The sequence below is a fragment of the Dermacentor andersoni genome, chromosome 2, assembly GCF_023375885.2.
Source record: "Dermacentor andersoni chromosome 2, qqDerAnde1_hic_scaffold, whole genome shotgun sequence".
Taxonomy (NCBI): Eukaryota; Metazoa; Arthropoda; class Arachnida; order Ixodida; family Ixodidae; genus Dermacentor; species Dermacentor andersoni.
Window position 1 is genome coordinate 34,272,678 of NC_092815.1, and position 288,358 is coordinate 34,561,035.

The following is a 288,358-nucleotide window of genomic DNA, read 5'->3' on the forward strand; positions in this document are numbered from 1 at the left end:
CACCCGATCCTTCAATAGCCTTAGAAAATTCATACATAGAAGCCTTGCTTCTAGCGCGTGTGCTACATTCCTTAATGACGCGATCGCTAACCACTTTTCCGCTTCCTCTAATGCACGCTTACCAACAGCAAAACATGAACACTACTTTCGGATGGCACCAGTGCTTGTAGACGTCCTGGCATCACTAACCTAGTCGACCTATTATAATATAGTTCCTCCCCTAGATGAGGCAATGTGAACAGCAAGTTTCTGAAAAGTACTGAACAAGTTTGTGAACAAGTTTCTGAAATTGTGATGGTGCCCCGATCTACAAATCACCTAACAGAAATTCACCTTTAAATTACCGCCCCTTAATACGCATTTGTTCCAAATTACTCGAACATATCCTTTTTTTTTCAAACCTACTCTCTTTCCTTGAAGCAAACTCCTTCTTTATAACTGCCCAGCATGGTTTTAAAAAAACGTTTTCACGTGATACGCAACTACGGCCATATAACGTAAAACTATACCAATATGTTTTATTCCAATCACCTGACGTCAAATTTGCGTAACCGCCGACGCAAGCATGGGGCGGTCCCCCGCAGGGTTGTCTGAACAAACCAATCAAATGCTCCCCTCGTTCATGGGAGGTCACATTTGTTTGCTTGAAAAATGAATAACATTGCCTGCACTGAGTGGCTTGTCCTATCTAACTGGCTCACAAGAGGCGAGGAGCATGCTCAAGTGGAGAGTGATTCGATGGGGCCGAGCCACTGCACTGAATATCGATAACCGGATGAAGAGGGTGGTGCCGCCGTCTGCGATTGCTACGCTTTCTCTTACTTAACTTGCGGTGGCTGGTCGACAATTACGACGGCATGCAACGGAAGCTTAATAATGAGGCTAAAACGGATCCTCAGCAAAGAAGAGTCGGCAGAATGAGGTCGTAAACATGCCTAAAGTTCTCTAAAACGTTACACAGCCACGCAAAATGTTTTATTACACGCAAATAAACCCATGCTCGCCGGCAGGGGCGAGTAGCTAGTGCCGAAGTGATCGGCGGCAGCCATCTTTTATTCCTTTCGGAACGGGGCAGCCTGCGGCTATTCAGAAGAAAATTCACTTTTGTTGGGCATATTAATGCATCTTTCACGCGTACACGCCACTTTGACGCGGTAAGTTTTTGCGGTTTTGTGACGTCGCTTGAGAGGCAGGTGAAGTGGGTGCAGCCCGAAAACTATTGACCAATAGCTGGGGGCTAATGGCGTAAAGGTGTTGAATCAAAAATAACTATGTTTGTTTTGTTCGGTCAAATTATGCATAATCAGTGTGTACACGTCATATCAGATGGGGAGCCATAGCGGTTTTCGTGACGTCGCGTGACAGACAGGTGAAGTGGGGGTGGTCCAAAAAAGTATTTGACCAATCGCGGTGGGCTGATTGCAGAATTGGAATAGAAAAGTTTGGAATAGCTTTACGTTATAGCGCCCTAGGCTAGTTTCCTTCATGCACCACCTGCATTGTATTCTTGACTGGTCATGTTGTGCCGACTGCATCTTATATTTTATCAAGGCGTTTCACAAAGTATGTCAAAGACTACTTCTGTATAAGCTTAGCGTACTAAAATTCGACTGTAACGTTCTAAATGAACAGAGTTTTTCTTAAAAACCATTTGCAATTCGTAACTGCTAACGGCCGCAACTCGCCGCAGATCAAAGTGGAATAAGGAGTACCACAAGGATCCGTTCTCGGACCACTTTTATTCTTGATTTACATGTATATTAATTAGCTTTCCTCCTCGTTGTATTCTGACTTCCTTTTGTTCCTAGACGATTGTTTTATATTTCGAGAAATTAAACATACGACTGACACTGCTGCACTTCAAACTGATTTAAATGTGGTATCTGAATGGTGCAACACATGGCTAATAGAATTGAATATTAACAAATGTAAAGTTATGCGCCTATATAGACTCAATATCAATCCTAACTACTACCTCAGTGGCACACCTTTGGACTCTGTGAATTCGTACAAAATATCTAGGCAGTCACATCACTCCTAACTTCACATGAGCTAGGCATACAGACCATATCTTTAACAATGCTAATCCCACGCTCGACCAAGCCGCATCTTCTCTTAAGTTAATGCTCTATAAAGCACTAGTTGGTTTTAAACTGGAATTCGCATCAGCAGTCTGGAATATTTTCTACGAGAACATTAGAACTAGCGAAAAACAATTAAGTTGGTTTTATTTTTTGTAACTACAACCGAGCCACTGTATAACTTCCATGAACATGGCCTCTCTCTTCCTTTTCTGACAAATCGTCGTAAAAATGCACCACTATGTTTATTTCATAAGCTGTACCATTATACCATCCTTGACGATGCCCTAATTACTTGTTCACAATACGTGTCACACCACATTGATCATCGGAACAAAGTAGAAATTCAACCATGCAACACTGTCTTTCTTTCACTCTTTTATTCCGCGCACATCCCTAGACTGGAACAACCACCCTGCAGAGATTGTGGCCATTTACAACAATAAAGATTTTCTCAAAGCATTAGCTAACATCGTATAACTAGAAGCCATTGTAATATGTAATACCAATACTCACTTTACTCTGATTATATGTTTTGCAACGTTTCGTACTAGCACTCCCCTCTGTACTGCCATATGGCCCTGAGGGTACATGAATAAAAACTATTCTGGTCTCCAGAAGATTCTTGTAGTTATCGTCGCAGATTAGTTTCTTTTGGAGTACCTTTGACATCTGATCTGCACCAATCAAGAGGCTACTACTTTCTTCCTGCGGAACTTGGGGCAAAGCAAATGCATCCGCAACCGGCCCACTGCGGTTCCCAAAGGCAGGTGTTTGCAGATGATGGGGACTTCCATAACTTCAATCTGCTGAAGAGCATCGTCAAACTGACTTGGAACTGCGTCTGTGACTAGTATACGGCTGTGAACATCGACTTCCAGTTTGATCGCCACAGATCTTAATTGTCATCTCGACCTCTTCGATTGGTTCACGGTTTAGTTTCCTTGATACATTGTCTTTCATAAAAGTACGTGGGCTGCCATTATACAAAATGATTCTAGCATACACTGAATAGTGTTCTCTCTTTGCACGCGCCCTAAACCCTTGCAAATGTGAATTTTTTTTTATCTAATTACCATTTATTTGACTTAAAGGGACACTAAAGGTTAATATTAAGTCAACGTGGATTGTTGAAATACCATCCCAGAAACCTCGAAACGCTTGTTTCGTGCGAAGAAGAGACTTATATTAAGAGAAAATGCGTTCTGAAGCGTCCGCGTACCTCAAGCGCAGTTCAAATCACCCGCCCTCCGATCGAGGAATATTGACGTCATGGTCTCATAGTGACGTTGCGCCGTCGGTGAGTAAAACGGCTCCCGCAGACGGCGCTACGGATTTTCTGCACAAAACGCAAACGCGTGGCCAGAAACAGAGCCAAGACAGAGCCGACAGCAGCGCGAAAGCGGAAGTATGGTGGCTAGCGGAAGGGAAAGCGCACGACGATAAGCTAGTTCTTTATTTTATGACGCCAACTTCGACGCTCGTTGCAATGGATGACCCTGACAACAATACATTAGCTCGCGATGCTGGGCTCGAGTTGAGCGATTTAAGCACTGATGAACGTGACGTGCTGTTGAGGGCTCGCGCTGCCGGCGTCGTTGCGTACTACTACGACGACGGCCTGCTTTGAAAGGCACTTCACGCGACTTCAGTAAGTCGGCGTTGAACTCGTAATCCTCTGGACGAAAGTGCAGCGAGCACATTACGTGATTTTTCGACTCTTTGCCAGCGCGCTGTGGCAGAGGTACGGCACTTAACCACTTCGAACGGAGAGGTTCACTCCTTGGCACACAGTGCATGATAAGTAACGTTGGATTCGCCGCTGCAACTGCCCTTGGGCAAGTTCCACGGACCGTTCGCGCATCCCACGACAACACATGGACGTGGCATTCTCGCTGCTTGTTCCAAATGAAAGTTTCGCGAGCCAGCAGGACCACCGCAGCACGACGCGATAAAGAAACAATTGAAACTCCAAAGTGCGCGCGGCGCAAGGTCGAGCGCGCAGAGTCGAGCGAAAACGAAACCTTTCGTTCATCCATACTACTCAAGGGTAACGTCAAAATGTTATTTTTTTCTTAGAATCGAATAGAAGTAGACAAGTAGCATTTTCTTCCGTCTTATAATCTAATGAAGGGATCTTTTTAATACGAGTAGTTGAGTAGTAGTGACATAAATTATGATGAGGAGTGCTTTCGTCATCGGGCTAGTACCGGAATGTCGATGGGGGGTCTCAAATCGTGTCGTACATTTACCTCAATTTCTCGGTTACTAAAGCTCTGTTCGCGATTATATTGACGCCTTAGACGTTCTAGAGCATTGCTTTATCACTTTAACTTGACTTTCTTGTAACCTTTAGTGTCCCTTTAAGGCAAAATGCACAGAAATATTGTTCACCACGTTCTCTGTAATCACCTAGCTTAAAGCAGTTGGCTTGTACATGGAGAAGATCTGTCTTGCTTGACAATGTCAGCAACTCCGCTTCCGCTGACAGTCCTTAGCTCGATGACCCTTCGCCACACGTCTGAAGCAGCTTCCAGTCGCCTTTAATAGAAGCTTCTTGTTTTTGATGTCAACGTATGCGTGACAGAAGAGGCACGTCAGTGTCTTGGGCGATATAATGTCAAGAACTGCCGGTGACACTATCAGACGAGTCGCGCGTCTTTCAGAAGTCTTATAACTACCACTTTCTGAAGCACGTCACTGTAAATTCATTCCTTCTCTGCAGTATACTTCGACACGAAGCTTCTTCAGTAACTGGTCAAGTCCTTCTGGCGAGTTTCCCCGCTCGCTCGTGCTCGTCGCATCAAAGATTATAGTGCTACTAGAACTTTGAGACCTCTAATATTGATTTGAACGAAGTCGTATGGGTTCTCAGGGCTGCGACAGTCGCCGATGACTGAACCGGTCACAGAGTCCGAAGATTCTCAAGAAGTTTTTCTTCGATAATTCTTGCATCTAAAACACCTCTTTGTGCATTGAAAGTGCGTCTTGATAACTGCCGCTCTTTGTTTGCACTTAGGAAATCACAATCGCTGCTGGGACATCCAAAACAGACAGGAGGTAGTAAAAGCGGTCCACGTTGCTTAGGCATGAGTTTTTGTCAATGTAGTGGCGAAAAAGGTCCCAAAAAGGCAGCCATTTTGTTTGCGAGCCGTCGAACTTCTGGAGATAAAGTTTCGGTAGCCGCGGCTCACGCACAAACACTATTTTGCACTGCACTTGGTATAGTCGATAATACCGTCTGTGCTGACGCATATACACGATTTGTAGTAGCCGATGCCGGGCCGCGAGTAGTTCGATATGATGCTGCAACAATCATATGGCTCCTGCAGCCTGGTTCTCATATGCCAGCATGGAGTCGTAGTCGGTAGCAATCTTATCAGTGGCCATTTCTGCCTGAAGTTCCTTTGTCACGTTGGTAAGCCTGTCCGTATTTTTCTGGAGGCGCTGAAGGATCGTTTGAAGTGCCGTGAGGTGACACCTGTTTCCGGTGATGAGCTCGATGAATTCCTTGATGAGCCACGTACTCAGTCGTCACCGAGCTGCTATCCCGTTCTTCAGGTTCTCTGTAGTCTGTCCAAGTCCGTCCCTGCTGCCAGATTTCGGCACCAGTGTAAAGGTGTTCACCTTTCTATTAAACGAGCAGGTTCCATCTCTTGTCCGAGGTCCTCCGACAACAGAAACGGCACGTTTTCCGGGCCTGGATTCCGAAGAAGTAGAAGTTACTCGCTCGTGATCAGCGCACGCTGCTCTCCTACTTCATTTTTCTCTTCTTTCTCATGAAAACCACTTTGTGCTTCTACAGATGGGTCGGCGTCTTCACATCACACCCTTCGTCACAGGGTAGAGTGCTTAGTTCTACATTACTCTAAATTACGCTCATTGGTATTAGGTTAGGCTGACCCCTTGCCAATGCTTCCGCCCTGTTGTCAGACCAAACGTCGCACGCAACAGCCGTGTCACATCAGGGAGGAGCTTTGCGCCAATACTAACTCTTGTGCATGGGTAATCATGCGAACGACAATTGAAATTCGGAGTCGGATATCTCGGAGCAGAGATACGCTATAGAGGAATTCTTCCAACTGATACTGTGTAGAAACACGAGCGCCTCTAGCTTTTCACTACAAACATACCCACTTACTATAGTCAACAAAAAAGTTAATTATTCAGGTTTGGTTAGTTGAACAACTGACAGCGATAATTATGATCTTACTTTGTGTCCCCCTGGTCACATAAGTTATTGCACAGGTAGTCTTCGCGTGCCTGCCAGTGCCTAATTTTAAGAAAACCATAAAGCTTAATTTTCAACACGCTGCATATACATATTAAATTAAAATAAATTATGGGGTTTTACGTGCCAAAACCACTTTCTGATTATGAGGCACGCCGTAGTGGAGGACTCCGGAAATTTCGACCACCTGGGGTTCTTTAACGTGCACCTAAATCTAAGTACACGGGTGTTTCCGCATTTCGCCCCCATCGAAATGCTGCCGCCGTGGCCGGGATTCGATCCCGCGACCTCGTGCTCAGCAGCCCAACACCATAGCCACTGAGCAACCACGGTGGGTCTATACTTATATATATATATATATATATATATATATATATATATATATATATATATATATATATATATATATATATATATATATATATATATATATATATATATATATATATATATATATATATATATATATATATTTATTTATATATATATATATATCTTTATTCCATGCCTTCCTTTGGCTACAATTTTGCCTACTCCCTCTAATCAGAGTGGCCAACCAGCAGTACTACACATGGGGTTAACTGTACTGCTTTCCTGCAATCTTTTCCCAGTTTCTTGACAAACTGTGTTTCCTTAACGTGCACCGAAATATGAGAACACTGGCGCATCTGTACTCCGACACCACTGAAATGCGGCAGCGATTGTTGGTAAATTGAGACCCCAAGCCCTCTGTTCAGAAGCAAGACGCTATAGACGTGAGCAACCTAAATCGTGTTCGGTAAAATGGAAGCTAGCGCGCTATGATGCCTCTCGTATTCAGCACCGCATTGCACTATTTTTGATACTTTGCAACTGACAGGAAGCAGGCGCCGAGTGCGGGCATTGCTTTTATTTTTTATTGCTTTGCGAGCCGGCAGACAGCCTTCACTGTGAGCTCGGATTTTTAGATATATCGACTTGCGAAAGTTGTTTTTCGTAAGATTCACCTTCAGCGCATGGTCCGCCGACAGGATGTGGTTTCTTCCGCAAAAGCCGCTACTGGCGCTGAACATTTCTCGAGGCCCTCGAATACTTCGCTGGCGTTTCGCGTAAGCAGAGCGGCCGTTGCTTTGGCGAGCGGAAAGTGCGATCCGCTGTTTTCATGCAATCGCTGAAAGCGATGAGCGCGGTCGCCTCGATTAGCATACGGAAGCGAATTCATTTGTAAGCTGCCGACAGGGGTGCAAGAAGGAGGAAGAGGTTTGTGCGGCAAGCCCTTTACCCCTCTCCCTGACTTTCCTCCCATGCGCAGACGCTGCTTAGGCGGTAGCCTAACAGCGCCGACATCTGTCTGCGCGCGGTCCATACATGGGAGACCGGTTCCCTACGGAACTAGACCGATGTGTTCCGCGGACGCTAATGGCTTTCTGAGATACGAAGGTCGCAATTACGATCCGCTGGACTGGCAGCGGTGCGTTCACGGCCTCTACACATGCCTTCGACGATACGCTGCCGCTTTTTCCGCGGGAGAACTGGCTGCCGAAAGAACCGATGACGGTGTCGTTAAGTCTGCCGCATTTTCGCGTCGAGGTGCGCTTTCGGCTGAAGCACCGGGCCGTTAAGAGCAGGCGTCAATTAGCCCGGCGTGTTCGATTCGTCGCTGCCAATAGCTCACGTGGTTCATCAGTCACTTAAAGCACTTGACGTGATCCTTCGAGTGGCTCCTAGATCCACTTAGCGGTGACGTAAGATTTCAGAAATCACCTACCGTGGCATAAGCGTTTCGAGACTCTGAGAAACCATTAATCAAACTATTTTTCTCTCGTTGACTACAAGAGCATAAAGGAGCGCCGCTCTACGCCAAAGTTTCCCTTTCGTATCCAGTGGTGCCAACTGCTATGGTCGTTCAAGGCGTCTGACCTCTAATAGTTAGCGTGTCACCAAGACAAAAAGCGGAAGTTTATAATTGGAGCCACTTCCAATTACCTTGGCACACTTAAATCATGTAGAAAGTTTTTTTGCTACTTACGACAATATATATCGCGTTCAGAACAAGCACTTCTTTGTGGATGACTCTCTCACAAAAGCCTCGCCCACTCTTGGACAAAGGTATTCCCTTGACGCTCGAACTAGATTAGGTTATCCAGCTATGAATTTATACTTATAGAAAGGCATGGAAATTTCCTTCATCACTTCGTCGAGACCAGTTTCAACATGATCAAATGTAGAAGTTGGGTAGCATGCTAGGGCGCACAACAGACGCAGGCATGAAAGATTCAATTTGTTCAAAGTGCTTCATTAAATCAATAAATCATTTGATTATAGTTCATACAAAGGTTCAAAATTTTCTGCAAATTATCAAATAATATTCATTATTCGCCTCCTGTTGACCTGAAACTTAAATAACCTATGAGGAGTTGATTTCCGCAAGTTCCCTTGGTTATTGATTACCTACTATAGAGGCATAGAAAACACTGCAGTTCATTGAACGTGAATGGAGAAAGAGACACGGAAAAAGCTACAGTGCACGTGATGTCGAACTGTCCTCTCACACTTCTGAGTCGCCTTTTGGCCACAGTGTTTTTTTTTTTTTTTGTAGTGTGGCATCATTGGCAGTGACCTCGCTGACTGTCCCATTGGTCCACTCAAGACACTGCCCAGACAATTCAGATACCTCTGTCTAAAAATACGCTGCACAAGAAACACGGATCAATAGCTCCTAACGCCACTCTAGCTGACTGGAACTCAACCCTTATCTCGAACTGTCACCTGCAAATTCTTGTCCATTCCATGAAGCTCCGGCTACAAGGTCTCTCCCGCAGCGATGGGCCATTATCGTGTCTCATGTGGCTGGGCGTAGCACTCACAAAGACCTATTCGTTTCTCATTGCAATGAGCTATACACTTTTGTGCGACAGATGTAGGTGTGAGGAGTCTTTCGAACATCTACTCAGCATCTGTCCCCGCTATTACGATCGGTGACATCTGCGAGGGGCGTTCATATTGTTCGTATTATTGCCATGAAGGAGCTGTGAGTAAGCGATGCGGCTGAGGTGAAAGTTTTATCAAAGACCAAACTCACGTTGACCGGCGGCACTATTTGTTCATTTTATCTGCCGGTCAGCAAACACTAGAGCCACCCCTTGCGCATAAATTTGTGGTTCACCATCGAGGGACGATTACCTACTCCGTCCTTCGTCGCCGTGGTTTGCTCGACTGCACTGAAGTCACCTGCTCCATTTCACAACAGTGTTTTAAGGGGGAATGGTGGGGCAAATCGACCCATTTTCTTTTATTTCATTACTGCAAGATAATACACACTGTGCGGAGCAAAGCCTTGCAGTGGCAAGCACGCAGGAGCTCTCGAAGCCATTGAAAAATGACGCAAAAAACCGCACCTTTTGTCGTTTAAAAATAAACATAAAATGGCGCTTTTCTCAAAATCACATTTTTGAAATTTTTCTAACTCTGATGTGCCGTTTCTGGAAAACTATCCCACCGATTACGCTGAAATTTTCTCAGATTATACTGAAATTTGTTGCAAATAGTCTGATTCTAAAGCTTTGAAAAACTGTTTGAGTTAGAGTTCTAAAAAAAATTAATTGGAAAGTCCCCCACATGACGTGAAAAATGAGAATATTTTTTTCTTGTGAGGTGAGTGTATGAATCCAATTTTTTCAGATTCTAATTAAAGCCACTACCATGTCGAATTGTTGTGCAAAATTTCATGGTCATACTATTTCTTGTTTCTGAGAAAAGATACATTTAACTTTACACTCCAGCCTGAAATTTGGTTCTCAAGTAGAAGAAAGATAATAGAAAAAGCTGCAACGAAAAAAAATTACGCCAAGTGAATGCGAAAAGCATTCTTATTCAACACGCAATATTTCAAAATAAAATATGGAACAGTCGTTGAGATATAAAGGTGAAATCAAGATGACCCATTTACCCTACCATACCCACTTAAGTGAGGTCATTGTCACCGTACACCAGCACCACCTCAGCATGAGTCTCCTTGGCCCCTCCTGGTTTCCCCTGGTTGCGTTCAAATGCAAAAAGCGAATCACAGCTCATGCTTCAACTAACTTTCTCGATGCACACTGCCATTTTTCTCTTGATGTCTTAGGGATATTCCGAAATATTATATAAAACAAAATTTTTATATTCCTCTGAACCTTGAGAGACGCGCACTGTTTTTGATGCTGGCCGTGCAAGGTAGCTTGAAATTTATGGCTCCAATAACACAAACTTTATTAACGCCGCTCGTACTGCGTATCACGTTGGTTTACCTGCATTCAAGATGATTCAAGGTGACCAAGAAATTGCGGCAGAAGCCACCTCACTACGAATGGCGACGGTAATGCGATTAGCAATGAAACAGTGAAGCGACACACCGTATTGCAACCGCAGAAATGCGTCACGTGTGAGACATATATGCAGCCGGGCTCTTCTCGCTGCGTCATTCAGAGGCGCCGCAGCGAAGTCAACGAAGCGCAGGCGCCGCGCTTGTCTGAATGAACATTGAGACAAGGCGGATTTGATTCCGCCCAGCACCAGAAAAAATTTAAATAGCGGCTTTGCCATTCAAGAGCACTACAAACTAAGTGGCACATAGTTATCCAAGATGGCGTCAAATAGGTTCATTGAAGCGCGTCACACACATAGTGACAGACGCCCAGTGACCTAAGCGGGCATCGAAAAATTCACGCAGAAACTCCTCTGGTCTAAGTACGCGTAAGCATTGCGCCACTTGGTCATCTCCACACAGCCCGGTGTCATTATCAATTTAATGAAACTTGATCCAACCAATATCAGCCCTTATCGGTTGTTTGTTATCAACATTTTCTTTTTACAAAAGTAATCCAGCGCTACTTTTTAAGACGATAGCACAGAAAGACGTGACAGGACGGGCGCTGATTGCGCCCACAATCTCCCGTGCTGTCAAGTCCTTCTGTGTTCTCGTCTTAAAAAGTAGCCCTGTATTACTTTCGCAAGAAAGAAAAATAATGCATCACCAACTAGCCCCGCAACGTGTTTTGTTAAGCAAATTATCAACCTTACCGAACTTTATTCGACCCTTTTCAACCCCTATCGGTCGGTATCAACATTATCGCAATCAAACAATACCCCACCCTTATCAAGTATTATAAGTCCTTATCAACCTTATCGAACTTTATCCGACCTTTTCAACCTTTATCGGTGCTTATTAACTTTATCGGAATTGCTCCGACCATTATAAGCTTTTATCAATATTTAGCACATTATCCATCCGTGTTGAACCATTATCAACCGTGGTGAGACCCATATGACCCCTCTTCAGTCGTTATCATGCTTATCAGCTCATTGACTGCATATCTGTGCGTGTTGCGTGACGTATAGCGCATGACCCCTTACAAATCGGTTGCATTTCATTTGGAGAAGGAAAGCCCCAACAGAAGGCGCATGCCGCGACCTACGAAACGCATCGGGTATGTGGCTTGTTTGCCATTAAATTTTCGTAAAAGCGGAATTTTGCTTCTGTCTACAATGCTCCAAGTCAGCTCTGCATGTGGTCCTAGAGTTGACATTTATTCTACCATCACCATATCTAATCTTTCAAAAAAACCTTCATAGAAACTGTTTTCCTTTGGTATTTGTTATGTACCGCCGGTACAACACATTCATATGGCTCAGATACACTCACCTTCAACAAGTGTAGGTGTTTAGCCCAGTGGGTAAGAGTAAGATACTCAGATTCATAGCGCGGGGTCATAAGTTCGAAACTTACCACCACGAACGTGTTTTCTTTTTCTTTCAAGCTTATTTTGTTTTATACATTGATTTCTTCATAGCAACTTGTCTTACGTGACAGACGGGCGGCGAACTGACGCGTTTTTTCGGTTAGACATACAAATGGTCACGCCTTTAAAAGGGTCATTGAAGAGTGACAGGTGCCCAGTGGCGTACAACCAATGACTTAAGCTCGCGTGCGTGAACTTCATTGCAGAGTGGCTCATACCCAGCGACCAAATTTGACGTCAGAGAGGGTCATTGAAGACCATCACATACCCACAGTTGCCTACATCACCAGTGGCCCAAGTTGGTCCAATGGTTGATTTTGAACCAACCATCGGCAGGCCTGTGTACTGCCAATTTGACCATGAACTATCTAGTAACCGAATTGACGGAAAAGAGATTACGAGCGTGCTTATGTACATAGAGACAAACTGCCAACCATGGTAAAAAATCCTATAGCAATAAAATACGTCGGCCCTGACCGAATACCTCGAAAGCAAAGATAGCGATGGATGCATTACTTATGTTGCTGAAGTCGACAGAGCTCGGGGAGCGAATGTCTTTTTTTTTTTTTTTTCAGTGCCTGCCAACAATTGAAGGGTCTTGGCCGCAGCGGGCTAGTGCATACAAGAGTACAATCGTACAAAAAAAAAGGTACACAGTATCATTTCCAGTAATATTGAATAACAAAACAATCGTACACAACATCACTTTATGTAAGGAAAGGAACAACTTGACGTACCCCCTAAAGCATCTGCGTGAAATATTTTGAGCGTCAAGCTCCACAGAAGCCGCGTTTACATGTATGCGATGTAGCGTGTCGCATTGTTGAGTGAAATAGAGTGTAAGACTGGACGAGTTGGTCGATCTTCATATCAAAGCAGCGCAAAAATAACGCCTAAATAAGACAGAGAAGTACACAGGACAGGCGCTCACGGCGCATCATAGTAATTACTCTGCGACAGCGTTTATATGTGGCGCATTCTCCTTTGCACAAAAAAGAAGTTGGAACCGGTTTCCGGCTAATTGCGCCCCTTCGTTGTACGGAGGAAAGCACACGGCGCCAGCCGTCTCTCTTTCTCTCTCTCTCAGCATTTACATGCACTACCTGGAAACGACCTACAGCGTATCGAACTGCCCCCTCCAGCCACATCGATGCGATTCGTCTTCCTTGCACATTACCTCGGATTACGTGAATTCGATGCGTAATAAATGCCACGCGAGCAGCCCCTTGTCACGTTAGACGTTAGAGTAAACGCTGCTAAAGAGAGTCTGTATACTGTAGTTTCCACTTGATGATGATGATGATTTATTGGTATTCCCCTTGAAACAGGGCGATGACAAATAGTCACCTAGACTGCTTGAGCTCAGTTGGTATGCTGTACATATGCTCTTCATTGTAGCATTTTTGTATCTTCTTAGTTCTGTTTTTTTTTTTCTTGCTCAACCTCCACAGCAGTTAGTGGCAGAGCTGGAGCGCTTTATCTGGCATGCCCCGTCCGGGACTGCGCTGCGCGACAGATCGGCCACTAACTCCTGTGGAGCGTGTTTCAGCACGCTGCTTTTTGATGCGGGCGGAGAGTTAGTCGCGTGATATTTTTCATTTTTCGGGGGCATTCAAAATGAATGCCACCAACAAAATAATTACTGGCGGCTGCTCTACTCGACTGTGAGCAATATGCACTTGGTTATTTTCGCACAGAATGGCCCGTGTTTTATAAAAACGCGATGCATGACAGCTGGGACACCCTGTGGCGTACAAAGCGAAGTTCAAGGCGATGTAGAAACATCAAGCTTGTACATATATATATATATATATATATATATATATATATATATATATATATATGCATGCTTGCTTACTTCACTCTGCTCGTATCAAAATGTGTCACACCCAACCCACGCAGACAATAAGTGATTTGTGTCGTTCCTGGCCGGGCGGTGACGCGACGGCTCTTGGTCGTGCAGTGGACGTCTCGGATAAGCCAGTGCGTGCCATCTTAGCTGCATTATTAAAGAGACGCTGGCTCCGTTCTTTTGCAGATAAGCTCAAAAGAAAGTGCAAGTTAACGATGACATGCAACAACGAGACAAAGTGGACGTGTGGTGGCATGTTAGAGATGCAGCGATGAAGTCAGTCGACGAATGAAATTTTTAGTGACAAGTCAGACGTTTTCGGAAACACGCATGCCTCATAAAATGTTCACCGTACAGCTGCAGACAAGATTGGCGCAAGTAAGGGCAGTGAACGATATGTCACCGTCCCTTCTGAATGGCAAAGTTCTTGTCTTTTTCATGCTTTTATAACACTGATAAGGTAAATATGTGAAACTAATACTACTGTGCATAATATAGTTAGACAGAAAGACACCTCCTTGAACCTTTTCAGGTAACTATTTTTTTCATGTACTTTAGTTGCCCTTACAGTTTTCTAGACAAAAGAAATATATAGACTGTTACATAATGAAAAGTGACAGCCTTAGCAAAGCCTTAGTAACGGAATCAAATTTAAGTATATTGACACTTGTACTTGCCTATCTTTACCAGGCGACCACGTTTCACCGCCTAACAAAAGTTAGCGCACAGCGCAAGGCTCGCCTGCATGTATCGGAAGTTTCTGGAATGTCATCGATGGTTCCATCCGCTGTCTGTGATCGAACGTTGTGTAATCTGATTGCATAAGTGCGCGACGCGAACAATGTAGAACTTTGTGGAAGGCACGCATGTCCCAGCGATTACTCAGGAGCGTTCGACGACTGATGTATAAAAGCGGACGCGCTTGACCCGCGAATCAGATTTTGACGATCGCCGACTGTGTTGGCCGTTGTCGCCGTTCTTTAAGTATAGCCTGTTTTTGTGGGCACAGGTTTGCCTAATAAAAGTTAGTTTCGTCTTTCACAGTATTGCTACTGTGTTCTTCATACGTCGCTCCACGTGACATCTGGTATGTCAGCGGCGCATGTCATCGCTTGCGGCTGAGGCTGTGCTAATTCAGGGGCTACTCCGAGTTGTTGTTGGAGCTCCTCACGGACGGCGCCGGCAACTGAAGCCACTTGAGGCTGTGATGAAGGAAACAGCTTCTGTAGCTCCTCTCGCACGACCACTCGGATAGTCTCGCGCAGGTCGTCGGTAGCCAGTGACTGAACTCCGGCGTAGTTTGTCGAGTCAGTGCGGTGGTTGAATTGCCGGTTCCGCATTTTCAGTGTCTTTTCGATGCTGGTGGCATCACGGAGAAACTCATCGACGGTCTTCGGTGGGCTCCGTACCATTCCGGCGAAAAGTTCCTCCTATACATCACGCATCAGTAGGCGGACTTTCTTTTCCTCGGACATTTCCGGATCGGCGTGGCGGAATAGGCGGCTTATTTGTTCTGTAAAAATTGCGGTGGTCTCATTAGGCAGCTGCACTTGGGTTTCTAGAAGTGATTGGGCTCGTTCTCGGCGTACGGCGCTTGTGAATGTCTGCAGGAAGCCGCTTCGGAAAAGGTCCCAGGTGGTTAAGGTGGCTTTTCGGTTCTCGTACCACGTCCTGGCAGCGTCTTCCAATGCGAAGAAGACATGTCGCAGTTTGTCGTCGCTGTTCCAGCTGTTAAATGCAGCGACCCTCTCATACGTCTCAAGCCAGGTTTCCGCGTCCTCGAATGTTGAACCGCGGAACGTCGGATGCTCCTTTGGCTGCTGCAGATGGGGCTGCCATTGGGGTTGCCTTGGCCACAATCTTCTTGGTATTCTCAGGTAGAAGTACGTGCTACGGGGGCAGCTGTTGAAGACGGCGGCTTGTTCGATGGTCCGGGACTACATTGGTGTTCTCTTTGCGGTCCGGGCTTGGATCACGGCTTGTCGGGGGCGTCCGGTACATGAACGAAAAGCACCTCCACCAGATGTCACGTGGAGTGACGTATGAAGAACACAGTAGCAATACTGTGAAAGACGAAACTAACTTTTATTGGGCGAACCTGTGCCCGCAAAAACATGCTTTACTTAAAGAACGGCGACAATGGCGAACACAGCCGGCGATCTTCAAAATCTGATCCGCGGGTCAAGCGCATCCGCTTTTATACATCAGTTGTCGAATGTTCCAGAGTAATCGCTGGGACCCGCGTGCCTTCAACAAAGTTCTACATTATTCGCGTCGCGCACTCATATAATCATATTACACAAAGTTCGGTCAAAAAAAATTATGGGGTTTTACGTGCCAAAACCACTTTCTGATTATGAGGCATGCCGTAGTGTAGGAATCCGGAAATTTCGATCACCTGGGGTTCTTTAACGTGCACCTTAATCTAAGTACACGGGTGTTTTCGCATTTCGCCCCCATCGAAATGCGGCCGCCGTGGCCGAGAATCGATCCTGCGACCTCGTGCTCAGCAGCCTAACACCATAGCCACTGAGCAACCACGGCGGGTAAAGTTCGGTCACAGACAGCGGATGGAACCATCGATAACATTCCAGAAACTTCCGATACATGCAGGCGCGCCCTGCGCTGTGCAATAACATTTGTTAGGCGGTCAAAAGTGGTCGCCTGATAAAGATGGGCAAGTACACGTGTCAATATCATTCCTACGATGGCCCTTTTGAAGACTTTCTATTTCAAGGGTACATATTATGTGTCAATATATAGGTTCCATTTTATCTCTACAAATAAATAAAACGAAAGACAAGTGGGATTGCTAGTGATAGGCATTAAATTATTTCTGGAAGAATGAACGGATACATCTGTTAAAACAGACATTGAATGCCTTGGAAAGCCCTAAGGTAGACAAAGTCAAAGCTTTCTCGCGTAAACCAGCGTCATTAGGTCTATGTCTAGAGCGGAAAAAAGAGCGGCTGAAAAATGCTCAGTCTTATGCCAGAATAGATCCGTAGCTCTCGCAGCTGAATTCTCCGGATAAATTAGCCGAGACTGTTTAGAATCACTCGTGTTCGTTCAGATGTGCCATACTTTATGCACCCCGCAAATATTATGCTCATTCATGAATTCCATCACTCAGAGCATTAGTAGTCATGTTATTAAGATGAGCATCTGTCAGTTTGTCTCGTCGAGAAAATGCAGTGCATTTTTCCATTAAATGTTATTGTGATGTTATTTGCAGGTCTTGCCAGTTACACTGTTGTGCTCTTCGTCAACTCGTTCCAATAAGAGTTTCCCTCGGTGGTCTACGGCTCACGTAACGCAGTTGCTCCAAGACGCCCTGCGCAGATTCGGCGACTGTCGGCCACAAGATCATTAAGGCCCCCTTTCTGCGCCTACCAGCGAGCACACGGCCATTTCTAGCGGCCACGCTGTTGTTGGAGAGGAACCGTTTTTCGGTTAGTCCTTTGATATCTTTTACGTCACGAAGAAACGTAAACAACGTGGGACGCGGCCACGGGCTTGCGGCAACGAAAGCACATCATTTAGTGCAATAACTTGTGCTGTCTGCTCTAATTCATCAAAACTATGAAGTCCTGTTCATGACCACAGTAGGAGGGCTGGCTATTGTGTAAGTGTCCGCCCAGTGGACACGTCATTTTCGTCTGCTGCTGAAGTTCTGATTGGCGGGGCTGGTGTAAGCTTCAGAAGGAGACAGGCGCCTTCGGTCAATGAACACTTCGGCAGAAGGACATGTCCGATAGGTGGACACATATACTCCAGGGTAGCCGGAACTGAACCTCGATTTTTTTGAGTGGCCATCTGCATGGCAGAGCGAAGCCTAAGCCAGCTTCTTGCGCACACGAACCTGTCCTCTCTGCATTTCGTGCCCTTACGCTTTCTTCTCGCTAAAGGTATTCAACATCTAAATGCATTCAACATTTAGCAGTTAAATATCTCTATATAAATCATGTTGCAGATTATTTTATTACCCTACCGCATAAACGTGTTCTGTCCGTACGTATGGAGACAATCTAAGATAAATCGAACAAACAGAACTGCATAGCATAAGCATGAAGAAATATAGCCATTAGAGCAGTAGTAAGGTCACGGAGTTAATAAATCTAAGTGTGCTTCAACACTGTGCGCAGGCGTGCGAAGCTGACAGCGAGAAAGCTCGGTTAAAATACATCTCATGGCAAGACGAGGGTAGTACGACAGCAGTGCGCTGAAGATGCCAGAAAGAGCCTCAAACAATGCAGTAGCAAGAAAGGCAAGGATTCCCTCAAAAAGTGGTTGGCCATAGGAGGGGTAGAAATGTTTCTTTTAATCTATCTCGAAACACCCAGTTTTTAGACGGATACGGCACAAAGTAAAATACTTGAATGCTCGACAATGATGTACGACCTAAAGCAGCCGACGCTTTTCACCCGGCAAAGGGCAGTAACCTTAAAGCTAGGGATGGCCCTTGCGCTCAGAGTTTGCTAAAATTGTGTTATCTTTCTTTTTATCGTCTTTTTATTTTTGTATGCTACCACGCCCGACGAAGAGCAGAGGGCCGGCAAAAAGTAACGCCGGCCGATCGACTTTCAACACAGCGCTTCTATTGTCGACAGGCAGTTCGGACTATCCCTCATCCGTTCGCTGTCGGTGGGGACTTTTTCAGCAGGAAGAGCCGAGCCTCACCCGCGTTTAATTGACACGCGTCTGCTTATCTTTCATGAAATTAAAGCAACTACGCCGCCACTGTCAAGCCACAGGAGTGAAGGTAGAAGTAGAGCAAAAGAACGTAGAGAAACTTTGTCTGCCTGGGGAGCGCTGGCGGCCTCCGGACGCGATAGGAGTCGGCGTGACGGCGGCGGGGGTAATAAAGCATGTGACGCATGCGGTGCAGTTGCAGCAGCGCTTCGCTTTGAACAATAGGTGGCGGCCCGGCGAAGATCGAGAAAAAGAGAGTGGGGGCCAACGAAAGAAAGCACGCTGGCAATAAGGTAGGAAAGACCCAGCACCGTGAAAGAAAAGCGCTCGCTCGGGAAGCAAAAGGGGGGTACGAAAGAGGAGTTAGACAATTTATGGCCGCATCTTTCTGCGACGGTGGACAAATAGAAAAGGGCGCATGGCCTATGCAGTGCCCCGAACGGCAACGGCGGAGGCAGTCACGCGGTGCAAGCGTGAGGTGCATCGCATGCTGGACTGGAAGCGCACAGTATTCGTCCATTCGCTAACAGCCTGACACTGCGCGGTACTACACGCGTTCCAGCCGGAATTCTTCAAATACCGCTATCATTTGTCGTATCCATGTAGAAAGCGGCGTGCACAAATTAGCTTACGTGTCCTTACAAGTTGCTACGCTGAGGACATTATTAATTTGAGAGGGATAAAGGGAACCATTACTGCCTACAGTACCGAATATATATATATATATATATACGTATATATGTATATTCAAGGAGTGATTAAACTAAGCGATTTTACTACATTCTTAAAGTTCACTCGAGAAGCCTTCAAGCTCGAAATACTAAATTGCCACTCAAGTATGCTAACCTATTTGTTAGCAGCACAACCTCTCTATTGCAGGGGTGGGTAGTGCAAGTATTCCTTTGCCAAGTTCCTAAGCCACATATGTTTTCACTTGAGAGTTTAGTGTAGTTGCTGATGACCCCTGCATGGGACAACAATGAGTCGGTAACATACAGGCCACCGGCTACTCCAGCCTTGACCTCTACATTTCCTATATTACACTTGCCAAACGTTCGAGCAGAAGGGCGCGGATAAAAGTCTACAAAAAGAGTTTCGCGATTTCACCTTTTTCCATGCTAAATCATGTAGAGGCTTGCAGCTTTCTAACAGAGTGATGGCGTAGACAAGATTAGTACGGTGAACCTTTGCCCACGAGCTTGCTTGGCGGTGTCGCGTGCGGTAACCAAGTCAGGATTTATCACGTGGTCATTAGCATAAAAAATAATGAAACTCAGCTTAAGCGCACGTACAAAGCGAGATCACAGCGGCATCCACTACTTGGCTGTGCGCCTTGCAAAGTGAGAGCGCTGCTTCAGACACGGGTGAGGAGACCTTCAATCGCATTGTTCTGTCGTCTCGGGTTCACTGCTGCTGCGAAGCTGCAGCACTGCAGCAATCACTCTCTCTCTCTTTCTCTTGCGTTATTTATACTCTTGCGTCAGCTTGTTCCTTCTACGGCGTTCCGCCTTTCGCCCACGCTCCAGATGGCCGTGGCTCACTCCCGAGGCGGGTAAGAAACTAGCGACGATTGCTTCAGTGACTGGGATTAAGCGAGTCGTTGCACCGCGGACAGCTCCCACCGCCTTTCCCCATCGCGACATCGGCGTAAGCTGCGTTGCTTTGGTGCTGGGAGACCCGCAGTCTTGATGGCAACGGCGCATTGCGCTGGGTCTCTGTCCATTCCCCCTCATTGTTTCTTTGCGCTGTCTTCTTCCCTGCCTATATTTGTACACTTACTGTAAACATACCCCCGCTTAACGCTTGCATAGTTCTGCTGCATTGGGAGCAGATACGGAATTTTTACTACAAGCTGGGAATTTCAACCTGAGCTCGCGAACATGACTTCGTATTAAAGGTTAGTGTCATAAAAAATTAAGCAACGTATATAAGACGCGCGCGCACACATGCACACTGACCAAGAAGGTGAAAACAACTACGAGGCCGGTATTCCTGGTGAAGTAAAAAGACAATAGTTTCCATATGGCCTGAACTGTTTATAAGCTAAAGATAGGAATTACCAGCGTAAAAAAAAAAAGATTCTATCACCTCCACATTAAATTTCCTTCAAAGCTCGCATCTGATAAAATTACGCGCACATTCAAAGCTCACATCTGAAACCCACATTTCTGTGGGTTTCAAGAAGAGTAACACTCGCTCTAATGGAAATTCTAAATGGGATGGTAGGTACGCACGTGAACGAACAAGCCCCGGCATCCTGAGTAAGGTGGTAAAAAAACGAAAAGATAGAAAATAATGCCACGCCTCTGCAAGGAAAAAAATCAAATTAAGAACGCAGTTCAGTCAGCGCTCGGAGCTACCACCTTTTATTTAATGCGGCGTTGTTCCTGTTTTTCTCTGTACTTTAATTCGCCCTGACGACGTGGCCCAATGTATAAGCTGACACAGAAAGATCAATTTTACACTCCCTATGTCCACCGGTATATTAATCAGCAAAGCAAAATGCCTGAACTAAAAAGGAAGCAGCTCACCCCATGCCTTGTGTCCGTGGGCCTTCCGTGAAAGGCAACCAGGAAACTCTAATGAAATGAGATTCTCATGAAGAAATGAGCAGAACAGAATATTGTCCATAGTCGATGAAAGTTCGTTAGGATAGAAAAATTCACAATCGCACATGTTTCTTAACGACATTGCTGAGGCAGGATTGCTGGTACAAACACAAAGAGCTTGAATTATAAATGTGCTGTGCAAGCTGTACAACAAAAAAAAATAGAAAAAGAACAGGGCAGAGCGCAGACTACAAACTTTATTTTATGAGAAAGAGAGGGATATAAGGAAGGCAGGGATGTTCATCAGCCAAGAGTCTGGTTGGCTACCTTACGCTGGGATAAGGAAAATGGGGAGAGAAAGGAGAGAGAGAGGGTAAAGAGACGTGCTCGGACAGTACTTGAGTCAAAGCCGTTCGTGCAGACCAGACGTTCTCAGAAAGCACAAAAGTGCCTTCACTGCCTTCTCAGCCGATGATCGGTGGGGGCAGTTCTCTAGTACTATCTGTTCACTCAGACGACGATCATCTAGTTTCCTCAATGTGTTGGACAAAGATTGTGTTTGTGCTTGAAATCGGAGACAGGGGCACAATAAGTGGTCAATATTCTCGCATCCGCAAATATCACATGCAGGACTATCAGCCATTTCAATTAGTGCTGAATATGGTTTCGTGAAAGCAACTTCCAGCCATAACCGACGCAGAAGAGACGCTTAGCGTCGGTGCAGCCCGGCCGCAGGTCTGAGTTGCAGTGAAGGGGCGCAGTGCACCAGACTGTGCAGTTGTAGTCTGCGCAGTCTGGTGCACCTTGTATGTGCGGTATTCCACTCAGCTAACAAGAGTGTGAGTGCTAGAACGCAAAGCTGTCTCGCAGCGTCTGTCCCTGAAAGAGGAAGGGGGACGCAGTGGTCTTCTTGGTTTGACATCCGAGCTGCCTTATCTGCGTCATCATTTCCTGTGATACCGCCATGGCCTGGTATTCATTGAAAACTGATATCATGGTCTTTTTCTCTCAAGCGATGGACGAGTTCCACATTTCGCACGTCAGTTGATCTTGAGTTCCATGTCGGCGATATACCGACTGTAGAGATTGTAAGGCCAGCCTTGAATCGCAGAAGACTGCCCATTTTTCAGGACTCTCTGTGTTGATCACATGAAGCGCATCGCGGAGAGTCGCGAACTCTGCAGCTGTAGACGTAGTGATGGAGAAAGTCTGGAACCGTTGGGTTATTCTCCTTGTTGGTATAACTACAGCTCCACCGGAGCTGGTTGATGTAGTTGAGCCATAAGTATAGACGTATATGCAGTAGCTGTATTTATCGTACAAGAGGAATAAAGTAAGTTGCTTGAGTACTGATGACGGCAAGTCATCAGAGTTTTTCTGAAGCCCTGGGATTGTGAGATTTATTTGAGTACAGCTCGCACACTATGGAGGAATCGAAGGTCTTGCAGCAGGCGCTTACCTTGAAGTAAGAGAGGCGCGGTGCGCGAAGACAGTTGTAGTGAATGTCTTGTTGGGTCTTTCTACAGGGAGACTCGCGGAGCTTGTGGATGGGGGTCCGGACGAAGTGTCTTATGTGCACAGGCATTGTTGCAACGCAATGTGTGTTCTGATAGTGTTCTCTTGAGTGATTACAATAACTTCTCCTGTTGACGCGCTCCGTGGTGACCAAGGCATACCCTGAAGACTTGTGCTTGGATGCCTTGGATTGTATTCAGGTTAGTTCTGCAGGTGTTGGAGATGACCGATACGCTATACCGCAGGAATCCGATAAAGAGAACCCTGTACAGTTGCAGCATAGATTGTATTAACACTCCCTAGGTCTTTCCTGCTAGGAGCCTAAACATGTGGCAAATTGCCGTCAGTCATTTTTTTTCCACGTAATTTACATGAGGGGTCCAAGAGAGATTTCTGTCAATAAACACCCCCAAAAATCTTTGACTTGTGCTCGATGAGATCAGCTGTTCGTTGACGAATATCACGTATGTAGACATTTTTCCCCAGTAAATGCCACCACTGTGCACTTTTCACATGATATTTGAAGTTTTTGTTCCCGAAGGTACGATGACGTTAAAGTGCCTGCCTTCTGAAGCCGCAGCGCGAAGCTGAATTAAGTCGTGTCATTCCCGACGTCCAAATACGAATGTCGTCGGCTAGATGGAGAGCCGCACGGTGCATGGAAGGATGATGGCGAGTCCAATGAGTGTTAAATTGAAGAGCGTTGGGCTCAGTACTCCAAACTGAGGGACGTACCCCACGGCTACTGTAACGCTGAGAAGTTGGGCCATCCTGGGTAGGAAAAATCATCTCCTTTGTAGGTAGCTGCTAATCCAGAAGTAGATCTTGCCGCCAAGTCCTACTGCCTCTAAGGTGCTGAAGGTCTCTTCGTGTGTTACGTTATCATATGTACCCTTAACATCAAGAAACAGGGCAGCAGATAATCGCTTGTAGGATTTCTGGTGCTCGACGTACGTCACTAAGTCAATGAAGTTGTCTATGCAATAACGGCCACGCCTGAAACCTGGCATTGCGTCTAGATATGCCTCGTTATGTTCGAGGTATCATTCTAATCATGCTAGAACCATTCTCTTCATTAGTTTTCCGATGCGGCTGGCAAGCGCAGTCGGTTGGTGTGATGTAATGTCTACAAGCGACTTGCCAGGTTTGAGTAGTGTATTTAGGCGACTAGTCTTCTATTCCTGTGGAACCGTAGCTCGCTGAACAGGAGCTGTTGAACAAGTGAAGAAGCACTCTCCGGGCCGCTTCGCCAAGATTACATAGCGCATGACAGGTTATACCGTCGCGCCCTGGTGGTGATGAACACTTACACAAGGCAAGTGCAGCTTCACGTTTGTCTACAGTGAAAGGACTGTCCATGCGGGTGTCGCATCAAATGGGTGAGTGGTCGAGCGTCGATGTTCCAGCGGTACTACTTTCACCAGCAATCCTCCTGTAGAAATTGTCAGCGATGTCAACCTCTCTGCATTGTTGGTAAATGGCCAGAGACTTGAAAGGGTAGTGTTGCTGAGGGTTCCACGGAGACCACGACCTGTTCTTCATATGTCAGACGAAGGTTTTCTCGGATCCGAAGACTCGCAGAACGACAGCCGCCTTTGCGATGCAAGTTTGTCCATGCGACGCTGATCTTTTTTTTAGTTCATCTGGCCAAACTGAAGCCATGTGCCGACTTCGTGCGCCTATATCCTCGCTCTGCACGGCGACGTATTGCACGAAGCTTCTCTAATTCAATGTCGTATTCGGTGCGGGCATATGTTCTCGAAAGCGAATGCGTGGCAGCCTCTAGGGCACCCTTTATAGTGTGCTCTAGGCTAGTGGATAAGGCCTCACGACAGCCGTCTTCCCCAATTGATTTGAACATCGGCCAGTCGATACATTGGGTGATGCCTGGTAACTTGGAGTCCGTCAGTCCTTCAATCCTAAGATAAATGGGGAAGTGGTCACTTGTCCGCGTTTCGATATCCCAAAACCACCTGGCCTTTTTGGTGAAGGAACGTGAAACAAAGGTGAGTTCCAGGCAGCTACTGAAGATAGTCTCACGCAGAAAGGTGGCGCTTCCATCATTTACCAAACACAGCTCTTGTTCGGAGGCAAATGACACTAATCTTCTCCCACTCCAGTTTACTTTAGAGCTTCCCCTGAGATAGTGGAGGGCATTAAAGTATCCAGTCATCACGAAAAGATGTGGGGCCAATATTGCGATTTGTCGTAACCGCTCGATGTCTAACCGATTTGAGGGCCACAATACGCTCAAGCTACTGTGAAAGTGAGCTTGCCTTTCTTAGACACATATACTGGTTTTTATGGTAAGGTGGCACTGGATGATGAACATACGTAAAATCACATCGTATGAAAGCGATATTCTAGCCCCATTCTCCATGTATGTCGAACATGAAGCACTCATAACCGGACAGTCTGATGTGAAATGATAGGGCTCGCGGATGATAATGGGGAACTGATTCATGAACACAAATTGTCGAAAGTCCGACATGCGTGACTGAAATCCTCTGGTGTTCCACTGAAATTTCATGAAATAACAGAACATAAATATAGGCAACCTAATGGCCATATATGCGCCACCCCGATGCGCAAAACCTTGACAATGAAATTGCCGCCACCAACACGAAGTGTGCACCCTATCTCTCACTGCCATAAATTTAAAACAGCAGAGAAAAGCTCGTTCTCAAGGCCATTTGAGAGATGTCAGTGGAAAAACCGAAAAAGGAAGAAAGAAAAGTAACAAAGTCAACAGAGTACACAGCAAAAACTAAATAAGAAAGCTAGAAATATAATTGAAAAAGAAAGCATAGAGTAACTGAAGCCAATAAGAGAAAAGCAGATGATGGTGACAACATGACCAAAGCAATGCAAAACACTCTAAAACTCATGTATAACCATCGAGAAAAGCAATTTCTTTGTCTCAGAGTAAAATCGAAGGCGCGCTTAAGCACTTGTTGCTATGTTGCCTCAAGAAGAAAGCTTCAGTATTTGCCATGACCTGGACTTGGTCGAACTGCGGTGAGCAGCCGAAACTCCTGCAATGGAGCGCCGAATGCGCACCATTGTTACTCCTTACAGATAGACTGTGCTCTCACGTGCGATCATTAATGCAACGCCCGGTTTGCCCGATGTGCACTCTCCCACAAGATAACAGAATACGGTAAACAACAGCGGATACGCAATTCATGAAAAATGTTGCATGCTTCTTTGTGCATTCAGACTTTTTTCTGTTTCGACATTAGCCATCAAATCTGTGCTAACTTGCAAGGTGCTGAAAGCACTGAGTTCACGCCGTACTTGCTCGCGACCTTCTTGATATTGTTGGAGACATTATGCATTTTTGCTAAAGTAGCAAAACAAAACAAAAACACATTTAGTATCGGTAACCTGCTCGCGGGTGCCGGTTAGCTCTTTCTAATTTGCTCGGTAAACAAGCGCAAAAAAGAAAGTCGCAAGCAGTGACATGGTGCCGTGAAGCGAAAAGGCAAACGCCGCGTTTCTAGCGGTAGCGCACAGTGCGGCCGCAATCAGGTTCTGCTTCCTAACACCGGCCAGGTGGCACGCAGGAAAACTGGACGTGCTGTTGCTATATAAAATGACACGTTATACTCAGAAGCGCTTCTCTTGGATATGTTTATATATCTCTTAAGGATTCTTCAAAGTTCCTTAATTACCTTCAGATGCAAATGGAAGTAAAAGATACAAGCTCTCATCATACAACATTTAGATTACTTTCTGTATAGTGGTGTTATTCTTGACTTCATTTGTTACTTAGGCTTATGTGTTTTCTGGTAAAAGCTTACTGTCCGTGCAGTGCAATCACTGCGCTTGCAATCTCTTCGTGCATCATATTCGCCTTAATTACTTTTTTAATCAGTTCACTTTCCAACATTGCCCCTTTATCGTTAATAAATGCTCCAACTGTTTCCCAAATTCTGTAATATACGCGTCTGTTACAAGATCCGCGAGTGAAAGGAGAGTAACGAGTGAAACTTCAGAGGAGCTCTTGCGGGAATTATAAGTTGCCTCCGCTGGCTTTACAGCGTAAATATTGCTCAGCACACACCAAAATGACTACACAGGATTGAAATTGTATTTTGACTGCGGATTATGATTTTGGCTGTTTCGAAAACGAGGCTATTTGGTAACGGCGCGGCGGTAAGGGCGTAATTTTTCCGTCCGTCCGTCTGTCCGTCCGTCCGTCTTTACGTGAGTGCGTGTGCGTGCGTGCACGTGTTTCGTTCACGCTGTAATTTCTTTGAAAGTTCGATCTTTTTTAATCGCACGTATATATATTCATATATAGGGGGTTGCTTCAAAGTTCAGCACGCAGGACCCGACGTAACATACGCAGGAAAGAGATAACGAACTTTTAGGAAGACTTACTTATTGAACGTTTTCGGTTGGTGGACCAGCCTTCGTCAGAGTCAGGGTACTCTGACGAAGGCTGGTCCACCAACCGAAAACGCTCAATAAATAAGTCTTCCTAAAAGTTCGTCGTCTCTTTCCAGCGTATATATATATATATATATATATATATATATATATATATATATATATATATATATATATATATATATAGAATGCTTACTCATTCATAGTCTTTGAAATTCTGCAACCGAGAGTATTACCCACTCAATGTTCACGGGTAACTGGAAATTGCCTTTTAGGAAAGGTAGAGAAGTCATCCGAAAGAGCGTTTGGCCATGGTCAACGAACTTACGTCCCAGAAGATTCCTGAGGACTGGCTAATTTACTTCGGGCTGTAGAGTGTTGCGCTGGCTGCCGTATGCCCACTTCAGGAGCGTAATGGTTTGTTAAAGTGTGCAAGAGTTGCATATAGTTCTATTGCCCATTTTATTGCAGTAAGATTAAGCACTCCTAAATACGGCACAATAAGCAATTTCACGCCCAGAAGGGCGTTAAAACGGTTTCTTCCCATTTACAGCCTTTATTAGGCCCATTTAGCAGAAATTTGACCTAAAGACATCCTTTAGCAAGGGTGTGTGCCAAAAAATAAAGCAATAAAAAATTTGCAGCCTGAGGAAAGAATTAACACCCGATTCGAAAGGTGCTCGTACACCTACTAGCCCGTTGGGTACCGTTTTAAACTGTCCTTGCAGCTATAAGATATTAGGTTTCAAGTGCAACCAACTCGTTCTCTGCGATGCAAGATTCGACTTTGGGCAAGGTTTTTTCATGAAATGAGGCATAGCTTCTGCACAATTAATACATACGCCTACCATTATTTGAAGAGCTCAAACGTGGTCCTTGTGTGGCGCAATGATTAGGGTTTCCAATTTCCACGTGAAGTTCCTAAGTTCGAATCTCCCTCCATGCATTACTTTTGTACCCTATTTAATGATGAATTGCTTGTTCTTTGATTCCAGTTGTGTAGCAATGCTAATAAACAACTCGTGAAAAGCATAACGAGCTGAGGGAGACATATTTCGCTTGTACTTCAGGCAAGCGCCCCACCTTAATGGTTTTAATCAAATAAAGGTGCTTGTTACATCAACGTAAACGTGCTCGTCTTGCGACAAATCGCCCTTTAGACCCTTAAGCATGTTAAAATGTTTAGAGGGCGCTCCCAACCATTCGCGACAGAGTCATGCTCCGTTGTCGCGGGTAAGTATGTAGCTGATATACTTGATGATATTTAGGTTTTACTGGCGCATGGGTGGATATAGCTGATACAGATATTACGAAGGTTTGACCGTACGCAGTCGGCACTTGGAGACGTTTAGTTAACTCTAGATAACCTGTGTCCTTTTTCGAGCAAGCACAAGAAGTTCTATTGCAGCATCCGTCCTCGCCAAACTTCGAGGGAGTTCAAGTCTTGCATAATCTAAGAGAATCAGAAATTCACACTATGAGCGCGGAAGTGTGCTACTTAATACCTTCATTTTATTGACATAATAAACAAGATATCTTGGTAAGAGAATGCTGCACCGGCTACTGTTTTGGGAAACAAAAAGAAAATGGTATTATCGTATACACTTCTATACATCCACGTACCCAGAGGGGGGGGGGGGAGGGGGGGGGGGAGGCCCACCCCTTTAAACTAAGCGGCATACACCCCCCGACCACCCGTCACTACTCCTCCCACACATTTACAAAGCGCCGCCAAATCAATCTTGAGACTTGACAGCTATTCGGTGTTCAAAATTTTGCTGCCTTTTTCATTCCTTTTGGGTGGGGTAGTTATCGGCCTCTCTAAGATGTGAAGGCGAGTTTTCTTAGCGATTCGGTGCCCGCGCGATTAGCTCGAGATGCGTTCAAATGTCACCATCTATTGCAACGGTCACACGCATCGCAGTTGCTTCGTTGGTTCAAGCTTCCTTGTTCAGACTATTCCAGGGACGAGGAAAGGGATTCAGTTCGTAGTCAGCTGGTATGTATGCTCGTGGGACGAGTTGCGTACGGAGACAAGACCAGTTTTGCTTCATTATTTCCTGGAATGACGGCTGGCCGCGTTGCTGGCATATCCTCGCAACCATATACCCACAATATGGTTTAGATAAGGTGGAAAATAAAATGATGGGAAACAGCGTCCAAAATCAAACCTTGCAAAAACCGTTAAACCCACAAGAAATATAAATGTCTCCCGTTACCTCGTCTGGATTTTCCCTAATTGTACAGCACGTTTTGTGCAAAACTGACAACTGGAAACAATAGTCGCAAGGAGTTGAGAAATTAAGCGATCTACTGAGGAATAGAGCCGAGGTAACAGCCAAACAGGAATGAAAAACAAGATATTAACAAATTTAACCATTGCTTGTGAAACTATTTATGGATCAACATCTCTTTATTTAAAAAGGAAGTAGAGGAAATGCCGCCGGGAGTGGAGAATGATTCCGTTTGTTTTGAATGACGCTTCTACCGTTATCAGTCTAACCACCTGACGTAGCCACTTCTGTGCTATGCTTATGTGGGTGTTTTTCTAACCTTCCGCAATTGGCGCAGTACGTCTAGAAGTGCAGCGTCCTGCGCTCTACGCGGTTGTACGGGACTGCGAGCCACGCATCATCAAGCAACTTCCCAAATAACAATACGAGTTGGTTTTGGCACTTAACTTGGTAGAGGAGTAGACGTGGGATCAAAAAGAACTCTGATTGTTCCGCAAATATATATCTTTTTCTCTATTTCTTCCAGATCAAATTTAAAAAAAAAGAACGCTACTAGAAATCTTTATTTTACACTTTCAGTTGTTTACTTGTTCTTTGCAGTGCTCTTGCTGCGCTTCTTTCCTGCGCGAGTACAGTTGATATGGCTCCTTGTTTGTCAAGCAAAGGAGAGGTCTATCTCGCAGACGCATACCTGTGAGATACGCCTTATTTAATTTCGCTTTAGGAGGTTTACGCGTTTTTACTGTGAACGGTGGGCATTATCCACATTTACACTAGTAAAGATAGCCTCCCCCCCCCCCCCCCCTTTTGGAAAGAAATCCTGGCTACGTGCCTGCTTCTATACTTTTGCACACATAGTGTAAAAAATTGAGCTTGCTGCAATAAGTGCACATACAACAGCATTACCATACAACAGTAAAAAAAATGCAGCAGAAACCACCGTAAATAATTATTAGAGGAATAAAATCAGGGGACTACAATGAATGGGACGAAAACTACCCAAAAATGCACGACTAAACAAGAAAATATGAAGCAGAACAAGAATCAGTAAACACAAATTAGTGCAATAACAATTATTTATTACAGAGTCTATGCAATGTGTGAAAAAAAATGTATAGTAATCCCAAGGTTCAAGGTTCCTGAAATATTTCAGACACTTATCATAATGAGCTGTATTATATGTATAGGATAAAACAGCCCTAAATAAACAAGGAAAAAATTTAAGTATACATTACTAAACATGAAAGCAAAATTACAGATTAAATCAGAAGATCATTTCACAACATCATTTCTCCTTCATTTCGTTTTTTTCTTTCTTCTTGTTTTTTTTTACTGCCCTTCCTTTTTTTCATTTGAGATTTGAGGAGGCAAGGATTACTGATAAAAATTAGTTCAGATTTCGAGGAACAACTTTAAACTGAATGCAAGTGATTCATGCTTAACTATGCACGTGACGTGAGCAGGAAACAGATTCCACTGAAGGATCGTAAGGAGGAGAGGTGAGTGGAAAAACAGATTAGTGCTGGCGAAGATAGGTTCGACTTTAAGTTGCTGACCAAGTCGCGAAGACACATGGTAAGCTGGCCTGATATTTAGAGTAACGTGTGAGGACTGATTGCGATAAAGTTTATGAAAGAAGGACATTAGTGTCACATATAGCCGGCGTTTCTCAAGAGGAGCTAGATAAATTGAATACTTGATTCCGTAACAATCGATGTAGGTGAGTAATTTCTTGTGATGAAACGAGCAGCCTTATTTTGCACAGACCCCAATTTGTGTTTGACGTAAGCCTGATGTGCATTCCAAATTCAGGAAGCGAATTCGATTTTAGAGCGTGCTAAGGAGGCCTAAGCAAGAAGTTTGGTCTCGTCGTTAGCCGAATGCAAATTACGCCTTATGAGTGTTCCATGATAGACCGGATGACAAGTGGACACCCAGATATTTTATTGTGGATACAGAGGCTATGGGGACGTTGTTTAATATGTAATCACATAAGAGGGGTTTAGCTGTAGTTCCAAATCTGATAGTTTTTGTTTTACAAATGTTAATTTCTATTTGCCACTTATTACACCATTTACTCAGATTGTCTAGGTCAGACAGGATGTAGCAGGTATCCTCAAGGTTAGTAAGTTGTCTGTAGATAACGCAAACGTCAACGAATAACCTGGCTACAGAACACATACCATTTTTAATATCGTTAATATAAACTAAAAACAAAATAGGTGCGAGCAGGGAACCCAGTGGTACTCCAGATTTGACGTGTATTAACGGAGACGAACGTTCATTAACGAAAACTGATTGGTACCGGTTAGTTAAAAAGTTGGTAATCCACCTAATTATTATTGCATTTTGTTAAGATCTGTGAGTTTATGAATAAGCCACAAGTGAGGAACCTTGTCAAAAGCCTTCGCGATGTCTACCAATATCGCATCAATTTGATGCAAAGAATGAATAAAGTGATGCAAGTCATTAATTAATTCAAACAGTTGCGTTTCGTAAGATCGATCATCTAAAAATTCTTGCTGATTGATAAAAAAGAGGTTATGTTCCGTAAGAGACTTCATTACAGCAGATGAAATATGTTCGAGAAGTTTGCAATACGTCCTGGTTAAATAAATCGGTATGTAAATTTGATGGGTTAGACGAGTCACCATATTTAAATATAGGAATTACGCGAGCTCCTTTCCAATTGTTTCGGACGCATCCCGTGTCGACAGATTGCTCAAAAAGTGTGGCTAAAATGGGACATATTGCAGGTTTGGACATTTTAAGAAGTTCGGGCGGATTCCATCAGGACCAGGAGCCGAGTTAGCTGGAAGACGATCAATACAGGACTGTACTCCTTCAGGAGTGATATTATAATCATGCATGCTTGAATGTAAAATAGGGGCCATATTGCTACTAGCTACAGGAATCTCATTCGTGAAAATAGATGAAAAGGACTCGTTGAATTCAATAGTCGCATGTGCCAGAGAAAGAATGTTACTATCATTGGATAACGATACCGTCGAGTTCAATGCATAATTTGGATTAAGAGCTTTCTAAAATTCTTTTTTGTCATTGCGAAGCATGTTTGAAATGTCGTGGCTGAAAATTTTATCTTTGGCTGTTGTTATTACAGTTCTGCGTAAGTGCGCGTGCTCGAGATAGCACATCCAGTCTTCCGCAGATGCTGACAGTTCAGCTCTGGAATATAAACGTTTCTTTTTTGTTGCAACGTGGCACAGGCGTCGTAAGCCAAGCTCTTTGCGTGCAGGCTGTTATTTCGACTTTTGAGATATGCTTTCTTTAAGTGCGATCAGCTCGCCCAAAGAAGTACTCAGTTCGCGTTTACGTCGCGATGATGGAATAACTGCAGAAAGTCGACAGAAAAACAAACTTGGTCTTCTATCGATTCTAATCCCTATTGTTACAGTATTAGTCGTTCCCTTCTAACTACGGTGACTTCGTTCAAGTACATTATCGTTTACATCACTAATTATCTCTCGTAGAACTTGCATGTCGAACACATTATAACAAAACCAATCGCATGTTCGGCTTCCTTTGTCAGAACTTTTCTGACACCCCAGTATCATTAAAATTGCTACTATATTAGACCATAGTCCGATCCAAAGTAGAATATGCCTCGTCTGTTTGGGGTCACCCAACTAAAGCACAAATCACGTCCCTAGAATTACTCCCGAATTCTGCACACTTTATTCTCTCTCGTTATTCGCGCCATTTCGATGTTTTAAAGATGAAAAAAAAAAGAACTTTATATATTCCAAACCCCTCTGCACGGCGCTGCTAAGCCCGACTATATGCGTGTATCGCGAAATTTAATTATTTTAATGAAAACTTGAAACAACTTCTGCTCGCCGTCCCTCATTTCGTATCATCGCGATTTGACCATCACATTAAATTTGGGGTGCCGAATTGCCGTACTAAATGTTATTACGAAGCCTTTGTACCGAAAATCAGCATCGACTGGAATCACCTGCCTACTTCAGTCGTTTCACTCCCAGTGCCTGCATCCTTCAAATCTGCAACTGAAGAAAACTTGCAATCAAGTGTATCCGGTCTTTATATATATATATATATATATATATATATATATATATATATATATATATATATATAAGCGAAAATAAATAAATAAATAAATAAATATCAATTTGCTTCAATGAGGCGGAGTGCTCGGAGTGCTCATATGTTTGAAACGCGGTCTGGTGCACGCCGTGCATACACGCCCTGTGCGTGTGTGGGCGATAGTGTCATCATGCTATAAGGAGCCGAAGTTACTGCAACGCAATCCGGCGCACGCCATGTGTACGCGTTGGCCATGACGTGTTTGGAATTCTCAAAACGCGTATTCTGTGCAAGACGTATGCACGCTCTGTGAACGTGTTGGCGATCGATGACGTGATGGAATTTTTCGAAATGCGGTCATCACGCACACTGTACAATCGCGCCCTCCGCCCTCTCCACCTCCACCCCTGCGCTTCCTCCTGCAGTCATTGGCCCTACTTTGTTAGGCAAAATGCAGTTTCATATAACCCGGTTTTCCGGCGCGTGGATTGCCTGCAGTGCTAGCAGTGCGAATGCGCGGGTGCGTAAAGTTGTGTTTTCTTTTGTGCGATATCAATTATATGGACACTCCAGGCGAGTTCCTGTCGTCGACGTCGCCGCCGCCGTGATGTTCTTTGTAAATTTATGTATATCTAGGCTACGCTTTCATAAATGTTGTATATGCAAGCATTGTTTAACTGCGCGAACAAACGAACCACAAAGACAGCATGGGACATGGACGGGCGCAGTCCATGTCCCATGCTGTCTTTGTGGTTCGTTTGTTCGCGCAGTTAAACAGTGTTCGCTAATATCTACCAACTCGCCCAACAACAAGTTCTTCTAAACTAGTATATGCAAGACTGATGGTATACTATTTAACCTTCAAAGTTGCTTAAACCAAGATTGGGCTCTTGAATGAGCCATTCTTCAGAATTTTTAGAACTGCAGCGCCCAAATAAAATTTATGAAACAGTTAATTCAAAGTACGTGCACTTTATCCTAAGTCTTCTCAAACTACTAAAATGTGGCCACCGCGGCCGCATTTTGATGGGGGCGAAATGCGAAAACACCCGTGTACTCAGATTTAGGTGCACGTTAAAGAACCCCAGGTGGTCCAAATTTCCGGAGTCCCCCACTACGTGGTTTTGGCATGTAAAGCCCCATAATTTTTTTTGTTAAAAAGTGCAAAATAACATTTTACAGTACCGAATGTTTTTTGTTTTTTCAGGGAGCATGGGTGAAGAGTAAAAAAAAAAAGCGCACTACAAATGAAACATTACGTTTGATTTATAGGACGGATTGTTCGGTCCACTGTTGAACCCTTAATTCTCCATTTTCCTGTGACCCATTTTCCCTGTTCAGACGCCACAAAACAGCGCACAGTGCTGCAGCACAACAGAAAAACGCCACAAAAAGCAATTTTGTTGCCTGAGCTTTTGTAGAAGAGAATCGTACGGTGCATGTTCATCCGTTAGTGGCACACAATCAGTGTTACTTTCCTACATACGTTCTTCAAAACCTATTGAGCGCCCTTTCACATGTCGCTGGTTATTGACGATCCCAATAATGTTTAAAACAAATAGCTTTGTTGGGTTCGTACGGCCATTTCTGGGGGTCGTCTATCTGACTTTCACCGCCGGCACGAAGGCACCGATGTAAAGCCCGCGCGATCCCTCGCGAGCGCTCGCGCAGCCGAGTTGGTGGGTGCGTTCACGCCTCACATTTTTTCCATAACGAGTTGGTGGGTGCGTTCATCGCCGAATGCCAGCTATAAGCGCAGCTTTTTGAGACGCACGTGTGGTCGTGCGCGAACATTAGGGCATTCCGAGGGTTTGACTGTACTCGGAAAGTACAGCCTTGGTCTTTTTCTCCCGCCACCCTCACCCCGCGCGGAGGTTGCGGGAGAGGGCGTCGACGGCGGGACAGGAGGATGGGAATCGTCTTTCACGCCAGCACTCGCACCGCTCGATACAACACATGTGTGACGAATCGGCTAATATGTGTAGCCACCTGTACAACCACCTTAGATGTTTTCGTTGACGGCTCAGTTTTCTACGTAATTGCGCAATCGAATACCACACGCTACCTGAATATACTCACGGATACAAATATACACCTTCAAACGCATCATTCCTTTGATAAAGCAAATAATTTCTAGAACAATTCGTCTATTCGCTTACATTGACAATCATCAACGAATGTTTCTGTACATTTTTTTCATACATTCGCTGTCCGGGTGTCTCATGACAATAACGAGGCATACCTCCTTATCTACAAGCGAAAATACTAGTTTTCTTTATGATGCAATAAAACTAGGGTAGCTCCGCAAACTATAGAAGAACCGCTCGAGTAGTTTGAAGCGGCTTCTGAAAAAAGCGCAACTTTTTTTGCAGTATCGTTGATTTTAGTTCACAGTAATTGAAAAACATAGATTTCTTGGGAGTGTGACCACAATTCCCCCTATTCCATAACTTTTCTTCTATTCAAATCGACGAAACTGTAATAATATGAAAACATGAGTTATACTCGTTGAAGGAACGAATCAATGTAAAACTGGACAAGGGCGGAACTGCTATCCCCGAGTGCTTCCCATTCAGTGTAAACATTAAGAGGGTGTGAAAGGGGGAGAGAAGGCACAGGGGTTCAAACATTTAGACATACAGATAGTAAATGAAATACATAAGCACGACTTTACATTTACAGAGCATACAGAAGCAGTTGCACAACATTGCAAGTCAGACGTGCGAGAGAACAGCGTTTATTTCCATGAGACTTTGCACTTTGTTCTGCTTTGGAAGGATCGCTGCTCTGGAATGTATTCAATTCGATGGAAGGCTTCAAATTGATGATTAATTTTACGTTCCTGGCGCTTTACTAACGAGAGAGAGAGAGAGAGAGGGAGGGAGAAAAGAAAAGGGAAAGGCAGGGAGGTTAACCAGATGGGTAGATCCGGTTTGCTACCCTACGCTGGGGAGAGAGGGGAGGGGGAGGTAAAGTGATCGCAAAGTAGAGATAAAGAAAGAAAGGAGCATAGGCACACAATCACAGTCAAATACTGTCACCATATACCGTCACCACACAGCACAGTAGCACTTGCAGTACTATAAACATCGGTTCATGCTACAGCCGCTTGTCCAATTCTGTTGCCCTTAAAAAGTGCAACAGTGCCCTCGTCGCCCTCCGCTGTGTTGGTTTGTGATTTCAGCATTCTAATATGAGCTCCTCTGTTTACCACTTTTTAATGAAGCCAAGTACGTTGTTATATATGTTCGAAACAATCAACTCGCCGCGAACATTAAATGCTCCTCAGCGCGGCTTGCCATAAGCACGTGTTATCTGTTGGTACTTTAAAAACAGCTCAGCGAACTAGATCAAAACCGTAGTTATATGTGTGACGAAGAAGACTTAGACTTAGGACACGAGGAAACAAATACCACAGACAAGCTGCTGACTGCCAATTGGATGTTAATTTGAAATTCTCCAGCCATTCTATACCTTTTTCAACATAGGCATGCGTACCCCAGTGGCAAAAAAAACTGTAAATCAGCAATATCATAATCTTTCATCCAAAAAAGCTTCTTCAAGAGGGGGAGCGCTTAAATATTATCTCCTTCCTTTCCAATGTATTAAGCCTGTATTATTACCCTATGATTTTTGTTTTTTTCAAATATGGGAGTGCAGGAACACTTGTTAGAATGTCCTGCTAAATGATTCCCATATCCATTATTTAGGTTACTGCTGTGCTGACGAGCTCTTTGATCGAAACACTGTCCTGTTTGCTTTATATAAGTTTTTCCACAGCACAGCGGTATCTGATAGATAACGTTGCGCCTGCAGTCAGTGAAACAAGACATACGATCTGTGGTGTACAGGGGCCTTTCGCGTGTTTTCATACGATTACATATTGAGGAAAGCTTGCACGGGGCACTGAAAAGCAAATTAATATTACGTCTACCGGAAACTTTCTGTAGATTGCGTGACAACTTGTGCAAGTATGGCACAACGTGCGCTGGTCTCTTGTCTTTATTCTTTTCTTTCTGTGATGGTTCGGAACTTATTCTTTTTCCTTTTTGCAAGATGGCTTCGCATACTGAAGTGATGACAGAATGGGGAAAGCCTGCGTTCTGTAATCACACTTTCTGATTTAAAAAAACTTCGCTCGCACTCATGCTCACGCGATTACTTAGTGATGCCTGATTGCATGGTTGCTATGCCTCTCTTAATCAATTTAGAGTGTATGCTGTCGTAGCGCAACAAGGTTTTCTCAGATCTGGGATGATATCCCCAGCATACATGCTCGTCCAAAGGAAAGCAGAGATTAATATCGAGAAACTATAAGAAAGTTTCAAAGAAAGAGCTCGTTAGCACAGCAGTAACCTAAAGAATGGCTGTGGGAGTCATTTAACCGGACATTGTAACAAGTGTCCCTGCACTCCCATATATAAAAAACAAAATTCATAGGGAAAAGAAAATGTAAGAGGAAAAGGGAAATAAGAGAGGCTTATTACATTAGAAAGGAAGGAGATAAATGTGTAAGCGCTCCCTCTCTTGCATTATCGGAAAAAGAAATAGCTTTTTTTTTTTTTAATGAAAGATTATGATGATGATTTGCAAATGTTTTCGCGATTGGTGTACGCATGCTTATGCTGAAAAAAGTATAAGATGGCTGGAGAATTTCAAGTAAACTTCTGGTTGGCAGTCACCGCTTGTCTGTGGTATTTGTTTCCTCGTGTCCTTGTTTTATTCGCGCTGTTCAACCTCAGTTCTAAATATGAACCAAGTAGCCCTCATCAATATCTTAATAATAAAAAGATTTGTTCGTTGACAATCACCTGTGAAGCTACCACGCACTTTTCAGTCTACTTAAACATGTTAGAAATATTTTAAAGAAATTAACTTACCACCTGCTAGATTTCGAGCATTCGAACCAAAATAGCTATACCTGGTAATATTCTCAAATATAACATATATTCTCATAACTTTTAAAGCCTTGCATGCCGGGCAAGCCCGAAATATAAGAGGCTAGTTTATTGAGATAGCGTGAAAATTTTGCCAACTTAACAGGCCTTCATCGTGCGGAATGTCTTCAGCCGAGATTGATTTATTAGGAAGCACGCGTGAATTTATATTCCATGATCGTGTCATTACGAGTTTCGTGGCACTTCTTCATATCCTATGACTCCAAAAGATAGGTTATAGTGTCTTCAGTTGGCGCCAGCTACTCATCGTCATAGAGTAATCAGAAAGAAAATAGAAACACTGAAAAGTATTCGACCGCCCACAAGGAAATACGCACACATGCAATGATTTGCAAGCCAGCGAAAGCGGCATACTCAAACGAATCCTAGAACACGCGCAGGCGGACACGGTTTAGCCCCTCCCCCCCCTCCAAATATGTGTAAGAACAAAACTCTCGTTCGCTTTTTTTTTTTTATATCAAAACATCGTTCCCGCATAAAGCACTCTGGCACGCTGTTGTCGGCAGCCACAATCGTTTGACGTGGCTCTTCCTTCGTAACCTCACCACACGTGCCTGACCGTAAGCGCGCGCCAAACGACTGCCCTGCTCTCTCCCCTTGCTCCGGCCCCAGTCTTGACAATGCTGTGATGTCGATGCCCAAGGTCCCCCGTGTCGTTGAGGGCTAAGATCCACGGTACATTCTAATGACGGCATGACAAGGGAATGCGCCAGTGCGCGCATCCCAGCCGGAACAAATGGCGGCGCGTGGCATCAGCCAGCTGCCTCGGCCAGCGTACGGGAGGCGGCTAGACTCGGTTGTCCGGGAGACGCCCGGACGCCGAACGTGTGGGCCATAACAAAGCGGGCACAGGCACAGCCAGGTCGCAGAAGGGAGGGAGGACCGCGCGAGCGAAGCCGGTGGCAGCCGCTGCTTCTCGCAGCCCCAGCGAATGCCTGGCCGCCCCCGGCTCGTCTCGACAGGCAGAATTCTAAGCGGATTTCATATCACGTCCTATAGGCGACCCATTCCTACATGAGCCGTAATTGAACCGCGTTAGTGCGCGCCTGTCGATCGAGTGACGTAAGAGGTGAGTACACTGCAGAACTCCAGCGCACATCCCCACCTCTCTCTATGTGCTCGCTCTCGTGCTTCGTGATTCTCTTTGCTCTCTCGAGCCGTGGTACCTAGCTCTTTATTCGCCCCGTTGTTTGTTCTGGTTCCGTCAGCACACGTACTTTCACGCGAGTCAAGTGGGTAAGAAGTCAGGTTTAGTGTGGCTGAAGAAGCTGTCGATACGAAATCCTACGGGAAAGAAATATTAATTGTTCTCTGCGCATATTTTATTATTATTATTATTTAGTTGCAACGCCACATAAAGATTTCAAAGTATAATTTTAGTGGAGTGTTCTTGGCATGGCACTACTCTTGTGTCAAAGTATCACACTAGTCAGTGCGTGTCAAAATTTGTAACTGAACCTACGCAAGCGTTGGCTACTAAATAACTACTAAACGAAGATTTTAATGAAACGACGACTACTTGAGGCCCCTTTTCACAACGTACCAATTCATTAGCCTTTACCGCAGTGTACCTATCATCACAATTTCGCAAACAGCACGCCTTTTCAGTTTATTTTAATGTGACCATACAAGAACGCTCAGCGTTGGGGGGCGCGTTATCATTAAAAAAAGCTGGGAGAGAGGAGGATACCAGTGGAAGCGAGCAAAATAGCTGAGGGGATGAAAAGCAGCGAAGCACCAGAGGGAAGAAGGCAGGCGCAGGTGATCACGTTAGCGTCGTGTCAGCGCACCCACCATCGTCAGAAAGAAGTCCGTACGTGCTATATAAGTCACCTGATGCATGGACGGCGTCAGTCCCCGACATGCTTCCCTAAAAGGGGTTCTTGTCCAAAGACGAGGTGCGTGTTGTTGCGGCGGAGAGATGGCAGCGCCATACAGAGTACGCAGGAATACCAGGGTGCCGATATGCTAGAGTCATGTGCCACTCACTCAGAATCGCAAGGACATCGAAAATGCGCCATATTGAAAAAGCAATAGCCGATAAATGCGCAGTTTGTTGTGTTATGATCAGGGCTGAGAGGAAAGCGCGTCAGTGCGAGACCCCGGGACAGCAATAAGGGGTTCTTTGCTGGCGGATGTCTGATGGCACATCGTTAAATGATAGAATCCCGGGACACACTGGCATTACATCTCTCTCACGTGATAACATGAGCAGAGTCCGTAAAATTTTTCTTTGATGTTTCCTTGCTGCAATTGGTCGTTAGGTTCTCATAAATAATAAAAACCGGATTCATCGGTATCCTTTCTTCCAGTTGATTACATAGTGAGGGTCTCGAATCCGACAGCTTCCATGCCTTCAAGTAGCATGTGCAGGTTTACTGAGCAGTTGCCTTCACCCAAAAAGTTCCCGTACTATGTGACACCGGCCGGGATATAGGATGCTCTACATCTACTGCCATGGTTATGGGGGGTGGCGCTGACTAGCACTTCCAAGGTTAGTTCAAGTAGACTGACGTAAGTACTCCCGAAACTGAATGGGAGAAAAAGGCCGCAGTAGTTGAATTGGTAAGAGCCTCACACGCGTAATGCGAAGACGTGGGTTTGTATCCCACCTGCGGCCAGTTGTTTTATCGTCCACTTTCATTCCCATTTAAGTATCACTTACTGAATTCAATTAAGAACTACAAATCCTTTCCCTTAAGCTATCCTTCGTGTTATTGATTGTTGGCTTCCTATAGTATGACTACATATGTATAACACTCCTATGCCCTTATTAATCACGGAACCGTATATGAAGCAGCAGTAACGTCTCTGTGACACATTCAGACTTCTACTGATATCCCTCATTGTGCTGCTAGAAAACTAACACGACAAGGATGACAAGGCCGCTTTTGGCAAAGGTAGGTCTACTTATGGAAACGTCGGCCGTCCTATCTGAGGCATTTTACCCTTGTCGACACAGCTTTTATCCCACAGTGTGTTACCAGCTTCCGCACCCTATCTTAACTCTATCTTAACCTTGTGCGATCGAATAATGCACGCATGTTTAGCAAAAGCCATCTGTACGTGTAAAGGGACCCGTCAGGTTCAAACATTGCACTGGAAAGTGCAGTGCGGACTAAAACTACTACACTAGAACAAAGAAGGCTAGCCTATAGGTTCATTAAGGCTTTGGTTGTTCCGAACTTAGGCAGAACGGTTGCGGTCTGTCACCTCCGGAGCAGTGAAAATACCATTCTCTATCGGTCTCTCTAATCACGAGCCTAATCTAGAGGGTTCATCAAAAACTATGGGGCACAATGTCAGCCAGGCCGATGATAAGCTGCGCCCTGTGTTTCCTAATGAAGTCCTGTACCTTGCATCATCAGGGAGTCCGATGACAGTCAGTGTCGTTTGCCCTACGCTCCCCGCAAAGACATTGCCCTCGTTTCATTAGGATTTGAGATTGCTGCGCAACCCTTTGTGTGCTCGACCAGTGTTGCAAGAAAAAAGCAATAAAAGATAATTTTAACGTCAAATAATGGCTTCTGTCCGATTTCTCAATTTATGCGCCTCGTCGTTCTTTTGCAACTACCTTTGAAATACTGAGATTCCTGCGGCGTTTGTTTTGGTGAAACACTACCACTGAATGCCGCCACTGAAATCTTTCTTTTGTCTGAAAGTCCTCCTCGTAATAAAAGCGAGCTGTTCCATCCACCCATTCTTCATTTTGTTCAACACACTTATCTTGAGTAGTCACAGCGTAAAAGGTCATTATGTTAGCATTACATACAGATCTCGTAAATATATGTGTCTGATCAAGATAAGCTCAAAGAAAATAAAGTTATTGTAACTTTTTAATGGAAACAAAAATATGACAGTTGACCTAATTACTCTGCGCATTCGTTTACAGATAAATATGTCGGACGGATCAATAGCACTTAACACTACAGCACCTTATTTGGCATTGATGCCGTTTCTTTTAAAAGTCTCAAGAAGGGGGTCTGATAGCTTATGGCTGCAGGGGGACCTCTTATATATAAAAGCATCTGATAGTCTTATAAGCGCTTAAAAAATGTTAGAAATGCAGGAACACGTTACGAATTAAAGTAAATAATAAAATTTGCGCAGGTGTCTGTCTATCCCCGTTCACTGTCCTCCATATTTATGTTCTTCTTCCTTGCCTGCTAATCGCTGCAGATTTATTTTTGAACATAACTGCGACTATTTCTCAGAGGGCCATTTGACGGGCAGCCATCTGCTTCTCGTTTCTCGCATCTTTCATAAGTTGATGTTTCCCATCACTCTTCTTGCCGTGTCGATACACAACTCGTTCTCCGTCCTCCGCTGCATCGTACATAAGCAACTTAATATTTCAGTGGCTGAAGAGCCGGTGCGGCATCGCCGGCAACGACAGCACAGATGAAGCTGCGCGCTCGGCTAACCAAGGCAAGTGCGTGCCCGCCGCTGTCGAGAACTGATGCAGAACTGGAAGAATGCCAACATTATACCTATCCACAATAGGGGAAACGTTAAAGAATTGAACAATTATAGGTCTATTCGCTTTCTTCCAGTATTGTATAAAATATTCACCAAGATAATTTCCAATAGAACAAGGGCAACCCTGGAATTCATTCAACCAAGAGAACAGGCTGACTATAGGAAGGCTTAGGAGTGAGGATCAGCGGTGAATATCTCAGCAACCTTCGGTTTGCACATGACATTGTCCTGTTCAGCCACACTGGCGACGAGTTAAAACAAATGATTGAGGACCTTAACCGAGAGATTTTAAGAGTAGGATTGAAGATAATTATGCAGAAACAAAGATAATGATGAATAGTCTGGCAAGGTAACAAAAGTTCAGAATCGCTAGACAGCCTTTAGAGTCTGTGAAGAAGCACGATTAACCAGGTCAATTTCTCACAGGGGACCCAGATCATGAGAAGAAAATTTACAGAAAAATAAAAAACGCTTGGAGCGCATACGACAGATATTGTCAGATCCTGACTGGAAGCATACCATTATCATTAAAAATGGCTGTGGCTTAGCTAAGGTTAAGCCCAGGATGCGAAGCATACTAGCCTTTATTTTAGTTGTTGAACCACTGTTTAGCCTGGTGAACTGCTGTTGCTTGGCTATATTTGGTTCGGCTAGACGAAGAAACAACTCATGCGTTACTCTGCTTCGCCTTCAAGAGTGGAACGCGACAGCGTTCCCGTCGACCCACCAAGGGGTATAAGACAATGGGCTACGGCGCAGCGACTACGCGCCCCGCATTGGACGCGGTGACCGTCGAGCAACGCAGCGTTCGGCGCGGCAACGAAATGTGCGCCTGAGCAAGCGACGCACGCCTGAGCCTTAGAAACAGCTCGTTTCTAAGGCAACACCGCATTCACTAGAGGCGCTTTTGTACCGCTTTGAAGCATCGTACTCGTGGCTCAGTGGTAGCGTCTCTGTCTCACACTCCGGAGACCCTGGTTCGATTCCCACCCAGCCCATCTTGCAAGAGTTGAGCCAAAGCCACCTAGAAAATCAGTCTCTGTAGCACGCCGCAACCTTCGCTTCTCATTCCAACGAGCAGCTCTGTCTCCAGGAGGCATCTCACCTCGTGAGTGTCTAGCAGAGGCAAGCGCAGCTGCTTATATACCGCCGCGACGCCGCGAGCGACGGCGCGAGTTGGAGCCCCGTTTCTCCTCTGTCGTGACGTCACGGTGTCACGTGGTATTGAAGGCGACACCGCCGCGCCTGAGGAGCTGGGTTGAGCTCTCGTAATATGCTTCGCATAAAAGAAAGGTGTAAAATCAGTGCATTCTACCGGTGCTAACATATGGAGCAGAAACTTCGAGACTGACAAAGAAGCTAGAGAACAAGTTAAAGACTGCACAATAAGCAATGGAATGAAGAATGATAGGCGTAACGTTGGAGAGACAGGAAGAGAGTGGTGTGAATCAGAGAGCGAACGAGCATAGCAGACATTCTAATTTAAATTAAGAGAAAGAAATGGAGCTGGGCAGGTCATGTAATGCGTAGGTTAGATAACCGGTGGACCAATATGGCTGCATAATGGTTGCCAAGATAAGGGAAAGCGCAGTCGAAGACGGCAGAAGCCTACGTGGGTTGATGAAATTAAGAAATTTGCAGGCGCTAGTTGGGATTGGTTGGCGCAGGACAGGGGTAACTGCACATCGCAGGGGGAGGCCTTCGTCGTACAGTGGACACAAAATAGGCTGATGATGTTGATGTTGATGATGTGGATGGGCGTCGCATTCACGAAAGCTTTATTCGTTCCTCATCGGAAGGGTCAAGGGCGCCGCATGCCGTTTTTCCCAGCATAATAAAACCATAGAACACATTCTGTGCCCCTGCTCATTCTTCGACTCCCAACAATAGGCTCTGCGTACAAGCATAGAGAAAGGAATATAACAAGAGCAGACACTCGGCGAAAATTGGAAACAGGAAATACGTCAAGCTATAGTATTAACGCCGACCGTTTGGGGCCGCGAGCATCGAAAAAAGAAAAGAATGTGAAATGAGATTAATAGAAATTGCTTTATTTTTTTTTAATTCTTTCCCTGCAAAAGTAAAAATATCTGCGTATAAATTAAATTAAGCTTTGCGGCTTACTTCCATTGCCTGGCATCAGGCGAACCGGCGAATGACGAGCCAGATGCTTGCGTCATTCGTCAGACACCGCCGAAGCGAGAGAGACCTGCCGCGCATCTGAGCGTTGGCCTGTTTGGTCACCCGTCTGCCTGTTTTTCTGTTTTGGGATTTAGCCTGGTTTGGTGGGCTCCCGACGAATTCTTGCGTTCCTTCTGAACTTCGACATGGCACCACTGCCCTATTGAAGTACGGCAAGGTGAGAAACTTTGTTCGACAGTCTGCGACGCATTTCAAGCAATTAGCTTTACTGCCCGGCACCTAGGCTAGACTTGTGACGCAGTTAACGAAAAACAGCGTGGCCATCGTGGCGCAGTTAAATTGAACTAATGAATCGTACTGGGAGATGTTTGCGACGCTTTCTTTGAGCCCCAATATTATTTTAACTCATTTCAGTAGTTTTTGGGCAAGCTAGTCGCACAGGGTGCTGTGACGCCGTTTCGCGTGTACTGAATTTTACTGCGGCAAGTTTTGGCACTTTCTCTGACCGCCCACATTACTGTAACTAATTTCATTACTTTTTGGGTACCTTTCGAGCGCAGTTGGCGCGCCTGGCGCTGTGACGCGGTTAGCGAAAAGCAGCTCGACCGTCGTGCGCAGTTTGGCGCTTTAATGCACTACAAGTTCATGGCGTTCTCTGAAGCCCAACATGGTTGAAAATTATTTCCGGTACTTTTTTTTTGTTACTTATGACGCACGCTCGCCGCGCCTGTCATGACGCAGCGAAAAGCAGCTCGGCCGTCGTGACAAAGTTAGTTTGGCGCGTACTGAATTTTACTGCGACAAGTTTGCGGCAACTGTTACGTCCCCGCAACAATTTAAGCCTTCTTTCGGTACCCACGCTTGCCGAAAACGAGACGAGTAATTTTCAAGAGTGATAACACGGGTGTGTGTTGCTTGCACCAGCAGAATGCGCAAGAGATAACGCCAAGGAGCTCAAACACCAGGAAATAGTAACTCGAAAATTCTGTCTTCTGAACGGCACCCACGCATTTCAGTTGAGTGCGTGTAGAAGGAATTCTGCGACCATGGCCTGGTTGAGAGCCTGTGTTGCGGCCACCTCTGTGTATTCGTAGCGTACTATCGCGTTGGTTGTGAAATAAGGCTCGGGAAGAGGGGAATGCTTGGAATTAGAATGTTCTTGTGGTATGCGCAGTATTGTTTCGGATGAGTCGGGTATCTTCTACGCATGTGTGTGTAAATACGAACTGCTTTTGTTTGTAATTCCGCCCATTCAGCACTTCTAACGCATTATACTTACATGTTAATACTAAAATAACATTTGCTTGTAATTTAATTTTTTCAGCTGACATCATCTCGTGGAGCTTCCTACGGAAACTACTGCTGCTTGTCTGGTTCCACAACGTTGGATGAATGCACAAAAAGCCCGCAACGAGCATTTATAAAGAATAAAATAATCATTTCCTCATTTCACAAGGCATCTTGCGTCTTTATGAATTTTCACGTGGCACATATTGAATAGCGGCTTGTGAAGATCGTTCGAAATCAATTTTACTTAACAATAAAACGATTTCGCGCGAAGAGCGCGCGCGGTTGAGCTGTAGAAGCAAAAAAAAAAATAATAAATAAAAGCAGCAGAGCCGGCGTGACGCGTACCAGCTCGTATTCAAAACGCGCGCGCACAAAACCGAAACCGGACGTGTGGTTTAGGTGTTGACGCCGACGGCTTGGTGCGCTGCAGTCAATTGGGCCACTCGGCTCTATGGGAGTGTCCGCTCTTGTTGTACTCCTTTCTCTATGGTACTAGTCTTGACCGCTTAGACGACAGAGCGACCTCGGAAGCAAAGGTTCTTGGACACTGGCTGAAAAACTTTAGTATGCACAAATTCACCGAAACGCTAATGCGCTTCTTATAGGTAAATAGGCTATACGAGCGCTAATTGAGACTGGACGCGAATTAACATTGATCGGTGGATGTGCTCGCACTAGAGAATTTTAGGGTTACCGGAAATGTGGAAGGCCACAACAGGCTCGTAGCGACATCCTGTGACAATTTGTGCAGCGACAACGCGTTAGCAGCGTTTTATGTTAGGTGTTTGTTCTCGTTTGTTCTCATCGGTAGCAACGATTACGTTGCTACCGATGCTTTTAACCAGCAGATAAAAAGAATATGGTTGGTGACGGCAGTAACACATGATAAAGTGGAAGCTTGGGCGAGTTGGGGATTCAATATCGACATGAATGCATGCACAGAGCAAAAGACGAGGACAGAAGAAAGGACATGACACAACGCCTGTGTCGTATGGTATGGTATGGTATGGTATGGTATGGTATGGTATGGTATGGTATGGTATGGTATTCCTTATGCGATGGCGCACACCCACTGTGGGGGATTGGCCAAGATATGGGTGAAATTAGGCTATCTTTATTAAAACTAAGATTGGTAAGGCTAACTGGAGGAAATGAACAAAAATAAAATGTTTAAGAATTCAAGACAATCTCTTTGTAGCACTTATAAAATCCTCCACGGTTGAGCAAATATCCCTGTTTTCTAAGAGAGGAGGCTCCTAGAGAAAGGATATTTATAATTGAAAAGCTCAAACCAAGCATACTTTGTGCAGTCCTCGTCTTTTGCGCGTTGCAGTCATGTCAGTAATAACAGCTGTTTTGGTGTCTGGTCAAACTAATCAGCTACAAGATCGTGCCTACGATGCCGCCAACCCGGTATTGCATAAACTGGAATCATTTTATGGACAGGCTCACTACAGTAAAAGAAACCGCATATAAGGACAGTGTTCCTGGCAGATACGACTTGCTTAGCAGCTCCTCAAAAGAGGACGGATGAATTTCCAGCTTTGTTACAGAAGTCACAGAAAAGAGAAAACAGAACCACATGAAACCAATAGATAATGACAACAAGGAAAGAACCGGGGCAAATTACTTCTTTATTTCAGTGAAATGCAGAAAGTTGACGGGAAAATGACGAGGCTCTTACATTGGTAAGAGCATCGCACGCGTAATGCGGAGACGTGACTTCATGTCCATCGCACTGGCAGTTGCTTTATCGTCAACTTTAATTGTAATTTATTAACAATCTCTGCATTTCACTTAAATAAATGATTCCCCCCATGCTTTCTTTGTTGTCCTGGTTTGTTGGCGTTATGTGGATGTGAATACCGGGCCCCTCGGTACCTTTTCTCCTCGTTCACAGAGAAGAGAAGAGGAAGACATCACTGTTCTAGGCAGGAAAGTAATCTCTATACACGGGTGTGCCATGTAGAGATCCAGCAAATCGAAAGTACATAAACGTACGAGCAAGGCAGCTGTCCCATGTTGCGAAAGTACACGAAAGCTCCAGCAGCAGTTCGTTTTCACGCGTTGCACTTGCTCTGGCGATAGCAAGTACGTTAAGCAATCCAGAAAGCCTGCCTAGGCGACCAAGTTATTGTGGACGTTATCATGTTACTCGTATCTTCTATCAGGAAAAGGAACTAGCATCTTTGCGCCCGGAAAGCTCACCAGAAAGTCGGACTGCGTCACTTCTAATGCGAATATTATTCGTGACATGTATGGGTACATTGTTTGCATGCTGTGACGCTCTGTTTCTGCGTATGTGTTAACTCGCAGCATCTGGCGGAAAACACATATCTTTCTTCAGGCGTGCTTGCTTTGGTTCCAGCGTTCGCGGTCCATGAAATTCTGGCCACCAAAAGAGGACATATGTCTTGCAAAATTTGTTGCAGATCTTATGCGCTCCGGAGAGTCATGTGTCACCCGTGTAATCCTATTTAGTACAAGCAGGAAACGCTAAGATTGCGTTTTACAGAGCAGCCCATGCGTTCATCGTTATTCTTTTAAAAAAATAGCAGGTATTATGCCTTAGCGTCAGCGTTTTTTCGTCACATACATCAAACAAGCATAAGATGAGGCTCCGGAAGCAAACCTCACAGAAAAAAGTAAACATGGCTGTTTCGAGAGACTAAAAGAATGTTCAGGTGGGCTGCAAGAAAATCGAACAATTTACTTCGATTGCGCTGAAGATTCGTTCCACTTAGGGACGCCAAGGTATTGTGCGAGAATGTAGTACATCCCCCTAGGTGTTGAAAGTACTTGAAATTGGAGGGTAATATATTGCCTTCTAATGTTAAGGGGTTGAGTGCTTTTACGTCTGATGTGCACGTTTAGTATGTCTGAGACTGCTCCGCTTTTGCTCTTCTTCGCTCTCTTCAGGCTAACCTGCTTGCCTTTACTTTGTTTCTCTATCTCTCGTCCTCCTGTGAATAATTCAGCTGCACAGCTGTGAATAGTTTAGCAATGACAATGCTTATAGCACGACCGGTGTACAATTTTCCGTAAACATACATTAGCGATATAAACTCTGCTGGTAAAAAAAAATAGAAAATAAAAGATATTGTCAATTTTATGTCGACATACATTCTGCAGCGGCATCGAAAACAGCACTCTAAATAACTGCTATTGGTAAAATAAATATAAAAAGCATAAAATACATCTTCTAACCATAGTTTCTTTTCAAGTCGGAAGCCTGATTTAAATGTAATACAAAGGTTTGATCATAACTGCACAGCAGGGGCCGCGATTTTGTTGCGATGCCTTCCCCTCGGCTCTGTGGCAATCATCGACAGTTCACGACCGGCTCTCATACCGTCGATAACACGGGCAGAGCGTTGCTCTGACCAGCCTGACCAGGAAATGCATCGAAAAAAGCATCGCTATAGAGTCACTGCCCAGATTTTCGTTGAGGAAGGAAATCTAATAAGGAGGAGAAGGACAGAAAGGGAAAAAGCAGAGATTTTCACTAGAAGGGTGTCTGAATGGCTACCCGAGGCTGGGGTACGGGAAAGGAATAATACAAAGAAGAGAAGGAGAGAGAGGAGAGGTGCGGTGAGGATTAATAAAAAAAGTTCATGAATCCATTGTTCGACCTGGGGAGGGCGTATTCGGCGAAGCCTTGTCGCAAGGAAGGGGGTAAGCCGGCCTCGATGAAGTCCAGGACAAATCCAAGGCAAGTCTTTCCCTATCCCGCTTTGAATAATGGTGGTGTTCTCCCCCAAACCTTATCTCGAAATATAAGTTTGATGTCACTGCCTCTAAGCCCCTCCCACAGACAGCGACCGTCATTTGACATGGCTTGTCCGACGTCACTAAATTAAATTCGACTTCGCCCTGCCATCTGCTAGCCGCCTGGTTAGCTCAGATGGTAGAGTGGCTGCCCCGGGAACGCGGTGGTCCCGGGTTCCAGTCCCGGACCAGGGCGAATTTTTCTTCAGCAGCGAGACTTTTCTTTCCAGGAACTCATATATCTTTGTAGCAATTTGCTACGTTTTGGGTGGGTGTCTCATTTTCCATTTATTAATTACTTCTCTCCACCTTGCGGGCTTCCGCAGAAGTATTACGTCAAAACTGCCCAAAGTACAGAACGCCTACGGAAACTATGACCCGCCGGGGTTGCTTAGTGGCTATTGTTTTAGGCTGCTGAGCACGAAGTCGCGGGATCGAATCCCGGCCATGGCGGCCGCATTTTGATGAGGGCGAAATGCGAAAACACCCGTGTACTTAGTTTAGGTGCACGTTAAAGAAACCCAGGTGGTCGAAATTTCCAGAGTCCCCCACTACGGCGTGCCTCATAATCAGAGAGTGGTTTTGGCACGTAAAACCCCATAATTTATCTATTTATGCAGAAACTATGTCGGACTAACCATCGAGACGCACGTGCGAAAACAAAATCACGCGTGTACCATGTACATTGACCACAGCGAATGCACATATATTTGCCAGTCCTCAGAGGTGACAGATTGATGTGCGCTTCAACTTATACAAAACATCTAAGGTAACTTTTTTACCCCATAGAACCCACTCAAATTTTGCCAACTTTCTAGGGGAGGCGTATACGGCTTAAGATGCAATTCAAGCACAAAATTTTGGCGTCATGGCCATTTTAATGCCTACTATGGCGCGGCCCTCCCGTAGAGTTACCTAATAGCTAACAGAAATAGCATGCTCTACTGCGAGAGCTTATCAGCAGCTAGCTCAGAGTAACTAACCAATGAATGAAAGGGAGAGAGTCACCTAGCGAGGAACACTAATGGGAAGAACCAGTTGTGGTTCTTGTCAGGATAGTTAACAAGTTCAGTCGACCGTTATCTCATATTGCCTACCGCACGACTTCTTTATTCTTATTATCAAAACCTGTAAGAGGTACACATCCTCAACAAAATGGGACTGGAAGTTTACGTGGAAATAGTTTTCTAAGGAATTCTGTGTGCACAAGACATTCATTTCGCTCAAAGATTGGTAGCCGTTCGCTATCCAGAATTATTTGACTACGTCCCAAAATTTCCGAGTCCTATACCAGGCTTCAAGCACTGATGTCGCTCTTGGCTGCATTTCGCGAAAGCGAAATCTTAAGATAACTAGTATACTTCAAGCTTTGAGCTGTGACTCTAATGACGTGGTTCAGCAATAATTTTTCTATTGCAGAAGAGAAATAAGGCTCTTGGACATAGCCCTCACTTTTCTTTTCTTTTCTTAAAAGTACGCGGTGCGAAAGACTAAGCGAATGCGAAACCTAAAAGACGCCAGCCTTTGAAATCAATATAGATGAGGTTCCTCAAATGTAACTTGCGAGAGACGATTACAGTTTACGCAGCAAGAGGGACCCCTCTTCACTTTCTAGTAGTCTGTATAGAAAGTTTCGACAGCCGAATTTACTACATTTTACATTTAACCTGTGTAACATATTATGTGCCCCAATGCGTATAATGGAGCCCTATAGGGATAGAGAAACCTTTTTTTTTCTTTCTGAGACACCACAACCGAAAGCAAGGAGGAACTTTGGAATTCTGGGAATGTCTCAATGCATCGCATATTGATCGGTGCAGCACAAGAGACAGCCTTGAAACAAAATAACACCAAAGCTCGCTCGTACACATATTGCGTTCGAAGCCATGTCTCTCAAACACTTGAAAGCGATGCGCTTGCCTCATTTTCGAGCAGATGTGGCATAGGGCAGACAGGCATGCGTCGTCAATAAAGGGTTGCCGCTCGAAGTACGAGTCTTTGGGGACATTAACTTTCAAGCAAGAAGTCCATGTCCCCACATTCTGTCTTCTCCAACTGCTCGTCTTTCTATACGGTACCGCACGCTTTCTGTGGTGAAGTATTGTTTTCCTCAACAGTATTCGCGTTTTATGTGTTCGTTTATTTCTTCCGGTGATTTGTGCACGCTTCGATGTTCTATTCGGTCTCCCTTAAGCTTTATCAGAAATCTTCCTTTCGTTCTGGTTTTTTTTTTTTTTTTTTGCCTCGCGCTTTTCCATCCGTATAACGTTCACGCTGGCTCGCTGGACGATCACAGGCGGCTTTTATTGCAGCTCGTTGAGAAAAACGGCGCACGGGCGTTAGAGATGAAACCATATAGACTCGCAATAGGCGCGGCGGCGCGTTAAGGGAGCAGGGGCACGTTGGCCGCATTTTGCCGAGCGCGCAGCTAAAGATTCGTTCGTTCACTGCCCTCTTGCCGCTTATGCCGAAGGCGGAAATGCCCTTAAATCCCTAACACGAACACTGCATCGTATCCCTAACAAGAACTGCATCGTATACGACGCTTCTGTGCGGAGCCATTCGCCGCTGAAGGTAAACAGTTCAATAGAAGGGAGACACTCGTAGAGTGAGCACAATCCGAGCAAGTTATACGCATGTCACATTTTGCTCCCGATGCTTCGAACAGAAGAAAAAAGAGCGTTGCACCGTTTCTAAATCGCTCTTTGCACAGATTCGAAGTGGAGCTGAACGCTCTCGGAGCAGAACGTGTTTTGCTTAGGTACGCGCAGGCTATATATAGCTACAAGCTGCTGTCTCTCTGCAATGTGGTTGTTTTCATTATTTCTGCATAGTTTTTCTATGTCCATCAGATGGCTGCAGCGAGTACCAAAACCTCGTAAGCGAAGTACTTTGCAGGACTTCGCCCCTACTACCTTTTCAGGGATGCATTTCTTTTGCTTGTGTATCTCTACGTGTGTGCATGCGTGCATGTGTGCGCGTTTCGTGTTTGTGTTTTTTTGTGTCTGTGTGTGTCGCAAGGAAATGTAGATCAATGGAAAACGATGAGATTCACCCGCGCTCTCCCTTTTTAATGCTGTCAGTCTGTAAGAAAAATTCGCCTCCACTCCACTCAGTGAAACTGTATGTACAGCGAATCCGCTGCCGACGTGAGACAAGCAAAACTGACGTTGGACAACTACCACCACCCCAAATAACGTTAGAAGATGTAATATAAGCGCCGTCACCACAAGCGACGCAGGTCACGCACACACGCACGCGTTTCAAAGTGCAGCATACATCATCATTCTAGGCCGTCCGCAAAGAGCAAGTGCGTTATTTAACTAAATGAATCCTTAAAAGTAAAACGTGTCAGAAAAATGTGTAATAATAATAATAATAATAATAATAATAATAATAATAATAATAATAATAATAATAATAATAATAATAATAATAATAATAATAATAATAATAATAATAATAATAACAATAATAATAATAATAATAATAATAATAATAATAATAATAATAATAATAATAATAATAATAATAATAATATTCAGCAGCAGCAGCCTATATTTTGTCCACTGCAGGACGAAGGCCTCTCCCCACGATCTCCAATTACCCCTGTCCTGCGCCAACCCATTCCAATTAGCGCCCGCAAATTTCCTAACTTCATCGCTCCAACTAGTCATCTGCCGTCCTCGACTGCGCTTCCCTTCTCTTGACACCCATTCTGTAACCCTAATGGCCAACCGGATATGTAACCCATGCATTATATGACCTGTTCAGCTACATTTTTTTCTCTTAATGTTAATTAGAATATCGGCTGTCCCCGTTTGCTCTATGATTCAAACCGCTCTCTTTCTGTTGCTTAAAGTCACCCTTAACATTCTTCGTTAACTTGTTAACTTGTTCTCAAGTTTCCTTGTCAGACTGAAATTTTCTGCCCCATATGTCACACCTGTAAAATGCACTGATTGCACAACTTGCTTTTCAATGATAATGGTAAGCTTCCAGTCAGGAGCTGACCGTGTCTGCTGTACGCGCTCCAACCCGTTTTTATTCATCTGTAAATTTATTTCTCATGATCAGGGTTCCCTGTGAATAATTCACCTAGGTAAACGTACTCCTTCACAGACACTAAAGCCTGACTAGCGATCCTGAACTCTTGTTCTCTTGCCAGGTTATTTATCATTGCCTTTGCCTTCTGCATGTTAATCTTCAACCATACTGTTACACTATTTCTGTTACGGTCCTCAATCATTTGTTGTAACTCGGCTCCAGTGTTGCTGAACAGGGCAATCTCATCTGCAAACCGAAGGTTGCTGAGCTATTTGCCGCTGATCTCCACTCCTAAGCCTTCCCAGTTTAATAGCTTGGATACTTCTTCCAAGCACGCAGTGAATAACGTTGGAGAGATGGTGTCTGTCTCCTTGTCTGACCCCTTTCTTTATATATATATATATATATATCTTCCTCCTTCTCTTGAGTGGGATGGAATCTGTAGGATGGATGTGTAGCTGTGGAATCTTTGTAGATATTTTGCAAGATATTTACGTGAGCCTCCTGTACTCCTTGATTACGTAATGCTTCTATGACTGCCGGTACCTCTGCTGAATCAAATGCCTTCTTGTAATGTATGACAGCCATGTATAGAGGCTGAATGTACTCTGCAGATTTCTAGATTACCTGATTGATTTCATGGATGTGATCCACTGTAGAATACCCCTTCCTGAAGCCAGCCTGTTCCCTTGGTTGACTAAAGTCAAGTGTTGCCCTTATTCTATTGGAAATTGTCTTGGTGAACATTTGATATAACACTGGGAGTAAGCTAATGGACCAATGACTTTTCCATTCTTTACCATCTCGCTTTTTTGTGGATTAAAGTAATGTTCGCATTCTTATTGTTCTATGGGACGCATGAAGTCGATAGACAGTTAGTAAAGAGGGCCGCCAGTTTTTCAACCATTATGTCTCCTCCATCTTTGATTAAATCGGCTGTTATTCCATCTTCTGCCGCTTTTCCCCGTTTCATGTCTTGCAAGGCCCTTCTAACCTCATGGCTAGTTATAGAAGGATTATCTGTAACCTGTTCATTGCTACTTCGAATGGAGCTATCGTGGCTCCTCTGGATACCTTACAGAATTAACACGGCAAGCTGGCTGAGTTGGTGATTGAAAATGTTCCTATGGGTGGGCGGCGCAACCCGGATGAAGGACGAGAGGAAGTACACAATACGAGGGCAGTATTACAGGTCAGTATAGAATACTGCCGCTGCGTTTACTATATCTTCGAGATTGCTCATAATATTGGCCTGCTTATGTTTCAGTACATACATCTCTGTTTGTCCTATGCCAAGTTTCCTTTTCACTGATTTCATGCTGCGTCCATTTTTCACTGCTTCCTCGGTCTTTCTCACATTATAATTTCAAATATTCCTTATTTTCTCCGTGTTGATTACTTTTGACAGTTCCGCGAATTCTATCTGATCTCTTGAGTTGGACACTTTCAATCTTTACCGTTTCTTTATTAGGTCCTTTGTTACTTCGGAGAGCTTACCCACTGGTTGCCTTGGTGCCTTACCTCCTACTTCAACTGCTGCTTCTGAAGCCAGCCTAGTTACGGTTTCATCCATTGCCTCTATGTCATCTCCATCTCTCTGTTCTAAGGCTGCATATTTGTTTGCAAGTGCCAACCTGAATTGCTTTGCTTTTACCCTTACTGCGCCTAGGTTGGCCTGTTTCTTCTTGACCAATTTTGCTCTTTCTCTCTTCAAATTGAGGTGAATCCTAGTCCTTACTAACCTGTGATCATGGCACTTTACCTAACACTTCAACATCCTGCCCTATGTTTGGATCGGCAGAAAGTATGAAATCAATTTCATTTCTTGTTTCACCCTTACGGCTTTTCCAGGTCCCCTTTCTGTTGGTACGCTTCCTGAATAAGCTGCTTACTATTCGCAGCTTATTCCTTTCTGGGAATTCTACCAGCATCTCTCCTCTAGCGTTCCTCGAATCAATGCCGCATTTGCCAATTGCTTCTTCACCAGCCTGATTTCTCCCCACTTTTGCATTGAAGTCGCCCATTACTACAGTATACTGGGTTTTAACTTTTCTCATCCCTAGTTCAACATCTTCATAAAATTGATCTACTTCATCATCCTCATCATGACTGGATGTTGGAGCATAGGCTTGTACTACCTTCAATCTATAAATCCTATTAGGTTGATTACGGCTACTGCTATCCTCTCATTAATGCTTTAGAATTCGTCAATGTTGCGTGCTATGTTCTTATGGATAACGAATCCTACCCCGTATTGCTTCTTATCTGGGAGACCTTTATAGCAGAGGACATGGCGGTTAGTCAGCACTGTACAAGCCTCACCAGTTCGTCTAACCTTCCTATAATGTCATCCAAAATCAAGAAAGGGGCTGACAGATGGAGTAGCACACTAAGGCAAGTTATATTCGGCACAATGCCTGATAGTTCCTCAAAGAGTCCTGCTAAGCTAACCTCACTCGAGAGAGTTCGGGTGTGAAAGGTTTCCAGGGCAGGTTTCTATTGGCGACCTGTCCGAAGGCCTCGGTCAGGTGCTGCGCAGCTGCTGAGGACTGAGGGCCATTAGTCGATCGAATGAGTCATTTGGGGGGGGGGGGGAGTGGCCGAATACTGCACCAGGGAGGGCAATTCCTGTTCTGGTGAGAGTGCCTTTTGTTGAAGCTTAGTGGGGTTTCCTAACATGGTTGTACCTGGAATAATATAGCCACACTGGTTCTCGGCACATTTGGCGGTGTCAGGCGACCTATACATAAGCTGCACAAACGATATGGGATTGTATTTCGAACATACGAGAAAATACAATTCTTTTACGCGGAAACTCAAATGCAAACCCCTTTTCCAGCTGCTGCTTGAGGTCTGTTTTTGGGTGAACACACACCAAAAAATCCCGACCAAATAAAGGCTAACAGCGTCGCAGTAAAACTCGGAAAGTAATCTCAGGCTTTGCAACACTTTTCATCGAAGATGCCTTTCTTTTCTTTCTTTTCAGCGCACTTTGAAACCTGCGAGACGTGTACTTTTGGTTTCTATTTTTTACAATTTATCTCTCACTTTAAATGAATGAATTTACTCGAGAATGACAAAAGTGGTCTAGTTGGTCGAGTTCACGTCAACTTGGCACGTGCTTCGTTGCAGGATTGATGTGTTCTTCTCAGTAAATCATGTCTTCTTCCCTCTGAAATTTCACTTGAACACCTATTTTGACAGCAGCGGCCTATAACTTCGGCATCAACTGCATGCACATTCCAGCAAATGTTTGCCACCGCCATGATATTCTGCATAAACTCCAAGGGCGATACGATCCTATTGCGCGCTGCCCACCCTATGCTGTGGCTGCGAAGGAAAACGCGCGAAGGTTAGTCCAGAAGCATGGCGGTTTGATCCCAGCCATCTTCCTGCGCACCCATTGTTGGAGGTCACGTGATCAACCACACGCTTGGAAGGGAGGGGGGGGGGGGGGCAGATGAACAAGCATTTCCTTTTCTAGCGCGGCTGTGGCGGCGCATGGTTGTGCGCCCTGCTGAGCGCATACGCGGCTCTAACGTGAGCCGAGATGGCTGGTGGCGCAGTACGCACTGTGTTCCTCAAGAGTAATGGATGACGTGTAATCTCAAGTTTCGAGAAAAGGTGCAGTGAGAGGCAGCATGATGCATTCACTCAACGCCTTCGGCGCTCTTCTTCAAGCCAGTGTTGTCACAGTGAGTGTTCGTGATCATCGAGTGAGATCTGTTGACGTTTGCCTGTGTACGCGTTAAACCATGCTTGTTATTTATTTGGTAAATGAATGCTTACTACCCTTGATACGGCCGATAAAACTACGAGCATTGCTATGCGTAGTTGTCTAATATTTTGCTATCGCTATCAATGCTTCGCCTTTCTGGAAAAACTGCGACTTTATCGATTTCCTCAAAAACTTTATTAAGAATTATTTTTGTGTTTTAGTGTTTGACCTACAAGGCATAACTCGGAACTCATTGAAGCACTAAGCAGTTACTAAATGCCTATTAGGTTACCTTAAAAGACACTAGAAGCCAAGAAAGCTTTACTGGTGTGAGAAGTGCAACTAAGAATGATCGATGCAGAAAAGTGTCCTTTATTGTAGAACTGACGCCGAGTTTTCCATTTTTGCATTTATTAGTCTTCTGCTTAACCTTATAGACCACGGAAAACTGAAACAAATGTTGTCTGTGTAATCGGTAGTTGGCTCTAGCAGGGGTATGACTGCCCAAAGTCACTTTGGAGCAATTTTTGAGCAAGTTGCGTCTTTGAGCAATTTCGAGCCGACAAATTTACATTTTGGAGCAGCTTGGAGCCGACTAAGTTTCACTTTGGAGTAGTTTAGGGCAGACCAATCTGAATTTCGGTGCAATAATGGATTATCGAATATGGCAGCGCCATTCGGAACCACGACGGAATACAGAATAAACCAACATGAGTGCTGCACTGTTACTGTATTAAGCAACGGCTTAAGCTGAATATTGAAGCAGATTACCCTGATACTGAAACCGTCTAGTGCATGCAAATTTTCGTAATAGTTACTGTAGATCTTTAATTATTAGTAGGAACCACAAAACCATGCATTTTGAAATAGCCAGTTCAAAATTTCCAAAAGCAACCTAAGACATTTTTTTTATATATATACACTTTTCTTTTATGGCTCGACGATGCCGGTTAAGTGCCTGAGTATGCGCTTCACCAAAAGACCGTACGGAGAAGCCACAGTTATAACGCACTGTGGTTTACTGACAGCCATTTCTACATGACAGAAATAGCTTCGCTTTGCCTCTAGCCAATCAGAACGCGTAACGGTGGAAGCGCGCTTTGTACCAATGGCGTACTAGAATATGGAAGAGTGGGTCGAGCGGCGACACGGTGCATGATTTTTCTGTAAAGCTAAAAGCAGCGGTGGCACTGCGATCCACTATATAGGGAAGAATATATAATTCCCACGACGATGCTCACGATGATGGCGGAAAATGATCTCAAACTATGTAATGCAGTCGACTCGGTAACACAATTTTTGGCATACCATACGTCACCGCAGACCCAGAATGCCGCAATCGACTCTAGGCCGGTATAACGTAAAACAATTCCAATCTGTTTTTATACCTAATGCAGCAGTAGCCCTTCTCAATAGGTCACAATGGCTCGGGCTTCTTCCATATGGCCCAAAAAGAGATTGGAATAGTTTTAAATCATACCGGCCTTGAGGACAGGGACACCCGTCCGCTGAAGCCGCTGCAGCGCGCACCTCTTTATTGCAGGATTAGTTCGCATTCCACGAAGTCAAAGCTTTGGCCAGCACCTTATTTGCATAATGCAACCACTACTACACCTTTATATGTAAGCAGGCGTATCATCCCGAACAAATTAAATGTGAATAAGAAATCATGAAGTGGAGCCCCTTTCTTAAGTAATAACTCGCTAGCATGATCTCGCGCCGCTGATTATCCGTTTGACAAAGGTGGTATAGGACTCACACTAAGCTTAAAGCAAGAATTCATCATCATCATCAACATCATCATCAGCAGCAGCCTGGTTACGTCCACTACAGGGCAAAGGCCTCTCCCATGCTTCCCCAACTACCCCGGTCATGTACTAATTGTGGCCATGTTGTCCCTGCAAACTTCTTAATCTCATCCGCCCACCTAACTTTCTGCCCCGCCCTGCTACGCTTCCCTTCCCTTGGAATCCAGTCCGTAACCCTTAATGACCATCGGTTATCTTCTCTCCTCATTACATGTCCTGCCCATGCCCATTTCTTTTTCTTGATTTCAACTAAGATGTCATTAACCAGCGTTTGTTCCCTCAGCCAATCTGCTCTTTTCTTATCCCTTAACGTTACACCTATCATTCTTCTTTCCATAGCTCGTTGCGTCGTCCTCAATTTCAGCAGAACCCTTTTCGTAAGCCTCCAGGTTTCTGCCCCGTAGGTGAGTACTGGTAAGACACAGCTGTTATACACTTTCTTCTTGAGGGATAGTGGCAACCTGCTGTTCATGATCTGAGAATGCCTGCCAAACGCACCCCAGCCCACTCTTATTTTTCTGATTATTTCAGTCTCATGATCCGGATCCGCAGTCACTACCTGTCCTAAGTAGGTGTATTCCCTTACCGATTCCAGCGCCTCGCTACCTATTGTAAACTGCTGTTCTCTTCCGAGACTGTTAAACATTATTTAGCTTTCCGCAGATTAATTTTAGACCCACCCTTCTGCTTTGCCTATCCAGGTCAGTGAGCATGTATTGCAGTTGGTCCCCTGAGTTACTAAGCAAGGCAATATCATCAATGAATCGCAAGTTACTAAGGTATTCCCCATTAACTCTTATCTCCAATTCTTGCAATCCAGGTCTCTGAATACCTCTTGTAAACACGCTGTGAATAGCATTGGAGAGATCGTATCTCCCTGCCTGACGCCTTTCTTTATTGAGATTTTGTTGCTTTCTTTATGGAGGACTACGGTGGCTGTGGAGCCGCTATAGATATATTTCAGTATTCTTACATAAGGTTCGTCTACACCCTGATTCCGTAATGCCTCCATGACTGCTGAGGTTTCGACTGAATCAAACGCTTTCTCGTAATCAATGAAAGCTATATATAAGGGTTGGTTATATTTCGCACATTTCTCTATCACCTGATTGATAGTGTGAATATGGTCTATAGTTGAGTAGCCTTTACGGAATCCTGCCTGGTCCTTTGGTTCGAGAAAGTCTGAAGTGTTCCTGAATCTATTTGCAATTACCTTAGTAAAATCTTCGCAGGCAACAGACAGTAAGCCGATTGGTCAATAATTTTTCAAGTCTTTGGCGTCCCCTTTCTTATGAATTATGATTATGTTAGCGTTCTTCCAAGATTCCAGTATGCTCGAAGTCATGACGCATTGCGTATACAGGGTGGCCAGTTTTTCTAGAACAATCTGCCCACCTATTGCCAAGATTGTGATGCTTTAGCTACGCTCAAACACTTGCTCTGGTCTTGCGAAAGAATTGAAGACTCGGCGATCAAGGACGTGTCCAGGTGGGAGGCTGCACTTCGCAGCCCGGACCTGGATGAACAATTCTGGCCTGTCCAGCAGGCTCACGACGTGGCCGTGAGGCTTGGCCTTCCGGTCCTGACGTGGGAGCGGTCCGCTTAGTGGTTAATTATCACTACTTGCAGGACCAAATAAAGTTTTCAATCCATTCATCCATCTGCCCACCATCCTTCAATAAATGTGCTGTTACCTGATCCTCTCCAGCTGCCTTCCCCATTTACATAGCTCCCAAGGCTTTCTTTACTTCTTCCGGCGTTACTTGTGGGATTTCAAATTCCTCTAGAATATTCTCTTTTCCATTACCGTCGTGGGTGCCACTGGTACTGTATAAATCTCTATAGAACTCCTCAGCCACTTGCATGATCTCATCCATATTAGTAATGATATTGCCGGCTTTGTCTCTTAACGCATACATCTGATTCTTGCTTATTCGTAGTTTCTTCGTCACTGTTTTTAGGCTTCCTCCGTTCCTGAGAGCGTGTTCAATTCTATCCATATTATACTTCCTTATGTCAGCTGTTTTATGCTTGTTGATTAACTTGGAAAGTTCTGCCAGTTCTATTCTAGCTGTACGGTTAGAGACTTTCATACATTGGCGTTTCTTGATCAGATCTTTCGTCTCCTGCGATAGCTTACTGGTTTCCTGTTTAACGGCGTTACCAACGACTTCTATTGCGCACTCCTTAATGATGCCCATAAGATTGTCGTTCATTGCTTCAACACTATGGTCCTCTTCCTGGGTTAAAGCCGAATACCTGCTCTGTAACTTGATCCGGAATTCCTCTATTTTCCCTCTTACCGCTAACTCATTGATCAGCTTCTTATGTACCAGTTTCTTCCGTTCCCTCCTCAGGTCTAGGCTAACTCGAGTTCTCACCATCCTAAGGTCACTGCAGCGCACCTTGCCGAGCACGTCCACATCTTGTTTGATGCCAGGGTTAGCGCATAGTATGAAATCTATTTCATTTCCAGTCTCGCCATTCGGGCTCCTCCACGTCCACTTTCAGCTATCCCGCTTACGGAAGAAGGTATTCATTATCCGCATATTATTCTGTTCAGCAAACTACTAATAACTCTCCGCTGCTATTCCTAGAGCCTATGCCATGTTCCCCCGCTGACTTGTCTCCAGCCTGCTTCTTGCCTACCCTGGGACTGAAGCCGCCCGCCAGTATAGTGTATTTTGTTTTGACTTTACCCATCGCCGATTCCACGTCTTCATAGAAGCTTTCGACTTCCTGGTCATCATAAATGGATGTAGGGGCGTAGACCTGTAAAGCCTTCAATTTGTACCTCTTATTAAGTATCACAACAAGGCCTACCACCCTCTCATTAATGCTACAGAGTTCCTGTATGTTACCAGCTATATCCTTATTAATCAGGAATCCGACTCCTAGTTCTCGTCTCTCCGCTAAGCCCCGGTAGCACAGGACGTGCCCGCTTTTTAGCACTGTATATGCTTCTTTCGTCCTCCTAACTTCACTGAGCCCTATTATATCCCATTTACTGCTCTCTAATTCCTCCAATAGCACTGCTACACTCGCCTCACTAAATATCGTTCTAGCGTTAAACATTGCCAGGTTCAGACTCCAATGGAGGCCTGTCCGGAACCAGGGATTCTTAGCACCCTCTGCTGTGTCGCAGGTCTGACCGCCGCCGTGGTTATTTGCTTCGCAGCTGCTGGGGACTGAGGGCCGGGGTTTGATTGTTGTATTCATATAGGAGGTTGTGGCCAAGTACTGCACCAGGATGGCCAATTCTACTTTGGTGAGGGAGTGCGTTACCGGTTCTGGTCACCTGGATCAGGCCACACTTCAGGCCTGTTTATGCAATTTTATCAACACGCGGACTTCTTTTTCTTTTAATCCGGTGGAAAATTGCGTGGCACCGGTATTCGAACCACGGTCCACTTGCATACGAGGCGGGTGTTCTACCTCTATGCCACCACTGCACCTGAAGCCAAAATTATGTAGACATTACATATTGGCGAAAACAGATAGGAAAGAATGCGTTCTAGCTAGCTTCAACTTGTTTAAGTACCATATAGCCGCATACTTTATAATTCTCTTTCTGGGTATGTGTTTATGAGGGCGTTTCACTCTACGCTGGAAATAATCATATCAAGGCACTAACAGCATCAATTCAAACGCAAACCATTCAGGGACTGCTACAATGCGTTATTTCATTCCCAGTTTAGGTGAAACTTCCACCGCTTTCTGTTCGTCGCAAATGCTTTCGCCTAGCTCTGTTTCATAAAACATGCTTCTAGAAGTTGTATCTGCGCCATAAGTTTATTTCAGCCCTAACCAACATATCTCCTCGCATTGATCATCACCACAAAGTTGAATTTCTGCACTGTCACCTAGAGCTTTTCGTCAGTCTTTTGTTCCCAGGACCTGTCAAGAATGGAACCAATTTCCCGCCGCGATGATTGCCATTGAAGACCCCGCACATTATCGCACGGCCGTAATCAGCACCATCACTTCAGGCTTTACATGACTATCACCACGTCACTTGCCACCTTGCTTTATTCTTTATTGTTTTGTAACCTTTTCGTTTTTATCCCGCTCCCCTCTGTAATACCTTTGCGGTCTTGAGAGTATACTAAGTGAAATGAAAAGTAATTTGTAACTGTGGCTTAATTCAGACTTTCAAATGTACACATTGCACTACTCCATGCTTAGAAACTAGCTACTAGTCAAAGTCCAATCTTCCGGATTCCTTAGTGGCCGCGAAAACATCCGAAAAATGAATGCATGCGCTTTACTACTCTAAAAGCTCATATCGTCACAGGCACGCCCGAAATAGCTCTGAGGGCCGGTCAGTACACTTCCTAGGCGTATCATATAGTACTTCGGCAGGAGATGGCAGGTGCCTGCGTGTGTAATGAAGGAATACGTGCCATGTCTCGTTACAGTTGCTCCTTTACACTCTTGGTATGCTTCACCTCAATACATAATTTATGCTTGACCATGTAACACTTCTACACTGCAGCGAAGTTGACTTTCAAAAATCGGCATTATGCAATGTGGCATGCTTTCTGTACTTCAAAAGTACATAAAGGTGGATTCGGCTCCATTGCTGACAGCTGCTAATTCTTTGAATAAAAATCACGGCGTCCAATAGCGGGAAGCTTGGCAGCGAACGCCCGAAGCAGCTAGGCCTAGCTTCCCGGGGTTGTCTGCCAGCGAATCGGCGTGCGAAAGCGCTAGTTCGCGAAAACGTCGGGAAAATGAGACGACGAAAAGTTTTGCGTCCGAAATTCCAGACGTTCTTAAAATTGACTCTAACAGGGTACGTGGCGGTTCTGCGTAGGCGTTTGAATTATCGGGCATGTAAAAAAAATCGGTTCTTGACTGTAATTACGCATCAAAGGCGTTCGCTACGGCACGCGTTTATATTCATGCCAATTGTACTAAAGTAAAATCAGAGACCACAATGGCGACAGGATAATGAAGCACTGGACGTGAGGGAAAAACAGTTAAGAAAGGTTCTAGTTCGCTCGCAGCGACCTCAGTCTACTCTTCGTTGTGTTTGCGCCTCACTTAGGTAGCGCCGCACCACTCGGACGACTCAACCGTATTCTAGTACACTCTAGATACAGCTACCCTGGCCGTACCGACAGCAATGACGACAGCCGGGAGTGGCCGCGCGCGCCCCGGCCACTCGCCGGAGCTGCCGAATGGTCCAGTGCTGTAAGGGCGAAAATTACGAGAAACAGCGCGGGAGGCGCCGTCGCACGGTGTGCGGGATGTCAGCGGCTGCACTCTTTTTCGGAGAAAGAATGCGCTCGCTTGTTCGCGGGCACTGCCGGAGCAGACATGCCAAAGTCGTTCTGGCGCAGCGTGGCGCAATTTCGATCAATTTTCTGTGTTTGGCGCGGGAGTCCCATCCTTGCTCTAGGCTTATCTCGACCGCAGAAGACGGTATTTAAATCGCGCGAACTGTCACTGACTGAAATCCAATTTCTCGTCTGATAGGACGATGTAATAATGCTATGCTTTTACCATTGCTGTCATACCTGTTGCACAAACGTGACGTCCTTTAGTTGCGACTCTGGCCTGACAACTCGAGCATCACAGATTGCAACTCAGCTTCCACCAGTGTATCTTGTTTTCGAGTAGTGAGAACGTTTTCGTCGCATGTACGTTCATGCGGTTAAATTTTCTTTTTCTATATTTAGGCATGTATCGCATTATCGCATAATTGAACGCAGGACAGTATCAGTACAGATTATTTCATTTACCATTCAGTAACAAAAATGACGATGACATCGGCCATTCTAAGAACCGCTTCTTTCTTAATTGCATAGATCACACTCAGTCAACTAGTCATATCGGAAGCTCCTCTCCCATTACTGTAAGACAGCCAAGAAAGTCTCTTCTTACACGTAAAACAAGTTCATAAAAGATCAGTTGAGTATCGAGTTTTCTTCAATACGTTGATTAGCAGATTCACGTAGTTCCTTCCGGGCTCATCTATTAGGCGTTGATCGGAATACCCCGTGTGCTCGCATCCAAGGTCACACCGTAATGAGGACACGCACACTAAGAAAAAAAAAATTCTGAAGGTCGATAGTGTAACAGCACATCCTAATGTATATTGGCGAAACAAAAGCTCTCACTGGTCTTTCTTCTCTACCGAAGCGAGTAATATAAATCAGAAAAACGCTGCCTTTAAAACAAAGCCTGCCTTGAAGGAAGCTTCTAACAAAATGTCGGTATCTTACGTTTACTGGTAGTTTGTTTCCTTGGGCACACGTAAAGCAGGCTTTAGGAGCCACGCAAGAGCCTTGAAGGCGTGTTTAATCGCGCCTTCACGGTGTATGAGAGCCTGTATGAGAGAAGCCAGAGCCACCGCACCATGAAAGGGAAAAAAAGGAAGACATGAAACGCTGACAAAGAGCGCCGTGACAAAAAGCAATGTGTAAGCAAGAAACTGATGATGTGCCGCCTCAAAAACAAACCATGGAGCGTAATTAGACTTCTTTATCAAGAACCTCTCCAAACATGTTCACTATGAAATAAAAACAGAGCGAAATGAAATAAGCTTCGCGAGAGGGCTTTGGGAAGAAAAAAAGATAGGGGGGGGGGAGGTGTATCTTGGCTAAAGCTGCTCCGAGTATAGTCTAGCTGCTTGGAGCCGTGTCGACGCTTAGGCAACAAAGGAATCCGCTTAATTTCTTCAAAACACCAGGGTAGCCAGTGTTCTTTACACGTTCTTTATTCACGGAGCAAAACAAAGGGCTACTAAGGAGATAAAGAAAAGAAGGTTGACGCTGAAAATGAAAGACGCACCACGCCTGCGCTGAAATATTTTCCAGGACTTATAAGCGAAGGCCGCTAATTGCACAAGGAAATTAATGTATTGATTGCGAAGCAGCGTAAACGTGCTTCGCTTTGTTTACAGTAATCACACGCTCTCAGGACACACATCTGACCCGCACACGCACGCATCGCACCGCTTTGTCTCCTATCTCCGTGCACAATGCGCGTAGGCTCCTCGTTTTCTTGGGTTAACCTTCATTGATCGCTCGCTGTGAGGTTCATTTGCAAACCAAATGCAGCAAATCTCTATTGAGTTGTGGTAATTGTGAACGATGGTCGTATTCCTGACGTGCAATGGACGTGCAATTGAGGCGCAAGTCTGTTAAGCTTCTTTAATTTTCCCAAAGAAGGCACTGACGCACAAATAGTGCCACAATTAGCACTTAAAGGCAACCAGCTCTGCTAATAGGATCAATGAGCTTCTATCGTTTGTGTCTTAGCGACCATAATGTATTCTAAGGACTACCCTGTTCGTGTTTCCCAAAGCTTTCACGCTGATTTTGTTTTCTTCACAGGTATACAGTTACCGCTCGGCCGCGCGTGTGTTCGTCTGGTCACTTCTTCATTTACCTAAGCCTGCCGGTAGAGATTTATGATTTACATTTAACGGCTTTCATTCTCCTGTGCGGCCCAAAAGTCGGATGAAACAAGAGAAAACTTACGGTCATGTCTTCGTTAATGCCAATACATTTAATTTTCTTTCCCTTAGCTACAATTATTCGTAATATAAACGTGGTTTGAAACCATAACTCTATATTCCTATTGACAAAAACTGAAGAATAAAAGAACATATGAACGTCAAAAAATTATCTTTTTATTTGAAACAAGGGGCATGTAAACAGAAGACAACACGATGGCTCCCTTCGTGCGCTGTGCCTCCTGGCTTAAGCTCTTCTCTGCGGCAGTCGTTTTTGTCACACCAAGCAAGACGCACAGCCTATTCACGAAGGAGCAAGCCTCTACACTTCTATAAAGATATAACTGTCTAAACTGAAGAGCTGCAATTAGTCACGTAGAGTTTGCCCGAACACTCGGAATCCACGTAGTTACCAAGAATATACTATTTGGCGATCAGCGTGAACTTCGTTTGTCGAGGAATACCCAGCTTTCAACTATATATATATATATATATATATATATATATATATATATATATATATATATACGCTGTATGTCCGAAACATGCTCAACGAATACTGAAGAGAACTCCTGCTAGACGTTGGAGCTTTTGTACTTTTATTTCCCTGAAAACTCACCATTTAATGTCAAGACTAAACACACTCGTACAAAACGTTGAGAAAGTTGCGTCATGTTGCATTTAAAAGGTCATCTTAGGCACTTTTACGTCAACGCCAAATTCTGCGGGGCCATGCCCAATGCTAGAATCAAACACCCCGCACCCGTCCCGACAAAACACTATCGTAGTCTGTGTACGCAACGTTCGACTCCTACGGGGTAGAAGACCCTCGCGCGTTGTACTCGAACCCACACTGTGTGTTCTCGCGTGTTCTCCAGGCCACAAGGAACACGCACTGCGATTCTCTCGAAATTAGCATGAACTTCTCGCTTACAGTTCCCCGCAGAAACGCCCCTCCTATTCCCATTCGGCTTGTCGTCGTTGTCGCTGCCGCATTGCATGACGCGTTTACATTCGAGCTTACTTCGCCCCCTTTTCGCACACTCTGGTCATCGCCTTTGTTGTTTCCTCGATGCGTGCCTATTAGTGCCGTTGTTTCACCGCTGGGACCCCCGAGGATTCTGGGGCATCCGCCGGCGCGCCAGTCGTAAACCCTGCACTAGCGATCTTTTCCAGGAAGCGACGGAGCAGACTGTGTTTGCTCAGTTTGTTCCCGCTCGACAAACAGTGTCTCTCTTCTTTCTTACATCGCTTTGCTGCTTGCCCACATTTACTCAATATCAGGTCCCTTTACTGCCTGCCTTGCGGGACCGCGGCATACAGCCTTTGCGCGCTGCTGCTCGGTCGCGCTTCGGCGGCACAAAGGCATTCGCCGCTCTGTGTGGCGCTACTGTGGCGTCAGTGTAAAGAGCAGCGTCGTCTTTTATTTATTTCGCTCGCCTGTGCACCTCGGGAGAAATAGCACATAGATGTCTGCGATAATTACCAAGCAAACCTCGTGCTCTGCTCTCTTGAAGACTTCGTCAATCTTTTACACCTCTTTCCTTCTTTTAATTCCTCATCAACATAGTTTCTTTGTACATAAAACAAAGCGCGGCGTCTAAGAATAAGCGACACGAGCAGTCTGTCATCAATTGCATAGAACATCAAAGACGCAAGGGTTTCTTTCTTTAATTTCTGTCACTTTGATATTGATACCCAGATTGCCCATCCTTTTCACTACGCGTTCTTGCTGTCTGTAGCCTAAGATTAAGTAAAGCAGAGGAAAAATGCTGGGAAAATTTTCATTTCGCTTGTGCGCGTTTCAGGGTTCACGAATGAACTTCACTGTTACTACTTGAAAAACACATCCGCAAGGTGTTGGTATTCTTCATAGCGGGCAATGTAGAAATCGTGAGTGTCATCAAGCAAAGGTGGGTTCACTTACGAATATGTCGACTATGACAAACATTAAAAGCAGTACTTGGCGAAAGACAAGCGGCCAGAAAGCAAAAGATAACAGAGCAATTTTTGAAAAGATTAAGATGCCGCCTCCTTCGAGCTGTGCAATCCGTTAACCAAGAAAACTTCTCCCTCTTTTTCGGCGAGTAGGGGCTACACTGAGCATGCCCTATCGCTCCGTGTACACCGGCATGTCCTAGACGCTCGTTCTTAGCTATGCAGCTCTGACCGCAACCGCAATAGCTGAGCACCCACCAAACTCATACAGCACCTCCCCTCCCGGCCTCACATTGCGTCCTAGACAGGTTCATTCCTGCCGCATTGAACTTTCTTTTCTTCTTCATTGTCAATAAATTGTGTCATATACCATTGACTTCCTCGACTGCTGCTGTTTGCAATGAACAAGATCGTATATCTCTCGACACCTGTAGCTGATGCGTACATTATGTTCTTGCTCACCCAAGTCTCTTCGATGACAAAAGCGCTAAATCTGTTAGACCTAACAGACACTCCATCCCGGCGGAAAAACAAAATTTGTTGTGTTGAGGGCACTTTCAGTTGACTCAGTGAGCGTGTTGACCCTCATTTCATATACATTGCCGTCCGGCAGCCTAAATTGTTGCTCTTTTCAAAAATGCCATGTCAGCGGTTTTCGCATTATATTTGAGAATTTTCCTGTCCACACCTTCTGCAAAAGAACTGTGGGTAACCTGGCACACAAACCATTTTACACCAAGTCAGACTGATTGATGCTTAAGAAGAAAAATGCGGAAAAGAAAACATGAGAACGTGGAAAAGAAGTAGACAACGCAAGCGCATCTGTTGCCCACTTCTTTTCCACGTCCTGGTGTTCTTTGAGGCTGTTTAGTTCTCAAGCATGGAGTCATACCAACACGCCGAGGTATTAATGTTGCTGATTCCCAGTGATCATTCCAAAATATGCACCCAACCCGCCGTGGTTGCTCACTGGTTATGGTGTTAGGCTGCTGAGCACGAGGTCGCGGGATCGAATCCCGGCCACGGTGGCAGCATTTCGATGGGGGCGAAATGCGAAAACACCCGTGTACTTAGATTTAGGTGCACGTTAAAGAACCCCAGGTGGTCGAAATGTCCGGAGTCCTCCACTACGGCGTGCCTCATAATCAGAAAGTGGTTTTGGCACGTAAAACCCCATAATTAAAAAAAAATATGCACCCATCATGAACTAGCATGCAAAACCCCATTTCTCAGCATTTATCACCTTACGTTCCTAAAGTGTGTCATGAAGCGTGCACATCACAACCTTTACGCACCGTCTGCACACTGAGCTTGGCTATAAACAACTGTGGCAGTTGATGCGTTAACGTCCAGTTCATAACCTCTTGGAAGAAAATGAAGCTTCACAATTGTGCACATTTCTGTCTCCCGGCTGAAGTTAAAGTGGTAGTGCACGCGCCTTGAAGAAAAACCTTGAGCTTCTGTGTAAGTTTGAAAATTTTAAATAATGGAGGCCTCTACGCAACTACCAGTGCTAATACAAATAGACGTCTTACACAGCGCCTGGACAATAGGTAACATGGCTAATTATTGGAAACACCGTGGTCACCTGTATTTTCAGAAAGCTTCCCTATCAAAGCAGTCATTATCATCATTGTTTCCATTTTCTTTCTTTCCTTTTGCTCTTACCCTAAAGTTGAGTAGCTGGCATGAACACACTTGTTTGGACAGATCCCATCAGTTTTGTTTTAAAAATAAATCTAGCTCTATCACTCTATAGCTCTCTTCCAAAGTCACAATAACTGACGCATTCTCTACAAGCATCGGTCCTTCGTCTCACTCGTCCTCAATTCTGATGTAAATATTTGCACTGGCTAAAATGTCTCTTTGTATTTCTGAGTCCTAACCTTGCTAAAAAAATGAATTTCATGACGCAGCAGCACACCAAGGCGGGCAGGTGCGCTTTTGCGTGGCGTCTGCGCCTGGTACACTGTGTGAAAGTGTACCGAAGCGACGAAGGTGGATGGCGATGCATTTCGCTCACTGCGCCGCTGCAACTATTCCTCAATCCGACACAGAAGCCTAGCGAAGCGTCGTTGCGCTATAGACCTGTTCGAACGTGCAGTAAATCAAGCTTTCTGTGCGTGCAGAAAGAAGTTTTTGAACTTCGTTCGCCCACCACAGCAGAGCGTGCATGCCAGCGTAGCGCCACTTCGAACCGCCGCTCGCGACAAGCTCTTCCACGCAGCCCCTATCCGGCGCCTCGCTTTCACTAGTATGTCGCGTCACGCCAGAATATTGCTAGGAGTAGTGGTGGTGTTCCAGCCATGCGGCTGAACAAGAAAGCATTGAACAAAAAAGAAACAAAGAAAAACTCGAGAAAGCGCGGAAGAGTGTAAGGCAGGCTTCATCGAGGGCTCGCTTGCACGCATGGCAAGCACTCAGGGCAGGGTCGCAGGCTTTGTTTGCTCATTTGTACCGTTTTGCTCTTCCCTGCTCGGGGCCTTGCCGTTGCCTTTAAGCGTCGGTGTCATGTTTTAAAAACACAAGCCACCATGGGAATGGCTTCCCACGGCCCAAGCGAACGTGTTATGGCGGAGCGCGTGAAGGGAAAGAAAAGGCTTGCTCGGGACACGCTGTATAAGTTGTTGGGGTGACGTGCGAGCGCGTTGGTGCGCTTTCTTTCCCCCCGTGGGCGATGTGTAATTAAATCTCCATTACCCGAAATTAGCTGCCAGAGCGAAGCCCCCCGCTTTGCAGGGGATGTCCGTGCGTGCAAGTATGCCCCCGAGCTGCTGCCACGCTCTTCGGACCGAGCGAACTCTGCACCGGCGGCGCGTGGGCAGACGTTGGCTTGGTCAAGTTTTATTACTCCCCACGTGTCGTGGAAAATTCGGTTGGATGAAGGAGGTAAGAACATAGAGAGGCCACGCTTCACATTTTTGTTTGCTATCTGCTCTGTGCGCATCGCACGGGTTCGGTACTCGGCGCAATGTACAGAGAGAAAAAGAAAAGGAGAGAGAGAGAAAGGCAGAGAAAAAAAAAAGGTCCCTTAATTCCGCACTTCTAAAGGTGATCTTTCGTGATGGAGAATGACACAGCATGCTGTAATTAAAGCCTGATTAACAGCCATCGTACGTAGTACGCACTCGTTCCATAGGGCCTTCATTGTTGTTTTCTGAATTCTTTTTCTAGTCCTATCATGGTGAGTGTAACCTGAGCTCTTAGAAAGAAAGAAAGAGAGAGAGAGAGAAACGAAGAGGCAAAGGTAGGGAGATTAACTTAGGACGTGCCCGGTTCGCTACCCTACACTTGGGGAGGCGAAAAGGGGAAGAATAGATAAGGAGAGAAAATAAAGATAATAGTCAGTCATCGACAGTCAGTCGCAGAGGAACCGCCCCCTGTCACAAGCGTTCATGCAATCCAGTATCCTTCACGAAGTGCAGAAGGGATTTTGTGGCCTTTTGTATGCCAGAACGCGTAGGCCATGGTCGAAGGATCTTTCCTACTGAGAGCGCTCTGTTGTCTAGCAGGTTGAGTTTAGCTTGTAGAGTACGTCGTTGAGCGTCAAATGATGGACAGTGACACAGAAGGTGCCCTAGAGTCTGATCGGACCTGCACAGATTGCACGCCGCACTGTTGGCCATCCCTATTAGGAATGAAGAGGCAATAGTAAATTTGACGCCCAACTACATGCGACACAGTAAAGTTGTCCAGGTAGCAGGTGAAGTCGCAAGTTAGGGCCGAAAGAGTGCAAGCGTTAATTGGTGAAACACGGTGAATTCCCTCATAGAAGTGTGATGTGGCGAGCAAGTGATTGAAGTTGCCGCGTGGCATCAGTTCTTGAAAGTGGTATAGGAACCCGCTGATGCTTTTGATGAGCCGAACGCGCAGCTTCTGCTGCGTTGTCATTGCCATCAATTGTGCGATGGATCGGCAACCATTGAAATACAGTGTCGTGTCCTTTCTCAAACGCGTGATGATAAGAGTGGCTAATTTCGTACACTAGCTGCTCGTGTAACTCATGACATCGGGCAAGCTGCAGCGTTTCTAGGGCTGCTTTAGAATCGCATAAAATGGCTACCCAACAATTCGTTGGCTGCTGGAACACGTATTTGAGTGCACCTTGAAGTGCCGCAAGTTCTGCCGCTGTAGACGTAGTATTGTGTGAATATTTAAATTGCAAAAAGATGGCGCCCGATGGAACAACTACTGCTCCGGTAAAGCTGTTCAAATTCGTGGAACCGTCCGTGTAAATCTGTATGCGGTCAGAAGAAGACTCGTTGAGGAGAAGCAGAGTCAACTGCTTCAAGTTTAGCAGTGACAAGTCTGCCTTCTTAGCAATCTCAGGAATTGAGTGACACTCGTCAATTTGCCGGAGACACCAGAATGGCGATGTTGGGTGATTCGCAGGCTTGAAGACAGATGGTATCAAGTTAGGGTGTCTCGTCACAATACCACAGCATATAGCTGTGGTTTTCGCAATGGCAAATCGGCTAAATGGTGGGATGGTAGCCGTGAAAGGTGTCCAATATGCGCTCTTAGCGCCTTATCGACGATATGATGGAGTGGTGATCGGGTGCTCCCGTTTAATGCTAATCGTTGCAGCAAGTCTGCGGCTCTGCATAGGATACTTATGCCACCATATAAGTGAACTTAGACATTCCTGACGTCATGAGAACGTGAGAGTTCACGTTCACGAGAACGTCACGAGAACGTGAACTCTCACGAGAACGTGAGAGTTCACGTTCTCGTGACGCCTGCGGCAGGAAAGACGTTCCACGTCCGCCGCCAAGGTCTGTGAGTGATGGCACTGGCTAACACTCCCAGGGTTCTACTAGGACACAGATACCCAAGAAAGTGTATGGGAGAACGGCGCCGCGGTAGCTCAATTGGTAGAGCATCGCACGCGAAATGCGAAGGTTGTGGGTTAGGTTTCCCCTATGTTGTCCTTGGTGTCAGTGTTTGTTGGCTTCTTATGATATGACTATATATATATATATATTTCTCATATATTTAGCGGATAGACACTGTGCCCGAGCCGCCAAGTCACACCAGCCTAATATTTGATAAACAGTTTTATGATTTGATCAACAGTTATATTTAATAATGAACAATCTGGAATTCGTGGCAGACTATTGGAGGTCATGAGGTCATTCGCTCAGTCCTATCTAACATGTAAAATGAGAATTCGTATTGTTCGGCAACCGCTGCACCAAATTTGGCGAGGTTAGTTGAATTAAAAAAAAAAAGAACTTAAGGTCTAGTGACTGTTCGTTTCGAATCATTGATTTAGGTCGTCAATTTTTTATTAAAAATTAGCAATGATTGAAAATTTTCAGCAAACGAAACTATCAAGTTTACAACTCCGTAACTCATCAATAAAACTGATATCACAATTCTGTGAATTGCATATAATAGTACATATAAAGCGGAAAAAATTGATATGTTACATATGAACCTCAAAAATTTTAGTCTCATGAAAATATAGCTTCTGCACAACCCTTGTAAACAACGTAAAAAGTTCACGTAAGATATAACATGACATATGAAATTTGCCAGCTTTCAATGAGCTAATGGGTGTCGTTTACAGAACCGCGATAATTGTCTTTTATACAGAGCTATTAATTTGTAAACTTCGTACTTCTATATTTCCAAACCTTCGAATTATTGAAAAATTTTTTAACAATATTCAGGTCCTAAATCAATATTTCGCTTCCAACAGTCACTAGAATTCGACTTTCTCTCTCTCAAATGCAATAAATTTCATTAAAATCGGTCTAGAGGTTGTCTCAGAAAAACGTTTTTGCATTTTACATGTATTTGAATAGGCCGCGTCGGAGTTGAGCCCGAGCTAAAGCTTCCTCTTAAGACGTGACGCTCAGAAAAATTAATGAATTGTATATTCAGTCGCGCTGGTGTTAACTTACAACCATAAAACATTGTCACATTTGGTATCCTGGGATACTGACGAAAGCAAAGTCACGTGCAGTGGCCAAAAATTCTCTTTCACTTCAAGTATTTCATGATTGAAGGCGTAGCGTGGTGGTTGATCTGGTGAATAAAGTTAATAATGAATGGAAGCTCCGGGTGGCGGCTAGAAAAGCCACCTTTCTTTTTTTTTTACAGTAAATACTTTAATCAAGTTCGTTCGGCAGTTGCCTTTTAGAGAAGTTCAACGTTTCGCATCTACGTGAACAGGTTTGGTAAGAGCTGCGCTTACTTTTGAAGGATTTGTTCGAGACCTTGGTGAATAATACGACAACTCCTCCTTTTCTTGGCTTTTTAACATTTATTGATGTGGAAAACTTTCTTTGGGTCTCGGAGTCGTCGACCATGCTTTGTAGCGCTGATTGGGAGCATCACGGTGAGCAAAAATAAATAATTTAAAATTAAGTTAAATTATAGACTTTTACACCCAACAGCAACTCACCGGCTATTAGATGCGCCGTATAGCCCACAGCACCAGATTAACTTAGACCACACAGGTTTCTGTAATTTGCGGCCAAAGCATCGCAACCGGGAATTCTGACATTCCGAGCCCACTGGAATGCAACTCTCACGGGCAGGATCGAAACAGCGACCTTGCGTGTAGTAGCAGAACGTCAAAGACACTTTCCGACCACGGCAGGTAAATACATAACATTCAGCAACGCTTTAGGAGTAGGGGAATACTCGACGTTCACTTATCTTCACTTTGCAAAGGTGAAATTTCTTTGCTGTGCCAGTGATACTGTATCGGATGAACAAAACAAACACCAGCGGTTGCTTGCGCGAAGAATTTTGCCCACGCGTAAGTTTGCCCGCGTACAAAGTGCTTCGTGTAATGTGCCCTTGGTTTCATTCATTTTTGTTTCTTGCCATCTCACTGTATGTTTTGTACCGACATCTGAATTTTTGGCCACTCAGTTAGCAGCAGCTTTATGGCCACATGGAGGCTAAGAATAGCTCTGTTATATGCCTTACTTTTATGCGCGGGCACACATAAAAGCGAGATAATGTTCATTTATGTTGAGGGAGCAATTAGTACGAAATTCTGTGAGTATAGCGTAGGCACACTCCTTCTGAATTTGTTAGCACATATGGGCGGGAAAGACTGTAATAAAACTATCGGTTTTTATTCTAAAAAAAAACAGCACTAAATGCGCACGCATTCATAGCACGTAGTGTATAAATCGGCTCGAGCCGAACTGGGTCATAGTAGGTCACTTCGAAGCGCGTAGTTTCAACTTTTTTCAAGAAGAAAAAATAAAGACTAGAACTGAACTCGCGGCGGCAGATGGGACCATCACGGTGCAAAAGACTTGTCTGCCTTTATTTTTCTAGTGTGAGAGGCAAATGTCAAAATTCTTGCAACATTTGCGCCCCACTGAAATAGAAGTTGATATAAGAAAGTGGGGGGTGCGTATGGGCCCACCAAGAGCATTCGAAGGAGGCGTTATAGGACGCAAACAGCATGCATAAAGACACCCGCTTTCTTATTGTGTCAAGCACGGGAGCAAAGATAAACAAAGCGCTAGTATGAAAATAGGCTCAAGGGGGTGTTTTGTTGGTTTTCCATAAAATACACTCCTTACACAAATGAAGGGTGATATATAATAATCTCAAGCATTGCAAAATGGCTTGTAGTAGGCACTGGTCGGGTTGCAACGCTGCTGTTTTGTCAGCATTGCGAAAGACTCGAATTTCTATTGAGAACAAGCCACTAGCGAAAAGTGTTTCACGCCTTCAAGCTGGGAAAGGTAGCAAATTTCAAAGGACGGCGATCATGGTTTCGCAATGGAGCGTTGGTTGATCAATGAAGTTTCGCGCCTCAAAACTGCAGAGCAGACAGTGGTGGACGCTGGAGCGACAAGCTCCAACTTGATTTCACCGAGCTTGCATTCTTTGCCGTGCACGCATTTCTCTAGACACGAGCATTTCGCATTTCGCTCCATTTGGTATGCGGCTGCTGCAACCTCCACTGAGTCAAATCCACGATCTCGTGTTCCCGGCAATGCGTTATGGCTGGCCGGGATGGAAATTTACGGAACGCTCCCCATCCGCCCCCCTCCAGGCTGCTTTCTCAATGTGCTTTTAGTGTCGCCCACTGTGATCGTCAAGTGGTTGTGACATTGTGCTGCCGAGTTTCAAGTCGTGAGTTCTATCCTTACCATGGCAGTTGCATTCCGATGGAGGCGACATGCAAATCCATCTCTATACTAACATTGAGGTGCACGTTAATTAACCCCATGTGGTCGAAATTAATCCGAAGTCCGCGCTACGGTGTGCTTCTTAATCAGATCGTATTCATGGTACGCAAAATCGCCAGATTTTATATTGGTTTTGTTGCTTTCAGTCATACTAAAACAACCGGTAGTGTCAAAGAACACTGACGTGTTCAAAGTCCGACCACAGGAAGCGCCCGCCGTTCGGCCCAACGGCCGCGGATCGTGTTTGTCGCCATCACTGCAACGAACAATTTTCCTGTGCGAACGAACGGATTCTCTTCGTACAGCTTCTCCCAAATATAAGACGTGGCCGTCTTCCCTGCTTCGTGTTTTTTTCCCGTCTATTCAGCACTGATAATATGTTTCACTAGTCCTGTGACCAACTCTCCTGACTTTCAGCAATTGGATTTTTCAACTAAATGCGCCGTGACTTTCATGTCACCCGTGCAATCACTGCCACCTGAAAATAGAGTGCGTTGCGGAATTTCAACGTTTATCACTGTAGAAATTTAAGAGAAAGAGCACATAGTGATATTTCGTTACCTCTAGAGGAGAAAAGCAACGCGGGAAACTCAACAACAAACAAAAAATAATGTTTGGGCTCTCCTTTCTTTTGTTCTTCTGCAAAATAATTACAAAAGAAGCCAGTGACAGTTGCCTTGTACTGCTTCTTCAAATGCCTAACCTTGTTGTGATGTCAGGGAACGAGATTCTGCAGAAATTTCCGTGCAGTGACCAATGTGCACTTGTTTCTAGACGAAATGAAAGGAAGCGCCAGAACCACGGCAGAGCTGTAATCCGGGAACAGGCTCAGCCTTCGGCCCCACCTCGGCGTAAGTAAATGCTTGGCGCACGTAACCCTCGTACCGGTGGAAAATTGTTCGAAGGTCGCGTTCAAGGTCCAAGCAGCTGCATCAGCCTTGACAGAAAAGTCGTTTGTGTAGCGTGATCTAGCCCCGATTAATCGAATAACCGTGGCACGCAGCGCTAACGTGTTCATATTCATTAGTCGTCTTCAGTGGGACCGTAAAAATGGCATCCAATGCACTTCTGCTGAGCAACAAAAATAAAAGGAATCCACTACGTCGTGAGGTGGTTTGAAGTTTCCCTGCAGCAAAAACAACAGCTGTTCTGCGAATCGATTTCAAGCGATCACGCGTAACATTTTGTTGCGCTTCGTTCGCACTTTCTTCAACGGGCGGTGTCGTTCTCTCGGGCACGTGGAGTGGGTGCAAAGCGGCTTCTCTGATTGCGGTCTCGCGTGATTTGCATTGGGCCACCGCGAGACCTTTACTTTCGGGCTCAAAAAAAGAAAAAAAAGGACCTTGTAGCGTGGTACGAAGCGCTTAAAAGTTCCTGCCTTTGTTCCCTACTCACCGCGCCTGCGCTCTCACGCCAGGGCCGTTTTCTATTAATTTATTTCGCCCATAAAGACTGCTGTCATTTGCTCGAAGCACGAAAGCAGCTATTTTTGGGATGTTACCACTGGGCGCCACGAGCAGAGAGGTATATTCGCTGTCATCACGTCTCAAAAAATCTGAGAGTCGCACATGCAGGCACCCGTATTACAACCTGCCTTACAGGGGCCTTTGGAGGTGTGGAGAGCACAGGTGGCTTCCCTCGTACTTTTTTCAGACAGCACTGAAAATAAAATGCTAATTCAACGCACACGTTGCAGTCTATGCGAATAGTAGCTATAGTGAAGCGATTATAAATACCATTAATGGTGATGTTTACAATTGTGTTTACGTTCATCTCATAGAACGTATAATTTTATAATCTGGTAATAATCGTGCACCGCACAGGTGACAACTTTTGTACCCCTTGTACCCCAGTGGCGCATACCGAATGATTAAATCATAAAAAATCAAGTAAATAAATGAAGCCTGTGACACATTATGTGTCAAAATTTTAGTTAGTAATTTATTTTTTAATACAATGAACAGAAGGGCGCGCGAAGGCACTACTTTGGCGGTATGAATACAAGGTTCACATTAGCCAGTTTGCTGGCACTTGCTTTTGAAGCACTTATAAGCTTTGTGTATATATCTACCAATACATCCCGCGAGGAAACAAGGAACATCAAACGCCTAGGAATCCATCAAAGAAAGCTTCGCTTTGTTATTAATATCCTAATTGACAGTACAATATCAGGGCCCTGTTGGTTCAGTAGCATTACAAAATACTGTAATACCAAAGGTTTTCTGAAAAGTGGTATGAACCAGTTCAATTTTCATCAAAGGGACCAACCAAACAAAAGTCTTTGACTGCATATGCACACTAAGCAAGTCTGCTGACCTTTCAGCTTGTACTCAAGTTACCACTCGAGTGCTGACGAATACTCGGTCATCAAATCACTTCTCCTGACGACGTCGTATCCTATCTTCTTATAAGCTGCTTACGAGTTTTTCGTTTTCTTTCGTTTCATAGAAGCTACTTGTTAACAGCGTTTTGGCTGTCATTCGAAATTTATGATGAGAGCACTGTGTTTCTAAATGTGCAATGAACATAAACTTAAACAAGTAAAAGAAAAGAATACAGGTTTTACGTTCCATAACCACGATCGTTCCATAACCATTTCGGCCCCACGAAAATTCTGCCGCTGCGGACGACATCGAACCCGTGACCTCGAGAGAGAAACGAGAAATCAGAACGCTTTGAGAGCGCCACGTGTTATCACTCAGGAGCAGGTTTACCAGTATTCTGCATACTGAGATGTCCGCTAAAAATTCTTAGAAATTGAATTTCGCAAGCACTGGCGGGCATGAAAATGACAATAAGCATTATAGACTTAAAGTCGGTTTTGGCAAGATTGATATTCAAGGTATGTTGATGGTACACCTGCGCACGAATACGCGCTTCGGTACTGCCCAGCTGTGCACGACAGCATTGAATAGGCATGGCAAGATTCGCTCGGGTGACAATGACTGAGATAAATAACTGCTCCGGCACGCCCACTCATCCCACCCATCGTACCGGTTTCAACGCGCGAAGACCCTCGCTGTCACCGACTAGAGCTTCGATGTGCATTGCAAAACTTCCACTCTGCCGGACCTGAGAATAATTGAATACTGCGGTTTTAAGGGGGGGAAGTCATCAATTTCACTCTCGCATGCCCGATAATCAAATTTGAAGAAGGTTTCCCGCGCCTTAAACTCCGCTAATGTATTCAGAGACGAGAAATTAAGTGGCTGCTCTTGGCACGTTGCTCAAAGAAGAAACGTGGAATAAGATGATATCGCGATATGGAGAAAAAAGAAGTATTCGTCCTTTGCGAAAAAACAGAAGAAGAACGACAAGCCATTCATTCCTAGGACTTAGACCACCTTTAGAGAGTCTATGAATAATTCGTCTCGGCATTCTCAAAGTTTTACTTTCAGAAGGTCCATTTAAAATCATGTGTGAGGTACGCCTGAGAGAATAGGGGAGCAAAACTTCTCACTTTAGTGCATGTGACCCCGATTTGTGATTAATGTTGGTCTCTATCGCCTTCGTTGCTTATTCGAAGAAAAATAATTGCGTTATTAATCATACACTGGACCAAACTGTCGATGGATTAACGCGCACAAGTCATTCGTATCGCTGTTCAGGCATATCAGAAGCCGAGATTACCCACAGCAGTTCTCCCTTCGTAAAGTTTGCCCCGAAGCAGCAGTCCGTGTTACTCAAACCCTGCTTCGAAATCTTATTAATGATGAATTATCTATACCGACGAGTGGACGACAGTTTGGTTTTCCTTTTATAATAAAGTACTATGCTGACAAAATTAAAACGTTAGTAACCTCAGGATTATTCCTTTGCTTTTTATTCACGTCTCAAGGCAAATTATTTCCTACAAAGTTATGTAATATGTCGCTGAAGTATACTAGAAATATAAAGGGTGTTTTGCTTTTGTTTTGCTTTTCAGTTTTGTGAGGCTAGACAAGTTTTCCATAAGCAGTGAGGGGGGCATAGCGAACGTGGCGTCCTTGCAGAGGAGTTGCTACGTGGAGCTTACGTACTTCGTTGCTGTTAACGTAAGCTTGAAAAGGCTAATAAAGAAAATTATGTCTATTAGCTTTTGATTAGAACCTCGCTATAGTGCTGAATTGTTTTGTTTTTATGTTCTCGATAATTTAATACTTTCTTTCACTTTGACCTTGCAGAAAAACTATAGAATTATTTCTATGGCATTTTATAGTGTACTATAGAGCTTTCTCTAAAATTTATTCAGAAGCCGTAGAAGACAGTATTCAGATTCAGAAGACAGTATTAGTACTGTCCCTTGCCCTCGCTCCTCGGACCAAAGTGTTGGTCTGCAGTATGCGTAAACAAATACAAATAAATAAATAAATAAATAAATAAATAAATAAATTCACCATATAAGTAACTGCCCCTAAGATTCTTATTGAAGAGTGAGTTCAGAAATTCTTGATAGTTAGTCTTCTGAAACTTACATTATTCTCGACAAAGTACATCTGCCTCGCCTTACAATTCCTTTACAAGAAAGACACGTTCGCTAGGCTCACAGCCGTTTTATTTAAAAAATTTATGATCTTAAAAAGACGGCCGAGGAAGTGGCCATCGCCCTGGCCACTCTTGACCCAGCCTGTCACACTATACTGAGCGATTCTCGCGCAGCAATCAACAACTACATCAAGGGTCGTATTTCTCAACAATCACTCCGTATCCTACAACAAGCCCCGCATTCGTCTGAAAATCAAATCACCCTCGTCTGGATCTCCGCACACGCCGCCGTTGTCCACCCGCACCTCACCAACCTCGACGAGGTTACACACTCCGTAGCACGAGGACTAGTCAACCGTGCCGGAGACGGTGCAGGTGCACCCGCAGGATGCGACCGCCTTAAAAGATGCAACAACCTTGTGAAGCCGTTTTACCTCGCAAGAAGAACCTTCCCCACCCCTCACCGCAAGTTAAACAGAGCACAGGCATCCACCCTTCACCTGTTACAGACCAATACATACCCCTCCCTCACACGCTATCACATCATATACCCGACATCTACCTGAGCCAGGCGTGCAAGATCTGTAAAACTCAATCAGCAGCACTCCCCCACATGCTATGGGGGTGCAAACATCAATACCCAGACCTTAATCCCGTGACCCTCTCGTAGAGATGGCATGCCACCCTGCGCAGCTCCCATCTCGACGACCAACTCTGGGCGCCCCAGCAGGCCTACGAAGCGGCGAAGAGGCAAGACCTCGAGGCTCAGCAGACTAAACTTCTGGTTCTCATTAAAGTTCTCCCTCTCCCTCTCTCTCTCTCCCTCTCTCTCTCTCTCTCTCTCTCTCTCTCTCTCAAAAAGTACCCTGTATACTTCTGTACAAGCCAATGTAATTTTTATGATAGTATAATGAAATTTCCTGCTGAAACGTAGGTACGCATGAATAATTAAACATTGCCCTAAATAACAGAATATCTACACAGCAATGTTGCGAAAACGATGCTTACTTGTTCCCTAATTAAATGATGAAAGCACAGGGAATATAAGCCACCGAAGTGCTGACAGCCCCAATGATCAAAAAAGAACTCCAGTGACTAAGTCCAGTAAAAATCAGAACAAGACGAACCAAAGCGCAAAAAAAGAAAGAAACGCAGAAAAATATAGCGGAGGAATAGAAATAGAATAGAACAATATATAACGCGATGTAGCAGCTACGTGAGAGCGTTCAGTCACCGTGTGAATTGCCAAAACATAAACTGTGCGGTCATGTCATAAAAAAAAAAGAATGAGGAATAAATCCCTAAAAAGTTTGCATTCGAATCAGTTTTGTAAATGTTGGATCTTGCCAAGGTAGCATGCCACAAATTCGTGTCTGCTCCGAAGTCTGCGGAGACGCTCGCTCTGAGCGCTTCGTACTCGCAGGAGTGACCCTAAGAAAACCGAAACGGGACAATGTCGGGATTCCTGCGCAGTGTACCGGGCGCGCACCTCCGCTTGGCCCCCGGGTCCTCTTCGCGTGCCGTCGCTCTCTGCAGGATCGCGTCGAGGCACACGGGGACCTGCGCGCTGCCCGGAGCTCGCAGCGGCGCCCAATGGTCCGTTCACTGGGCTTCCGTCGGCGGGAGGAAAGAGGTGGTGGCGTTCTACTAATTACAACGTGACTGCTGCCGCCTCGTGCCTTCAGGTTCGTCCGACCGTACATCGCATAGCCGCACGCGTCTCTTTCCTTTCTTCGGCCTCTCAGCGATGGGCGCCCATCGACTCGGCCTGCGAGAATTCTCCCGTTTCTTCTTCTTCGCGATGCCTGAGTGCCGAGCTAACGAGCTGGCTCGTCCTCGCTGCCGCGTCCCCTGAACGAACGCCTCCCCTGCAGGTGGAGAAAGACCCCCCCCCACACACACAGTCCCCGAGCACGAAGTAGATGCGTTAGCCTCGCGTCGGCTGACGAGCTGAAACGACGGCAGCCGTCAGATAAATAAATCATGCTTGGTAAATAAATGACAATGTTTGCGGCGGTTCACTTTTTGGAGCCGGGCCAGCGCTCAAGTTTCTTGATTATGTTTTCTGACCACACCAAATTTTATATCTGCTTCTGGGCCGAGCTCTTCGCGGAATGACTCCGGGCTCGAAGACGGAAGCATATTTCGTTTTTTTTTCTCTCCCGCGAAAGATGACAGCTGCACTTAGACTTCTCAGTTCTGCACTACTACGGTTCAACGTTAGAGTTTGCTTCTGCACTTTAGACGTAGCTTGAAGCGGATCTTTCCAGGCCTTTTTCTCGTTTCATTCAAAAAATCGACAGTAGCTGCTTCAGAATAAAATAATGGAACAAATGGCTGATGTACTTAAACTGCACTGCATATCGCTGCCTCGAGCTCTGACAGTGCCGAGTATATGCAAGTCTACTCGCTTGTTGAGCTTTACTTTGCTTTCCTACATCACTACCCGCCGTGTTTTGTCAGTGGCTATGGTGTTAGGCTGCTGAGCACGAGGTCGCGGGATGGAATCGCGGCCACGGCGGCCGCATTTACATGGCGTCGAAATGCGAAAACAACCGTGTACTTAGATTTAGGTGCACGTTAAAGAACCCCAGGTGGTCGAAATTTCCGGACTCCCCCACTACGGCGTGCCTCATAATCAGGATGTGGTTTTGGCACGTAAAGCCCCATAATTCATTAAATTTTTTTTTTACATCACCGAATAAGTTATGACGTTAAGTGAAGTCTATACAACAAAGGCGATAAAGAAAAGGTACATGGTTCTAAAGAATCAATGCGGCAAGCGGCCACAAGGTAACCCACGTGAGCAGCTGCGCCAGTTTTTCGTTACAGATACGTCGACCCAGAAGTTGGCTCAGGTTGGCAGCGGTGAGAAGTTATAGCCTGACTTCAGGACGTCCACAATTTCGATTCGTCATAAAAGGGGCGTTGCTTATAGGCGCGTTTCTAGTGGTCTCAGAAAACGCTGAAATACGAGCAAGCAGTAATGGCAAAACGCCATAGCTTATGTTTTGGAGCGTGCGTGAACGGTGCCTTCGCCGTCTTGTCTTTTTTTTTTCTCTCACTTTTCGTGTTATATTCTACTCTATAAACTGATTTCTACATGTGACGCATACACAGAGTAGCCAGCTGGCACTGCGTGCCGTAAGTCTTGGTTTTAAATCCGAGGACGTCGTCTGCGCCGCATGGTGTGTAATTATCTGAAAAGAAATTTGTACCCCGTCATCCGCCGGGTTTGTTCCCACAAAAACTTTTCCAGAGCTACTCTTAGGCTTATCCTCTCCACAAATACAGTTAATGAAAAATGTCGATAAATATTCTTCTATTTTATTTACCTATTATATGAAATGCGCAAAGTTGTATCATTTTTTTTTTTTATTCTACAATATTAACCAAGTAAACTGGGGTAGCCATCGCCTGCAAAATACAAGAACTGCTCTATTTAATTTCATCTAAATAAAAAAGATCTCGTATCCAAAGTCATAAAACTTGGTTGCTCCTTAGTATTTAGAAAACCCTGCTAAGCAGTAAAATAAAAATAAATTAGTAATTCCTTCCACCCACTTGGTCGTGCATTAATGACGGCTCTTACATTTGTTCTTTCTTTACTAGCATACAGAATACTATTCTGTGCACTCAACTAACTTCGCTTCCAGTTAAAAGTTTCAAACACTGTCTTCCTTGTTTTGTCTTCGGTTGAGAACGTGAAAATGAAAATACTAAAGAATTATTTTTCTACGGAACCTTTCTGTAAACATTTTCGTTAGCAAGAACGTTCTAAATTAAGGGAATTCATAAATAATGCCGACGCTGATGGGCACCCAAGATAAAAGAAATTAAAAGTAAATTATGGGGTTTTACGCGCCAAAACCACTTTCTGATTACGAGGCACGCCGTAGTGAGGGACTCCGGAAACTTCTACCCCCAGGGGTTCTCTAAGGTGCACCTAAATCTAAGTACACGGGTGTTTTCGCATTTCACCTCCATCGGAATGCGGCCGCCGTGGCCGGGACTTGATCCCGCGACCTCGCGCTCAGCAGCCCAACACCATAGCCACTAAGCAACCACGGCGGGTAGCACCCAAGATATACGTAGTTGCTTCCATTGTAGAGAATAGCCGATAGCGGACGCCTGAATAAAGAACGGTTTCCGAGGAGCGCTTTGCGTCTTGGTTAATAGCAAACGCGTTGATCTATGACAAGAGAGAGATAGACGAACAGTGTGGGAAAGGCAAGGAGGTTAACCGGAAGAGATTCTGGTTTGTTACCCTGCACCATGGGAACGGTAAGGGGAAACTAAAGATGGAAAGAATCGCGGAGAGATACAATTAATGTACAAGACGGGAGCTCAACACGTTACGCGTTTAGCACTGTTAATTAGTATAGGTCTTGCGCGAATTCGTGACTATGTGGCGCAAAGGAAGACAGCCCCGATGGCATTTCGGGGTGTGGAGAATGACGCAGAATGTTGTACACACCGCTTAGGGGGAGGGGGGGGGGCCGGCGGCCGGGTGCCGCTGTCCGAGGCTTTGGGCCCTTGACTGCTGCAAAGGCTCATTGTAAATGATACTGGAAAAAAAAGAAAAACGATTACTTGCAATACTCGTCTCTTGAGAAAGACGGCCTACGTCCAGAAGAAAACTACTAAGCACTAAGATAATCAAATCGACTCCTGTCACCCAGATCGCGTAGCATTTATCTCCATTATATTTGGTTTCGAAAGCGAAATATGTGGTCTCCTTGACAGTCTGATCTTCATTTGTTTCATACTGTGTTACCTTCTTTTTGTTTCTCGCGCAGCCAGCGGACGACGACTGGACTCTATATTTCAACGCCACAGCGTGTCAGCTGTGCAGATTAGCGATGACGCAATCGACTGATGGCCCGCAAAGGTTGTTTATAATGGTAATAAATAGCAATGTCTGCTATCCCACGCTAAACGTTACGTTCGGCAGGTGCTCCAAGTAACCTGAGGGGGCTGCAATGCACGGATCCGAAAAACGCCAAACCAAGATAACGACCTCATGTTTCTAGGTTATTGCTCTTGTACAGCAGTCCAAATACAGCGCACACCGGCTGTCACTAGCGACCGCGTCGGCACGCCTTGACGACAGGCCACTTTCAGAACAGTCAGTTTTGGAATGCCGACGTGAACTGTCGTCGCAGCAAAAGTCGGTCAAGGCTTTGTTGACTTTTCTACGTGACAGTGGCCTATTATAAAGACTATAATGACCCCATTTCATCCCTTTTCATATTTTTTTTCTCACGCTTTTATTTTTGTCACGCTCTTCTTTCCGTCTTTACTTCCCCTTTCACTTCCCCTAGTGCGGGGTAGCAAACCGGAGGTTTTAAGTCTGGTTAACCTCCCTGCCTTTCTCTCATTTGCATCTCTCTCCCAATGAGAGAGTTGCCGCGGTCGCGATATATTGTAACCGGCCAGTCATGTCTCCGGTGAATCACTAGAGCAGTGTTAATAATGTTGTTGAGTTCTTTCGTTTTCTCCTCGCGTGCGCGTCTGGCTCGTCATCTTGTTCAGCCACAGCCGGCTGCATGCTATTGTCGCGCAAGTATATCCGCCCTCAACAAGAATTTTCTGAAAAAAAAGGACATTTAATATTGTAAAGTTTAAATATCACGGGCGAGTACGTACGAACACGTAAAATGGGTCCTAATCCAGTGGCCTAAAAATAGTGGCAGTACGTACTTGGTACACAATAGCCGCAAGTTGAAATTGCACTCCTGGAACCGAAATTGGCTGGAGAGGGGTTCCAACAAGTACAGCGATCAGCGGTTTGATACAGTGTCCGCACAATTTCTACGCAGTCGGAGATTTACTGTTGTACTTACAGAAAAAGAAAAGCTAATTTAACCTGATAAAGTTTTTTTTTCTTTTTTGCAAGCCTAAATTTGGGCATTTATTCGACATTTATTTATTCCGTGGTTTCTTTTGAATAAGTTGTAATCCTTGTTTGCTGATAATTCATTGGATAGTTCCTGTTATACGCTGGCAAATCCTTTGGCATCACCGGAAGCTGTAGCGCAGAAACATCTGGGTGTCTTTCCTCCTGCGTTTTTTTTTTCCACTCTTACCTAGACACCGGTAATGGTAACAATTATATTTCTGGCGTTCCAGAAGCGTAATTTGCCGATGCAGCCTTGTCGTGGAATTAGTCGAGGATGCTTTGAGTAGCCTTACATAAATGAGCTTGCTGAGAGTCTGGATTAGCAACTAGGGGTGCTATAACTGAAAGCTATTCCAAATTTTTCTATCCCAATTGTGCAATCAGGCTTCCGCGAATGCTGAAAAACTTTTTTTGAGCCACCCCCACTTGGCCTGTCTGTCGTGCGACCTCCCGAAAACGGCGATATGACATGACGTGTACGCACTCATTATGCATGATTCGACCGAACTAAAGAAAAATAGTTGCTTCTGATTCCGCGCCTTTTCGCCATTAACCCTCTGCTATTGGTAAAAAGATTTCAGGCTGCACCCACTTCACCTTTCGGTCACTTGACGTCACAAAACTGCGAAAATACATTGCGTCAATGTGAGGTGTACGCGTTAAAGATGCATTTATATGACGAACTGGATTCTTTGCTGACTAGCCGGAGATTGTCCCGTTTCGAAAGGAATTGAAGATGGCTGCCTCCGATCGCTCAGGCACTGGCTAATCGTACCTGCCGGAGAGCATGGGTTTATTTGCGTATAACAAAAATTTTTGCGTGGCCGTATAAGGTTATCGAGCTTTATCGAGCCCTATCGAGCACGTATACGACATCGCACTGCCAACCCTTCTTTGCTGAGGATCCGTTTTAGCGGAATTGTTACAATTCCGTTGCACGCCGCCGCGATTTTTGACCAGCCACCAGTAAGGTTTAACGGACCCATCGCAGACGCCGGTAGCACTTTCCTCATCCCGTTATCTACTTTAGCAGCACTGGCTCGGCCCCATCGTATCTTTCTCCACTTGGGCGTGCTCCTCGCCTCTTGTCAGCCAATTATATAAGAAAAAACCGCTCAATGTAGGCATTGTTATTCGTTTTGAAAGCACACGAAAGTGACCTCCTAGAAACGGGGAAAGCGTCTGATTAGGTTGTTCAGGCAACGCTGCAGGTCACTGCCCGATGCTTGCCTCGGCGGTCACGTAAATTGGACGTCAGGAGATTGGAATTAAAACGTATTGGAATAGTTTTACGTTATAGGGCCCAGCTTTGTAATTCTCTATTCATAAGATGACCACAAAGACATTCTACTTCGTCTCGCAATCTTCAAATCTTTTTTTTTTTTGGTAATCAGTTTTAAACAGCGGAAGCGCTTTATACTAAAATGAACGATCTCACATATGGCACCGCAGTCTTAACGCCAGTGTTACTTAACAGAGAACGAATAAAAATAAATCCGTTAAAGTAGGCCGAAGTTCACACCACCTACGTCGTTTGTTTTTTTTCTTAGGTAATCAATATTTTTGAACACATTAAAATACTAAGTTAGATCGTTTAGTATCACTGAAAGGTACTTCAGGAAGTAGGGACTGTACCAATTCGATAACTTGGGAATATTACTTAATTGTAGTAAGGCATCTATTTTACACACATCGCACGACCCTTCTAAATATATTTTCACGAGACTGTTTGAAAGTGACGAAGAATAGCAAGATAAACAAGGATAGAGAAAGAAACGCGACTATGGCAGCACTTGCTGTCCAAAGTCAGTCACTATACCGGCAACCAACGCTAACTTAGCACGCTTCGGCATTCCGCTCTCATATCCCACGTCGTCTCAAAAAGCATAACCTAACTGGTTATTTCGAAGCCATGACTGATAGTCCCCAAAACTAATTGCATAGTTTCTCTTCATGACTTCACAACCAAGTAATATAACGTAAGCATTATTAAGGAATTCTAGAGTCAAAATGTATGAAACAAATTGCTGACTTTTGCGTGTCTTTTATTTTCTTTTTTTTTTTTTTCTGGTCTCTGCAAAATGCCGGATGCAGAATTTGAGACATTCCAAATTTCCTAAGCTTCCTGGGGAGAACTTTCAGCATGGAACAAATGAAGAACCACGAAAGCGTTTGCTTTCCAGGAAGACTGGCTTCCGAGAGAGCACTGAAAGTTCCTTACAAAAGGTGGTTTGGCTCATCCAAAAGTTCGTCCATGATACAGGGTCGGAAAGTGAATGGCGACCCGTGTGGGTCATCGTGGTTTGAAAACGCGCAACCAATTGGGCTCCATGTCAACTTCTTTTCGATACCTGCTATTGTTAGCTGGACTGCAAACTGTTTCGGCCCTTTCGGGTTTGATAGGTGGCGTTCATGCGGAGCAATCGCTAGAAACTTTCGCAAGGTTAGGTCCGCCTGCAACAAGCAACAACCCCCCTCCTCCTCCTCCTCCTCTTTTTCTTTATGACACCAATGTCACTGAGTGTTCATGTAAAATCTTAATAGGTGGTTAGCCGTCTTTATGGTAGGGAACCCCACAGCCGTGCGTGACAAACGGGCTGAGATGACCACAGGTGTCTGCTGCATCGCCGCCGCGAGTGGTCGAGCTCGTACCACACGTACTCCGGTGTGGCTACACAAGATCGGACTCACCACTTGACCGATATGAATGACGTGTAACACTTTAGGCGATGTTGAACGCTGTTTGTTGGAGTGCCCTGAACTCATTAGGGAGCGGAAATTTTTGTTTGACGCACTCCAGCGTCTAGGCTCTCCACACACTAGCGTGAGCAACATGGCATAGTTCCGCGTGGACACCGAACATTTATGAGGAGGTGCTCCGACTTCTGAAATGTCTGAGTGATGTGGGCTTGACCATTTATTGGTAACGCTTGGCAGATTCTTTTCAGGGCGTTTTGTGGCGGGGTGGGTGGCCCGGCATGGCACCGTGCATGGGATAGATCACAAGCTGTGGGATTGCGTCCTGTTGCGCCTGGCTGTGCGCGTCATCTTCACCTGTCCCGCGCTACGCTTATGAACAGTGACGAGCTCTCCCAAAAGGAGGGGCTCGAGAGGAGCAGTTCCTCGCCTGTCTTACAAGTCTAGACCCCCTTGCAGTAAACAACATCCTCCTCCTGTTCCTTCTCATTATTCGCTTGATAATGCGTCATACCTAATAAGAAGACACTAATGAAGAGGATGCGTAATTGATAACGAAAACATTTGATTTTGTGCACACTTAGCAATTTACCATCATCAAATTTCAACAGGTGTTTGTTCAAGTTACGAGTACGTTGCTTAGCTGTCATCTGAACCCATAAATTAGACTTATCTGGGCTTCTTTGCTCGTTCCTATAAAGAAGCTAAAGTATACACATTATTTATTCTGAGAGCTTTCTATATTGGGGGGGGGGGGGGGGGGGGCACTTCGCCATTACCCGCTACAGCTAGTCGCCTTCAAAATTAAAGAGAAAAAGACGTTAAATTTGAGCACAGCCAGGCTTTATGCACTGCGCAAGAGTACGGCCTATTTGAGCCACATACTGAAGCGACTTGGCTTCTTGATTGCAGTCGCGAGGAGTCCTCGCCAAGGACAGGCACTGTAGCAGGAGCCTTCGTAGAAACGAACAGGATGTTACTTATTAATTCATGTTTTGGAACCAGACGAGCTGCACGACATTGGAAATAACTCCCCGATAGTCTTTTAACAAACTTGGTGATATCAGAAATCATCCTCGAGCACTGGACGGCTAACCATGACGCCGGCGGGGCGCACGGCAAACACACGCGGCGCATTGGCACGAAGCAGACTCGCCTTTGATTGTGAGTGCCACTGACTTATGAAGCCTTGGTCACGCACCCTCCATTGTCCGCAGAGCACCACTTGAGCAGATTTCCACCGTCGTAGTTATAGCGCCATGTAGCGGGGGTCGCGTGTCGATCGTTGCGGCGAGCAATCGACGGTATCTCGGGAATCCCCGCCATACGTGCAATTAATGCTCTTCATTTTAGCTTTCTTTTTTTTGTGTGTGTCTCGCTCCAAGGTGACAGCGGTTCTTTCGAATTGAAGTCAATTCTACTTCTTATTCTTCTATTGTTTCATGCACCAAACTTTGAAGCGACTTAAGTACGCCGCCGAGACCAAAACTTCCTTCACTATCTCGCGATGCTCGAGGCGTACCGGAGTCGAGCTTTCCTCGCTTCTCTCATTAGTTCAGCAGCGCACGTACTTACTTGCCCGTGTTCTCGTTTCTACTCCTTTCGGTCTAGAAATACCGAGAACAACATTCTCCAAAGCCTGTGTGAAAAAGCAATGCACGCACATTTGCACACAAATGTTTAAAGTAAAGGTCCCTCACACTGCAGACAGAATTAAGCCGACGAGCTCAGTGCGTCAGTACGTGAATGCGAGAGCTTCCAGCACTGCTCAGGTCTGTAAGAGTGACTGCAGGCAGTATGCCTCGCGGGCGCCGACTGTGGCGCCGGAGGCGGCTAGCGATCAAAGGAAAACGTATGCGGTGACTGGAGCCCTTCGGGAAGCTATGCGATTAAAGTTTCAGGGCGCTCTCGAGAGAAGGCTGTTCTTCTCTCCAGGCACTCCTCCTGGTTAGGTTTGCGGTGAGCGGCTTTAATTGCTGACAGCATGCCACGCGTCGACGAACCGAATGAATAGCGAGCTCACTTATCGTGCCTAGCTGTGATGGTTATCAGCCGCGCTCTTCCGGATATACCGCATGCGCGTGTGTCCCGAATCGTGCGAATTAAGCCGAGTAATACCTCTGTCACAAGGCATGTGTAATGTCATTCGCAGTAAATGACATTCATACGAAATGTCATTGCGGTATTGCATTCCCTCTCTACACGGGTATACGAAATGGCATTCGCAATTGATGACAATGTTTATCGGCACTTTGTGCACGCTGGCACTAGACGATCGACAACGTGTATACATTTAGGTCGCGGTTCGCCTTGCGCAAATCGGTGAGGTGGTCTTCCCACACTTTCAGCACTGCGCGCGCCTCGTCGTCGGTCCATTGCGCTTTTCGCTTCTCATTCTCCGCTGACGATGCTGCAGAGTTGGCTTCTGTGGTTGGTGGGTAGGCTTTAGCGCGGCACCACTTTGAAAACAATATGCAGAAATGAAAAAAGAAGACAAACAGACGTGCGTTTGTAAACATTGCCGACAAGAGGTGCTAGCATCCAGTCGGAGACTGGGAACCAGAATATAGCTCCACAAACTTCTTCAACTATCGTGCTGTACTTCATAAAATTAATAAAACGTTTATAGCAGCAATTATAACAACCTTTACTCTGATTACATTTTGTTTTCACTTATCGATTTCGTAATATTTTGCCAAGCCGCTGTCGTCGAGTTCGGAAAACTGTGAAACTGAAAGCTTAGAATGTCATTTACCATGCCTGTGTAGAAGCAACAAAAATGTCATTAAGACGTAATCTCATTCCGTGCGAATGACATTGCATGTGCCGCGTGACAAGGGCATAAGTTACCACCACTGCATGCGAATCAAATGTGCTCTGTCGATGTAGTTGTGTAGTCGTGAAGCGCACGCGGCGTAACCAGGTAAACAAATTTGATTATCATGGATATCAGGCGTAATTACAGCATGGTCAGACTTCGTTGTAGAAATAGTGCTGATGCGCCGCGAAATTGTGGTTTACATATTTCGCTTTGTTGACACTAGCAGGTTCCGTTTGCCTAGCCTGAAAATTAAGTGGCGTTACAAGAAGTGATATAAAGTCATATTTTAGCTTTTTTTTCGTGGCTGTTGAGCGTCAGCTGTACAACTCATAAAGCTAAGTTCCCTGTGAAATCTGGTAAGCTACTGCATTAAAAAATCTATCGCTAAAGAAAATGTATATTGCACATTATACGCATACGCACTTTGGGAAAAGGTAAAAAAAATTGTGCGGTTTTACGTGTCAAGACATCGATCGAATTATGAGGCACGGCGTAGCGGGGGACTCCGGAATAATTTAAGCCACCTGGGGCTCTCTAACGTGCACCTAAATATACGTACACGGGATGCAGCAGCCTTGGCCAGGATTTGATCTTGCGATGACGAAAAGTTCCGCATACACACCATCATTAGGAGGCAAAAGCAATGTAAAAGAATACTAAACACAATTTCGCACTCTCGAGCTTACCAGAGCCTGCACTGTTCGTCATAAATGTGCGTGCGTGTTATTCTGCGAGGGACATTCCGGAAGTAAGTTTGGTCATTTTTTTAAAGAAAAGGTGATGCACCAGGTGAAACAAACAATCGCCGCAAGAATCCACACCCGTTGCTGGTTCAACGAGGGAAGAAGTGTCAGCGGAGGAGGAATGCGCCGAAGAAGATATATAGAGTAGCAGCAGACCGGCGGTGCCCGAGGTTATTCGGGTACAAATTACGATGGCAGACAAACGTGTGCTGATAACGTGGTCCCCAGTGGAAGTGCGGGCCGTTATCCGGCATGAATGGACACGTGGAATTAGTGTGTCCGTCATGCATGAACGCCTACAAATCGTGTATGGTGAAGAGGTCATGTATCGGGCCTTGCATCGCAGGGAACCGAGTTTTACCAGAGTGGTTTCTTTAAACTGATTGTGCGCTACGACCAATTCCTCAATGCCGGTGGCAACTATGTGGAAAAATAGTGCAAGGTGTATAGTGAGTTGAGTTGAGTTGAGTTGTTGTAGGCTACTGGTGGGATTAGCCTTGCAGTTGCTGCCGGCAATTGCTCCACCGTAGCGACACTTAAAATAAATAAATCACATAATCAGACACAGTCCTCACAGTGTATAGTTATAATGCCTTGGTGTATTTTATTTTTAATGAAGTTTCAGTGTGAAAATAAATGATGAAACTTACTTTCGGAACGTCCCTCGTATTTTGTCATTACTCTAATCTGGTAGCGCTGCTTTGGCCGTATGGACCGCTGAGAAACTTCCCGCCCGCTGCTCATATTTTCTCCCCTCAGATATTTCCTTCCTCTCTTTGCACTCTCCGCAACGGTCGCGGCTTCTATTGCAGTCTCAGGTAACTTCATTAAAGGGAAGTTCATCGCAGTGGGCTCTCTAATTGAAAGCATACGAGTGCGCGCTCCAGGCTCTCTCGGCATAAAGCAAAGCGTGCCCGGCTAATATCCAAACGTGCTACAGCATAGCAGGGACACCCAAAGCGCCGAAGAAAGACCAGTACGGCAGCGTACACATGCAGCGCGGCAGAAAAGCCGCGGGATTTATCGTCGGTCCACCGACGGCAGGTTATTAAAACCGCAGCACAATTATAATGCTTGGGCGTTATGCTGAAACAGCGGCCAATTAGTTTCTTCAATGGTGACTGCGCACCACACGTCTTTTCATTGAACGGGATGAGAAGGAAGCAGAGGGTGAGGGAGGAGGTGGCAGCGGGGTTTGCCTTTAATCCTGAAAGCCAAACCGTTGCTCCATGAAATAGCTGCATCGCCCACATAGAAGCCGGACAGCAGCGACGGCCCGTCCGGAGAAACTTTAGGGCATGTTCCACTTGTACGCAGAATGATGCACCAACGCGTGAGACGTGCGATGGTCTAAATGTAGTTAATGTTTTGAATTGGGAACAAAGTGATCAGTAACCGAAAAAGAAAAAAAATTAGCAAACTCTTTTCCTTTTTACTTCTTTCTTGACGTAAGGCGTAAGCTTGTAGCTGAGAGTTTGCTGCTATCTTCTCACAAAGCGCGTAAGTCGCATTCTTGATTGTGGTGTCTGAACGCCTGTGGCTACAGGGTTGCGCCTCACTCAGCGCGTATACGCAGCGTCCGCTAGAAAGCGGGAATGAGGAGTTGCACAGTGAAAATCGCTAATGCTACTTGAAACTTTATAAGATGACTCAGATGAGCTTATCACAGATACTCATATTTATATGGTAAGAGTATCACACTAGAAATCTTATATGGTTCTGCAAGCCTACACATTAGATAAGATTTACTCACATAAAGCGAAACATTATGGAGCACAGCAGTGATCTTCATGATTACCAGAAACATTCAATAAAACGAACAAAAATAAATGGAAAAGTTCGTCGCCAGCGATACCATTATGGATTTTATCGTTGTAAACATTAATTCATTCATTTTATATGACGTAGTATTTCTGCGGAAACCCGCAAGGTGGAGAGAAGTAATGAATAAAGGGAAAGTCAGACATCCACCCACTCGTTATAGCAATTGCTACAAAGGAAACCCATACGGGTTCCTCGAAAGAAAAGCCTCTCTGAGGCTTTTCTTTCGAGGAACCTGTATGAGTTTCCTTTGTAGCAATTGCTACGAACGGGTGGATGTCTGACTTTCCCTTTATTCATTCATTTTATATTAAAATGAAAGTAAGAAAAAGTTAGTTCAGGCTTTTATAATATGAGGATTCCTCTTTATCGATCCTACTCATTACTTATCGTCCACCGCATACAAATGGCAGCGATATGTCATTTCAGCATTCGTCAAATTGCAATGGTGACGGCACCCTTTCTCAACAGCCATCGTGGTTGCTGAGCGGCTATGGTGTTGGGCTGTTGAGCACGAGGTCGCGGGATCGAATCCCGGCCACGGCGACCGCATTTCGATGGGGGCGAAACGCGAAAACGCCTGTGGGATTCATATTTCGGTGCACGTTAAAGAACCCCAGGTTATCAAAATTATCCCGGAGTCCCCCACTACTGCGTGCCTCATAATGAAATCGTGGTTTTGTCACGTAAGAGCTGATAGCTTGTTATTTTTCTTTACCCTTTCTCACACAGCAGTAATAAGATGATATAATAATGATAAGACAACTACAAGTGCCGCAAGCTCACAAAATAAACACGAAGAGAGCTCTTTTAATCATTAAAGAGGCCCTGAACGAACCCGCCGGCTTGGTGAAATCACATAGTCTGCGGGTAGAATATACGCTGCTGTGAACATCTCAGCCAAGTTTCGCCGTCGTACTCGGCGCGTGGAACTTGCAAGTGCATCGCGAGTCACCTTTCTCTCAAACGCTCTCTTTTCAACAGAAGGCCCTGTCCTCACTCTTTTCTGGACGCTTTATCACGTCATTCCTTTAGACGGGAGCTATTGACTGATAGCTGACGTCAAGCTCTGGTCGGCTAGGAGTCCATTGGCTAAGCGCACCGCGGCTCGCTGTGGACAAACGCGTTTGGCTTGTGTTTAGCGCGTCGTAGGCACCAAAGGTGGCAGTCGTAGCATCTATGTTAACATCCAAATGAAGTTTGAACTGCGCGCCACGGTTACATTTAGGAGTCGGAGCGTTACGGGCACGCCACGCTGTGCCGCAGCCTTCGCAGTGCAAGACACTGAAAAAGGAACGGGAGCATAGGGGAGGGCGTCTTTGATTGACATTAACTCCGCTTCTGCTGAACGCATTGAATTACTTACTGCGGCAGAGTATTTCTGAACTAGCCTATTTTCACTTCAAATGCCTTTCTGCACTTCGAAAAAGTGGTTCATGGCCGCTTTAAGGAATGAGAAAGAAAGAAAGCTAATAAGGTGATCACCTATTATTTGAAGAAAAAGGAACGAAGTACTTACCACAGAAACTAGAATCAAGATAGCGATTTGGACTACGGTCTAAGTCCTTGATGTAAAAGCTGCGCAAAGCACAGAAGTGATAATCCCACCAGTAGCCTACAACCACTCAACTCAACTCAACTCAACTGCAGGAAGAAATGGGTGAGTGATTCCAGGTATTCCGAGCTACTGCAGAGGCTAACAGCATTTATGTTCGTCCATGCGTTAGCTAGTGTGCATGAGGATGGTAAGACAGAGCCGTGTGTTTAACTGGACCTTAAAAGTAATTTATGCAGGCGTTCAGTAAGGTCCATGTGTTTGTAACTCCTTATCTTAACTCGAAACAGCCCGGAAGCAACAGCATCTTTTTTTAGTGATTCTCCCTCTTTCTTCCAGTTCCTACATTTCAAAAACAATAGCACGCCTGCCTACGCCGCGTTAATCTTAACAAGATCACCCCTAGCCGAACGTTCACTAAAAGGCACGTTCCTCCAAAAAGCAAACATTGCTGCTGGCGTCGCATTTAGCGAGTGCCGTCTGTCTTAATTTGCTCTTTCAGAGAAGGGAACGGCAACTTTGCCTTTTGTCTAGAAACGCGCATTCGCGCGTCGTTCTCGGGCCACTTGGTTAGGTAAGCAGATAGTCAAAGGCCAATGGCACGGCATCGTGGCGCAAAAGAAGTGCTCCGTCTCAGTCGAGCAGTTTAAGCGAAATTACGCCGTCTCCCTTTAGCAGTTTATTTATCCTCCTAACGCACTCGCAATAAGATGACAAGTCAGCATCACCAAAAATACCAAACAAAAGGCAACCATTAGGCGCTGCGCACAGGGTCAGTTCCCGGCATACAGGGAAAGTCTGCCACGCGCGCGTTTTCCATTAAGCCTGGCGCCCAAGAGGCTCTTTCTTCTCCCCTCAAAAAAACGGAGGCGATCTTCAAACAAACAGGGAAGTCCCGACTCGCAGCCTTCCTCCTCCCTACCCTTCCCCACTTTCCCGTTTGGCCGCCGCGTGCCTTTCCTTCCACCTCCTTTGTATGGGCTCGCAGTGAAGACGAACTGATTGGCTCGTAATGAACGAGACGTCACGGGACTTCGACCCAATTAGAATCAGATTAGCCCCACGGCGTTTGACAGGTGACTGGTTGTTTTGCAGGACACGCAGCACACAATTACCGCGGTCAGTGCGCTCGCAATCTGCAAGGCCCCTTGTAAGGGGAACACCGCGAGCTTCTGTATTCTCAGTGTGCGGCAATCCGTGTGTACCTTTGTTTCTCGACAAAAGCAAGCGTGCCTAAAGCGGGACCGCAGGGCGCCAATCTTCGTTCTCCGACTTACTTGTTTCCTCTCGCTCGTTTTTCACTGCAAGAATAAGCGGTGCTTTTCTTTAAATATTATTACAAGCAGAAGGAAAGCCCTGAGAAAAGACGTTTACAAATATCGAGCGAGTGAGTCGGTTTCAAGAAAAGTAGAAGGGGCAATGCTTCTGTCGCGCCTTGCTGAATCCGCTCCCAACGGTATCGCAAAACAGCCTCTTCTTGGGAGTAGTGTGATATAGAGTGTAAGCAGGTGGGAGCCTTGCAGAGGTTTCTTCCTCGCAGCAATGCAGTAAGATGTTTCAATGATGCTGATGCATAATACATTACAGAGGCTTAACTGTGCTTATATAGGCCCGTAGCAAATAACAGCTTCTTGGTGCATGGAGCTAGGGCTCAGTATTATGAGTCAGCATAACTATACTAACAACTAGCATTTTTTCTGGTGACCAATAAACCAAAGAAAATATAAGTAAATCTGATATATTCAGCACTAGCACTCCAATACAAATCAGCTGTCAAAACTAAGCATAAATCTACATAATGATGCTTGCTCGTGTTACAATGCATTTGTAGCGGGATTCCTGGAATATATAACTTTTTTCATCGAAAATAACGCAAAAGCAGCGATATTGGCGGGTTGCTCTGCATTCTTTTTCTTTGGCATATGATCATTTACGCAGGCTTTAATAGTCGTGCAAATGTACACATGCTTTCCATTGAATAGACTCTGATCACACCTTATAAAGCGACTGTCTCTTCTCGCAGAAAAATCTCGCGCCACGATGCCATGATTTTCAGCAATATTAATCATAGCTTTTGGTACGGCATAAATGTGAGAGCAAAAGCAACGCCTTTAGTTCTAAGACTAATACCAAGAACTTTGAATTTGTTATAGGCAAAAAGTATTGTATACCATTCTTGCTAATCCTAAGGGCATCGATGTTGTACCCACTGTCTTAGACCAGCTGCGGAAGAGTAATTTTATTTGCTAGCCTATGATTTCCAGGCCTTTTATGAAATTAGAATTTTTCCGATGTAGATTCAGAATATTTCTGGTTAGGTGAGTATGTACGTCAGCAAAAAAAGAAAGAGAGATACAGAAAAAAGAGTTTTCGAAATTTATTAGCCCTCGAAGTGGAACTGCAAAACTAGGGTTGATTAAATGGCTTTAACTCATTTCTGCATTACTTGCTGAAAATATCCAAGCAACCCTGCGAGTGACAAGCTATCTCACAGGGCCCGCTTTGAAGCCCTTCTGCGACTTACCTGGAGCTTCGAATCCGAGGGGTGTTGAACAGACTGTCGTCCCCATTCTATGCAGGCTCAACCTGAGTAACAAAGGTTGCACAGTGGCCCCCCAGCACAATGCCCGAGTATGGAGAACACGGGCAAATACTTTACGTGCACATGGGAAAATAACACTGCGAACAAAGATTTGTACGCACACACACTGCAGCACCAAGACGGGCACGTAGAAACGTTATGATGAAGCACATTGAGGCTTGTCAGAGCACGCCGCATTATTCAGAATAGTGGGTGGATAAACGGCGCCGGCGCCGATGCACTGTGTACAGTGTAGCGCAAACAGAGAATCCAAGAAGACGAGTCACGAATGACCTGCGCTACCCTGCTTAATGTTATAGCAACAAGGCCGTAAGTTAATTATATTGAACACAGATGTACTTACGCACTTCCACAGGCTGCCATTGTAATGAACGTACTCCACGCAACGGCATGACCACCTTCGCCCCCAATCCCCATTACGTTTTCAGAAGTACACATATGCTTACGGAAGATGCCCGATAGCAGATGCAACCTGCCGGAGAAAAATAAACCCTGGCATTCAGCAAACTACGCCTTCGTATCCTCATTTTGTAACCGCCTCGACGGATGACCCCGACGCCAATTCTATAGACATCAAAGGCCCTGCTTCCGTTTCCACAGACCACTGCACCAGCGTTGACAACCACAGTTTTGCCCTCTTGTCCAAGCTTTTCCCGGCGGTATTGCTCTATATTCCTTAATTATCATTAGAATAACCTTGATATTAGCTTATAAAGATGTAACTGATTATGTTTTCGAATCACTACTCCATTATAACTTGAAAAGCAGTAGCCGTCACCATTATAGGGTGATTACATCTCTTCCATTTATTTTCATGTCGATTAAAAAAGAGGAACTTCGTTTCATGCCCATTCTTAACTGCCTGCGTTAACATACATTGGGCCGCTACGCCCCTGCCCCCCCCCCCCCCCTGATGTGGTTCCAGGATATGAAATACCTTCGAGGATTATTCGACACAAGAAAGTGGTCATTACCATGCGCTAGATACGAAGCTCTAGGCAGAAACACTACGCTGCTGTAAAAATCGCTAGGCGCTGAACAGCAGAGTCAAACAAAAACAAAAAACTAAATTTTTATTAACTACATGAGGAATGAGGAGTATACGGTAAGTTAAACAAGATAATTACGACCATGTGTGCCATAATTCAGGTGAGCAAAGGGATCCTCGATCAGTTTGGCATGCACAGCTATATGCACGCAGGTAACACAAAGCGTAATAAGTCCGCTCTCGGGATGTCTTCTATCGAAAAATGAGTAACGATTAAAGCACCATAGAAAAGGTTAAACAAGGCAGAATTATGTATATATATATATATATATATATATATATATATATATATATATATATATATATATATATGCTTTGTGTTGCGCGGACACATGCACACTTTAAATACATACATATTTAAAACATACAATAAATTTAAGCCCGAACCATTTCTTCCAACATACACGCAAGTGGGGTCATGTTCTAAATTTTAGTTAAATTAATTTCTATTAGTTTTTCGCCATATACGTAACGACATTTGGGCAGGTTAAAGTTACCGTTTGAAGCATGTTCCGTATTGCGTATAGGAAAGGAAAAATATCAGCAAGAGCTGAGTGTCTGTTAGTTACGTTACTGCTTGAAACAGCATTCTTACAAATATTACTAATAGGTTGATATCGTGGCTCTCAGTATTCGCTTGCGGAGTCGGTTTTAGATAATTAGCGCACCTCATACCGCATGAATCCTGGCGGTAACTTATGTGACAGTGACACGAAAAGTACGTTGTACGAAGTATAGCTTGTGGAATATATTGGCGAGCATTTATGAGAGTATAGTACCCCCAGACTAACCTTGCGCATAGATTCTGTACTAGCACATGCCTACGTAAACACTCATCAAAAGGGACCCCTAAGTATTTGAAAGAGACTTGTTGACTAAAAATATTGTTTAATGACATGTTAGGAACTGCAGTGTCAATGTTTCCTGAGAGACTAAAATACAACGTATTTTGTTTTTGCATAGTTGACAGTCAACTGATTCTTGTTAAACCATACTCAAATGCTTGACAAAGAGGTCATCATGTCGTGTTGGAGAGCTGCAAGGGCATGTCCTGCAAAAATTAAAGCAGTGTGGCCCGTGTACAGCAATGCTTTTGACCTCCGCAGGGCTTGTGGGACATCATTTATATTAAGAGAGAACAATATAGGGCCTAAAACTGAGCATTGTTGTACATCGCAGTTAATACTACTATAGAATGAATTAATGTGACCAATGACTACCTTTTGCTTACGCGCCGATAGATAACTGGAAAAGAAATCAAGTGAGTTATTTGTGATTCCATGGAAATGCATTTTTTACAGTAAAATGGAATTACTGACCGCATCATATGCGTTCCTAACGTCTAAAAATACTCCTATTACTATGTAGTTTTCCTGCATAGTGGAATAAGTATGTTGCGAAAGCATCAGAACCACGGTAGAAGTGGAACGGTTGGCAACAAAACCACGCTGCTGGAGTCAAAGAACGCTACGATTACGCAGGAATTGCTTTAATTGCGACGAAATCATTTTTTTTTTTTTCAATTATGGTTCTGGTATATCTCGGGGCACATATCGGTCTGCAGCTGTCTGGGGAGGTTTAAGTCAGCAGATTTATGTACTGGTATTACTTTAGCAATCTTAAGCATGTTAGTATTAGATTTAGAAGAAAATGCATGGTAAGATATGTGGCACAACGGACTACACAGGACATGAATGTTTGCCTTTAAAATCCTCGAAGGTATGGCGTCGTGGCCAGCCGCATTGTTCGCCGGTGACTTGTTCATGACATAGCTGATATCATCCTTAGTTTCGTCGCGTATATCAAGATTATCGGCAACAGTACAGGGTGCATTTAGATTGAGTGTATGAGAAGCAAACTCGCTCACAATACTGAAACCAATAATAGTAAACTAACTGTTAAAGTTGTCAGCCACTTGACATGTTAGGTTATCAGGTATAATGTATTCTTTGTCACCTATGCCAGTAAAATATTTAACAATTTGCCATATCTTCTTCGTGTTGCCTTCTTCCCTTGCACCATACATAGCATAGCACAGAACTATTTCATTCACCGATAAATATATCCATGCTGACGTGTTAGCTTTAGAATGAGAAGCATGTGGCTGTGGCGTGTAAATACAGCTTGCTAGACGCCAAGCTAGATCATGTCATGCCTATAGACACGGCAATTCTTCAACTCCTTTAGGCTTTCGTTTCATCGCTAAAGGTCACAGTGAGAACAGAACAGCGCGTATAACGAAAACACGCGCCCACTGCCCGCGTGTCGTGTCAAACTTTCTTGAAGCGAGAACTCGCGTCCCCCGTTTACCTTCTCTCTCCCAAGACCGACACGAGATCAGTAAGATGTGGGCGGACTTCGGCACTTGGGGGCAAGCTTTTCCACTGGCTGGTAAGCTCAAGCAGAAGCTGGCGATCACGATTCCGCGTGTCGCGCCCATGGCATCGTTGACAGCCGCTCCGTCTTAAGATCCCCCACGGGGGCTCGTAGTCCTGCTTATGCACACCGCAAGTACAAGCGCGTCGTGCGTGCTATCGGTTCTTCCTGGCTGCTTCGTGCCCTAATCCACGGCACGGAATGCTAACAAAGTATACCAAGGTAACTGTCTTTGTAAAACAAAATAAACACGTTTCAGAAAAGCCCCAGTTCCCCAGACAGCGTTCATTTTTATCCTGACGCCTTTCAGCAGCTCATAAATGATTTTATGCGTTTTTGACACTGAAACGTTTTGCTGTGTTCTCTCGAAACTTCTTGACAACCACGTTGCTTAAAGCTGCAGAAGGTTTCAAAGTAGCTACAAGCGTAACTGCACACTACCTTATACAAGGTGCTTCTGGGAGAACTTTGAGTGATTACTAGGCTCTATGCAGCTGAGATCAAGGATTTTCTTTCCAACCCATCATTCGCAGTGACAGACGTCATGATCCACGTCATAATCACTGATAAAGGGTTTATGATAAGCACTAACAAAATTTTCTGGCTATTGACTTTATGGGGCATGTTATAATTGAAAGCAACACAGGTCAGAAAAAAATTTTAGCACTGTGAGAAAAATTCTGCGCCCGTCTCAGCTTTGCACCAACGCGTATCATGCACAGAGAACCTTGCAATGAAAATTCTTTGGGCTCCCGTTAATATTCACTCGTCCAAAAGCTTGCTCTTAACAAAAACTTTTTTCCGATCCTTCAAGTTTTAAGGTATTTTCTTGCTAGTAAGAAAAGGGCACCGTGTTTTCCTAAATTAGTTTAATTTTTCGTATGAGGACTGGTAAAGTAATATAAACTGCAATTTGCTTAACGATCTCATCAAAAAGTTGGGACAAAGAAATAAAATTTCAACAAGGTCGTTGCATAGATCCCGTGATGATAACTGGGCCTGAAAGTTTTCAACCACGCGCATCTGAATAACACTTGAAAGCGCATGCAGCTTCATCTTCAGAACAACGAGCCTCCCCTCCAGCCAGGATGGCATCACGTGCATTCAGGGCTGTGTCACGCTTCCGGCCTGCATGGCACAAATAGCCACCAGCAATGCAAACAACGGGGGGCGGCCATGAAGCCAATGCGGTCCTAAATCGCCACCGGAATTGCACACTGCCGCAAAGAGGTAGAGAGAAAGGAGGAAGAAAGAAATGCGGGTTTCGTGACGTAAACCCGAACATTTGTTGCAGTGCAGGCACGAATGACAAACACATACAAGGCAAATACGTTTCTTCTGTATACGTGTTGTTGTACCTTCACTACAACAAATTAGATTGATTTATTGACTGATTGATTGATTCATGAAACTTAACGTTCCGAAGCAACTCAGGGGATATGAGATACGCCGTAATTGCGTACTCTGGGATAAATTTTACCACCTAGGATTCTTTAACGTGTGCGGTAATCTAGGTACTTGAGCACACTTATTTTTCTTTTTTCGCCCCTATCGACATGGGCCACTGTTTGAACCCGCTTTTGAACCCGCCACCTTTTGCTCAGCAGCATGAACCCCAAAGCCGCAGCTCTACAGCGGTGGGTAAGAAACCTGACAGCTTCTGGCTCCGATGTGGGAGTAGGCAGGGGAAGAACGTTGAGTGTGGGCGCTGGTCGAGCCAACGATAGAAAGACTCTGCCGCGAGGAGGATAGCTCGCCTTTTCGCAGTATCGCGTCAGGACGCTTCGTTTTATTCTAATTTGCATACACTTAATTTTTCTTTAAAAAGTTATTGTGACTGAATACTCCTTTGACGGTGCTTTGTAAATTCGAGTTTATGATAAAATTTTCCAACGAGACCGCGGGAGAGGTCCTTCAACCTAATAATTCGCATTTCTAATTCCTTTATTTTTTTTTTTACTTGCATACCTGTAAGAACTCACGGTTATGTTTATTTTACTGACTTCTATCGCCTCAATGATTACCGAAGCCAAACCAACAAGTTCTAAGTTGCTGTACACCAAATACCACAAGTTTGATATTGATCGGACACAAAGTCAGAAATCTTTGTGTGTGTTATAATTATTTTAGTAGGCAATTCTACGTCCTTTTCAGTTTCATATTGCTGTGTTTATTTCTTGCCCTGTAACAGTAAAGGAAGGAATTAGGCGACGTACTTTCTACCTTAGTAATTTCACAGCAACCGACTGCAGATAACAGAACAAAACACGTACTGGTCATTCGTTAGAATAATTGATTTGGAGTTAGCAACAAACTGGAAATTTATTAATACATGACATTTTCGGCAACAAGCAATGTCGCACCATCAATCCAAATATACAATGGTTAGACGCATTAAGCTCTAATGTTACTTATTCGGAAACACGCTAACCACGGTCGTCGTAAACGCAAGGACAAGTAAGTTACAACGTTTTTGGCAGCATATTACTTATAAAGTTTCTAGCAGCTCGCAGTGTTTTTATGAGCAAAAATGTTTCCCTTGTAGTTAAATAGAACTGGAAGAAAGAAAGGAAAAGTGAGAGGGACGCTCTATGGTGGCAAAATCACAATGAAAGTGAGCCTCCCCCCCCCCCCCCCTTCTCCCCATAATTTTGGCCATTTTCAAATCGTAGTTAGGGCTACGTTAACTAGAGTTCCGTCAAAATGGAATGTGGTGATGAAAGGATAAAACCATCAATACCTAATGAGCGCCATGCAAGAAAAAACAATGTGTAAGAAAACACGCGTCTGCTTGTTAATTTTTATGGCAAAACACTATCTATCGTGGACAACACCGACGAGACGGAACGCTGTCATCCTAGAACAACCACGATCGAAAAAAATACAAAAATAATATTTAGGCGAAGATATCACACATTCAAAGAACAAGACGCGAGTTATAAAGAAAAATAAAGTATAAGGGAAGTCGATTTCTAAGCAGGCAAAACTGCAGGCAATTCTTCTTTCTTTCTTTCTTTTTTTTGGCGGGGGGGGGGGGGGAGTTAACCTCGGGGTCTCTATTCAAAAAAACCTCTTACGCTGGGATTTTCGTAAGAGTCAATTTCAGCCAATTTAGTTGTTGAACATATTAGCGAAGGCAATAGCAAAGCAAAGAGCGCACAGGAAGGAAGCGCTTTGTGAATTCGGCCGTCATTTGTTGAAATTCCAAAACTACACCATCTTGCATTTTGTCCGGCTTGTGACGCTTTACCAACGCCTTCTGAAATGGCACCGTTTCCTATTCCTGTTCTCTGTCCACCACTTATTAACCTTTCTCTTTCTTACTGAAGTACGGTAATAAGAAGGAGTACTATACCTAGTAAGCCGATGGCCATAAGGACTTCATGTGTTTATTACTACCACGCGCTTTATGTACACAACAAAGCAAAGCCGACACAATATATCACGTCTAAGTGCCGCGTCCAACACTGCACTCTTCTGCTTCACTCAGTATTATATATTGATACTAAACGTAGGCGCAGAAAAACAATGAAATCGCTCGTGACTCTTTCATGCAACTTCGAACCTTGTGCCTGTGTGCGAAGTATGCTTTAGTAATACGGCACACGCATGCCATGTTGAAGTTGTTCAGATGTTCGAAGAACTGTCTGCTGCATGCAGTATATCTGTGATGTCATGCATTTTTCACTTGTTATGAAAACACTAGTGGGAACGTATGGTGGCACCCGTTCTCTTTCCCCAATGTGTGCCTACGGCGTTCCATAATTTATCACTGCACTACAGAGACTCCTTTCTGGAAACGAATGGTCATCTATGCATGTATATCATCTTCGCAGGAGCAAAAATGCTAGATACTTGTAGCTGTATTGTTACGAAAACCAGCGACCACTAGCAATCACGAGCAGGTCGTCCCCGTCGTCGTCTGCCCTGAAGGCTGTGTATTATTTCCACTCCCGATTACAACCAAGCAAAGTAAGCCGTTCTCGTAGTATCATTACTAGCACTCGGCGTGCTCTAAGGAAGTGATTTGTAATAGGACTATGAATCCCCAATTTTTTCTCTGCGATGGTAGGTGGCATATCATTTTCTTTTTCTTTAATGATATGATATAAGGAGATGTTGACGCACAATTGAAACTACCGGCTACTCCTTAGCTCTCGAATTGGTCTAGTCTTCAACATACAGGGTTCAAGATGACGTATCAAATGAAATTTTCATACAAGCACCAGAAATTTTGAAGCAACGTTGTCACAGTAACACAATGACGTAAGAAATACGTGGTACATACAACATACAAGTTAAATGACTCCACAGTTCTGTGGAAAACTCGCAACATACAAATGATACTCTCGCCTAATAATACAGTCTATAGTCATCGGGTGGTACATATATCCTGTAAATGCATTATGCACATATAGTCACAACAGAACAGTAAAGATAGCATAATCCAAAAACACATACGTATATACAGCGACTTTGAAATGAAAGGAATATTAAAAGCGTTAATAACGGCCAACAATGCCGCTGTCTTAAACAAAAGGTTTTAAAGCTTTTAAAGCGGTTTTCCGCAAGGCCGTTGTTGGCCAAGGACCCAAACGTTTCTTTAGACTGAAAGGTCTGCGGTCTAATGTAGTTAGGGTTGATTTAAATTGTGGTGTGTCGTGATGTGTGGAATCTAGAAGGAGGTGATGTATATTGTCACGTAGTAGTGACAAACCCACAATCACAACCCCTACAAACCCACAATCACATTCAGGGGTTTCCGCACGGCCAGTTCTACGTAGGAATGTTTTGTGTAGACAGTGCCTAGCCTTAATCGGTGAAGAAGGGTTTCCATATTTCTGTTTAATGAGAATCAAAATTTGAATTCAATAAAGGGATCAATATGATACAAGTCCGAGCTCTTAGAATTCTGGTCAAACCATGTATTTGTACACATTTTGAAAGATCGTGTACTTATAATGCAGAGTAATTCATTCTTTGATATTGGGAGCGGAACCACATCTTTTTGGAGGTGTGCTTGTCGTGCTGCTTCATCGGCTGCTGTATTGCCAGGAATGTTACAATGACCTGGCAGTCACTGGAATGTTATTTCCTGCTTCGCTTGGCTTGCCTTTGTGAGGTCTTTAAGTGTTTCGTATATTATCATATTACTGATTGTTTTCCCTTTTGTGCTGCAGAGTGATGTTAAAGCCGCCTGTGAATCGTTAAAAATTACCCATTTTTGCGCATCTCTTAATGACACTATAAATATTATCGCACATAGGATTGCAAACAGTTCAGCCACTGTGCACGAAGTCGCCCGAGATAACTTAAATGATTCTTGTTTGTTGAAGTGCGGTATAATGAATGCTGAAGTTGAACAGGTCGCTGTATAGAGGAGCCCTCTATATAGACGTGTTCTGTACCCTGAATACCGCATATATATCTGATAAAGTGAGAGTTTTTGAGCAGCGTTATTGAACATGTCTTTTTTTTTTTTCTTAATATCCCGTCTACTGACAATTCGATTTTTGGAAGTCAAAGCTGCCATGGAGAATATTGGACGTCTGAATTCCAAAATTCATTTTCTGGCAATATATGATGATGTTCTCGAATTTCTTTATCAACATAACTTCTATCTCGTTTCATTATGTCAAGAGCTAATGGGTGACTGTTAAACTGTGTTTGAAGAAAAAAATAATGTTGGCATGTTTCTGTAGTTTTCATAACCGGAAACGGTGACTGGCCAGCCTCAGCTATTACAAGACAGCTAGAAGTCGCTTGTGGAACTCCTAGACATATGCGTAGTCCACTAGGTAAAGGTCGTTAAAGCCGCTCTTCTGACGTGTGCGAAAGTCCGTGTGAGATGGGCGTGGAATACGCAATTTCTTGTCGAGGAATGCATTGTAAACAGTCAGCATGGACAATACTAATCCGCCTCATGATGTGCCTGCAAGTCTGCGAAGTACTGTCACTGTCGCACTGATCTCGTTGTCGAGTTATTTTTTTATGTGGGTGCCCAGGATAGCTGTCTATGAGGTATTATGCCAAGAAATCGACGCTGTGTGACAATCATTTAGTGGTTGTCCTTCCAAATTAACAGGGAAAATTTTAACTGCCTCCGAGTGAAGGGCAATACAGCTGTCCTTGCGTGTGACGGAACATTCCTCTCTCTCTCTCTCTCTCAATAATTGGTTAATGATATTTATGCCATCTTTTAATCTCATCTGAAGTAATTGAACATTAGACTAAGATGTCCAAATATCCAAAATACTCCCATCATCTGGATAAAGTGAAAATCTTAACTGTAATGGCAGTCTTCTTGTTACATCCTCCATGACGGAGTTAAAAGAAATGGCTGAGTACGCTTCCCTGTGGTATTTCCTGTTTGACAACATGTTCAACATCCTTTCTTCACCAATCTCAACAAATGCTTTGCGACCTGATAAAAATTCAAAATTCCATCGCAAGGACCTACCAGACATACCGAATCTATGCAGCTTGAATAATTATATCCACGATGAAATGTTGGCGATCCTTCGTTTAAAACAGTCAAGTTGCATTTATCTAAGGTGCACTCAACAGCATTACCACGTGCATCACAATGATCACTGCCCCAGATAATGCTGTGTGCATAGAAGGGGGGGGGGGCGGAGACAAAGAGGAGGAAAGACAGGGAGGTTAGCCAGTGTAGGTACCGGCTGGCTACCCTGTGGTGGCGAAAGGGGTGAAGGGAATAAAAGGAGAAAGAAGAAGAAGATGGAAAAAAGGAAATTGGAAAATTCACGCAATCGTGCTGCAGGAGTGAAGTTTGATCGTAAAGTTCCATGGTTGGCGTCAATAATCCCGCTAAACGCTTAGCGAGGTCGAGCGGCAGGAAGGGAGGGGAGATGATGCGATGGAAGTCGGGCGAAGTGCCTGATATGCATCCTTAAAGCGTCGACTTGAAGATACGTGTTGATGGGGTGGTCATGCGCGATGGCTATTGTTGCTGCCGTGGACGCACATCTGGGAAGACCAAGGCAAATTCGCCGAGCTTGAGCTTGTACAGACTGGAGGGCACGGAGCTTGGTCTTACTGGTCCCACCCAGTACAGGTAAGCCATAGCGCAGGAGACCGAGGAACAGTGCGTTATAAAGTTGGAGCATCGCACTCACAGACGCACCCCATGACTTTCCCGCAAGAAATCTGAGCACGTGGGTTATAATGACTAATTTCCTTTTTAAGTAAGAGATATGAGGACTCCAGGAGAGGTCTCGAGCTATTATCACTCCTAGAAAATGGTGCGTCTTCTCGTAGGCAATAGGCTGTCCATTAATTCTGACAACGTAAGGTTTCATTGCTTTGCGCGTGAAAGCGACTATAGAGCACTTCTCGGAGGACACCTCCAGACCTCGCGCTCGAAGGTAACCTGATGTTAGTGTGGCCGCTTTTTGAAGTCTGGTGCGCACCTGGGGACGCGTCACTCCTGATGACCAAATGCATATATCGTCTGCATAGATCGACACATGGACGGATTGCGGAAGGGCGTGAACCAGGTACATGAGCACGAGGTTAAATAGAGTGGGGCTCAAGACTCCGCCTTGTGGTACGCCACGGTAGGTGTTGTGTTGTGATGACGCACAATCATATGTTTGCACAAAGAATTAACTGTCCTTCAAGAAGCTCGATATCCACCGAAAGACAAGGCCGCCTAGGCCGACATCGCCCAAGGCGTCCAGGATGGCTTGATGGGTTACGTTCTCATATGCGCCTTTAACATCCAGGAACATCGCCACTGACAGTCTCCTGAGGCTTTTTTCGTGCTGAACAGACGAGACAAGATCTATGACGCTGTCTATAGAAGAGCGTCCGCGTCGAAAGCCTGCCATGGCGTCAGGGTATAACTTGTAGTGTTCTAGATACCACTCTAGACGCGTCAGCACCATCCTCGCCATCACCCTTCCTAGACAAATGGCCAGAGCAATGGGACGATAAGACAAACCGTCTAGGGGTGATTTACCTGGCTTGAGCAGAGGCACAAGGCGGCTGGACTTCCATGCAGCAGGAACTACTCCTTCACGCCATGAATTATTGTACACGTCTAGAACAGCATGCTGGGCTATTTGACCGAGGTTTCCAAGAGCTTCGTATGTCACCCCGTCAGGCCCAGGCGATGAGGAACGTCTGCACGCTGCCAATGCCACCTGCAACTCCTCGATGGAAAACAGATTGTCCATACGAGAATCCCGCGAGATTGGAACATCACGGGGATCTCGTGTAGCGACCGATGGCGGTAGACCAGCAACCTTGACACAGAAGTCCTCCACTACGTAGATCTCTCGGCGACCTTGGCAGAGAGCCAGGCATTTGAGGGGGTGGCGTTGTTGCGGTGATCTTCGAAGACCACGCACCGTTCTCCATATATGTGACAGGGGTTTATGCGGATCACGGGAATCACAGAAGGTTTTCCATCTTATAGACTGCAGGGAGTTGACCCGACGCTGGATCTTCTTCTGTATGCGTCTCGCCTCCCTTAGGTCGTAGATGGACTTGGTGTGCCTGTACTTTCGTTCCGCGCGACGGCGGACTGCTCGAAGCCGCTCCAATTCTGCTTCAGATTAAGAAAACTTAGGAACAGGCCTAAAAGCTCCTGTGGCTTCATGAGTAGCGGCGTTAATTAGCTTTCTGATGTTGCCAGGTAGACAGACCTGGATCTCTTGGCAATACTTCTCCATGAGCAACGTGTATTTAGGCCAGTCGATGTGATGAAGAACTGTGGTAGAGTGTGACTTGCGTATGCCATCGGTTTTAACACATGTTAGAACGTGGTCGCTACCATGCAAACTATTTCACACTGGCTTCTTTTTCACCATTGTCCGCAAAACATTTCACACTGGCTCTGAGGCATCTTGAAACAAAAGTCAAGTCCAGGCAACTGCTGTATGTCAATCCTCGCAGAAAAGTGGGACTGCCATCATTTAGGCAGCAGAGCTCATGGTCCGACGCGAAGGATAGTGCACGTCTTCCTCGACAATCCATCTTTACGCTTCCCCATAGCGGAAGATGCGCATTGAAGCCGCCGGTAATAATCCATGGTCTAGGTGTCGCTGTTCAAATTGCACTTAATCTTGCGTTGTCAAATCGACTCGAAGGAGAAATGTAGGCACCTACGAACATGAGTGCGGCGTTCTTGCATTTTATAGTCAAATATACGTACTGATTGTCGTCATCAGGTGCCACTGGGTGCAAAACACACGGGAAATCACATGTGATATAAACGATGACTTTGCTGCGGTAGCGACAGGCGGCAGACATGAAAGCTTCATATCCTGATAGGCGGATAGCGCTGTCAATGTTTAGTTCACAAATGACGATTATTGGAAACTTGTTCTTAAAAACACACGGGCGAAAGTCCGAAATGCGTGATTTAATGCCTCTGACATTCCATTGGGAGATAGACGCTTCATTGACCTCTTTAAGGAACGAGTGTAGAGGTGCAGCCATGGTGCTTCTCAAGACCGGACAATACCGGATTCAGGGCATCCAGTATTTGAAGTGCTCCTCGAGCCGCCGGAGTGTGTATGGCGGTAAGTAGTACTCGTAGCGTGTTCATAAGGGCCCTTATCATGGTGACAACTTGTTTGTCCTCGTCATGATTGCTGCCAGAAGGTGAAGCATGATTCGGCGAGCTTGCTACATCTTGTCGCTCCGCTGGTGGATATAGCCGTGGCAACGGTAGCCACTCCTCGCATTAGGCAATGATATTGGAGACTTTCTGTTTAGGATCCTCATTGCTACTATCGCTAGCTTTATGTGGAAGTTTGTGGACTGTCAGTGGACGCAGTGCATCCTTAGCAATAGCATTGGGTTTCCTAGATCTCCGGCGACATGAACGTCGACGTCGCACCTTAGCGGCAGCCTCCCTGTGCGAGGAACCATCCCTGACCATTTGCCTCAAGACTTTCGCCTCATTTTTCACATGTGGGCAACGTGGGAGCCTTGACCATTGGGGCACTTTTGGTTTTCTGCACGACAGGCGTCGGAGCTGTGCGACCCAGAGCAACGTGAGCACACGGCAGCATTTGTGCAAACCGCACGAACGTGCCCTATCCTTTACCCGCCGTGGTTGCTCAGTGGCTATGGTGTTGGGCTGCTGAGCACGAGGTCGCGGGTTCGAATCCCGGCCACGGCGGCCGCATTTCGATGGGGGCGAAAACGCCCGTGTACTTAGATTTAGGTGCACGTTAAAGAACCCCAGGTGGTCGAAATTTCCGGAGTCCTCCACTACGGCGTGCCTCATAATCAGAAAGTGGTTTTGGCACGTAAAACCCCATAATTTTTTTTTGCCCTATCCTTTGACACTACCTGCACTGAAGCGGCTTTGGCACAAAAGGCCGTACTATGTGTCGGAAGGGACCGACCTTGACGCGTGACGGTAGGCTGTCTCCTTTAAAAGTTAACTTCACACATTGCGAGTTTCGCAGCCGACGGGCTTGCAATATGGCAATTCCCTCTGTCGCCGGCTTGATTAGTATATGCTGGTCAGCATCGCTTATGGAATTATCTACGTCATACACAACGCCGGCCGTAGAGTCGTGGTCGTCTTATTTATAGCAGTGTACGTTGATGCTATTCAGCACCTTAACGTTGCTCAGAATGTCTAGCGTGCTGCGGTTTGTGACATATATAGCGAGGATGTTCTTACGGCGTTGATCCTTACGTCTTTGATCTGACCCGGAACAAGTGCATCGAGCGACACAGGTGTGGCTTGGTGGTTGATCGGTTTAGATTGTCACTAGCAGCCACAGGCACAAATAAAATTGTGAGGTCTGATGGCTTTCGCGTCGGGATCACAGTTGCCTTACTTGTGGAAGGACATGTCCTGACGAGCCTTCTCTTTGCTTTGTTCTTCGCTACGGGCACGAAGTCACTGTCATCCGAGGTTTCATCACTGGTCGCTGAGTAGATCACAGTGTCCTCGTTGTCGGTGTCACTCGGGCGACTAGACCGCTTTCTCGGAACGGCCGCTGTTGACGTAGAACGACCAGGAACCCCTCCAGGTGACTCCACGTCCATCGCCGTAGTTAAGGGAGCGGTGTCTCCTACAAAGTAGCTTCAAATTCGCAGAGACAAAAAAGCAGCGTTCCACACAGTAGACACTTCGTTACATTAGAGTGAGTCCCTTTGAATATATCCACTAGCGCTTCTACTGAAATACGGTTTGAAGGGAACATGAAGAATGATAAGCCCAGCTTACAAAAGGATGTGAAGTATTTTTTGGTAAGCTGGGCGTATCATTGACGTTCCCTTTTATCCGAAACCTTCCCTGCCTTGGTCAGCAGCTTCAAGCGCACTGATCCTAAAATCCTCAAACCTTATTGTCAACTAAGAACATATCGTTCCGAACACCTTTTTTGTTTCTTTTTTTTTTTTTTTTGCTAGTCATAGGTATACGTTCGAACAGACCGGCATGTCGGGAACTTGTCAATAACTATAGCCTCTTTCATGCACTCCTCTAAAGTATGGTTTATTTAGGCCTGTATGAAAGGCTTTCATAATGAAGTGGCGCGGAGTTGTCTTATAATGCGTGCTGTTGTGTTCGCACCTCCAGTTCGTTACTTCCGCAGGTAGCTAGGGTTAAAGGCCAACTGCCAGAAAATTTCACTATGACTAAACGGGTAATGGATGAATGGTATATACTACTGAAGCAACCTTGGCAAAGCTACAAGGGGTCTAATTGCCTATTTTTTTTACAGCAACATTAAAATAGCACCTAAGCAGACGACGCGTGCACCTGGTCATCAGGAGATATGAAGTCCAAGCACGTCGTCTCAGAGATGTTTCAGCGCACCGCATGCAGCCGCAGGAGTTTCGGAAATCACGCGAAGGAGACGCGCGCTGTGAGTCATGACTCACATCAGGTGAGCGGTAATGGCGACGTCTTCTTATTTATTTTTTATCTTTTCCTTTCGGTACCAAAAACGCTTACTTTTGCAAGCCTTTCGTGGCGCATCCGCTCGCATCTCAAATGTAAAATATTGCACGGCGGCTGCTCTATCTGCCCTATCGAGACCTATAACTAGTACCGAAATTCTGTGACATCTGATATTTAAGCGGGGAATCAGGTGGAGAGGTTGGAGGTCTCAGCTTCCTGCAAGTTAATTTCTTTTCTGTATGAGCCGAAGCTCTATAAGGTCGAGAATTATTAATGAAATAAAATCAGAAGTATTGGTAATTATCAATATATACATACCGGTACAAACTGACCTAAGAGGTATTGAATAAAATACACTTTTACTAGTGGAATCGCCCTTACCATGGCTAATGTAGCACTGACCACTGCTCATGAGCTAGCCCTCATCTGATCAAAAATATTGGTACTTAAGACGTGCTGTTCTTCATGTCCGTAGAGAATTGATTTTGTGCCAAGAATTCTAATGCTAATCAGCGCGTTACAGTTGAATTTTCATGTCACTTTCCGTCATGGGCAGATAAAGGGGCTTCGGCGCAGTATTTTTCATATACCTATAAATTTCTTGTTGTTCCCCCTTTCACATTCCCTCTTTCCCCTTTCCTACACTCGTCTTCACAGGAACTACACTAAATATATTGTTGCAAAAGAACGTATATCTGCAGATATTTACATGGCGAGTGACAGGCACATCAGCAGCCAATATGGCATGGATCAACGTTCGTTTTAGCATCATCCGTATTTCAATAATTTCCAGTGTCCCTTCAGTGCCCCGACAATATTTTTATTCTAAGGCACTACTTCTTTTACTGCATGAGGACCACATCAGCTCAGCATGCCTCTACATGACAGGTCATGCTACAGCATCGAGATGCGCCTCTTGCAGTACAGTTGGGTGATCTGCCCGGCTTTCTAATGAAACGTGATGTGTTGAATCTGGAGAAGAACTCGAACTCATATTCGCACAGTGCACCCTCGTATCTTTTCTTGGTGCAGTGCGTCAATGGTTATCTGCTCAAATAATCCCAAACTTATACAGCTTAAAGTTCTGCTGCACTTCTCTCAACCACAGTAGAACGCAGAGAGAGAGAGAGAGAGAGAAAGGAGGCGAAATAAAGGGAGCTTTAATTGCCTATTACGTCATTGCGAACTAACTTAGAGCAGCAACCTAGCACGTTTAATGATGCCATCATTTTGAATTAAGAGAAGCTGAAAGATATCCCTAGTCATAAATTGTACTCGGCAGGCGCCCCTGTGCAACTGACACTGATACCTAGTTACCCAGTTGTGAGGCAACCTTTATGCTTGTATGTGACTCGGTGCTCCGTTCACAAACGCCTGTTTATCCTGGTATGGAATGGTGGGGTCGTGCTGGCTGGAATATATGATGTCGCAACAAAGGGACGGAGCTCAGTTTGTGCATTCTTCTTCTATATATATAATCAAAGGCTTGCATGTCGCACCACCTTAATTAAATTGGTTATAAATGAACTTTTCTCCAATGATCATGACATATAGTTCGTCTACCATTCAGACAGTCAGGAGAGCGCGGTTCAGTTTCCTGTTAGTCAGCATAGTGTCTGAGTTCTGAATACTGTAGTATATGGTTATACGTGTCGGTCATTTCTTTTTGGTTGTTTCTTTTTTTTCGTTTACCTCTTCCTTCACTGCACGGTAGCAAAACAAGCTTAATTCTAGCTAACCTCGTACCTCCTCCTTGTCCTCACTTTCTCTCGCTATTTCTTCTTTTTCTTTTTTTTTTGCGTCGTCTTGGGACCAGCCGTCTCGGGATGTAGCCCCAACCTTAAGCCTTAAGCATTTTGTTACTGCGGAGTGCGAAGACACGCTGGTTAAACTTTGCTCCGCTGATTATGTCCGGTGTAATGAATACGAAACAAGTCTCCACAAATTGGTTTCCTTCGTTCACTTTTGTTCTCCCTCTAGATGCTGCCAAGTCCCAAAGCACCATTTGTCTCGGCCGTTAGAGGCACTCGCTTAGTAGGCCTGGCTGGCTTTGTCGTTATGTTGGCCAGTGACGTGCTTTTTTGTACGTGCACTCTTTTTACACCAACAAGACCACTCAGGTTGCCCAAGCACGCTACCTGGACTAAGTGCCTTCTCTTATGCACTGTCATAGCGGGCACTTTCTTTCTTTCTTCCTTTTTTTGATATTTGCCTCCTTGCGTGATGCGAAAACAGAAACTAAGCAGCGCCAGGGGAAAACATCAACAGATGAAGGACGCTAAAAACAGGTCATTTTGCGGCTTGTTCGTCTTGATTTATGAATCACGGGCCGTGGAGGTTACACAGGCATGTTTTTCACTCGCGCAAGGGAAGCGCCAAACCTTGGCGAAACAAGGCGCCTCTGTGCAGAAGCTGGAACCTTCTCTCGGAGAGTGCATTGTGTACAGCCTCGCCACGTAATTCTATTGTGTTTGGTTGGCTTTTTCTGCGGTTGTTCGCAGACTACAACTACGCGTTTAGTTGCGTCACGCACACCAGCGTGCTGAATTTTCGTTCATGGACCAGACCAAGACAACCAACGGCAACATTTCTTCCCCGCACGCCGTAAATCTTATGCGCCGGGCGTTTCGCTGAGTAAGCATTCAATTTTGTCTCGCGGTGATTCGAAGCTCTATTACCAAATCGTTCATGTTCCAGGATGGCATAGCAACCGTACACTTACCATGTAGGGCTGCAGACACGTAACGCTCCCCTCGTTATCTCAGAGCTGCGACCGATCACAAAATACGCACACACACGCGCGCCCCTTTAGATCAGAGGTCAGAAAGTTTGCTACAGGGAATATATGATTATGTCTGCATATATACATTTTTTTGCCTTTTCTTCGCTCTTCGAAAACTTTGAGATCGAAGTTCGGTGGCGTTGCTACCGGCGCCCGAGGCTCCAAAGAACGGGCAGCCAATTGTTATAGCTGAGAGCGACGATGGTTCGCCCTGGGTTTTGTGCCTGTGAGAGCGGTCCTTTGTTCCTCCGGTGCCACGCAGGCCTGTCGGGACCACTCGCGTTCCTTTCAGGAGGGATTAATACCACCGGTTAACTCGAGCTGTGCCTACCTATTTGTTTGTTTATATCTCTGGCTATCTTGTTTTACTTTCCTCTCACATCCTTTCTCTCGCTCATCTTTGCACAGACACAGTTCCATTGTCCTCCAATTGGACTCTGAAGTGCGAACCTAAACGACGACGTTTATTTTTAATTCTTCTTGGGGATCGATTACTTAACTATAGTCGAATGCCACTCTAATCGACTGCACTGTGTAGTAGCTCGCGATCACTCCTTCAGGTTACACTACACGGTTTTTACTGAATACCTATTGAGAACCTCGATCACGACGCTTTGTTCGCCTAAATTAACTTTGAATCGTTCATGAAAAAGACGCTTTGGTGTAGATAAATATGCGCTATTGTGACCGTTTGAGATGAACAAAGGGTCTCCTAATATATTGTTGCTTACCATGTCCAGGAACATTTCAAGGGAAGAGTTTCTTACCTGCTCTTTTAGTGATAATTTCATATGAATGACCTGTTAGTGTACCACGCTAAGAAATCGTACGTATACTGTACGTTTAATAAAGGAGATAATCTGAACACTGCGAGAACGCTTCTAGAAAAACAGACAATAGGAGGTCGTTTACTACTACGACAATATCTGTTGTAGAAAAAGCTTTGTCTACATTCGCGGCATTTGCGTTGTGAGTTCTGTCAACCAGATTTCGCAATCGGGAAACGAGATTACACTGTGGTTATTACCCCGCTTGTTTTGTCTGTTGCCTTTTGAAACTGCCGCATATCTGCCTTCAGGCACACGCAAAGTTCCACACAGAATTTCAGATCCCCCGAGTGATACTGAGAACTCAGGTGAGTGGTGCTTTTCGGTGTTCTGCTCAAAAAATTGTGCCACTCTCGTACACCACTCGTCGCATTACCCAGGTGAGTGAGTGAGTGATGGAACTTTGTTGTGCACGCCTGCAGAATGGTTAGCGTTCCCCTTTTAGGGAGGCGTTACCGTGACGCGGCCATGACGTCTTCGCGGCGTGTGGCGCCTCTACTAAAGCATTTGCTGAAGGTGGAGATAACAGCAGCACTGATGCAAAGAACGCCTGCGAAGCACAAATTCGATGCGCGAGCCATGTTCCCCACGTCACTTCGGTGCCCACTCGTACAGAGTGACTTGACAGCGTGTTGCATGTTCAGTATTTGTAACAGTGCAGAGGCATCACTCTCACAGTCTCCAGCCGGTGTTTCTAAGTTAAACGAACTATTTCCTTCTCTTAACGACAGGCTAGTGTGCAACATTCTTAGCACTACAATAGGCCTAAGTACATTAAGTGAGGCCTCATCAATCGACCATGACCGGTAACCTGCAAGATTTTGTTAATTAGTGAACTGTACATTTCGATTTCTCGTGCAACTAACCTCCACTTGTTCGAGCAATTCTCCTTAACGAGTACTATCGAGCTACATGCAGACGAGAAGAAGGGAAAATAAAAAAGAAAACGGAAACAGAGTACGCAGGAAAGCAAGCACCGCCGCGAACGCCATACAATAAGAGTACACGAAAAAGAGAAAGGAGGGGTGGAGGTGAAAGGAAGGTGGGCCTCTTTCGATGCATCTTTGTTGTGTCTTGGCCAAGTGTGAAGCCGTGCCTGAACAGCGCTGCTGTGAGGGTCATTAAAAACGAGCTTTGCTCGGTTATTCTTTTTGACTGCCTTATTGTGTTTACTAGCTAAAAAGTTAGGCGATAGACGCTTACAATTAGTCGCGTTAATGGAGGGGACTGACACAGCGCCTGACGTAGTTCAAATGAGCTTTTAGCGGGGTGCTTAAACAGCACTGATCTAAGTTTAACGCTACAGTGCTTTATTCATTCATGTTTTTTTTTTTTTTTACGAAATATGCTTTTCTTTTTCTCTTTGGCGCCCCTCCGTCAGCTCTGGTAAGACTTTGACATAAGAAGTTCTATCGAGTTGCACCAGCATCCTAGTTATGACAGTGCACACGTCATTTGACTGAGCGTGCTAGGAAAGTTTGCGTCAGAGCTTGCGCTTTCTCAGAAAACGCTTCGCTTACAGCTTTTCTAGTTGCCGCACCATTAAAAGAGTGAACCAGTGACTCGTTTCCTTTTTTTTTTTTTCGGAAAAAGAATTGTATTTCGAAAGTACTAAAAACAAAAGCATAACTTACTCGTGCTGCACGCTCGCTCCTAACGGCGCTCGCAAAATCATCAGGGCAACAACACTTTTTTTTATTAATGCGACAGAATTAAGTTTTGAGAGTTGGTGCGAAGGTAGTTTCGCGATGCAAGCTTTATTGCGCCTGTTGCTTCAAATGCACGTTTTCCTAAAAAGCACCGCGCGCTTTTTGCGTACAAAGCATTTACCATATCTGGGGGATTACGTAAATCACGAGCTGAAAGGGGGGAGACATACAGCACCGTTAGTGTTCCTGCATTCGTACCAAAACGAAAAAAGTAATGAGCGAGAGAAAATAGAAAGCTTAGGTCGAATGAAAACAAACCCATGTAGCAAACTTGCCTTATGAGAACTTCAGCCAGATTTTATTTTGCAGATTGGTCCCTCTTTGTAAAGTGCGGTTTTCCGACGTTTTTGTTAAGCTAAAAGCTCGCTCGAGTAAATTATTGCAGTACCAGATCCACGTACCCCCATAGTACGTCGGCCTGACAGAGTGATTGCAAGAGCAATGAATGGTATATAGAAAGGAGTGCGTGGAGTAAAAAAATAAAAATAAAAATAAACACCTTTGATACAAGCCAGATCAATAAAAGAAGTAATCAAGGCTGGTGACAAAAAACTAGAACATCTAATTTATGCATGTCACAAGCTGTCGTCTTTGAGAGAAAATGAAAAAGTTGTGGAGAAATCATTAACGATGATTGCCAATGTGAGCGAATAGCCAAGCACTTCAAGAAAGTCATTCGCTTTATCGAAGGAATGGTGCACTTGACGGCGTGTTTTTGTTGCAATCAGGGCATTTTAGGTGGCGCTTGATGTTTGACTGCGTAATTTCTGAGACAAGATAGCCGCTAACAGGCACCTCTGTGTAGAGTGTGTGTGCCCCTAGAGCTAAACTAGATGGCGTTGAGCAACGAAGGCACCGCACAAGTTGGTTGCGCTTGCTCATGTGCCCTTTGCCTAATCACACAAACAAGGAGCACGAAAGTCATGAATAAAGTAGCTAGTATCATAAGACTTTCTTTAGTTCAAATCGGAGACTTTCTTTAGTTCAAATCAAAACATCCGGTAATTTCGCCGAATTTAGCGGAGAGTGTCTCCACATGCATTTTCCAGGACAGATCACCTCTCAACCGGACACCCAAATAGTTTCGAGTTTATATATCTGTTCTATTCGAGCAGCTTGGAACCATATTGCTAAATTAAAGATCATAGGCTTGTTAAAAGGCTCAAATATATCCAACTGAGTTTTATTTACATTTTACTGTAACTTGTTCATATTGTCCCGTAGTAGTTACGATGAGGAACGTTCGTAATAGCAAAACGGTGAATGACGAAACTAACTCTTTATCGGGCGAACCTGTGCCCTCAAAAGCAAGTGACACTAGAAGCACAACGATAGCGGCAAGCACAGTGGGTGATCGTCGCAATCTGATCAGCGGATCAAGAGCGTCAGCGTTGATACAGTGCGCGTCGACGGTTCCAGGGTAATCGCTGTTGCCCATGTGGTTTCCACAAACAACTAATCAATTCATGTCGCGCATGCAATCTGGTTCTACAAGGTTCGGCGACGACATACACCACAGACAGAATCAACAGTAAGATTCGGTTAAGTTCTAAATCACGCAGGCGCGTCTTGCGCTGAGCGACAACTTTGTTGTTAGCAGGTGAAAGTAAATTTAAGTAATCTGAATTTTGCCGTCTTTCCAGTGACCTGTCAGCGAAGAACACATTATAGTGTCATCAGCATACACGATTATTCTGTGAGAACTCTGTCAGAAAGATAACTCATAAACAAAACAACAACGTTCCAAGTATAGAGTTCTGCAAAACGCCATGCAATAATTTTAGTCTCGAACAATTATCCTTGTTAAATGACACAAGCTGATACCTATATTTTATGTTAAATACGAAATAATCACATGCTGTCACTCGTGTAGTCATAAAGCTTGTTTAAAACGTGCTCTAGTTTACAGGATCGAACGGCTTTACTGAGGTCCAAGAGCAGAACTGCAATACACTGCCTTTGTTCAAAGTTGTTATTTCACGATTAGCAGAGTATGCTTGTTTAGAGGTTGTTTCTTTCCGAAAGCCATACTGCTCCTACTTGCGGACAGCTTCAGCTTTACTTAGCAATACCGCATTTTATATGAGAGATCATAGTAGAAAAGAGGATAGAGCAAAGTACACGTAATGATTAAATTCACAATGGCATGCCAACAACATAACAAAATGCTAGCTGGTATAAGCAATGACATATCTATTTATTGGTTATGAATACTTTCAAGTCCCTTAGGCACTACAGAAAAGAGTGGGATGGTTACAAACGTGTGCAGTGAAATAAGAAATAAAACGTTACCAGGCCTTTTCTAAGGGGATGTTAAATTGTTCTGCACTAGAGCAGTGGAGGAAGGAAGGTGGTTCTATTCGGTGGTTGTTCTTGGGATGAAAGAATCATGATACAAGTTAGTCCGACAAGATGGCAAGCTTACATTGAAAAGGTGGTTGGTTGTAGCTGAAATATAGCAAGGTGGTGGAAAAAGAACTACTTTCAATACCTGATTGTAGCAGAAGATTTTATGAAAAAGATTCAGGCGAGAGAATTTGCGGCGGAAGGAACGGTCCGGTGAGTTTAATGTTCTCTTCATGGACGTGACGCTGCAATGACGGGCGTATAGTTAGACGGGATGAAACGCGCGGCGCGATTCTGAACTGCTTCGAAGACAGGGATGAGAGATGTTTGACTGAGGTCCCATTTGCACATGCGTATTCTAATTTTCAGCGGACGAGACCTTTGTAAAGCATTAACTCAACGGGAGATGGTACAGTGGATAAATTTTGATGCAAACACCCTAGCATGCAGTTCGCATTACTAGTCGCATATTCAATATGAATGTACAGGACAGATTAGACATGATGTGAAGGCCGCGATATTTAAAACAGGGTAAAGAAACATTGTTAAGGAAGTAAGCAGGCATATTTTAAGTAGACGAATGTCTAGAGATACGCATGGTTTTATATTTACTTTGGTTAAGCGTCATAAGCCAATTATCGCACCAGGGAAAACACTGTCGACGACACATTGAAGTTATTTATTTATTTTATTTACAAAATACTGCAGACCTGATCGGTCCAAGAAGGAGAGGCTACATACATTTGTTAGTAATGTTAGCAATGTTTTGGTAGATTTCACAGTCACCTGCGAAAAGCCGAATAGTTGAAGTTGAGAGGCAAAAAGAGAGCTCATTAACGTTGATTAAAGAGAGCAAATAGCTGAGAACTGATCCTTGCGGGACACCAGATGTTACTGCGGTAGGGACAGAATAAAAGTTGTTCGCTGTCACATACTGGGTGCGGTTAGGCAGAATTTTTTTTATCCATGCTAAAATATTGGTATATAGATTAAGCTGACTAAGTTTGAAGATGAGTACATCATACGAAACCGAATCAAAAGCCTGTGCGAAATCAATGAATATACAATGTGTTTCAAATCTCAGGTCTGCATTAGTGAACAGGTCGTTAGTGAAAGACGGGAATTTCGTTTCGCACGAAAGCGTTTTCCGGTACCCGTGCTCGCAATTACTGAAAAGCTATTAGACTCAAGAAAGTCTATAAGGTGTGAGTATATTATGTGCTCTAATATTTTGACAGGAATGCACGTTAATGAAACGGGGCAGTAATTATCGTGAGAATATAGAGTCGCGTGCAATATCAGCTGCAACACGGTGCCCGTAATCAAAAGCACCCCGAGAGTACACGGTGGGGTCCACATACAAAAAATTTATGAAAGAACTACTAGCAATTGTAATCCTGTTTAGTTCTCCAATTTTTTGTCTGTTGCCGCCGTCGTGCGGTCTTGGGGTCCCTTCGACCTCGGGCACCGTGTTGCAGCTCATATTCCGCGCGACTGTACATCACCTCACTTATATAAGGCAACTATCTTCCTCTATGTGTGTACCTTCCAGTCCGAGGGCAGCGCCTGCTTTTGTAATGACTGTTGAAAAAGTTTTGGTAGAATCAGCTATGAATATATTTTTGTACAGTTCAACATTTTTGTTGAAATGCAATCAGGACCTGCAGATGACAACACCTTTATTTCATGAATCAGTCCCTCAACACTGGCAACGTTGACAGCGATGTAGTCTATTGATAGGAAAGGAAAGCTTGCAAATAGCCGAAATACAGTGGGGACACCTTTCTGAAAATATGTAGCAAATTCATGGTTTAGCACTGTGCAGCACTTATTTGACGATTACAACGAAGACGCCAAATAATACAACGGACGAAGGAAGGAGACACGGGACAACCACGTGGTTGTTCCGTGTCTCCTTCCTTCGTCCGCTGTTTTATTTGGCGCATTCGTTGTAATTATGTATAACCAACTGACCCACCAGCACGTTCTCAGTGACTTATTTGACGCCACCGGTACGCTGGACGGAATCAACTGAACATTCGTATTTTTGTGCCATTGATTATGCTCCAAAACTTGGGAGGATCAAAGGATAATAACGATGGTGGAAGTGTTGTATCGAAAAATGTATTCTTGGCATTTAATATTGCAGTACAGTACTTTCGATCTAGGTTGACGTAAGGCGGCCAACGATCAGTCTTGCGTGACAGTTTTGCGCACCTGAATACGCGCCTTTTTTTGTTGCGCAATCGTTTTAAAGAATTATTGAACCATGGCGAGTGGGAATTTGACGGAACATTGTGGCACAAATTGGTCAAGCAGAGACAACAGCTTCGTCTTGTAGAGCAGCCATCTGACTTCAACTGATCGCTGCTCGAAACCAGAGAAGAAATAGTCCCCAAAAACCTGTAATTGCCGGTTGATAACATCGATGTCTGCTTTGCTATAATCCTGGGTAACCTTAATTTGTTAACATACATACAGTTGTATTAACCATAGAGAAAAATATGGGCTTCTCAATAATGTACTCATATATCATGAACCGATGTTAGGGCAATTGCGGTATAGAAAAATAGGATCAGGACAGGTAGACGAGTACAATACATGGGTACATGTATTGTATATGTACAAGCCTGGACACTAATGAGTCTAAACATAGAATAGCACATGTAGAATATAATACTTGATAATTTTCTAAGGCTTACAGTAGTTCTTTTTTTCATTTAATAGTGGTGTGACCTAACCGCGCCGTGCAAGTAGATATTGCACGAGGATCATTATAAAATAATGCCATAATGCCATTATAAGTCTGCCACATGGCAAATCGCATCGTGGCAGAAGTTTAAACGTTAACTGAATTATATAGCTGTACGAAATTCACTTAAGTATTACAATTATATCTATACATTGTGTACATTCATTCGCGGTCTGCATACATGCGTTCCTGGTCGGCGTGTCGCTTCTTTCGGGCCTGGGTGTCCTCGACGTTGAGTGCACGCTTTGGAGCTATTTTCCTGGCGCGTGTTTACGGGCTCCTTCTGCATACCAGCGCGCTGTTGAGACGCCAGCTCCAAGCGCCAGGCCATAGACGTATGTAATGTTCACACTATCACAGCCCAGCTCGCGACCCCCACAGTCTAGCAGCTGCATCTTTATCGCATAAGAAAGCAAGCAACGTGCCATACGCACAAACTGCGAAACGCTGCCGCGGCGGCGCCGGCCGGGATGCGCGGAGGCATGCGCTATCTGGTGGTGTTGCAAGAATCCTAGCAGCGCGCGCGGCAAGGCCATCACAGCAGCAGCAGCAGTGCCACAAAAGTCGGGAGAAGAGGCAAAAAAAGCTTCGCATAAAAAAAAGGCACAAGAAAGCGTGAGGTGGCAGAGGATGAGATGAAGAGAAAGATGTGCTAAAATAAGGAAGTGGCCGAACAAAAACAACTGACTATGAACGAAGAAGAAGCTGAAAAATGCACGTGAAGGTATGCGACAAGATATCCCAAGGATCTACATTAGAATAATTTCGAACGTACAATCAGCGATCTAATGAGCTATCGAATTATTGATTTTGAGGATTAACATGGTAGCCTTCTTGTGTGACATAGGTAGTCACAAATGGACACGCTGATGTTCCTGTGGCTAGAGCCCAGTGAAGAAGCCCTGAAGGAGAGAATATTGTGTGTAGTTAAAGGAATGCTCAATTTTCGGAATGAAGATTCGAATTTCTTACTCTGGTTTCTAAATCGTCGGTAGGCTAGTAGAAAGCGATAAATTTTTTGGGATACCTGGCAGGTAGGACCCAGAGGGCACGGTGCCTGACCAGACCTCTATATGTGAGTGAGTGAGTAAAACAACTTTATTTGGTCCACAATAGACGCGGGCAAACTCAACGTCACCTCGCTAGGCCCACTCGGGGACCTTCAGATGAAACCTGACAGCCCTCTCGCGAGCCCTCTGGACTGCCAAGATTTGAGAGGCCTGGTCCTAAAAAGTTAGCGGTGGGATGCGACATCGTAGTATTGTTATGGAGATTTCTAATACGACAAAAAAAAAGTTTGATGTTTATATAAAAAATATATTTATTTCTGTATCTTCCAGCTAAACCTATTTCTCAACTATCATAAACATTATACTTCACCCTGATTTACTTTTCTATCTCTCTCCCCTTTCCTTTAACTTTTAACCGCCGGCTTCTTGGCCAATCCCCCGTAATGGGAAAGCGCCGCAAGTGAGGAGCAAGCAAGCGAGCGAGCAAGCAAGCAAGGATCTACTCCTACATCTAGGCTGCGAAAGGACGCTTACGAGAAGGGAACAGCCCAGCTACGCTCTGGGACAGGAGAAGGAGCTGCTGCGGGCCGGACGTGACGGATGGCTCGTGGAGACAGCGGCAATCGAAGAGAGGCTGTACTTCATTCAGCTGCCGCGGCTGCAACCCGTGAGCTATAAGCTTATGTGGTTTTACGTGCCAAAACCACTTTCTGATTATGAGGCACGCCGTAGTGGAGGACTCCGGAAATTTCGACCACCTGGGGTTCTTTAACGTGCACCTAAATCTAAGCACACGGCTGTTCTCGCATTTCGCCCCCCTCGAAATGTGGCCCCCATAGCCGGGAATCGATTCCGCGACCTCGTGCTCAGCAGCCCAACACCACAGCCACTGAGCAACCACGGCGGGTACCCGTGAACTGAGCGGGCGCCCCACCGGAGCCCTCAGCTACCGGCTGACGGCGCCGTTTTCGAGAGTCCCTGCGAATACGATCTGCAGGCTTGCAGAGTCGGCCGGACCCCACCGTCCTGACCTTCTGGTCCCGTCCACTGTGGACCGGACGCTGGAGACAGCGACATTGAATCCACGACGCATCGGCGCGCCGAACGACTTTTCGTCAGAAGCAGAGACGACGAGACGATGCGCCAACGCCGGCGGACTGAATGTAAATATTGAACGGTGTACAAACAACTCGCGCTGTACATTGTTTGTTCTGAGTTGTTTTTGTTGATGTTTTTTTTAATGATAAATGTTTGTCTTACACATGCGACTTGACCCTGTCCGCCTTTGCTTTGCCGAAATGCTAATTTGTGAGTGGGGCTTTTGCTAAACCCTCGTAAACACTAACAATTTAAGCTAATCTGTACATTCGTATATTATTAAATATAGCTAAATATATATACAACATATAATTCAATAACACATACATATTTGTCCACTTTACATGCTCTAACAGATTCCGTTTACCAAACCGCGTTATCTATTTTTGGTCCGTAACGTGGTTGCTGTCATTTTATTTCGCCTTCCAAATGCAACAACGCTAATTCACATCGGTCCAGCGGTCGCCTCAAGAAAGTATTTCTGCATTTTACGTGTATTCGAATAGGCAAATAGGAGTCGGCCGGGAGCTAGAGCTTCCCCTTATGCGTGGCCAAGCTTATTCCACTCTCTGATTCCTGTCAGACACATGTCACTATTCCAGAGCATGCGCAGGGGATCATCGATTGGCATCGTCAACCTAAGGTTTTTTTGTTTTCATTATAGATTAATACTGACAGCGTCGGACTGGAAACGAAGACTTCTGGGCCTTTTTTCGCGATTCCATTCCTTTCTGATCACCCTCCATGCACAATCGGCCGATTGGGGTGAAAACGCACCTGCAGCGCCACATGGAATAACCACAAAACGCGAAAAGGAATTGCATTGGAATACAATTCTCGCACTAACCCGGCTACGCTTGCATCATTCTTGCTAAAATGTAAGCTCTACGTCACCAGCGCTGTAATCACAATGGAAGCGTACAAACCAGCTGCAACTTGGTTGACCTCCCTTTAATTGCTACTCTTTTCTCCTCCCTCTCTGTTTATACATTTCCTTCTCCCTCTCTGTTTATATATATTTATGCTGACAAATCCACAACTTCATCAGGATGAGCACCAACATTCGTAACTTTATGACTCGAAATATCTCAAGGTTGGCGCATTTGAAATGGGACGCCTTTAATGCCAGCAGAACACCATGCGATGCATTTCGCCGCTCACTTCATCCAAGCACAGATGAAGACCGCTGTGTGACATTTTCGAACACTTTCGAACTCAGCACTTTATAGTATACATCGATTTTGCACGCACGATCTTAACTTAAAGATGATAAATCAGATTTTATAGAAAAGATCTACAGCTGTGTCGTTCTGGCATCAAACAAAACTGCAATAGATAACTGGACATGTCGGTTTCGCAGGAAACACGGAAGTCGACAACCTGGACAGTGATGCGCACTATACCGCTCGAATAGTACCAACTGTAAAATTAAAGTAAAACTATGAAAGCTTATGAGTAAAGTTTCTCGGCTTAGTGCGAATTTTATGGAAAGTAACATGTGCTGAAAAGTAATAAGTTGACCCCCCATATGCAGTTTAATATCTTTGCTGATACTGGCCGTGACAGAATTTATCCATCCTCTCAGGTTCGAAGAGATTTACACAAGCACGTTTCTGCATCGTATACGTCGTTTAACTATGCATCGTTGGATGCGCGCGCATTGATGGAAGAAAAGAAAACGTGTTCTCATGAGATGTGCTAGGTTGAAGAAACTGAGATCTGTTTTGAGGTAAATTATCAATCATATGATGATCCTGTTGTGGTGTAAGGAAATAACTTAGTCTATGGAGTAACGCTGCATTATAGGGATACGATCCAAAAGCCTCAATAGCCTCCTTTTATGAAAGTAATATCGTACATGATGCTTTGCACGTTTTGTCCCATTCATAATATTTTGTATCGTTTTCCTATAGTTCAGTAATTTGTCCAACGGCAAAAAGTGCAGAACGGTCCGGTTTATTACAGTTTTTTTTCTCCCCTATATTGACTCTTGATGCACCAGCTTTTCAAAAAAAAAATGTTTTATTGCCAGGACACTCTCGTATCACCCCATACCACCATCCTTTAATCTTTCCATGATACATGTTTTCTATGACAGAGCCGGCGACAAAACAAAAATTGCTGACATGTACGTTTTGTCTACATAAGTAATTCAATATCAAACCATGCAATATGTCATATTGCACCTCTGCCGTTGCGTAACATGCATATATATTACACGCTTGTAGACTCGCGTCTTTCCAAAAGGCTTTCAACTTGCTCTGGCCTTTGAAGATTGAAACGCTTGCCTTCATTTATAGGCAGCACTTTATTGGAAACTCGCGCAAACACTGAGCTGCGGAGGTTAGCTATGTCTGGTAGTACAAAGGGAATTTTGGTCACAAGATAAAATTGGCCTAGGCGTCTTTCACGTACCATTATCTTGCTCTTATGGTAAGTCAGAGGATGGATCAAAGGAAGCAGTTTCATGACATAAAATGGAGAGAGTGAAAAAGAAAAGAGAAGGGAAGGTACGGGTGTTTTAGAATTGCTTGCGAAAGCGGCAAGCAGGCGTAATACGCTACCATGCCAGGAGAGCAAGCAAATATGCCAGTCACGTTTATCAAAAAAAGAATAAGACGCTGCTTTTGTTTCGATTTGTTCTAATTTTCTTGCTTGGTCATTTCTTTCTTTCTCCTTTCTAAGCACGTAACTAGCACTGTTGTCGGTGTACACTATTAAGGCTTCTAAAAGAAGGCGCTGTTACACTTTTGTAATACCAGACGTGAATTATGAAACGAAATTCATTGATGTCTTCCGGCAACTGCTGCTGTATACGAATTAACGGTGGTGGTTCGCTTAAACTGAACGTTATGCCTAACTTGAACTAGCATAAACGACGTATAAGGCCACGTTTTATAGCACCTTTTTTTCTATTGTTTTTTTCTTTCTCCATTGGCTCGCACGAAGCCACTGGGTGGTATGGGTGATAAATTAATGGAGTCAGTTTAAAGTAAAGTAATACTTATCATTCTCATCTTTCCTCTATTCAGCACATTCAAAATCAGGCTACCCACATTATAACGCGCAGGCATTTTTTCTCTAACGCCTCTTCACAACTAAGTACAAAGCGCATTCTTCAAGTTACTGATTTGTTTAAATATCATTTAGCGATATTATTCTTCAAATTACTAACTCAACCAGTTTCTTACAACTTCGTTAGTTCTGATCTCCTTTTTAATCCTAATAATAGAAGGTTTGTAGTACAAGGAAATTTCCTGTTGCCTTTATGAAATACTAATTACGGAAAGATGGCTTCCTCTTTTCGTGCTTAAACTTTGTAACAGTCTACCATATTCCATTGAGTTGTTATCTACCTTGTACTCTTTTAAATACAAGCTCAATAATTATTTGCTGTCTGATTAATTTTCTATAATGTTATTTTGCTAATTAGTGGTTGTGTAATTAGCAATGATTGTGCATCTTTCCTCCTCCTTTTGTTTTTTATGTGTGTCATCACTCAGTTTCTTGGTTATATTTTGCTTATTCTATATTTTGTTTCTCTCCTCTGTATACCGCTTTATTTTTCACATAATTTTATTTATTTATTTATTTATTTATTTATTTATTTATTTATTTATTTATTTATTTATTTATTGATACTGTTAGCCCAAAGGCCGATACAGGGTGGAGTTATCACAAAATAAGCTTGAAAGATCGCTACAAACACGAGCGCTACACAAATCAATCCAGAAACTACAACTGCTTAGGTGTGCCAATTTTACACAAGAATATGAGCATTGTATAACAGGCACCGAACATTACAAGCAACAACTGTACCATACAAAATAATATTTTCAACATCACAAACAGAAACTCCAATATCCCCTAGGATCATTTCAATCATGTCATGTCGCACATTCTGCTTATCATTGCACAAAAAAGCTAATAATGTGAGAGGATGGTTACATAGAAGAATAATTGGACAGCACAGACTTCTCAATCTGTTCTAGAGAATCAATTTCCGTTATGCTATGCGGCAGCGAATTCCAATCTTTAGTCGCTTTAGGAAAGAGGGAGTACTTAAACGAGTCAACCTTTGCTGGTATGAGCATATATTGGCCCTCGTGGCTAGACCTAACGGACCGTGATATCCGTGACGTTCTCTTTTGCAAGTACCTTTGAGTGTCGAAATTGATGTGGCTATGTTTCATTAAATAAATAAATTTTAGTCTAGCCACTTTTCGCTGCAACGAAAGCTCGGGCAAGTCTAGTTGAGTGAGCATCTCAGTCACAGAATCCGTGTACCTATATTTTGACATAATAAACCTTGCTGCACGCCTCTGTTTTTTTCAATTTTATTTACTTCATTCTTCTTATATGGATCCCATATTATGCTAGCATATTCTATCGCGGGACGTACCAATGCCAGATATGCAGTTAGTTCAACATCTCGGGGAGCAAGTTTAAGCGTCCGTCTTAGTGACCAAAGTTTAACCTCTGCGGCATTACATAAATTAGTGATGTGTTTTTTCCAAGATAAGTCATCTGATATCGTAATGCCTGAATGCTTGAAGTGGCTCACTTGTTTTATTGATTTACTATCTAACTTGTAATTGTAATATAACACATTTCTTGTTTTTGTAGTTATTCGCGCATAAACAGATTTTTCGTAATTTATTTTCATTTTCCATCGTTTGCACTAATTGGTGATTGATTCTAGTGCTGAATCTAACTTTAATTGCTCCTAATGACACGAGATTTTAGAGTATATTAAGCAATAATCTGCAAATAAACGAACCATTAGCTTATCATTAAGGCCATTTGTCATGTCATTAATATAACGTAGAAACAATACAGGTCCAAACACAGACCCTTGAGGGACACTTGATGTTATTTTTAGAATTTCCGATTTGTTTACTTTCATTTCCACGTACTGCGATCTGTTAATAAGGTATAAAAGAATCCACTTAAATATATTTAAATTAATTCAAATATCAAGTAGTTTACCAATCAAATCCGAGTGTGAAACGTGTTCGAAGGCTTTTGATAAATCTAGGCAGATTCCGTCCACCTGACCAGTGTCATTAATTACCTGAGCAAAATCGTGTACTGTTTCTGCAAGCTGGGTGATAGTGGACAATCGGCTCCTAAATCCGTGCTGGTTAGAAATAAATATGTTCGAGCTTTCGATATAGTTAAACAAGCTTCTGGATAGGATATGCTCGAACATCTTGCAGCAAGCACATGTAATTGAAATGGGTCTGTAATTTTGAACTGTTTGTCCCCAGTTTTATGAACTGGCACGACTCGCGCCATTAACCAATCATTTGGTTAATGTGATGACAATTGTGGTAATTAATTAATTAATTAATTGCGTTAATGTTAATCGTGTTAATTGTGTTAATTCTGTTAATTAATAATTGTGCTGTTAAAGAGACGCAAGGAAAATTATCAGCAAATACTTCGCGATCCATTCAGCATATCGTCTCAAGAATTCATTAGGGATGCCATCTGGGCCAGGAGACTTTTTCGTGTCTAGACCTAAAAGAAGTGAAAGCATACCTTCTAAAGTTAGGGTAATGTCTGGCATGTCTGAACGAGCATTAGTCATTTTCTCTCTTACTTCTGCAGGCAATGGTAGGGGAGGGCCAAACACGGAATGGGAAAATTCGTTGTATATATTAACAATTTGCGCAAAGTCTGGAATTATACATTCAATGCTGGTAACATACCTCACATTCTCATGTGATGGAGCAAAGTGACGCCAAAAACGCTGTGGCGAATCTTTCATAAACCGTGATAAAGTGTGGGAATAGTAATGTTCTTTCGCAGTAGATAATTTTTCCTTTAGTATTATCGAAAGATCTCGAATCTTTGTTTTTAATTTTCCGTCTACGCTTTAACTTCCGCTTTAACTGAATGATTTCTCGGTTCACCCAAGGATTTCGCTTTTTCACTTTTTTTTATCTTCATTGGAACATAGTTATGCAGACAGTCGAAACCTTTAAACTTATGCCACAACGTATTGACCTCAGCTGCTTCATGAAACGTCTCCAACACCATATCCAGGTAATCTAGGATGCTGACATCATCTGCTGCAGCAAAAGTTCTTACGTGTATTGCTTCTTTGTGAAGCTCAGCTGGCAACCCTTTTTTATGCACAGTAGGACAAGTTTGTGGTCTGAAAGTCCGTCGTGAACAGAAATGGCATAATCAGTAATCCTGCTATCTATAAATACAAGGTCAAACACTGACTCGGCGGTTAGTCCAATTCTAGTTGCTTCATTAACAACCTGCGTCAGATCTCTGCTAAATATCATGTCCAATAAAGCATCACAGTGTTTGAAGTCTGCCAAGCCAGTCTGCCGCACATCCCAACGAATATCTGGCAGGTTAAAATCACCTGCTATAATGAGACGCGTGTTTTAAGATACATTGTCAGTCAAAAAGTCATGAATTGATTTTAGAAAGGCAAGAGGGGCATTAGGAGGTCTATAAACAGCGCCAATTACGCAAGGAGAGCCACACAGCATTGATCTACACCAAATACTTTCGTTATCGGGACATTCGCGTATCATCACTAGCTCAATATCTTTTTTATGAACAATCGCTACGCCACCACCACGAATTTCACGATCCTTGCGGATAATTTGATAAGAGGGGGGTATTACTTCGCTGTCGCCTATGTCCGAGTGCAACCAGGTTTCGTCACAATGACAATATCGGGGTTATACAGAAAAAGAAGGTGTTCAAATTCAGTGGTTTTGTTCACTAGGCTGCGAGCATTAATACTTATTAGCGTGAAATCTCGAGCTTGCTTGTTTTCATTCTACAAGACTGCGCATCGTTCCATGCATACAACTCGTTCTCGATAACAATCTTGTCCTACACGAGCCGAACCTTTAGGCCCTGTTCCCTTTCTGCTTTCGCGATTTCCCATAGATGTTCCCGCTTTCATAGCGTGTTTACAGAATAATCATCCGAGAACGAAATACCGGTCCCTTTTAACTTTCTGCAGTTCTTGAACCTTGAACCTTGAGCCTTTTCTTTGTAGTCGAAAACCCTCATAACTGGGCGTACTTTTCCTTCCTGCTTTCTACCCAACCTATGTATTCTTTCCACTGTGGTTATGTTAACATTAAGTCGCTTTAGGAAAAGATCAGTTAACACTTCCTTTTCAATCTGTTCAGCAGTCTCATTTTCACTTTCCGGAATTTCAAACACTATAACATTATTTCTACGGCTGCGGTCTTCCGGGTCAGCCATTTTCTCTTGTTGCGCTTCCATGTCGATTGCCATATCCTTCAAGGTTGTTTCAAGGTGGGTAAATCTTTCCTCATACTTCGTTACTATTTTCAATGTTCTCTCTGCTTCAAGCATTCTTTGGTTCAGCTTGTCTAGTTGAGTAGAAAAGGAAGGTTGGTCATCCTTAATTCCTTTTATGCCTTATCTCATTTCTTTTTGCCCGTCCAAAAGTTTCTGCAGCATATCCTCTACCTTAGGTCCGGGGTTTTGCTCTACATCGCCGCTAAGCATCAGCAACTTCGACAAGCATGCCATGGCAATATCAACACAAGCTTTGGGGCACGGCACAACAATAAACCTATTCTCACTTTTGAAGCACTCTCCAAACTTACTAACCTGCAAATACAGGACACGCAGTTCAGTTGGCTTCATCCTAATAGATTCGCCGTGCCCACGAAAAACCTCGGTGCCGACTGCCCTTAAGTAGCCAGCACACTCCGTTTTCACAGCGGGGGCGGGGGCCGTCGTCGTTCCATACGCATGCGCCAGTCCATACATGATAACATCCGAGGATAGCTGCGTGGCATGCTGCAAGCGACGATGGTCAGTAGTTCTGATGGCCAGGCCCGTTCGTGGAGCGTCCGTGAAGTCCGTGGCATAGCACAGCAAAATATGCAAATACAGGACGCGCAGTTCAATTGGCTTCATCCTAATAGATTCGCCGTGCCCATATAACTTCTAATCCAAGCGTCCCGGTGCAGTCTCTGACTTTGGGACGCTTGTCTGTATACCATTTCTTGTAACCAATTGTTATGAACGAATAATAAACTGAAACTGACTGTAACCCCTATAGTTAGACACTTGTAAGCGAATGAAATGCGTGCCCTGAAGCTCGTTTGGTGCAACGCTACAAATGTGCTCTGACGCTTGTGACTAGAAGCCACGTCAGTGTGTTTGATCGTCAAACGAAAACGTTTACATATACGTGCGCTTGAACGTAGTGCATGCAGTGCTTGCTACGCGTCTGGTAACTTTTCATAGTTTTTGGTCACATTTCTATTCGGCTTGAAAACGGGCCTTTCGTTTGCCGTCCGCTAGTTTAAGCATTTTGATTTCACACTTCAATCTTTGCCGAGCGTTTCACGCAAGAGGACCAAATCACCCCGACTTTGAGAAAACGCTAGCTTTATTTATGTTAAGCGACTGCATGCTGCAGTGTTTCTTGTGTGGAATAATTCATAATGGTGGCCACCATTGACTTTGCAGAGAAGATCGTGGGCACTGTTATGATAGCATGTGAACAAAAAAGAAAATTGTTAAATTAATATTTCAAGTAACGACTAACATGTGGCCTAAGCCGGAAGTGGGACAACAGGTGCGGTTGGCTGGAAGGAGGGCGAGGATCGGCGAGGACAACGTGTGCATGAGCGCAGTCTTTTGCGCCGTTGTTGCGACGCTCAGTATCTTGGATATTGGAGCGCCTCTTGCGCAGCACAACGTCAGTGACGGCAGCGCTGGTGCGTGCCTCATTTATCAGTACTTGCACCCGAGTGCGCACGATTTTCGGGATGGCAAATAAAATCCTCCTCTTCCGCTTCTTCCCTTCCTTCGAACATTACGGTCTTGGTCGTAGAAAAACATTCTTCTTTGCGGCATGGAAAATAAGAGAAAAACATGTACTAGGAAAGAAAAACAGTGCCAAAATGCTAACCAGAAGAGAGAAAGCTGTTGAGGTAGTAGCGGCGACCAAATTAAGTTAAGGTTGGATAGCAGGCCGACGCCAGATGTCAGCGAAGCGAATAGAACATCTGTTACCTCATGGTATTAAACAGTGCAGTTCTGGCGCTTTCGTAAGTTTTGAAACATGGCACTCCTTTCCCGGCACGTACGGGCGTTATTTCGTCGGCGGCGGTTCGCCTCACATTTGTCTCGCCAATGTTTCTCAGCTATCATGTTTTGCAAAATGAGGTCTTGGTAACGCCGCTACGCAATCAAATGCGTTGCTCACAGTTGGTTGCTCATGGTGCTGGGCCAATCGCACTTAGTTTAAAGGAGAGAAATTTCGAAAATGCCGCTCATGATTTCTGTCTAGGAAAGAAATAAATAAAAGCTGTCTGCATTCGTCGTTCTCAATAAAATTGTAAGTGTCTGAAAGAATTGTACTGTCAAAATCTCACCTGTTCAGGGACACAGCCGTGCTTGTGTGTGAATGACCGAGTAGTCTTGAGGATTGCTAATTCGGTAGTTTTCTACAGTTGCCCATTGTTCTAGCGCTTCATAAGCGTAGACACTAGGCACATGCAAGTATATAGGCTACAGACTTCGTTTGCCCCATTTTCTTTATTTGTCCTTGTGTAGCTTTCTTTCATAACTTTAAAAGGAAGCTGATAACAATGAATGGTTGACCGTGTGAAACCATCTATAGAACTTTAATAGCATTGTCGTCGAGATGGAAGGTAGCGTCAAAAAAAACAATATGTGCCTGCAAAATATTTTTTAAAGTGTTTTTCATCTTACATTTAGAATGATTGACACATCAGGAAAGTAGATATGCCGTGAATCTTGATCAAGATAGGAGCGTGGATCAAGCGCATCAGCGTTTGTTATTTTGTCCCTCAAAGTGTCCTGGGCTGCCCGAGATGACTAAGTCCTCTCGTCGATAGTATGCGATAGCGTGGTCATTGAAGCAGCCTTAATGAAACCAATGTCTCGTCGTGCACTTTGTAGTGCTGCCAGACAGCAAGCCCGCTCTTTAGTTGTTGCAGCAAGGGTTTTGTAGAAGTGCACATAACGTTCGTTACACCTTCTCAAAGAGCGGCACAGCCTCAAATTCCCTATAAAGTTACAATGCCCTCCATTGCAGGTACGCGTAGCGGGAAATAAGGCGGTTGATAGGCTTGCTCGAAATGCCTTAAAACTCAGGCCAAGAAAGCAGACACCTGCAAACTCTCGACGTACGTCTTCTAAAATAAGCCGCGGCCGATCATTTTCATTCTTTATCATTGCTATTTCACCAGCCCGTTGTGACCAAGAGGATGAGCAGGCCAGTGACCTCTCTCCGGGATTGCCCCTGCATGAGGTTAGCGCGTACTGCGGCATGGCTATGCAAGATCGAACTCGGCGCGTCGCCGTGATGTTTGACTGGTAAAGCTCGTGGTGCTGTTGAACAATATTTGTCGGATTGTACTGGAGTCGTGATGGAGCGCAAATTCGTGTTTGAAGCACTTGAGCTTCTAGGCTTTCCAAAAGCTGGCCTGAACGACGTGGTGTCTCCGTTCGCACCCTGGACATTCAGATGAGAGGTGTTCTGACTCCTCGTGAATTTTTTTAGTAAGTAATGTAGACTTCGCCTATGATTGGTAACGTTAGGCAGTCTCATTTTAGGACGTTTGGGGGAGGGGGAATTTGGTGGCGTGGTGCACACCATTTATGGGCTCATTCTCACAGGCTGCGGGCTCGTGTCCTGTTCCACCTCGCTGTGCGCGTCGTCTGGTTCACCTGTCTAGCGCCGAGCTTCAGAACGCTGACGCGCTTTCCTAAAATTTGCTTAAAGGGGTCAACTGAATTAATGTCTTTTTGTGGGCCTATGCAATCGCGAACACTGGCGACAATCTTAAAGAGCTTTCCGTCATCAGCATATAGAAGAAATGGACAGCGTTGAATAGCTAACGAACTTACATTTGCAAACAGCAAGAAGAGAAGAAGGCAAGCAATGGATACTTGAGGAGCTCCGCTAATGACCTCGTAGCTAACAGACCTATGTTCATCACTGCACTAAGCAAGATCTATTGCTTGGGTAATTAGATAACAGGGAATTGATGGAAGGTGGTATGTCCTTTTTCGAGAGCTTTGTAATGAGGAGCTCAAGGCAAGCCACGTCGATGATTTACTTAGCTCGACGTAAGCAGCGTCTAATCGACCCCTACAATGCAACATTTTGCATGCAAGCATAAATCATAAATGTAACCAAGTTAGTTGTTGTGGAGCACTCCTGAGATAAAGTCATTCTGTCCATCTTTTCCTTAGCACTAACAGAAATCAGGGAGTGTAATACAGATTCGAAAACTTTATACGAAGCGCCGAATTTATATATATATAGACACACTTGTAGTTGGTACCTGCGCTCCTAGTACCCAATGTATATACGGGTACTGCCCATGCTACCTTCCAAGAAGTAGGCAACGTTAGAACGATTGAAAATGTGAGTAAGAACAGAGGGAAGTCTATGTTTTAAGCAGCGCTGGAGTGATGCCATCAGCGTCACAAGAAAGGGAAGGCTTGAGGCGCTTGATACACTTGAAGACACGGTCTTACGGATTGATAGTGTAATAATAATAGCAGATGGAATTCGTTGCCCCTCACTATTGGGTAACGTCCTTGGACAATGTGCCACAAATACTACAACTAGAAAAAAATATGCAATTCATAGCTTTGTATTACTAAAAGCAGAACAACGCAATGGCCACATACACAAGCCTTCGCAACGGCTGCCGTTATATCGAGCTATGCTTAGAGTGTGGAATGGGTGAAGTGGCACTTTCCCAAAAATAAAAATAAAATACATATTGAATGACTTGATTTTCCATAAGTGCAAGTTTTTTGTTTCTCCAAGTGAAAAAAAAGCAAAGGCCTCATTTTCCCACTGAGTACTGTTCCATATTTTTGCCCTCGGCTTTTGTTTCGTGCGTTAACAGTTAATGTCCATGAATACTTTGTTTAGCGCAAAACGACAGAGACAAGAAAGACGACAGGACAAGGCGCTACTCTCAACTCGTAGCTTGAGAGTTGAGAGTAGCGCCTTGTCCTGTAGTCTTTCTTGTCTCTGTCGTTTTGCGCTAAACAAAGTATTCATGGGCTCGCACCAACTAGCCCGCCAACGCGAAGAACAGTTAATGTCATCATCAACTTCACCATCAGTATTATTCTATTTATATTCGCAAGACGACGGCCTGTGCAAGCGACCTCCAGTCTCTGAGGCGTCAGCTGCCTCCACCATCTGCGACCGTCTGGCCACTGCACACAGATAGGCTTCGCGACAGATAAGCGGACAGGCATCGTCCGTATCGCCCGAGTAGGCAGTTCGGCCACCAGCTAAAATGTTCGGGACACCGCGCAGAGCCATATAATGAAAGCAGTACTCATGACCAACAATAATAAGTTATATGATGTAGTTTAACGAATAGTTATGGAACAAGTAAGGAGCGTGGAAATTATAACACGCTCAGCATGCTACGACACGGAATACGATAAGCGTAACGTTAACGGACAACAAGAGGGCAGTGTAAATTAGATATCAAACCTGAGTAGCTGCTACTCTTGTTGAAATTAAGAGGAAGGAGTGAGGTTGGGCAGGTCAGGTAATGTCCAAAGGATATTACACGTGGTCTGTCAGGGCAGTAGAATGAGCAAGATAAGAGAAGCGCGGTCGAGGATGGCGGGGAATTAGGCGGAGAGATGAGTTCAGAAAATACGCAAGCGCAGGATACAGCCACTGACGCAAGAAAGCCAAGGGTTACAGAAGATCGCTGGTAACTGCCTGCCTCCAAGAGTGAATTTAAAAGGCGATAATACTCATGAGAAGGGACTTAGCACAAGGGACTTAGCAAACAGGTCACAAGATCCTGAAGCGAGCGGCAAACGTGTTTTTTCACTGAGCACTCTCGTTTTCTTTTTTGTCAACTTCAGGCAGTAGCACGGGGTGTTTTGGGATAACGCAGCATAGGTGAGACGTGCTACGTCGATATTACAAAATTATTAAAGAAAAAAGTCGCAGTTTCACCGGAAAGGCGAAGCATTGATTGTGATAGAAAATTAGTAGACAGCTAAACGAAGTAATGAGAGTAGCTTTATCGGCTGTATAAACTTGTAAACGTTCGTGAACTAACTAAACTAACGAGCATTGTGTCACGCGTGCACAAGCAAGCATGAACACATCTCGCTCGATCACCGCGCACACTCGCTGTCAGAACGCTAGAGTGAGAAAGTGCGGCAGCAGCAGCGAGAGAATTGACCTTCGTGCTGTCTCTCGCTTCAATGCAATCTAAGCGGTGAGAACGCAGCACACACAAAGCTATCAGCACTCGGCGCACTCTGCCCCCATCGCAGATCGCTTTCAAAATAGGGCCTGAGCGGCCTCGCACGGCTGAGCCATACTGAGCTGCCGCCAAACTATAACGCCCCCCTCTCCCTGCCCTCGCCTGGATGCCTTGCGCGCGACCGAAGACGGCGCGCTTCCTCCCTTGCGCACGGGAGATTGAGCCAGCATCGTCGACTTACCCTCGCACGGCTTCACTCGCACATACAGCATACGGCACCCGGAGACAATGTGGTCGTCCTTGGAATTTATGTGGAACATCACTGCGATGCCGACACCAGCCACGCCGACGGCAGAAATTTGCCCAGGGTGTCCACATAATTCCTATCGAAATAAAATGCCCCTAATCGACGTATCTGCCCAAGTAGTATTCCTCGGCCGATGCCAGGTTATTTCTTGCGCATATGCAGTCTCAGGGAGGCTCTCGGGCTACGTATTAGATGTTCGATGTTCGATGAAATGAGGTGCGGTCGTGTTACGCGGCGGCGTGTGGAGAAATGAGCGATAGGGCCTCTATTTGTGCAGATGAGACGCCCGGAGAGAGCTGGCCACCGCATGGCAATATTTGCTCTCTCTTCGCCACCGTGGACTTGCTTCTACCGACCGCCAGGAGATGGTGCCGCTGCACGAGTAACGGGAGAACCGCCTTCCGGTCGCATCTCTCCCGGGCTTCCTTTTTAACAGCGCACCGAAGGAAAGCCTGTGTGGCTAGCTGATTGGCGAGATAAGATTTCACCGCCTCGAAGAGGTTGTAGTGGCCGTACCCCGGACGAAACAAGAGAGAACGTCATTTAGAAAGCGATGGCTCCCACCCTGCGCGATAAACGCTGTTAGGACGTTATGGCGTTTTGCTTGTTCCGCCGGCTCTCGTCTCCGGTAGAGGCAGTGCCTCGATCAGGGAGGTCGTTATAGGGTCCACTCGGGTGTACGGCATTGTGTATAGGAGTCCAATCACCGACACTTCGTGGATGGTATGACCGGTGAGACCAATCCTGAATATTTTCTTTATTGTGCGCCGCTTTTCAGAGAGAATATTTTTTGCACTTTCACAGTTAGGTTAACAACGTGCGTCCTGTGCCGAGGTTCCGTTCGAGCTTTTGCTAGCCGCGTTCCACGATCTCTCTTGTGATGCCTCTTTTTCTTCAGCCTTTAAAAAAGTTGGAAGAAAAAGAAATATAGTTATCATCCTCTTTTCTGCGATGTCGTAAGTTGGGGCATTGAGTGTATCATTTACTCGTTATTAATTGTTGTACCATTCGCTGTCGGACATACTTTTCATGTTTATAAATTGTCACAAAACGTGCGCTAATATCGCGTTTCTATTTTTTTCTTCGGCAATCGTCAGTGTATCGTGTGTGGTGAATAATGGACGGACGGACGGACGGACGGACGGACGGACGGACGGACGGACGGACGGACGGACGGACGGACGGACGGACGGACGGATGGATGGATGGACGGATGGATGGATGGATGGACGGACGGACGGACGGACGGACGGACGGACGGATGGATGGATGCTATAATCGTCGCCTTTGCAACGAGGTGGTGGGTTGCGCCACCAAGCTCTTGTTATTATATTGCCTAATGCCCTACCTATGCTAAAAAAATATAAAAAGGAAAAAGAAAGCGCGATGAATTCTTATAACCAAAGTTTCTGAACCCATATTGTGAACTTTCTCTTTATGCGGCTCCGTTATGTGTCGTTTTCCTACCTTTCTGCCACCAATCTTCCCCCCGAATAGCCTCTCACAATCGCTATTGCGGACACGTTTGCTTTCCCCCTGCTCTCGCTGAACCCAAGGACTTCAAGGGGGCCAGTGGTGCCTAAATCGACCGCTGAGCAGATGTCTTCACATTCGTATAAAACATGCTCCATTGTTTCCTTAGCTTTACCACAGCAAGCACATACTTCTTGTTTCTTCTTATATCTCGCCTTATAAGTGTGTATTTTAAGGCTCCTGATCTTGCTTCGAAAAGTAATGAGTTGCCCTTTGAGTTGCCATAAATTTTTTTCCTGATTTCGTTTTTCCTCTTAAGTAGTTACTCACGGCAGGTTGCTTTTCCATTGCCGCCGATTATACCAGCCTGTCTGACTTTCCGCTTGACGTTCTTTGTTGCTGTGTTGCTCACATACAGGCCGAGTACTTGTTGGTAAGCTCGTAAATAACACGTCGGACGCTACCAGGCATCATAGGTATATTGGTATATCAGACGCGACGCTAAGTCCGTGTGGGGCGAAATCGCGTGCTGACCAATACACCTTTTAAGCCATCAAGATTGTCAGCTACTGGAAATGCCGACTGAGTTTGACCGCTAGACACTTCAGGCACTGAGTTTTTTATTCTTGTAGCTGTCCACAGTGCCGGGCATGTTGTCCTCGCCATTATTCAGTGATAAAGTAAATGATATTTAAATATACTACTTGCAACAAGCAAATCTCATCAAGAGAACAATTGCTTTCATAAAGTGAACCTTGACTTTCTATACCTACTTTTATAACCACTGGGCAGGCTCAAAACGGCAAAATATTACAAGGACATTTTTACACACCACCATCTCTTCCACCTTTCTAAGGCTCAAGGCTGCCGAGTGTATTGTTTACAAAATTATTCAGCGATAAAATGAACGTTAGCTAAATATCCTCATTGCATCAAATGCACATATTGAAGAGCACAATTTATTTAATAAACAAATCCTGTCTAACTTTTCCCTGCCTATTGCCCTAACGATCATGTAGGCAAAGTATCGCCATTTCGCGGATTTGCTTCATGATGATAGCGTGACGTACGCGTACACCGGACAGAATTTTGGTGGAGTCTGGCATAAAAAACTTTCGTGTTAATAAGTAATGTTTTCACTTTAGAGGATTTGCGGTACTACATTCATTTCCGGATGAAGATCTACGCCTGTTTTCACGCTGTTCCTGAGCAACAAGTATTGGCGGAGCCAATGGCCGTTATGTAACTATGGCATGTACAACGCTGCGCAATTATATAGAGGGCTGTGCAAGTGTATAACAGCGCTATGCATTCACCGTCATGCAAAGAGCAAAACACTACGTTAGAATTAACAATGTGACTTGTAGACGCGGGGAAGCATGAACCATGCTCTATACTCCCCCATTGCTTCTCCCGCGTCCTCTACACGCTCAATAGTAGAGCTCAGGCAAACACCTAACGCCCCCTGGACAAAACAATTCAGAACTGCCATAGGCTGTTATTGCCCTCAAGGTCAACGTTGCAAAGTGCATGAGCCAATCTCAGAGTCCATTCATAGCAATACCGGAATGACCCGCGGTGATAATTGTTGCTTAATTACAATGCACAGTAATATTACTGCGACAGCACTGAAGTGCTTGAACCTGTGTTATCTTTGTCTGTCCTTCTGGCTGTACCAGTGGTGTAGCCAGGAAAGTGGGGTGGGGGCGGGAGTGGGGGGGAGTCACGTGCTCCGTGTGCCATCCCCCTTCCTACACTCGGTTATACCCCTGGTGTGTTCATTACGTTACGCTGACAGCGTCATGTACGGTCACTGACGAGCATGGACGGCGTCACTGCTAGCAACGGCGTCTCAAAGACAACGCGACAGTTTTCTACATAGTAGCTCGCATGACTCAGCACTGGAATATTCTATCTGGAATGGTCGTTCCATTCTAGTTACCAACTTGCCACACTTTGTGTCATAAACAGTCAAATGTTAACGTGGTGTTATGTAATGTTATAATATTCACGTTACGTTATGTTCATCATGGAAGTGATGCTTCCGAACCAACCTGTAGCGGTCTGCAGGCCAACAGTACCAGTCAATAAATAAAGGAAATAAAAAGAAATTGTTGATGAGACTGCTTCACGGTTCACGTCCATAGCCACGCTGCACATTTCACGCTTTCTGAATAAGTCCCATTCGCACATGTTACGATTAATTATTAAAGCGAAGCTTTCTTTGACTATTCCGACTTTCCGGGCGCTGCTGCTATGGTCTTGCCGCGTGTACCGCTGGGTTGCTTGCAACGCCAACAGATGGCACTTGCCTTCGCGCATCCGCGCATGGAGATAGAAGGAAGTAATATCGGGTTTAATCTCTCATACAAACAGGGAGTACAATTGTAGAGCAGTAGCTTCCAGGTTTGTTTTATGCAGACGACATTCTGTTGCTAGCTGACAAGCAAAGTGATACCCGCCGTGGTTGCTCAGTGGCTCTAAGATTTAGGTGCACGTTGAAGAACCCCAGGTGGTCCAAATTTCCGGAGGCCTCCACTACAGCTCGCCTCATAATCGTAAAGTTGTTTTGGCACGTAAAACCCCATAATTTAATTTAATTTTTATTAAAGCAAAATGATATGCAACGTCTGGCTAATACCTGTGGGCAGAAAGGCGTGAATTTCGGTCTGAAATTTAGCGTTAAAAATGAAGTGTTATGGTATTCAATGAAAACAGTGAACAGACAGTGTCAATACAGGGCCAGAAAATACCTGGCGTGAAATAATATAAATACCTTGGTATATGAATAAACGAAAGCGATGGATATATGAAAACACAGGAAAAAACAATATCAGAAAAGGGTAAGAGAAATGCGGCCATAATGAAACACAGAGCGCTATGGGTGTACAATATGTACGAGATGTTCCGGGGTATCTGGAAAGTTGTAATGGTTCCAGGACATACATTTGGAAATGCGGTTGTTTGCTTTAAATCAGAGGTACGAGCAGGACTCGATGGCAACCAAAGGTCAGTGGGACGCCTCGTATTAGGTGTTCACGGGAAGACTACAAATGAAGCTTTGAAGGGTGATATAGGCTGGAAATGTTTTGAAGTGAGCCAAGCTCACAGTAAAATTGATTATGAAGAATGACTGAGAAATCTGGAAGAAAGTAAATGGGCTGGTAGAGTACTCAGGTATTTATAAAGGACAAACATTATTCACAGTGGGTGCAAAGAACTGTGGGCAGCATTCCCAGCCTCACGTGCTTGCTACGGCTGTCATTACTTCACCCTTCGAGCGAAACTGTATTAATAAAGGACTGCACATTTATGGACTTGTATTTGAATGTGAAACGAAGCTGCCACTGGGTCTTAGAATATACGTTTCACTTTTCTGTTATATATAATTCATTTGACAGAGGGATAAACCAATTTCTTAATATACTAATACCTCAAGAGCCCGATGAGGAACATTCCTTGAAGGGTATCACTACATGGTTATACATGGCCACATTACGTGAGTCTTATGGGTACATGAATATAACACTTTATTGCCAGGGTATTTTGGTTTTCCTACTCATGTTATGGCTTCTCATGCGAAGCACACATTCATACATTAGAGAGGGATTCGCTTAAGTTATCAAATCTTTTGACATTCATTGCTTGTGGTCTTAATTAGGAAATTACGTATTCAATTTTATCCAACTCCCACAAGAAATAAAACATAAATCAATAAAGCACAGATTTCAAGCGTTAATTTTGTCGGTGGCATAGTATTCCTCGTGCGCTTTGTGACTCTGCTTTCGAAGTCCCAAGACTGGCTTTCTCTTATGTTTAAGCACCCAACAAAAATTGCGCGCTCATGTATGTACCCGTACTTAACGGTTACGTACCCGCTAAGTACGGGTACATACATAAGCACGCAATTTTCGTTGTGTGCTACGGGTACATAACCCCTGCTATTAATTATAATTTATTTTTACGAGCGGCCTGCCAGTCAAGCGCAAGTCGTCAGTTGTCGTCGTTTCGGCCTATGTTCACGTCCTCTGGCGAGTTCGTTATTGATGCGCATTTCTTTCAGTCTTGTTGAAGCGTACACCAACGATGGCCGGAGGCCGCAGGGCCGGGCTCATTGACTTCTGACTTAAGGTGGCACGGCAATTAGGGAGCAGCTTCATAGGCCAGCCACTCGCCCATTGTCAGGATCCCGGTTGCCATGGAAACGCAATACAAACGCTTGGCGTCTCGTGAAGCCTCAACGGGCCGTGCAGCTTGAACGAACCGTGGAAGAATTCGCCGAGACGAGATCTCCGGTAATTGACTGATCGCGACGCCGTCGCTAGGAGCCGCTGCCAAATCTCGTTCGGTCGGTCGTGCAGCATGTTCTCCCTGTTCTATTTTATCTCTGTCATTCGGCTGCAGACCGTCTGAACCTTCAATCGCTGGAATGCTGGCGTGCACGCGTGGGTTATAGCTGCGGGTCTTAGCAATCACCCTTCACTACAGCAGAGGATCTGCAGACACCATGAGATCTTGTCCTTGAGAACTACGGTAACTTTCATTTGCAAACTTTTTGTTTCTCTCTTCCTTTTTTCAGTAAACTTGGTCAGCCCCTTAAGTTCCACCACACATTACTTTATGAAATCGACTTGCCTCAGTCACCGATTATAGGCGTGATGAGCAGCCCGACGTGTTTCCACTGTTGATGCTTCCTTGCTTCTCTTTCATTTCATCCCTTGACCTATCTTTTCTCCGCGTAGGTGGAAAACCGGACGCACGTCCGGTTGAACTTCCGACCTTTATTTTCCCTCTCTCCCTCTTTTTGCCTGCAGACAATGTATAAATCAGGTATAATATTGAAATACCGATAAATATAAGGCCAACAGTTCTATAATGTTAAATCTCAATTCTTGGCTATTTGGAGTTCTTAGTGATCCTATAGTTGGCTACTAAGGCCTTTTTGATCCGAACAGATGAAATAATCTAGGCCTCTCCTGCACCTCTTGTCAAGAAAACTTCAGTTTCTCCTGCGACAATACAGATCCAATGCCCGGAGAGGCAAATTAAAGAAAAAAAATCAGGAGAAGGGGTTGGAGATAAACAATTAAGCTATCACCGCTCCTTCTCGTGTGGCTTGTCGTTCATCAGTGTCTTTCCTATGTTCCCGCTTGCCCAACCTCACGAGACGCGGTATCATTTGCGTCATCAACAGAACACTGCCGAGAGGCGAGGCTATACAGCGCCCCACATGGCCAGGGACTCTCGTGAATTATTTTGCGCGGGAAGGATTCTCATTTTGTTATCTCAAGCTTCGCGTCGCCAAAGCGCGGCCGAGCGGCGTTTATTTGCTTTTAATTAGGCGCGAGTAACAGATGCTCTGTCTCCGCCGCTCGTCCCGATTCTCCTACGTCTCGCTCCTCGCGCTGCGCGCGAAACAAAAGACCGCAACTTCCTTTCAGGGACGAAGACGACAGTGCTCAGGCGGCGCCTTGAAAGAAAGTTTTCGAACCCGTTGAAAGGCACTCGACCAGACATGTTTCCCAAGCACTCAGCCGCCAGCGCCTGTCTTCTTCGCCGTCCGCGACCAGCCTTTCGCCCCAGCGGAGAGACAGCACTTTGCCCACATCTAGTGCGCGCGGCACAGCGCTCGCTCTTGGCTGCGCTGGACGCTCACAACGCGCGCCAGCGAGGAGTAAAGGAGCGGAGAGAGAGAGAGCGAAGCACAAGCTTTCGCCAAAGGACAAAGCCTCCGCCTAACCAAATAAAACTGCCGAACCGCTGAACGCTAATCCCCGAAATTAGGTCAGCGCTGAGCTCAGCAGATGCGACCAACTGCTGCGAAGTGAGCGAGCTGGTGCTGCTGCATCCCTGTGTCTCTCTCTACGTGCGTGCCTGGTGTTGGCCGAGGTGGCGTGTTGTCTACTTCGCGCCCGAAATAACTGGCGGGGCGAATCAAGGGAAGGAAAAGAAAACCACTAGCGGCGGAAAGAAAGAAGCAAAAAATTTTGTACACGTCTTTTTCGATCTTTTCCTTTCGCACTGCAGTGCTAGGCTGTCCGTAGCCTTCGATGCTTCCCTCGTCGCTTCGCCTCCCGTGAAAGGCGAACACTTCTTCGACCACCACGTCCTCTCTGTTCCCAGTGAAGATATAGGAGAGACCGAGAATGTAGATATATACCCGTTTACGGCGTCGGCGCCGCCGCAAGGTTCGCGGTATTTTACGTCGTGCCTTTTACTGCCGCTGCGTCGGCATGAAAGCGCGTCTGCAGGGAAGGCAGAGAAATGAAGGAACCTGAAAATGGGGAAGTAGCGGGGCCGCCCTTTGAATTCCAATGAAACGAGCGCCCACGCTCGGGTAAATTTAGGGTTGGCCGCTTGGTTGCGCAACGTTTCTGGAAGAAGCTTCAGCGCTGAACGATCGCGCGCACCGGCCGGGCATTACACGTGCGGCGATGCTGAAGGGTCCAGTCAACACGACCATTTAGAGCCATCACTCCGCCGTAAACGATGCGGGGATCATCGAAGGGCTATCGAGAGAGACGCGCTCACGGCGAGTAAGCCACGTGAGTCTGTATCTGTCCGCGACGTCCGATCAAGGCCGCATGCATTTATGCCCTGCGCGAACTATGTGGTATCAGCCTTTTACTCTGGCTTGTTTTTTTTTTCTCTTATACTCTTTGAAGTCCGCATTTTCTACATGGCAGCGCTTTCTCAGTTGCCGCTTTGCGGCATGTTGTTTACCAAACAATGTACATTTAAATGCACGTACTGCAGCGTATTACATTGAGAAGGCTGAATAAAGAATAATCATAATCATCATCAGCAACAGCATCAGTAGTAGTAGTAGTAGTAGTAGTAGTAGTAGTAGTAGTAGTAGTAGTAGTAACAATATAGACAAAAAATTGAAAGAACCAAAGAGCTCGAATTTTTGTTGACAACAAATGGAACGTCCACAGAAATGAAGCCAATGAGAGTGTAGAGAAAGTCCACTGTGCTGTCTATTAGCACTGTAAAAATAACAATGAAAATCCATATAAACGTGGCAAAAAAAACTGAAAAAAACTTGTCGCTGGTGCTACAGCCGTAACATGCCGCTAAGGTGGTGGTGCGCATTCTTGGGTAGCGGCGAATCCGCAGCAAAACTTAATAAAAGTATTCCTGGCTCAACTGGGTTGCACAAGTGGCACAAGTTCGCGTCGCCTTGAGAACGTTGTCGGTCCGGCTTCCACCGGCGACAAGTTTTGTCCTTCGTCCAGGTTGCGCTGCCCACCTCTGAACAAGTTTTCTTCACTTCAAATTTCATTTCGCCTGAGCACTATTACTCTTACAGTCTAATGGACAACAATTTATTTCCGCTGCACGTTTGTTGACTGCATTGTCTGTTGGCTTTATTTGGTTGTTAATAACAATAAGTACGAAAAAGAAAGATCAGTGCGAGCACAGTCTATATACATCCTTGCGCCCACTATTCTGAAATATCATCTTGGCCAAAGCAACACCACACGGAGATTACTAAAAATATTGAAATCAATAACAAAGCCCTTGCATTGAGCAAAAGTAACGAGGCGACATCTATCGGGAGTGTTTACATAGAGAAGTGCTGCGGTGAAAAAATAAGGAGAAGTAAACTCGTGGTCGCACGTTGCACTCGACGTTTCATTTGATGAAAACATGTTCGTGAATTCCTGGCATTTCAGCGCTCCGCTTCCATAAATTCCAGACTGCAAGCCGGTAGTAAGACACCAGTGTACGGGCTTGAAATGGGACTGTATTTGCTTTTATAACATGACTTTTTGCTGCACAGCGCTTTAATATAAGTGCACTGCATACACTTCGACAGCAAACGTACGTTCCTCTACATAACTCAGAATAAGTTTCCTTTAGACTCAGCACGACGTTAGCGGTCTTGTTAAAGTACTCTTGCAATCTCGCTGGTAAGTTAGCGTTCATGAATACCTGACAGCGACTTTCAAGAACGGTCTATTTAGCAAAGTAAGATTAAAATAGGACGCTTTCAAAAAAATAATCTGAGTGTGCACATCCATGCATAGAACGCATTGCACTGCGTGCACCATGTGGCATTCCAAGTTTCCTGGTCTCACGTTTCAAATCCTTACAATGCACTCGTCATTATTGCATGATCTGGAACGTAATCGCAGCTTCTGTGTCGTTCACATTACAAAGCAAATACTCTGTATCGCCTTAAAGCGTATGAGTATATGGAAGGTATGCAACAAAGAGCATTAGGAATATGTCTTCGCCTCCCATGGAACGCATGTATATTAGCACCGGGCACATTGACAGATATCACGTGCCTCTTGTTACCAATTCTACAAACGCAGGAATTAAAGCACACTCGTGCGAGATACGTTGCCAGAGTGCCCGAACATTCTCCTGCTCGCGCCTGTCTTTCCTAAATTATCGACGAGTTCCCGCCTCAATATTCTGCGCCTTTACTGCCTTTTTGAAAGATATCTGCCCGGTCTCTCCCCATGACCCTGCTAGGCTAAAAAGGAAAACAAGAACCCCCATCCAAGAAACTATTTACACTATAACACATCTCATGCTTCTACTAACGATGTCGTCAAATATACGCTGGAAATATATATATACGCTGACGTACCGCTTACGTATGGCGGTGACTGGTGGAAAATTGCAGCCGCGTGCAACCGGAAGGCTAGAAAAGATCCTCAGTTGGCAGACCGATGTGCAATGCATTCCGCAAGAGATCGATAACGTTATATCGCAACGCAAAACATTTTATCTTACGACGAGAAATTAATTCGCCCCGGCAGCTGTGCATAACCAGTGCCAGAGCGATCAGTAAGCAGCCATACTTTATTCCTTTTGGAAAGGGGCAGTCTCCGTCTATTCAGTAAATGTTTTAGTTTTATTCGGCCTGTTAATGCCTCTTTAGTACGTAAGCGTCACTCTGACGCGGCGAGTCTTCGTTTTGACGTCGCATGACAGACAAGCGAAGTAGGCAAAGCCCGAAAAATTGTGACCACTAGCGGATGGTGAAAAAGGCGTAGAAATTGAAATAAGTATAGTTCGTTTGGTTGGCATAATCATAAATAATCAATGTGTACACGTCATATCAGATGGGGAGTTTCCGCTGTTTTCGTGACGTCGCGTGCACAGACAGACGAATAGGGAGGGGGGAGGGTCCAAAAGAATTTGGCTAATCGTGGAGGCCTAGTGAGAGAGATGGAATAGAAACATATTGGAATCGCTTTAAGTTATAGCAGCCCTGTGTGCAACATACGGAAAGAGATAGCCTTATTAATCTGGGCTTGCATCAAAAAGAATAGTCTTAACGTCTTCCCGAAATTGTCATCAAAGGCTATCATCTCTTGAGCGACGACAAGTATTTAGGCCATGAATTAACGTTGCCTGCGCATCTCGCGCAATGAGATGCGCTTCTGAGAAAGACAGAGATAGAGAGAAACGCAGGCAGGTTATATAGACGTCCGGATGCTACTCCGCATTGTGGCAAACTGGATATCAGGATAAAAAGAAAAATGCGCAGTTCCGCCCGGAAGGCGAAGCATCGATTGCCATAGCAAATTAGTAGATAGCTGTACGAAGTAAGGATAGTAGTTCTTTCGGCTGTATAAACTTGTAAGCATTCGCTTACTAACTAAATTAACAATGATAGAATATGTAAGCGTGACTGAACGAGGACGTAGAAAGAAACAGACACGCAGAAACAGCGTTGTCTTTGTGTGTCAGTTTCCTTCTACGTCCTTGTTAGGTCGAGCTTACACATTCTATCATGGATTCAAACCAACCAGCCCGTCAACGTGTTTTAACTAAATTAACCAGCATGGTGTCACGCGCGCACAGGTAAACATGAACACATCTCGCTCGATGACAGCGCAAACTCTCTGTGAAAACGCTGGAGTTAGGAATCGAGCCAATTTCCCCGAGCCAATTGACCTCCGTGCATCTGTCGCTTCAACGGGTACGAAACGTCGAAAGCACAGCGCAGACGAAGCTACCAGCACTTGGCGCACGCTGGAAACATCGCAGATCGCTTTGAAGATGAGGCCCACGCGGGCGCGCACTTTAGCCACGTCGCAGACCCCACTCAAGACACACGACCGCCGGCAACGCGTCCCTAGGGCGCCAGCCAAAGGCGTCTGCTACGGCGTCCGCCATTCGCGTGGCAAACGCCGTAGTAGACGCCGTCGTTGTGCCCACTCTATACGGAGCGGCGGGCGAGGAGGACATCGAGGCACCCCAGCAGCAGCCGCAAAAGAACGCCAATCCTCCCTTAACTGACCCCCACCCCCCCCCCCCCTTACCTCGCGCGCAACAGGAGAGGGCACGCATCTGGGCGGCGTTCCTCGATCGCGCACGCGAGATTGAACCGCGTACGCCGGCTCACCTTCACATGCTTTCGCTCATACAAAACCTCACGGCATCGGCGACGGCAGAAATGTGCCTGGAGTGTCCTAATAATTGCTATCGCAATAAAAGAGAGTGAGAGCACAGTTTAGCGCAGTTTTGAAAGTGTGCACCAACTCTATAAACGGTCGCCAAGACCTGTCGATTTGAGGTACTGCAATAACGCTTTCGTAGATTTCTGTGCCATCGACACGCACGGCCATGGTCTAAGAATCTTCAAAATGGTCTAGTGTCCAACAGGTTCAATGCTGTCCGGAAAGGTTCGATGCACCATTCAATAACCTCTCTTAAAGGTACTAATCCCACTGAAATGCTCTAGATTTAGTGTTGTGGTGTGTTTTGTGTGTGTTAACATGTATCATGATGTGCATTGTGAATATAATTTCATTTTTCATCATACCCATCGGGAGCAGCATGCTAACCATGCTGATATGTAAATTTTCCAAGGTCTCATTAAACAGGCATCCCTCGCTGTTTTAAACTGTATCAAACACATGATATATAAATAAATAATTAGTGTTCAGTGGTGAATTTGAAGCAGTCATATTTCCATATTTATAATATTTCCTATATAGTACCATCGCGTAAAGAATGAGGTAAACTTAAGTAACCAAGCTATCGAGCAGTGGCACTAGATGGGATCACGTGAATGCGTTGTCAAAATCGGCTCATGAGAGTTCAGAGACCAGCTTTATTCCCATGTGCCATGCAGACACCAGGCGCATCTTGCGAGGCGAAAAGAAAGAACTGTATGTGTCGAACTGACTTACAGAGAGCAAAAAAGATTAAACATTATATTGTCCAGATTTTAGAATTTCAGGGGCCAGGCGCAATGATTAGCAGGAACAGTAACCCTGACGGTCATTTAATACCGCGCTCTAGCTGCTTCCTCTGCTGCGCAATATCTTGTTCAACTGCCGATGTATGCGTTGTCTTCATCGTCCGCATCGCCCTGCAGACGCGATAATATTTAGGTGGCCCGCATCTATAGCGTATCAGCTGGAACCTCAGCTGCCCCCACGCATCGACACTCTATATTACATAGTCGGCACCTAATAACTGCAGCTTACACAAAGCGCTTTATGTTTTATATTAGGCGCGTGCCCTCTTCTACATGTTCGTGTGACCGCGGCACCGAGAACGTATGCCACCTATACTCCTCGACTGTCTCAAGCATACTGCACAAAGACAGCCCCTCGAATAAGAACTACGTTTACTTGACCCACATCACGGTTTTTATTGTTTTTGTTTCTTTTTTCGCTCTTTAAGGTGTTAGTTCCACGGCCTTCAACAGCAATGTATCGAAGAGCAATTACGGCACTTAAACGCTTCTTTCAAGACGCCGTCCACCGCAACGGCTCAACGGCTGTGGCGTCGCACTGCTGATCACGTGGCCACTGGTTTGAACAGCGGGAGCGGGGGCCGCTTGGTTATACCGTGCATTGGGTGGCCGTTAATCAACCCCCGGTGGTCAAAATTAATTCATAGCCCTCCTACTCATATCCCTACTCACTACTCCTACTCCTTGTATACCTTACTGTGCCGTTTCAAAAAAATTAAATCCCAAAATTTTACTTTCTTTGAAGAGGTTGGCACGTGCGGTAAATATTGGCTACACAGCGTTAAATGTAACTACCAATGTCTCATTCATGCCTCTGCGGGAAACATCTGCAGCCTTTGTTTCAACCGAAACTTCTCGTGGGATACCCCCTCCCCCCCCCCCCCCCCCGTTTAATTGCGCTATCCATTTTTCTTACGTAATACCTAATAACAAAAATTTACATTTCTTTTACTTCATTTTTTATGCTATATTACTTAGCAGCCAAGTGAAAATGAGTAACCATCCCTAGCACACATAAGACAGACTCTTCTATTTATATTCTTCAAAATAAAAAAGAAGGTCGCGTTTTAGTATCCATAATTTAAGCTAACCGAAATTCTATGCCGCCACCACTTAACGCCGCCTGCTAAAGAGAGCTTTTAGGTTGGCTAAATATTGTAGGGTTTTGCGTCGGGCAGTGCCTATACATCTGAAATACAACTCAAAAACAAGTAGCGTCGTTGTTGCATTGTTCGAATTGACACGAGTAAATGTAACAAACAGGCAGTAGATATCCATAGACAAACTTATTGAATAATTCACTGGGCTCACAGTAGCTTTGAGACGAAAATAAGTTTGGACGTTTTAAGGGTGAAACAATTATAAGAAGCCAACAAAGCGACAGCTAGGTTTAGCATAGAGTTTGAGGCTCTCGGGACCGCGGAGCCCCGTCACCACGTGATCCATGTGACCCACGCGACCGAAGTTTACACAGTCGGCCTAGTTTTCTGTTACACTGTTTCCTAAGTAGACCCAGCCGTCGTTACACCATATTCTGGATAGGTCCGCTTTACTTCGCCGGAAACCAACCGAGCTGACCCGCCTAACCACGAGAAGTAAGGCAGAGAGAGCTTCGCTTTAAGAAAAAAAAAGTTCTGCGCTTACAGGCGGATATTTGCTGCAGTGATGAAACTTTAGTACTGTTTGTTCTTCACTATGTGACTTCACTGTGGGAAAAAACGGACGCCGGCACTTCTGTAAAGCCAGATCAGATGGTTACATAAGCTGATGCGTCGCCCTCGCGACCATTTGTCGTCACTGAGAGGAACACACTCAGTCACGCCAAACCTCTCACACCTTGCGACACCTCTCGGTCAGTCAGCCGGTCTTAGGTTAGAAGTGTCATTCCCAACGACTAGGGAAAGTGGCTGAAGTAGCAAACAACCTATTGCTGAATATAGCAGCTTGAGACGATTTGCTTGCTGTGCCATAATGACCGCATAGTGGTATGTCCCGCACCATACAGGAATGCTTTGTACCTCTATGAAATATCCACAAAGGAGCCTTCTTATCACTGAAACGTTAAAGATGAGGTGGGAAGTTGCACCATGCTTGGGTTTCGAGCGTTGAATATAATGCAAAAAATCTTGCATACCGCATAACTTGTTATCAGAATTCATTATGACCGGATATATCTGCTTTTCAGCAAGTCCACTTTCTTCTCACTTTATATACAGGACCTCCTGACCTAGACATCTTGTAATGTACTTGTTCACATCACGTTTAGGTATCGTCCTTCTTAAGTACTTTCAGACTGCCAGGTTATTAGTTCTGCGGTTCTAAATACGTTTAACCAGGTTATATAAAACAGAATGGGCGCAAAGGAAAAAGGTATTCTCTTCCCATAAGGAACTATGCTCTTCATCCTACCGAAAAACTGGTTGCTTTTTCTCAAAACATATACGCGTTTCTTTACTGCAAGAACGTACCCTGCATAATTACAACGCATATCAAATTTAACCGGTTAGGCTAATTCACAGATGATTTAGCTAGCACAGTTTCTTTACTAGCCAAAAATTAAAGAAAAGAATGAAAATAGCGCTATTAAGCTTTTCAAGCGTGTAACAGCCGCTTTTCTTCCTATAAACCGCACCTAGTTGTAAAGACCCTCATAAGAGTAGTGAGGTAATATCTTTGCCTAGTGTTTCCTTCTCTAAGACATACGAGTGCGAGGCTCTTATCGTCTGGAATAAAAACAAAATACGTTGTCTTTTTATTTTATTCGGAGTCGTCCGATTCTTTTCTTGAAATACGATGCGCTCTGCTTTAGGTGGCAGCGGCAGGTCACTTTCCGTGCTTAATTAATATCTTGCTCTTCGAGCCTCAGTGTCAGAAATGTGCTTTTTTTTCCTTCCTGTTCTCTTTTATCGTTCACTCGTTTAGAATTGACTTTGTAGCCACCATGAGTACAAAGATCTACCTTTCCGCCTATCATATCAAAAAGGGTCAGCCGATCCCTCTGTCTAATTGATAGATGTAAAATTTTCTTTCTTCTTCCTTTAGCTTTCATAGGCTTCTCCACATAACTAGAAATATTGCGATACCTCTAAAGCCCGGCTCCGCTTCTTCAGATTTCAACGCTAAACTCAACTTTAACGTGTCGGAGACCAGAGCTTAAAGAGACATTAAAGGAAAATATTCAGTTGAGTTAATCTAGCTTCTCTGTCTAGAAGGCTATGATCGTTTTCCCAGGGCCAATATAGGAGTTTGTTGCGGAGAAAATTGCCACCGAACATCCTGCTGCCGCTCTTCAATTTGGATCGCCCTTGCCAAAACTGAGGCCATGACGTAATCTTCACGTCACCACCTCTGCCGCTATCTGCAAATCAGCCAATCCTTTTTCAGCTAACGTTAGCAGCGTTCCTCGAACCACTCGACTTCTGCCTCGGCTCCGTCTCGCGGCTTGTGGGTGAGGCCAGCCGCCCGATGCCCTGACGTCACACGACGCGTGACACGAGAAAGGTACAATACTCCACGACAAGTCGCGCAACTCTGGTTTTTCATTTTTGTCATTTTCTCGCTCACAAAAGAGTGACGAATTCGTTATTTCAGAAGCTTAATCTTTCAACCTAGTTTGGCTTAATATTTTAGTTAAGTGCCCCTTTAAATTGAAAGCGCAAATATGCTGGAGACGAGGCAATGGGTGCTTCGGTACCATGCCGAGGAGCACGGATGAGTGGGCCCCGGTCGGCAAGGGAGCAAATCGCTGCGCTAATACGCGCGCACGCGAGGACTTTCGGCTTTAGAACGTACAAAAGCTACAGTCCTACCACGCGGCTCGATGTAAAATGAAATAGAGACTGCAACTACGCAGTTGTAATAGGCATATTTGATCTGTGTCGAAATACTGTGGGCTACTGATACAAGAAGCGCTTGACTGTCGCATTGCTGCTTTTTATGCAACGTTTCCGCGCCTCCGAACAACCTTGCGACAGGAACTCCTCTGCACCAGTGGCTTGTCTCGGCTGTGGCTCGGGTTTTATTCGGACACTGAAATGTTCAAAAGCTTAATAACCAAAGTCAAATAAAAATGCCTGAATACCTAAGTGGTACAGAAGTGGGAACTTTTCTTTTAGTATCTTGGTACCAAAGGTACAGAAGAAGTGCCTTTGGTACAGTGGTACCTTTTCTTACCTCACCATACACAGGGTGTTTCAGCAAACAATTTCACATTATTTTTTAATTGTCTGTGGCAGAAAGCACAATTCCAGTCCATGAGCTGGTTTAACCGAAGAGGTGGACAATACTTGGAAAAAGAACTGAAGTGCCCAGTTGAATAATTAACAAAGATTCATTAATTAAGTTTCTTAGTAATTGCGTTATGGCACATATTGCAATTTACAAATTCTAGCGGGTGAGACTGCAAGGCATATCCACTTGAATAGAATTGTGTGAGCGACACCATTTACGAGATATGTGCCGTCAAACTTGGGGTAAAAAATGCGCAGTCGTTCCACTTACTTTCTGAATGAAACATTGTGTTATGCACTGAAGCACAAAAGTAATTTGAACGCCAATGCATTTCTCCGCGAACTTTGGGAAATAATATCTCGAAAGTGGTGTCATCCTTAGAATTCTTTCAAGCTGGATCCGCATTGCGAATTCCCCAGCTGCAATTAGTAAGTTGCAACACGTGCCATAATACAATAAGTTAGAAAGTTTATTAGGAAATCTCTCTTAATTAGTCGATTATGCATTCCAACTTTTTTGTACTAGTAATGTCCGCCTCTTCGACTAGACCAGCTCATTTACTGGAATTGTGCTATCTGCCATCGGCAGTTTTTCAATATTTTTCAAGGTGTTCGCTGAGACACCCGGTATATTCTCTTTGGTGACTGGTGGTGGCATGACTGCTCCAGTAGCTAAGAAAGTGGCCGCGGAAACAAGCTTGTCAAACAAATCTTCCACCATGGTCCAGTACTTCCTTCAACGCATGTCCTTCCCAGGGGTGGACTCCTGATTAATTTTGACCAACTGACGTTCTTTGACGTACGCCTAAATCTAAGTATGCGAGCAGTTTTACGTTTCGCCCTTACCAAAATGTGGTCGTAGTGGCCGGCATCAAGGCCGCAACCTTGGGCTCAGCAGCACAGAGACACAGTCACTGAGCTACCGAGGCAAGTAGACCACCGACATTATCATTGGTGTAGGAAAATCAAGTTTTAAATTAAATTTAATTAAATTCGGGGGTTTCACCTGCCAAAACCACGATGTGATTATGAGACACGCCGTAGTAACTGCCTCCGGAAATTTCGACCACCTGGGCATCATTAGTGTGCCCCCACTGCACGGGACATGGGCGTTTTTGCATTTCGCCGCCTTCGAAATGCGGCCGCCGCGGCCGTGATTCGATTTCGCGACCACGCGCTTAGCAGCGCAACACCATAGCCGCTGAGCCACCACGGTGGAATGAAAAAAAAAAACAAAAACAAAGTTTTACTTGGGCGTCAACGCAGGTGCCACGATATAATTGCCTTCATGCTTTTTCGCTCTGTGATACATGCCCAATGGCTAAATCAAAGAAAATCAGGTAAACCAAAGGATCAGTAGCATTCTCTGTTCTATTGCGCCATTCATGCTTTATTTCATCAAAATGTTTGTGTGCTTTAGAGATACCCCATATAAGCCGGCAATATTTGTTTAGAAATTATGAAGTAAATCTTTTTATTGCGATAACAACTATATGCACACTCCAGGCGTATTTCTGCCATTGGTGTCGGTGTCGCCATGATGTTCTGTATAAAGCCCAAGGGCGATAACGTCGTCGCCGCGTATCGTATGCTATGTGTGCCAGTGAAAGCGTGCGAAGAGCCGACGATGGCGGCTCAATCTTACACGCGCATGACGGGAAAGCGTGAAGGAAGCGCGCCGTCTTCCGTCGCGAGCAAGGCACCGTGGGAGGTAGGGAGGGGGGAGGTGTTCTACTTCGGCGGCGGCCATGCGGGCCCTATCTTGAATGCGATCTACGATGGGGACAGAGTGCGTCAAGTGCTGATAGCTTCGAGCTGATAGCTGATAGCTTCGAGTGCTGATAGATCCCGAAGATAATACAAAACCAGGCCGACCCGCGGCGGAGGTGCAGTTTTCCATTAAGAGGAAGCTTTAGCTCGGGCCCCACTCCGACGCGGCCTAGTCAAATACTTATAAAACGCAAAAACGTTTTTATGAGATAACCCCTGGATCAATTTTAGTGAAATTTGTTGCATTTGAGAGAGAAAGTGAAATTGTGGGGAGCGGAATTTCTATTTGAAGCTTGAATTTTGTTAAAAGAATGTTAAAGAATTCGCATGTTCGAAAAATACAGACGCACGAAGTTTATAAATTAATATCGCTGCATGAAGAACAGATATCGCGGTTCTGTAAACTGCACCCATTAGATCATTCAAAGCGGACAAATTCGGTATGTCACTTTACAACTTAAGTGAATTTGTTACGTTGTGTACAAAGGTTCTGCAAAAGCTTTATTTCCATATTACTGTATTTTTTTTAGATTCGTGTGTAACATATCAATTTTATTCGCTTTAGATGTACTATCAGATGCTATTCACAGAATTGTGAAATCATTTTTCCTTGCTCAGTTCCAGAGTTGAAAACGTGATAGTTTAGTTTTCTGAAAATTTTCGATTTTTGCCCACTTTTAATAAAACATCTAGAATCTAAATCAAAAATTCGAACTCGAAAAATTCAACAATCACTAATTTTTAAGATTTTATTTTAAATGCAACAAACCTCGTTAACCTTGGTGCAGTGGTTGCTGAGAAAACGCATTCTCCTTTTTAATGTATTTAGATAGAAGCCCCCGAGCTAAAGCTTGCTCTTAAGGGACCCACACACACAGCTTCGCTGGCCATCCTTCTTCACAGAGTTCACAGAGTGGAAGGGCACCGATTCTTTTTTTTTCGAGGGGGGGGGGGAGGGTTCACAAAACTAAGTGTTTCGGTCATCATTATCATCATTACCCTGTTTTATAACTACTGTAGCATGAAGGCTTCTCTCTGCGACCTCCAATTACATCTGTCCTGCGCCAACCAATTCCACCTAGCGCCCGCGAATTTCCTAATTTCACCGCTCCACCTAGTCTTCTGCCGTCCTCGACTGCGTTTCCCTTCTCTTCGCATCCATTCTGTAACCATAATGGTCCAACGGATATCTAACCGGCGCATTACATGACCTGCCCAGCTGCATTCCTTTATATTGATGTCAATTAGAATATCGTCTATACCCGTTTGCTCTCTGATCCAAACCACTCTCTTTTTGTATCTTAACGTTATACCTAGCAATCTTCGTTCCGTCGCTCTTTGCGTGGTCCTTAACTTGTTCTCAAGCTTCTTTGTCAGTCTCCAAGTCTCTGCCCCATATGTCAGCACTGGTAAAATGCACTTATTGTACGCCTTCCTTTTCAATGATAATGGTAAGCTTCCAGTCAGGAGCTCACAATGTCCGCCGTCTGCGATCCAACCCATTCTTATTCTTCTATGAATTTCCTTCTCATGATCAGGGTTCCCTGTGAATAACTGACCTAGGTAAACGTATTCCTTCACAGATTCTAGAGTCTGACTGGCGGTCCTGAACTCTTGTTCTTTTGCCCCCCGGCTATTCATCATTATCTTTGTCTTCTGCATATTTATCTTCAACCCCACTCTTACAATCTCTCTGTGAAGGTCCTCAATCATTTGTTGTAACTCACCTGCATTGTTGCTGAATAGAAGAATATCATCGGCAAACCGAAGGTTGCTGAGATATTCGCCGTCGATCCTTACTCCTAAGCTTTCCAAGTTTATTTGCTTGAATACTTCTTCCAAGCACGCAGTTAATAGCATTGCAGAGATTGTGCCTCCTTGTCTGACCCCTTTCTTTATAGGTACCTTCCTGCGTTTCTTTTGTAGAACTAAGGTAGCTGTAGAAGCTCTGTAGATATTTTCCAAGGTATTTAAGTAAGCGTTCTGTACTCCTTGATTACGTAATGCCTCTATGACTGCTGGTATCTCTACTTAGTCAAATGCCTTTTCGTAACCTATGAAACCTATATAGAGGGGTTCATTGTACTCTGCGGATTTATCGATAACCTGGTTAATGACATGGTTGTGATCCATTGTAGAGTAACCTTTCCTGAAGCCAGCCTGCTCCCTTGGTTGACTAAATTCCAGTGTTGTCCTTATCCTATGGGATATTATTTTGGTAAATATTTTATATAATACTGGGAGGAAGCTAATGGGCCTATAATTTTTCAATTCTTTAACGTCTCTCTTTTTTGAGGATTAGTATAATGTTTGCATTCTTCCAGTTTTCTGGGACCCTTGCAGTCGATAGACACTTCGTATAAAGAGCCGCCAGTTTTCCAAGCATTATGTCTCAATCAATCAATCAATCAATCAATCAATCAATCAATCAATCAATCAATCAATCAATCAATCAATCAATCAATCAATCAATCAATCAACATTTATTTTTGACGAAATCAAATACAATATGGGTATAAGTACACGTTCGGAGGTCCCGAAGTAACAACTGTCGGGGGGACCTCCTAACAAGACATGAAAATGGGATAGTAGGATCGCGGTAGTGAGTCATGTCATATATAATACAATTTCTACATCATCATCGGAAATAAACGGTAAGAGAAAAAAAATGCTATTAAAAATACCAGACGTATAATCGCACAGTTAAAAAGGAAGAAAAATATTTGAAGTAATCTAAAAAAAACTCGCAGAAATTCGAACGAGGATAAATGGCACGTAAGACTAACGAGGAGAAGTATCCATTATAGGCGAAATTCAGTGACTCGGTTATTGAACAGTACATTGCATAATGGTAAAGCAGAACAAAATCTAATTAATTCTAGGTCCGTTAAATTATACTATGCGTCAGATAAAGTGTTCATCAAATGCTCCTTCGTTCTACGCTTGAATGATAATAATGTAAATGACTTCATATCAGATGGTATTGAATTCGAAACAGAAATGCCTGAAAACACGACGGTAATTTTCCCATAATTAGTTCTTGCTTTTGGAAGGAGAAGATTGACTTGTGCTGAAAATCTTGTGTTGTTATAATCGATGAGGCTAGAGCGAGTAATAAGTGGAATATTAAACTCGGTATTTATAAGACTAAACATAAGTAGTGACAGCTTATGATTGAATAACATGCGCAAAGGTAAAACATTTAGGGAACGAAATATGGGAACAGAGGGATATGTCTGCGATTGGAATGCAATTAATCGTAATGCCTGCTTTTGCAAAACCACTAACTGATGAAGATGTGTGGTATATGTATTACCCCAAGATGACAGGTAGTATGAGAGATGACTCTGTATGCACGCGTAATATAAAGACATTAGAATGGTTTGCTGAAAGAAAGAGCGAGTTTTTATGATGATGTGAATGCCAAATTAGATTTTTGAATAAGTGATCGAATATGGCACTGGAACTATAGGTTCTCGTCTAGAATTACACCAAGATATTTAGTAGACGCGGATCTTTCAAATACATTATTATTTAGAGACACTACAATAGAGTCAATGTGTAAAGTTTTTGAAGAATGGAATACCGTAAATGTTGTCTTAGATGGATTCCTGGTAAGCTTGTTTTTTACACACCATGAATGAACATTCGCTAGGTCAGCAACTAAGTTTATCCTCCAATGCGAATAAATTTTTTTCAGACGCCACACCCAAAATTACACGACAACTAGTCTGTAGAATGGCGGCAGTTACAGACCAGATCCTATCCGAGTCCAGCTATTATGCACCTAATACACCCAGATTTATACCCAACGGACAAGTGCAGACATTGCAACTATAGAGCCACCCTGGAGCATATCCTATGGGAATGTACGACTGTAATACAGGGTAACGGTGATGCAGCCTCAAACAGCGACAGCCTTCGTGTGCGCTGGGAGTCTGCGTTGCTCAGCTTGGACCTGCAGCACCAATTCTGGGCCGTCCAGCGAACAGAGGAAGCTGCCAAGGGCCAACAACCCTTGGCAGAAACCTAGGCGGGGTCCAGGCCCACCCCACCAAATCGCAGGGCACTGAATAAAGTTATTTGAATGAATGAATGAATGAATGAATGAATGAATGAGATGCGAAAATAGTGGTATCGTCAGCATAAAGAAGGAAGTACGCATGTGTTAATATTTCTGGCAAGTCATTAATGAATATAAGAAATAAAAGCGGCCCAAGTATTGATCTCTGAGGGACGCCTGTATTTACAGTTTTCGATGAGGAGAAGACAGCATTAACTTCGACTATAGATGGTAGGTCTATTAGGGAGTTGCGAATTAATTGTAAAGGCGGCCCAGCATTGCCATAAGATTCAAGTTTACTTAAAAGAATACGATGGTTAATTGTGTCAAACGCCTTAGTGAAATCAATAACGAGAGCACTGGCTAAGAGGCTTTGATCGATGGCTAAGTTGACCCTCTCACTAAAAGTAATAAGCGCTAGTTCAGTTGAAAAATTGTCACGAATACCAAATTGATGAGGAGTTAAAAGATTAAATTTGGATAAGTATTTAGTTAAGCGATTGTGTATTAGTTTTTCGATCACCTTACTAAAGAAAGACAAGAGGCAGATAGAACCATAATTACGCATGCACTTACGATCACCTATTTTTAAATACTGGAGTAACTTTACCTGCCTTGAGGCGATTAGGAAAGATGCCATCTATAAATAATCTGTTTGCTATATGTACTAACGCAGGTGAGATTTCGTTAGACACAAGCTTAATGCTAGAGGAGCGTATCAAGTCGAGGCCTGCACCGGTTGTTTTAAGAGAATTGATAATATTACATACTTCTTGTGTGTGTTTAGTAGATTGTGTTTAGTAACTGCTCAAATTCTTTATAAAACTTGATGTAAGAGGGAAAAGGTGGACGATAAATGCATACAATTATGATGTTACATTTGGCAGGCAGCTGAAGGTTATTACTCTCTACTTCTACCCACACTGATTCACAGAGGCAATGACGAAAGAACGATCACGGCGACGTTTATACGACAATGAAGATTTTACTAAAATGGCCGAACCCCCACTACGATAACCATCACGATGACAATATTCACAAGTGTAGTCAGAAAGACCGTATAGATTCCCGTCATGAGATGATAACCGCGTTTCAGATAGGCATACGAAAGAGAAGGCATGATCAAGACTGCAAAGAGCGATGAGATCATCATGATGCTTACGAATACTGTGGATGTTCCAATGTATTAAGGGTAAAGTGGTTGTTTTTCCTTAAATAGAGCTTTCGCTTCATCAAGAGTAAAAACTGAGTCAGCCATGCTGAATTAGACGTTAATGCAAGCAAGAAAGAAATTATTTGAAGACTGACAAATCATTCGCACTATATATGCGATGAACACAGCTGTTTTCCGATTTTCTGGCCTTAATGGCTTAGTTATCGGTCCACAGAAATTTCCATCCTTTAGACTTCTTGAGCTCTAGCGCCTGAGCAAAAGCCACTTATTATCGGTTGTTAGGCGATCATTAACAAAAATAGAAGTGGATCGTTTATGCAACAGCCCTATTGAAGTTATTGTGAGTCTTGCTTTACGCGGTTTGGAAGCAAAGTCAGCCTTTTTTGTTCGCGAGCAAGAACCACGCGGTAATGTTGGTTCCTTGTTTGGCAAGCACGCGGTGAACGATGTCAATGTCACCAGCGATGACAGGGCACCCAATATTGCCACCTAAAGCCTGGACAGTTGTTAGACAACTTTCTCCTTGAGTCTTTGGAATGCCTTTAATTTCTATGTTATTTTGCCTTGAATACTGCTCAAGGACAGCTACTTGTTGTGAAAGGCTTTTGTGACTCTCAATCAAAGACTTATTATCGTTTCTCAAGGATTTGTTTTCTTGGAGAAGGTTGTCATTTCTTGCTTTCGCCGACTAGTAAAATTCATTAAACACACTCCATCTTTGATTCCTCCGTATTTGATTAAATCGACTGTTATTCCATCTTCTCTTGCCGCGCTTCCTTGTTTTATGTCTTGCAAGGCCCCTCTGACCTCATCGATAGTTGTAGGAGGAGTTTCTGTATCCTGTTCATTACTGTTTCTAATGGAGGTATCCTGACTTCTCTGGGTATTGTACAGGACAGCATACAATTCTTTCGCTTCTTTTACTATATCCTCGAGATTGCTGATGATTGATATTAGCCTGGTTATCTTCCAGTGCATACACCTTGGTTTGTCCTATCCAAAGTTTCTTTCTTACTGATTTCAGGCTGCGTCCAGTTCTTACGACTTACGGCTCACGTTATAGTTTCGTATATCACTTATTTTCGCCTTGTTGATCAGTTTTGGCAGTTCCGCGAATTCTCTCTTATCTCTTGAGTTGGACAATTTCATTCTTTGTCGTTTCTTTATTAGGTCTTTTGTTACTTGGGAGAGCTTGCCTACTGGTTGCGTTGGTGATTAACGTCCCACTACACTTGCTGCCTCTCAAACCAGCCTAGTTACGGTTTCATTCATTAGCCCTCTGTCATCATCATCTCTCTGTTCTAAGGCTGCATATTTGTTTACAAGTACCAGCCTGAATTTGCCTGCTTGTACCCTTACTGCCTCTAGGGTGACCTGCTTCTTCTTGACCAATTTTCCTCGTTGTCTTTTCAAATTGAGGTGAATCCTAACCCTCACTAACTTATGATCACTGCACTTTACCCTACCTATCACTTCTACATCCTGCACTATGCTGAGATCAGCAGAAAGTATGAAGTCAAGTTCATTCCTGGTTTCACCATTAGGGCTTTTCCAAGTCCACTTCCTGTTGCTGCGCTTCCTGAAAAAGGCATTCATTATTCGAACCTTATTCCTTTCTGCGAATTCTACCAGCACCTTTCCTCTAGCTTTGCGAGAAACGACGCCGTAGTTGTCAATTGCTTCTTCACCAGCCTGACTTTTCCCCATTTTTGTATTGAAGTCACCCATTATTACAGTACACTGAGTTTGTACTTTTTCCATCGCTAATTCAACATCTTTATCAAACTGATCCCCTTCCTCCTCATCGTGACTGGATGTTGGAGAGTAGGCTTGTACTACCTTTAATCTATACATCTTAAGTTTGATTACGATTACAGCTACCCTCTCAATTAAAGCTGTAGAATTCGTCAATGTTGCCCTCTATGTCCTTATGGATTAGGAATCCTACCCCGTATTGCTTCTTATCTGGGAGACCTCTATAGCAGAGGACATGTCCATTATTCAGCAATGGATAAGCCTCACCAATTCTTCTAATCTGGCTAAGGCTGATGATATCCCGAACAATGTCTGATAGTTCCTCAAAGAGTCCTGCTAAGCTAGCCTCACTCGAGGGGCTTCGGGTTTTAGACGTTGCAAGGGTCAGTTTCCATTGGCGGCCTGTCCAGACCCAGAGATTCTTAGCACCCTCTGCTGCGTTACAGGTCTAACTACCGCCTTGGTCAAGTGCTCCGCAGCTGCTGGGGAGTGAGGGCCATTGGGTAATTCAGTGAGTCATTTGGGAGGGAGTGGCCGATTACTGCATTAGGGAGACCAATTCCTTTTCTGTTGAGGGAGTGTCTTGTTGAAGCTTAGTGGGCCTTCCTAATTTGGTTGTACCTGGATTAGTGTAGCCCCACTCGCTCTCGGCATCTTTTGCCGGTGACAGGCGTCACTCAAAGCCTGCAGATATTGTGCTTTTCGGTCATATTTAGGCTAATAAATTTTTATTTCTCTCGTGGCCAAAACATTGCCGCCAGGGCTCAAATTTGTATTATGTGCGCGGAATCAGGTTATACAGGATAGCTTTTCTTTGTCTACATCAGGTACAACCCATTTCTTACTTTCTACACGTGGCTCGCATGACAAGCACAGTAAGATGAACTTCGAAGCAGCGTTCGAAATGTTATGCATATTCCACCACACTGTTAAGAAAGTTTTTGTGAGTTTGTGTTACACTACGGGCCTCCGCTGCGGCAATATTATAGTCAATAAAACTCGCAAACACAATAGCCCCGCTCGGGAACTTAGTGCTCTTTCTCTCTTTCTCTCTTTCCTCTCTTATCTCTCTCTCTCTCTGTCTCTTTTTTAAACCGTCACGTCTCTCTTTTAAACCGTCAGGTTGCAACGGCAACGAGGTCTCTGCAGCATGAAATGCTGGCGCGGCGATCGATTTTTGCATCAGGAACGCGGTGCAGCGCACGCGCTATAGCCTTTAACTCGAAGCCTCAGCCAGCCCCAAAAACGGCCAGAAGACGAGCGTACACCCCCGCAGTACCGATAGCAAATCGTTCAACACGGTGCTACTACGGATGATGAATAGGCTGCCTCCGTTCCGAGCGCGCGTTAGATTGTGCTAGAGCTCGTTAATTCTAAATTGATTTCGCTGGGAGGTGTCTAAGAGAATACTTGTTTGCGATTCCACATTGATGCTTCAAACGAAAGAAAAGAAGAAGGAAAGAAAGAAAAGAAAAATAATTTTCACGCGCTGACGACACAGGACATGAAATAACAACCCATGACTTGCAAGGAAACGATACAAAAGATTGCTCACCAACGAAATTCCTCATAGATCAGCTCCACGACACGATATCGCACACTTACAGACCGACGTGAGTTGTGCTTACTTTCTGTAGGGAAATAGGATTGGGGGAGCCGAAGAGGGGGGACACGTGGCAGGGTACCACTGAAGACCAGGCCATCATTTGTCAAACCTTCGTCATAACGACTATCTTTCTGATTCCTCGGCCGACAATTTTGGTGTGAACTCGTAGGAAATTTACCCTTCATTTGCACATCCAGATCACTGTGTTTCATCGAATGGAAACTTGATCTACATTCCTGGACGGCGTTGTTGCATGAATTCTAAGGGCACTGATAAGTTCCCGACATTAAAATTACTACGTACTAGTTGTCTTGAATATTTGTCTTTGAACGCGCATTTCGTGCATACAAGGAGAGTGAACTGCAAATCCTGCAATGCTCGTAGTTAGAAATAAGAGCTTTTTTGCCGGCAGCCCCCCCAAAAAGGAAAAAGAAAATACTTAAAACACCCAGTGTGGTTGAAGTTACACCTAACAGAAATCTCATTAGAAGAAATAAATCACACATACTTATTTCCAGTTTCTTCATTGTTAAGCTAACATATTTACCAGTGTAAGCGAGCACTTCGTGGTATACCTATTTCAATGACAGCTCATTTTCCTTTCCGTGGCTTGCCAATGACTGTAGGTAGTGCTACACTGAAGTATATTATGGTTACATTCTGTTTGATTATAGTTACCGGCTTAACTCGGGTTTTACTCAAATTCCAGTCGCGTTTGCGAAAAGGCAAGCGGGGGAAACATAAGAAGACACTTGCTATATTTTGCCGTATGTTATTGCATTCCAAAGCTCTATATACGCTTTTCTTTTTCTCTATAATGAGCATCTCCTTGCACTTTCTTTTCCTCGCTGTTTTAAGAACCACATTCCACGGTATTCACTGAACCTCGGCTCCTCTCTTTCTCGTCTTCCACAGCCGACGACCCCCGGTTTCTATTTGGTGCTACGTTCAAATGAGGGAATACAGATGAAACGTATGAGGTGGGAGGCATACGTTGTACGAGAGCCTCGATACGACTGGGGCCTCGGAATGGAGATCGAGCGGTGACCTATAAAACGTGTATATAAACGGAAACACTAGAACAAAAAAAGAAGAAGGCAAGAGGAAGGGAAGTGCGGGAATGCCGGCAGTCGTCTCTGACTTCTAGAATTTCACCACTTCGATTTCAGATTGAGTGCCCGCGCGGCGGCTGCGGCAGCGCCTTGAAGCGCCCAGCACTCTGCCCGAAATCGTCGATCCAAAAACTCCGAATTCCTGGATTTGGTCCAACTTCAAATTAGTTCTCGGCGCTCTCTGGTTTCGCCTCACGCCCGCCTTCTTTTCTTTTTCTTTTTTTTTCATCTCCCGCTCTCCGTTTCGGCCATGTTCCTCTGTGTAATAAAACACTTCGGTCGGCCCCCTCCCATTCTCGTTTTAGCATTTTCTCTTACTCGCGTTCTCAAAGCGCCCTTGTATATCGCGACCGCCAATTTCTGCGGCTGGGCCTTGTTCCGAACCCTTGAACTTCTCTGTATACCCTTTGAAGACGTAGTACTTTCTTTTGCGCCATGCTATCTACCGTTCTTTGCTTCCGCGTTAGTGGTATGGTCATCATCGGCCGCAAAATGTTTGCACGTGTGGGAATGGTATAATGTTTGCCTATACAATCCCTAGTTTGGAAAGACGTACGCCTCCGTGTCTACACCTCTCTATCTCGTCCCCTCTACCCACTCTTTCCAAGGCCCACGTGTCACAGGCAAGAGCCAACCACCCACCGAAAGCCGTCTTCCTTTCGAGTCAGGCGCTTTCCGGTCACCAGCCAAACCCGATACTGTCAACTTCGTTTCTCGTCAACCACACGATTGGCGAGAAAACAAGCAGGGAGAAGAGAATAATCGAAGAACGGAGCGGGACAACTGGGGCGCTGGATTTCCCGGAAAGAAAAAAGAAGAAAAAGCCGCAGGCATGCGGTCCAAGACAAGCACTCAAGGAGGGCCGGAGTACACGCACATCGAACACGTACAGAAGCGTGGGCGAACCGAACGTACACGTGTATCGAACCAAACGTTCGAGCACCGCAAACCAGAAGGGATGTAAGAAAATAGGCCGTCACTCATAGTCAAGAACAACTGGAAATTGTACTTGTAAGTATATTTCGGCGAACGTACGTTGGGCTGAGAAAAAAAAAAGAAGAAGAAAGGGAGCACGCACAGGCTATCTGGGCTCTCGCTTGAGGCGGAAACAAAAGTAAGAAGCACAGAAACAAGCGCTGAGAAGGTGATCACCTCAAAGCTGAGAGAAGCTAAAGCCAGCAAACGCGCTGTCACAGAGAGCGATTTTATTGGAAGTGACGAGCGAGCGTCTCTTTGCCATCTTGTAATGAGAAAATAACGACTTTGTACGGTGGTTCCGGTTACGAGCCCGTATTAGAAAAGCACACATAAATGAGCACGCTGGTCACGTGAGGAGGCGCCTCCCTTTTTGTGCGTTTGCCCGAGTTTGCCGCTCCACGTTCTCTCTGTTTCGTGCCAACTGCATTCGTGCGCGTCTGTTCAGCAGCCTACTCTCCAAAACAGCGGGCTTTCCAGACACCCTCATTGTAGGCCACTCGTAATTCGACACGGTAGCAAAGTCGGGACGCAGACAACAGAAGAAAGAACGGGAGCTGCCAGCATCCGTCGTTTCTGATTACGTACGCGACGACATTAGTGAGCCTTTCGACGTTGTGCTACCTGTGTCCTTCGTTTGCTTTCTGCCTTGTTTGCGTCGCGCTTGCCGAAGAAAAAAAAACAATCTGCCAGTTTCTCAGGAGTCTTTACTTCGAACACATTTCGACTTCTTCCGAACGTTGTCTCATTGTTACGACAAGTGTGCGCATGTTGAATTGCTAATTTTAATTTATAAGAAATATATTTTGTCTCTCACACTAGCACTTGCATGCTTATTCGCTGGACAGCCGCAATGTTCAATGAAGTGCATATGCCTAGTATAAACCCAAGAGTGTCGGGTGACACATTAAGCACGCGAGGCGTTGGCGGCAGCTTTAGCACTGACCAAATTCACTGAAGTCTGTCCCACAAGCAAACCGAGAGCTATGCTTAAGAGCGCTTGTGATTACCTTTTTTTTACTAGGAAAAAATCGGTGAGAGTGAGTATCGAGCCCACAATTTCTAATATATCACGAAACAATTCTACACCACAGGGTTAGACTAAGCTAATACAGCCACGACACACCTAATTTATTAATAAGAAACAAAACGTTCCTGTCAGTTTACTTACCTTAACTTCGAGTTAAGGTGCTGCACTCATGGAAAACAAGGCTCTCGGGTGACTTGCTCGTTAGTATTGTTTAGCGTGACTAGACATCCCAAGGACGTGTTGGCGCAGATGGTTCGTCATTTTTTCATTATTTCGCTGCCGTCCTAGTTGATTATTGGGAGCAGAAATTTGGGTAAAAAACGTACGAAAGATAATGCTGCTTGCAAAGCGTGGTGTCGAATACCTTGCAAAGCGTGGTGTCGTGGTGTCGAATACCTGCTTAGCGATAAGACGGTAAGATAGAAACGTGCATAACTCAATATCGAGGTGGTTGTCGCAGTGGTGCTGCTACGGCAGCATTAGCTTGGCAGACTTGGCCGGCAATTGCTCCGCCTGAGCGTTTCTTTCCGTGTCATGAATCTCTGCCACTATGAGTCGGCAGATTCAACCTCTAGAGCACAAGTGTAAGCAAAATGCGTCACACCTCCTTTCACAGTACCTGCAACCTTTGGGTTATAAAAATAAATGCCCCACATGCCTGTGAGGAAACCCTCTTATATTCATGCTGCTCAGAAACATGTAAGCGTTTCAAGAACCAGGCGAAATGCACCATGTCGCCCACTTCGTTGCACGGGCAAGGTGGAGAAACAGCACTTCAAACCTCAAACGCCCACAGTGGAGCGCAGGTCGATCGTGCTCTTACTCTAATCGTGACCTTTAAGATGTCCTAGTCACACTTTAGTGCGACTATGACACATCACAACGCAGAGTTTGTGTGCCGTTGTCCGTGAGCAATCGAAAGCGTCGATGGATTATCTTTTCAACTTTTTTTTATGCATCTCCGAGCATAATGCGCGACAGGACGACGATACAGAGGTTGTGCGACGCGCACAAAGCACCTTATACGCGCTATAGTACTTTCTCTATGTCGTCATTTCGCCTCTTGTGCCTGAAGAAGCTAGCAATAAGGCCTTTACTGCGGCACAGAGAATGATAGAGAGCGGGAAAGCGGGCCGGACTAACCTAATGCCAAGGTGCGAACTACGGGGGTTTTCAGCAGGAGGCTCGCACATTCGCATGTCGCGTTTGCTGCTGCCAAAAATCGTCATGACTTGACACGGACAGGAAGGCGGACTGCGCGCAACAGCTTGGGACCGAGAGGGAAGCGCATGGGCCATTTCTGGGGTGGCGCGAGGCATTACTCTTCATTTCTGGCGCGCAGCGGTGCCTTCGTGACTTGGGGAAACGTCGGGTTATTCTCCAGAGGGACGCTGTGGCCCCGCTGCGCTTCATTGCTTCTTACTCCTTCTGCTTCCCTCGAAACTGCCTCGCAAGTTGAGGAAAATAGTCCGAGAACACTGTAGATTCTTACCGTCGGCAAGCGTCCGAAAGAGCGCTTCTGAGACTGGACACGAAGCATTGTACCTCCCACGATACACTTTGGCGTCTAACTGCTACACTAAGAGTCAGGAAAAGTAAAGGTCGAGGTTATCGGTTTTTGTGTGTTTCGTTTCAGTAGACACTCATGTTATTTGCGCGTGAATTAGTTATGGGCGAAACCTACTCTGAAGTGGAATGTTCTGCGTTTTTGTCGCATTTTCTACATGTAGGTTTAACAATATGCTCTTTTCGTAGTGCTTCGAGTCCTCATCAAGCACGCACCTCTTCCACTCATCACCTGTGAAATTTTCTGTCTCTTTGTATATCTACGCCTTGCCTTTCTATGCACTGTATTTTGTTGCTCCTTTTAGAGCCGGTTTACCTCTCTGTCTCTATTTTCTTTCCCTCTCCTTTGATGCATGTGGACGCTGCGCTCCTGGACAAACACGTTGTATAAAGAAAAGAACACAAAGTCTGTCAGATATTTCGTCTCTCCCATTTACGCTCAGACAAGTAGGCTTTCTATAACAGTTTCTTGTGGTTCTCCACTTTTGATATAGATATCGACAATGATGATGTACTGAGCATCTAACCTGCTTCGGCAATGGCGCATGCAGTTTCGAATGGATAACAAGAAACACAGGGCGGTTGCGGGGAGGAAACAACCTCGTGTCCAGTGATTTCCGGCAACTGGGCTAGATATATACCCTAGAGTTGCCTTTTGTCGGAGGAGATGATTTTCGGACAATGGTCAAGACCGACTTCTGTACAAGTGATTTTAACATGTCCATGCGCTGCTCCAACGCTGCGCGTCAACATAAGACTTGGAGCGCAGGGTAGTGCATGCTCTAATGGGTAGCGTATTTGGCGGCTGTGCTGAGAGGACTAGGTTCAAAACTAACCGCCGGACTTCTTGGATCGCTGGTTAGGCGACACTGGGTACTTGTCACTCCTTAAAGAACCTTTTTAACGCCAGTGCGGGTCACTGGGCATGTTCCACTGGATATGCGCCACTCTTCAATGACAAAAGAATCATTTAAGATTCATCCGCCGCTTGAGTGGAACAGACCCCGAGTCATATACTTTCAGACGTACAATCTTGTCTGGATATACGGGGTGATCATTTTTAAGTCTTACGGAATTTTTAAAAATTGTCTGTTGGAGATAACATAATTCTAGTCCCTAAACTGGATTATTGAGAGAGGCAGACATTACTTGCAAGAGAAATCACGACACATTTCTAACTAATTAACAAATAATTACTAACTAACTTCCTAATTAACTACCTTAAGGCAAATATTGCAATTTACGCATCGTAGCCGGTGAGCTTGCGAGGCGTATCCAATTGAAATGAATTTCGAGAATGACACCAGTTTGCACATAGGCGCCATCAAACTCGCCGTAAGAATGCACTATTCCACCTACATTTACAACAAAATGTTATGTTATGTATTAAAGCACAGAAGTAACTGGAACGACAATGTATTTCACCCCGAACTTTGAAAAATAACACCTCGAAAGTGGTGTCCTTCTGAGCTGAAAATTCCTTTCAAGTGAGACGTCTTGCAAGTTCACCGGCTACAATTAGCAAATTGTAATATGCGCCGTAAACCAATTATCAAGAAGTTAATTGGTGAATTTCTGTTATTTCATTAAATATGTGTTTATATTTCTCGTTCTAGTAACATCCGTCTCTTCGAATAATACAGCTCAAAGATAAGTTATGATATGTGCCATCGTGGACATTTCAAAAATTCATTTAGACTTAAAATTATCACCCCGTATAATTCCCACGCGCGCCATGCGCGACCTTCGCGACGGCATCTCTAGGTGCCGCAGCGTGTCCAGATCGACTAGGAACATCGATTACGGCACTAGGAACATGGATGAAAAACAAATAGGCGGCTAAAATGCATAAGTATCTGTACTTGAGAAGCGAGGAGACAGAATGGAGGATGAGGTCAAGAAAGTTGGCAACCAAGTACAGAGTAACTGAAAGTGTAAATATAGACAACCAGGAATCATCAAAAAGAAAGTGAGAGAAACAGAGACAGGGAATTCGATGCAAAAAAAAAAAATGAAACGTAAAAGGCTACGGAGATCTACAACAGTGGGAAGACAAAAATTAGAAGGGAAAATCTGTACGATTTTCCCTTCAACGGCAGTGCCTCGATATTTGAAGCTCGAGCAGGTACCTAAGGACAGAAACCGACTGAATCAAGCGTTCAGAACAAGGTGCGGCGTGTGTTTACTGCAGCAAAAATCCGAAGACTACTCAATCAATCGTTGAAGAATGCGTAGGGATTCACGCAGTGAGACCCCTAGATAACCTACACCTTCGAGAAGTGCTTGGATTTAAAGCGGACGGAAGCGTCAACCGGTCAGCAGTCAAGATAAACAAGAAACTTTTAGATTATTGGTGGACAAAAAGCAAGAGGTTGATACCACCGGATCCATCATAGGCATAATTAGCGGTGCAAGGTAGTTAGAGAAGTTCTGAGGAATAATAAAAAAAACGATTAAGGAGATGTATACAGAAATGCTAAAACAAGAAGTATGCGTAGCATAGCTAAATAACTCAAGCAATCTAGGTTACTATTTTTCACAAGCCATGTTTCAAAGCCGATGTCAAATTATCATTATCATCAGCAGCAGCAGCATCAAAGCGAGACAGGAGCCCGGCAGCACACACGCCTTATACATGACGCATCTCTGCATTGGCAGTGCGGTGTGTGGGTCTGTTGTATCAATGCTAATAGTATTAACGTCAATAAATACCGTGACCTGGTTCCTAGATAAAAAAACAATTACTTCCTTTCTGCTTCATCATACTGGATAATAGCATGGTTTCGCTACCACAAGACAAATGTTTGTGTTAGTCTACCGAAAACAAACGCGACGTCTTCCAATACACTCACTGGCTGAAGAGGCTAAGCGGTGTCAGGAGCACCAATACGAGAAAAGCACCTTCATTGTCCCTCAAAGTGATCAGTTTCTCTTGCTTTTGCACGGAAATTCATAAGCTGTCTACTTTATGGGCACTTTCTCTCCTCTTTTTTGTGAAGGCAGCATCCCAATAAGTGAAGAAAGGATAAAAAGACCAAAAAGAAACCATTTTCTCGCCATCTCAACATTCGTTTCCGCTAAAAAATTACGGGGCAAGCACAACTGTAGGGACCAAAAAAAGCGGTAAAGAAAAACTGGACAGGACTTGGGATATTGCCAGAAGAATCAAGCGAAGTCGTAAAGGTCGCCATTGCTCCCTCCGGTTTCATTGACAATAACGTCCCTCCTCGAAAACGGAAAAGAACAACACCGCCCGTCCTCTTTCACTTTTTTTTTTTATCGTGGGCTCCCGGCCAGCGAGCACCACACACCGAGTCCCAGCTCGTCTTATGCTAACGACAAGGAAGGCTTCCAAGAAGGGAAACATTTATGGGCCTTATTCCTATTCCGCAGCTGTCTCGACGGCGCTCCAGCTGCACCTGCGTCCGAGATGAAGTCTGTGGTTCTTCGGCGACAATGAAAGAACTGGGTGTGCTCTGGCAAGGCGAGCACGAACCGGGTGTGCACTGCCTGTGCGCAACGGCTTCGATGACGCGTCTCGAAAGGAGGTGCCGCCGGTGCTCTGGAGTGTATAACAACACATCCGCTCAGGCGCAGGAAAGCGCTCGCTGTTTGCTCCGCGAAGTGAAGCACGGAGCCCGCTTTATGAGAAAGTGGTTTCACGCCCGCCGTCGAAGCTGCAAGCCGACTAGCTAAGGCGGTATAGCCGCACTCGGGCGCTCATGTTGTTATCACCGGAAGGACGTTTGTTGACTTGCCAGGGAACTAGAGGATCGCACACGAGAATCTGTTTTCTTTTCCTTACTTACCCAATTTCAGTACAGAGAACCACTCGATCGCTTCAGCGAGTCTTTTAAGCTTCCTCGTCAATCTTTTCGTTCACTCAAGAAAGGGTTACGTTGCCGCTTTCTACATTGAAGCAAAAAGTAGTTTTGCCTCTTCATTTTATCCCCCCTTGATATTCGGTCTAAAATTTTCCACGTGCTCCTACAAAGAAAGATTCCTTTTGTTTTTCACTTTTCTTTGGATCCACATTTTTTTTCTTTCCTGTAGGTGAGTTTATTTCAAGTGTGCACCTACAGCTTTGCCCGTAATTGTACCGAGTAAAAAGCCCAAATAAACAAATATGTGGCCCAGAGTATCCCACGTGCACCCTACTTATTGCGAAATACCGAACAGTCGCTCAGACTAAGCGTAATTCAAGCTCTCCTAACTATCCTTATCCCTTACGGAACTACCTACTTGACACTCAAGCCGGCTGAAATCAAGAAACTCAATGTTGCCATTCCAAAGGCAATTAAAGTAGCCTTGAGGCTCCCGCCCATCGTATCAACAGAGAAACTCCTCAAGCTCGGCGTCCACAATACGTGGGAAAAGCTTGTCGAGCCTCATAAAATGAGTCAACTGGGGCTGCTCAAGCTCACACCAACCCGACGTGCAGTTTTACGCTACCTCAACTGCAGTGAAACCTACATTGCAGACGCAGACCAGAAAGCAAGAATCCCGCCTGCACTCCGAGACTGTATCGACGTTGCAAGTATACCGCGCAATATGCATCCAACTTACCATAAGTAGCTTCGACAAAGCAGAAACCGCGCACTCAGCAAGAAACACGCGACAGACCCTGATACGAGGTACACCGACGCTGCCCGCTATATTAAACGAAACGCCTTTGTCCTAAGCGTCATGGATAACCAAGGCAAAGAACTCGCAGCTGTCACCATCCGAGCAAGAGCCGCCGAAACTGCAGAAGAAACGACAATCGCTCTGGCAATAACAACTTACCCTGAAGTAGCAGTAATCCTAACAGACTCCCAAGCCACAGCTCACAACTACCAAAAGGACGCATATCCGAAGCCGCGCTCAGGGTATACTTCGAAATCACATCGCACGCACCCCGTTCCCGGGTTCCAGACCATCAGGGAATGGTAGTAAATGAGGCGACAGACGCCGCTGCCCGCGAGCATACCAGCGGGGCTTTCCTGCCAGCCCACTCCAGGCCGGCCACCAACGTTGACATCGCCCTAAAGTACTTCAAGCTTTTGCACCACCACCGACTCAGCAGAAGACCGTAACCTTCCCCACAAAAGAATCTGCGCAAAGAGGAAGAATTCGTCCTCCGTCGCCTACAGACAAACACCTACGTACACGGAATAATCATGCACACACAATCCTACGCAGTACTCGTACGCATGCACCCACTACGACGTCCCTGGCAGCCTGCAACACATGATCAGGGATTGCCCACGGCGTGACGCATCCGCAGAACCCACCTCAGATGCTCCACAAGACGACTCCAAAGAAGGTCGCCCCGTAGAAGCACTAGAACAGTTCCCCAACTCACCGCAGGTCTATACCACCACTGAAACCTGGGACGCCAAACTTTCCTCTGGTGACGTGGACGACCAACGCAGTCTCGTCGGCCGGGCCAAGGAGGCAGCCCAAGCCAGAAGGGTCCTGGAATACGGAATCCTCCCGCCTAATATGGACCGAGTCCTAACGCAGATTACCATTTCAGAAAATAAAAGTTTAGTTCTCTCTCTCCCTCGTAAGCAACTTCTAGGTAACCCCAAAGTAAAATAATATTCTTTTTTACTTGCGGAGCACTCACCATTATTTTAAACGAGTAATGATACGCTGTCGTGGTTTAGGCGCATTTAGTGCGACAGGTGCTTAAAAACTGTTCAGTGCGAACAGATGTAGGAACCAATAAAGAATGTGCTAACTCTCTTTCGCTCAACCGATCGCATGCAGGTATGCACACTTGCATCACGCAGGCATGTACGCGCGCGTTTTGTAGGTAAGTGCAAATGCTTTTTGTAATTGGCTGGCCATTTTCGCTAATCATACGTCCGGCATCAGCATTGTTTGGAATTTACTCTTACGAACATTTCAAGCTTAAGAGCTTTTCTGTGAATGCAGGTCGAGGTGCTTCAGACGGAGACAAGTAGCATGGTGATGTGCTGGACGGGATGCTGGGCATGAGAGTGTGAACCCCAGGAACGCCCGACGGAAACCGGAAGGCTGTATTCTGTAGTCCTCCGGACGCCCTGAAGACGCGCCCCAGCTTGTGGCATAGAGTCGCTGCTCCCAAGAGAACTAAGCACAGGCAGAAGAAGCCCAGATGCTAGTCCGACAGGCTGCTTCTCCCACCGCTGTGAGCTTCCGTCGCCGGTCTCTTCGCCACGCAGCTCTGCCGCTTCCTCTTCCCAGGTTGGAGCCACTAAACACTCCGGACTGTGTGTAAGACGAAGCTTTAGCTTGGGTGCTCCTATCTAAATGCATGTTAAAGGATAATTCGTTTTTCTCGTTAACCACTGTACCAAATTTGACGAGGTGTATTACATTTAAAAGAACAACTTAAAATCTAATGACTGTTAGTTTCGAAATTTCTATTTAGGTCATCAATTTTTTTAATAAAGATCGGAAAAAATCGCAAATTTTCGAATCGGAAGTTTACAACTCCAACTCAGCAATCGAAAATGACATCACAATAATGTTAATTGCATCTAATAGTACACCTAAAGCGCACAAAATTGATAGTTACATGTGCATCGCAAAATTTTTTTTTTTTGTTATGGAAATGCAGCTTTTGCAGAACCCTTACACACAATGTAACGAATTCACGTAAGATATAAATTGACATATTGAATTTGTCCGATTTGAATGAACTAATGAATGCCGTTTACAGAACCGCGATATCTGTTCTTGATGCAGAGCGATTAATTTGTAAACTCCGTGCTTCTATTTCTTTCGAACTTCTGAATTTTTTAAAATTATCTTAAAATTCAGGCCCTAAATAGAAATTCCGTTTGCCGCAGTCTCTATTATTTACCTTTCTCTTGCAAATGCAACAAATTTCACTGAAATCTCTCCAGGGCTTTATCTCAGAAAAGAGTTTCGGTGTTTCAGATGTGTTTGAATTTGCCGCGTCGGAGTTTGGCCCGAGCTAATGCTTCCTCTTAAGGCGAAGCTTCCTTCGCGAAGCCTCCCGAACTTTCCCGACAGTGGCAGCGGCGATGTCGGATGTTGGATGCTGGTGATGGTTTTGATGGTGGTGGGGTGTTTCAATAACTGTATGCAAATAAGAACACGACTTTCAATGTACTTACTAATTGTAGTGGCCGTTTTCAACCAGTTTACCACGGTCTCTTATGGAGACGTTCCACCAGCTTACGCTGTGATTATGCTGCGTATGCCGCGCAGGCCTGTGGCTTTTGTTGTCGCTGTTTGGTGCAGCGTGGTCGGGGTCTCCGCGTCCTGCCTTCTTGCCTGGTTGCCACGTAATCACTATGCTGCTAAACACGGTGCAGAAAATGTAGTTACATGCGTGTTACGGCGAAGCCAAATACCACAACACTTCAGCGATGGGAGAAGAACGTGCGCAGTTCCTTGCGTGTGCATGGAGATAAAATGACGTTGCACGCACCATTTGTCTCTTTGCATAGCATTTAATTAAACCGTTTGAACAAAGCTTCGCTGAAGGTTGATCCCAACAAGTGCGTCGAATCTGCCGAAATTTTTTTGTCTATAGTCGCTGACAACATAAGAACAAAAAGGCAAATCTACCACTGTTCGATTTGTATAAGTGCGCGAAACTATTATGCTCGCTCATTTTTATGACATCAAGGTGGAGGTGAACTGATACGGTTTCGTTTGCGATGATGCGGCACCGACAGCGGCCGAGAGTGTTGCGATTTTGTTTCCATTAAAGCATTCAATTTGTACCATTGTCCGAACATACCCCAGCTTCAGTCTTGGAAATCGACTTACGATGCAGTAGAAGTTTCTGATTGTGTCGGCTTGCAAGTATTTTGTTGTCCTGTTTGCGGCGGCACTACATTAAACACTGGGTAACTCATAGGGTAACCTGCAAGCTTGAGTAACGAATGAAACAACGGTTACATGGTTCGTAATTTTGATATTTTTCTTATAATTGCTCACGCTCTGATGAAAAAAGGCAGATATCGCGTAATCCATCCGCATGTCGTCGTTATCATTTCCTAAGCTGCTCTCTGCCCATCGACTTCGAGAGCAGCACAAATAAAGCTGTTGGAGCAATAAAGCGTTTGCAGGACACCTATGTGAACTACTCCTTGCACAAACTAGAAGTCACGTGATCGCCACTGTGTAATGTGTGCAATGTGTGTGATTGTTCGTGTCATGCCTTAAGCCTCTGCACGCTTTGCGGTCTCCAGAGCTTTCTCGAGAGAGAGAGAGAGAGAGAGAGAGAAGGATAAAAAGGAACCCGAAGGAAATGCAAGGAGGTTAACCAAGGTTCATTAATTTGAAATCTGCTTTGAGCTTACGTGGTCGCTCGTTTGGTCGGTCCGATGCACGCAGCGAAGGCATTTCGGGATATGATGGTTGTCTATGGTAGCTTAGGTGCGTTTGTATTACGCATGAACGAGGCCTTACGTGTACTACCCTAGTCGCTTGGAGCAACATGATAGGACGTATGGTCAGGGAAACATGTGCAGCCTCCCTTATAAAATGTTTCACTCTGGGCCCCTGTTTTTTTTTTTTTTCACTCTCGGCCCCTGTTCCGACAGCCCTGCTTGCGACACCTGCGGCTGCGAAGAGACGATCGCGCACCTCCTCTGTGACTGTCCACGTTACAATGTGCCAAGAAAAGTGCTCGTGACCGCGCTCTAAAAACTGGACAATCGCCCTTTCGCAGAAGAGAAAGTTATAGGACACTGGTCCCGGTGGGTTTCGGCACTCAAGGCCTTAAGGGACTTGCTCAAGGTCTTAAGGACATGGGAATTGTGCGACCGCCTTTGACTATTGTCGCGCGTAACATCGCGTTACTGTGTGCATTTTTCTTGTTTTTTTCTCTCTTCCTTCTCCTTTTATTCCCTTTACCCCTTTCCCCAGCACAGGGTAGCCAGCCGGTATTTACACTGGCTAACCTTCCTGTCTTTGCTTCCCTTTTGTCTCTCTCTCTCTCTCGGCCGCTGTTAGCCTCAACGTGTCGTATACGCCACACTGTACAGTTGGCGAAGGTGCATTTCTTCACTGTACGCAGCCATAGATAGTATTGTCTGCATGCACCTTCTGTACCTGTGTACGCTTGCACTCTCACTCTCGTCCGCGATGCCGCCACATATCGGGCCACAACAGGACGTTATGTGAATATATTGAGCTCTTATGCGGCCCACGCTCCACGACACATAGGATGGGGCCCACAATTACTGACCACACCACAACGTTATGTCCTCATCAGAGCCTTACGTCCTGATAAGGACATAAGAGAGAGAGTGTGAGAGAGAGTGTGTACACTTCTTGCACTTGCTCGTACTCCAATTTTGATGTTTCTTCCTGTCTTATATTACTTGTTCTGCATAGGCCAGCTGACATCAGTGTGTGATGACGCTGCCTTTATTTATCTGAATTAGAAAACTAAATGTCAATTTTTTTTATCTCTTTTTTTTCATTTTCTTGCAACCAGTGCCTCCGTGCACGTATTAATAAAGAAAGATAGAACTGCTACATACATCCTGAGAATTGTCCCCTAATTCGTAAGCATTCTTTGGCTCGGCTGCTACGTCGCTTTTGCTTACTTATTTAGTTAGCTTATGCATGTCTACCCATCGCTACCAATCAACCAAATATGACTATTACAATGATTACATGTGTGAACTTGAGCAATTGTGCATCTATTTGCAGATATGTCGTATCAACAGAGCTGAAACGCCGTCACAAAGAATTGTTTTTCCTTTGCCAGACAATAGCTTTTCTTTATCTTCCTTTCTTATTTTCCTTTTTTTTATGACCTTGGCGTGGTGATGGCGGTGACGTTCACCAGTTTCTTTTTTTTTTCTAACGCTACCAATCATCTACTATTACACTATTATAACGATTACATGTATTTTTTGTTTTCCTTTTTTTGGCATGACCTTGACGTGGCGACGGCAACGTAACTAGTTCCTTTCTAACGTTACCAATCATCTACTCTTGCACTGTTATAGCGAATAAATGTGTTAGCTTGACCAATTATGCATTTATATTGCGCATATGAAGCGTCACGGTACGGACATATTTTGCTGGGGCACTCGCCGAGGAATGCTTACGCATTACTGTAGGACTGCAGCACACTGAGGAAATGGAGAGAAACCTCTTAATGTCCTTTTGTCTTGAACCGGGTGTAAACTGAGGCCAAAGTAATTTTCACTCCCCATGAATGTAATGTGGCTCACACAAGCATCTGCCCGCCGCGCTACGCTCCATTGTTTCAATTATGGCAAGAATAATTTTGTTTTTGTTTCTTTTTTAACGCGAACAATCATATACTGTTACATTATTATAACAATGACATGTGTTAAATTGACCAATTGTGCATATACTTTGCACATATAAGAAGTCACGGGACGGACAGATATTGTTGGGGTACTTGCCAAAGAATGCCTAGGTAAGGTGCGGTTCAAGGTTCGAATCCCGGTCAGAAGTCCTTTCTTTTCTATTATTATTATTAGTAGTAGTAATACTCTGATGCTACCAATTATGTACTATTACACTATTATAATGATTACATGCGTTGATTTGACCAATTACGTATTTATACTTTGCAAATATAAGGAGTCACGGAACGGACAGATTTTGCTGGGGCACTCGCCAAAGTATGCTTACGCGACTTTCTTCCCACACCTCCGGCTCCTTCGGAATTCACAAGTCGCGTCGGCTACTTACCTCGCTCATTAGACCAAGACATGTGCCTGAAAAGTAGGACACCCTATCCGGGCTTTCGACGACGAAACACCACTCGGTTCTTTGTTCGGCTCTAAATACCCAGCCCTTCCTGCAGTGCCACGCTATACCTATCCCTGAGATGACGAAGTATTTAATCACGCCAAAAAGCGCATCTACAAAAAAAGCTCTGCTCGTTCGCTCTAGGCTGGGCAGATCATTAGGTGAAGTGAAGGGCCGCGTGCTGAAGCGCCTCTGTAGTGAAGACCTGCTTCCGGGTCTTCACTACCGGCTCTACAAGCAGAGCTTTTAAGAGCCGCCTCCAGTGGCTTCGTGAATGTTATCCGCGGAATGCATCACACAGACTATACCTCATCCTTAGAGCTCGCAAAGCGCAGTTGTAAGACACTGCAAAGCAGCAAGATGAAAAACACACATAAGAAATCAAGTGGTGCCAGGAGCAGCAGCAGCTGTAAGGAGCGCTCACGGACGCGACAGCTGGGCCCCGCGAACGTTAAGCACACGTCCTCTAAAGCCCATATCACACGAATGCTCTTGTAACGTGCTTGTCGGTTTTCTTCATAATTTTCCCTTGAGTCTCCATTGCCTTCCTCATCTGGCAGGTACAACGCAGAATAATAACGCTTCAACCCAGAGCATGCATGAGACTTAACAGTAGCAGCCTCCCATTTGACGCTGCAAGATGCAAGTCTGGAAAAATCTGCCTGTTTCCCACCATTATTTTCATGTTCCATAATGGCAGCCATTTGGGCAGATGTTTACGACTGCTACGAGCAGCAGCGGTTTTCTGCTGCCTGGTTCCCAACCGCAAATACGGTATTCGAGGTGCGTATGCAATGCCAGCGTAATTCTGTTGCAAGGGGATTTGAGTGAAGGTAATTAGACTTGAAAATCCCGCCAGTGCTCGAGTTTTCGCACGGTCAAGAATTTCGTAGGCAGAACAAACAACTTAAAATAAAGCTTGCGAAATAATTGGAAAATTGCAACCAAGTTCTTTCGCATTAGCGAACGCAAAGGACGAAGATATATGTATATAAGTAATTTAACTAACATATATACAATTCATATTTAATTAATGTTGAAATAATTTTAATTAACGTAAATAATATCTTAACAATTTGGGCATCAAATTAGATTCTAACATAAAGTTTTCTCAACAGATTGGTTTCATTAAGCAAAAGTCTACCTTCGGTATTAAAGCATTAATCAAATCAAGAGGATATTTCTCCAAAGACGCATTATTAGCATTATACTTTGCTTTCATTCAGAGACACATTAATTACGGCATTGGTTCCTGTCGAAACACATATTACTGTCATATCTCGTCTATTCAGCACTTACAAAACCAAGCAATAGCCATTATCGCTAACAGCGGGGTTTTCACGACAACCAAAAGAAGAACCAATTAGGCATAGGATAGTATGGACGCCGAGACACACGGAAGTGGCAGGGAATCAAGAGGCTGACAGGATAGCTCGAGGGTACGCTTATTACCGAGTATCTAACGTAGGCGACCTCGAGGGGACCGAACCTGTACCCCAAGACCTATTCGCCGATACTAAATTACTACAAGAGCTGTAGAAAGTGGTATCCACCACCGCACAACTCCCTTAGCAGAGAGTACTCTGTCGTGTGGAGGCAGCTACAAACGGGCTTGTACCCGAACCTAAACGTAGTCAGCAAAATGTATCCCACACAATACAATGACAAATGCCCCTGGTGCCACGAAACACTCACGCTGTATCACATAACGTGGGCATGCCAGAAGATAGGCGTGGTGCCCGTTATACCAAACCCGATTGCGGAGCAATGGGAAGGAGTGCTCTCCAGCGATCGCCGGGTCGACCAAGAAGGTCTGATTCGGCGAGCCCAACTGGCAGCAGCATCCAGCGGAGTCCTGGTCTAAGGGCAACCAACCGTTGAGCAAGAAGATGGACGAAGCCATTTGAAGACCGCAGAAGACCAGCGAATCTAGAGCTCAATAAAGTTTTTCACTCACTCACTCACTCACTCACTCACTCACTCACTCACTCACTCACTCACGAGTGTTGTTCTATTTCTTCGGGAAAATAACATCCTTGTAACAAACTTGTTCAACTATCATCTAATAATTATGTTTTATAAATTACTTACTAAACAGCTTTCATAGGAATTTATTGATTCCTGGTACCTTATCAATAGTAATAATATCAGATTTGCACGTAACTCCAATTTTCTACTGCCGATGGTTCATTCAAACTATGGAAAAATGATATCATCATTCGCTGCCATAAAACTGTGGAATGGTTTAACCAACACCATTAACAATTCATCATTTCATGCATTTAGTCATGCCCTTAAGCTCTTTTACCTGTATAACTAAGTTTACATCATTCAAAAACAATACGTTTGCCACTTGTATGTATTGACAGTTTTGTTATGCACTATAGGCTTGTATTGACAATTTTTTACTTTATTTAATTTTTCTATGTTGTATTTTTGACGATTGTGTTTGCTACTTTTACTTAGCTTGCTCATCTTTCATACGTCTCTTTTTTGTTATTATTAACCGAGGGTCCCGTTGCTGTTTTTGACTTTGGGACCCTCGTCTGTATATTGTATGTTACCCATTCAATACCCTTAAAGAATAATAAACTGAAACTGAAACTGAAAGAAAGAACGTATGGGGTACATAGTCGAACAGAACATACGACTGTATAAACACGTAATTATCGTAGTGTGACTGAGGACGTAACATGAGAATGCCGAAGAGAAGAAGCTGCAAAGCCTGGATTCAAAAATTAAAACGCCCAGTTGTGCTCATTTATCGAAGCTTAGGAATGATTCTAGTGCGCTTTGAATCAGGGAAAGTTCTCTTAGCTTCTCTTTTTCACGGGTAGCGCGTTCAACTCTTATCATCATAAAAGCAAAGGCAAATATTAAAACAAAGTTACACCGCTTGAGCACGTGCTCAACCGAGTATTTTCTTGCCTTAGTCGCATGTATATATGTCGTAGTTAATTCACGTTATTACAGCGTTGTGTATTTACGATAAAATATTACACGAACGCTATGGGAGCACGACTTTTAATTTTTTGAGAACAAAATGAATACGAGTGGAGTAGTACTAAAAGCGAATCTAATCGCATCTAATATCGAATAGTCTTCGAATAATTTATGAATAATGAACAGCCATTTTCCACGATTGATATACAATGATATTCATATCCTAGTATCCATAACGTTAGCAAGCTTCTATCGCTACACTGCACATTATGCCTGAAGTCTGCCTTCCTGGTTGACGTAGACTGTTGCACTACGCAAATTCTCATTTTTTATGCCTATGCTATGCGCACGGGTATGAAAATTTTCGTAATTTTCCCCCGATTGCGCACAGTTACCGTTTTAAAAATTCAGTGAGTGTTTGAAAAATAATCATATTTTTGAATAGTGACTTCTTTCGAGCATCTCTACAAAGAACGCATCTACAACAAGCTTACCCGTATAACGAAGGAATATTTCAATACATTCCGTCCCGCTTTTATTGTGAGTGGCACGGTGTGCAACCTTTACAACGGGGTGCACTATGTACCGAATGATTTCGGAGGCCCCAAGCACTTCATCATAAAGGCGTTCAACTGCATTCGATTGGAATGCCGGTTTGAATAGCCCACTATTCGACTGCTCATTCGAAAGTTTCGAATATTCGCGCAGTTTCCAGGTAGCTATTTACCTGCATATCAGCGAAAGCTTCTCCTTTGCTTCCGCCAGACAATCACAAGTAAGTCGCCGTGTTCACCTCTACAAATAAAGACCACGTTATAAAAATTCGTGCCCATAGAAAAAGCCAATGAGTTGCCCTTGAAGTCTTCAAATTTGATTTCTGTATTCAAACGTACCTGGCGACTGAGGATTGCGACACACGGTAAGGCGTCTTCAGACGGCGCCGGTGTGGTTAGAGCTCCTGCCTGCCATAGAGGTTTCCAGTGATGGCTAGCCTCGAGAGTAATGTTGCCGAGAGCCTAAGGCGCAATCTTGAGTGGCAGCAGCATAATAAACGCAAATCCCTGTCGGTCGTCGCGAGTAACTACAGTGTTGTGGCAAGCGCACTTGCGCAGCTTAAATTTCGCATCGCTCGTAAAATTTTCTTGCTAATACGTCAGTACAGAGCCTGATGCAAGGCAGTTAGCCCTGACTCACTAAGCTGGTAACGGCTAGCCTCCTTAGCAACGCAACTTTTGTTCGCACGCTCTTTACCAGTGTTGTACACAATGTAATCGCTCATAAGGAGCAAAACGAAGAGAAAGGGAACGAATGAGAGACCGTCTTAGGTGTTTGCGCGAGTATGCAACTTACTGCATTATAGAAACAACGCACGGCGTCCGCTGTGCTCACAGGCAGATCTTGTGTGCGCCTCGTAAGCCGCCGCGCCCATTAGCCTGCTCGCAATGCACTCAAGGCTGCCCCAGACGGATGACCGTCGGCTTTTGCGCAGGCACTGGCAAATAATTTACGTGTTGCTTAGGGCAATCCTAGAACGTGTCTGCAAGCACGAACCGAGTAGCTAAGGTTCTAATAGCGACACGTGTGGCTATTAGAGTTACATAGTTACTGTCATTGCTTCTTTTTTCTTTTCTTTTTGTGACTGGGTCGTCGACACCTTTGTCGCTGGCTTTCGTCGTGACCTGTTACGTTATGGTATAAATGGGTTGCTGCGGTGAAATTTAGGTAGGAAATACGTTGGCTGCTTCATTTCTCTCTGTTCTAAAACAAAATATTGCTTAGTTATCAACACACAAGGGATTTCTTTGTAATGCTGCTTAATGTGGCTTCGTGGCCTTGCATAATTTCTCAAGGAAGCATACAGCTTTATGACGTTAAACATAAATATATGTGGTTAGCACCTTGTTCAGCAAGCAGCGGTTAATAGTGCTGAAAGGTAAACTCAAGAACGTTATGAGTACTGCGCAATCAAGAAAACTAGCCCAACAATTTACCGATAATTGTGGTCTATGGAATGTGAAGACTATGGTACATGGAAGATGCTCGGAACAGCGCAACAACCTGGGGCCTTTTCGAACCGTTTTCACCAGGAACGCAGTAAATGCTCATTTCTCTATTCCAATATGACAGGCTTCAAAGATTTCCCGCTCATGTCTAGTCTTACCTGTCCCTAAAATGGTCACACGACCAAACAGTGGCACAATTTTTGTTTTTGTTTTCATTCGACACGGTACATTGAGATGTGTTATCAATAGAGATGTCTTGGGAGGAGTTGAAGATGCGCTTGCGTCGGAGGTTATGTGCGGTAATGTGAATTCCAATAAAGCATAGCTGGAAGTCCAGCGTCCGTCCATGTCTAACGCATTTTCCTTGTGTGCGCGTCTTTTGTGTTTCGCTGGTGCCCCCTTTTTCAAGTTCAAGATTATGGTGGGTGACGGCAATAACAGCTGCGTCCTGTCTGGTTAAACTCTGAGCCACATGAGGGCACCACCGACGTGGCTGCTTACATATGCGGCTCTGGTAACCCTATACTCGGTAAATGGGAATACGTTGGTGGAAAGGCTAAAGCTCCCGTTTATGGCTTCACAAATAAGAAATCTGTTATCAATATTATCCTGCATACCTCAGACTATACAGGGATTTCGTTTGCTCTTCTTATCTATCTTTTTCCGTGGCTTTCTGAACTTGTCTCTTTTTTTTCTGCTCTAACACTAGTTTCATTCTACTGCTGGTAAGTGAAAAGAAATAGCCGTCGCCTTTGTTAAAAGACCAAATCTCGTTTAGCGTTCATATCAGTTGAGACAAATTCGTTCTATCTTAGAATAAAGACATCTGGTGCGTTAATAATAAATAAACATGTACGTATTCGCGGGGATGCCGGCAGACCCTGGTATTCGAACAACCTTAAAAAACTATCTAGGAAAAGAAAGCGCATTATCCGCGAACTCAAACGACGCAACAATCCGCAGAAATGGGAAAGATACTTGACGGTATTGCGGGAATACACAAGTTTGCTGAGACAATCTAAACGCAAATATTTCCACCAGGATCTGTTGAGCATTCTGCGTGTCAACCCTCGCAAATTCTGGAACTCATTATCACTTAAACGTACTTCATGTCATAGTATTGCATTAATCAACTCGGACGGGTCTCCTGTTTCAGTGAATCAGCGTCCCGATGTCATGAACTCTTATTTTTGCTCGGTTTTCACTAATGAACCTCCCACTGATATTCCAACGTTGCCATCTGCTCCCTTTTCGGAAATGCCGGCTGTTAACATAAATACTCAAGGAATCTCCAATTTAATCGATAACCTTAAACTTTCCAGTGCGCCAGGCCCAGACGGCATAACGGCCAAAGCTTTAAAGGGCACCAAATATCAATCTAGCCGCTTTTTGAAATTGATTTTCACTCAATCTATTGCCTCTTCCACTATTCCGAATGATTGGAAAATTAGCAGTATTGTACCTGTGTACAAATCTGGTAGTTATTCTAGTCCAAGTAACTACCGCCCTATTTCCTTAACTTGCATACCTTGTAAAATTCTAGAGCATATATTGTACTCCAGCATTGCATCTCCTTTAGACAAGCACTCGTTTTTCTTTCCCAATCAACACGGATTTAGACGAGGCCACTCATGTGAAACGCAGCTGTTCGAATTCACCACAGACCTTCACCTCCACCTTGACTCCCATTTCCAAACCGACGTTATCTATCTTGACTTTGCAAAGGCATTTGATCGTGTCGCCCATCTACGTCTTAACGCGAAACTTGCTTGTCTTAATCTCGACCCACTTGTATTGTCCTGGATTGAATGTTCTCTCACAAACCGCTCACAACACACTGTCATCGATAACCTGAAGTGCACAAGTAGGCCAGTCTTGTCAGGTGTACCACAGGGCTCTGTGCTCGGACCTCTTTTGTTTCTAATTTTTATAAATGACCTCCTTAATAACATTCTTTCATCAAGTCGGTTATTCGCTGATGACTGCGTCTTGCACCGGCGCATATCCTCCCGTAATGACCAACTAATACTCCAGGAAGACCTAAGCAAAATAGCAAATTGGTGCTCTATTTGGCTCATGTCCCTCAACGTTTCCAAGTGCAAGTACATGTGTGTAACTCGCAAGCGGGACATCATTAACCACCAGTACTTTCTTAATTCCACACCCTTGACTAAAGTTGACTCTTACCGTTATCTAGGCGTTACTATCACTAATCAGCTTACGTGGTCTGCACACATAACTCAACTTATAAACGACTGTTCTAAATCACTTGGCCTACTCAAAAGATCGATTCTTCTGTCTCCTGTTCCCGTACGCAAGCTCGCCTATGAAACATTCATTCGGACTAAACTTGAGTATGCCTCAGAAATGTGGAACCCTCACCAGTCCTATCTTACTAACTCGCTCGAAGCAATGCAGAATCGCGCAGCACGTTTTATCGCTTCAAACTATGACTGGCATACAAGTATAAGCGGCATAAAATCATCCCTCAGCATCCCTAGCCTAGCACTTCGTACGAAGATTTCACAACTTTTCCTTTTCCACAAACTCTATTACAATTCCCCCCCCCCCATCTCAGGACCACTCTCTTACTTCCGCCCAACCGCTTTTCTAAGCGTCTCTTTAACAACCTGAGTCTACAACGTCTCCATGGTTCCTCTAATGCCTTCAACAACTCTTTCTTACCCAGTGTTATTGAATTGTGGAACGCGCTACCCAACAGCATAGTAAACGAAAGTAATCCAGATAAATTTAGACACCTCTTGTCATGTTTTCTAAACCCTTAACCTACCCGTACTATGCTGTTACTCTAACGTCTAAGTTCTTTTTTTTTTTTCACTTTTCTGTTATATTGCCGGTTGTGTTGCCATTTCTACTTCTGGTTCGTACCTTACTTTGTTTTTGTTTTTTTTAATTTTTCTTGCCCGTCGTCCACTAGCATGTATACTAAGTTTTGTTTACCGTTGTACTAATGAGTTAACCATTGTATAATAATGACCGTAGTGTTTCTTGATACTTTTGCCCCCCTCCATCCTGAAAAGTGTCCTTAAGGGTCAATAAATGATGATGATGATGACGTGTGCTTTAGTCCGGAGGAGCTGCAGGTACCGTCGAACGTTTCCAACGTCCTGCTCCTTCAGAATGTTATCGGCCTTAACCCCGCGTTATGCAAAGGGGTATAAAACCCCTTAGCCAGTCTCTCAAGTCGAAACTTCCGCGCTTCCTGAAGTGAGCGAAGATCGCGCGGTTCGATAGAGTGCAGAGCAAATGAATAATCCCCTCTGAACTACAGGCGGCGAACGCGTCAAACCGGTCGAGGGGTCAGCGCTGGCCAGCGGCGAGAATTTCGTGCGCGCTGCAGCATGCTCGAGCACCGACGAGGCAGATGTAGAGACGCCGCCGCCGCAGCATTTGCAGAAGCGCGCGCTACGCATCTGCGCCTACGTTTACACGGCCGCCGACCACCAGTAACCCTACGCGCCTGCAAAGTGCGCGCGGAGGAGATTTCATTAAAGCTGATTTATCGCCTGGATACGACGAAGGGGACGTTTTCGCCTCATAAATGGTCTTGTCTCTCTCCTTGATTAATAACGGTCGTGGCTGCGACTCGTAAATTAAGCCTGCCGCCTACGAGGGCCTCTACCGCTATTCGTGCGCCCCTTTCTTGTTCTTTTTTTTTCTTCTTTATTATTTCTTCTCGTGGTTCATGAGAATTTGCGGAGATGTGGGGTGGCATACGAACGCAGCCAGTACGCACAAAGGTGATGTGAAAGCATACTGTTTGCTAACTCTTGCCAACCAGCTACCTTTGATATATGGACTCGAACGAAAGGTAAAGTGAGCACGAGTTTGGAGCGAAAGGAGACGAACACGTTGTGCGTGTTGCCGAGGTTAACGGTTGTTGGCTTCGCGAAGTTAGAAACCGAGTCCTTGACATTGTTACAACAAGCGGCCGCCAGTCACGCTAAAAAGAGGTAATTAATGTTCCAGGAAAGACGCTGAGCCATTAAGTTCTTTTTTTTCTATATTTTTAAAGGTTGAAGGTGGTGTATTTTTAAATTATTTCAACAAGGAAAGGACCACTAATACACACCTGGGTTTCAACATCGTTTCGGGGATAGAACAGTCAAGGATGGTTGGTCATTAGCGGAACTAATGTCCTTACTGGATTTAATTGGATCTCGAAATTGGTATCTCAAACAAAGCTGATCTGTCATCACCAGCCCTTAGACAGCTCACGCTACTATATTTGTACGAGAACTACCGTGACTCTACGCATATTTACACTGATAGATCAGTCCTTCCAAGCAGCTCCGCGGCGGCAGTCGTCATACCAGGGAAAGCTACAACAATTAAATTTAAGACGACCCACGCGACAACATCGACGGCAGCAGAGCTCGCAGTGCTCTTTACTGCCCTTCATCACATTGGTGATCAACCGCCACACAAATGGACAATATTCTGCGATTCGAAGGCGGCACTGCAGTCTCTACTATCACCTTTACGACGCGGACCGCACGAACAGCTAATATTCCATATTACCGAGACGTTACACCATATAAGTGATGCAGGCCATGAAATAACCTTCCAGTGGCTTCCAAGTCACTGCGGGATTATCGGCAATGAACTGGCGGATCACGCTGCCCGCTCAGCCCATACTGAGGAGCGTCACGTCCCAATTCCTGTTTCTAGAACTGACGCGGCACGGAAGCTCCACCTACTTGCTCGGCAGTGCACCGCGTCGCAATGGAATGAGCCACATTTAAGAAATAAGCGACTGTACTCACTTGATCCAACATTAAGTCTTCGAGCGCCATCACAGCTTCGCCGTAGAGACGCCACGCTGTTATATCGACTTTGGTTGGGCGTTGCCTTTACTAAAGCCTATGCCTTCCGCATAGGGATGACCGACACACCAACCTGTGACCACTGCGGCCATGAAGAATCAATTGGCCATATTTTGTGTGCCTGCCCGCAGTACAGTCCACAGAGGACATGCCTTAGCCACGAACTTGACCAACTGGACGACCAACCGCTATCCGAAAAAAGAATTCTACAATATCGAAAGGACCTACCTTCACAGAAGAAGGCCGTGCAAGCGCTTTTGCGCTTCTTGCGATCTACCGGCCTGTGTGAACGACTTTAACTGGAACGCCTTTTGTGTGTGTGTCTTCATGTGTGCGCGTTCCTTTTCTTTTTTTTTTTAATTTCCTTTTTTTAAATTTATTTTTCGTTTTCCTCTCTATCAACTTTCCAACCCCTATCCCCCATCCCCAGTGTAGGGTAGCAAACCGGAGACTCATATCTGGTTAACCTCCCTGCCTTTCCTCTTCATTTTCTCTCTCTCTCTCTCTTTGATTCCTTTTGATTAGAATAATTTTTAATATGTACTCTCGGAAAAAAGATATATGAACTTAAGGAATTGCAAATATAGCCGTTTGAATGGAGTAATAAGAGTAGCGCATGCAGATAAATAGATACACGGTGCCTCGATGTAGCAACTGCCGTCCCTTTGTACAGTTGTTGCACAGACGGTGCGCTTCATTATAGACGTTAGCGCACCCTCTAGCCAGTCAGGAGACGAATTTTACGTGCTGTTCACTCGAAACAGCAGTTCATGATTGCACTAGGAGGGTTCGCGCACGCTTTCATAATCATACCCTCATATTCCAAGTAGCAACGTCTTAACATAAAGTATTCCCCACCCCTTGATTATCTTTTTTTCTCATATGATTGCTTCCTTTCTCCGCTGTTCTTTCCGCCTTCCTTCCGCTCCTCAACCTTCTTTCAGTGCAGGGTAGCAAACCAGAAGCTTCTCTTGCGATTAACGTCCCTGCCTTTTCCCATCTCGTCTATCTATCTATCTATCTATCTATCTATCTATCTATCTATCTATCTATCTATCTATCTATCTATCTATCTATCTATCTATCTATCTATCTATCTATCTATCTATCTATCTATCTATCTATCTATCTATCTATCTATCTATCTATCTATCTATCTATCTATCTATCTATCTATCTATCTATCTATCTATCTATTTATCTATCTATCTATCTAGCTATCTATCTATCTATCTATTCAAATTTAATATACTATTGAAATTGACCAGCATAGAGTTATATCGAAGGTGTCGAGGCAGTTAATACGTTGACCACTATTGCACTGTACTTACGCACAATAAAAACAAATTTAAGCACTTTATAGAAATTCCATAGCCGTCCTAAACACTACTACGCCTTCTTGGACGTAGTTTCTTATCAAGCGGCACCAGAGACCAGCAATTTCATTTGTTTTCTACGATAACTCCAAAATCCAGTGATGATTCTGTATGAATTCCGTAGGACCAGTACGGAAAAGATGGTTATATTGGACTGCACTGAGAGACCTTTCAGTAATGGCGGTTGCTGGGCCCAAAATCGTCTCTCTTCTCCACAAACTTGACGAATGGCCTGATCCGAGAATGCCATACCATAACAACCACTCGAATGGTTAGTTTAATGAAAAGAAGAAGCTCCCATCTCTCCTTCTATTAGTGAACGATGGTGGTCGTAAATAACTCTTCCAGTCCGCGAGCCGGTGGATCAGAGAACAAGCAAGGCAAACGTATTTTGACGGCGCGGCTTCCGGGAACGTCCGGAAGCCAGAGCTCGAAGGAAAGAAAAAATGGGCGCGTGAGCATTATTCGAGCGAAAGGAAGAAAGAAAACAATAAGGAAAGTAACGAAAGCCCGAATTAGTCGCGCGAATTAATGCACGAGAAACGTAAAACGGTCAGGAAAGGACGATAACTCTCAGGCGGACAGCGAAGAGGCCCGGTCGTCTAGTTACCGAAATTCAACATCATCCAGGCGGATATGAAGACAAATGGTTGAGCCGTGCTCTTGTTGGTTGACGTGAGGCATCTCTCCGGTTTAATTAATCAACCGCTGTAAACAACGGCCAACATTGTCGAGATGAAGAAACCGGCGCGCTCAGTTGCGACGTCAACCGGAAGGCATTATAAAACACGCCAGCCATTCCGCCGTTGTAGATTTTCGCGGCAATGCGGAGACGTTAGGGTCCTCCGCGTAAGCAAGGTCGTATATGTCAGCGTGAAAGGCCCTCTATGCCAGCATCGCGTCCTTCGGATTACGCACCACGCTATAGCCTTGTTACTGTAGCTCTCACATCATTCAGAACTGCAACCGAAAGCTAAAGGCGCCTCGACGGCCATTCTCACGCTGCAATAGAGCAACATTATGGCAGCAACCATCCTGGACGATTGTCTAAATCAATGCGGAACACTTCTCCTTTGCATGTGGTCAAAAGCGCGAACGAACTCGCGTCCACCCGAGGAAACGCTCGTTCGAGGATTACCACATGCTCGGGCCGCCACACCCTGACGACGTACGATGGCAGACGCAATACGCCGCACCAGATTTGTCTTTGACAAAATTCTTTGTAAAGTACGCGTCTGCTTTTCGCAACTGTCGGTCCTCCAATCGGCGTCTCTTGGTCTCTGCTGCCTGTTCGGTGGCCGTTAACTTGGCGTGTGGCTGTTCCTCAGCCGCGCATCGCTTCGCTTGTTGCTCGCGCTCCACGGCCGTGCGTATCTCGTCGGCCCGTCTCGTCTCCTGCCATGCCACTTCGGTACACATCGCACGCCTCCTGTCGTCTCTGCAGAGCCTTTGCACTCTTACGCTCCCCTTCCCCTTGGCGATTTCAAGGGCTAATTATTGTATCTGCAAGTAGAGGCCTACGCCAAACAGAGAGCAGCTAGCGCAACCGATCCATGTCATTTGTCGCACCCGCACCGGGGTGCGAGCGGGTGAACAGGCGCGTGCGAGGGCGCCCGCATCCGCGACAAACGCTGTCACCTTGGACGGCCTCCCGCTTGTCCTTGGCTCTTACTAAGTAAATAAATGCTTCGCAATAAGTAAAGGAAGCATGGTTATTGGCCAAGTTCCCTTTGCTTCAGGAGCCACTGTGTACAAACTCATTACGGTTCTTGAACAATAAATTCTTACCCACGTGCACGTCCCCATAAATTTGTTTACGAGTGGATGTACAAAGGTAGTTTACAGGAATGTACAGGTAGCGTGCATGAAGGATAGTCTGCTTTGGAAGACGGAATTTTAACAGTGCAACGGCAAACAAAGCGCTGAAGCGCACTTAGTGAACTGCATGTGACAGATCCGTTTATTCATTCATGCATATATTGTACATGTCCGTAATCCGCATAAAATGGTATCAGTATATTAATTACATGCAGCATATCAGAATATGCGTGAAATTTAAGCGGAAATGCCGGAATAAAACTGCTTTCAGCGCTGGCTGCTGTCATTCTCGTCAAAGGCCGAGTCCGGAAGAATTCCGATTTCTCCGTCTTTATCTACAATGTTCCAGCAAAATATCAGTTGACAGCTTGGAGAATGTGTGGTATCGCAAACTCACATGTGCTGGTTTGTGGGGACTTCAACGCACATAACCTCATCTGGGGCAGTGAATATAACGATTCCCGTGGAAGCATAATAGTGTCTGCCGCAGAAAAAAGTAATCTGATCGTGTTAAAATGACAGCTTTCCAACGTTCTTGCGGGGGTTTCGTTACTCAAGCTGTATAGATGTTACGCTCTGCTGTTAGATACGGGACCTTTTTCTGAGCCTCCTTCGAGTTCACCAGACCACATCGAATCGCGCCACAGCTAATTAAGGAGCGCAGAATCACATCTACCCCGTTCCCGAGGCGCGGCACGTGCAAACGAGTAGGCGTCCCCCACTTCGTGCGCTGCAGGTGGAGCTATTCACTGCTTGACTCTTCCCGAAAGTGTAGCGGGAGCCTGGCACGGTTCCAGGTAACGTGGGTCCCGAGGCAAGACGGCTGTAATGCACCGTGAAGCCCTGGCAGCAATCCCCCCATCCGCCTTTGTGAAGGCTATTGCAGACCGGGTTGGCAATACCGCAGAGAGAAGTAAGCACTCGGACAATTGGAGCCCAAGGAGCGAGCCTCGGCGCCGGGTGGGACACAATCGCACGGGCGCCTACCATTGGCCGAAAATGACGACATCTGAGCGGGCTCGCCGATTGGCAAGCTTCTGAGGAACATCTTCTACGTTTACTAGCAAGGGGGCTACGAGTGTGTCTTGGGGTTCCACAGGCTACCTCGAGTTCTTTAGTAATTGCTGAAGGTCGTCACCCCCCATTTCCAGTCATACGAACGGTTGAAACATGCCGACATATTTATCGCATCTTAACAAAACACGAGAAGCATCCATTAAACCTCGCGCTCACCGAAAGAAACAAAAGCAAAATTCACGATGTTGTTTGAGAATATAAAGCATTATTACCAAGATTTGAATTATGCAAAGTGGATGTTAGTTACCCTCCCTGGATGTTAACATGCCCTAAAATAGGATTATCGGTTGACGGGATTATGTCAAAGAGAGAGATGTTCATAGTAGCCGCACAGCAACTGGCACTCTTCCAAGTTTACTAATTATATCCCCACTACATCCACGTTTATACAGATGGTTCGTGTCATAAAAATTCCTCGACTTCAGCATTCGTCATTCCACATTTAGCGCTAGAGCAAACATTTAAATTATCCCGGGAGACATCTTCCACCATGGCAGAACTATTTGAAATCCTGTGTGCTTTGCGTTTCATAACATCAGAAAAACATTCGCAAAAATGGGTTATATTTAGCGATTCGGAAGCCGCTCTCACATTACTACAGAGCCATAAGAAAAATTCTTTGTACACTTCGCTATTGTATGAGACGCTCAAAGAACTTACAAAACCAAGCGCAATGAACCACGTAATTGCATTTCAGTGGATACCTGGGCACTGCAATATTCCTGGTAATACTGCAGCGGACGCAGCTGCGAATCGAGCGCACAATAACACAGAGACAACCAATCTTCCCCTATTGCGTAGTGAAGTCCGTCTGATCCTGAGACAGATTTCTTGTCGCCTCAGCAAAACTGCCTGGTTTGACCAGCAAACTAAAAACTCGGAGTTATGCCCTATAGACCCATGTATAAGCTTACCAATGCCGGAAACTCTAAGAGACAACAGGAAATTTGAAACATTGGTACACCGGCTGCGTCTTGGTACTGCATTTACGAAACACTTCTTGTACAGGATAAAACGTGTCTCTTGTCCGCAGTTTTTTTGTGGCCATCCAGACGAAGATGTGCATCATCTTCTTCTCTAGTGCACGAAATACTATCCACAAAGAACGGTACTGCAAGCTAATTTGTTTATGTTAGACAGAAGACCATTCACTCTGAAAAAGATACTTGGCCCATGGCCAACTGCGGGCCTTCAAAAAAGAGCACATCTTGCTCTGAAAATGTTTTTAGGGGAAACCAACATTTCGGGAAAATATTAAGTACCGGATGATCCTAATACGCTAAATGAGTTACATAAACGTTGTTCGTGGTTCATAATTGGTTTATGTGGTGATTGCAACTTTTATGCATTATGTATAATTCTTTTCTGTACTTGCAGTGTATTACATGTGTTGTGTTTTTTGGCTGTTCAAAACATCTGACTTTATATATGCGTACGTGGACTGAACTAATGCACAGAACTTTGCGACTCATGTACTGTTGGACTGTATATGTTTTATTGATCCGGTGTTCTACATAGTGTTATATTTTGTGTAGCTATTCTCCCTTTTTACGTAAATTTGTTTCGTTTGCCAAGTGACAAGGAGTAGCCTTTGCCACCGTAAAGGCGCTATCCTCTCCTAACATTCACTTCAATAAAAAAAAGCGTAATGAAACTTCCCGTAGAAGACAGCAGGATATATTACCGTATACTAATACAGGGGGGGGGGGGGGGGGGGCAAGCGCGATTAAAGGGACACTGTATGTATCGCAAGGGGCGTAAAAAACATTTTTTTTAGTAAGGATTTGTATGGATTTTTTAGTATGGATTTGCACTGAGCTAGAGGTAAGCGCGAGTGTATTCGGCTTCACTTTACAACCCCATTTGTATGACCACGGCTACCATGGCCGAGTTGGCGCTGATAGTTCACAATATAAAGGTGGAAAGTGCCAGAGTGGGCCGAACTGTACGGCAACAAATGCGGAGGTCAGTGAACTCTGATATCGGCAGATAATAAAGAACAGCGAGATTGCTGTTCTATGAGTCCGGAATCAGGCAGCGTCAGTGACGTTCACGGTTCCTTGAGGGATCAGAGAGAACATAATGACGAACCACTTGAGAGAACATGTGCCTATGCAGCAAGAATAGCTGTGCCACGGGCAACATCACAGAAAAGTTGTTGCCATTGAGAAGCTATCGGGAAAAGAAGCTAACAAAAGACTTTTTAACGGAGGCTCAATAAGTTATCAACGTTGATGACAAGAGAGAAAGATGGTAAAGAGACACCTTTCACAGAACATCTTGCTTTCGCAACGTCGAAATAAACATGCCAAGTACTGCAGAATAGAAGCAAGCAGTTCATTATTAAAGCTCCTATGTTCTTCTGCTGTTGGTTTTCGAGGACGATCAGGTACATTGCTTGTAAAGTGTTCTTGCTCGCCATCTTGTGCAACCCCGAGAGAAGCTACCATTGTGTGCTGATTCATACTAGAATTGGAGCATAACTCCAATTTGCGCAATGGAAGAGAAGCAGGATAAAGCTGTTGAAGAACTCCTGTTTTCCCAATAAAAGGAGCGATCAGTCAACAGCTGTAAAAACAAAGACAGGAAGGAAAGGTGAAGTCACTGCGTGTAGAACTATGTTATGAACGGGTCTTATGATAGGGCGCCATAGAAACACACATGTAAGAAACATTCGGCTCTTAGTTATGGGAAAGTGCTCCATTATATACCTCTCTTGCGTTCGATGCAGCCATGTTCAGACACTGCATACACTTTACGCGACTTGATGAATGAAATGACGTCCCTAGTACTGCAAGTTATGGTAATAGACTTGAAAAGTTGATCAAGGAAAGTGTAATATTTTTCCTTAAGAAAATAAGCGCGCGAAATATAGAACGAACAAGGCGTCTACAGTCGAGCTGGTGAGTCAGCTTCCTCTCCGTTTTGCGAAGTTTATTCAGCAAGGAATGAGTGGCGTAAAACAGCGCAAACTCAAGCAAGCAGATTTCTTAAAATTGTGTGTGTGTGTTTTTTTGTCAGATCCCAGGGTTCCAATACCGACTCTCGCGATAGTCCCGCCTCGACGGATGGCCTATTGTTAGCGGTCCCTTTCAGGTCTGAGCGATATACGTGCTCCTTACTGAAAAGACAGAACGAACACGAAGTATTGCGTTTTCTTCAAGAAGACCTAGTGTGCATGGGATCGAATATGATGGAATTAGATTCCTCCAAGTGTTTTGCGAGAAACCAGTCGTTGGCGCGATTACGCCACCCGTTTTTTGCATTTTTCTTTATGAAGACACGGTTCACCGCCAAGTTGAACGATGGATAAAAAGAGCAGACTGAATTCGATTGAAACGACGGCGCTGGCATGCGATCGCGTGAAAACGAGAAGACTGATAAATGAAACGAATAATGTCGGCAAAAGCGTGTGATGACCAGGCGCGCGAGAACTGAAGGAACCTTCAGACAATGAAACTAATGCTGAAAGTGAAAAAAAAAGATGTATCTTGCCATGGCTCTCGCGTTCCTTAGTGTAATACGCAGGCGTCTTAATTCCTTTCTTTTCTCGAAATTATAGTATTTTCTTTTCCACTTATTGTTTATTTATTTTCTCTTTTTGCCATATTATTCTCGATTCCCTACTTCGTTGAGCCTTGCCAGCCGGCCGTAATTCGATTATGAAAATCTGAGCGCCTTAACATAGGCTTCCAGAGAACTCAGAGGCACCCTTCAGAACGCGAGAGAGCACTAAGAGAGAAGCAAGACCTCCAAAGTTGAGCCATGGATAAAACATAGCAAAGAATATATAACATCTCTAACTCGAAGGACCTTGAAGTGGAAGGAAAAGGTTATGTGAAGCCCGTTCTGTTTCGTGTGGTCCTGTCTAACTTTTATTTATCGGATTCGCAACCGACAGAATGCTGCTTTCGGGACCAATGTAGGATTTGTGCCCCAAATGTTTGTGTCTCAGGGAACGACTCACATCTTTTCACATCTTGTCCTGCACTAACAGCGTATGTTATACGCGATTTCTTTTTTTTTTAATGAAGATGCGCGTGTTTTGTTTGCACTCTGTTTCTAACTGTTCTTGACTTTGAAAGCGCTTTCGTATAATTCAAACTGACCATTTTTTCTGCAGCACTGCATAAACTATACAGGGTGTTTCAGCGAACACTTTCAATTTTTTTAATGTTGCCTGTGGCAGGTAGCACAATTCTAGTTCATGACCTGGTCTACACGAAGAGGCGGACATTACTTGCACAAAAGAAAATGAAATGCATAATCGGCTAATTAAGAGGAGTTTACTAATTAAATTTCTAACTAATTACTATATGACCCATTTTCAAATTTACAAATTCTAGCCGTGGAGTTCGGAAGGCGGATCCACTTGGAAACGAATTATCAGGATGTCACTAGTTTCTAGATATCAATCCCCGAACTTTGCAGAGAAATGCACTGGCGTTCCAGTTAATTTCCTAACAAAACGTCATTTTGTGCATTCAAGCACAAGAGAGGACACAGGACGCTGGGCTTATTCATTTGCAGGTGAACATCCACATAAATATAATTAAGCTTTTTTTTTCATTGTATGAGATATTTAAATGATACTCGTGTGCAAGGTTCAAAATTTTCTTTACACCTATCGCTTTAGTTTCCACCATCGCGCAATAATATTAAACTGAATGACTTGATACTCGACAACAATTTAGGTGTCTGTATAAGTTTAAAAATTCTTTTATTTCATCTTAATACGTTGAGCAGAATATGACATATTGTCTATCATCCATACGCATCTGTCTGACTCCTGTTACGCAAAATTTATGACAACTTCGTATACTCTGCGTTTCAAATTATTCTATTTTGGGCACAAATTGGCCATCTTCTTTTGTATTATTTGCGCAGCCGATGATAACCAATTGAGCAATTCATCGTTGCGCTGCTGTTTTTGAGTTCTTGAGCATGTTCTGCTTCGCTCCATCGTTGCAGACTAGTAAGCAAGTGAACTCACTCAAGGTCAATGCCCTTCCTACGTTTTTTTTCTCCTGCATGTGCTCCGGCGCATTCGTTACCATGCAGAGTAAACGCAGTTTTTGAGCGAGCGCGGAAGCTCTCTGGGGTTTCGTAGGCTCCTTTGCGACAAAGCCCTTTGCAAAGATGCTGCAACCGCTCACGCGGAGTCCTCATGACAGGTGTCATTCGGTAATTCGGTTTGCTATGCCGCTAAACAAGTTTATTAACAGTGTGTTGCGATGCATCCCTATCGGAGAAAGCACAGCAAAGTACGCCCGCAATGCACACCCTCCCCTATGAATCTTGTGAGCTGCCATGCGCTTGTCTCTCGTACACTACATTTTGTGTGCCTGTAATTGCTCTTGCAGCGTTTTGAACATTATTAGGTGTCATTTTATTATACACTTTTCTCTCTTATGACAGTTTGTGGACGTGTACTGAATCTGCAATGCTCATTGCACTTATGTGTCATTTTATGCGTCATGTGTCTTATGACAGTTTGCGTATTTACTGTATCTGTAGCGTTTGTGACACTTATATGCGCCATTTAATAATGTCTTTGTTTTTAGCTTTGTGAATTTGTAAGAGGTATTTCCATGTCACACATGGGACATGGACCAAATGTGGTGGCCATCTGTTGACACAAACATATCCTTATTTATTCGTGTCAAAAAGAATATATATAGTTGTAAATTTAGAGATCACGACGTTGCTGATATTGACACCAATATGACCTAAGCACAAATAAATCCCGTAAAGGATATTCGTGTGTGTATGAACTGGCTTGAAAGTGAGTGCTTCTAATGCGAAAAAAATACAATGTTCCAAAACGGTGCCGCAGCTGCCGCTGTGACACTTCTGCATATGTGCAAAATGAGTAAAACGCATTCTTACACATTATTACTAAATGGTTACGGAAAAGCATTGGGATTACCCGCAATGTCATCACAAACGCCGCCGGAGACTGGGCCGTCGTTTAGGTTACCGCCAAAGCTTCAGCGCAGCGGTGTCAGTCTTCTACACAGGCTTAAAGGTAGGAGTAGCATTTGGACGTCGTTACGTGTGCGTACCTACGTGTGTGAGCCTTCGGACGGATCTGAGCCGTGTGCATGAATCAATAAGTCATAATTGCTATGTGATTGGCCTTTAATACATACAACATTGAAAGATGGTGGCTGATACATTCTTGTCCGTCTTGACAGCCGATCATTGCCGGGAGGCATTTTACGGGGCCCTTGGAGTGAGAGTTAATCTAGTTGTCAGGCTATCCAGGCCTTGTTTATTATTTTTAGATAGAGGCCCAGACTCTAGGCTACGAGTAAACTTGTTCATTTTGTCATCCTCACCAATTGTGATTAAAGTTGAAGCGCGTATCGACACAAGAGACAGGGGACCAGACACAGACAAGCGCTAACTTTCAGCTATTGTATTCAGAGAAATAATCCATATATACACACTGAGGTTCCATGAAAAGAATCTAAGAAAAAACATGAAAATCAAGAAGAAACAACGCGAAGTGTGCATGGGTTCAACACTGCGTGGATTCAGCACTGGCTTAGCAGTGCAGTCACATGACTGTACTGATGTATTACGAGCTATCCCGCTCCCAAGCCTTGTTCACCCATCGTGTTCTCTCCCTATTTGCTTTGCACCAGCACAGGGTATCTCACTAGACGAATGTTCCTCCTTCATTCATCTCACTAGAGGAATGAACGTCCCTGTCTTCATTATCATTAAATATTTAAACTTTTCTCTGTCTCTCTCTCCTGTCAACTTACTTCATGTGTCGGTCTTGGGACTTTTACATGATCATCGGCGTTCTGGATGTGCTGATGGTGAGATAAGTGTCATGTGATCATGCCGATAGGCGTGAAAACACCGCCATCTTGTCGGCTCCAGCAATAATGCTGGCCCTCGGACCTGCCTTCTTGACAAAGATCCCCAACAAGGCTTCTAAATAACGTGTTGATATGCATTATCGCGTGCATGCGTGTGAGTTTCCGAAGAAATGCCAGACAAACTAGAACAAAGGTTATTGTTAGTTTGCGCCTTTAGCCCCATTTGATGAATGCTTTCAGCGAGTACTCCGCACTTGCATGATTCTGTAGTATTTATTATTGCATACTCTGCTAAGTAGAACACGCACTCTTCACTGCTTCAGTTAATTTGTGATTTATTCTTCACTTTGGTTTCTTACGTCCATCACTTTTCCATTCCGTTCTTACTCGCTCTGCCCGACTCTTCTGCGGCAAGTTTGTATTGTGCCCCCCTCTTGCTGGAAGTGTTGAACCAATTTTTTTTTTCTCCGGTCCTCTTGCTTTATCCTTATTGTTGATTTTCAGGCTTGCAAACCGAATAATAAAATGTAGTAGAATACAACCAATGCAAAGCATGAGCTGACCTCACCTGGCTTGTTTACGGAAGGAGCATGAACTTTTGTTTGTTAAGACTAGAATTGACCTAGTCCATTTTTCATTTTTCGTAAGTTCCAGCATTCACTCTTTAGAGTTTCCCATCAGGCTTGTAGCCAGCCTCAAACAATCACGTTTCGAAAACACATCGACTTGCTGACAAAAACAAGTCGACGATAATTTCCCCGTCATGTTCAAAAGTCCCCATAATGAGATATTTAGTTTTTATCGCTAAAAAACTGTGGCCATGGAAAGCACGTAGCGTTTCAAAATATGATGCTGAAAGGTTCTCACTGTCTGCATTCATAAGCGTTCAAAAAGGCAGGCCACTTAAAATGTCAGGTTTCATGATACCTTCAGAAATTTCGGAATCGACTGACTGAAATGACACAGCCTTACTCGACCGGAGCAGCTAGCAGCTATATGGCACCATCTTGATCCATGCTGTCAGCGACAGATAAGGGCGATGGATCTTCACCGACGTCGCATGGCTACATTATAAAAGGAAACCACAGTGTATCCACAACCAGCTGGCACGGCGGCACTGCAAGGATGTAGACCCACCCGTTTCTTTACCTTGTGTATACAGGTCAGAAAGCGCTATCAAAATGCTTTTTGTAGCAACAATCTATGATTGCTATTGCTGCCGTGCCCACGGCCATAGAGTGGTTTGCTGTGGTCTATGAACGTTTTCTTGCGGTCCCTTTTGCTACTGGGCGATGACGTCGAAACAAATCCTGGCCCAGGTAATGAATCGATTTCGTAGCAGTTAAAGGATCTCACGAAAGATATTCAAGAGATAACAAAAAGTAAAGTGGCGGCAGACCAAAAGCTAGCTGCGATCGACAAAAAGCTGGACGGCATTGGCCTGCTTGAGAAACAAGTGACCGAGTGCACTGAAAAAACAGCGAAGCACGAACAGAGTGTTTCATACCTGTTAAAAAAGGTAGATGATCTCGAAAACAGAAGCCGTCGGTCAAATATTATAATCTATAGACTGGAAGAGCAAGGAGATGAGTCAGTTGAAAGTCTACAAGAAACAGTGATAAGGAACATATTTAATAACATATTACATATTAAAGTTTCAGGCATTGAAAGGATCCACCGTATAGGGCGAGTAAGAAATAATGACGAATCATACAAGAGGGCGGTAATGTTGAAGCTTCTTAACTATTGAGATAAAGCTACCATTTTTAAATGCTGCTCAAGTTTGAAAGACTCTGAATACTCCATCAGCGAAGACTTTTCACGCCCTATTAGGTAAATTAGAAAGAAGCTTTGGACAATGACAAAAGAAAACCGTGATCGAAAAGAGAAGGTGTATCAAAGTTACGATAAAGTAAGTATTAATGGTCAACTTTTCAAATGGGATGAAGAACTAAACGACATGGCAGAAATGGAAAAAGAAAGCGAAGTGGAAAAAAGATGAGAACCAACGCGATGCACCCAAACGAACCAACCGCAGTCGTCGCAAATAACCTTCTTTAATGTAAACGCGCGAAGCCTTCTCAACAAAACCGATCAAATAGAAGCTATCTTTATTGTATTAAACCCTGATATAATTGCTATCACCAAGACTTAGTAGCATTCAGCTGTTTCAGATCACGAAATCGTCCCTCCGGTGTATGCGATCGTTCGCAAAGATAGGGAGACTAGAGGACGGGGTGTTGCTCTGCTCTTAAGCTTACCGTACTTGAAAATGCCTGATGTTCCAAGTGTGGAAGCAGTATGGTGCAAAATACACTTAAAACAGAGTTGTGTACACGTTGGTGCAGTCTATAGGCCCCCAAATGCTGAAATCGCATGTCTGGATTATTTATATGACTACATGCATAGGCACGTATATGGTTCCAAGATCATACTAGCGGGTAATTTCAACTGCCCAGATATTAATTGGCATTCCTTAAGTAGAGGCGATGCAATGAGTAATGTTATGCTGAATTCCCTGTTTAGTTCTGAACTTACACAGATTGTCGACGAACCTACTCGTCTCCAAGGAACATACAATTCTACACCAGACTTAGTTTTCGTTGGCCAACACTTCACAAAAAATGACTGCGGAGTAGAAAGAAGTATTAGAGGGACTTTCTCAACACGCGATGGTACCCTGCGCACTATGTTTTCCAAATCTGATGCGTATCAGTGCCACAGCGAAATATTAACGCGCGTTAAATAGAGCCGATGACGCGGCGATTATTACTTATCTCGCACATGGATACAATGACTTTTTCAATTTATACATTCGTGAAAATGCAACTAGTGATGCTTTATGGCCACAGTTTAAAACTCATGTACTGCACTGCATTCTATCTTTCGTTCTATTGAGAAAAAAAAAACCGAAGAAAATCACACTCCGTGGATCATCCGAGAAATAATCCATATGAAACGCAAAATTAAAAGATTAAGGACAAGGAACAGGCAGAATCCAAGTTCAGAGTTGAAGCATAATATAACCGCACTAACAAGAACGGTAAAGAAGAAAGTACTTGAGGCTAAAAATCGTTTTTCCAGCACTACGCTCAGCAACTTTATCAAAGATTCGCCGCAAAAAGGTTTTGGAACTATATCAGTAATAAATACAGCGCTTCCACGCATCCTTATCTAGAAGGGAAGCAACTGGCTGACTCCTTCAACAGCTATTTTCCGTCTGTTTAAGGCCGACAATATTGTTTTGGATACATTGACGCCTTGCAGTAATGTCTCCACGCAACTGTCAGACGCTCCTACCATAACTGTACCTGGGATATCTTCCTTGCCCTTAAGCCTAGACTTTAATAAACCCGCGCTCCCGATGGTATCCCGTATTAATAATTGCCCCTCGATCGTACTGACTCGTTCTCCTACCTTGGTGTTCTTCTAGACAGCTGCTTAAATTGGTGATTTCAGCTAGATGTTGTCTGCTCTAAATTAGCTTCAAATTCTTATGCCCTCGTGCAAGCTCGTGAATACTTTGATGTTTCAATACTCCGCATTGTATACTTTACCCTTGTAAACTGCCGCCTTTTGTACGGTATAGAATCCTGGAGTTTGACATAGAATTTCTATGTTGAACCAGTACGACGGTTGCAAAAACGAGCTATACGTACGATAACTTTCTCGTGATACTATGAGCCAAGCAAACCCCTGTTTTCTATGCTAAAAATCTTGCCTTTTGATTTCGTATGGGAATTACGATTAGCCATATGTATTAACAATGCTATAAGATACAATGAGTCATTCCCTATTTTGTTACTCTGTACCCCAGAACACCACACTAGGAACCACACTTTTGGTAGCTTAAATATCCCGCCAATAAACAAACGCCTATGGGAAACGACTGCTACAGTGGGCTGGAGCGAAGGCATGGAATGGTATTCCGCATTACACAAAGTACTCACAGAACTTGCTGAGAACAATGAAAAGGGATTATTTCGAAGTTATTCTCTCTGCTTCTTGAACTGATGCTTATGTTCTCTTTCTGTTAAACAATGTACAACTATTATTTAAACAGGCTTTTTTGTGTTTATTGCCAAGTGCTGCAATTTTCTTGTTCTCTTTGCTAACTTTTCTAAAAGACTAATACTAATACCTATAGACAAGGTTCTCATATTGCAAATCCATGTACTACAATTACTCCTTATTCCTTCATTTATTGCGAAGTGTTGTATTTTTGTATTATTTGTTAATATATTTGAAACTCCTTACTAGCATTATTTTATAAAGGTTTCGTATAAGTATATATTGCAATAGACCCCGTAGTAGCCATTGGCTACGGGACCATACAGATTGTGCGTATCTTGTATAAAGAAATGTATGTGTGGGTAAGAAAGAAAGAAAGAAACTTTTCTCATGCGCTATGCAGAGCCAATTAGTAAGTATCTCTGCTTGATATATTCCAAATCAATTCAGGACAGCTGCCTCCCAACAGAATGGAAGGTAGCGATAGTAATACCCATCCACAAATCAGGTGATGTAATGTCCCCTTGCAATTACCAGCCAATATCTATCACATGCACTTGTTAAAAATGTTAGAGCACATTATATTAAAATTTCATAAAGAGCATGCTGAAACCAGTAACATTACTCATACCAACCAGCATGGTTTCCGAGGTGGTCTGTCTGCTGTTACTCAACTTGTGGAACTTTTTCATGATCTGGCAAAGCGAATTAATGACCACAGTCAAATAGATATAATTTTTCTCGACTACTCGAAGGTTTTTGATCGTGTTTCACACGCTGAATTGACCTTCAAGCTTAACTGCTTACTTGGGGATGGGCGTATTGTTAGCTGGATAGGTGACTCTTATTGCTGCGGCAACGTCCTTCTCGAAACAGTAAGGGAGAAAAAATACCTCGGCGTGACTATCTCACAAGACCTCGGTTCATGTACTCATGTGTGGTATATCACCAAAAAAGCAATGAGCAGGCTTTTCTTTTTAAAGCGCGCCCAACGCTATTCCACCCATGAGACCAAACTGCTCGCTTATTAGTTTGTTATCCGCCCCATCCTAGAATATGCGAACATCGTCTGATGTCCGTTTCTACGAAAAGATACAGTCATGCTTGAGTCGGTGCAACGGAGAGCGGTTCGCTTTATCAACAATCGATATCGGCGCACCGACTACCCCACGGAACTGCTTTCACACGCTGGCCTTGTCATCTTATCCAGCCGCGCAACCCTCCATAGAGTGAAGTTCTTATGTTTATTAGTTCATAATATGCTGAAGTTAAATCCTGTCCTTTACGTCAATTTTATTCGTTCCAGGGAAACACCACACTAACGTGAATTTGTGCCTGAAGAATACCTTTGCGTCAACAACGTATTTCATCATTCTTTCTTTCCTCGAGCTGTGCGCAATTAGAACACACTGAATGGCCTTGTAACATCGCAGCGTACGCCGGAAAGCTTTGTTCAGCTCACAGGTGAGTCGGTGCTGTCTACAAGCCACACTTCATGCCCTCTCTGAATTCGTCTTCATGGTCATTTTGTTATTTCATGTCGTGATCTTAAGCCAATGACAAAGTTTATTTAATTTGTCTTCGATTTATACCTATTTTGTAAAAAACACATTACAGTAACTTTTTCTGGTGTGCACGCCAAAACATGTGTTTGTAATTTATTTTCATTGTATGCCTTCGCTGTACGTTTGTTCTTCACTGGATAGTATACTTGTTGGAACTGAATTGCATACCTCTCGTATGTGAGCCCACTCCTGTAACAATCCCCAAGTGGAATTGACAGTATGCGCTAAATAAATAGATAAATATGCATGATATTCCACACTTAATTATAGGCCGGTCAGACGCCCCGTGTTTACAACGCTGCCCACGGCACACTTGAACCCGTACATATATTAAAGTGCGCGGGAAAGAAAAACAGGGCATTGTGCGTGATGTCCGGAGCACTTAGCTTTTCTTTTATGTTTACCAAATTGCCCTAACAAAATTATTTTTAACCTTCTATTTCCTCTCATTGTTTTGTTTGATGTTATGATGGAATTGCGATAATGAGAAGGGCTCTATTTATCTTCGGTCCATGAGAAAGTAATCTACAAAAAGAAAAAGAAAACTCCCAGTGAAACAGACAAGAAATTTCATCGTAACTAATTGTACACTCTGAAAGCAAACACTATTCCTATTTTTTATGTGTGCGCCGAACTATGAAAAATCTAAAACAAGTCCAACGACAGAATGTGTCATCACAAATTACAAAGTTTCCGCATCGTCTGCAGGTGATAGCTCAATAAGAAGCTGATGCTTTAACGTATTACGTCCATCGTAATTTTGTTTTAAAGAAAAAAAGTATGTGCCAATGGCGCACTCTATTAGTGCACAGACACGGAAGAATATTTGAGTTGGAGTTTTAATAGGGTTCACGTACGAAGTAGTCTATCATCTATCATGCTGGTTTTAAGCTCGTTCGTATAGTTGGTTTGTGCTTTACATCTAACGCAAGACTAGAAGGCACACGCAAACGCCAGTGCCTGTAAATTACTTCGTTAGTTTTCTTTTCGGTAGTAACGTTTTCTTTATAACGAAAGCAGCACTAAAAGACTCTGTGTCAAAACATATTACCTCGAACGATGAAAACACGCGCAGGAGTATTGTGATCTGCAGGAAGGGAATTTATGTAATTTACGAGATTGCTTTGAACATCCTTTTAGACTATTCGGTATGTTAACATCGGTTTCTTTTAGCCTTCAATACAGCACTGACCGTAATTTCTGGAGCACCAGACGTTTCTGTGCTGCGCGAGTTTTGGAAACTGTGAGAAAAGTAGCAGGTGCGATTACTATGCGGTGAAAGAAGCTTCGACCATAATCGCGCTTTATTTTGCAAAGTGTACGCCCAAGAGCATGAAAGCGCATGGTTAAAGTCGCAACGCCAAAAGGCGCGAAATGTTCGCAGCAGTAATCTCTCTGGTAAAATATACCGCATTGCTTTGAAGTTCCCTAATTTTATTGCAATACCAAATATAAGTACACGCCGGCCGTGTTCGCCGCACCTGTGCTGTCAGTGCAGCAGTGCTATACTACGGTGGGTGTTGCCATGTGCCATGTATATATACATATATATATATATATATATATATATATGGCGTATACAACATGGCGTATACACCAAAACATTTCACATGCGTCTATGGTGCTCATGCAGGTGAGAAATATACAGTGAATTTGTTAGCAAGGTGTAGAGACCTTCATTTACTTTATTAATGCACGGAAGGACAATGCGTGGTGACAGCTGATCTCCTTGGTGCACCTTGAGCTGTTAAGATGAGAATTTCAACCCGCTTCAAAATGTCGCAGGTCACATGATACCCCCATCAGAAAGACGTAGTTTGTCGACTTCATGATCGCAAGCTTTGTAGCTTTACGCGCTCGTGAAAGGAGAATTTTTTTTTTGTGACATGGTCTCGCTTATGTTAACAAAGCGATGTAAAATACGTGAATTTCCTATAGGTCAGATATTAAATCACCTCTCTTCCGATCCACCTGAATTCTCCACCTACAACCTAAGCTAACCAAACTGACACCACAAAAACTTTATATTTAACCGTGTTTAGAAAGTAGAAATATTTAGGCAGGGTTGTTTAAAAACATATTCGTATGCCATTCGATGAGAAAAATTTGCTAGTCGAACTTTTAGTTTTAGAGCGTGAGGCAAGCGTTGCCAGTGTCGCTTATGCGTGCGACTTTTACTGCACCCATATAACATTCTCGAAGCCTCACATATGTGTTGTCTTTGTTCAGTGAGCACCCGACGCCATCCGGTACTGCGTGGTAAATTGCGCCACTGTTAGATTATGTCGTTTTACGTGCCAAAATTGTGGTTTGGTAATGAGGCACGCCGCGTAGTGCGGCACTCTGGATTTATTTTGACCACCTGCTTTAACGTGAACCTAAATTTTAAGTACTCCTGCGTTTACCAATTTCTCTCCCATCGAAATTCAGCCACCGCTGCCGGCAACCGAACCCGCGACCTCGTGCGCAGCAGCGACAAGCCCGCTAAGCTACCACGGCGGATCACAACGGCGGGTCACAGTACTGTTACCTCTGTTCTCCTTTTTTTTCCTGATTACTAATGGGCTGAGCATGTACCGTCTTCATCGTCATGAACCAAAACGCTATCAAACAGTCCATTTTTTTTTTTAACATGCAGCCAGCGCTAGTCACATTTCTGCGTACTACCGAAAGAAATTATCTGCGAACAAACCAAAGCACATAAAGAAAGCATTAGTAGTGCTCCCCTTTTCGCGGCTGTGTGACATAGCCGTGCGCGATCATTCTGTGTTTATACTGGAGCGTACATTGTAAGCGCTACAGCATGTCCAGATTCCTGAATTATTTCGCGTTTTTACTTTGAAGCAGTCGCCCGCGAGTGCTATTCAAATTTACAGTTACCCCGTTTGCATTTCAGTTCCCCATGTTGGTACTTGCAGTTTGCAGTTGCTGCCCAAGTTCATGACTCCATGAACAAAATGCAAAATAAACGGAGTAACAGTGCATCCCGTAAACCTTCAGGTTTGCTTAGAGCAACTTCGCTGAAATGCAACGATCACTGTTTCTATATAAATAGCAAAAGCTATTTGTATGTGCTGTATTTTTTAAAGCTTCACGGTAATTCACGGGCAAGTACAATATTTCAGTGGTATGTAAGCGTATGCCGACGATAAATCGCTCAAATATATATATATATATATATATATTCACTGCATAAAACAGTGGTTTCTTAAAAAAGTAAATATAAGGACAACGCATTTCATCGGACACTTTCAACATTAATAGGAACTGGTTCTGTCCGGAGCATTGGTTCAAGGTTGATACGCCGTACGAACTCAGCGGCTATAATTCCTAGATTGAAATATGTGGCGTAAAGGGAATAATTAGAAAGTTAATTAGTGTAATTACGTTAATTATTCAATTGAACATTGTGATTTTCTCGTAGAAGTAATGGCCGCCTCACCAAGTAATTTAGATGAAGCGTCAGAATAGGTCTATCTGTCAAGGGCAAACTTTACTAAATTCGGTGCAGCTAAAAGAAAACACCCTGCATATATATATACATATATATATATATATAGCTTAGGCAACGCACATTAACATACATTAACATCACACAAAGCGCTCCGTCTTTGTTCCCGCTTTTAATTCTCTACGACATTTAGTTGGAACAGGTGGGATATCCATATCAGAAACAACAAGGGCTAGTACCATGAGCCTTAAGTCCCGATTAAGGAGCACCTATATAAAAGGCATTTCTTAATGAAGTATAAAAGAAATGAGGCCGAGTCGTTTTACCGTGGTGGCCTTTCATTCCAGAAAGTACCTAAGAAAAAGAAAGGAAAGAAAGAGAAAAAAAGAAAGCAAAGCTGGCCTGTTAGACAGAAACAATGTCCTTTCGGACAAATGGATTGCGAAGCGGGCTGTGACTTTGTTATTCTCGGTTGCACGCACAATTATTGCACTTCTCTAGAGCTCACCTTTGAATCGCTATATCCGCTGGCCGCAACAAAGAGCAGCCAACCGGCACCCCCCCCCCCCCCCCCGGTAACCCTCCTGGCCCCTTCCTTTCCTTTACTCGTTTTCCAGCGAGCGCCAGGCAAAGGTATAGGTGATGCTGGATAGGCCTGGGATAAACGCAATAAGCGGCTGCCCTTTAACAAGCCGACATTATTGCTGACGAAGCGAGCACTTTCACTACGTTGAATGCGGGACGCCGTACTGTTAGGTGGATGGGAAACAAGCAGCCTGTGTTGAAATCCTGCAACAGAAATACGCGGTCGTTCCAGTCAGCGCGAGAAGAAGCGTTCGCTGCACACCATGGGTTTGCTTCAATAAGTTAGATGGCTATATACAGGCCCTCTGATCGGTGCCCCTTAGCAGAAGTAGACACCCCCGAACCAATAAGCCCGCTCTCGCGTTCGCACACCTATTCTCTTGATCTTCTATTGCGCTTCGGAGCAGACTATTCTTGTCCAGCTAACTTTTATTTCGTCTCCGGCCGCAATTTCGTTCCCCTGGACCTTGCGCCACGGCTGCTTTTGCCGTTGTTCCGCGTCTCTGTGCGACGTTGTTTTCCCCCTCCTCCTTCTGCCTTTCCTCCACCGCCACTCTTGTATCAGAACGAACACGCAGCGCGGCGAACCGTCCAATCCTCAAGCGGACAGTGCCCGGTCATCGCCATGGAAGTGAGTCGTTCGCCATGCATTGGTAATGCCGTGGCTCCCCTGGAAAGCCGAGGAGAGCTCGAAACAGTATGTGCGTTCGTCCCTCTCCGTCTGGACGCTCTTTCCCTCGCCGTCCTACTTTGCCGACCCTACATGCGACGCCACCCCCTACTCTTTCCTTTCTCTCGGTCTCTCCCTGCTGCTTTCTCTCCCCCTCGTCTGACGCACTCTCGATGGCGCACTGTGAAGTAGCTGCCTACCCGTCCCTTGCTAACCCGTCCTTCCCTGCAGCCCCTAATCAGCCGGAATGCCCGCATCGTTGTGCCAAACTTCGCGTGTTGTTGCGCCGCTGTTTACTTGCGCGCGAGCGAATAGCCCTAATGTGCGCTCTTGGAAACGGGAGGTGGTGCTTCCAGGCGGACCAAGGCCGCCGCTGCTCGCGAGGCTTATTACCTAGCCTTCTCGCATGGGCGTTTCTGTTTTGGGAGTATGTTGAAGGAGGAGGTGAGAGTGAGCTATGCCGTGACGAGATGAAGCCGCCATCGAAAGGTTGTTTTCCTTAAATCTATATGCATAAGTTTGGGCTAGAAGTTCTAGCTCGCGGAATGCGAAAAACTTTTCCGCTTCACGCGGGCCCTACCGTTTCTCTGGAACGAGAAGCACGTAAACGAGCGCCGATTAGACTGGACAGGAATATTTCGTTATCTATGCTATAGATGGAAGTTCCGTGTTCAATGGAGGCCACGCTGGCGTTGTTCCACTGCTTAACGTGCGTGTTCCAATGAAAGTAGCAGGGAAAGTAATTAGTCAACATTCTTCATTTAACGTTTTTACATTGCCAACGAATAATCGCATATAAGTGTTTATGCTCCTTACTGTACACGGTACCAAGCTGCCATTACATGATCGAAATAAATTGCCAACTCCACTACAAAGGAGAAGGCAGGTTCATGTTGCCTGCTGCGATAATGTGCTGCAGGTGAGCCATTTCAATGTAGGACGTGCCATTATATTAGCTCCTAAACTACGGCGTAACCGCGTGCGTTCGCGTTATGCCTAAAAATACGGTCGTACACGGGCTCGTTCAGCACGCTAAGGTGCTACCATTACCCTCCACTCAGCTTACGTGTCGCCCACATTGAAGACGCGTACGTATAATCTAACGGCTCGCGCACGCTAGATTATTTAGAGAGCAACCTCCGTGGCACGCTCCTTCCTTCACCAGAAAGCTGGCGTATATCCAGACACTAGTCCAACGCCAACTAGAATTCGCGGCTGCAATTTGGTCCTTTCACCAGGCATATCTAATCAGCATTCTCGAGCCGTTCCAAAACCACGCGGCACTTCTTATTGCCAGAGATTACAACCAATATTTTGGGCGTAACCATAATTAAGTTGTCATCTTGTATACCATCCCTACAATCATGCAGGAATGGACACAAGAGCACCCGTCCGTCTTGCCACTCGTTCGTCCACCCCGCACATATAGGCGCTTGCACACTCAATCACCTGAACAATCATATACAGCCGGATCAATGAATTTAACTCGTCTGTTTTGCCGTGCTCGCTTAAGTATTGGTTTGTCTTCCCGATAACATTGCTGACCTTAACGATTATTTAACCATCGAAGAAAAATATCAGCGAATATTTAGCTAGTGTTCAATTGTTTCTATTTCTTGTGTACATAACTCGTTAAATTATGTAATTATGTAACCATGGTAGTAACTCCTTAACCTTGATTTCTACAGAAAGGTGTTTAGGTTACTAGGATTGTATAATTTCTGTTCTCTGGACTTCAAGTACTAGTGCAAGAGACCACTTATGTGCCTGTGCATCACCCCGGATGCACTTAGTGCCTCACTCGCTCTCTTTTCTCTTTCTATTCCCCTTTCCCTTACCGCAGTGTAGGGTAGCAAACCGCGCATTCATCTGGTTGACTTCTCTGCCTTTCCTCTCTTTTCGCTCTCTCTCTGTGTTCTCTGGAAAATATTTTACTTTATTTTTTTATTTCACAATAACCCTAAAGGCCCTCTATGGAGGGTATTACATAGGGTAAAGGTTACATCGGTGAGGCAAACAAAAAAAATTAAATATGGGGTTTTACGTGCCAAAACCACTTTCTGATTATGAGGCACGCCGTAGTGGAGGGCTCCGGAAATTTCGACCACCTGGGGTTCTTTAACGTGCACCTAAATCTAAGTACACGGGTGTTTTCGCATTTCGCCCCCATCGAAATGCGGCCGCCGTGGCCGGGATTCGATCCCGCGACCTCGGTGAGACAAACAGTGCGGAAATGTAAATACAATAGAAAAACAAATTGGGACAAAATTAATTACAGTGCATCAACGTATAAACAAAAAAAATAAGAAATAAACATAGTTATCAGTACAGCAACTCTAAATGATTTGTACAAACTATGACAACGTCGTGGAGGCTTTGGTTATCGGCGCATTAAAAAAAAACTGTTTACAAATCAGAGAGTGAAACGTGATATATTAGGTATGCATGATACCGCGTTGAGCGTCTGTAAATTTTGAGGCATTTGTTTCGGAGACAATATGCGATGGCAGATTATTCCACTCTTTCGCGGTGCGAGGTATAAATGACTGACCAAACGCGAGGGAATGACACATGATGAATTTGACTTTGCAAGAATGATCCCGACGCGGAAAAATGGCTGAGGGTTCACACATGAACTCGTTATGAAGAGATACGTGACAGTAAAGCTTATGGAATAGTGTTAAACGAGATATATTACGGCGAAGGGACAAGGCTTCAAGCTCGGCACGATTTTTTAATGCTGTTACACTAGTTTCTCGTGAATAACCTGAAAAGATGAAGCGTACAGCACGGTTCTGCAGGGCTTCTAAATCAGTTATTAGGTATCTCTGATAGGAATCGCATATGGCTGACGCGTACTCTATTTAGGGCTTAGCTACTTAGCTACTTACTTAGTTATTTATTGTTGCTGTTTATGTTTATAGCTTGTTTTAGGTTCCTTTTATGCTACTATGTGAAACCCGTCACGCAACACACATTCTGGACCCTGTGAGGTACATGAATTAATAAATAAATGTGGAACCCTGAGTGACCTATAGGTCTCGCTTGAACATGGCCCGTCTGTAGTCACTACAAGTAAGCGACCATGCCCAAATGTCGCAAAGAAACGATGGTTAATCAGATGCCCACGGCATTATCGCAGAAAGATAAACTGCAAGGCTAAAAGAAACTCGGCAACATTTAAGCTGAATAACAAAGTAGTAGACAATGTCGCTATAGAGAATATTCATACACGTGCTAATGACCACAGTCACCCGTCTGGAACTCGTAGCCGTGACATTCCCCACAACCTTAAGACAGTTCGCAACGTGGTTCTCTTCAAATGCTCTTTCGCAATAGGATTGCAGATGACTGTGGAAGGCGTGGTCTGTTTCCCAATTCAAACTATCTACTCCACCCCAACCTTCCAACGTAGCATCAATATTCAGCCTGCCAAAAGTGGAATCCAGCATGTAAAGCGTGTTTTAAGTAGTCGCAAAACGTGTTTGAAAAGCATCCTGATTTACGTAAGGTATCCCCCACTGCGCAGGCTGCTACGTCATTTGCAGCGCTGCCAATTTCCCAATGTGCGCCCAATAAGCAAGCTTAAGTCTATGCTAACCTGGTTTTACTAAGGTTTAAGAAGTGAAAAGAGCAAGACCGTTCTTTTAAACAAGATAAGCGAACGGAAAGTGTCCATGCTACATTAACTCTATCTAATCACAGCTTGAACAGCTTAGCATAGCTTTTTTTTTTTTTTCGTGCAAGACTCGAACCCGTGTACGCGAGCGCCGTATGGCGCTGCACGCGGAACAGGGAACGAGAGCGCCCGGGTGCCGGACCTTTCTGGTACGGTTCTGCCGGATCCCTGACCTCGACGAGAGTGCGCGTCAAATCTCACCAAGACAAAGCTTTCCCCCCACCGGCGTCCCATTTTCGACGCGGCAAGCGAGCGAGCTTGAGCTTTTGTGGCCGCGCACCGATATCAGCTATTCAATCACAGCCCTCTCATCGGCCGCCAGCAATCGCACTTTCTTTTGCGCGTATTTTTACGTGCCAGCATTCCATTTCTCGTCCTCGCCTTTCTTGTTGTTCTCGTTCCCCACCGCGCCATCTTCGCAGAGACGCCACCGCCGCCTCCGCGAATAGCCTTCTGCGCACCGAAGAAGAATAGATGGTTCGCCGGGCTACCGACCGGCGCCGCCACGTAAATGAGAGATCAATGGTCGCGTGTTTGCCCTGCGCCCAGACAGTGGGAGGCAATTTCCAGCCCCCTCTGCACTGCACTCCCCACGTCCACGCTGCCTCCTCCCTATCTCGTGGACGACGATGTTGGGCGTACAGTACTTGCGGCCGATTTTGGTGTTTGATTTTGGCGTTTGTGTGTGTGGGTGGGCGGGTGCCACGCTCATCCACAAACGCTTCAGTGCGGCAGTTCGAATTCTTCCCGAAGGCTCCGGGAACTGAGGGTGCTGTTTTCGTCAGCATTATTTCTCTTGCACCCTATGCACCTGTCATTTTCCACCAATGTAGCACGATGTGCTCGTTTTCTCCCCTATATAAACGGCGACCAGTATAAGCGCGACTTTCGCAAGCGAAAAGTTCAACTGACCATCTCGGAAACATCCTTCCGTTCAAAATTGGGATGCTGTGTACGTGTCGCATTGAATCTCAGATATTATAGATGCAGTCTCTGAAAAGCAGTTCGTGTGAGATTCCTGGGGATATATATATACGCAGTGTATACAAAACCGTAGCATAACGGATGCCCTTATTTGGGGAAACCTAATTAGTGTGCCGGGAAATATTGGAATTACTATTAAGGAATTGGATCGATAAGGGCAAATACTAGGCATAACTTCTGGCATGTGGCAAAAAGTCTCTGAATTAATTAAAAAGACGCACTGGTGGGGCAATTGCTGGCTCAGAATGCCATAGGCTTACCCCTCCTACATCAAACACCTTAACTAACCAATCAACCTAACCCGTCTAGCCTTGCCTATCTGGAAGGTTAAACACGCCGAATTCAACTTGTCAGCATAGGCTCTTCGTTATATTTGGTTACCTTGTCACATGTTATCATCAAAATCTTGTAAAACTGCAAGTGGCGGTGTACATTAACGCTGAGCGTGGCTGGAATCCACTTTGCGCCAAATGCAAGTGCAGTGCACGACAATATATGGGATCTGAAAAGTAAAAGAAGAGAGTGCAGCATTGCAGGGGTTCATCTTATTCTTTATGATTTCACAAACAATTGTCATCTGCCGCCAGCCGCGCACTGGCCCGTATGAACCACGGTCATCTTCGTTTTTGTTATTGCTAGCAATAAACAACACAGTACGCATCTACATTCTAAGAATAATAACGCGCCGAACGAGTGCTGAGGGTTGGCGCTCAGTGTCTGTGACAACGCGCTATACGCCTCGTGCACCGCCTATAGAGGCGCCACTGAAAGCCACCTAGCGGACGCTTCCAACAGTGCACGCGGGAGCAGTAGCAGACGACAACCCTTTGCAGCAAGGATAGCTGAAGTTCGCGGCTGCGATTTCTCCTTTGTTCGGGTGCCAAGCTTCTTCTTCTGCGGTGACAGCTGTAGGGAAGATGCTGACCTCTGTGCGAGCGGGTATGAACACGATGTTACCGGTGTTTGGGACAACATGGTCCACATACGTGCAAGGTGTGTCCCGCAGACAAACGCCATGAACGCCATTTACATGACGTGGAGCTCATGTTCACTAGCCGATAAATTTTGTTGAGTGATGCGATCTCTCGATGGTATTTTTTATTCTACCCTTGCCGCAATGCTGCTTCTGTACCTGAATAATAAGCACCCGTCGTTAGTGCAGCCTTATATCAAACAAATCCGCACGGTGCAATCTCTGCATATGCCGTTGTGATTTTTCTGCCGATGAATACATGTAACATCGCCGAATAAGTGCAGTCGCAGTCGCCTCAAGAAGAGTAATTGCCAATTTATTGATGGAAACGCGTACACTAGCCAACAAAGTCACCAAACACACGGCTTAATAAAAACGCGTGTTAGTGCTGTACCGCCGATGCAATTCTGCAGCATACGCCGACAAACTACCGTTCCCGCTGCAGTTTGTGCAATTTTAAATTCCCCAAGGGAGCTGCTTGGAAACGTACAAAGATAAAGACTGACTAACTTTTCAGTACTTTTTTATATTACTGGAGAGAGGTGCCGCATGATATATTTAAAGGCAGAGCAGCGCCAGTCAAAGTAGATGAGCGCTGGTGGCAAGGCCCGGTTCAGTCGTCTGCAGCGTAAGTATAAGAAACAATTCAGTTGAGTACGAAACTCACATGCAAGAAGGGACTACTTTGTGAAACAAACAAATCACCCGGCGTGTTAAGTTTGCTCAGGCAGCATCGAGGTGTGATGACTTCGCAAACGGGACGCGAACTTTTCAGCGAGAAATGGAACAAAAATACCATATGCTGCAGCCATTAGGCATTCTCGCCCTGAACTACCTATTTTCTAAACACATTTCCAAAAACGCAAACAATATCTAAGATGCCCTCGGGCGAAAAGAATAAATCTGTTAAAGACGCACTTCCTTGGTGTCATTCCGATAAGGCACAGCGTAATTTATACCCTTTACAAACAAGGCAGGGTGAAAACTTCGCGGCTCAAAAGAATCGACAAGAGTTATGCACGGAGCAACTAGCAACAGTTAAACATGTGCAAAGCCACGCATAAAATAGATGTAAAAACACGAAGTGCGCGACAGCTAGTGCGAGAATTTACCGCGCCACATGAAACCAACAATTTCAGTTCTTGCATACTTCAGTAGCTTTAACATACAACGCAATGCGCTCGTGCAGTCATGCCGCCTAGCTAGCGCAACGCGATAACGAAGCGGAAAACAATATAAGCGGCAAACAGCATTCCGAACTTTAGCGAAATGGCTTTAAACCTCATGCTGCACTGTAGACGAACTTCGTTGCTCACGCGTCTAACTATGATCGAGTGGAAAAAAACACCGACGAGACAAAGGAAAGGATGAGAACAAGAAATTTCCCTTCGAAGCGACGATCCATTTTTGCTACCGTTGATCTTGCTGATGAGGCTTTGCCGGGAATGATTAGAACCGTATTGCCGGCACGTTTTCACCGGTATTTGAGCCCCCCCACACTGCAACAATTCTTCTTCGACATTCCCTGAAGCTTTGGCCACCCCACACGTGCGAATGGTGTTGCCTATCTTGCTCTGAAAACGTGAATAAGACAGAGAAGCACGATCAACGACACAACAAACTACGAAGCGCACCAGCCTCCTCTCCCGCGTGTTCTGCGCAAGGCCGCCACCAGTGGCGCGTCCGTCGGAGTGCACAGCGCCTATACCATTCGGCATCTTATCTTCCAAGGTCTTATCGACGCCTCATAATCTGGCGGATGACAATGCATCAAAAACAAATGATACCGCTCACAAGCCGAAGGACGACCGAGGAACTCCACTAGCAAGAGTCACGTCGTTCGCCTCCTAAGCGTCGCTGTATAAACGATACCGTCCTTGCTCGCCAGTTCTCTATTCTCTGCGTCGTAAGCCCAAATCAAGAGGACCTCAATGGCGATCACTCGAATGTGCACTTACCGGATAAAATCAGGCCATAGAAGAAGGCGGAATGCGAAAAAGTGGATCGAATAGAATATATATATATAACGACGACGAAGTCACTGGGCGTCCGAAGAGGCGGTGGAAGAGAACTAGATCGCTTTGAAGGGTGGAGCTCGTACGCACCACTGTCGTCAGCAGCGGCGTCAGTACTATAGAGTGAGCATCTGCGTATTGCTCACAATGATCCAGCCCGACAATGCAAGCGAAAATAGGGGCAGCAGTGATGGCTAAAAGAGGAAAACCGCCGCACAAAGGGGCAATGGAGCGGGCGATCGGCGAGTGTCCGCCCATTCCGAGAAAACGCGGACGGGAAAAGAGAGCGTGCACGCTGGGCAGAGAACTGCAGCGTCGTTGTCGTCGTCTGTCGTATATCGGATCGCTCGAAGGGCAACAAAGTCTCGTTTCCTTTTAAATACAGAAAGATATCGGCAGACATGGGGCGCATCCTTTCCTTCTTTTCTTTTCTAACTCTAATTGGCGAACTGATAGGTTTAGGTCGCCGATGGGGTAATTGGAACGTCCACCCACGCTTTGACGCTAACTTATCGCTCACTTGTTGCTCTACTTCGCCGCAACCCGCAAGTCTCTCGCCTGATAAAGGCGAAAGGCGGCACCGGTTGCTCTATAACTTCGCTGACTAAGCAGGTGATGACAAATGTTCCGTCTTTGGAGCTTGATAACCTTTATTATTGCGATAGCAGCTACATGGACACTCCAGGCACATTTCTGTCGTCGCCGTCGCCGTGAGGTTTTGTATGAGGGAAAGCGTGTGAGGGTGAACCGGCAAACGGGGTTTAATCTCACGTGCGCGAGCGAGGAACGCGGCCCGAATGCGTGCCCTCTCCTGTGGCGCGCAAGGTAAGGGGTGAAAAGTCAGATGAGGGAGGAGGGGCGTTCTTCTCCAGCGGCTGCTACAGTGTCTTGGTGTTCTCCTCGCCCGCCGCTCCGTACAGAGTGAACACATTGCAGCGCGTACTACGGCGTTGGCCACGCGCATCGCGGATGCCGTAGTAGACGCCTTTGGCGGACGCCGCAGGGACACGTTGCCGGCGCTCGTGCGTCTTGAAAGCAATCTGCAACGTGGCCAAAGTGCGCGCCCGCGCGGGCCTGATCTTCCAAACGATCTGCGATGTTTGCAGAGTGCGCGTAGTGCCGGTAGCTTCGTATGCGTGGTGCTTTCGGCGTTTCGTTTGCGTTGAAGCGACAGGTGCAGGGAGGCCAATTGGCTCGCGGCTGCTGCCACGATTCCTAACTCCACCGTTTTAACGTGATGGCGTTAAGGAGCCTGTGTCGTAAAATCCGGCGTCAGCGTCCCGCGTCAGGTGTTGAACGTCGCTTCGCCAAAAATAATTTCTAACCTAATTCCTGGGGATGTAGTGGGGCGCCGACTAGTGCGGACGCGACAACATCGGCTCCCGATATCTTCAATGATTTCACGAGGTTATTCACCCCAAATCGACGTGTATTGCGTACCAGCGAAAGCAGGAAGTTACACGGATTCCGGGGATACAAGATTTATTTCGGTGGGTGGACTCTTTCACAAGATTTTCTGCGTTCGAATTTCTACCTCGGCGTGCAAAGGCGGGCAGGCCTAGGCCTAACACCGCAAGTCATTCATTACTGCCATGGAAGTCGTCACCGGTGAGACGATATCGCCGGAAGAAGCGAATGACCCGGGCTGGATCGCGGCATATAACCGCAAACCCCGCAAGGGCAAGGCCAGTCAACCTCAAGGACCAAGTTCGTCAAGTACACGTGGCACACGAAGGGACGGCGATCGCACCGCCGGACCGATCAGCGCATACCAGCGCCTCGTCGCTACCTCGAGACTCCCTCAGCTACCGAGGGACACGTTCCGTATCATCGTGAGACCCCGAGACGGTCTCAACGTGGCCAAATCCACACCAGTACAGGTTGAGCAAGCCCTCGCAATGGCGGCAGCCCTGGCTCCTCAAGACCTCACGGAAGACTCCATCTGCCCCAACGTAACTCAGAATATCTTCATCATCTGCACCCCCAGCGAACGTAATGCAAGAGCATACGCCACGGTGCAACAGATTCGCATGAAAGATACCACGTATCGGGTCGCAGTATACCCGGCCCCACCCGATAACACCTGCAAAGGCGTAGTCCGAGGCATTGACCTCGAGCTCACCGACTCCCAACTCCGAGAACTGATCGTCACGAAACGCAACCCCAATGCCTTGGAGGTGAAGAGAATAAAGAACACCACAGCCGTGACAATCCTTTTCCAAGGAATGCAAGTACCCAGCTACATCTACTGCGGAGCAAGCATTGTTCAATGCACGCTCTTTCGCAGACACACGGAAGTTTGCTACAACTGTGGCAACATCGGTCACCGCGCGGATGTATGCCCTAACCCAAACACCACGTGATGCCGGAAGTGTGGTCTCAAAACGCCACCAGAAGATCACCAGTGTACTCCTCACAGCACCCTGTGCGGCGGACCACACCCAACCGCGGACAAGGACTGTAAACGCAAGTTTCAAGTCCCTTACATCGTGCGACAGGGACGCCGCCGTAGACGCAACCAACGCGGCCGCAGCCGCTCCCGAGGACCGAGCGGCGCCGGTCACAGCGAGTCGAGCACCACCTCGGGAATTTCCGTAGCGACCACAAGGAGTCGCTCGGTCACGCCGACACCCGAGCGCCGCAGCGCCCTCCGCAGCAGCCGCTCCCGCTCCAGGGGACGACGCAGCAGCCGCTCCCGCTCCAGGGGGCGCCCTACATCCGGCCACACAGAACTGACGTGGGCCGACCGAGTACGAGGAAAACAGCACCAGCAGCAGCAACGGGACGCTTCATCTACCAGACAGGTAACGCGGTCTTCATTGCCCGAGCATGAGGGCGAGATAGTAACAGCCCTACGACAGGAACTAGCTGGTCTCCGAGCCACCATACAAGGGCTTACAGAGCAGCTTAATGACGCGAAACAGCAGATTCAAAGCCTTAAAGCTCCCAAACAAGCACCACCCCAAGAGACAAACGTAAAAGTAAGCACAGCCAAACGCAAACCCCCTCCGCTCCCAGAGACGGAAGAAGAGAGTCACGCACCGCAAGACACCTTGGGCGAAATTCTGCGCCTCTCACGAGAGAACCTAGAAAGTATTCATACCCTAGCAAACCGTGTAGAGGTGGTCGAAAACAAAGTCGCCATAAAAATTAAAAACAAAGCTAGTCCGCCACAACAGATGGACACGACGACGCACCCTTCACCACCAATAAATCCCCCGCAAAACCATCATGGCTAACACGACACGGGATACCTTAGAAATTTGGCAGTGGAATTGCGCTAGCTACGCGAAACGCAAATCCTCGCTGCAACAGTACCTCAAAATTCAACCCAAAAAGCCGCACGTAATACTATTACAAGAAACTCTATGCGAAACCCTCACGCTCGCAGGGTACAGCCCCGTCTCCCAAAGAGGAGGGGACGCCAGGAGAGGCATCGCCACGCTCGTTAATAGAAAATTCGCGCACATCGTTCATGACGTCCTACCAAAAAACAGTCGCATCGAGGCGATCCTAATCGAGCTTGTACCTAACCGACTCTTAAAACAAAGCATTTTTGTACTAAACGTCTACAGCTCCCCCACGCACTACAAACAATCCTTCCACGCGATCCTTACTAAAGTCACATCATTGGCACGAAACTCACCACTCATTATCGCAGGTGACTTCAACGCTACCCACCCGTCGTGGGGCTACCCCACAATCAAGCCGAGCGGCAACAACCTCTCGCGCGCAATAGACAACCTGTCCCTCACCCTGGTGACGGACCACAGGTTTCCCACCAGATTGGGTACGTCGACGCGACGCGATACTACGCCGGACCTCACGTTACTCCGCAATGTAGAAAACTACATATGGACAAATACGCAAGAGAACCTGGGCAGCGATCACTTCGTCATACGCACAGAAATACCAAACACGACCGCCCCACCCCGATCTTTCACCCTCACAGACTGGGATACCTTCCGTAAGTTACGGAAGGAAGACACGAACACGTACGACTCCTTCGCGGAACTCCTCTCTGCGATAAAGGGCGACGTAACTAGAGCCACGAAAACCATACAAACGGAACTGGAGGTCCCAAGGGTTGACCCTCACCTCGCACACTTACTCGAGGCCAAGGCCTCGATACTTACGCGATGGAGAAAGCAACGTCTAAACAGACGACTGCGCAAGCGCATCGCGATCCTCAACCAAGACATCGACCAATACTGTACGGAACTCACACGACTCCAATGGCACGAACTCTGTTCGGCGGTCGACGGCCGCATGCGGACCGGAGGTAAGTGGAACCTCCTGAAACGCATGTTAGACGACAGCCAAACGAAGGAAAATCAAAGCCACGCGCTAGACCGACTTCTACACTCACATAAAGAGAAAGGGGGAACGGAGGAGTCTTTCGTGGAAGAAATTGCCAAACGATACCTTCCATTAGGCGACGCTCACCCCAACGATTACCCGAGCATAAAGTGCGAATCCACTCCCGAGCTAGACGCTGCCTTCACGGAAGCAGAAGTCCGAGAGGCGCTATACAACCTAAACAGCAGGTCGGCCTCAGGACCCGACGGGGTAACCAACCGAATGTTACGTAACTTAGACGACCAATCCATTACATTGCTCACGAAAGACATCAACCACGTGTGGGAAACAGGAGAGGTACCAACGCAATGGCGCACTGCCACGGTGGTCCTCATTCCCAAACCCGGCAAACCCCTGAACCTGGACAGCTTACGACCCATCTCTCTTACTTCATGCGTGGGTAAAGTAGCGGAGCACGTCATTCACAACTGAGTGTCACGCTACATTGAGGAACACGAACTCCTCCCATACAACATGGTAGGGTTTCGACCCCACCTATCCACTCAGGATGTTATGTTACTCCTAAAGAGACAGATCTTCGACGTTAAAACAAGAGACGTTCGAGGCATCCTCGCCCTCGATCTCACAAAAGCATTCGATACCGTCTCGCACCGCTTCGTACTGGAGTCTGTTGCAGGCCTCGGCCTCGGCCAGAGATTTCAGGAGTACGTACGCTCCTTCCTGAAAGACAGAGAAGCCCAACTGCGAGTCTTAGAACTTAAGTCGGACCCTTACACGCTGGGCTCTGTCGGAACACCTCAAGGCTCAGTCATCTCTCCATTACTATTTAATATAGTGATGAATGGACTCGCAGACAAACTACGAGACATCCCGAACGTAAACTGCGCTTTATACCCAGATGACATCGCCATTTGGAGCCCGGGAGGCTCCTTGGCAGACATGGAGCAGGCATTACAGTCTGCCCTAGATGCCACGGAAGACTACCTACTAGACACAGGCATGAAACTATCCTCCAAGAAATCGGAACTCTTACTATTTCGCAAGTCTTGCCAAGGAGTCCGCTACCTAACACCTCTAGACGAACTTCCGATCGCACTACACACAAGAGACGGACAACAGATTCCGCGAGTCGACCACATACGCATGGCTCCTAATCGAAGCCACCGGATGCCACGGACACACTATCAAACATTTAACCGCCAAAACTGAAAACATGATCAGACTCATCCACAGAGTCTCGGGACGCAGAAAGGGTCTCTGCGAAGACAACCTTTTGCGCGTATACCACGCATTCCTTATGAGCCACATTAATTACGTCGCCTCTGCCCACAACTGGACGAAAACAGAAAAGACGAAACTAAATACACTCATTCGCAAGAGCATCAAACAGGTCTTGGGCATTCCACAAAGAGCAAGTACATCAAAGGTTGACCAGCTAGGCATGCACAACAACATCGACGAAGTGATCGAGGCTCAGACTATGGCGCAAATACTACGCCTATCCTCGTCCAAAGCCGGTAGACTAATCCTAAACGAAGCTAATATCTCCCCATCTCCCTATTTCGAGCATGCGATTACCCTACCGAGCGAAATTAGAGGCAACTACAAGGTCTCACCATTTCCTAGAAACGTCCACCCACAACACAACGTGGGCAGGCGCCGGACCCGCGCCCGCGCGATTCTCGATCGCACCGACGCGGATCGCGAAGCCACCGCATTTGTGGACGCGGCCCAGTACTGCAACACATCCACTTTCGCGATAGCAGTCGTGGACGGTAACGGAACCTTACGATCATCCGCATCGGTTAAAACGACCACAAGCGCTAAAGCAGAACAGATAGCCGTAGTCATCGCCATGGCAGACCCCACATTTACTCATGTCCTCACGGACTCGCGTGCCGCAATTCGGGCCTACGAAAGCGGCAACGTATGTAAAGAAGTGGCGCACATACTACTAGCCAGCTCAAAGGAGAGCAAACGACGCCTCTCCTGGTTCCCCGCTCACATGGGGAAAGACATTCACCCGCGGAAACCAAACCTCAATGAGACGGCCCACGACCGTGCGCGAGAACTTGCCCGCCGCGACGGTCCCACGGCATCCGAGGGGCTGGACATTCAGTTTAATGACCCGCTACTCACTTATCACGAAATCACCTCATACTATCGAAAAGGCAGAATGAAATATCCGCTCCCGCACTCCAAACTCGAACGCGCGCAGGCGGCCGCGTTTCGAATGCTACAAACGGACTCGTATCCGTCACGAGGCCTACTGAGTCACTATAACTCGTACATCCCGGCAAATTGCCCAGACTGCCAAGAACTTTATTGTTCACTCTCGCACATGCTATGGCAATGTACCGCGTTACCAAAGGGCCCTCTCTCTAGTGAGCCCGAATGGGAAGAAGCCCTCAAAAGCCTGGACCTCAAACTCCAGCTCAAGGCCGTCCAGAGGGCCCAAGAACTGGCGGAGCGTCACCACGTTCCCGCCCCGACTTGGGCGTCGCCTACGGTTTCGGCCCGAGGAGCTCCCCGTATGGGATCTCTAACGGCTTAAAACTCCTCAGGACCTCACTGAAGTTCTTGACTGAGTGACTGACCTAATTCCTAACCACACATACACAACCATCACCTCTCTCATCTCATCATCATCATCAGCCTGGTTACGCCCACTGCAGGGCAAAGGCCTCTCCCATACTTCTCCAACTACCCCGGTCATGTACTAATTGTGGCCATGTTGTCCCTGCAAACTTCTTACTCTCATCCGCCCACCTAACTTTCTGCCGCCCCCTGCTACGCTTCCCTTCCCTTGGAACCCAGTCTGTAACCCTTAATGACCCTCGGTTATCTTCCCTCCTCATTACATGTCCTGCCCATGTCCATTTCTTTTTCTTGATTTCAACTAAGATATCATTAACTCGCGTTTGTTTCCTCACGCAATCTGCCCTTTTCTTATCCCTTAACGTTCCACCTATCATTCTTCTTTCCTCTACAATCTACCCTCTACCAACTCTAATACCACCTCTAACCTCTACCATCAAAGTTGCTCATACCTTGTCTTTCATTACTTAATAAGTTATTTCTCAGAATTTTGAGAATGGCAGCCCACAAACAAATCTAATGAAAAAGAAACACCGACAGCACATGTACTTTATGTGAGTTCTTATCAGGCCAGCACTGTGATATTAAAACTACAAAACAATAACAGGGGATCGACCCACGCAAGAGGCCGCGTTTCTATCAGAAGAGGCGCCAGCATCGCTCCTGTCCGAGCATACGTGCCTTCGCATCGCTCCACAGGAAAGACCCGAATGCCACCTTATTCGAGAAGGACCAGTCCTCAGACACGGCCCGGCTTGTCTATAACATCATCCGAACATTCTGGCCAACTTCTGTTGTGATCTGTCCAACGTACTGCGAGTTTCTGTGCTTTTGTCACGGACCTGGCAGGGCGCTCAGCTAGGCCCAACGGCTGGGAGAGTGGGCCTACCGTCAAGTACACCAAAGGCCCGCACTCCTGCAGCAGCAAGGGCCCCGAAATTCGTCACCGACTCTGACGGATGGACCACCCGAGTATCAAAACATTCCCAAGGTACGCAGCACGTTGCAACACTCATTTTGCGTCCGCCAACTGGCCTTTTCCTACCTCAGTGGAGCCCACGAACGCTTCACGACGCGCTAAGCGTCTCAGCAGCCCTGACTGCTGCAAAGGCTCGCGCCGCTACAGTAGACATAAAAAAATGAAAGGAACTTGGCTATAATAACCAGGGATGACCCCCCGGCGACAGAAAAGCTCCAGCGCACTAATGAAACCACTCTCAATGGCAAAACTTACCCTGTCCACATCTATATCGCTTCGCCCCACAACTCGTGTAGAGGCGTGATTCACAACGTGGAACTGAACACATCAACCGAAGAATTCATGCGTGAACTCCAAGCCCCAAATAACGAAATAATTGCGGCTCGTATGATGGGTAAAACAGCCACTGCAATCATAACTTTCAAGGGCTTCGGGACCTTAACGGGACCATAACTTTCAAGTACCTCGCCAGGTTATCTTCGGCGGAGGCGTATACCGCTGCGTCCTTTACCGACCCAAGGCGCAATTTTGCTCAATATGCTTTGCTATAGGTTACCGATCAGACGTTTGTGGCGACAATGGAAAACAAAGGTGCAGAACATGTGGAAAGTCTGTCGGAGATCCTGTAGAGGATCATGACTGCAAACCAGGCTGCCCTAATTGTGGCAAGGACCACAAAACCGATCACCCAACTTGTAAAGTGCGACGAGCCGCTGATAAAGCGGTCAAAGAGGCGGCCTACCTGAAGAGAGAGAGAGAAAGGCAAAGGAAAGACAGGGAGGTTAACCAGAGATTATCTCCGGTTGGCTACCCTGTACTGGGGGAGGGACAAGGGGATGCAATAGGTGAGAAAGAAAGAAGGATAAAAAAAGGGAAAAAAAACCTAAGCACACACACGCACGTACACATGAACTATTTCTGTGGCCACTGTCACGCAGCCCGCAAAGGCGTTCCTAGTCTTATGCAGTGTCACCGTACTACCTGAAGCGTTTGAAACAACGAAAGGACGACAAGCAAATGAAAACAGTCACCATCGCAAGCCGAAGCCCAAGCCCAAAACGCAACTCCGACAATACACTGAGAGACAGAAGTAGCTCCAGAAGCCGTCAGTAGTCCAGGGGCCGCAGCCGCTCCAGAGGTAGGAGCCTATCCAGGGGCCGCAGCCATTCCAGGGGCCGGGACCACTTCGGGGGCCAAAGCCAGTCCGGCAGGAGTGGCCAGTCCAGGAGCGGCGGCCAGTCCGGGCACTGCAACCTGCCCGGAGGTGGCAGCCAGTCTCCGGATCACAACCATTCCCGAGGCCAACAAGAAGAGCAACCCGCAAACCAGCGGAACGTGAGTCAGTCACCCGGCACCTCCCCTTTCCCCCCCGTGACCTATGCAACTAAAGTTCAAACACGGGTTCAAACAGTACCCAAGGATTATAAGAACGCTCCATTTCAAGCTCGCAGACCTAATCAAATGCCAACACTGTCGTCACAATCACTAGAGCCTACCGAAGACATGGACATGCTTGCAGAGGCACACGGACCTGAAGCCACACCATTGGGTGATATAATGCAACCCTTAGTACAAGAAGTAGAACCAGCGTCATTGCAACCGGCATTGAAAAAGGCAAGATACCACACCACAGCCCTAGAAAACCTTGAAGCAGATTTTCAGAAACTAAGGGACGAAGTGAAAGAGATGCAATCATGTCTAGAGGCCAAGATAGCTCAACAGGTTGCTGCTCATGTTGAGGAAGCGCTAAAAACATACCCTCAGCAAATAATGAGCCAAATCCGCTCCATATTCAACGAGCTACTCAGCAACCAGGCAGAGGCGATGGTCTCTACGCAAGTGCAGGCTGCGATGGCCGCATTACCGCGCCAGGAAGAGTGCGATCGACCTAAAGCACGTCGATCTACCAGCGTAACGCGACCCACTCCTTACCCTACAGCGGGCGCTCGGCAAAATCATCAGTAGAACAACGGCGACTAATCTGGTGGTGTGGCAATGGAACTTTAGAGGGATTGCTCAAAAACGGGGCCTTCTCACGCAGTACACTGCCGCTCAAGATCGCCGACCTGACATTCTCCTACTCCAGGAAACTAACCAAACATCTTATCTTGCAGGTTATGCGGCGTATAGCCATAATTCGGCACTGGCCATCCTTATTCGTAGAGATAAGGCGGCAAATGTTGTCCACAGCACGGAGAAGAGCCTCACTGTACGCGTCTTTCCAACTAAAATTGTCAAGAGCAAGGCACAGCCCCACCTATTCATCACGAATGTGTATAGCCCGCCAAAACAGACAGTAGACTTCTTCAAGGAGGTTGCGAATCTGCGGCCAACGAAGTATTTTGATCATCTAATAGCAGGGGACTTCAACGCGTCACACACTTCATGGGGATAGACAAAAAACTCCTCCAAAGGATCCGCACTATTACACCATAGGCAACAGGCCCAGCTAACTCTCCTTAACAAGATGACTCCCCGACGCGGCACGGAAACTCCGTAGAAAGAGATACCACGCCCGATCTCGCATTCATTAAACGATGACTGCCAGCAGAATGGGTTAACACGCACGATACTTTAACGAGTGACCACACTGTCGTACAGATATTTCTGCAAATCAAAGGATTCCCAAAGCGCCAACGCAAGCATCGCCTCAAGTATTGGAATGAGTTCCGCAAGACACATGTAGGAGACTTCCAAAACATGCACCTGAAAGATTGGGTAGAGGTGGTCAGGCAGCGAATCCAGTCACACAGGAAGGAAATAATAGAGAAGTGGGAGCAGTCAAGCACGGACAAGCATCTTGTTCATCTCTGGGAGGCACGACATGCCCTCATCAAGAGATGGAAAAGAAATAAGCTCAATTGAAAACTACGCTCACGCATCAACACACTCAACGAGCAGATCGTCAACTACACTGAACATCTCATTCGTGAGCAGTGGTACGATACGTGCAACAAGCTCAACGACACACTGAATATGAGCTCAGCGTGGAATCTCATCCGATCACTCATTGACCCAACCCAGACAAAGACGGAAACGTCCCATAAGCTCCGAAAGCTGCTCGAAACATTTGATCATACCTACGACCTTCAACGAGCTTATAACAACACACCATTGCGGATCCAGCACAACCACAGTATGCCGACTACAAAAGCGCAGAGCCAGAAAATGAGAGTCTCATCGACTCAATCCCATTAGCGGAACTACAGCGTGCCTTAGCAGGAGCAAAGCCGAATAAAGCACCAGGACCAGACCAAATTACGACAACACAGCTCCGAAACCTTACAGAAGCCGATCATGCATTCTTATTTCAGCAAATTAACAATGTACACACCGGCAGCTTACCAGAAGAGTGGAAGACAGCCAGCATCATTTTCATTCCGAGCCTGGCAAACCCGAAGCCATAGCGAATGTGCGTCCAATATTGTTAACATCATCCGTCGGTAAGCTAATGGAGCGCATCGTGCTTAACAGACTTCTTAGCCACCTTGAGTAATCCCAACACCTACCCCATAATTTGATTGGATACAGACATCACTTATCTACTCAAGACGTTCTGCTGCAGCTACACGAAGACATCGCGAAGGAAACAAGCAGCGCTCAGCTTAAAGCTATTCTTGCCATCGACCTCAAGAAAGCTTTTGACTATGTTGACCACGATGCTATGCTATGCGAAGCTACTGGCTGCGGAACCAAGCTTTATAACTATAGCAGGGACTTCTTACGGAGTCGCACGTACACGCTACGAGTAGGCGACATTACCTCACAACAGTATCCCCATCCGCAGAGAGGCACCCCGCAGGGTTCCGTGATCTCGCCCACAAATCCTTAATCTTGCCATGTGCGTAGTTCATAGAGCGCTACGAGACATCCCTGGCATGAAATATGCGATCTATGCAGATGATATCACCATCTGGATCAACATGGGTTCGCTAGGGCATATCCAAGCAACTCTCCAACAGGCTATGAACAGGGTGCATGAGGCTGCTCATACTATTGGCCTTAGATGTGCGCCGGAAAAATCTGAGTTGCTACTGGTCCATCACAAAAGATGGAGACCGCCAACCATACAAATTGTAAACGAAGGCGTGCCGATTCCCCCCCCCCCCTCCCCCAAATGTATTAAGATACTCGGTCTCCATATCCAGAAAGATGGAGGTCCCACTGCGACGGTGCAGCACCTACTCAGGCAAGGAGAATAGATGCTGCACATGATGCGTAGGTCCTCTAACCGAGCCAATGGAGTGAAAGAGGCGGATATGCTTCAACTAAGAAACGCACTAATTATGTCGCGCCTGCGCTATCACCTGCCCTATACCAATCTCCGTCAGCAAGATATCAATCGCTTTGATGCGCTCATCCGGAAGGCGACAAAACTGGCCATCGGCATCCCGTTTAGTGTCAGCACTAAGTTCCTCCTTGACATCGGTTGCCATAACACGGTGGCGGAACTAGTCAGTATTCATCGTCGTCGCAAAGAACTGCGTTTGCAGAGTACGTGTCAAGGCACGCACATCTTCCATAGCATCGGTCATCATCCAGAAGCTGCGCCCCTTGTGAACACGCGCCAACTACCCCCGAAACAACGCGAACTCCTAGCCATAGATCCACTGACACGCCACATGAATCCAGAATGAGGCAAGGAGAGGCGACGCCAGCGAGTTGCCTACTTCAAGAGGTACACGGCAAGACACCCTGACGGCATATACTTCTAGGCTGATGCTAGCGTTGGTGCACGGGGCTCCGCTATGGCAGTCGTGAATAACGACCTCCAAACTGTGCAAACGGAGGTACTCCCAGAGACAGATCCGACCTTAGCGGGACTGACAGCCATTGCAATCGCGATCAAACACATGCCCCCTACTAACTCAGCCTACCCAAGAATCATATTTACCGACTCCATGGCGGCTTGCAGGAAATTGTTACACAGTGATCTCCCGGCCCACATTTCGACATTTATTCAAGAGCACATTCAGGGTCCTTCGGAAATCATCTGGATACCTGGTCATGACGGGCTGCCGGGAAATGAAAGAGCTAATCAGCTCGCCTGCGAAACTTTCAACCAGGCACCCTGCAATCCGCGACCAGCCCAGACGAAAAGGTGGGCTCCCCTGTTTCTGCGGCCATATCAAGAGGCAAGGCGCAAGTTCCCCAAGCTCAGCAAAGTTCTCACCCGTGAACGGGGTGTACTGATTCGTCTGGCCCAGACTGAAACACTCCCTACACCAGCGCGAATGCACCTCCTCCGCGGCCTCTTACCTGAAGATCTCCCACCCTGCCGATACTGTGGCGAACACCCGAACACATCCCATATCTTCTGGTCCTGTGGACCACCCCCACCTCCTCTGTCTGCCCCTACAAATCTTTGCCCTAAACCCTATGCCGGGTGGCTGACAGAAGCAGCCAGCGCCGACGACCAACGGTACCTTGCGGCGTTTATCAGTGCTGCACTGAAGAATGCCGCAAGCGAGGCTCTGGACTGAGGGCCTCTCCACCACACCACACCCTACATGAAAATAAAGTTTCTTTTCTCTCTCTCTCTATCAGAAAGCTCGCTTTCGTGCATAGCGTTCGCAGCCAGCGTTTCCCGGTAAACATTGCTGACACATAAGCTGCAGTTGCTGGAAAGCATGGAAAAGCAGCAAAGGGTCTTTGAACGCTATCGCGTTCCACTCAAAGGCGAAGCTTAAGCGCCCTAAAAATTTTCACAGACAGTTTCCGCTTTCATTGAGCGAGATGTGTTCATGTTAATCGGTGCGCGTGTGACACCGTGCTGGTTAATTTGGTTAAAACACGTTGACGAGCTAGTTCGTTTGAATATATGATAGGACGGGTAAGCGCGACTGAACGACAACATAGAAAGAAGCAGACACGCAAATACATCGCCGTCTCTGTGCGTCTGTTTCTTTCTACGTCATTATTGAGTCACGCTTACATATTCTATCATTGTTATGTAGTTTGTAAGCGAATGTTTACAACAGAAGCTTGATGTGGGCGAGTTGGTTGAGCATACTTGATGAAAAAAGAGCGCTACGAAGACGAGGACGAAAAAACAACATGTACGACAGACGAGGCGCTAGCGCCTCGTCTGTCGTACATGTTGTTCTTTCGTCCTCGTCTTCGTAGCGCTCTTTATTCATCAAGAATGTTCACAAGTTTATACAGCCGATGAACTGCTATCCTTACTTCGTGCAGCTATCTACTATTTCGCTATCGTAATCGATGCTTCACCTTTAGGGCGGAACTGAGAATTTTTGTTCACGCAGTTGTTTGCGAATGACAGACAAGAACTGCAGATGACATTTGCAAGAAGTAAGTGTTATAAATCTATAACAACCAACAAATGCAGCCGTACCTGTATTCTCAAAATCAAAAGTGCTACGACGTGCACGAAAACCATGCCAGAAGTTTTACACTATGTTCTGAATGTCTTAGGACGTCTAAAGCGATCGAAAGCGGTATAACAAAGCCAAGTAAAGTTGAGTTGGTCGGTATATCAGCGAATATACGTGGAATAAAGAGACGTTTCATAGGCAGGTACCAGCACAGGGTGTTCAAAGTTAGACTTTCCGGGTTTTACAAAAGAAATACAAAAAGGAGTACACAGAAGCCATTTTTACGTAGGTTATGCGGCCAGGCTGTCGCAAACTGTGAGGATAATTCTCGTCGTAGTGTCAAAATTTAATTAAATTCGATAATTAGCTTTTTATTTACTGCAGTTAGCAAGTATGTTTTTATTGAAAACTCAGAAGCGGTGCCATTTGGTGACCATTCCATTTTGTACAATTTTAGTAAGGTGTCTGTGTCCCGAGATATGCACGTCTGAAATTTCAACCCAAGCCGTCTAATTACGCATGCGAGACGGTGGCACCCGCTATGAGGCCCCTCCCTAGTGTGACGCAGCTGTTGCGTATCACGCTTCGTTTGACAAGAATGAGGGGTCACAACAGGCGACGGTGATTACTTTTCGTTCTTGGCCATCGTTTTCGTTCGTGGCCAGCAAAAGCGAAGGATTACTTTGCGTGGCGGCTTGGCCGAGCTCTTTTTGAAGAAATGACCTGCAGAGTTGGCGACAAAGCGCGGTGCCATTGTACACGTACTGTCGAAGCAATCAAATGCAGGATTACGATGCTGGCTTTGGTTTTATTTTTTCCTGCGTTTTGGAGGCTCTAAGTTATGCAAGCGCTAAGCATGAAACAAAGGGGAAAGCTGCCAGTGCACGTTCCAGGGAGGCTGTACCTGTGTGATGTGTGTAATCTGAGCGCCCTGTATTGCCTACGCCTGAAAAACTGCTGTGATATAGAAGGACGACTGTGAACTGGCGTGAGTAGTGCACTTCATTGGTGTATACGTAACGATTCTTTATTATTCTTCGTGGTTTTGCGAAAGTGCCGAACAGATCAGGCATCGCCTTGCAAGCGCATCGAGTGAACCCCTGAGCTTCCGTTAGGTGCCTTTGCCTTTGCCACTGATTGTCTCTACTATGATGGGCCGTTGGAAGAAGCAAGCCCTGTGTTGGGATATTCTGCATTGAAAAATGGCTGCTTTTTCTGGTTTAAGGTACTATTCTACGACAGAAAAATTGATGTAGTGCTATCAGTGGCGGAGATGAACGGCAATGCCTTATTAGCAATGAGTATCTACGCGTCTCGCCATCCGGATCGGCGAGTTCCAACCAAAGCAACATTTGTTAGCATTTTCAGACGTTTTCGCCCAACAGGCTCAGTTCACTAAAAAAGACAGCTCAAGAAGAGCATCATTGATGAGGACTTTGAAATTGACGTCCTTGCCTGCGTGCATGCAATGCCAAATCTAACCATCAGAGAGATTTATAAACAATGCGGGATAAGCTTGGCAACAGTGCACAACGTTCTAAAGAAGCACGAATTTCATCCATACCATGTGAGTCTTCATCAGGACATAAGCGAGGCAGACTTTGACAAACTGGCAGACTTTTGTAATTGCGCCCTAATAAAAATTGACCAGGATAAGGATTTCGTACAAAGAGCGAGTTGGACGGATGAGGCTCGATTTTTCAGGAACGGCACAGTGAACATTCACAATGCTCACTACTGGTCGCAAGGAAATCCTCACTGGCTGCGGCAACACAACCACCAAATTCACTGTGGTCTAAATGTATGGTGTGGCATACTTGGGGACAGAATCATTGGCCCTCACTTCTTTGAAGGGAACCTCGAAGGAAAGAATTATATGCACGAAATTCTTGCTGGTTTCGTCGATAAATTTGCCCGGTGTCTCCCTCTCAACGAACTGCGGCAAGCTTGGTTCCAGCATGACGGGGCCCCACCATATTTCTCCTCCACTAACTTTGTAAGGGCTGGACCCTTAGGGCTCAGCTCACACCTCTCCTGTAAATAGCAGAAATAAAGTCTATCACCACCACCACCACCACCACCACCAAAGAACTGGTTAAACTGTAACTTTCCGCGGCAGTGGATTGGACACGAAGGAGAGATGTTTTGGTCGCCGAGATCCCCTGATCTCTCGGGACTGGACTTCTTTTCATGGGGCTACATTAAAGATCGCGTTTACACAGTTGAGCCCACTGATGTCAACGACATAAAGATGAGAACAGTTACCACCTGTAGAAGCATTGACCCGGAAATGCTGCGCAGAGTTGTCGACTCGACGCGAGAATGATTCATGTGGTGTGTTGCGGCGGAAGGCAAGCATTACGAACATTTTTAAACCGTTGGTTTCTTGGCAATTGTCAAAATCCCAAGTTGAGTAAGATTTCATATCACTCGAAATAATATTGACACGTGTACTTGTTTATCTTTATCGGGCGACCACGTTTCACCGCCTAACAGATGTTATCGCACAGCGCAGCACACGCCTGCATGTATAGGAAGTTTCTGGAAGGTTATCGATGGTTCCATCCGCTGTCTGTGACCGAACCTTGTTTAATCTGATTGCACGTATGCGCGACGAGAATAATGTAGAACTCTGGAATACACGTGGGTCCCAGCGATAACTCTGGAACATTCTACGACTGATGTATAGAAGCCGACGCGCTGGACCCGCTGATCAGATTTTGACGATCGCCGACTGTATTCGCCGCTGTCGTCGTTCTTTAAGTGTAGCCTGTTTTTGTGGGCACAGGTTCGCCCAATAAAAGTTACTTTCATCTTTACAGCATTGCTACTGTGCTCCTCACACGTCACTACCTCGTGACAATATTGTGTAAGCAATGGTGTCATCATCATCAGCGTGGCTACGCCCACTGCAGGGCAAAGGCCTCTCCCATACTTCTCCAACTACCCCGGTCATGTGCTAGTTGTGCAATGATGTCCCTGCAAACTTCTTAATCTCATCCGCCCACCTAACTTTCTGCCACCCCTGCTACACTTCCCGTCTCTTGGAATACAGTCCGTAACCCTTAATGACCATCGGTTATCTTCCCTCCTCATCACATGTCCTTCCCATGACCATTTCTTTTTCTTGATTTCACCTAAGATGTCATTAACTCGCGTTTGTTCCTACACCCAATCTGCTCTTTTCTTATCCCTTAAAGTTACACCCATCATTCTTCTTTCCATAGCTCGTTGCGTCGTCCTCAATTTAATGCAAAACTCTTTTCGTCAGCCTCCAGGTTTCTGCCCCATACGTGAGTACTGGTAGGACACAGCTGTTATACACTTTTCTCTTGAGGAATAGTGGTAACCTGCTGTTCATGATTTCAGAATGCCTGCCAAACGTACCCCAGCCCATTCTTATTCTTCTGGTTATTTCGGTCTCATGATCCGGATCCGTGGTCACTACCTGCCCTAAGTAGATGTATTCCCTTACCACTTCCAGTGCCTCGCTACCTATCGTAAACTGCTGTTCTCTTCCGAGACTGTTAAACATTACTTTAGTTTTCTGCAGATTAATTTTCAGACCGACCCTTCTGCTTTGCTTCTCCAGGTCAGTGAGCATGCATTGCAATTGCTCCCCTGAGTTACTAAGCAAGGCAATATCATCAGTGAATCGTAAGTTACCAAGGTATTCTCCATTAACTCTTACCCCAAATTCTTCCTAATCCAGGTCTCGGAATACCTACTGTAAACACGCTGTGAATTGCAGAGATCGTATCTCTCTGCCTGACGCCTTTCTTTATTGATATTTTGTTGCTTTCTTTATGGAGGACTACGGTGGCTGTGGAGCCGCTATAGATATCTTTCAGTATATTTACATACGGCTCGTCTACACCCTGATTCCGTAATGCATCCATGACTGCTGAGGTTTAGACTGAATGAAATGCTTTCTTGTAATCAATGAAAGATATATATAAGGGTTGGTTATATTCCGCAGATTTCTCTATCACCTGATTCATAGTGTGAATATGGTCTATTGTTGAGTAGCCTTTACGAAATACTGCCTGGTCCTTTGGTTGACAGAAGTCTAAGGTGTTCCTGATTGTATTTGCGACTATCTTTGTACATACTTTGTAGGCAACGGACAGTAAGCTGATCGGTGTACAATTTTTCAAGTCTTTGGCGTACCCTTTCTTATGGATTAAGATTATGTTGGCGTTCTTCCAAGATTCCAGCACGCTCGAAGTCCTGAGGCATTGCGTAAACAGGGTGGCCAGTTTTTTTAAAACAATCTGCCCACCATCCTTCAACTAATCTTCTGTTATCTGATCCTCCCCAGCTGCCTTCCCCCTCAGCTCCCAAGGCTTTCTTTACTTCTTCCGGCGTTACTTGTGGGATGTCAAATTCCTCTATACTAGTCTCTCTTCCATTATGGTCGTGGGTGTCACTGGTACTTTATAAATCTCTATAGAAATCCACTGCGACGCCAATCCATCTTTCGACTTGGAAGAGGCAATCAGGAGCGCGGTGCAAGACACTACGCGCACTCCCACATGCTCTTCAAAACTGACGGAATTTGATGTGGAACTAGAACGACTTCGAGCAATCCGACGACGTGCTGAACGAAGATACCGACGTACGAAGACAGTGGGCGATTGACGGACCGCCAGACGCACGCAAAAGAAGATCCAGCGCCGTTAGGCAAGCTCGAATCGTAACGTTGGACTACATTCTGTGAGTCGCTAGATCCACGCAAGCCTTTATCGCAACTATGGAGAACTGTGCACGGTCTCCGGACACTCCCCGTACAGCGGTTCCCAATCAAGGCTCTTGCCCTCTCTCAAAAGAGACCGGAGGTTGACGTGGCAGAGGGTTTTTTGCGCCAGATTATCCGGACAACTCACAGCTCCCAATATTCCAACGCCTTCGAGTAGTTGTCCGCCGCCACGTGATCTCCGCATGGATTTACCATTCTTAATCCACGAACTTAAAGCAGCATTAGCTTTGTGTGGCCGTGTATCAGCGCCAGGACCTGATGGAATTTCCTACCGAGCTCTGTGTCATCTGGGTCAGCGAGCGAGAGGTGCTCTCCATGAGCTGTACAATGAATCTTGGAGAGATGGTGTGCTACCAACAAGCTGCAAAACAAGTCGCCTTGTTCCACTGCTCAAGCCTGGCAAGTCGCCGTTGGAACTCCCGTCATATCGTCCGATCGCTTTGGCAAGCTGTAATAGAGAGGATGGTCCTAGGACGCCTGGAGTGGTACTTGGAGTACCACAACACCTACCCGGATGCCATGGCGGGCTTTCGACGTCATCGATCACCGATCGATAACGTCGTCGACCTGGTCACCTACATTCAGCATGAGAAATGCCGTAAGCGTCTCTGCGCTTCTTTTTTCCTCGACGTCAAAGGGGCGTATGACAACGTTACGCATGAAGCCATCCTCTCTGCTCTCACAGACGTAGGAGTGGGCGGCCGGAGGTTTCAGTGGATACGAAGCTATCTTTCCATGTGATCTTTTTTGTAAGCACCGAGGAAGGCCATACTTCTCTACATTATAGCTGCCGCGGCATCCCCCAGGGCGGTGTATTTAGCCCTGTGTTATTTAATCTAACTCTAATTGCTCTCCTTGAGCACGTGCCAAGCACAGTAAGATTATCAATGTACGCGGATGACATCTGCATATGGACGTCTCTGCAGTAACACGCCTACAGTTGCGGGCGGTAATTGAGAGAGCCGCCACCCAAACTGCTATATACCTTCGTAATCGAGGCCTGGAAATTTCCTCCGAGAAATGCGCACTAGTGCCATTTACGCGCAAACCCATGACAAACTACAGCGTAATGATAAATGGCCAAATAATACCACGTGTTCGATCGCACAAGTTTCTAGGCGTCATAATCGACAGGGACTTGTCATGGAGTCCTAACGTATCAGACGTGAAAAAGCGGTTGATAGGCATCTGCCACCTGTTCAAGTTTTTCACTGGCAAGACTTGGGGAATGTCGACAAGTGCCATGTTACAACTGTACAGGGTGCTTTTTCTAGGCTTTCTGCGGTACAGCTTGCCAGCAATGACCAACACAGGTTAAACGAATATACGCACAATACAAAGTATTCAGGCCCAAGCGCTCCGGATCTGTGTAGGCCTGCCTCGGAGTGCATCAACAGTGGCTACGATAGCAATCGCTGGAGACCACCTTGTCAAGACTCACATTGAGATTGAAGTGCTCAGGACCCATATTAGGCAGCTAACCAGAACTCCTCGTCACCACTTAACATCCATACCAGCAGACAGACCTCGCACATCTTACAGCCAAACCATTACCGCACATGATGAATCACTGCCAGCTTGTTTCGATCCGGCTGCAAGACCTTCGATACCTCCATGGTGCCTCACTCAGCCAAAAATCAACCTCGGAATACCTGGAATCACGAAAAAAGCTGATCTATCATCACCAGCCCTTAAACAGCTCACACTACTATTTTTGTACGAGAGCTACCGTGACTCTACACATATCTACACTGATGGATCTGTCTTGCCAAACAGCTCCGCGGCGGCAATCGTGATACCAGCGACAGCCACAACAATCAAATTTAAGACGACCCACGCGACAACATCGACGGCAGCAGAGCTAGCAGCGCTCTTTACTGCCCTTCATCACATTGGTGATGAACCGCCACACAAGCAGATGGTATTCTGTGATTCGAAAGCGGCACTGCAGTCTCTGCTGTCACCTTTACGACACGGACCGCACGAACAACTAATATTTCATATTACAGAGACGTTACACCATATAAGTGATGCAGGCCATGAAATATCCTTCCAGTGGCTTCCAAGTCACTGCGGAATTATCGGCAATGAACGGGCGGATCAAGCTGCCCACTCAGCCCATACTGAGGAGCACCACGTCCCAATTCCACTTTCTAGAACTGACGCAGCCCGGAAGCCCCGCCTGCTTGCTCGGCAATGTAACACATCGCAGTGGAATGAGCCACATTTAAGAAATACATGACTGTACTCCCTTGATCCGACATTAAGTCTCCGAGCGCCATCACAGCTTCGCCGTGGAGACGCCACGCTCTTGTATCGACTGTGGTTGGGCGCTGCCTTTACCAAAGCCTATGCATTCCGCATAGGGATGACCGACACCGCAACCTGTGACCACTGCGGCCATGAAGAATCAATTGAACATATTTTGTGCGCTTGCCCGCAGTAGAGTCCACAGAAGAAATGCCTTCGCCACGAACTTGACCAACTGGACGACCAACCGCTATCGGAAAAAAGAATTCTACACCACCGACTGGACATTACGTCACAGAAGAAGGCCGTGCAAGCGTTATTGCGCTTTCTACGATCTACCGGCCTTCGCTAACGTCTTTAACTGGAACGCCTTTGTGTGTGTGTGTCTCCATGTGTGCGTGTTTTTTTTTTCTTTTTTCTTTTGGCGCTTTCCTCTCTCTCATCTTTCTAACCCCTATCTCCTATCCCCAGTGTAGGGTAGCAAACCGGAGACTGATGTCTGGTTAACCTCCCTGCCTTTCCTGTTAATCTCTCTCTCTCTCTCTCTCTCTCTAGAAATCCTCAGCCACTTGAACTATCTCATCCATATTGCCGGCTTTGTCTCTTAACGCACACATCTGATTCTTGCCTATTCCTAGTTTTTTCTTTTTTGCTTTTAGGCTTCCTCCGTTCCTGAGAGCCTGTTCAATTCTATCCATATTATAGTTCCTTATGTCCGCTGTCTTACGCTTGTTGATTAACTTAGAAAGTTCTGCCAGTTCTATTCTAGCTGTAGGGTTAGAGGCTTTCATACATTGGCGTTTCTTGATCAGATCTTTCGTCTCCTGCGATAGCTTACTGGTTTCCTGTTTAACGGCGTTACCACCGACTTCTACTGCGCACTCCTTAATGATGCCCATAAGATTGTCGTTCATTGCTTCAACACTATGGTCCTCTTCCTGGGTTAAAGCCGAATACCTGTTCTGTAGCTTGATCCGGAATTCCTCTATTTTCCCTCGTACTGCTAACTCATTGATCGGCTTCTTATGTACCAGTTTCTTCCGTTCCCTCCTCAGGTCTAGGCTAATTTGAGTTCTTACCATAACATGGTCACCGCAGCGCACCTTGCCGAGCACATCCACATCTTGTATGATGCCAGGGTTAGCGCAGAGTATGAAGTCTATTTCATTTCTAGTCTCGCCATTCAGGCTCCTCCACGTCCACTTTCGGCTATCCGGCTTGCGGAAGAAGGTATTCATTATCCGAATATTATTCCCGGTTGCGAACTCTACTGATAACTCTCTCCTGCTATTCCTAGAACCTATGGCACGTTCCCCCACTCACTTGTCTCCAGCCTACTTCTTGCCTACCCTGGCATTGAAGTCGCCCATCAGTATAGTGTATTTTGTTTTCACTTTACCCATTTCCGATTCCACGTCTTCATAGACGCTTTCGACTTCCTGGTCATCATGACTGGATGTAGGGGCGTTGACCTGTACGACCTTAGGACCTGTAACCAAATTTCTGAAATGCTTGTATGTTTTGTTTGTATGTAGGCCATGGATTTACACTGTACTTGTTTGTTGTTGTTGTTGTTTATTCCCACTTCTTCCGAAGTAATGCCGGAATCGGAGCTTTCTGTAATTAAATAAATATGAATTTGACTACGTTGACGCAATTTCATGCTCTGTCATGAGGACTGGTAGTGGATGCGTTCTAACTTTAAAAAGATGACATAGAAAATACGGGCCATTAAACCACGTACATGTCCTAAGCGCTCACAATGCAGGGTCGTAAATTCTTATTACGTACGTGCAAGGCGCCCTGGAAACTTTAGTGGTTAATAATGTTCTGTATCCCTGCTGACGCTGTCGTTTTATGTTGTGAGATGGCATTAACTTCAATTATTCTGCAAACAAAGCTTCCATAATTATTTTAAAAAAAAACAGAGCAGTATTGCTGCCCCTGAGTGCATAAGAAATCTTAAGCGGCACGGCGTCTTGTCACCCACTCTACTAGCAATTGCTCAAAGAAACAGGGCTCGTCTCACGTCGCCCGCACAGTCATTCTTCGGTTTCGCTGGCCAAGAACGGAAACGCTGGCTGAGAATGAAAAGTAATCAGTTTCGCCTATCACCCCACATTCTTGTCAGACGGAGCGCCATACGCAACAGCTGCGTCACATTAGGGAAGGGCTTCACGTGCGTAATTAGATGGCTTGGGCTGAAGTTTCAGACCCGCACATCTCGGGATACAGGCGCGTTACTAAAATTGTACAAAATAGAATAGTCACCGAATGGCACCGCCTCTGAGTTTTCAATATAAACATACCTGCTAACTGCAGTAAATAGAAAGGTAATTATCGAATTTAATTAAATATTGACATTAGGGCGACTATTATCCTCAGTTTGCGACTGCCTGGCCGCATAACATAGATAGACAAATGGCTTCTGTGTGCTCTTCCTCGCATATTATAAAAAAATAAACAGAAAGCCTAACTGTGAACACCCTGTATATATTCGACAATAGACAAAAGCTGAATTTCTAGCATGAGTCGAGAGTTAAAAGGGTTCATCAAAGAACCTAAAAATAGGTTCTATAATGTAACATTACAATTTTTTCTGAAAAACGCCCCCGGTAAATTTTGGCGATATTTTAACCCCTCAGCTGCGTCTGGTTCACATGAAACTGGAGATAGCGCTCTAAAGAAAGCACAGGATTTCAACTCTTTCTTCTCGTCAGTCTCCAAACGCGATAACGGGGCCTGACGGAATTTCTAATAAATTTTTACAAAGGTACGCAGAGTGGGTTTGTAAATTGCTAACTCATTATGCAAAAAAGAGGTGAGGCGTGCAGACAGGACACAAGAGTAGAGCAGTGGCTATTCCGTACATTCATTCAGTGCCGCACAGGCTTAAAAAAGTAGCAAGTAAATATGATGTTAATGTTGCTTTCACTGCTCCCAATAAGCTAGGTAAGATATGCGCTGCCGTACAGAGGAAAATAGAGCAGGTAAAAGGCAAGAAAAGAACAGATATTTGTCCAGTGAAGCACAATAAGAACAACAGGTTTACTGACTGTCGTACGGGTGTGGTTTATAAAATTCCCCTGAGCTGTGGCCAGTTCTACGTAGGGCGAACGGGACGGTGTATCAATCAGAGGCTAATTAAACATAAAAGGTCGTTAACCGGTGGATCGCCTTCTAATCTTCCCCTACATTGCCAAGATTGTAACTGCACGCCAGACTTAGATGAATGGGCGATACTGTACAGGCATAAGAATGAAGATACGCGTCTTATGGTAGAGGCATGGCATATCAATAATGGTGGAAGTGCGTGCGTGAGTCAGCCTTCGATTACTTTACATAAGGAAGAGATTAAGTGCCTTAACAGTTATCTCTCACGTAGACCGGCACATGTACCCTACCCACACGTGGTGATACTATTCCTGAGCTTGCGCAGATGAGTTTTGTTTCTTCTTTCTTTTTTCGCCTCAGTGCTCGCTTCAGTTGATAGTCGGCGTTCGTGTTGTCTACTCTACTCTTGTGTCCTGTCTGCACGCCTCACTTCTTTTTTGCATAATGAATCCTTACCAACTAGCTCAGCTTTCTGTCTTTCTAAATTTCTAACTGTAATTTTTCAGGCATCTCTTAACCAATGTTCCTTTCTCAGCGCATGGAAGTGTTAAAGTTATCCCAATTCATAAAAGCGGCAGCAACTCAGACGTTAAAAATTATTGGCCAATCTCCCTCCCTAGCACTTGTTCGAAACTACTTGAACATATAATATCTAAGCAACTATTAGTCTACCTTGGCAACTACCATATCCTAAACAAAGGACAACACGGGCTCCGTCAGGGACTCTCTACAGTGACTCAACTAATAGAGACTGTTCACGATCACTCATATACAATACATACCCAAGGCCAAACAGACATAATATTCTTAGGTCTGGCCAAGGCTTTCGATAAGGTGTGGCACCCAAAGTTGCTATTAAAATATAAAACTATATTAAAAACCCTCGCTTATCTGAATGGTTTTCGTCCTACCTAAGCCATAGAGAACAATTTGTCGCATGTGAGGGATACCGGTTTTCCTTTTCGCCTGTAGAGTCTGGAGTACCCCAGGGAAGTGTATTGGGCCCCCTGTTATTTTTATTATTTATCAATGACATGCCGCAAGACATTACAGTTCCCATCAGACTCTTCGTGGATGATTGCGTATTATATAACCGTATTGAATCAGACCGTATTGCCAATCAGACCGATTTAAATTCAAATTTCCAAAAGGGAAAAAATTGCTGTGACAGCTGGCAAATGGTTTTGAACTCTGAAAAATCGGTTTACATACTATCACTAGAAAACGAAGTATTATTGATTACGCTTCAATGTATCATTGAAGGTGTCGCGTTAAAAAGAGTATCAACATTTAAAGACTCGGGTTTAAAACTTACCTCAGATTTGCGTTGGAATGAACACGTGGATTACGTATCTACTAAGGCCAAGAGAGCCTTGTGGTCGCTTAGAAGATATGTCTATAATGCTACCCATGAAGTAAAATGCCTGGCATATAAAACTTTGATTCAACCAGTTATGGAGTATGCAAAAATTGTGTGGGACCCATACACTTCTCATCTAATCAGTTTAAGCTGAATAAAATTCGGCGGCTTGCTACACGATTTATTTTTAACAAATATCGTCATTCCCACACTCCTACCTAGTTATCTGAGCTTGCTGAACTTCCCTCTCTAGAGTCTAGAACTGAGTATGTCCGTTTGAAGTTTCTTTTTCTTATTATTCATGGCCTTGTTAAAATCGATAAAGATGACTATTTTCACTTCTCTCCTACTAACTATTTTTGTCATCACCACAGCATGTATATTCCTCCTCCTACTACTCGCAATGATTGTTTTAAATACAGCTTCTTTCCTAGAGCAATAAAACAATGGAATCTATTATCACACTCAATAGTAAGGACGTCATCTATACGCGACTTTCTTGAAAATGTCAAAAGCACATGTGTACGCATACCATAACTCGGCCAAATGTTAATACTGTAATTACATTGAATTCATTGCATTGTATCCCATTGTATCACATTGCATCACATTGCATGCTGTATTTGCCATGGTATTACTATTAGTGCATTCCCCAAAATGTACTTTTATTTTCTTTATCCTGTAATTATATTGTTGCTTGTATTGTCACCTACCACTCCTGTAATAGCCCAAAGTTGGGCTGACAATATCAATATACGAAACAAAAATGAAAATTAACCGTTCGATCATTAGGGTTACAGAATGGGTACCAAGAGAAGGAAAGCGCAGTAGAGGACGGCTGAAGACTAGGTGGTGCGATGAAATTAAGAAATTCGCGGCATATATATATGTATATATATACATTACAGACGTCTACAATTTGTCACAATCTCGTGACAAGCGACGTGGAAACAGACAGTCCTACAGATATATACAAACAGAAATGATCTCGCGACAAAAGGTCCAAGTTGCGCGCAAGGAAAAGTTTAATAGACATGCCGGAACTATACATGTACGAAGTTTGTATGTGCGCCGAATGCAAGTGCTAGTAAACGAGTGTTCATGACCATTGTACGCTGACTTACAAAGTGACACGTGCTAAACAATAATGCTGTAGCAGTATATGCCCCTGCGAATGTGCTCATTCGTGGTCGCTCTCCCAGAATGGGTATCGGCTACTGTAAAACATGCGTTATAGAAGCCTTAAATGTATTTGTATATCCTCTGTACATAGAACTCTCACCGATGTTCTTTCCTCGACAAGTATCGTACATCGTATTCGTCTTCTTAACTGAGCTAATAGCTGCAGGCGACGATGACATGCGCCGTTGTCATCCGTTACTACTGCTACTGAGCTAACTCAAGCAAGGTTGTCGTCATTAAAATTTCAACATAGAATTGGCTCTGCATGGTGTTTTTCATAGCTTACAAATTTTCGGCAAACTTCGTAAGAAATCTGAGGTCTTAAGTGATATTTCTGATACTAATATTAATCATATTGCAACATTTTCTTGCAAACGCAAGAAAGTATATTCAAGCCTATTCAGCATTCACCTAGAGACGGCATTCATGCATTTTATGTGAGTTTTAATCAGGAAATCACAACTGGCTCCCAAAATTAAGCTGCTTCTCTGCAGTCTAGAACGTCCTGACAAACTTGCCGTTCTTTTGTTATTCTCTATAATGTTTTGAGCACTTAATCTCTTTCACCGCTTGCAGGTCAACTGATCGCATTTCCATAAACATCGTTACCTTTCATTCGTATCAATTACTTTCCTCACAGAATCTAGTAAGCAAGCTGTTTTCGTTTGCTCACTTCGAGCAGTTCCCACCTCTGAAGGCGTCGACTGAAGCATTGCAAGTTATCTGTTCCCGGATGTTCACGCACCGAGGAACTCGGACAGCCTGAAAAGAGCCGTCTGCGGAGCCGTTCCCGAAGAGCCCAACGGAATTTCCAATCAAATGCTGCGCACCCTTTCCTTCGTGTGGAATCCTTTTCTCTTGCTTCACAACAGCGCTTTTCATTCGCCTCTTTGCAGCCTTTACTTATTTCTTGCCATCTAACGCGGCTGTCTGCCCTTCCTCTTGTCCATCCCTAGTGCCGTAAGGGGACAGAGACAGAGGCTCAGCGCCGCTGTCTCATTTCCATGACAACAGCCCAGTCAGCTCCTACCGGATCACGACTTCCTGCCTTTCACGGCCGCGGCCTGACTCTTCCGCTAGACGGAGACAGTGTCGTCGCAGTGAGGTTAGCTTTCGTCCGCCCTGTGCGACCTTCCATGGGGCGCTCCTTTCTTCCTACTTTCCTACGCAAAAGGGTTTAGCACACCCGCACGTCCGATGTGCGGGTGTATGCGCCAGACGTAGGGCGCTGCTGCTGCTGCTGTCGCGCCACTGTGACCTGATTCCAAACGCACGGCTCAAACGAAATCTGCGCCGAATGCTAATCAGGTTCATTGTTGTGAATGACCCACGAGGCAAAACAATTTTCCTGAGAAGCTGGTCGCAAAGTTCCCGGCAAGATTTAGGCCTCTTGCGGTTGTGCTAGCTCTTTCCCCATTATGCCTCTGTGTGTATGTGTGTGAATGCGTCAGCGCAATCGGCAATTCCACATGCGCTCGGCTGCCTTTTGTTATACGTGCCCTGTGTAGTAAGATTGGCGGACGTGGGAAACTAAGCTCCGGTTCTGGATCTGACAACCAACCGACCTTTAATGGAATTACCGCTGCTGCACCTTCTTGCTTCATTTCGTTTTGGGCTGTTTCGCAGATGTAGCGCTGAAAAGTTGTAGTGTCACCCATTTGTCACGTCATGTACTCTAAGCTGTAAGTAAGCCTTGCAGTTGTCGCTGTTTCTCTTGCCGATGACACCGGCCTTGACAAATGCCTGCTACACTCTCTTATATTTTGAGAGCATTCAAACGAAATGAAATGCTTAAAATTTTGAACTAATTCAATAAACTAGTAATTCATCATCATCATCATCATCAGCCAAGTTACGCCCACTGCAGGGCAAAGGCCTCTCCCATACTTCTCCAACTACCCCGGTCATGTACTAATTGTGGCCATGTTGTCCCTGCAAACGTCTTAATGTCATCCGCCCACCTAACTTTCTGCCGCCCCCTACTACGCTTCCCTTCCCTTGGAATCCAGTCCGTAACCCTTAATGACCATCGGTTATCTTCCCTCCTCATTACATGTCCGGCCCATGCCCATTTCTTTTTCTTGATTTCAACTAAGATGTCATTTACCCGCGTTTGTTCCCTCACCCAATCTGCTCTTTTCTTATCCCTTAACGTTACACCTATCATTCTTCTTTCCATAGCTCGTTGCGTCGTCCTCAATTTCAGCAGAACCCTTTTCGTAAGCCTCCAGGTTTCTGCCCCGTAGGTGAGTACTGGTAAGACACAGCTGTTATGCACTTTCCTCTTGAGGGATAGTGGCAACCTGCTGTTCATGATCTGACAATGCCTGCCAAACACACCCCAGCCCATTCTTATTCTTCTGGTTATTTCAGTCTCATGATCCGGATCAGTGGTCACTACCTGCCCTAAGTAGATGTATTCCCTTACCACTTCCAGTGCCTCGCTACCTATCGTAAACTGCTGTTCTCTCCCGAGTCTGTTAAACATTACTTTAGTTTTCTGTAGATTAATTTTCAGACCCACCCTTCTACTTTGCCTCTCCAGGTCAGTGAGCATGCATTGCAATTGGTCTCCTGAGTTACTAAGCAAGGCAATATCATCAGCGAATCGCAAGTTGCTAAGGTATTCTCCATCAACTTTTATCCCCAATTCTTCCCACTCCAGGTCTCTGAATACCTCCTGTAAACATGCTGTGAATAGCATTGGAGATATCATATCTCCCTGTCTAACGCCTTTCTTTATTGGGATTTTGTTGCTTTCTTTGTGGAGGATTATGGTGGCTGTGGAACCGCTATAGATAGCTTCCAGTATCTTTACATATGGCTCATCTACACCCTGATTTCGTAGTGCCTTCATGACTGCTGAGGTTTCGACTGAATCAAATGCTTTTTCGTAATCAATGAAGGCTATATATAAGGGTTGGTTATATTCCGCACATTTCTCTATCACCTGATTGATAGTGTGAATATGGTCTATTGTTGAGTAGCCTTTACGGAATCCTTTGGTTGACAGAAGTCTAAGGTATTCCTGATTCTATTTGCGATTACCTTAGTAAATACTTTGTAGGCAACGGACAGCAAGCTGATCGGTCTATAACTTTTCAAGTCTTTGGCATCCCCTTTCTTATGGATTAGGATTATGTTAGCGTTCTTCCAAGATTCCGGTACGTTCGAGGTCATGAGGCATTGTGTATATAACCTACCATCATAATCAACGGGATAAACGCTGATGAGAAATTTAGCTGTAAACTGAAAGTAACTTTGAGTGGTTGCTTTCTAGAGCCTTGCAGTGTTTATCCCAGGCTTATCTCAATTAAAATGAAATTATGGGGTTTTACGTGCCAAAACCACTATCTGATTATGAGGCACGCCGTAGTGGCGGACTCCGGAAATTTCGACCACCTGGGGTTCCTTAACGTGCACCTAAATCTAAGTACACGGGTGTTTTCACATTTCGCCCCATCGAAATACTTCAATTCCAAAAGGGTAGCAATGGTGACGAGCACTGAAGCGTGACCTGTGTTTGAAATCTCTTACCTTTTTTTTTCGCTCCGCCGATTCATAGAATCTTTGTTGGCATAAAAATTATATGGATGTGTTTTGTATCTACTTTCCTGCTACGGGACGTTTGCACGAATATTGATTGACCCGAGAGGTGGGTTTACCGTGCGTGCTGTAGGAAAAAAAGTTAACGAGAAAATATTACGCGCTAAGAGTGACAAGGCTGGACTGTTGATGTATGCCTTTATACGGGTTCGAATGTATGCATTGTTCCCACTCGAATGTCCTTACCGTGAGTCACAACATGTCGTGTTTGTCTCCTACTTGTCTCTAGCTACTACACTACATCTCCAGGCTTGGACTAGCGCCTGACGCCGGCAAGAAATGCGGAGAGCCAGTGGGGCTATGCTAATCCAGGTACAACCAAATTAGAAAGACCCACTAAGCTTCAACAAAAGACAGTTCCTAACCAGAACAGGAATTGGCCTCCCTGAAGCAGTATTCGGGCACTCCCTCCCAAATGATTCATTCGTTTAACCAATGGCCCTCAGTGCCCAGCAGCTACGGAGTGCCTGACCAAGGCGGTGGTCCGACTTGTAACGCAGCAGAGGACCGGTGCTAAGAATCTTTGGACCCGGATAGGCCGCCAATGGAAACTGACCCTGGCTACGTCTAACACCCGAACTCTCTCGAGGGAAGCTAGCTGAGCCGGACTCTTTGAAGAACTATCAGGCATTGTTTGGAATACCATTGACCATAGCGAGGTTATGAGAACTGGTGAGCGTTATACAGTGCTGACCAGCGGCCACGTCCTCTGCTATAGAAGACTCCCAGATAAGAAGCAATACGGCGTAGCATTCCTAATCCATAAGGACAATGCGGGCAACAATGACGAATTCTACAGCATTAATGAGAAGGTAGCGGTAGCAATAAAACTAAATATGAGGTATAGAATAAATGTAGTACAAGCCTACGCTCCAACCTCCAGTCATGATGATGAAATAAATCAGTTTTATGACAATGTTGAGTTAACTGAGATAAAAGTGCAAACTCATTATAGTGTAGTACTGACTAATTGGCTGAAAGCAGGCTGCTGAACAAGCAATTGGCAACTAGGATTCTAGGAACACAAAAGGAGAGATGCTGGTAGAATTCAAGGAAAGAAATAAGCTGCGAATAATTAACACCTTCTTCAGAAAGCGGACCAACTGGAAAAGCCATAATGGTGACACAAGAAATGAAATAAATTTCATAATTTCTGCCAATCCCAGCGTAGTGCAGGATGTAGTAGTGTTATACAGGGTAAAGTGCAGTGATCGTAGGTTAGTAAGGTCTAGGATTCACCCCAATTTGAAGAGAGAAAGAGTAAAATTGTTCGGAAGAAACAGGCCAACCTAGACGAAGTAAAGGTAAAAGCAGACCAATTCAGGCTGATACTTGCAAGCAAATATGCAGCCTTAGAATAGAGAGATGAAGATTACATAGATGTAATAAATGCAACCGTAATTAGGCTGGCTTCAGAATCAGCAAATGAATTCGGAGGTAATGCACCAAGGCAAGCAGTAGGTAAGCTATCCCAAGTAATAAATGGCCCAATAAAGAAACAACAAAGAGGGAAAGTGTCCAACTCAACCGATCATATTGAATTCGCAGAACTGTAAAAAGTGATCAACGAGGAGAAAGTGAGCGATATTCGAAATTATAACGTGAGAAAGACTCAGTAAACAGTAAAAAATTAACGCAGCATGATATCAGTGAGAAGGAAGCTTGGCATTGGACAAACCGAGATGTATGCACTGAAAATTGAGCAGGGTAATATCATCAGCAATCTCGAAGATATTAAAAGAAGCGGAAAAGTTTTATGCTGACCTGTACAGTACCCAGATCAGACACGATACCTCCATTCGAAGTAGGAACGAATGGGTTACAGGGGCTCCTTCTATAACTAGCGATGAGGTTAGAAGGACCTTGCAAGAGATGAAACGGGGGAAATTGGCAGGAGAAAATGGAATAACAGTCAGTTTAATTGGCGGCCCCTTCTACAAACTGCCCATCGACTTCCAAGAGTCCCAGAGAAAAAATAATTGAAAAATTATTAGTCCATTAGCTTACTCCCAGTATTATATAAAATATTCGCCAAGATAATTTCCAAATAAGTTAAACACTGGACTTCAATCAACCAAAGGAACAGGCTCGCTTCAGGTAGGGATACTCTACAATGGATCACACCCATGTCATCAATAAAGCAATCGATAAATGCGCAGAGTGCAATCAGCCTCTTTATATGGCTTTCATAGATTACGAAAAGGTATTTTATTCAGTAGAGATACCAGCAGTCATAGAGGTATTACGTAATCAAGAAGTACAGGATGCTTACGTATACATACTGAAAAATAATCTACAGAGATTCCAGAGCTTCCCTAATTCTTCACAAGAAAATTAGGAAGATAACTATAAAGAAAGGAGTCAAACAAAGAGATGCAATCTCTCCAATGATGTTCACTGCAGGCTTGGAAGTATTCAAGCTATTAAACCTGGGAAGGCTTAGGAGTGAGGATCAACGGCGAATATTTCAGCAACTTTCGATTTGCAGGTGCCATTGTCCTGTTCAGCAACACTCGGGAGCCGTTTCAACAAATGATGGAGCACCTTAACAGAGAGAGTGTAAGAGTGGGGTTGAAAATTATTATGCACACGACAAAGATATTGATCAAAAGTCGACCAAAGGAACAAGAGTTCAGGATCGCCAGTCAGCCTCTAAAGGAGTACGTTTACCTAGGTCAATTACTCACAGGGAACCCTGTTCATGACAAGGAAATTCAAAGAAGAATAAAAAGAGTTGGAGCGCACACGGCAGACATTGTTAGCTCCTGACTGGAAGCTTACCATTTTCGTAGAAAAGAAAGGTGTACAATTAATGCATTTTACTGGTGCTAACATATGGGCCCGAAACTTGGAGGCTGACAAAGAAGCTTGAGAGCCATGCGAAGAGTGATGGAAAAAAAAATGTTAGGCGTAACGTTGAGACAGAAATAGAGTGGTGTGGATCAGAGAGCAAACGGGTATAGCCGATATTCTAATTGACATTAGGCGAAAAAAATCTAGCTGGGGAAGTCATGTAATGCATAGGTAAGATAACCGGTGAACCATTAGGGTTACAGAATCGGTGCCAAGAGAAAGGAAGCACAGTCGAGGATGCCAGAAGATTAGGTGGGGCGATGAAATTAGGAAATTCGCAGGCGCTGGTTGGAATCGGTTGGCGCGGGACAGGGGTAATTGGAGGTCCCAGGCTTTATCTTGCAGTGGGCATAAAATAGTATGATGATGATTATTATTATGACTCTAGTTATCGTCTCAGCATATTTTTTTTTCTAAATTTATAACTTCTACGACTACTTATGTATCAATACGCATTGCAGTCGGAGATTTGTGTTCTTTTTTGTGTGTGTGAATATTCTTACTCTAACGCGTTGTGCATGGAATCAAACAATCCTGCCAATGTCCTCATATGCACTGCAGTATACTTGAGTTCACTGAATAAAGAACCTAAGATCTTCCCTTTAAACTGTTTTTTTTTTTCAGTGTACGTAGTAAGAACACAACATGTGTACTTGAAGCGCGCTATGATCTATGAGCAGAAACAAAACGATGAAGCTGGCCGGGAGGAAAGAGAAGGCGAACTTCTATATCACATTTCTTTAATCCCACGCTATATTATTCAAGTCTAGATTTGTTTAATTCTAAGCATACTGAAAATCGCCTGCTTTCTGGCCAGTATCCCATAGTGGGTATGCGCCAGTGTTTGGGAGAGAAGACGTGACGAAGGCCCAGTTTTGAGTGGAATAAAATGGCGGACGACACCGTCTTTCAAAAGCTTTGCATGTCTAGTTTTCAAGCTAGGAGGGTTATAATAATTTACACAAGATTTCACTCGAACCAGCAGGTTTAATGCAGAGATGAGCTGAGCCCACGAAGCGCGCAGATTCTCCCTGAACGTGGGTGATATGGACCGAAGTCGCAGTTGTGCCTTCGGCAGAATTACCCACGCACGGAGTCGTAAGCCGGGCGGAGAGGGAGGGGGAAGCATTTTCCGCAAAGAACGGTCGTCGGAGCCCAGTTTACGAACTCTCGAAGCGAAAACCTATTACAATGCGCCGCTGCCCGTGAGTGCATTTGGCTTAAGTGTCACCGGCAGCCTGCAATGAGTGTTCAGCTGGAGCATCTGTGCAAGCAGTTACGAGAGGCAAGTGGCGCGGATTCCCGTTATCGGCGCGAAAACTTCCGCACGTGTATCGACGGGAAACAGCGGGAAGCAGAGGGGTGAAAAGGTATGCTGTGGGCTGCGCTGCGCTCGAGCAAGGAATGGGTCTTGAAGACTACTTGTTTACTTAGAGTTGTGCCTTGTGTCGCAAGCTTCCTGCCTGCGCAAGAAGCTTGCACCTCTCAGATCCGCGTAGCTAAAAATGCTGTTCGTATTTCCTAGGTAATGGCTATGAATACTCGGATGAAGCTTTGAAGTTCTCGGTTCTGATTCACGAAGGCGTTATGCCTCTTTCTGAGGTTTGTATGGACCAGCCTGCGCTTCTGACGTGAGAGTCCTTGTAGATCCGCAAGCAGCATCGTTATCCACTTCTGGAATCGATTATCTGTGTGTGAGGACATTCTTCAAAGCAGAAATTTGGTACCTTTGGGGCACCTGCTAAACCGACACTTGTGGCCTGATGAGACGGAGAATAGCGTCCTTTGATGGACAGGGTCAAGACCGGCCAAACAAACCTTGCTTTTACTGCCCTAGAAGTGCCGTAACCTCGCGGTAATTAACACAGCATGGTATCTACAACACATTCTTGAAGAGACGCGCAGGCTACAATGCTGTTCTTGTACAGGAATGCTAGGAGACAACAGTGCTGAAGCGATCGTCAGTGCAGCTTGCCTGGTGTCCGGTGTGAGCCGCGGTGATCGACGCAAATGAAAGCTTAACGGCAACAATATTCCAGGTCTCAGTGGCACCGGCGAAAAAATTTTGCTTCCCCAGCAGAGTGTACAAAAGCTTCATCGACAAACAATACCGGAACGGATCATAGCAAAGACCTAACTGCTCGCTCACTGCCGGGCATTGTAATGCTGTTTGCACTCTAGTCCTCCTAGGTGAACAGACGCCGAACACCTACCTGAAATAACAGTCCCCGCAAAGGTTATCACACTACTTTATCTTTCCGAGACTAAATAAAGCATATTTTTTCCTGATGACACATAACAACAAAGAGTGCTATACGATGCGATGCCCCCCCCCCCCCCAAAAAAAAAAAAAAGTCAGTGCATTTGCAGAGGCTGCAATGAAATGTTTTCTACCGCGAATAACTGGCTCTTGTGTGGAGCCCCGTTTTCGATTTCTATCATTCTACGAGTATTTTGCGTGTTTTCGGAAAGCGCCGCCCCCGAGACCTTTCGCGATGGAAGTGGAGTCAGCTAGGCGTCCGTACAAGACAGACGTCACAGCGCCAAGCACTCCGAAGAAGTGCAACCACCTCATGAGCGACACAGGCAGCGAAGACATCCTGCTGTAATACTCTACTTCAGAAGATGTGTCGGATGAAGGCGGCAGTGGCTACTTGAAAGTTGTAAGGCGAGAAGGATAGAGGAGAATCATCACTGCTTCCCGTCTTCAATCAGGACGACCTCGATGGCAAAGAACACTGACATGGTCCAAATCTTCCTCTTCTTGTCCGAGACGCCGACCGACAACCTGAATCGGCTAAACAGGCAAGCCATATCAGTCACACTACACGCTCCTGTTCCGAGTAAGATTACGGATGTGAGAATTAACACCCGCAAAAACATTCTCGCAGTCGATGTCAAGAACAGAGCAGCGCTTGATATCTTGAGCACATTCAACTGCTGGGCACGCTAAGCGTTCGCAACATAATGCCACACGACAGCGATACCTCATCAGGTGTTATTGATGATGTTGATGAGTCAATCAATGACAAGGACCTACCTATTTTGATTAAACCCGCCACAGCGGATGTCATTATTATTGAAATCCGTCGTCTAGGAGAATCACGTTGTGTGAAGATCACCTTCAAGACAAATATAACAACTATAACTAAGCAGCAGTATGGCTTTCAAAAACACAAATCTACTGAAGCGGCCCTATTGGAAACAAAAGATGAAATTATTGCCAACTTCGAGCACAAGCTGTTCACTTTAGGTTTTTTCCTTGATTTCCGTAAAGCATTTGACTCGGTAAAGCATGACATGTTATTAGACAAACTGTATAAACATGGAATTAGAGGAGTAGCTTTAGATCTGATTGAAAGCTATAGTTAACCTTAAAAAATCGCGTTGAGTACACTGCCCTTAATGACTTCAAATCTAGGATGGGGCATATAACATGCGGCATTCCTCAGGGGTCAATTTTGGGCCACTTTTTTTTCTAATTTATCTAAAGGATATCGTAAATGTACCACACGCGCCACATTTAACATCATATACAGACGACACCAGCGCTTTCTTTTCCGGCACTGAATTATAATCATTACATGATCAGACTAACGATTGGCTGCAGGAACTGTCGAAATCGCTTAAAATTAACAGTTTAGAAGTAAACATAATAAGAAAGGCATGCTATATTTAGACCTCGTAATAAGCCAGCTCCTGACGAAAACTTTCTTCATTGTCGTAATCAAGTAATCGAGCGAGTTACATCATACAAATTTATTGGTATACTTTCTAACGAATACCTAGATTGGTCTATGTATACAAATATTGTCCGTGCAAATCTGTTGCGAGGGATTGGTATTATATGTAAATTGCGAAGCTCGATTCCAGTGTGGCTAAAGAAACAGCTGTACTACACTTTGGTGGACTCACACATTCATTACTGTCTACTTGTCTAAGTATACTTGTGCTACAAAAAAAGAGTATTACGTATTATCGAAGGTGTACCATACCATTGTCACACAGCTCCAATATTTATAAAAGCAACAAATCCTGACTATTGGTAATATACTCAATAAGAAAATAGCTACTCTATAATATAACCAAAGATTACCTGATCCATCTGGTTTCGCAAATAGATACCTTCGGAGAGAACACTGCCACGACTCGCGACATACGTTTCATAAAAAGAAAAAGCTGCGTACAAACTACGGCACCCAGAAGCTTCATTACTTAATACTAGATTTCTTACACGAACCCCCTAATGCATTGTCCATTATCGAAAGAACCACTTCTGTCCACTCCCTGAAAAAAACTCCTATTCTAGCTATTAAATCTACCTATTAATCTACCTATTATCATTTCAGTAGGGACGGACTATGTAAGCAAATGATCACCTTTATTATACGGAATTGTTGTTGTCATGTTGTCAATGTGGTTCATTATATCGTCTAGTGTTTGTATAGTTACTCTTGAAGTCATCATATTTTACATATGTCGTGTATCCTTGCATTTATATGTGGTTTCCACTACATTTTCAACTCTTTAAACTATGAATTGCCGTTTTTTTTACTACATGTTCTTTTTTTGTTATTCTCACTGTGTGTGTGCTTATGGGTAGCTGGCGCTTTGTCAGGCATTTATTTGCCTTTTCGCCAGCGTCCACGGAAAATCTGTACACGATTGTGCGAAATAAACAAACTTAAAAAAAAGGAGGTAGCTTGCCGTCCCAGGTGAAAGATGGATTTTTCCGTCATCCAGCGCAACCTTTCGTGGCGAGACCTCTTTAGTGCCGTAACTGTTTGTGTGAAGATCCGCCATGTCGGCGATATACGCAAAAATTCGACCATGTGTCCAAAATGGTCTGAGCAGCACAGCGCTGATGCTTGCCGTGCGACTGACTTAAAGTGTGCCAATTGATCTAGTCCCGATGAAACGTTGTCGAAAGACTGCCTGAAACACAAGACAGAACTGAAAGTCCTCAAACAAATGCTGAGAGACAACTCAACGCACAGAGATTCCGCCGCCAAAGTATGACAGTGCTGTGGCCGCCGCAGACAATCTTCGTCAACTAAAGATACTGGTACTAACGTAAGAAACACGCTACTTCCTTCAGCTGGTGCTCCCAAGCCGGTCAACCGCACTGACAACGCGGTGTCTGGTAACGCAGTGAATACGCCTACTGCAAACGCCTGACCTACACTTGCAGCATTAAGTCCTCCGGAGGATCAAATACCGACGGTGGGCTACCGACTCACCAATGACTGCACAGATCGCACGCGAGGACAAGAGAAGCAAGTAATCGAAATCATCAAGTCTCTAATGAAAGTAATTCGCGTGTTGATAAATGACATGCAGACGCCATCTGCTCGGGATGCACCGCAAATGCTGGACGGTCTGGATCCGGTTCTTCCAAGCCTTGAGTAGCAAACACAGTGGCTCTACCGCCTCAGCCGTTCTTCAGACAAGTCAAGGAAGCGTCCGTTATGCAATGGAATGCACGTGAACTGAAATCCCGTAATGCTGATTTTTGCCAATGCGTTTTCGCCAATCAATTCCCCATTCTTGCTGCCTGTGAACCGAACCTACAAAAACTCATCCAGCTCTCAGGCTATGAACCTTATCTGTCATCGACTTGTATTCACATTAGCAAGTTGATCATCTACGTACGGTGTCAACTGACTTATGTTGTTCATTCAATGCGGCCACATGACAGTAATCAGTATGTCTGTTTGACTATAAAAAACACAAGTTTGCGTTTACTATAGTGGGCATTGACCTTTCTCCATCAACTCGTTTCGACAGACAGAGACCGAGTGACATTATAGATGTGACTCCTGGTCCATAGATTGTTGTTGGGGACTTTAGCGCACATCATTCACTTTGGGGAAGCCTCAAGGTAAATTCCAAAAGAAGAAACCTCGTTTCCTTTCCCTGCGACCATGAACTTTACTGTCTAAACGATGGCAGCCCCACGTTTATGCGCGGCCGGACGTACAGCAGCTGTTTAGAATTAGCTCTTCTCCCGCGATGCCTCACTCGCTGCGTCCATTGTTTCTCAGGTATGGAAACTCACGGAAGCGACCACATTCCTACCTGCCGGAAGAAAAAAGGCCAAACAAAGACCGTTCCATTAACTCTTAAACAACACTAGATTGGCCCGTGTTTAAATCACTTATGGAAGACGCATGCCACGAAGGATTTTCGTCCGCAGTGGAAATTCAGATCGCCAAGGCCATGCAGGACGTTATGCGTTCATTTTGGCCATTGGAGAAATGCACGGATATTGAGGCGGACATACAGCACCTCCGTGCAATCCGCCGGTGAGCGGAGCGACGGTGCAGACGGACTAAATCGCTTTACGACCTTAGATAGGCCAGACGCATTGAAAACAAAATTCATAATCGCATTGCTGTGCTCCAAAATCGGCGCTCCAAATCATTTTTTGAGTCTCTCGATATGTGTAAACCTCTGTCGGCTGTCTGGAGAACAGTCCATGGACTTCGAAGAGCTCCTCAACAGCGCCGTTTATTTAAATCTGTATCCCTCCATCAAGGACGCCGAGAAGTCCACGTAGCAGAAGATTACTGCACAAGGATCGCGGGCCTGACGTTCCAGCCTTGCACACTTATTCCTATTGTCACCCCTGGCTCCCGAGACCCTCGTATGTATGCTACCTTCTCCATAGAAGAACTGGAGGCTGCACTCGCTAGGTATGGTATGGTATGGTATGAATCACTTTATTTAGGTCCTGAGGGATCAGTCTGGGACTGATGCGGGCCGCTCCCACGTCGGTACAGAGAGGCCGAGCCCCTCTGCCGTCACACGGGCCCTCTGGACAGCCCTGAGTTGGTCCGCCAGCACTTCACTGTGCAGCATCCGCTGCCACCACTGTTCACCTCGAGAACCATCACCGGCCAACGCCAAGCAGCGCCAAAGCATGTGTTCTAAATCGAGCAAACCCCCACACTTACTACAATAGAGTAAAACCCCGCAGTCCGGATTAATTTTGTTCATGATGACCGGGTTAGGGTACGTACGTGTCTGCAGAAACCTTAATGTAACCGCCTGTGGCCTATTTAATTTAGAATGTGGCAGGGGGAATGCCCTGCGCCCTAGGTAATAGTGCTTGGTGATTTCGCTGTAGGTTAACAGCTGGTCCCTGTACTCAGGAGCGGGAGATCCAGCCCTTTCAGGGTGTGGCCTCCAATTTTTGTCACCAGTACCCTATGGCATCACATACTCTGCGCTTGCAAATCTTGGTCCAGATACTACAGATGCACTTCTTGGCCTATATAACGCAGCATGGCGTAACCGCTTGGTCCCTACTCCATTAGAGTTGTCATCTTAACGCCCAATATCATTGGCCAGCTGCATCGACAAGGTAATGGAGAGAATGACCCTTACATCGTTAGAATAGAACTTGGAATTTTATAACGTCTGTTCAAAGCTAATGGCTGGCTTTTGACGCAGACGCTCGTCTATATGTAGCGTTGTTGAGCTTGTAACGTATGTACAGCACCAGGAGCACCTGAAACGAATCACTGTGGACTTGTTCCTTGATGCTAAGATGCCTACGACAATGTAGATCATCACGCAATTCTGGACGCCTTAGAAGCTGTGGGGATTGGTGGACACGTCTTTTGCTGGATACACAGCTATTTTAATGGAAGATATTGCTTTATTTTAACTGAAGATGGACCAACGCCCTCTAGCTATACTAGTCGTGGCTACCGCAAGGCGGAGTACTTAGCCCTACCTTATTCAACCTAGTGCTTGGTGGTCGCACCGATTCGTTACCGCAAACCGTAAGCTATCCGTGCATGCCGACAACATTTGCATATGGGCTTCAGGAGTGACTCGTGAAAAATTCGCGTACGACTTCAAAAGGATTCAATGATCGTGTCAACATATTTGAGAAGGCAAAGCCTGGAGCTTCCACGTGAGAAGTGTGCACTCGTTGTTTTTACTTGCAAACAGATGGCAGCGTATGCTTTGCGAATTGATGGCCAAACTAGACCTTACAGACGAACGCACCGATTTCTTGACGTCATCATTGATAGAGACTTGTCTTGGAGCCCTCACGTCTCGTACTTGACAAAGCGTTCGGCCGCCATTCTGGACCTTCTCACGTTTCTCGGCGGCAAGTCCTGAGGCGCTACAGTACCGTCATTGTTGCAATTACATAAAGCCCTATTTTTGGGCTTCCTGCGGTTCAGCTTACCTGTGCAAGGAAATACTTGCACTATATCCGCAGAAATGGCCGCAGACTTCGGAGTGCGCAAGCCTAAGCGCTCAAGACTTGTCTTGGTCTCACAAAAATTACGCCATCGATTGAGACAGTGCCCATTGCCAGAGACAGCCCTTTTATAGTCTACATTGCTACAGATCTCAGAGGAGACATCCGACACCTGACTCGGATTCTCTCACACCAACTTGGTGGCTTGCCAGCAATGAGGCCATATTTAATTTTTGTGAAAGGTATTGTAAGACAGCGGTCCTACTTGCCTATACAATTCACGCTTGCTACAATTCGATTATCAGCGCCATTGGAGTGTCAGCACCGGCCGCAAGTACAATTGGCAATTCCGGGAATCAAAGAGAAAGCTGGAGTGCCGTTGCAAGTTTTACATCAAGCAACTTTGAAATACATTTACAGAGTCCACCTATTCCGCCAAAATTTTTACACAGATGGTTCTGTAAAACTCGACAGCTATGCTGCTGCAGTCGTCACTCCGCCAAAATCTGCACAAATCAAGTTAAAGGCATCATGCGTTAACACCTCGACGGGTGCTGAACTTGGGCACTCCGTGCTGCAGTGAATTTCATTAATCAGGAACCACCGCAACAATGGACAGTTTTTAGTGATTCCAAGGCAGTCCTTCAGTGCATACAAAGCCCAGTACGCCATGGACCCAATGAACAACTGGCCTCAGACATTCTACAGATATATCATCATAGCCATGAAAAGGGACACAACATAATCTTTTTTTGGCTTCCAGAACATTGCAACATCAGTGGGAATGAGCACGCCGACGAAGCCGCCCGATCTGCGCATGAAAGTGGTCAATGTGTCTTGATCCAGCTTTCGCGAACAGACGATGCGGATAGGCTGCGATTGATGTCCTGTGAATGTACTTTGCACCTGTGGTACTCGAACGTTTTCACTATGTGTCGTTTGCGTTCGTTGTCTCCGGACATACAGATGCATCTGCCACCTGGACTGCCATGATGTGAACAAACCATGATGTAGCGTCTGTGGCTAGGCGTTGCATTTACCAACTCTTATGCCTTCCTTATTGGAATGGCCGAGAGCCCCACTGCTGCCACATGCAGCTGTGAAGAGACGCTCGCACACATTATCTGTGTATGTCCGCTCTATAGTGCCGAGAGGCAAGTGATGTACAGAGTGATGGATCAATTGGACAATCGCCCACTATCAGAATTATAAATTCTACGTCAGTGCTCCTAAAGAACATCCGCGCAGAAGGCCTTACCTGTAGTCGCGTTATTCAAATTCCTGCGGTCTACGGGCATTCACGATATACCTTACCTACAGCTCTATGATTTACCTGGTTTCTTTGTGCTCGTCTCTCCTTCTCTCTCTCTCTATCTCTATCTCCGCCTTCCACTCTTTTTCTCTTTTTATCTACCTACTCCTTCCCCCCGTGCAGGGCAGCCAACTGGAACTACCTCTGTTTAACCTCCCTGCCTTTCTATACAACTTTTCCCCCTCTCCCTCTACCTCGTACTAACACTATAAAAAACAAGGTTCGTGGGTTTACAGCTTCCATACCTCATGGTTCTACAGAGAGGCAAATAGAAGAAAGGCAAACAGGTCGCCCTTAGTTAATCTGCTCTAACCTGCTACTCTGCAGAGGGGATATGTCATGGTTATATTCTAGTCCGTTTGTGAAAGCATTTATGTCTGTAGTCGTTTTTAACAACAATATTCCTTGTCGCCTTCAACCTCATGTTTATTCCATCTATGTTTTTGTGTCTAGGTTTTTTTATTAGTATTGATAAGGATTAACCTCTTATTAGGATATAGATCTACGAAAAACAAGTCGTAAATAATTTCTAGAAATATTTCTGAAGTATTACGTAACAACTAAAAGCACAATCTGATTAAGAAGCACGCCGTAGTGGGAAACTCTATATAATTTTAACCACCTGTGGTTGTTAAACGATTTCCGCCCCATCTAAATGCGACCGCTGCGGCCGGGATTTGAATACACGCCCTCGTGCTTAATAGTGCAATGCCATAGCCATGTGATGTTTAATCTCTGAGGAAACATGCGGCCTTCTTGTCCTTTTTGAGTAGACATAACAAGCTAGAATAGGAAGTTTTGCTAGCTGGTACTGACTGAACGTAATATACTGCAGCATGAAAGACAGGCTACAAGGATAGATGTCATAAGTGACAAGAGAGGACAACAGACGACATTGGTAATCACTAAATAAAATGAAGATAAAAGAAAATTCACGCAAAAACTCCTGTGAGAGTTGTCTAAGTCTGCGTAGTCACTGTGCCACTTGCTCATCTCCACGCAGCCCGATGTCATTATCAATGTTATGTAACTTTGTCCGACCAGTATAAACAATAGCGCAGCGACGACATGAACTGCTGTGGACAACGGCGCAAAGTGAATTAATGACGCAAGCAAACTACTGCAGGTGGCGGCGGCAGGTGCGCTGATGACGTCCCGATCATTATAAGCCGTTATCGATCTTTAGCGTCTTATCCATTCACGTTGAACCATTATCAACTGCGATCAAGCGTACACTGGCGGCGGATATACGTACGGCAGTGCAGCGCGAGCCATATCTTGAAAACGATCTGCAATGGGGACAGAGCGCCCCTAGGGCGAATAGATTCGTGTGCGCTGTGTTCTCGCCACTTAGTTCGCACTGAAGCGAGAGGCAGCCCGAAGGTCAACTCGCTCACTGCTGCAGGCCCTATCTTGAAAGCGATCGTCTTACGTGACGTACGGACGGGTTTTCTCGTTGGGAAGGCATACAAATGTTTACGCATTCAAGAGAAGCACGGCGCGCCCGAACGGAGCGCAAGTGGGCAAAAAGACGTGGCATCCCCAGCCGCGCTAGGCATATAAACTCGAGAACTGAAAAAGAATGGACGCGTCAAGGCTGCATCCTGGCAGCACCGACAAGGCCTTAACGTGTTGGTCTGAGTCCCGGCCGAGGTCATGTTTTTTCGGTGAGGCGTCACTGTCGACAGCCAGGACCAGTGCTCGTCTTTCCGTCTGGCAGCGCGTCTACGTCACACAAGTGCCGAGAGACAGTAGTTCGCAGGCCACGTCAGCGAACGTGCCGTGCCGAGGCATCGCAGGCTCACCACCGGTGAATGTGTACAGTTTATTCGGTTGTGAACACTCGAGACCTAATCATGTCTGAGGACAGCATGTTTTGTTGATGCATAGAGCTTGGCGTTCCTCCGGCAAGGAAGTAGAAGTCATCACACGAGATAAGCTGGGGGGAAGTAGCCTCTCCAAAGCCACGAAACACATTCACACCGATCACACAAAATCCGGAATACCAGAGAGTCATTCAGGAAAATAGGCAGCAAAAACAGCGTCTAACCAACTACAAACACAATATCGAAACTTTAATGCAACGAGCGGCCATGCTTTAATCGGCACAGGCTGTGACCCATGAGCGATCGCCACAATCTCAATTACCACAGCTAAGCACTCTCACCGGGCATCCACCTCTACAAACACCACTGCCCTCCTCCCCCCAAACAACACTGCCAAAGCAGCCTAAGCCGCACTCACAGTCTGAGAGCAACCTGGTAACCCAGGACCAATTGCAACTAGCGGTGCAACAATCACAACAACAAATAATACAACAAATACAGCAATAATTTCAACAGTTCTTTGCGGAATTCCAAGAATTAAACAAATACGTTAACGAGTCCCTAACCAAGGAACCCAAGCGTAAACGGAAAAGTAGTAAAATACGCTCTCAGGCAGAGGACGGTAGCATGCTAACTTCCCACACAGAGAGCAGAGTACCGTCTAAGTCCCATCATGGCCCGTAAAACTCAAATGGAAAGCGAAAGCATCACGATCTGGTCCTGGTACTCTAGGTACGTTAAAAGCAAGCACGCATCCCTCTCGCTATACGTACAGGTGGTGCTAGTCCCCCCCGGACATTATCTGCCTGCAAGAAGCGGGAGAGCAACCGAAGCCAATTATGGGGTATAAAATACAGTACGACCCCAGCTACCGTAGGGTGGCCACGCTCGTCCGCAAAGATTTGGCAACAACCCCGATAGTATTCCCCGGTGAGGAAATCCCACATCTCATCATCACGATATGGCCTATCAAGAAGGGAAGACCAAAACAAGTCATATGCAACCTATACATCCCCCCCCCGCTACAAAAAAGCTGACTTCGCGTCATTGTTCCGGCACCTATAGGGAATGCTAGAACACCGCGATCGCCTAATTATAACAGAGGATTTCAATGCGAAGCTCAACACGTGGGGCTACTCAAAAACAGACACCAAGGGCACCAAGCTCTTAGCAGCCATAGAGCGCCACGAATACACTCTAATTACTGTACCAGGTATGCCTACTCGAATAGGAAACAGCGCCAGCAGGGACACGACCCCTGATCTCACCATCACCAACGATACCGTGGGAACAAGCTGGAGGGTCCTAGACGACTCGCTGGGTAGTGATCACTACATTATCAAAATCACCAGCGCCTCGGCCAAACTACGCCGACCCCTAGGGAAGGCCAAAATTACAAATTGGCCTAAGTTTAGGGAGATGCCACAGTCCGACTCAAGGCCGCTTAACCACGATCAAGGAGTGGACCCAACGCGTCAAAGAACTATATGACGCCAACACTAAAGTGCACCAAATTGATACCGACACGCCGGCAATCGACAACCATCTGATACACTTATGGGAAGCATACAGAGGCCTCACAAAAAGATGGCGCAAACAGAAGTTAAATCGCAAACTTAGACTTAGGATTTCAAACGTCACTGAACAGGCTAGCAATTATGCCCTGAAGGTACACAGGGACAATTGGCGCACGTTCTGTGATTCGCTTACAGGCACGCTAAGCACCAAAAAGACGTGGAACATACTCCGCAGCATCATCGATCCTTCAAGTACCAAAACAGAAACAAACACAACCCTACAAAAACTCGTTGGCAAATATCCGGGGACCCAGGATAAACTCATACAGGAACTCCAGCAAACATACACGGGAATCCGGACCGGGCATCCGAAACCATACCCTCAATACACGGGTCCTCAGAACGAGACACTTGATGCACCCATCACGTATGCGGAGGCATACGCGGCAGCACAGAGTTTCAAGAAAAACACGGCACCGGGCGCCGACGGGTTCACCAACGCCATCTTGAGAAACCTAAGCGACGAAACCCTCCGAGCCTTTACACAGCAGCTGAACGAAGAAATATGGGCACCGGGCGGAACATTACCCGAGGAATGGACTACCGCTGACATAGTCCTTAAACCCAAACCAGGAAAACAGCGGAGGCTCGATCAGTTACGACCGATCTCGCTCACTTCTTGCCTGGGCAAACTTCTTGAACGAATTGTACTCACTCGAATAGAACAGCACATGGAGGAACATGGACTACACCCCAATTGCATGTACGGATTCCGGAAAGGCATGTCAGCACAGGATGTATTCCTCCTCCTCAAGAAAGAAGTCCTCAACCCATAACCAGGCAGTAACAACAACATACTCCTAGCCCTCGACGCGGAAAAAGCCTTTGATAATATAGTACACGAAACCATCCTAGATGGCCTCGCCGCCTGAGGATGCGGAGAGCGAGTATATCAGTATACAGTGGCTTTTCTCAGTCACCGCAAAGCCCGCATCAGCATAGCAGGCATACAATCAGACATATATGATCTACCGCAGAAGGGTACTCCGCAAGGATCAATAATATCTCCTTTCCTCTTCAACATCGGACTTAGAAAACTTGCATTACAACTGGAAAACATCCCAAAACTCGGATGTGCCTTCTATGCCGACGATATCACCCTATGGGGAACCAAGGGTTCATATGGCGACAGAGAAAACACATTACTCACAGCTATCGGATACGCCGAGTCATGCCTAACCACAGCAGGAATGAGATGTGCCCCCCACAAGTCGGAGTAGCTTCAAGTCCGGCCCAAGCAAACTAAGAAACATCGAGCCCCGCCAATACATCTCGAAATTGCCGGGCAACCTATAAAGCGCGTCCCGACAACATGCTTACTAGGTATGCACGTCCAGGAGAACAGCGGCATAAAAGTAGCCTCAGAGAAATTAAATCACGTTATAAGAAGCATCGCATCACTCATCGCCAGAGTAGCGCGCAGCAAAGATGGTTTCACAGAGGACGAAACTTTAAGACTGGTACAAGCCCTCGTCATCAGCCGTGTCACGTACGCACACCCGTATCAAGTCAAGCGCAAAAGCGAGACAGAGCGCATGGACACTCTTATAAGAACGGCGTACAAAACGGCCTTACAGCTACCACCAAGCACAAGCACAAAGAAATTACTAGCGCTAGGGGTATACAACACCTTTGAGGAGCTAGCAAGTGCCACCTTCATAGCACAGAGGCAGCGCCTCAACAAAACACAACAGGGAAGACACCTTCTTCAACGACTAGGGTACCCGCTGACACCCCAGTACTGCAAAGAAGAAACACAACTCCTGCCTACCACATTAGAGGGAACATTGTAGTAGATCCTATCCCCAAGAACATGCACTCCACCCACAATCAAGAGAGGAGAGCAGCGCGTGCCCGCACGTTGCACAAACGCTGTTTCGCAGACCCAGATACATACTACATGGACGCTCGCCCGTATCCCTCGTCGCCAGGTCGTGGGCCCAAATACACAAGTGCTGTCGTCAATCAGGGGAACCTGGTAGCCTCTGCCTCCATCCGCGCCACATGCAGCGCAGCAGCAGAAGCAGCAGCGATCGCTCTCGCACTTCGCGACGCCGAGAGCAAGCGAAGGTCCCCCCGCGTCCTTACGGACTCACAAGCGGCGTGTCACTTATACATGAATGGAACACTCTCTATACAAGTCATTCGAATCCTGGGCCGCTCACTAGAACGGTATCGTCTGGTGCCCTGGGCACGAAGGCCTGCGGGGCAACGAAGAGGCGGACTGCGCAGTTCGAGGTCTCACTAGCCGAGCGGCAGACCACACCATTCTTCAGCCCCTGACAGACCGACGAGAGACCCACGAGTTAACCACAAGTCAACAAATAGTACAGGACCAACGTCTCGAAAGAAGACAATATGCTCCTCCGCACAAAGCTCTCAATAAACTCCAGGCAAGGGACTGGCGCCGCCTGCAAACGAACACATACCCACGCTTGTCTCGTGTGCACGCAATCTCCCCAGACAGATATACGTCCCGGACATGCCCCTGGTGTAGCAACCATACAGCGACACTCACGCACATTACACACGAATCCACCGACCGTCCGCGCGAAGCCACGAGTCAAAGCACACACACTCACTACGTGGTCTTCGGAGGCGAGACTCTCCGAACTGGACCTGGGAAGCCAACTGGCGACCCTCGACCAGGCCCGGCGAGCCGCGATCACCAGTGGAGCCCTGTCAGAGGGAACCACCCAGGAATAACCCGCGCAACGACTTCTGTAATAATAAAGTTCCTCCTCCTCCTCCTCATCTGCGAGTGACCATTTAACGGTCTTCTCTTTTGTCACTGTCCTGGTTTTCAGTGCGCGTGCGTGCGTGCGTGTGTGCGTGTGTGTGTGTGTGTGTGTGTGTGTGTGTGTGTGTGTGTGTGTGTGTGTGTGTGTGTGTGTGTGTGTGTGTGTGCGTGCGTGCGTGCGTGCGTGCGTGCGTGCGTGTGCGTGTGCGTGTGCGTGTGCGTGTGTGTGTGTGTGTGTGTGTGTGTTTCTGAGCTGAAATAAAGTTTGTTTCATTACATTCGGTGCATGCAACTGTTCAGCCTGCCGAACGAGGCGACAGACCAGGTTCTGCCTAAAAATAGCGTAAGACACAGACTTAGTGTTTCGTCTGTGTCTTACCTTATCCTTGTTACCTACCTTTCATGCTATAGTACATCATGCTCATTATAACAAGATCTGAAAGCTGTCAAAGCTTCGCAGGGTACTCTTGTTAAAAAATATAAGAAACTCACATTGTTATTTTGGTATTTAATAACTCAGAATGTTTATTTCTGTCTTCATTTCGCTTTTATATATTGCAGTTCCGCTAACGTAAGTTCACAAACATGAGCTTTCATTATCTCTGTTTAAACGTACAGGATTCCACCAAGCTCATTATGAAGTATGTTAGTTCAAAAGGTCTGAACATGACAGTACGTCAGGCATAGTGCCATAAAGCTTGCGACATCTTACGTTTATAGAATTCAGTTGCTGTAAGCAATTGAAATCACGTGGAGGAACGACAAACAAAGCACATCAATTCTGAGAGGAACCGTTTCTGCTTACACTTTCGTTTTACTAGAAAACTCGGTGCACTTATCTTTCTCGCTCAAAAGATTCCGCAATGCTTCCAAATAGCAGGCTAAAGCCCGACCTGTTATTACACAGAAATCCCGAAGTCTTGGAAAATGCATTTCGCGATTTCACCTCTTGTTACATGGTCGGACAACCACCCCCGCCCCGATATACTGCCGAGCCACAAACCTTCATACATTTCGCAACACAATCCCCAAACCCCAGACACGTTCGTACCTCGGCTGTCGCTGCTGCTTCAGACAAGTCGAAGAAAAAATAAAAAAGAAAAGAAAGCAATCGTAACGATGCTGCAGCCACCGGCGTCTCGCTTCGAGGCCGGATCCAGGGTGTCATTGTGCCATAAGCCTTAGCGGCGGCGGCCGCTCTCTCGCTCGCTGTAAACAGAAACTCGTTTGTAAGAACCTTCTGAGAGCATGTTCGCTTCTTAAAGCTCTCTTTTTCCAAGAGCCCGTTCCTTTCTTCTTGGCCATTCTCTAGTGTTGCGGAACGCCGCTGCTCTCGGCCTCCTCAGCGCTGGCCCAAGCCACGCTAGCCTATCCCCTCATCCCCCACACACACTCCATTTGCATGGCAATAGCAGCAGAAGCCGCCGCTCTGTGCCCACGCGACGTAATGAGCGCCAAAAGCCGTGGCGATGGCGACGTGAAGCGCTTTGAGGTCGCCGCTCCGCTTAAGAGGATAAGGCGTCTGCTTCCTATTCTCTAACTAGATTTGTGCAGCGCCACTGTACCTAACGTGGGCGTCAGCCAATCGGGAACCAGTTTCTAAAGGCTGTTCTCGCTGAAGAGACTGCCCTTATTGGTCGGTCCTGGGACTCGAATAATCACGGTGGCGAGTGATACGACAGCCAATGCGCGAAACGATCACAAGTAACAAAATGTCTCTGCTGCCATTTCAAAGCAGTGCTAGGTACAATTGCGCTGCACATTTAAGAACTACCCTTAATTTCTCCGGACTGTCTGCGATCCATTTGCTGTCCAAAGAAAACGTATTGTCTTTAAGAGTTCGAAAGGTAATCAGTTCACACACCGTGTACGGATTTATTTTTTGCGCAATTATTCCGCAACTGCGTCTTTATCTTGTATACGGACAAAATGAAAAGTTACTACAAAGGCAAAGCATGTTATGAAGCGCGTATCAATGGCCCGTGGGCTGTCCGAACATATTCTCACAAAGAACTGATTTTACATGTGAACAGATTTGCGAGTCTATAAACGAATTCATGTACGGGTGAGCGCCGCACTGCGAAATTAGTCGTCCTTCTGCGACTACAATTTATGCGTCTGGCCAGAGCAGTCACTTATGGATGTACTAACTAGCGCTTGTTCAAGTTTTCATGCTACAGATAACGAAATATAGGTGACTAGAAACTTCTGCACGCACGCGTTTTGGCAGAAGATCGAGTTCTCTAGATTGCTTCGCGCGTCCACCTCCTGATTAGCCGACGCCATTTCACGCTCTGGCAGCGCTGCACGTTTCTCGTGACAGAAGGCATCAGCCAGGCCGAAGCAGTGGCGTGGGTTGGCGTCACCGCTGTGTGAGAGCTTGTTTGTTATAACCCTGTCACACTGGGTGTTTTAATGTCATTCGAACCGAATGGCATTAGCATCGAATGACATTATTCGGTTGCTACACAGCGATACTTAATGCCATTAGCACCGAATGACTTCCGCAATCGAATGAGTTCGAGAAACTCATTCGGCTTCGCACTCGGAGCGAATGTGCACTCTCAACCCCAGAAACAAAGCAAAACAGGACACAGTATTTGCAAATTGAAAACCGTACTCGTACAGAAATAATAACGTTTGCGTGTTTTAATGGTTTTGCTACTTTAAAGAGACAAAATACGTGCGGCAGGCTGTCGCAAAATGTTGTTACTCTCCAGCTCAGCAGCGTCTGGCCGCCGCCCGTGCCGCCGCCACTCTGCTCGTCGGTCATAGAACGTCTAAGCACTTCCTCCGATTATTACGACTTGCTCGTAATGCAAAGTACGCAGCAACTAATCGCTTCACCTGCTGCAACTTAGCGTCGTCGTCCAGCGTCGCCATGTCAGCCATTTTGTTTGTTTTCAATTTATCGGCTACTCAGGTGGCTAAGTCTTGTTTTGGCTTATAGTGGCCACATAGTCTGAAATATAACTTTTTTTATAGGCATTACTAAAATAGATTTTTTTTTCAGTGAAGTGACGTCCCAAAAATATATTTAAATATATGGATTGCTTATGCAAGCACTTTATACCTACCTTGTTCTACTTTAGTCGCCACGCTTTTTTCGAAATGATCGCCATTGATATCGCCACCGAATGACATTAATTTTTCGAGTGTAGCACCTCCGCGGGCAAATGCCATTCGTTGCACCGAATGCCGTTTGGTTCGAATGACATTAAAACTCCCAGTGTGACAGGGGTATTAGGCGTCGTCGCATGCAAGAGCACAGACAGACGTCAGAGCGAGGCGTCGTGATGGGAAAGCGCCAGGGAAGAAGAGTTACACGTAATCCAATCCGTCAATAAAACGCTCTGTGAACAAGACCTGCTCCGGTGTTCCTCTTGGGAGAGCCGCGACCCACAGGATTTCGATGGGTCGCGTAAGAGGTTCTGGAACAAGATGAGACAGCATGAGGTCTAACTCCATGTAACAAGGTCTCCACCCTCACGATATATGCCCCTTGAGGCAAAACGATAAAGACGGACAAGTAGTAATCTTCCACCAGGGGTCGGGATTTGCGTCTTTATGGATAGGATCGAAGGTTCTTTTTCTCTCTCTCTCTCTCTCTCTCTCTTTCTATTTTGTGTTTTCTTTTGTTTCTTTGAGGTGTAGTTTTGGTTCTTCTTGTAGAAAAACAAAGAAAGATACGATGGCGAGAATCGCTCTAGGGCAGAAGTGAACTCTTCCTTCTATTGTGCAATGCTCCACAGAAGCCTGGTGCGTTTTACGTTATTATGCAGGATGAGCTCCCCACGATATCGTAAAAAAAAACTGCAGCAGACTTGTGTGTACACGCGTCTTTCTTGTTGTTGTTCTTTTGAAGAAAGCCATTTTACATAGGTGCATATTTCCGAAGAATACCTCGAATATTTTTGTTATGCCTGAAGCACTGCAGATTCAACAGCGTGGCGGCTCCTTAAAAGCACATTAAATATCTCTTACACACAAAATAAATCGCCCATTTTCTTTAAAAACCATCCGAATGCCCACAGATACATTAGCTTCACAAATGGCTTGTTCTAATCCGCGACTTTACAAGCTATTAACGCGTCAGTTAAGAAAAATGACTGCGGCAAGCTTAACGGCAATTAGTAAAGGTAGGTCAGGGTGTATCAAATATGTGCATGATTCTCATCGCACAGTGCTGTTTTTTCGACAGCGTACAGCGCAGCAAAAAGCTATGGGTCGCGTCAGTCAATCTTACTAAAGAACCAGAAGAACGGCTCCTACAATGTCCGCCTGTAATCGCCCTCCACGCGATGCCGACTGAATGAAAGCTTGACGAAAGGATAAGCTTCCTACAATGAGCAAGCTCTTCGTCTCTTGTCATAACGCACAATCGGCTCTTGTTACTGGTGGGCTGACACGAGCCCTAGCCTCCGTTGCACTGCACAGAGTTGTTGAGACGGGGTGTCAATGTCTACAAACTGGAAGCGGAGGGGCCGCTTGCCGTACACAGAAGACAACAGAAAAGAGCCCAATACGAGCAATAACGATATGATTGTTGAACAAGGAGAGGACTCAACGTGCCTAAGAGTATTCATCCGGAAAGAATACATTTCGCGAAGGTGTGGGAACGATGAACTCATCATTCCATCACGTAGCAGTGGAGATTATTTGAGCAAAATCCAACGCTGGGTCTCAGCTGATATACCTGCTGTTTGCTGTCTGTCTGCTGCCGTGTACCTACTGCCTTCTGCCTGCTGAACACGGCACCACCTGTTTCATTTCCGGCTACGACGGCTGCATTTATTTGCGGACAAAAGTTAAAATTGGCATTATACTGAAATTTACGTGTCCGTAAAAGAACTGTAGTTAACCGAACTCATTAGAAGCCGTCCACTATACGTCCCTCATCATTATGTGCAGTTCCAACACGATAATGGCAATCAGTGAAGACGATTACATTGACTATGGGGGCAAAAGTTGGCACATCGATAAATTAAAGAAGAGAAAAAGAAACCTAAAAGATACTCACACTTTGCACAAGCAGCTGTGATGCGACGGCATTATAAAATAGTATTTGGGCGGTTATCTGCCGACCACAGCATGACCTCTCCTATAGTATGATCATCTGTGACCATGAGACAATGACATGTGACCATTATGACATTACCTATTGTGGCATTCTACGAGTTGATAACGTCGTCTACGGTCAACTGAAACACAATAACGCAACGAATGTTCTCTTTCTTTTTTTTTTGCTCCTAAACGCGATACAACCCGCCGTAGTGGCTTAAAGATCATGGTGTTGCACTGCCGAGCGCGAACACGCGGTCATATTCGCTGTCACGGCGGCCGCATTTTGATGGGGTGAAATGCAAGAATGCTCGTGTACCGTGCATTGGGTCTACGTCAAGGAACCCCAGTTGTTCTGAATAATCCGGAGTCCCCCACTAAGGCATGCCTCATAGTCAGAACGGGGTTTCGGCACGCGAAGCCGCAGAACATCTTTAACACGATACAGGTACAACCACAGCTATCACTAGACAATGCACCATGCAGCTATCACTACAGAACTCACTACATCTATCGCTTTATAAGCACGTACACGTGCATTACAGCGACTTGCGTGCAGCATCGTGGGCTGCACGTTCCAGTGCGCCCGCCACAATTCATCCAAGGTCACGTGTCTCTGTACTGCACCTCACTGCGTTCCTCCTCCTCTGCCGCTCCATTGCGAAACAGCTAAACAACCCCACTCCTTCAGTGAAACAACCCCACTAGTTGTTTCGCTGAAGACACACCTCCTTATCTCGCCGAAGACCAAATTTTGTTCAGAATCAGAATCAGAATTTATTGTTAGAAGTTGGGTCAAATTACAAGTATTTACTATGCATGCGGAGGTCCCATAGTCAAAGACTGTATCGGGACCTCCTGTACAAGAATAGTTATGATAATTGACATCTCAAAGCAACAGCAGCATATAATAAGGTATTGTACAAGCAACAGGGAATGGACGTTAACAGAGCAAAATACAGAATTCATTAAGAATAATGGCAAGGTTTAGCTTATCTCACGGTAACATAAAGAATTGTATGTGAAGAAAATACCAGTAGTTTATTTACAAGAACAAAAACACACAAAAAGCAGAAAAGCAAGAAAGAACGGACAGAAAAATACGGTTACAGTAAATTTTCTCATTAGTTTGCCAATAATAAATGTATTTTGAGTTCCCTTTTGAATTGGTGTACAGATATTGTATTTTTCATAATGAGAGGAAGAGTGTTCCATATTGATATGGAAGTGAATTCCACGGTTTCTTTACCGTAGTTAGTGCGGATTCGTGGTAAAAGAAAATTGTTATTCAACGCGAATCTGGTGGCACTATTAGTTGCCAGGTTAGCTGGTGAAAGTGTGATCGATGGTAGCTCATTATGTAGAAATCTGTAGAAAAATATACCTAGGTTGTATTTAGTGAGCCCAGAAATAGTAAGGATGTTATTCTCGTGTAGTAGGGAAGTGGCATTAGAAAAGCGTGAACTATAGGTAGTTATTCTGATGGCTCGGTTCTGAATTCTTTGTGAAGACGTAATATGAGTATTATAGGTGTTTCCCCAACATATGATACCATAAGTAATGTGAGAGTGGACGAAAGAGTGGTAAAGTGAGAGCAATGTGGTACGTGTGAAGTAAGGGCGCGCTTTAATTAAGATGCGTATACCATATATATGCAAGAATATATATATATATATATATATATATATATATATATATATCTATGAAGTGGCATCTATGAAGTGTTTCTGGCTCCGCTACTGCTTCCGGCACACGCAATTTGCAAAAGCATGGATTTCGATAACAGCCTTTGTTGCCCCAGAGAGAGCCGTCGCAGAGGCGGGGATTTGGACATCACCTATTACCAACCCTGAAACAACGCCAACGGAGTTTTCATCTGTGTAATGCCAGTGCATTAAAACCAACAGTGTGTTCATTTTAATAAGTAGGAACGTATACGTAAATAACTATGCTTTATTTAGGTTATCGCAGTCTATGCGTTCAAAGGATAATATTGTCTAAATGCAAGCGTTTCTTGTTTATAGCTTTACTTCTCAAGAATGCGCTCTCAGTGCAGGTTTTTTTTTTTTTTTAGCATGATATGCCCTTTATATCAAGTCGACTATCTGGCTAGGAAGGCTGTGTCACTTGTGTATTGTTTTTTAGATAACGTCTTACCAAAGCTGCACATTACATCTTGGCGCGTAAGCAACCAATGGGCAAGGAACGTTAGAAATGAACTGACGAATAACCTGATTTTTCTAGCTACTTCATACAAGTACTTAGGCGTCAATCTCGTACCAAGCCTTTCCTGGACCCATCATGTTGCTACCATATTGGTTAATGCTTCTAAATAACTGGGGCACTTACGCCGAAACCTACGTAATTCTCTCTCCAATATCCTAAAGCTAGTTTATGAGATGTTCGTTCGCCACCCGCTCGAATTTGCCTCTCCTATTTGGTCACCTTATCATAACGACATAATCAGCTAATTAAAATCAGTTCCAAATAAGGCCGCTAGGTTTAGCCGCCTTATTTGGCCCTATTTAGCGGCCCGCTAGGTTTAGCGCTAGGTTTAGGGCCGCTAGGCCGCTAGGTAACTGAACCTGCAACTCCAAGCATCTCACAAAGAGAACGACAGTTCACTTCCGCCCTTAAGTACTCGTCGTGATTTTGTACTCTTATCATTAATTCACAAGTACGTTCATGCGGCGAGAAAATCTTCTTAACAGCTTGAAGTTGCGCTTTGCACATCACGCAGGTTACATAATCACCTCAGCTTCACGCGCATCTACGGGAACACTCATGCATTGGATTGGTCGGTGCTTCGCACCAATTGGTTATGGAATGTTATTCCTGATTTCATCGTCTCCGAAACAAGTCCTGATAAATTCTGCCAGCTCATAAGTTCATATTCCACTGCGTAACTTCGACAGATACCATGATGTCCTTTTGTATGTTTTTTTCAGATTTATGCGTTCTGTGAGCTCTCTCGTTTTTATTTATGAGTTCATTACTTTGCTTACTGTACTTGGATTTTTTATCCTACGACGTTGGAGTGGCTACTTTTGTACATTGTTATCTTGTTTGCTGAATGAACTGTATATTTTGTCTTTTCTCTAATATGTACACTACCGTCCTCTATTATTTTTTCTGCAGCGCTATAATGTTTGTATAAAATGTTGTGTATACATCATTATACTGTCTATTTTTCACGTATATATGCTATGTTTCTTTTTTTATATAGCCTTTACATATATACTCATTTAGTCCATACTGTGACGCCCCTCTTGCCCAATGCCTCATACGAGTCCTGTGAGAAAATTTTATATAAATAAACAAACAAGGAAATAAACAAATAAACATATAAAATAAATAAATACTAATGTGCCTGGTCGTCTACAAACGGTCCGGACTCTTCCGTAGACTCATTTCTGCTTCGTGAAGAAGCTAGGTGTTCGAGTGAAGTCGGGATGATTCACATCATGCTAGCTAATACGCAAAGAACGGTACAAGCAAACAGAAGAAAAGAAAATATTGTTTGCTTTCACTGTAAGCAAAATTTTGTAGAGCAAGCTCATCCAACAGCGTACCCTTGACAGAAACAAAATCTCTACGTATGAAAGTGATGAAAATGCCCATTTCATTCATCTCACGTTCTTTTTCTCCTTTATCAGATGTGAAACAAGGAATGTCTGGCCAGAGAAAGTGTCGGCTACCCGAAAACCTTAGCCAAGCAAAAAGACCAATTAAATTACAAATCACTGTTCAAGATCCTTAACAAGATAATAAAATGCTAACAAAGCAAGTCCGTGAATCACGGAGAAAATACAGAAGAAAGAATAAATTAATAAATCTTCTAAGAGTACAAAGTTAACACAAGCACGGACAGGTCATGGAAACAGAGAAAATAAATTAAAACTGTGAGACAAATCCCTTAGAGCACTGACAGTTTTGCATACGTTGGAGCAAGACCAAGGTCTAAGAACTATCTGCATAGAGAAAGGGCCACTATCTCAAGTGTTCAGATGACTGAGAAAGATATCTCGCCGCTGTTGTGGGCACTAAGTGAGGCAGTGCTCAACAGAAGCGTCCGTGGTGCTACAGTACGGGCGCTCACGTGGTGTCTTTTTCCCAACACGATGCAGGAAGTAATGCAAATCTTGTATGCTCTATTTCTGCCCCACACAGGAACGTGCATTCGTTCTTAAGGACGCTTAGCAACAAGTGCAATCTTCAATTGCTTCCCATTTTCGCTAGAAAAAGGGAGCTCGATAGTAACATCAGAAGACAAAACGCAGGACTTCCTTAATGTTGTTTCGATTGTCGTGTGGCCTTTGCGTAGAGCAAATCAGGTAAGCACTACGTTCTCCTTTTGTTCATAGGCTTTCTCTCTGCATAAGTATGCTCTTAAGCATACATGGCGCGCTGAAGACATTCGTGCTTATCTACACACCAACCCATAGTCCGACATAATCAAGAATTCTTCTCGGGAACACCACTCTACTGTGTATGGCAAAAACCTGATCATATAAGTTTTGCCATGCTGCTTTCTATGCCACATAAGTAAACCAAGTGACGAACTTAGTCGGCGAGCTTCGCGAATTAACGAGAGGGTGGCAGGTCTCGTTGTGAAACCTAATAAGAGGTACAAATGGAAGGTCGTACAGGTCTACGCCCCTACATCCAGTCATGATGACCAGGAAGTCGAAAGCTTCTATGAAGACGTGGAATCGGCGATGGGTAAAGTCAAAACAAAATACACCATACTGATGGCCGACTTCAATGCCAAGGTAGGCAAGAAGCAGGCTGGAGACAAGTCAGTGGGGGAATATGGCATAGGCACTAGGAATAGCAGGAGAGAGTTATTAGTAGGCTTTACAGAACAGAATAATATGCGGGTAATGATTACCTTCTTCCGCAAGCGGGATAGCCGAAAGTGGACTTGGAGGAGCCCGAATGACGAGACTAGAAATGAAATAGACCTTATACTCGGCGCTAACCATGGCATCATACAAGATGGGGACGTGCTCAGCAAGGTGCGCTGCAGTGACCATAGGATGGTAAGAACTCGAATTAGCCTAGACTTGACGAGGGAACGGAAGAAACTGGTACATAAGAAGCCGATCAATGAGTTAGCGGTAAGAGGGAAAATAGATTAATTCCAGATCAAGCTACAGAACCGATATTCGGCTTTAACTCAGGAAGAGGACCTTAGTGTTGAAACAATGAACGACAATCTTATGGGCATGATTAAGGAGTGTGCATTAGAAGTCGGTGGTAACTCCGTTAGACAGGACACCAGTAAGCTCTCGCAGGAGACGAAAGATCTCATCAAGAAACGCCAATGCATGAAAGCCTCTAACCCTACAGCTAGAATAGAACTGGCAGAACTTTCGAAGTTAATCAACAAGAGTAAGACAGCTGACATAAGGAAGTATAATATGGATAGAATTGAACATGCTCTCAGGAACGGAGGAAGCCTAAAATCAGTGAAGAAGAAACTAGGAATTGGCAAGAATCAACAAAGCCGGCAATATCATTACAAATATGGATGAGATAATTCATGTGGCTGGCAGTTCTATAGAGATTTTTACTGTACCAGTGGCACCCACGACGATAATGGAAGAAGTATACGGCTTCGCTGTGAAACTGCTGGTAATCTCTCAACCCTAGCGCCACTTATCAAATGAAGTAGGATGTTAAGCCTACCACTTTTCCTAACTATAACAATCTAACAGCACAAATACAAGAAGCATTTCGTCCTTGCACGTAGTTGCATGTGCTGTGCAGACGGCTCCCCTATCTTTCTCTTTCTCTCTCTTCTTAAAAAAGGAGCACGTGATTCGGCTTTAAGGGTACATCATACGTGTATGGACAGCAGCTTGGCTTTTTTTTTTTTCGTCACCGCACCTTCAGCAGCGTAATGGAATACTTCTAAGGGAATAATACTTGACACCTGTGACGCCACAAATTAGATATGCATCGAGCACTATTACGTAATAGCAAGGTGCTGAAGGGTGTTATGGAAATCATCCTTAGAAATTCACACGTTTACATTGTTTGTGTTAGTTCGAATTTGCATACTCTCCGGATGCAACTTTCTGCTTTCTGCTTTCTGCTTTCAACTTGCTGTTTTCATTGCTTATCCGACTCAGTAGTCCCCTCGGCATTTGGCAGCAGCGTTACTTAAGTTTCTTTCGGAATATTGGCTCATGCAACAATATTAAATGTATTATTCATGGTGTTGCACCACCCTCTTTACATTCCCGCATCTGTCGCAGCGAAAATAGGAGCACCGAAGGCCAGCAGAATGCTTCCACTTCGATAGACTTCTTTCATAACCAATCCCTGAGCGCTATGCTCTAGCCAATCTCAGATATCGAGTGGATAAGTTTAGATGTAAAGGCAAGTTCGCAGCCTTTCTTGTAACACGTCCAGGGCATATTACAGACCGCTATTCGTCTAAAGCAGAACGAATATTCCCTACCGCGGTATTTCGTAGCATTTCGTGCACCGCCACACCCCGAAAGAAACTCGCTGTGGTGATACCATCATATTACAACATGCGCCGTCTTCTAATCAGCAAAAATCGACATCAGGTTAGTCATACTTTGTTACCCGTCGAACATAGACCTGCCAGGACGAAAGGCGTCAACGGTCCGTAGCCATATTTGAATATACGAAATGACAACCCATAGCGAATCGACTTAGACGCTATCGTGACGTCTGAAAACATCATTTAGAACACAAGCTCACAACATTGCTAGGCTCCTGTCGTACCAGATATAGCTACTAATGTTCGATTATGTAAATCTATGTATACATATAGCACGGATGCAGAAAGCAAGGTTGTTATTCCAGAATTTTTCGTTTGCGTGGCCTCTGGAACGCCATTCCTCATTACGCAAGAAAAGGTGAGGCGTGCAGACAGGACACAAGAGAAGAGAAATGGACGACACAAACGCCACTTCACTTCTCTTGTGTCCTGCCTGCACGCCTCACCTTTTCTTGCATAACGAATCCTTACCAACTAGCTCAGCTTTTTGTCGTTCTAAGCCATTCCTCACACGCCGCCTATGTTTAGTGAAGCATCAGCCTGAAAATAAAGCAGCCTTATGCATCTCAGGGATCGCAATTAAAGACTGTTAATTTCTGCTTCTTGGTTGCTGGTTTTTTATCAGGCTGCGACTTTGGTGCACTATGCCGAACTATAGAGGCGGGTCTTCCGTATCTGATGTCAAGCAGATGTTGATATTCATATTTCAAGTGCATCTTTTGTTTAAACGGGTAAAAAGCGTCTAACAGAAAAGATGTAATGTTTACATGTGCCTGCTGTCTATTTTTATCCACGGAACAAGAAGCACAGTCTTGGCGACCGGGATAGAAAGCACAAGAAACGGCACTTTCTTTCTTGGTCGTCCAAGTTCTGTGCGAACTAACTAGACCTGCAACACACATTTCCACCTTTTCTAAAACTGTAGTCAGTCTATATTTATTAGGCAAAACAGTATCCCATGTTCCTTCGCGATTTATTGTTTGTAAAGTAAAGTCGACATTGAGTGTCAGGTGTGAGCATTAAACGTAGCTGTCTTCCCCTTCCTAAGGCGTTAAGAAAACTTCCGCATGGTGCAATATCCGTGACATTTCACTGGGGACAGTGCCCAGTCTTAACTTGTTGTAATGCTTGTTTTTTTCAGAGTTTCTGGGCTGGTTTGCTCGCATAGCTAGAGCCACAAAGTTTCCTATACAAATACTCTTGCGGGAACGCTGTCGCTAGTGTCTACGGGCAGTGCAAGCATGGCGCTTAAGCCAGCATGGGGTTTATTTATTTATTTATTTATTCCAAATACCCTCAAACGGAAATGCATTGTAGAGGGGAGGGGTCACAAAGGAACGGTAAGTTATACAAAGTTATAGAAACCGTAGTGTAGAAACTGTTAAGGTAGAATACAAGAAATAACGACAAAGCAAAAAACAAAAACCGCGTGATACAAACAAAATGACTCGCTATATGGCACAATTAGTTGCAATGAAAGAAATGCAAGTAAGTATTGTCTGAAGAAAGCACGATCCGTGATGGAAACAAGATTGGCGGGAAGGGGGTTCCAGTCACATGAGGTGTTCGGTATGAAAGAGTGTAGAAATATGTTTGTGCGAGAGGATGTGCACCCTGCTCTACTAATGGGGTCAGCCCACGGTGAAGGGTACGTAGGTGGGGGGATGAACTCAGCGTGGAGATGATGATGATTATGATGATGATTATGATTATTATTATTATTATTATTATTATTATTATTATTATTATTATTATTATTATTATTATTATTATTATTATTATTATTATTATTATTATTATGGTGGTGGTGGTGATGGTGGTGGTAGACTCTCTGAAGTAAGCATAAGCGAACAAATTTTCTCCGTAGCGATAAATGAGACAACGCTAAACTGGCTGTCATTGCTGATATGCTGGATGCACGAAAATAATTGGCTAGTATGAAACGCCTGGTGTTGTCCTGGATCAGTTCAAGTGCATTAATAAGGTTATCACGGTCAGGATACCTAACAGCAGCGGCATATTCTAATTTGGGGGTGCACAAATGTTTTATAAAGCAGCAATTTTAGTTATAGAGACTTGCTGAAATTTCGACGAAAATATCCTAGCATTCGATTTGCGTTATTAATTATTACGGTGACGTGAGTTTTCCATGTTTGATCAGATGTTATATTGATTCCGAGATATCGATAGCAAGAAACTTGTTCAAGCGAACTACTTTTAAGTTTATAAACTGGGCGGCGTTCATTTGTGTGAGAAACATGGACTAATTTGCATTTATTAATGTTTAATTCCATAAGCAACTTATCGCATCAACCCATTATAGAATCATGGTGTTGGGCTGCTGAGCACGAGGTCGCGGGATCGAATCCCGGCCACGGCGGCCGCATTTCGATGGGGGCGAAATGCGAAAACACCCGTGTACTTAGATTTAGGTGCACGTTAAAGATCCCCGGGTGGTCTAAATTTCCGGAGTCCTCCACTACGGCGTGCCTCATAATCAGAAAGTGGTTTTGGCACGTAAAACACCATATATTATTATTATTATTATAGAATCTACGTCAGATTGTAATATATGCCCATCGCGCTCACTGCTAATTTCTCGATATATAACACAATCATCGGCGTAAAGATGAATATTAGAAGAAACACAACTTGGTAAATCATTAACGTAAATTAAAAAAGGCACTGGGGCTAAAACTGAGCCCTGAGGCACGCCAGATGAAACATATGTTGGTGAATATACGTGATCCTTAACCATGACATATTGAAGACTATTAGTAAGAAAGTATTCTAGCCATGTTAGCAATTTGTGATCTAAGTTCAATGCTGAAAGTTTGACCATAAGAAGTGCGTGGCATACCTTATCGAATGCTTTCGCGAAGTCTAAATATATGCAGTCAGCTTGGGAAGTTCTGTCCAGTAGGATGTGCAAGCGATGTGTGAAAAGTAGTAGTTGTGTGTTACATGAGTAGGACTGGTGGAAACCGATTCGGGAACCCGCGAAGTTATTTGAGTCTAAGAAGTTAAAAATGGTAGAATACAGTATATGCTGCATAATTTTACAAGGAATGGTCGGTAATGAAATTGGGCGGTAGTTAAGAGCACAGTGCGTGTTACCAGATTTATGAATAGTAACCACCTTCCCAGTATTCCAGTCCGACAGTAAGAAACCATGATCAAATGATTGTTGAAGAATACTAGTTAGGAAAAGGGCTGAGCACATCTTTGTTTGTTTTAGAAATCTTGAGTTGATGTTATCCACACTACAAGAGAAAGCCAATTTCAGAGACTGGATTACCTTTACAATACCAGCATATTCTATCTTAACAGGAGACATAGGGGAAAAAGTTCTGTGAGAAAAAGTGCTAAGCTCTTCTGGATAATGAGAGGAAAAATTACTACTGATAGCTCTATGAAATATGAGAGGCCAGTCAGCTAACATAGTATGGGTTCTCCTGAATCATCATTCAGAGATATCAGGTAACTTTCATCGCCCTTAACAATGCTCCAACATTTTTTTAGGCTTATTACACAGTACGTTAGGTAAAGTAGAGTTACAGAAAGATGTCTTGGTTGCGCGAACAGAATGTGGGTAGTCTCCTTCGGCTTTAAAGTACACTTTCCAGTGTTCAGCAGCATTTCGGAGCTTTCCCAAACGAAACAGCCACTGCTTTTTATTACAAAGACGGTTAAGCGTTTAGTATATCATGGTGCCTTATTGTGCGATACTACTTCTCTTGCGCGTACATACTTGTCTATGAGTTGGTTCACTTTCGTAGTAAATATATTCCAGTTTTCTTGAACATCTCGAAGGTCAAAGTTCTGGAGATAAACGACCAGGAATTCACTCAATCTTTCATTGATAAGGTCAAAATTAGGTCTTTTATAGTCAGGAATTTTTTTTATGTTTGCGCTGTACACGAGGAAAGGATATGTTGACGTTAAAGTGCAAAAGCGAATGATCACTGAAATCAGGGAGGTAAGTTATAGGAGATATTAATTCTGAGTGTGTAGCAAAAATTAAGTGCAATGTATTCGGGGATTCAGGCGTAGCCCTTGTCGGTTCTCTCACAAGCTGCGTGACATGGAAACAATTAGACATATCTAAGAACTGATTAGACTGGGCGGAAAATGGGCTGACTATAGGAAAAGCGCCGGAATATGTTATACCTGGAAAACTGAAGTCAATTGGCGTTAGGAAGGCGGTAGTATGCTCCTAGTATCATCTTCTTATTTCTAAGAGAAACGCCCACCCCGACTATTTCCAAATGCCACACCACGCGTACTTACAATGATGAAATTTTTTTTGGTACAGCAATCAATGTGCCACCACCAGATCTGCCATCTCGATCACAACGATACACATCGTTATGTTTACCGTTGCGAAAGATTTTGTTATTGGAAACTTTCGAGCTCAGCCACGTTTCGGTTAGTGTTATAAGGCACGCACCACAAGCATAAGCTGCCTAGTTCAGTTGATCTCGCTTATTCATAGCACTTCTAATTTTAGGGAACAGAACTGAGAGGGAAAGTATTGAAAACCTATCAGTGTCATTTCTCAGCTCTAACCGTTATGTTTCGTGATGAGCAGAAACATAGTTATTTGCACCTTTTCTGACCATCCGCGCTTATCAACGGGGCCGTTATTGATATTGTTCTGTGATGGATGGATGGATGAAAAAATGTTATTGACGTCCATGAGAACGTGAATTAGCACGTACCGGGCCGCTCCTACGTCAGGGCAGAAAGACATAGCCTCTCCGACACGTCGCGGGCCCGTTGGACTGCCCGTAGTTCGGCTTCAAAATCGGGACTGCGTAGGGCAGCCTCCCACTTGGACGACGTAACGTCCTTGTCGCCCCGTAACGCGGGGCACCGCCAGAGCATGTGATCTAACTTGGCAAAGTCTGAGCAAAGCGTGCAAGTGATGCATTTTTTATTTGACGCGGATGACACGGATCGTAACCTGCGCGGCTGTTCC